General features: G+C 52.0%; 90 protein-coding genes across 90 annotated transcripts; 43 read left to right on the top strand and 47 right to left on the bottom strand.

Annotated features, from left to right (window-relative positions):
- Positions 1 to 564: 564 nt before the first annotated feature.
- JN550_005210 (uncharacterized protein) lies at positions 565 to 1,914 on the top strand (the record flags this gene model as incomplete). The annotated part of the gene is made up of 1 exon (XM_049316812.1): positions 565 to 1,914. The coding sequence occupies one exon, from the start codon at positions 565 to 567 to the stop codon at positions 1,912 to 1,914; it is 1,350 nt and encodes a 449-aa protein (XP_049172626.1).
- A 678-nt stretch (positions 1,915 to 2,592) lies between these two features.
- On the bottom strand, positions 2,593 to 4,133 carry JN550_005211 (uncharacterized protein; the record flags this gene model as incomplete). The annotated part of the gene is made up of 2 exons (XM_049316813.1): positions 2,593 to 3,757; positions 3,817 to 4,133. 2 exons carry the CDS (start codon positions 4,131 to 4,133, stop codon positions 2,593 to 2,595), a joined length of 1,482 nt encoding a protein of 493 aa, XP_049172627.1.
- Positions 4,134 to 4,685: 552 nt separating this feature from the next.
- Positions 4,686 to 6,296, top strand: JN550_005212 (uncharacterized protein; the record flags this gene model as incomplete). The annotated part of the gene is made up of 2 exons (XM_049316814.1): positions 4,686 to 4,894; positions 4,961 to 6,296. The coding sequence occupies 2 exons, from the start codon at positions 4,686 to 4,688 to the stop codon at positions 6,294 to 6,296; spliced, it is 1,545 nt and encodes a 514-aa protein (XP_049172628.1).
- A 973-nt stretch (positions 6,297 to 7,269) lies between these two features.
- Positions 7,270 to 7,981, top strand: JN550_005213 (uncharacterized protein; the record flags this gene model as incomplete). The annotated part of the gene is made up of 2 exons (XM_049316815.1): positions 7,270 to 7,793; positions 7,843 to 7,981. The coding sequence occupies 2 exons, from the start codon at positions 7,270 to 7,272 to the stop codon at positions 7,979 to 7,981; spliced, it is 663 nt and encodes a 220-aa protein (XP_049172629.1).
- Positions 7,982 to 8,155: 174 nt separating this feature from the next.
- On the bottom strand, positions 8,156 to 8,680 carry JN550_005214 (uncharacterized protein; the record flags this gene model as incomplete). The annotated part of the gene is made up of 1 exon (XM_049316817.1): positions 8,156 to 8,680. The coding sequence occupies one exon, from the start codon at positions 8,678 to 8,680 to the stop codon at positions 8,156 to 8,158; it is 525 nt and encodes a 174-aa protein (XP_049172630.1).
- A 913-nt stretch (positions 8,681 to 9,593) lies between these two features.
- On the bottom strand, positions 9,594 to 11,192 carry JN550_005215 (uncharacterized protein; the record flags this gene model as incomplete). The annotated part of the gene is made up of 3 exons (XM_049316818.1): positions 9,594 to 9,916; positions 9,969 to 10,691; positions 10,742 to 11,192. 3 exons carry the CDS (start codon positions 11,190 to 11,192, stop codon positions 9,594 to 9,596), a joined length of 1,497 nt encoding a protein of 498 aa, XP_049172631.1.
- Positions 11,193 to 11,639: 447 nt separating this feature from the next.
- JN550_005216 (uncharacterized protein) lies at positions 11,640 to 15,167 on the top strand (the record flags this gene model as incomplete). Its single annotated transcript, XM_049316819.1, has 6 exons — positions 11,640 to 11,740; positions 11,886 to 12,081; positions 12,170 to 13,301; positions 13,352 to 14,036; positions 14,587 to 14,674; positions 14,739 to 15,167. 6 exons carry the CDS (start codon positions 11,640 to 11,642, stop codon positions 15,165 to 15,167), a joined length of 2,631 nt encoding a protein of 876 aa, XP_049172632.1.
- A 2,722-nt stretch (positions 15,168 to 17,889) lies between these two features.
- JN550_005217 (uncharacterized protein) lies at positions 17,890 to 18,219 on the bottom strand (the record flags this gene model as incomplete). Its single annotated transcript, XM_049316820.1, has 2 exons — positions 17,890 to 17,933; positions 17,994 to 18,219. The coding sequence occupies 2 exons, from the start codon at positions 18,217 to 18,219 to the stop codon at positions 17,890 to 17,892; spliced, it is 270 nt and encodes an 89-aa protein (XP_049172633.1).
- Positions 18,220 to 21,309: 3,090 nt separating this feature from the next.
- JN550_005218 (uncharacterized protein) lies at positions 21,310 to 23,250 on the top strand (the record flags this gene model as incomplete). Its single annotated transcript, XM_049316821.1, has 1 exon — positions 21,310 to 23,250. One exon carries the CDS (start codon positions 21,310 to 21,312, stop codon positions 23,248 to 23,250), a length of 1,941 nt encoding a protein of 646 aa, XP_049172634.1.
- A 1,642-nt stretch (positions 23,251 to 24,892) lies between these two features.
- On the bottom strand, positions 24,893 to 26,385 carry JN550_005219 (uncharacterized protein; the record flags this gene model as incomplete). The annotated part of the gene is made up of 3 exons (XM_049316822.1): positions 24,893 to 25,257; positions 25,311 to 25,713; positions 25,768 to 26,385. 3 exons carry the CDS (start codon positions 26,383 to 26,385, stop codon positions 24,893 to 24,895), a joined length of 1,386 nt encoding a protein of 461 aa, XP_049172635.1.
- Positions 26,386 to 29,237: 2,852 nt separating this feature from the next.
- JN550_005220 (uncharacterized protein) lies at positions 29,238 to 30,865 on the bottom strand (the record flags this gene model as incomplete). The annotated part of the gene is made up of 3 exons (XM_049316823.1): positions 29,238 to 30,198; positions 30,248 to 30,494; positions 30,556 to 30,865. The coding sequence occupies 3 exons, from the start codon at positions 30,863 to 30,865 to the stop codon at positions 29,238 to 29,240; spliced, it is 1,518 nt and encodes a 505-aa protein (XP_049172636.1).
- A 1,607-nt stretch (positions 30,866 to 32,472) lies between these two features.
- On the top strand, positions 32,473 to 33,211 carry JN550_005221 (uncharacterized protein; the record flags this gene model as incomplete). Its single annotated transcript, XM_049316824.1, has 2 exons — positions 32,473 to 32,525; positions 32,593 to 33,211. The coding sequence occupies 2 exons, from the start codon at positions 32,473 to 32,475 to the stop codon at positions 33,209 to 33,211; spliced, it is 672 nt and encodes a 223-aa protein (XP_049172637.1).
- Positions 33,212 to 34,907: 1,696 nt separating this feature from the next.
- JN550_005222 (uncharacterized protein) lies at positions 34,908 to 36,353 on the bottom strand (the record flags this gene model as incomplete). Its single annotated transcript, XM_049316825.1, has 1 exon — positions 34,908 to 36,353. The coding sequence occupies one exon, from the start codon at positions 36,351 to 36,353 to the stop codon at positions 34,908 to 34,910; it is 1,446 nt and encodes a 481-aa protein (XP_049172638.1).
- Positions 36,354 to 38,290: 1,937 nt separating this feature from the next.
- On the top strand, positions 38,291 to 38,569 carry JN550_005223 (uncharacterized protein; the record flags this gene model as incomplete). The annotated part of the gene is made up of 1 exon (XM_049316826.1): positions 38,291 to 38,569. The coding sequence occupies one exon, from the start codon at positions 38,291 to 38,293 to the stop codon at positions 38,567 to 38,569; it is 279 nt and encodes a 92-aa protein (XP_049172639.1).
- Positions 38,570 to 41,232: 2,663 nt separating this feature from the next.
- JN550_005224 (uncharacterized protein) lies at positions 41,233 to 42,462 on the top strand (the record flags this gene model as incomplete). The annotated part of the gene is made up of 2 exons (XM_049316828.1): positions 41,233 to 42,072; positions 42,130 to 42,462. The coding sequence occupies 2 exons, from the start codon at positions 41,233 to 41,235 to the stop codon at positions 42,460 to 42,462; spliced, it is 1,173 nt and encodes a 390-aa protein (XP_049172640.1).
- Positions 42,463 to 44,501: 2,039 nt separating this feature from the next.
- Positions 44,502 to 45,739, top strand: JN550_005225 (uncharacterized protein; the record flags this gene model as incomplete). The annotated part of the gene is made up of 3 exons (XM_049316829.1): positions 44,502 to 44,776; positions 44,835 to 45,324; positions 45,383 to 45,739. The coding sequence occupies 3 exons, from the start codon at positions 44,502 to 44,504 to the stop codon at positions 45,737 to 45,739; spliced, it is 1,122 nt and encodes a 373-aa protein (XP_049172641.1).
- A 687-nt stretch (positions 45,740 to 46,426) lies between these two features.
- Positions 46,427 to 48,030, top strand: JN550_005226 (uncharacterized protein; the record flags this gene model as incomplete). The annotated part of the gene is made up of 2 exons (XM_049316830.1): positions 46,427 to 47,022; positions 47,076 to 48,030. The coding sequence occupies 2 exons, from the start codon at positions 46,427 to 46,429 to the stop codon at positions 48,028 to 48,030; spliced, it is 1,551 nt and encodes a 516-aa protein (XP_049172642.1).
- Positions 48,031 to 48,645: 615 nt separating this feature from the next.
- Positions 48,646 to 50,328, top strand: JN550_005227 (uncharacterized protein; the record flags this gene model as incomplete). The annotated part of the gene is made up of 3 exons (XM_049316831.1): positions 48,646 to 48,821; positions 48,881 to 50,115; positions 50,180 to 50,328. 3 exons carry the CDS (start codon positions 48,646 to 48,648, stop codon positions 50,326 to 50,328), a joined length of 1,560 nt encoding a protein of 519 aa, XP_049172643.1.
- A 1,523-nt stretch (positions 50,329 to 51,851) lies between these two features.
- JN550_005228 (uncharacterized protein) lies at positions 51,852 to 53,838 on the top strand (the record flags this gene model as incomplete). Its single annotated transcript, XM_049316832.1, has 2 exons — positions 51,852 to 52,802; positions 52,981 to 53,838. 2 exons carry the CDS (start codon positions 51,852 to 51,854, stop codon positions 53,836 to 53,838), a joined length of 1,809 nt encoding a protein of 602 aa, XP_049172644.1.
- A 4,943-nt stretch (positions 53,839 to 58,781) lies between these two features.
- Positions 58,782 to 59,562, top strand: JN550_005229 (uncharacterized protein; the record flags this gene model as incomplete). The annotated part of the gene is made up of 5 exons (XM_049316833.1): positions 58,782 to 58,844; positions 58,999 to 59,175; positions 59,246 to 59,309; positions 59,384 to 59,469; positions 59,521 to 59,562. The coding sequence occupies 5 exons, from the start codon at positions 58,782 to 58,784 to the stop codon at positions 59,560 to 59,562; spliced, it is 432 nt and encodes a 143-aa protein (XP_049172645.1).
- Positions 59,563 to 60,544: 982 nt separating this feature from the next.
- JN550_005230 (uncharacterized protein) lies at positions 60,545 to 61,522 on the bottom strand (the record flags this gene model as incomplete). The annotated part of the gene is made up of 1 exon (XM_049316834.1): positions 60,545 to 61,522. The coding sequence occupies one exon, from the start codon at positions 61,520 to 61,522 to the stop codon at positions 60,545 to 60,547; it is 978 nt and encodes a 325-aa protein (XP_049172646.1).
- A 672-nt stretch (positions 61,523 to 62,194) lies between these two features.
- On the bottom strand, positions 62,195 to 64,102 carry JN550_005231 (uncharacterized protein; the record flags this gene model as incomplete). The annotated part of the gene is made up of 5 exons (XM_049316835.1): positions 62,195 to 62,820; positions 62,931 to 62,982; positions 63,042 to 63,316; positions 63,434 to 63,596; positions 63,656 to 64,102. The coding sequence occupies 5 exons, from the start codon at positions 64,100 to 64,102 to the stop codon at positions 62,195 to 62,197; spliced, it is 1,563 nt and encodes a 520-aa protein (XP_049172647.1).
- Positions 64,103 to 65,815: 1,713 nt separating this feature from the next.
- Positions 65,816 to 66,875, bottom strand: JN550_005232 (uncharacterized protein; the record flags this gene model as incomplete). The annotated part of the gene is made up of 2 exons (XM_049316836.1): positions 65,816 to 66,285; positions 66,338 to 66,875. The coding sequence occupies 2 exons, from the start codon at positions 66,873 to 66,875 to the stop codon at positions 65,816 to 65,818; spliced, it is 1,008 nt and encodes a 335-aa protein (XP_049172648.1).
- A 1,732-nt stretch (positions 66,876 to 68,607) lies between these two features.
- JN550_005233 (uncharacterized protein) lies at positions 68,608 to 69,438 on the bottom strand (the record flags this gene model as incomplete). The annotated part of the gene is made up of 2 exons (XM_049316837.1): positions 68,608 to 68,865; positions 68,998 to 69,438. The coding sequence occupies 2 exons, from the start codon at positions 69,436 to 69,438 to the stop codon at positions 68,608 to 68,610; spliced, it is 699 nt and encodes a 232-aa protein (XP_049172649.1).
- An 892-nt stretch (positions 69,439 to 70,330) lies between these two features.
- JN550_005234 (uncharacterized protein) lies at positions 70,331 to 71,327 on the bottom strand (the record flags this gene model as incomplete). The annotated part of the gene is made up of 2 exons (XM_049316839.1): positions 70,331 to 71,103; positions 71,174 to 71,327. 2 exons carry the CDS (start codon positions 71,325 to 71,327, stop codon positions 70,331 to 70,333), a joined length of 927 nt encoding a protein of 308 aa, XP_049172650.1.
- A 606-nt stretch (positions 71,328 to 71,933) lies between these two features.
- Positions 71,934 to 76,685, top strand: JN550_005235 (uncharacterized protein; the record flags this gene model as incomplete). The annotated part of the gene is made up of 3 exons (XM_049316840.1): positions 71,934 to 72,992; positions 73,055 to 76,393; positions 76,467 to 76,685. The coding sequence occupies 3 exons, from the start codon at positions 71,934 to 71,936 to the stop codon at positions 76,683 to 76,685; spliced, it is 4,617 nt and encodes a 1,538-aa protein (XP_049172651.1).
- A 1,281-nt stretch (positions 76,686 to 77,966) lies between these two features.
- JN550_005236 (uncharacterized protein) lies at positions 77,967 to 81,052 on the bottom strand (the record flags this gene model as incomplete). The annotated part of the gene is made up of 2 exons (XM_049316841.1): positions 77,967 to 80,489; positions 80,543 to 81,052. 2 exons carry the CDS (start codon positions 81,050 to 81,052, stop codon positions 77,967 to 77,969), a joined length of 3,033 nt encoding a protein of 1,010 aa, XP_049172652.1.
- Positions 81,053 to 82,393: 1,341 nt separating this feature from the next.
- JN550_005237 (uncharacterized protein) lies at positions 82,394 to 84,360 on the bottom strand (the record flags this gene model as incomplete). The annotated part of the gene is made up of 2 exons (XM_049316842.1): positions 82,394 to 83,994; positions 84,039 to 84,360. The coding sequence occupies 2 exons, from the start codon at positions 84,358 to 84,360 to the stop codon at positions 82,394 to 82,396; spliced, it is 1,923 nt and encodes a 640-aa protein (XP_049172653.1).
- A 1,505-nt stretch (positions 84,361 to 85,865) lies between these two features.
- On the bottom strand, positions 85,866 to 86,615 carry JN550_005238 (uncharacterized protein; the record flags this gene model as incomplete). Its single annotated transcript, XM_049316843.1, has 1 exon — positions 85,866 to 86,615. One exon carries the CDS (start codon positions 86,613 to 86,615, stop codon positions 85,866 to 85,868), a length of 750 nt encoding a protein of 249 aa, XP_049172654.1.
- A 1,454-nt stretch (positions 86,616 to 88,069) lies between these two features.
- On the bottom strand, positions 88,070 to 89,072 carry JN550_005239 (uncharacterized protein; the record flags this gene model as incomplete). The annotated part of the gene is made up of 4 exons (XM_049316844.1): positions 88,070 to 88,130; positions 88,185 to 88,432; positions 88,484 to 88,737; positions 88,793 to 89,072. The coding sequence occupies 4 exons, from the start codon at positions 89,070 to 89,072 to the stop codon at positions 88,070 to 88,072; spliced, it is 843 nt and encodes a 280-aa protein (XP_049172655.1).
- Positions 89,073 to 89,668: 596 nt separating this feature from the next.
- Positions 89,669 to 90,520, top strand: JN550_005240 (uncharacterized protein; the record flags this gene model as incomplete). Its single annotated transcript, XM_049316845.1, has 3 exons — positions 89,669 to 89,848; positions 89,904 to 90,296; positions 90,359 to 90,520. The coding sequence occupies 3 exons, from the start codon at positions 89,669 to 89,671 to the stop codon at positions 90,518 to 90,520; spliced, it is 735 nt and encodes a 244-aa protein (XP_049172656.1).
- Positions 90,521 to 92,360: 1,840 nt separating this feature from the next.
- Positions 92,361 to 93,432, top strand: JN550_005241 (uncharacterized protein; the record flags this gene model as incomplete). The annotated part of the gene is made up of 2 exons (XM_049316846.1): positions 92,361 to 92,648; positions 92,710 to 93,432. 2 exons carry the CDS (start codon positions 92,361 to 92,363, stop codon positions 93,430 to 93,432), a joined length of 1,011 nt encoding a protein of 336 aa, XP_049172657.1.
- Positions 93,433 to 98,563: 5,131 nt separating this feature from the next.
- Positions 98,564 to 100,278, top strand: JN550_005242 (uncharacterized protein; the record flags this gene model as incomplete). The annotated part of the gene is made up of 2 exons (XM_049316847.1): positions 98,564 to 98,995; positions 99,058 to 100,278. The coding sequence occupies 2 exons, from the start codon at positions 98,564 to 98,566 to the stop codon at positions 100,276 to 100,278; spliced, it is 1,653 nt and encodes a 550-aa protein (XP_049172658.1).
- A 1,980-nt stretch (positions 100,279 to 102,258) lies between these two features.
- JN550_005243 (uncharacterized protein) lies at positions 102,259 to 104,094 on the bottom strand (the record flags this gene model as incomplete). The annotated part of the gene is made up of 5 exons (XM_049316848.1): positions 102,259 to 102,504; positions 102,568 to 103,258; positions 103,324 to 103,405; positions 103,465 to 103,850; positions 103,925 to 104,094. The coding sequence occupies 5 exons, from the start codon at positions 104,092 to 104,094 to the stop codon at positions 102,259 to 102,261; spliced, it is 1,575 nt and encodes a 524-aa protein (XP_049172659.1).
- A 488-nt stretch (positions 104,095 to 104,582) lies between these two features.
- JN550_005244 (uncharacterized protein) lies at positions 104,583 to 104,804 on the bottom strand (the record flags this gene model as incomplete). The annotated part of the gene is made up of 1 exon (XM_049316850.1): positions 104,583 to 104,804. The coding sequence occupies one exon, from the start codon at positions 104,802 to 104,804 to the stop codon at positions 104,583 to 104,585; it is 222 nt and encodes a 73-aa protein (XP_049172660.1).
- Positions 104,805 to 105,389: 585 nt separating this feature from the next.
- Positions 105,390 to 108,900, top strand: JN550_005245 (uncharacterized protein; the record flags this gene model as incomplete). The annotated part of the gene is made up of 4 exons (XM_049316851.1): positions 105,390 to 105,557; positions 105,651 to 106,656; positions 106,713 to 107,547; positions 107,598 to 108,900. The coding sequence occupies 4 exons, from the start codon at positions 105,390 to 105,392 to the stop codon at positions 108,898 to 108,900; spliced, it is 3,312 nt and encodes a 1,103-aa protein (XP_049172661.1).
- A 630-nt stretch (positions 108,901 to 109,530) lies between these two features.
- JN550_005246 (uncharacterized protein) lies at positions 109,531 to 111,079 on the bottom strand (the record flags this gene model as incomplete). Its single annotated transcript, XM_049316852.1, has 8 exons — positions 109,531 to 109,683; positions 109,743 to 109,805; positions 109,883 to 109,938; positions 110,000 to 110,428; positions 110,476 to 110,551; positions 110,606 to 110,666; positions 110,722 to 110,817; positions 110,871 to 111,079. 8 exons carry the CDS (start codon positions 111,077 to 111,079, stop codon positions 109,531 to 109,533), a joined length of 1,143 nt encoding a protein of 380 aa, XP_049172662.1.
- Positions 111,080 to 111,910: 831 nt separating this feature from the next.
- Positions 111,911 to 113,427, bottom strand: JN550_005247 (uncharacterized protein; the record flags this gene model as incomplete). The annotated part of the gene is made up of 5 exons (XM_049316853.1): positions 111,911 to 112,559; positions 112,627 to 112,744; positions 112,807 to 112,917; positions 112,971 to 113,217; positions 113,278 to 113,427. 5 exons carry the CDS (start codon positions 113,425 to 113,427, stop codon positions 111,911 to 111,913), a joined length of 1,275 nt encoding a protein of 424 aa, XP_049172663.1.
- A 1,610-nt stretch (positions 113,428 to 115,037) lies between these two features.
- Positions 115,038 to 116,931, top strand: JN550_005248 (uncharacterized protein; the record flags this gene model as incomplete). The annotated part of the gene is made up of 7 exons (XM_049316854.1): positions 115,038 to 115,360; positions 115,458 to 115,572; positions 115,623 to 115,960; positions 116,022 to 116,147; positions 116,208 to 116,625; positions 116,684 to 116,761; positions 116,815 to 116,931. 7 exons carry the CDS (start codon positions 115,038 to 115,040, stop codon positions 116,929 to 116,931), a joined length of 1,515 nt encoding a protein of 504 aa, XP_049172664.1.
- A 256-nt stretch (positions 116,932 to 117,187) lies between these two features.
- Positions 117,188 to 119,157, bottom strand: JN550_005249 (uncharacterized protein; the record flags this gene model as incomplete). Its single annotated transcript, XM_049316855.1, has 2 exons — positions 117,188 to 117,649; positions 117,712 to 119,157. 2 exons carry the CDS (start codon positions 119,155 to 119,157, stop codon positions 117,188 to 117,190), a joined length of 1,908 nt encoding a protein of 635 aa, XP_049172665.1.
- A 1,952-nt stretch (positions 119,158 to 121,109) lies between these two features.
- JN550_005250 (uncharacterized protein) lies at positions 121,110 to 123,023 on the top strand (the record flags this gene model as incomplete). The annotated part of the gene is made up of 1 exon (XM_049316856.1): positions 121,110 to 123,023. The coding sequence occupies one exon, from the start codon at positions 121,110 to 121,112 to the stop codon at positions 123,021 to 123,023; it is 1,914 nt and encodes a 637-aa protein (XP_049172666.1).
- Positions 123,024 to 124,601: 1,578 nt separating this feature from the next.
- Positions 124,602 to 124,874, bottom strand: JN550_005251 (uncharacterized protein; the record flags this gene model as incomplete). Its single annotated transcript, XM_049316857.1, has 1 exon — positions 124,602 to 124,874. The coding sequence occupies one exon, from the start codon at positions 124,872 to 124,874 to the stop codon at positions 124,602 to 124,604; it is 273 nt and encodes a 90-aa protein (XP_049172667.1).
- Positions 124,875 to 128,974: 4,100 nt separating this feature from the next.
- On the top strand, positions 128,975 to 129,640 carry JN550_005252 (uncharacterized protein; the record flags this gene model as incomplete). Its single annotated transcript, XM_049316858.1, has 3 exons — positions 128,975 to 129,138; positions 129,206 to 129,296; positions 129,377 to 129,640. The coding sequence occupies 3 exons, from the start codon at positions 128,975 to 128,977 to the stop codon at positions 129,638 to 129,640; spliced, it is 519 nt and encodes a 172-aa protein (XP_049172668.1).
- Positions 129,641 to 130,335: 695 nt separating this feature from the next.
- JN550_005253 (uncharacterized protein) lies at positions 130,336 to 132,610 on the bottom strand (the record flags this gene model as incomplete). The annotated part of the gene is made up of 3 exons (XM_049316859.1): positions 130,336 to 131,297; positions 131,354 to 132,290; positions 132,392 to 132,610. The coding sequence occupies 3 exons, from the start codon at positions 132,608 to 132,610 to the stop codon at positions 130,336 to 130,338; spliced, it is 2,118 nt and encodes a 705-aa protein (XP_049172669.1).
- Positions 132,611 to 134,064: 1,454 nt separating this feature from the next.
- Positions 134,065 to 134,511, bottom strand: JN550_005254 (uncharacterized protein; the record flags this gene model as incomplete). The annotated part of the gene is made up of 1 exon (XM_049316861.1): positions 134,065 to 134,511. One exon carries the CDS (start codon positions 134,509 to 134,511, stop codon positions 134,065 to 134,067), a length of 447 nt encoding a protein of 148 aa, XP_049172670.1.
- A 1,026-nt stretch (positions 134,512 to 135,537) lies between these two features.
- On the top strand, positions 135,538 to 137,667 carry JN550_005255 (uncharacterized protein; the record flags this gene model as incomplete). The annotated part of the gene is made up of 1 exon (XM_049316862.1): positions 135,538 to 137,667. One exon carries the CDS (start codon positions 135,538 to 135,540, stop codon positions 137,665 to 137,667), a length of 2,130 nt encoding a protein of 709 aa, XP_049172671.1.
- Positions 137,668 to 138,209: 542 nt separating this feature from the next.
- On the top strand, positions 138,210 to 139,475 carry JN550_005256 (uncharacterized protein; the record flags this gene model as incomplete). Its single annotated transcript, XM_049316863.1, has 1 exon — positions 138,210 to 139,475. The coding sequence occupies one exon, from the start codon at positions 138,210 to 138,212 to the stop codon at positions 139,473 to 139,475; it is 1,266 nt and encodes a 421-aa protein (XP_049172672.1).
- Positions 139,476 to 140,684: 1,209 nt separating this feature from the next.
- On the top strand, positions 140,685 to 144,416 carry JN550_005257 (uncharacterized protein; the record flags this gene model as incomplete). Its single annotated transcript, XM_049316864.1, has 9 exons — positions 140,685 to 140,861; positions 140,918 to 141,082; positions 141,135 to 142,302; positions 142,354 to 142,836; positions 142,892 to 143,069; positions 143,124 to 143,583; positions 143,649 to 143,773; positions 143,852 to 144,255; positions 144,319 to 144,416. 9 exons carry the CDS (start codon positions 140,685 to 140,687, stop codon positions 144,414 to 144,416), a joined length of 3,258 nt encoding a protein of 1,085 aa, XP_049172673.1.
- Positions 144,417 to 145,035: 619 nt separating this feature from the next.
- On the top strand, positions 145,036 to 145,883 carry JN550_005258 (uncharacterized protein; the record flags this gene model as incomplete). The annotated part of the gene is made up of 2 exons (XM_049316865.1): positions 145,036 to 145,500; positions 145,566 to 145,883. The coding sequence occupies 2 exons, from the start codon at positions 145,036 to 145,038 to the stop codon at positions 145,881 to 145,883; spliced, it is 783 nt and encodes a 260-aa protein (XP_049172674.1).
- Positions 145,884 to 146,064: 181 nt separating this feature from the next.
- Positions 146,065 to 147,189, top strand: JN550_005259 (uncharacterized protein; the record flags this gene model as incomplete). The annotated part of the gene is made up of 1 exon (XM_049316866.1): positions 146,065 to 147,189. The coding sequence occupies one exon, from the start codon at positions 146,065 to 146,067 to the stop codon at positions 147,187 to 147,189; it is 1,125 nt and encodes a 374-aa protein (XP_049172675.1).
- Positions 147,190 to 148,047: 858 nt separating this feature from the next.
- JN550_005260 (uncharacterized protein) lies at positions 148,048 to 148,344 on the top strand (the record flags this gene model as incomplete). Its single annotated transcript, XM_049316867.1, has 1 exon — positions 148,048 to 148,344. The coding sequence occupies one exon, from the start codon at positions 148,048 to 148,050 to the stop codon at positions 148,342 to 148,344; it is 297 nt and encodes a 98-aa protein (XP_049172676.1).
- A 2,730-nt stretch (positions 148,345 to 151,074) lies between these two features.
- Positions 151,075 to 151,693, bottom strand: JN550_005261 (uncharacterized protein; the record flags this gene model as incomplete). The annotated part of the gene is made up of 3 exons (XM_049316868.1): positions 151,075 to 151,080; positions 151,143 to 151,471; positions 151,579 to 151,693. The coding sequence occupies 3 exons, from the start codon at positions 151,691 to 151,693 to the stop codon at positions 151,075 to 151,077; spliced, it is 450 nt and encodes a 149-aa protein (XP_049172677.1).
- A 2,763-nt stretch (positions 151,694 to 154,456) lies between these two features.
- On the bottom strand, positions 154,457 to 155,454 carry JN550_005262 (uncharacterized protein; the record flags this gene model as incomplete). The annotated part of the gene is made up of 2 exons (XM_049316869.1): positions 154,457 to 155,143; positions 155,278 to 155,454. 2 exons carry the CDS (start codon positions 155,452 to 155,454, stop codon positions 154,457 to 154,459), a joined length of 864 nt encoding a protein of 287 aa, XP_049172678.1.
- A 1,374-nt stretch (positions 155,455 to 156,828) lies between these two features.
- Positions 156,829 to 157,341, bottom strand: JN550_005263 (uncharacterized protein; the record flags this gene model as incomplete). The annotated part of the gene is made up of 1 exon (XM_049316870.1): positions 156,829 to 157,341. The coding sequence occupies one exon, from the start codon at positions 157,339 to 157,341 to the stop codon at positions 156,829 to 156,831; it is 513 nt and encodes a 170-aa protein (XP_049172679.1).
- A 574-nt stretch (positions 157,342 to 157,915) lies between these two features.
- Positions 157,916 to 158,566, bottom strand: JN550_005264 (uncharacterized protein; the record flags this gene model as incomplete). The annotated part of the gene is made up of 1 exon (XM_049316872.1): positions 157,916 to 158,566. One exon carries the CDS (start codon positions 158,564 to 158,566, stop codon positions 157,916 to 157,918), a length of 651 nt encoding a protein of 216 aa, XP_049172680.1.
- A 684-nt stretch (positions 158,567 to 159,250) lies between these two features.
- Positions 159,251 to 161,073, bottom strand: JN550_005265 (uncharacterized protein; the record flags this gene model as incomplete). Its single annotated transcript, XM_049316873.1, has 2 exons — positions 159,251 to 159,982; positions 160,033 to 161,073. The coding sequence occupies 2 exons, from the start codon at positions 161,071 to 161,073 to the stop codon at positions 159,251 to 159,253; spliced, it is 1,773 nt and encodes a 590-aa protein (XP_049172681.1).
- Positions 161,074 to 161,460: 387 nt separating this feature from the next.
- On the bottom strand, positions 161,461 to 163,454 carry JN550_005266 (uncharacterized protein; the record flags this gene model as incomplete). Its single annotated transcript, XM_049316874.1, has 3 exons — positions 161,461 to 161,880; positions 161,985 to 163,265; positions 163,338 to 163,454. The coding sequence occupies 3 exons, from the start codon at positions 163,452 to 163,454 to the stop codon at positions 161,461 to 161,463; spliced, it is 1,818 nt and encodes a 605-aa protein (XP_049172682.1).
- A 551-nt stretch (positions 163,455 to 164,005) lies between these two features.
- On the bottom strand, positions 164,006 to 164,978 carry JN550_005267 (uncharacterized protein; the record flags this gene model as incomplete). Its single annotated transcript, XM_049316875.1, has 4 exons — positions 164,006 to 164,308; positions 164,369 to 164,496; positions 164,559 to 164,684; positions 164,732 to 164,978. The coding sequence occupies 4 exons, from the start codon at positions 164,976 to 164,978 to the stop codon at positions 164,006 to 164,008; spliced, it is 804 nt and encodes a 267-aa protein (XP_049172683.1).
- A 462-nt stretch (positions 164,979 to 165,440) lies between these two features.
- On the top strand, positions 165,441 to 166,943 carry JN550_005268 (uncharacterized protein; the record flags this gene model as incomplete). Its single annotated transcript, XM_049316876.1, has 3 exons — positions 165,441 to 165,620; positions 165,676 to 166,696; positions 166,897 to 166,943. 3 exons carry the CDS (start codon positions 165,441 to 165,443, stop codon positions 166,941 to 166,943), a joined length of 1,248 nt encoding a protein of 415 aa, XP_049172684.1.
- Positions 166,944 to 167,238: 295 nt separating this feature from the next.
- On the bottom strand, positions 167,239 to 168,542 carry JN550_005269 (uncharacterized protein; the record flags this gene model as incomplete). Its single annotated transcript, XM_049316877.1, has 2 exons — positions 167,239 to 167,353; positions 167,395 to 168,542. 2 exons carry the CDS (start codon positions 168,540 to 168,542, stop codon positions 167,239 to 167,241), a joined length of 1,263 nt encoding a protein of 420 aa, XP_049172685.1.
- A 1,094-nt stretch (positions 168,543 to 169,636) lies between these two features.
- Positions 169,637 to 170,989, bottom strand: JN550_005270 (uncharacterized protein; the record flags this gene model as incomplete). Its single annotated transcript, XM_049316878.1, has 1 exon — positions 169,637 to 170,989. One exon carries the CDS (start codon positions 170,987 to 170,989, stop codon positions 169,637 to 169,639), a length of 1,353 nt encoding a protein of 450 aa, XP_049172686.1.
- A 2,785-nt stretch (positions 170,990 to 173,774) lies between these two features.
- Positions 173,775 to 174,901, top strand: JN550_005271 (uncharacterized protein; the record flags this gene model as incomplete). The annotated part of the gene is made up of 2 exons (XM_049316879.1): positions 173,775 to 173,984; positions 174,038 to 174,901. 2 exons carry the CDS (start codon positions 173,775 to 173,777, stop codon positions 174,899 to 174,901), a joined length of 1,074 nt encoding a protein of 357 aa, XP_049172687.1.
- A 2,843-nt stretch (positions 174,902 to 177,744) lies between these two features.
- On the top strand, positions 177,745 to 179,808 carry JN550_005272 (uncharacterized protein; the record flags this gene model as incomplete). The annotated part of the gene is made up of 4 exons (XM_049316880.1): positions 177,745 to 177,831; positions 177,890 to 178,061; positions 178,114 to 178,756; positions 179,388 to 179,808. The coding sequence occupies 4 exons, from the start codon at positions 177,745 to 177,747 to the stop codon at positions 179,806 to 179,808; spliced, it is 1,323 nt and encodes a 440-aa protein (XP_049172688.1).
- A 41-nt stretch (positions 179,809 to 179,849) lies between these two features.
- Positions 179,850 to 181,421, bottom strand: JN550_005273 (uncharacterized protein; the record flags this gene model as incomplete). The annotated part of the gene is made up of 1 exon (XM_049316881.1): positions 179,850 to 181,421. One exon carries the CDS (start codon positions 181,419 to 181,421, stop codon positions 179,850 to 179,852), a length of 1,572 nt encoding a protein of 523 aa, XP_049172689.1.
- A 2,347-nt stretch (positions 181,422 to 183,768) lies between these two features.
- Positions 183,769 to 184,824, top strand: JN550_005274 (uncharacterized protein; the record flags this gene model as incomplete). Its single annotated transcript, XM_049316884.1, has 1 exon — positions 183,769 to 184,824. The coding sequence occupies one exon, from the start codon at positions 183,769 to 183,771 to the stop codon at positions 184,822 to 184,824; it is 1,056 nt and encodes a 351-aa protein (XP_049172690.1).
- Positions 184,825 to 189,622: 4,798 nt separating this feature from the next.
- On the top strand, positions 189,623 to 190,504 carry JN550_005275 (uncharacterized protein; the record flags this gene model as incomplete). The annotated part of the gene is made up of 1 exon (XM_049316885.1): positions 189,623 to 190,504. The coding sequence occupies one exon, from the start codon at positions 189,623 to 189,625 to the stop codon at positions 190,502 to 190,504; it is 882 nt and encodes a 293-aa protein (XP_049172691.1).
- Positions 190,505 to 191,188: 684 nt separating this feature from the next.
- JN550_005276 (uncharacterized protein) lies at positions 191,189 to 193,180 on the bottom strand (the record flags this gene model as incomplete). Its single annotated transcript, XM_049316886.1, has 4 exons — positions 191,189 to 191,647; positions 192,199 to 192,644; positions 192,709 to 192,826; positions 192,887 to 193,180. 4 exons carry the CDS (start codon positions 193,178 to 193,180, stop codon positions 191,189 to 191,191), a joined length of 1,317 nt encoding a protein of 438 aa, XP_049172692.1.
- Positions 193,181 to 193,665: 485 nt separating this feature from the next.
- On the bottom strand, positions 193,666 to 194,688 carry JN550_005277 (uncharacterized protein; the record flags this gene model as incomplete). Its single annotated transcript, XM_049316887.1, has 3 exons — positions 193,666 to 194,290; positions 194,346 to 194,493; positions 194,562 to 194,688. 3 exons carry the CDS (start codon positions 194,686 to 194,688, stop codon positions 193,666 to 193,668), a joined length of 900 nt encoding a protein of 299 aa, XP_049172693.1.
- Positions 194,689 to 201,143: 6,455 nt separating this feature from the next.
- Positions 201,144 to 201,504, top strand: JN550_005278 (uncharacterized protein; the record flags this gene model as incomplete). Its single annotated transcript, XM_049316888.1, has 2 exons — positions 201,144 to 201,187; positions 201,282 to 201,504. The coding sequence occupies 2 exons, from the start codon at positions 201,144 to 201,146 to the stop codon at positions 201,502 to 201,504; spliced, it is 267 nt and encodes an 88-aa protein (XP_049172694.1).
- A 1,222-nt stretch (positions 201,505 to 202,726) lies between these two features.
- JN550_005279 (uncharacterized protein) lies at positions 202,727 to 205,255 on the bottom strand (the record flags this gene model as incomplete). Its single annotated transcript, XM_049316889.1, has 1 exon — positions 202,727 to 205,255. One exon carries the CDS (start codon positions 205,253 to 205,255, stop codon positions 202,727 to 202,729), a length of 2,529 nt encoding a protein of 842 aa, XP_049172695.1.
- Positions 205,256 to 205,988: 733 nt separating this feature from the next.
- JN550_005280 (uncharacterized protein) lies at positions 205,989 to 208,386 on the bottom strand (the record flags this gene model as incomplete). Its single annotated transcript, XM_049316890.1, has 6 exons — positions 205,989 to 206,723; positions 206,790 to 207,070; positions 207,125 to 207,415; positions 207,487 to 208,038; positions 208,104 to 208,183; positions 208,238 to 208,386. 6 exons carry the CDS (start codon positions 208,384 to 208,386, stop codon positions 205,989 to 205,991), a joined length of 2,088 nt encoding a protein of 695 aa, XP_049172696.1.
- Positions 208,387 to 209,207: 821 nt separating this feature from the next.
- On the bottom strand, positions 209,208 to 211,605 carry JN550_005281 (uncharacterized protein; the record flags this gene model as incomplete). Its single annotated transcript, XM_049316891.1, has 4 exons — positions 209,208 to 210,698; positions 210,753 to 211,037; positions 211,091 to 211,497; positions 211,557 to 211,605. The coding sequence occupies 4 exons, from the start codon at positions 211,603 to 211,605 to the stop codon at positions 209,208 to 209,210; spliced, it is 2,232 nt and encodes a 743-aa protein (XP_049172697.1).
- Positions 211,606 to 212,109: 504 nt separating this feature from the next.
- Positions 212,110 to 214,034, top strand: JN550_005282 (uncharacterized protein; the record flags this gene model as incomplete). The annotated part of the gene is made up of 3 exons (XM_049316892.1): positions 212,110 to 212,846; positions 212,904 to 213,217; positions 213,274 to 214,034. 3 exons carry the CDS (start codon positions 212,110 to 212,112, stop codon positions 214,032 to 214,034), a joined length of 1,812 nt encoding a protein of 603 aa, XP_049172698.1.
- Positions 214,035 to 214,817: 783 nt separating this feature from the next.
- On the top strand, positions 214,818 to 216,261 carry JN550_005283 (uncharacterized protein; the record flags this gene model as incomplete). The annotated part of the gene is made up of 3 exons (XM_049316893.1): positions 214,818 to 215,268; positions 215,324 to 215,829; positions 216,070 to 216,261. 3 exons carry the CDS (start codon positions 214,818 to 214,820, stop codon positions 216,259 to 216,261), a joined length of 1,149 nt encoding a protein of 382 aa, XP_049172699.1.
- Positions 216,262 to 218,848: 2,587 nt separating this feature from the next.
- JN550_005284 (uncharacterized protein) lies at positions 218,849 to 219,761 on the top strand (the record flags this gene model as incomplete). Its single annotated transcript, XM_049316895.1, has 2 exons — positions 218,849 to 219,125; positions 219,196 to 219,761. The coding sequence occupies 2 exons, from the start codon at positions 218,849 to 218,851 to the stop codon at positions 219,759 to 219,761; spliced, it is 843 nt and encodes a 280-aa protein (XP_049172700.1).
- Positions 219,762 to 221,603: 1,842 nt separating this feature from the next.
- JN550_005285 (uncharacterized protein) lies at positions 221,604 to 222,166 on the top strand (the record flags this gene model as incomplete). Its single annotated transcript, XM_049316896.1, has 2 exons — positions 221,604 to 221,646; positions 221,757 to 222,166. 2 exons carry the CDS (start codon positions 221,604 to 221,606, stop codon positions 222,164 to 222,166), a joined length of 453 nt encoding a protein of 150 aa, XP_049172701.1.
- Positions 222,167 to 223,525: 1,359 nt separating this feature from the next.
- Positions 223,526 to 225,642, top strand: JN550_005286 (uncharacterized protein; the record flags this gene model as incomplete). The annotated part of the gene is made up of 5 exons (XM_049316897.1): positions 223,526 to 223,641; positions 223,703 to 224,293; positions 224,359 to 224,565; positions 224,619 to 224,887; positions 224,939 to 225,642. The coding sequence occupies 5 exons, from the start codon at positions 223,526 to 223,528 to the stop codon at positions 225,640 to 225,642; spliced, it is 1,887 nt and encodes a 628-aa protein (XP_049172702.1).
- Positions 225,643 to 228,418: 2,776 nt separating this feature from the next.
- On the bottom strand, positions 228,419 to 229,844 carry JN550_005287 (uncharacterized protein; the record flags this gene model as incomplete). Its single annotated transcript, XM_049316898.1, has 2 exons — positions 228,419 to 229,325; positions 229,438 to 229,844. 2 exons carry the CDS (start codon positions 229,842 to 229,844, stop codon positions 228,419 to 228,421), a joined length of 1,314 nt encoding a protein of 437 aa, XP_049172703.1.
- Positions 229,845 to 234,984: 5,140 nt separating this feature from the next.
- Positions 234,985 to 236,335, bottom strand: JN550_005288 (uncharacterized protein; the record flags this gene model as incomplete). The annotated part of the gene is made up of 2 exons (XM_049316899.1): positions 234,985 to 236,043; positions 236,132 to 236,335. 2 exons carry the CDS (start codon positions 236,333 to 236,335, stop codon positions 234,985 to 234,987), a joined length of 1,263 nt encoding a protein of 420 aa, XP_049172704.1.
- A 1,511-nt stretch (positions 236,336 to 237,846) lies between these two features.
- Positions 237,847 to 238,540, bottom strand: JN550_005289 (uncharacterized protein; the record flags this gene model as incomplete). The annotated part of the gene is made up of 3 exons (XM_049316900.1): positions 237,847 to 237,931; positions 237,994 to 238,254; positions 238,311 to 238,540. The coding sequence occupies 3 exons, from the start codon at positions 238,538 to 238,540 to the stop codon at positions 237,847 to 237,849; spliced, it is 576 nt and encodes a 191-aa protein (XP_049172705.1).
- A 597-nt stretch (positions 238,541 to 239,137) lies between these two features.
- On the top strand, positions 239,138 to 243,113 carry JN550_005290 (uncharacterized protein; the record flags this gene model as incomplete). The annotated part of the gene is made up of 7 exons (XM_049316901.1): positions 239,138 to 239,201; positions 239,440 to 239,498; positions 239,823 to 240,236; positions 240,287 to 240,382; positions 240,448 to 241,723; positions 241,774 to 241,953; positions 242,008 to 243,113. 7 exons carry the CDS (start codon positions 239,138 to 239,140, stop codon positions 243,111 to 243,113), a joined length of 3,195 nt encoding a protein of 1,064 aa, XP_049172706.1.
- A 1,135-nt stretch (positions 243,114 to 244,248) lies between these two features.
- JN550_005291 (uncharacterized protein) lies at positions 244,249 to 245,019 on the top strand (the record flags this gene model as incomplete). The annotated part of the gene is made up of 4 exons (XM_049316902.1): positions 244,249 to 244,307; positions 244,487 to 244,518; positions 244,661 to 244,841; positions 244,965 to 245,019. 4 exons carry the CDS (start codon positions 244,249 to 244,251, stop codon positions 245,017 to 245,019), a joined length of 327 nt encoding a protein of 108 aa, XP_049172707.1.
- A 1,226-nt stretch (positions 245,020 to 246,245) lies between these two features.
- On the top strand, positions 246,246 to 247,849 carry JN550_005292 (uncharacterized protein; the record flags this gene model as incomplete). Its single annotated transcript, XM_049316903.1, has 2 exons — positions 246,246 to 246,293; positions 246,338 to 247,849. The coding sequence occupies 2 exons, from the start codon at positions 246,246 to 246,248 to the stop codon at positions 247,847 to 247,849; spliced, it is 1,560 nt and encodes a 519-aa protein (XP_049172708.1).
- Positions 247,850 to 248,069: 220 nt separating this feature from the next.
- Positions 248,070 to 249,403, bottom strand: JN550_005293 (uncharacterized protein; the record flags this gene model as incomplete). The annotated part of the gene is made up of 4 exons (XM_049316904.1): positions 248,070 to 248,805; positions 248,856 to 248,941; positions 248,999 to 249,161; positions 249,207 to 249,403. The coding sequence occupies 4 exons, from the start codon at positions 249,401 to 249,403 to the stop codon at positions 248,070 to 248,072; spliced, it is 1,182 nt and encodes a 393-aa protein (XP_049172709.1).
- Positions 249,404 to 253,899: 4,496 nt separating this feature from the next.
- Positions 253,900 to 255,012, bottom strand: JN550_005294 (uncharacterized protein; the record flags this gene model as incomplete). Its single annotated transcript, XM_049316906.1, has 1 exon — positions 253,900 to 255,012. One exon carries the CDS (start codon positions 255,010 to 255,012, stop codon positions 253,900 to 253,902), a length of 1,113 nt encoding a protein of 370 aa, XP_049172710.1.
- Positions 255,013 to 255,486: 474 nt separating this feature from the next.
- JN550_005295 (uncharacterized protein) lies at positions 255,487 to 256,002 on the bottom strand (the record flags this gene model as incomplete). The annotated part of the gene is made up of 3 exons (XM_049316907.1): positions 255,487 to 255,579; positions 255,631 to 255,783; positions 255,844 to 256,002. 3 exons carry the CDS (start codon positions 256,000 to 256,002, stop codon positions 255,487 to 255,489), a joined length of 405 nt encoding a protein of 134 aa, XP_049172711.1.
- Positions 256,003 to 256,383: 381 nt separating this feature from the next.
- JN550_005296 (uncharacterized protein) lies at positions 256,384 to 257,868 on the bottom strand (the record flags this gene model as incomplete). Its single annotated transcript, XM_049316908.1, has 3 exons — positions 256,384 to 256,885; positions 256,937 to 257,478; positions 257,575 to 257,868. 3 exons carry the CDS (start codon positions 257,866 to 257,868, stop codon positions 256,384 to 256,386), a joined length of 1,338 nt encoding a protein of 445 aa, XP_049172712.1.
- A 1,589-nt stretch (positions 257,869 to 259,457) lies between these two features.
- Positions 259,458 to 261,602, top strand: JN550_005297 (uncharacterized protein; the record flags this gene model as incomplete). The annotated part of the gene is made up of 5 exons (XM_049316909.1): positions 259,458 to 259,781; positions 259,837 to 260,096; positions 260,156 to 260,304; positions 260,368 to 260,702; positions 260,772 to 261,602. 5 exons carry the CDS (start codon positions 259,458 to 259,460, stop codon positions 261,600 to 261,602), a joined length of 1,899 nt encoding a protein of 632 aa, XP_049172713.1.
- A 2,108-nt stretch (positions 261,603 to 263,710) lies between these two features.
- On the top strand, positions 263,711 to 266,379 carry JN550_005298 (uncharacterized protein; the record flags this gene model as incomplete). Its single annotated transcript, XM_049316910.1, has 4 exons — positions 263,711 to 265,270; positions 265,331 to 265,535; positions 265,606 to 266,046; positions 266,102 to 266,379. 4 exons carry the CDS (start codon positions 263,711 to 263,713, stop codon positions 266,377 to 266,379), a joined length of 2,484 nt encoding a protein of 827 aa, XP_049172714.1.
- A 589-nt stretch (positions 266,380 to 266,968) lies between these two features.
- On the bottom strand, positions 266,969 to 267,885 carry JN550_005299 (uncharacterized protein; the record flags this gene model as incomplete). The annotated part of the gene is made up of 4 exons (XM_049316911.1): positions 266,969 to 267,157; positions 267,311 to 267,566; positions 267,652 to 267,826; positions 267,879 to 267,885. The coding sequence occupies 4 exons, from the start codon at positions 267,883 to 267,885 to the stop codon at positions 266,969 to 266,971; spliced, it is 627 nt and encodes a 208-aa protein (XP_049172715.1).
- Positions 267,886 to 268,988: the final 1,103 nt, after the last annotated feature.

The following is a 268,988-nucleotide window of genomic DNA, read 5'->3' on the forward strand; positions in this document are numbered from 1 at the left end:
AGTTCCTCGAAGACCCTCTTGCGAGGTTGGATGATCTTTCGGTATACTCCATATGGCGGACGTTTGCCGCTCGCAAGTATGCAACACACATTCCCCAGTTGTGTTGTAGAGGACGGGCCAGATCTGATTAGCGGGAGGATATGTCATTGAAGATACCAAGACTGGTATATTGAACTCAATATCTGGCTTTTGTAAGTAACAGGGACAATGATCGATCTGAAAGCAGGATGCGGAGATCTGCTGGTTCTTCAGATCCTGACATCGGGCCTGCCGACCGGCCCTGCCATGATGTCGGGAGTTGAACTCATTGGCAGCTCCAGGCCCTGCGATACCGGGCCAGGATCATCCTTACAAGACCTACGGGGTTTAAATCACAGCTGGAGTCTAGACTAGCTTATACGTTGTTTACAAGGCAATATACACACCGCTGAGTTCTGAATGATTTCCCGTGGCAATTTAATAAAACCTGAGCCCACCACACCCTTCCAAACCACAAGGTCTTGCATTCTACACTTCTGGTTATCCGCTCTTTAATTTGCTTCGGGAACGTACACTCGTTACAACATGCGCTTTTCAGCAAGCCTCAATGCTGTTGTCCTCATCGGCGCAGCAAATGCTATCCCTACTCATTCAACTGCTGGCTTCGACCAGGTTTTGGCCTCCGGGACAGAAGAGCACTCGGCAAGAGTCTCGAACGCCGGTCCGACTGTTGACTATCAGCAAATGAACCCCTTTGATGTCACCCCTCAGCCCGACAGCCACGAACGCCATTCTCACAAAATTTGCTGGCCAAAGGGTGTCTTACCTCACCAAGATTTCGTCGACTGGACTCTATTCAAGGCTAACGGTGCCAACCTTGGAGGTTGGCTAGAGAAGGAGAAGACCCACGACCCGATCTGGTGGAACAGCTTGGGTGATGCTGCTGCTGCTACTTCGGACGAGTGGAGCCTGTGCGAGGCTCTCGGAGATGCCTGTGGTTCAATCCTCGAGGAACGATACGAATCTTTCCTTAACAAGTCCACCATTGATGCATTGGCCAGCGTGGGTGTCAATACTCTGCGTATCCCTACCACGTATACACCTTGGGTTGTATACCCAGAGACGAAGTTATACCGAGGCAACCAGCTCCACTATCTTCGTGAGATTACCACGTATGCTATCGAGAATTACGGCATGCACATCATCATCGGCCTGCACTCCTTGCCCGGTGGCGTTAACAATCTCGACATTGGCGAGGGGTTTATGCACGATGCATGGTTCTACAACGAGACCCTGCTCGAGTACAGCTGGCAAGCCATTGACTCCATGCTTCACTTTATTCAAGAGAGCGGCCACATGAACGCTTTCACCATTGCCCCTATCAATGAAGCTAGCGACGACTTGTCAAATTTTGGTTCGTCCGCAGGTCTTTCCGACAACGCTACCAACTGGGTCATCAAGTATATGGACGGCGTATTGGAGAGGGTTGAGGCCGTGGACAAGCGCATTCCAGTCATGCTCCAGGACAATTTCAAGGGCGCATCCTTCTGGGCACCTCTGTTTGACAGCTCGCACAACCTTGTTATCGACTCCCATGTCTACTACTTTGCCGCTGCCGGCACGTATTCGAAGTACGTGTCGTACGCCATCTGTGGACAGGCTTCCTACCTCGCTGAGGAGACTAAGTTCCCAGTGTTCATCGGCGAGTGGTCACTCCAGGTCATGTACAACAACAGCCTAGATTATCGCAAGACCATGTTCGACACACAGCGATACGCATGGCAGAAGTATGTTTCTGGTGGCACTTTCTGGACCGCAGTGTCGTATTCCACAAGCGCGGTTGATGGCGAGGGTACGCAGAGGGACTACTGGAGCTACGTTGACTTGATCAATGCCGGTGTTATTACCACCGCGACTAACAGCAGCTACTGCTAAATTACCATGCCATGTACCTACTAATTGAAAAGAATCCACTTGATATTAATTTAGTTTCAATTCTTTCTTGTATTAGTCAAACTAAGCGCCAGCCGCTCGTTACATTCAAGAATATGTTAAATAATCCATGCCAATTCCCCAGATGATCCTTTCGATGTTGCAATGTAGCCAGTTCCTGTTCAATTCAATATACACACCCACTTAGTCCGACCCCGTGGAAAGGGGGCCAACATTCAGTCCTTGGAATCAACATTCCTACTGTGCACCTTACTTGTGTATTTAACATCTCCATTTGGTTACATCAATGGTCGATGTATTGAATAGTGGATGCCCCGTGGGTGTTACAACGTGATGGTAGCCATAAGCTTGTTGACTATAGTCGTGGCGGACTCATCCCGGGCCGGTAATGAACAGGACAACGGGAAGCAGACCTGAATCTTGTTATCCATGCTCGAGGAGCCTTTGGGGCAACTTTGAGGATTCAAGTGCTATTATCAATGCGCTGTATTGATTCACAGGTCTTTTTCACAATACATGACATCAGTCATGCTCTCCATCTTTTAATGTCTGGTTCAAAGCAGCAGCAGACGGACAAGGTTCGTTTGTGGTCCGAAATATTTGATGCGAAGTGGCATGCTTTGCCACACTATATCGCGTGACTGAGATGTTTTTGCCTGCTCACGGCTCGTATGGCCCTTTGGCCCTGACACCTGTGAGGAGTTCTGCCTCACCGTCTTCCTTGACTAGGTAGATATCTTCGTGACGAACACCAAATTTCCCTTCAAGATAGATGCCCGGCTCATTTGTAAAAGTCATTCCAGTTTGTAAAAGGACTCCCTTGTTCCATTTGTTGAGATATGGCGACTCGTGAGCCTTGATGCCAATTCCATGACCGAGTCGATGGGTGAATCCGTACCCATAACCTGCGTCCTCGATGACTTTCCGAGCTGCGATATCAACGCTTGCCGCCGTGTTATTTGGTCTGAAGGCATCTGCTGCAGCCGTCTGGGCTTCAAGCACGATATCCCAGACTTTGTATTTCTCGGCAAGAAGCTTCGATTGCTGGGAGCTGACGGGTTCAGCTAATCTCTCCGTGTCGCCCAAAACCGTGATCGATTTGAAAATTGAGAGTATGGAGGCACTGGCAGTTTTCGGCTGGTCAATGAAAAAACTGCGACAAATGTCGGAAGAATAACCCAGATAGTGCGCGCCGACGTCAATGACGATCATGCTGTCTGGGGTGGCCTTCTTACCGCCAGTGACGAATCCGCCATGTGGCAGGGCGCCGTGCTCCTCGAACAGCACAATGTTGAAGAAGAGCCCGAAACCAATCGAGAGTAGTGAGTTATCTAGTATGCTCGTCACCTCGTTTTCAGTAAGGCCTGGTACCAGGCAAGGTCTCATAGCCCTGACTGCAACGACAGTCCCCGTATTCACAGCCCGCAGCAACTCGACTTCAGCTGGGCTTTTGATTTGTCGGACCAACTCGGCCTCGGGGCTCAATCCAACAGTCTCGAATCCAACGGAATCGAGACCACGCACAATATAGTCTCGAATCTCCTCGTCCATCATAAGTTTTGGTGACCTGCTGGAGAAAAGTCCAGAATCGAGGAGCGTAGAGTAGGGATTCCAATGCTCCTCCCAGATAACAATATCCAGCTCGGCATCCCGCGACGGAATTCCCAGCATACGAACGCGTCCCTCCTCAAAGTGAGGCGACAGGAAGGCTGTCTTTGCCGTGATATCTCCTGACTCATTGACTTCCGGAAGAACGAGCATCAGGAAGGGTCGCTCCTCAGGCTCCCAAGGCTCCCAGTCATACTGTGATATATTTCCATAGTATCTGACATTCCGTGAGCAGGAGAGACAACTAGATCAAGAGGATGCATGGTTTTGACCCACTGAAAAGTGTATCCTGGCTCTAAGACGAAGGCGTCGACCTTGTTGGTGTACAAAGCTTGGGCGAGCCGGTCGCGACGCTGCAGGAACTCATCTGAACTGATAGGACGTGCGGCGTCCAGGAATGACAAGTCGGCGTGGAGATTTTCAATGGAGCACTGTTGTACTTTCGCAACATTTGGCGTTCTGTCGCTCACCGTGAAAAGTGTGCGGAAGCAGAGCCATATGGCCGCTAGAAATCCCAAGCCGACGACGATGCCGGGAGCTCTGGGACTTCTGCGGGACGGCAGGGGTGCCGTTGGGAACTCTTGATAGCCCATCACACCCAACTTCGTATTTGAGGGAGCGTGTGCGTGCTCATACACAGTTTCGGCCACTGAGATGTAGAGATGCGTCACCTCAAATGATAGTCAGCCAATAGAGAGATACCGAGGAGCAAGATTGACACAGCTCTACTGATGAAGATTTCATGCAGCCCGTGCAACGTTTCAGCATGCAGGCTAGGGTTAAAACAGCCAACGAGGGGAGGTGGCCCAACTGCATCCGATTGCCGGCGGCAATCTCCAACTTCAAGGAGCGGAGGGAATCCGAAGTACCGGCTCCGGAGCTTCGGGCGCAACCCGACTGTGGGTCGCCTAGCATCGTTCGGGCAGTACTACCCCGATCTTCTTGTGTAGAACACCCCGGCTATCAACATCATATCTCTAGTGCGCCAAGGGCTATGCCGGTTTCCGCTGTTGAATGGGAGGTGATAACGATATTGACGCGCAACCTCAGGCCCCCGTCATGTTTCGTCCGTACTCACTCAACTCCGGCGGGTGAAAGTCTACTACTTGGACACTCGATCCCACATCGCAGTGATGGCTTCCACGATGGATCGGGAGCTTGCGACTGGCCCACAACACAAATCTTTAGGGGTTGGCCGCGTCTCAGACGAGAAAAAGGATGCTCACCAAGTGACTATGGGTCCAGGGGATGTGGAGATCGCCCTGGCGGAACAACAGGTGAAGACATATTACAGCAAGCTCTCAGTTTGGTTGATGGTTTTATTTTCTGGTCTGGCGATAGGCTCTGATGGATAGTAAGGCTCCCCATGCTTCAGAGATGGTGAGGCATGAGAGTCGGCGCGCTGACAAGAATTGAACAGCAATGCTGCGGTCATCGGCAATGTTGAATTGCTCCTGGCGATTCTGTATCCTGATGCCCTGACCACGTCAATCTACCAGCGCCTCAGTAATGCTTTCCTGATCGGGATGATCGTTGGGATGTTGCTGTTTGGTGTTGTGGTGGACCAACTAGGTCGGAAGACTGGCGCTGTGGCCACGACGATCCTCCTGGTTCTTGGAATTGTCTTGTCTGCGGCAGCGAACGGTACGGACCCAACCGGGCTGTTCTGGATGATGATCATCGCCAGAGGCATCGCCGGAGTGGGAGCAGGAGGCGAATACCCGGTTTCTGGCGCCGGTGCTGCAGAGGCCACCGATGAAAACGGCACTATGCGAAAGCGTCGAGGCTTCATGTTTGCAATGCTCGCTGATCTGTCTGCCTCTCTTGGGTATGTTTGGGGTGGACTGGTCCCGCTGTTGCTACTTTTATGCGTAGGCCAGAAGGAAGAACACTACGACATCGTCTGGAGGACTTCGTTCGCACTTGGCCTCGTGCCTCCCGTTGTGATATTTTGGTTCCGTATGCGCATGGCCGTTTCTACGGCATACCGCAAGTCGTCGATGCGCAAGCAGCGTACCCCGTACTTGCTCGCCTTCAAACGATACTGGCGACCGTTCATTGGAGGCGCTGCAACGTGGTTTCTTTACAACTGGATCTCGATTCCGTTTGGCATCTTCAGCTCCACCATTATATCAAGAACCAATGCTGGAGATAGTCTGATAAAGAATTTGGGATGGGGTGTTGTTATCAACTGCTTCTACCTGCCAGGCCCTTTTCTGGGCGGCTATCTGTCCGACAAGATCGGACGCCGCAAGACAATGGCACTGGGATTTACTTTACAAGCGATTCTAGGCTTCGTCCTCGGAGGCGCCATTTGGCCTATCCAGCAAAATTTCGCTCTCTTCGTTGTATTATATGGCGTCTTCCTCACGCTGGGTGAAGTAGGACCAGGTAGCACCGTGGTTCTTGTGGCCTCTGAGTGCTTCCCTACCTCGATACGAGGACAAATGATGGGTCTCATTTCTGCTTTCTCCAAGGCCGGGGCTGCTATTGGAACTCAGGTCTTCACGGCGATACTGAAGGCCTACACCAATGACTCCGCAAAAGGTGATCAGGTGGCATTTCTCATTGGCTCTGGCTTTGCTGTTCTCGGCGCCTTAATCGCTTTCTTTGTGGTGCCTGAAGTCTCCCGACAGCTTGACGATGACGACGCAGCTTGGAAAATCTACCTTGCGGATCACGGGTGGATTGCTGATTGGGGCGACAACGTTACAAAAGATCCGGCCGGTGTCATTATGGATCAGCGTAGCTCATAGTTGCAGCACGAGGGTCGTGCCATCATTACCCATAGTCTTTGCAGCAGCCCGAAGATCCAGACGTTTCCTCAATTTGCGCTGCAGTGAATTCAACTTCCAACCAACTGTTCTGCCGCATTCGTTTCTCCCTTGATTGCTCGGAAGGCTTCCACATGAACCGCTGATCCCCATTCAGGAGGGAAAAAAAAGTCGACCTAAGAGAAACAAAGCCGAGAACGGGCTGCTTATTCAGTGTGAGACCCAATGATGATTGCCATCGACCAAGATTTCATGGGCCACCACAATGCGGCCGGCTTAGTAGCAGCACATGTACCGTTGTGGCGCATGGATTCGCAATAATACCCGAGCAACGAATTGTCAGCGTGATTGTAACTCAGCCACCAAGCGCTCCTTTGCCAATCAGCCGTGTGTTCATAACTCGCCAACACGTGACTACTTGTATTAACTGCTGATAGGATTGCTGCGCATACGATGCTAGAAAAAAGTCAAGCTGACTCAGGAACATGTTTCTAAGCCCTCTTGTCATCTATCTCAGCTGTTCATTCCTGATGAGATACGGTCGTGAGTCCTCAAGCCGGAGCCTTGCTTAATATAACCGCGGCAGTGATGCGAACGCCCCCTTGCAGCCACCTCAACAGATAGCAGACCCTAAACAGGTGACCATCACGGAGAATACTGACACTATGTGACTTACATCTCTTCGACTGAAACATAGTGCCAGGTTGCAGCACGTGAACGGGGGAGATCCCTCGAGGCCGTGTATAGTCATGCAGTAACTCCAGAAATAGAAACATTTGCTACTTGTTCACTCAACAAAAGAACAAGAGATAGTAGTTGGGACGACTTGAACGAGTATAAAACATATTCGATCCGCCCGAGTTGTCGAGTTAGGTCATCTTATCACCATTCAAAAATAATTGAGAACATTCTCCTAGAAATACTTAAACACTTATTCTTAACATCTTGATTCAAAATGCGCTCTACGCGGTTCCTCTCGTTGTTTATCTTGCTTGCCGCAGGCTTCGCATCTGCGCAGGACTCATCAATCGAAGAACAACTTCCTGGCGCTCGCATCACTAACGAGACTTCTTCTCTGGATGTCTCTGCCGGTTCGGTTGGTGTGGCTGCGGCACCTGGCCGTGCTACAGTGGTCAACAAGTGCAATGTACCCATGTATCTGTGGTCTGTGAGCGTCGACAAGACCTCGGCTGTACATGAGCTCCGTGCTAATGGAGGACAATACACCGAACGCATGTATTCTCCTAGGGTGGGTGGTGTCAGCATGAAAGTAACTAAGGAAAGGAACAACGGCATCATCCCAGCATGCGCACCAAACATTTGGGACTGCAAGCAGACGCAACTTGAATATACGCTAGCTCCTCAAGAGAGCAAGGTCTACTACGATATCTCGTGGGTAAACTGTGCCAAGGGCCAAGATGCTAGCCGATGCCCCGGCCATTCAGGGGGTGTCCGGGCCGGGTGCGTTGGAAACCAGTGGTAAGTTCTACTCCGATTATTATTAGACAAAGATGCTGAATCCTACTAGTCCTGTCCAGCATTGTGCCCCTGGCGCGTTCTGCCCGCACGAGGTTTACTATAGCTGCGGTGCTCCATGCAACACTCCCGACCCTACCGTAGCCACTGCTGAGTCCCGCGACCTCGTTTTCACCTTGTGCAGCGGTTAAACTGGTGCCTTTATCAGGCGACTAGAAATTGACGGCGATAGACAGTATAGACGGTATAGAACGGCAACGGCTGGAACACTCTTTTGTTACAATGATCATTGATTTTAATTATACTTTGCAAACCCTTAAATCTGACCGGGAATGGTGGTCCTGCAGAGTCCCTGACTGGTGCCCTTAAACTTCCACGAGGTTTTGAGCGAATTCACTCAGATAGTCCCTCTTCCCCAGTGGAACGCCCTGCTTCCGTAGAAGTGCATACGTGATGCTAAGGTGGAAATACATGTTGGGAACTATGAATCCGCGAATGTAATCCGGTGCTGTAGACTTCATTGTTTTGGCGCCCATTGGAAAGTTGACATCTGTTCCTTCCATTTCATCAACGGATCGCTTTTCAACAGCTGACAAGTCCTTCAGGGTGTCGTCCAATAATGTGAACAGCTCCTCCAGGGGTTTGTCCTCAAACTGGACCTCCGCAGGTGTAGCACCAGTCAGCGTTTTAATCGCTTGCCTGGACAGCTTGACAAGGATAAGGACTTGTGTTGTGAGCGGAAGCATGTCATCATATATGCGGGCGGTGAGAAGTTCCTTGGTCGAAATGCCGTTCTGATTCGCATATTCCTCGCCCTTCGTGAGAACAGAAACGGTGGTCCTGAGCACTTTGATGATTACTGGGAAGCTAATATCGTAGAGAGTAGCCATGATCAAGGTTTGGTAAAGAACTGGTAGTTCTAAGATAATTATGCAGCTGCGGGAGAATTGATTGAGTCGTAGAGAAAGAGAAGCCAAGACAGGCCGGGCAATCGCTTTTATACATAGGTTCATACGATGGGTCGAAGCTCTCTCCAAACATCGGAGCTAGTGGCACCTGCCCGCCTGCCACCGCGCACAAGCCTTGCCCCTTCATTTCATCTAGTTGAGTAGGTAAAACTTGAGACTGCCTTTGGACCAATGGACAGCCAAGGTATAACCGAAATCTTGTGAGACATTTGTCATCGGAGGGATGAGGAGATGCATTTCTAATCACTCGTGGACCGGGATTGAGACGTGTCCTACTCCGCTGACAAATGGCGTTAAATCAAGCTAGTTACTAGCCTAGTAGACAGAACTAAAGGCCAGGGATGTCTATACATATTGTCCTCCTCAAGATAATGTGGGAAATGCCGAGCAAGACAGGACAAACAACGGCGTCGAGGTGTCAGACAACCTGACTATAGGTGGCTATTGGGTAGCAGCGCTTCAGTACAGATATGCAGGTACCTATGCATTGTGGAGGTTAAGTGTTACCAAACCTATGGCGACAGTGTTGGCGTTTTTCTAGCGGCGGGCAGAGCCGCTTTCATCCCTGCTGGCGTAAGTGCTTATCAAATTCCCCCGCGGAGTAAAGTTTTCCCCACTGTCTCTCCCGGTGAAAAGCCTGCTTGACAACTACTCGACGTCTGACCAATATCCACAATTTGTCATTGGGACAATGCAGTCGACATTCTTCCCGGTAAATGGTCCCTGACCACTGCAGCTCTTGCGCCTCCGTCGTTATTGGTACCAGCCCATCCCGTTACCATCTGTTCAGAGTTCAAGTCGATGAGCGCAGCGCTCTGAAATCAGTGTGATCTGTTTAGTACCCGAGAATGGCGTTGGCCTTCTCAGTAACCTTCTTTGACCCGATCGGATCTGTATCACTGGGCACAAGTCTCTCGAATCCAGCAGCCCGTAGTCCTCGAGTATCCGTGTGTCTCTGAAGGAAGCCGAGCTCACACCGGTTGAGGTGCTGACTCTCTCCTTGACCGCCAGGAAAGTCTGGCCCTGGTGTCCCAGCAACGAAGGCCTCTCTTTGTCTCTTGAGATACTTCGCATTATTCTCGGTGACCGGGCAGACGGGGATGTAAAGCACGCTGGAATGTGCCTTGCCCATGTGAACCTTGTCGACTGCGTGTATTGCTGTAGAGCAATTAGCATTACGTCCCATCATTAGTCGCCCTGGGTAACTTACTGTCGCAATGCCAAACAACAAAATCACCGGGCTTCACCTGCGGCACATGTACCATGGCTTTTTCGAGCTCGAGATGAGGGTGCAATGCATCATTCAGCTCTTGCCCGTAGCCTGGAGTAGCGCCATGGAGCTCACTCGTCATCTTGTCACCGCAGAACTCCCAGTTGCCGTCGCTCAGGAACTCTGAGTATGAGGCATCCTTGGCAGACTTGATGGGTTGAAAGAATGGCCGCAATAGTAAGTAGGAAGTTGAAAGGCGCAAGAGCGGGTTGACTTGCAAAGTCCCTTCGTAAGGCCCAGTTCGGCTCATGCTGAGCCAACCCTGAAACATGCGGAACATTGAGCAGGCTCCCAGGCCATTATAATTGTCCATCACCGCAGAGACACGGGTACTGGCATCCCAGGGATCGTACTTCTCCCACTGCCCCTCGAAGACCCTATCATAGACGTTGCCCAGACCATAGCCATTGTGTTCCCATCGCTCAACGCTACCGCCGTCCATGTGAGGACCTAAAGCAAACTTTGCATCTCCGGGCTGACGGATCCGAAGGCGATCAGCATACGAGAGAGGCTGCGAGATGGAAATGTCACTTTCAGGGTTTGAGAGGTGCCACAGGCTCATGAGGGCCGTCTGGGCTTTTAATAGATTTGGGTGTGCTCTTGCCTTGAGCTGTGGTGCCGACCAGTACAGCTCAAAGACTTGAGGGTCGGTCTGTGGGAAAGCTGCAACTAGTCAGGACGTGCGGTTGTTAGGGTCTGCGTTTCGGACATACCTTTTGTGGAAGGATTCGCGTTGATATAGTCTTCCAGCTCCGCCTTGTATTGGCGCGCATCGTCTTCGGGGATGACGCCGCGAATCACGGCGACGCCCCTTTTCTTGATTTCATTTCGCAGGACTGCGAGGTCCGTGTCGAGAGTCTTGAATTCGATAGACGGGACGACATTAAATCCCTCTCTGGCTACGATGTCATTTTCAATCTTGAGCTGCAGCAATAGTCGCTTCCAGCTGTCTGTCACGGCTTGCTCGTGGCCCCGAGTAAGCTTCTGCTTCAGCTCTAGGAAACGTTGGGGCAAAGGCTCCTTGGCTGTGCCAGATAGCGAGGCAAAGGAGTCGGATATATCCCCTTCTCTCTTGGCTTGAGTCTGGGTCTGCGTTGCTGACATGGCTATACCTCTCGCGTGGATCAACTGGGGGCCGAGTCTCCTCAGTGCTGTCAAGGCCATACTGAGGATAAGCACCGAACAGTGGACGTCGTCTCAAATAACAGATCTGAACAATAGGATCACGCGAGTGAGGATGGCCAATAGGCGTTGATCTTGACGCCGTGAGCTCGCAAAGCACTGCTGATTTGGGGCGCTTGAATGCTACACGAGTGTTACGTTGTACGAACTTATATCGTGAACAAAACACGGAGGAGCCCCTTTGGGCAGCACCGCGCTAGACACGCACACAATCAGATCATTAACTCGCCAGTTGCAGTTGGGAATTATGCAACAACTACACCACTCGGCAGTGTCCTGACTGTGCTGATCGAGGCCCGCATGGCAGGATGCGGAGGGCGGGGGTTCGCCTGCGACCCGGGTGGCCATAATGGCACTGCGTGGCCCCGAGATGGCGGGTGGACATTGCGGAGATGCCCGCTAAGTCCAGCGCGGCGGCGGAGATTCCACATGTGGCTAGGTTTCGGGGCAGCGCCTCCACTTTTCGAGAACGGATGGAGTTTCGCCCCGTCCTCCCTCCACCTGCCCACCCCCAGCTTTGCCGTGTTCAGGTAGCAACAGAAGCACTAAGAGCTTCCGTCAGAGGCCGATCCGAGTGCCCAGTTGCCCAGTTTGCCCACAGCCCAGCGCCCTGGTGAGATTGTCATAGCTGAGCGAGTTAGTGGCTCTCACGGCTGACGTAGTCACAGTCCCCAGTTCCTCGCGGACGGGCTCCAAGGGCTCCTCTGGACGATCCCCTGACCTGACGGCGTTGGGACCTCAGCGCCTCCCGCGCCCTCCCCCCTTTCGGGAACTCGTGGTCATGGTCAAGTTTGTTGAGTCTGACGCGACTGGCCTGCCACTCAAGCGAAAGCAGGTTGCGCACGCCTGCATCGCTTGCCGCAAGCGCAAGGTATAATACCGCCAGAATATATGTATACTTCGGTATATATATATACACATGTATACCAGTGTCTGGCGCCGCTAACTCGTGCCCGCAGAAGCGATGTGTCCATGAATATAGTTTTGCCCCCGAGGACAATGCGTCTTTCCAGGATTCGGTATCTCCGACCAAGTCTGGTCCATACAGCTCCGCGTCGATGGAAACGCCGAAGGTGTCACCAGTTGACACTCGGCTTCACATTGCTGTGCCGCCCCCGGAGGGCCGGCCTACAAGTCGCTTTGTCGGCGACCTGAACCCGGAACATCTGTTCATCGAGGCTACCAGTCCCAACTCAAACCGAGACACTTCGGTCCGGGGAGGCATCGGCGTCTGGCAGTCACAGAACACCCAAAATGCCAGGCCGCAGCCCACATCGGCCCCGTCTCTTCCAGGGCCGTCGCAAACGATGCTACAGGTTCTGCAACATTATGTGCACACGCAGTGTCTCCCCTGCGTTCCTCCCAATCGAGAATGGCAGACTCTGAGAGACCTGTATTTTGAGAAGGCTGACCCACTCTTCCCTGTCATCAGTTTCGATCTCACCAATGGCCCGGAAATGTCACCGTCGGCCATTGTCATCAGGCAGGTCATCTGCCTTGCGGCGGCCATCAACGTGGAATCTACACCCCACCTGAGGTTGAAACCATACGGACGGCTTCTCAGCCGCTCAGAGTATACCACCCATCTGTCGACGGCCATCCATGCGACGATTGACTCGGGCTTGATTCAGGACCGCGCTCTGCTGATTCGCGTCCGACTGCTCTACTCCATGTACATGCAGCCGACGTGCCCAGAAGAAGCCGATTTACCTACAGCCGTTTTTGCCAAGGCAGCCCATCAGCTGATCACTTTGGGTTTTCACATACCAATGGACGAGACAAACAGTGACGTGAGCCAGATTCGGACTCTTTTCCTCTGTACCTGGGCTCTCGACCGTCTCAACGCCGCAATATATGGCAGAGCCTCTATCATTCACGAGAGAGACGTGGGATGGGACTTCGACGAATGCATCCGAAAGCAAGAGCCACCATTTCGGTTGTTCCTGATGATCACTCGGCTGCTAGATGAAGTCTTCAGCCTATATCGCCCCACTCAGAAACTCCACGAAGAGCCGCTGTACATTGATATGCCTATACTGGAACAGCTCATTGTGGAAGCCGGCGCCACAAAGGTTCCCAACCCGCTCCTTGGTAAGTGATACGCAATGGCTCTTTTGTTACAAATGCTAAACGAGGCCTAGCAACTATTGAAGTTTTTTACCACGCGGTAGCTATACTCTCCTGTCGGTTCCCCCAAGGAGGTAGCAGGTCGGCCCTACCTTCACGAGCTACAAACAGTAGACGGTCACTGTCGGCGGACCGTATTACGGAGCTTGTCCAGAACGAATTCACCCGAGAGCTATCTTACATGCCCATCATCCCATACGCTATTTCTCTCAGCCTAAGCGTCGGGTACCGCAAGATGCGATACAGTCAGATACCTATGTTCAGGCAGCGAGGACGCCGCGCTTTTGGGGAGAACACCAAGCTGCTTCTTAGGCTCGGGGAGACTTTCTGGTGCGCGAAGACCATGGGTGCCATGGCGGAGCAGGTATTGCAGGAGATGGACAAGGCCGCTGCGTCCATAGCGCAGGAGACCGGTTCTGGCGAGAACAGCGTAAGGGAGGGTAGCGACCCGCAGCCAGAGACACAGTTATTGGTCTTCAGTGCAACACCACGAGGCGTCCCACCGACGACAGCATCAATGACGCTGGATAGTGGAGACATGTCTGTACTTGCAATGGCGCCCGAGATTGATGTTTGGGGGCACATAGACCCGAATTTCAACATGGGTGCGGTGGATGCGGCAATCCAGGGTAATTTGGACTTTGGGACTTCTGCCAATTGGTTTGACTGGCAGCAGCAGAACTGGGGGGCTTTCATGGAGTGAGCATGTGCCACGACTTTCCCTTTGGTTTTTTTTTAATTTTGATGTCTCTCAATTCCGAAATTATGACTCGGAAATCGTAATGCGACGGGGAGCCGGGAAAAGCATGATACTGAAGAATGATACCCTCATATAGCCTATCACGATAACGATTCATGGGCTCATTCCGGCTTTAGTACTTCTGTGCTATTTCTTCTTTTGCCCAGCTGGCACAGAGTCCATTTACTTACTTGCTCTGATGTTTTGACTGTTGCAAAATTGCGTTGCCAATCCAGCCACGCCTACAGGTATACTTGAAAGTTGCGGTACTAGAGCAAATGAGTTTACAGGACAACAACTAGAGCAAGCCAACGGAATGGGCAAAAGGATGCTTCAAGTACAGCACGGAGTCCACAACAAACTTCCCACGGAGTATATTTGATCCTGATGGGCAGTTCGAGTGATTGTCGTCGCTTCACAATGTCCTCCGAGGAGTTGTCAAGTGTAGTATGGTAGGGTATGGTATGGTGTGCTATGCTATGATATGGACTGAGGTATCCCCGCGGACAGTTGGCGACCAGGTGGTGCCAAGGCGACTGCAGAGCAGCTCTTTTGCCACTCAACGCGCACCCGCAACACCGATATTTCCGGACACAGCGTAAGTTCGTTGACTCTGGCCTCCCTCCATTACCTGCCTCGGAGTCTTTGCTCGTGTAGCCCAGGACCCAGATCGCCGGCGGCAACATGGTCAACCCACTGACATTTCTCCTGCATTCAGCGGTTCGTCATCCCAAGGCCTTCCTACAGCTGCGCGCTATCTACTAACAGACAAATGCAGGAGCATTTCATCACTCGAGTACGCCACGATCCTGTCCAGCTGCCGCGACGTCATCCACATGGCTGATCTTTCCGAGCAGGCACTTCTTAGATCCCCTTTGTTCCACCGTGGCGTGCGGCAAATCCATCGAAAGGTCGAAGACATCAGGCATGGCCACTGGCCCGACGATCTGCTGACGAAGGGTAAGGCGACGGCGGAAGCCCCGCGCCGAGACGGCTTCGTTAGATACTTTACCGAAGAGCTACGCAACCAGCTTCGCGGACGACCGACTACCGAGCTCCCACCAACAAAGCCACCTAAGACCAAGGAGTGAGCACGTGCAGGCGACAACAGAAGTATGTACGGATTTCACTGCACGATACATTGACAGCCACTCCACAATCTGGCAAAGATCATAAACACTGCATCACTCTACCCGATGGTCATGCCCAGCGCGTCTCAGCATGCAACTATACAGCGTCAAGTCAGGCCAGGAAACAGATCGAAGCCAACGAAGGCTTGAGACCCGTACATATCGCCTCAAGAACGAGGCGCAGGCCAGATACTAGCCGTAGGGTTTCGGCTCAGCTGGAGTCCAGTTCAACATGCCTCCGATCTGCTAGAGGAGATGAGGCTGAGGCTACCTCGCTGCAGGTTTGGCGGAAAGGTCTTATAGTGTTCTTTTTCTTGGCCGACAGTCCTGGAATACTGTCTGAGCCCTGATCTTCCTCTTCCCCGTCCAGGCAAAGACAAGGGCAAATCAAGCAGCGGGGTGATAAGCAGTGGCTTGGGCAAAGAAGGTCGTGTGAAAAATCTCCACCTGGTTGGAGATATTCATATCGACGGGACTGTCAATTAAATCCAACCCACGGGTAGATACCAAAGCTTGCAATATGCGGAAGGGCTAGCAGACCTTGAGGATGACAGGAAGACCGGCAGCTCAGCTGTACTGCTAGGATGCGCCTCGGGGGAAGTTCAGGGTATTTTGTAGCCACGAGTTGAGTTTGTAAGTTGTTGTATGATTGCAGAATCCTTCCGTTAGCAAGACGCAATGGGATTCTGCGACAATTTGGTGAACGGTCGACTATGGACCAGGGTACAAGGAGATTGTAGCAGCCCGCTCAACATAGTGCCTATTGCAAATACACTGGTGAACTGCACCAATGGGTGTGGTACCCGTCTTAAAAACAATATTCAGTAGTGAATTGGCATTGTTTCGGGTTTACACGGTCTGAAGGGCCAAGGGAATTAGGATGTAAGCATAATGTCCACTCAGAGATGACATCTGTTTTATGGCTTAGGTATGGTCTCGTGCCGAGCGATTGTAGCATAGGCTCCTGGATTGACTGATGTCGCCGTCCAGGACCGGGTGCGTAATAGTTAGCACTCAGTTTTTCAGGCTTGAGTTTTTTATGTTTCACAAGGACTATGTGGAGAAGCCCGCAAGAGATCGAATGACGTTGGACGTCCATGCGGCTGAGCGGGGAAATCTGCATGATGCTGACGGTGAGATATTGCTGCACATCACAATATCCTGGCGTACCCTACGGAAAGAAATGGATCATCTTTATATCCCGTTATCATATCTAGGTCTCCTGGAGTTGCGCGGCGTGCAAGCTCAAGCAACGCGTGCCATTCATGGTGCTGTGAGACAATAACCGAAAATTGCCGAGAGTTACTGGAGAGCAAAGCCAGCCTATCGCAGAGACAGCAAGAGTTGTGAGCCACGGTAAAGCCTCGACGATGGAAGGATTATCAGGTATTGCCCTTTTGACGCCGTACCTTGCTTTCTGCCCTTCAGAGCGATGCTAATAAGTGCCCTAGGCAGTGACCAAACTCCTCAAGCTGGTTCCAAGTCCCGACCTCGAGACGGTGAAGGTGGGGGAGATCGTGAGTGTCAGGAATGGGACGTTGTGAAATATGCCGAAGCCCAAGGTACTTCGAGGAGTGGAAAGGTCGATGTTCATGTCGGCTGGGGCCGATGGAAGATCAAGATATATGGGCACGAATGGGTTTACACGCGTGAACGTGGCCAGAACAAGACAATAGACGACATGCATCTCAAATTCAAGGATGGAAACAATCATTAGTCCATGGAGAGAGAAGTACAATATCATGAGGAAGAGTTTGGACTATGATATCCTAAATTACATTGTTTGGATGTGGAATAGGGTTTGCCAGTTTCAGGGGCTCGGTTTTACAGCCTGTACCATTGTTCAGCTCAAGCAATAACTTGACGGAAGTGGAGGGCTTTGACGAGATGCGGTATGAGAGGGAGCTTAACCACAGTTTGACAAAACTTAAGCAAGCTCGACATTACGCATTTTTTCGTGCATCATTCGGTTGTGGATCGTGGATTGTAAGAGCGAGAGCACGCTTTAACACAATCTTCCAAATCATTATGTAAAGGCAATATAACTCGTCAATCAAAACTCTCTTCACAGTAGTGCTACAGAATGTTACGGCGATGTTTTAGTCTTATAGGAGGTTCGGTGGGGAATCTCAGGGGCTCCGATATATGTCCCCAATCGTATCCATTTACCTGGTAGAAGGGTAAGATTCAGTCTCTCGTAATACCACCCGTATTACACCTCCATGATCGTACCTGGCCTCACTTTTCTCTGACACAGTAAGTCACCACCGTATGGTCTCAAGTAGTTTTCGTTGAAAGAGGCTAGGATAAACCTGGGCTTAAGTCTCTCGTAGTTTTCTTACAAGATATAGGGTGTGTTGACATAGCAGCTGAGGACTTCGGCAAAACCCTCCAGAAAATTTGAAAATTCACGGAAATTATTGGCCAGTTCAGCGACATTGATATCTCTGGCGACCTACCGTTACTTCTAGGATCAATTTTATCACTGTTTTTCACCATTCAGGAATTATTTCGGGGCAAAACGAGTGTTTATTCGTTAGATAGCCTGACCTATTGAAACGACTTGATGAAAGTCCCGCGCTCTGACATGTTCCTGGAGCTTTATCTCCAGACCTTCGTGCTACCACTCAGTGATATTCGCCTGAGTATTACGTGCTCGGTGTTCTGACCTGGTGGTTCCGTCTTATTTGGGCACACAGACCAGCTGGCCACCCTGGTCAGCGCATTCTGTATGGATTTGTGGTTAGCTGGATTTCGTAACTATTATTTCCTCCAAGATTTACTTACTCCCAGATACGGTCGATCCGTCAGTGGAGGTGCCAGCCTTGTATTTGCAACCAGAGCCAGCCTTGTGAGAGCAGTTGTTGGGGCAATTGCATGCCGCAACGGGGTTTGTGGCAATCAGAGCATCTCTAGGAGACAGATCCTGACCCTCCGGGACAGCGGCGGCCATGGCCTGGCTGGCGAAGAGAGCAGCAGCAGCGGAAAGGATGGTGGTGGTCTTGAAAAGCATTTTGGCGATTTCGTGGTTGTCTGGAGTAAAATGTTCGATATTTTGTTCCTGTTGAGGTATTTAATTGAAACGGGACGAGAGGATGTCGACCTGGATGGGGTTTACAACCCCCTTTTATAGATTTTCTTCCTATAGAACTCCCTACTGATCTGTAGTTCGCCCCGCGTCCCATCTGGTGTCAAGATTTCAGTATCCTATCTCCAAGGTCTTTTCGCCTCGTCGATCTTCAGCGTGCGTCACCTCCCCGTGTGTGAAGGTGGTAGCACCCGATCTACATGCCATCGATTGTCGACTAAATTGTCGACTCCTCAGCCAAGGTCGCACACTGCAGTCCTCCATTATAGACCGAGCCCGTTCATATCGCCCATGATTCGTCTCTACTATTCATTCTGTCGTGCATAATCAAATCCTCTTTTACTTAGGATCATGCCTTGTCAGACCTTAACCAAAGTAGCGACAGGGATACGACGATCTTGATTGATGTTTCGTCGGATCATAGATGATGACTGGGCTGTCTAAAATACGCTGACCAATACTAGCCCTGTAGTAAGTAGGAGCGGCGAGCTGAAAATACGTCGAACGACGCGCACAGGGAGAGACTCTGTTTCACTCCATAGTACTACTTTGTGCCAATCGCTGCAAATGCGGCCGCGTTGATATTCCATTTTAGTGGCGAAAGGATTGTTTGTACGACGGAGTAAGCACAACGCACAGAACGAAGTTCACAGCTGATTAGCTGAGGATCTATCCAAGGACGATGGATGATCACGAATGGGATCTTGTTGCTGGTCGTTGTGACCTCAGCATTACACAGTTGTGTTCCATTTATACTGAGGGTAAAGGTAAGACTGCAAATCATTGTTTATTGAATTGGCGAAACAGCCTATCAACTTGAAGTTGCTGCGGTCTATTCTTGGGATAAGCTACGTAATGCGATGTAAGACCAGCCGGACATTGCCTAGCATGTGCCTTGTGCTCGAGTCCAAACGGCATTGTATTGGAAGGACGCCTGTTCATGTAATAAACTCGTGAAGAATAAGTCTCCCCTTTCCCGTTCCTCCCCCTTTTCTGGTGTCTTTGTAACTCTTTTCAGCGCTGGGTGTAGACCACGCATGATAGCAAGACCAAGAAATTGTAGTAGATAATGTGGTAACGGACGGTGGGTCCTCCTAGAAAAGAATACACCAGTCCCACGTCACGGCTAAATCGTACGCACTGCCAAATATAGAAGCGGCCCAGCCCTAATTGATTCGAGCTGGTGAGAAGCCCCCGGGATGTTTAAGAACTCTATAGAACTCGATTCTCATAGGCGCCAGGGCGTCGAGCGACCTGGCTCCTCTGTATGCCATTTAGTGCCCGCGAGGATCGGCACGCGTTTGGGGGCGGCAGGACGTTTCACCCTTTGCAAATCATTGACTCGTGCCTACATTGCTTGTGCATGTTGCGATCTCAATCAACCATGATTGGCGTGCTTTGTAACTCGTACCACAGACTGTTCGTCATGGATCTGCCCAAGCGTCGTAGCCCCATGACGGTTGATCGGGACTGTCGTGGAACCCAGGCTGGGTTCCTCACGGCACCACACAAAAAAACGATGCGCGGTTTGTGTCACTAAAAAGGGAACATGACGCCTGCGAAGAGCACAGAAGGAAGCCGTAAGTTTAGCTTCGATCTTCGGTCCACACCCAAAGACTGTTGCGTGGCCGCGATTCAGGAGGCTGCGCAAGTTAGGAACAGCAGTGGAGGAGGTGGGAAGTCGATCGCCAGGTACGGGTCCGAAGGGTGGATACCTCAACTAGCTGGTGCGGGTCTTGGGGCAGTGAGATGAGGGGCCTGAGGAGTGTGAACCCCCAGATTCCCTTCAAGCCTTGGCCGTCTGTAGGCTGCCTGGAAAGTTATGTAAACCCGACTTGTCAAAGCCCCTGCGAAGCAACTCGAAACAAGAAACGCGCCGACATGGGATGGGATCAGACATGGTCTGGCCATGAACGGGTTGGGACTTGAACGCCCTCCAGCTGGCCATGTCCTGCGTGCCTCGTCCGGTTTTGATTACTGAGCCTTCCATGGGTCTCAGATGGCCCAGCTGCTGGGGCGGGCTGCACTCAAAGGCTTGCTTCGACTAAGTTACCAACCCAGAGTACAAGCGCCAAGCACACCATTCCCGAGCTGATCCCAAACTCTCGACCAGCACGAGCCTTGCAAGCCATTGCTGGAAGCTAGTCCGCGCAGCTTTCAAAAGCGTAAGGCTGATTGACGAAGCTTGGAGTGCCAGTGACGGTAGTTGCAAAGCGTTCCGTAGGCCTTTGAACCGGCTACCTTAGTAGTAGGATAACTTCCTGCCAGGTCCCCGGTCGTCTCAATCGCCTATGAACCGATGCTGTTCGCTGATGTTGTTCCCAGCAGCTTGGAGTCGGACAGCAGGATTGTAGAGCAAAGCGATCTTACCATATACCCATCCAGTATCTTGCTTCCCGGATACGGAACGTATGTCTGACCAAACCCCGCTGCACCGCCTTAGCATTGCGATCCTCTGGGAGAGTTCTGGCCAGACTTGCCAGAGAGCGAGTCATTTCTGAAGTCACGATCGGATATTTCCAAGTGTACCATGGTGGAAACCCCGCAGACGCGCCGATACTCCACGCTGGCCCATCGATCTCCACGTTCCTGCGTGGCAGCTCTGCCCACGATACCGTGATTGGAAGACCTGCTAGTGACCAAGCATTTCTGTTACGTCTCGGTGACCCGAGTGTCTAACTCTATAAACTTTAACTTCACCTCCTGTGGGGTATACTCTGGAGAATGCCTTACTTCGGCTTTCCACATCGCCACTATAGGAGCTTCGATCGCTCGGGGCTTCCATGTTGCAAGAACGACCTAACCCGCAATAACCAAGGCAGAATATTGGTGATCTGACGTTTGCGATGACGAAACCGCTGGAGAACAAGCGGAATCTTCGGAAGAGGGCGTGGAAACCCTGCCATACCCATATATGACTTTGTCCGCAAAGAGCTATCGTTGAAAGTTCAAGTTAGTCGCGGCCTGCATCGTACGACTGCAGATCCTATTCATTCGTTACTTCAAACTGACAACATGGCTGGAAAGCTGCCCATGCTCGCTGCCGCCGTCGGTGGAGCTCACGCCCTCGCCGTGCGACAGGCCGGCTGCTCGTTGACTTTGCACACCGAGGGTTCCGTATCCTATCCCGTAGGTCAGCACAGCAGCGGCCAGACTCGCGCCGGCAGCAGCTTGGCTCCGAGTGCCTTCACACTCATCGATTCAACCCTCACGGATGCTCAAGGGCGTGGCTGTTGGTGGACCCCTCCGACTACTGTCTTACAGTGTGACGTCGGCCAGGTTCCGGAGACCGGTTTCCAGATTGGTTGTGATGGCAGTGTGTCGTTCAATGGTCAGACCACGTTCTATGAATGCGCAACTGGGGAGGGCGATATTGTCAATGTTTATCTGCAACCAGATCAGGGCGCCAACTGTGCAGAAATCACGTTGACAGCCGATGGCTGCTCTCCATCCGACTGCTCTGGTGCCAGTTCTACGGGTGCTGCTTCCGCCACGGAATCACTTCCTCCCCCCGGGTCTGCTACGGGGTCATCGCATGGTGTAGGCAGCACAGTCACAGGTTCTACCTCATATCCGATCGGCTCTGCTACTAGGACGTATCCTGGCTCTTCGGGTATGGGTATGCAGACCACTCCTGGTGCTGGCAACTCACCTAGCTATCTTACTGGAACAGCTTCTGGTACAGCACCATCAGAGTCGGAGACTGAGACAGCTCCCCCAGGAGGTTCTCACACGGAATCCTCACCTGGATACGCTACCGGGACTGCCACTGGCACGAAACCCAATGAATCAGAGACTGGTTCGTCATCGGAACTTCCAGTTCAGACGCCCACAGCCACCCAGCCCCTCGAAAGTCAGAGCGGCTTGGTTTCAACTATATATTCAACCACATGGTTGACTGTTACTAGTTGTGACTTGAGCGTGGTGACTAGTTGCCCAGCTGAATGCACTTCTGGTGCCGCTACTATCCCAGGTTCAGTTCCTGCTTCCGGGACCGCAACCCCGGGCACGTCGTTACCTGACGGGTCGGCATTAAATTCCGCATCCTTGAGCGTACCTGGCCGACCCACTGGCGACACCACTAACCCAGGTTACCCGTCAAGCTCTCCAGTGGGTGGTGGTGGAACACCTGAAAACCCAACCTCTGGCCATCCTACCGGCACCACAACCATTCCCAGCTATCCCTCAACTTCGCCTGGAGAGGGTGGTGGCACACCCGGATATCCTACTGCTGGCGAGTCCTCTGGTACCGCTAATGCCCCAGTTTATCCAACGGGTTCTCTAGGAGGTAGCTCTGGACCCATCTCGCCCAGCCAATCCAATCATTCGAAAACTTACAGTCCCATCACCCTTTCTCCCATTACTACCCAGCCTGCAACTGGGACTTCGGGTGCGCCTACGACAGCTACTCAGCCGACTGTATCTGTACCATCCCCCAGTTCAGTTAATATCCCGGAATCGTGCCCTGGCGACGTGGTGAATGCTGGAGAATTTAATCTACCTGCTCTTATTATCCCAATTGACAGCACGAGTCCCAATGTTGCCAATGGGACCTCATTCTACGGCGATGTCAGCTCTACTCGCTCCACTATTTTCAATTTCAACATTCCATCCACAGATGAGGGAAAGACTTGCAATCTAATCTTCCTGTTTCCCGAGCAGAGCACGCTCGAGACATCATCCTACACCTTCTCGGGCTCTGGTGTTCTCGACTTTTCCAAGCTTAGCTCTACAGCTGACAAAGGCACCACTGATGCTAACGCCCCGTCCGTGGCTTCTTATATCGGTCAATTCACTGTGTCACCTGGCAATGCGTACGATATCTCATCTTTCGCCTGCCCTGCTGGTGGCGCTCTGAGCGTCAAGATCGCCGATGGCTCTAGCGGCGACACGAGTCTGCGATTTTTCCAGGACTACAACCCCTGCCCTATTGGTCTTTTTATCACAACCTCCTAAGCCTGTGGTGTATAGGGCTTTTGCTTCATGATTCGATGAAAGAATTATGCTATATACAGCATATTAGCACATATGGTGTAGGAGATAGTGCTATCATTGGTAGCATTTTATATAGCTCGTCATTAGATAATCTAAAAGCAAACTATGAAGTACTTGAGCCTTGCATCAGTGCTCGCGAATATGATCTATCTCTTTGGTAAGTAGCTCAACCTGTCGGTCTCCTACGGCGCTCCTTAAGGCCGCGTAACGCAGTGTGACCAGCAATCTCCCTTTAAAATTGTCATGATCCGACTAGCAAGCCGCGATGATGACGTTCCAGTCCCCGTGTTCTTTATAAGAGAACTGTTGGCCTGGCAGGTATATGTCAACACAAACCAACCTGCAAACTTCGGAGGACCCTACCATGGATATATGAGCCATAAGTCTGGGAACCGCAGATGTCTCGAATCGACTCCAGGAAGTGTGCCACCCATTCCAGCTGGACGACTTTGGTCACCGACTCATCATTGCACGTATAAACAGCAGTGCCCCGGTTGCATACCCCTACCCTTGCACAATCGCCACCACGTTCAGCGTTCGGCGTGATACCAAACAAACGTTGGTGTGTCTGGCTTGGCAAAGTGCTCCTGAAGTAGTTGATGGCCTCACCGACCTCACGGGGGCGCCCTCCGAAGCCATCATTGAAGCAGAAGATACGTTTTGGATCCTAGGCTAGTTAGAACAGCTTATGTGTATGGGTTCATATGAGATGGATTGCACACCATCGGTGCTGGTGTCCCAATCTGAGGAGCTGGAGCCTCAGTTCGACTTTTGATGAAGAATGGTGGCTGCTCTGGACCATGATATCTACTTTCGGTGATCTTGACTTCAATCGGAACGGACTGGGAATGTCAGAGATGGTTCTCAAACGTCTCCCTCGGTATCACCTACAACAGCCACGACAATTGTCAAACCAAGAAGAAAGAAGAGACTGATTCTGAAGAACATCGTTAGTATTGCAAGAAAGGAAACAAGTGTGGTATGCCGCAGATGTCGACTTTGGCCAAATTCGTCAAGGGGTATCGTCGAAGCTGGCGATGAAAGACGGAAGGAGAGGCTGTTGTATGAGAGTCGGCGGAAGCCGATTATAAAGTACAATTATCACAGATCAGAAAGGAAACAGCTGCTCTTGCTCATTATTTGCTGCTCAAGTGCCAAGTCCTCAGTATGTTCCGATGAACATTCCTAAGGCGCAGGCTCAGGGACATCCTGAGTGATGCTGTTTGTCGTTGCCATGATGGATTCCTGCCGTAGGGTAGCGCGAGTACGTAAGAACGGTCCTCCATACCTTATTTGTTAGCCCAAGATTAAATGATCAGAGTGTAGCAGTGTCAATATCAAACTCGTGCGTCTCCCAGTAATGAAACAGTGACTGGATTGGCTGTAGCGTGGATGAGCGAAGGGCATGGACACCAACTACGGCTGCCCTTACATTGATTGAGACAGGCAAGGAGAGCGTACCCCAAACTTGAAGCAAACCTGACATCTAAGGGTCGGCCTTCAGGGTAATACAGCAGAAAGTCTACGTTCCATCAGTCATATTCATTTGACTAGTTTGCAAAGTGATTACATTATGTACATCGCTATCAAGCCTGTGCTGACATCACGTTATAGGTAGGTACCCCTCATCATTCCATTTCGAACCATCATAGAACACCTCTCGCACTTTGTTTCCCACCTGGAAGTAACACCTATTCATTTGCTGGTTACTAGTGATTTCTACCCCAGCCTCATCCCACGCAGCAGGTGTCAAGCAAGCAATGTCGGTGCCATTGTCTGCGTTGTCGAACGCGCTAAAAGTTTGAGGCCCTTTCCAACCCGTTGTGTCATCCTGAGACACAACTTGAATCGTTCCACTTTTGTCTTGGTAAAGCAGATAAGTATTTGTTTGGTTGGTCGTGCTGGCGGGACGCGCAACGGCGAAGCCGCCGATAGGGGAGTCCTCAGGGATAGGCTGTGAAAGTTCACCTGCAATTGGGTTAGTAATTACCACGTCTTCTCACCCCGGCTATGAAACTTACTCGAGCCCCAGGCAGTACCAGTGTCGTTGTTATTCTGATCGGCAAGATACGTCATCATCTTGCCATCACTGCGGCGGTAGACGAAGCCTCCCATATTGAAATACCACGACGAGGCAGGTAGCACGACCATGCCGGCGTTCGTAGAGCCAATTACGCCTAGAGTGCTGTTCTCCCACCGCGTCGTGGCTGGCGCGGGCCAATAACGAGTCCACCTGAAATGCCCGTCTGAGTCCTGCGATATGATGAACGGCCAATATGAAGCAAGTCTGGAGGTTGGCGGCACCGTCAGAGGGTAGTCATTCAAAGCTAATCGAGCCCCTTGCTCTGCCTGGCCCTGGGCATCTATGTATCCGTGCCCTCTCATCACCGAGTTCTCGCCGACATATATCAGCTTGTACTGGACCTGAAGGCAAACAGTTAGCAATGGCTTATTATCTTCGAAGCCCATAATGCCTACCGGTGTGCTTTCCACGGACAGCGATGCAGCCAGAGGGGTATTCTCGCCTGCAGCGTGCTCCAACCCGGTCAAGACAATCGGGTCCGACCAAGAAGATTCATTGCTTGCATACGAAGAGACGCGCAATTTCTGGTCCGGGCCTTGGTAGAACAGACGCATGCGGTAGTTCGAACCATCACGGTAGCCAGTGACAGCTAGTCTTGAGCCCGAACGAATGTTTTCAAGCGACGTTGCATTACTTGTCGAACTACCCGAGGATGCATCGTTCGTGTCTGGTTCTGAGGTTCGACTTCCGAGAACCCCTCCAAGAACTGCACCAATGATGACCAACACCGCGACAACACCAACGACTATCCACAAAACTTTCCTGCTTCGCTTCCGCGTCGCCGTCGCGGGCGCTGCAGCCGGTGCAGCCTCTGTTGGGACGCTTTGGTACGCTTGAGCACCATAATGTTGACCGGTGTAGCTCAAAGGCGAGGGTTTTGCTTCATTTTGGTACGGCACTGGCTGCAGAATTTCGGAATCGCGTCCCGGTAAGTATCGTGTATCCACCTCCAGGCCTGGCTGATAGTTGACTTCGAGGCCAGGCTGCTCGTGAGCTCCCGCGTTGCCACTCATCGTGTCGAGCGATGTGGTCGATCCTCTGCAGTATTCATCGAGACAGCAGAGGGATGACGAGGACCAAAAAGCTTTGAGAGTTCAGCTGTGGTTTCAGTGGTAGGGATCTCCAGGTCTCTAACGTCGCAGCCGTCATTTCCACACTGCAATGTCGATTCCACTTACAGGGTGGCTTGTTGCTGAAGAGGGGCTTGGCTGTGGATAACCATCAGCTTTAGACCACCTTAAGCCCAATGAAACAACGCAGAAAACCCTTGTTCTTAGTTGGGGTCCAGGTTGCGATCCATGGTAGGTACCTAATCCTCCAGTAAGCACGACTGACTCCGCTCAGTCTCGGCAATCGGTGCGCCGCCCGAGATTCCTCAATCAACCAATCATGAACTTATATGACATGATGCCTGGTTCGAGGGGTGGACAGTGAATATGCAAAGACCGCAGAGATCTTGGAAAAGTTATCTTCCGAGTCCGAATACATGCCTGGTTTAGACTTGCGTTGGCAATAAGATGCGAATCGCTATTTAAGTAGAAGACAAACAAAATGCCTGTTGTCGGACTTCATGGGAACTTAGAGCTGGGCTCGATTCTGATTTCGGCTTGACACTAGGGAGCTAGCGCTTACAGCTTACTTGGAATGGGTTAGTGAGTGAGGCGGCAATCCAAATATGGCCATGCTCACCCCAACCACGTTGTTAAGACCAAAGCCGTGGGAGCTTCCACGGTAGTTAGTGTGTTGCTTACTATGATCAGGTCCAAACCGATCTTTTGCTATGAGCTGCTAAGACCGGCACTGCGAAGCTGTGCCATTGCTCTGGCTGCGCGAACGCGTACAGTTGTCGCGCTTCTCGTCGTACTGGCAAACGGGGAAGGCAAGGCATCGTGCGCAATACAGAGTACTATGTAACTATGCTGGTCCGTGCCGCGGGGCGGCTGCGCCCCTACTCCTGGTCGTGGCTCGTTCGCGGCCTGCAACCTGTGGTACCACGGGTACCTGAGTACAGTACAATACTGGCCATGCCGAAACGAGGAGCCGTTTGCTACGTCATATCAGAAGAGAAGGAGAGTGCAGTATGATTCCGCGCTTGTTTATTGCAAGAGAGCCTGTATATTCTGTATGAATAGATAATTTTTTTCCTTTTCTCTAAACGCCCCTGGATGGGGTCACAAAAACAACCTCAAGCGGGGTCTGGCGTTCAGGGTGTGCTGGCTTAGGCCCTCATAGTGACCGCATATCCTGTGTACCATCCGGTCCTGACCAAGTCGGCCCTGAGTCCTATGAGATGTCAATCGGCCGCTAACGGCGACATTGTTTTGCGTTACCAAGTCTTGACCATTCCCGACTACCGTCTTTCAATACTGACCTGATAATTCATCCTCCTCCTGTTATCGTCGGGAGGATCAGTAACCGGCCTCCGGTTGCGAGTCAGCCTTTAACTCACAAGAGCTAGCCTGCCTCTGGGCAAATCACTACTTTCCAATTCGTCCAGATAAATCCACCTTAAATTCTGTGCACGAGTACTCCATGCTACAGGATGCTGGTCAATGAATGGTTAACAGTAGAATCGGGGATTTGGACAACATGTTTTCACCAACCTGCCACGTTAGTGAGTTTCTCAAGTGCTCGGCAATCTATGTGCCGGATTGTCTAGCGTCAGCTAGTTGCCGTTCATTATGCCGCCGTCTTTACAATTAGATGTCTGGTTATTGTGATCTTCGAGATTTGGCATCGAATTGGCCCAATAACTCAAAAAATTGGTAGGGAGGCCTCTTGAAATCTTTTGCAAAATCAGCAACTGTTCCTTCGAAATGCGAACAGCTGCGTCATCTCATACTAACCTTTACCACTACCTGAACTGTTGCTTCCGACATCTATCGCCAAACTCGGTACACTCGATCGATGAACCAGGCACTCATCCCTTGCTTCAAGCAGTGTTCTTCGGTTCCCGCTTTGCATCAGCCCGCGAAATCTCGAAGAGATGAAGTCTACGATCTTCTACTACAACTGAATGGCGGTGATCGGCCATCGTGTTGGGGGCCATGTGCTTCTACGAAGAGGGTCTTCAGCCGGGGTTGGCTTATCTGCACGTATCGACACCCCAAACATAGATGCCAAACCGCGATCTGGAATAATTGCAGGCGCTGTGGTCTTTGTTGTACTACTAGTGACGGCGGTCTTGATCATGATCTGGAGGCACCGTCGCTATCAAAGGCGTACAAGGAAACTCAAGCACGAAGCGGAAGAGGCTGCGAAAGAATCTGACGCAAGACTAGAATTGGAGACGAGCTCGGAATCGACGTGTATGCAAGACGATAGGACTGCAGGGAGCAGGACAGAGACAAGGTGTTCCTCCTCGGGAAAGGGATGCGGACTTGAAGTGCCTGGGAAAGACCTGCTCGACGTACGAACTGTGAAGAGCAGCTTATATGATGACGATCAGAGCTTCAGAACTGCGGCCGCGAGCCTGCACACACAGGACGGTGATGATGGTCTAAAAGGATGAGGGTTGCCGTCAAAAGTTGGCAGTTGAGAAATCTCCACGGAGGATGGCACCACCAATCTCCAAGTTAGGCGATTGAGCTCGGGACAGTCTGCGCCTCCGTACTAGACTACGACCAGCCGCTATTCATTGTCGTGAGCGCAGGTACATTGCCTGTCATGTTTACTTCATGCTTCACGAATGATGCAAGGGCAATCGTTAAATACAAATGCCACTCGGAACAAGGGCGCGTCGAACTTTTCATCGACTCAAGCTACACGCCATGCCTAAAGGAGTCGGTCGAGGTGAAGCCCATGCGATTGGAGAAGATTTGAGCTGGAAAGGGTCTTGATGGTAGATGGGGCTGGTACACCTGGATCATAGCTCGATGCTTGAGAAGACCCCAATGGCAACAGCATAACATAGAGCACTGGTGAAGTACGGAAGGCCAATGGCCACTCCACCGGATGAGATGCCACTGACCCAGAGTGAGGCCATCAGCGGTGCCCCAACCAATGACCCCAAAGTCTTTGTCATCATGACTAGAGAAAATGTTGGAGTCTCAGCATCGTCCATTTCCATGTCAATGTCTCGGCTCGGGGCCAAGGCGGACGACTTCAGCAACGACAACGTGAAGACCGGCAATGCGGAGCCGAGCGCGTAGACCAAAAGAGACGGCACCAACAGCCAGATTTTTGATGCTACCGCAATGGCAAAAGCGCCTAGCACCGAGACCAAGAGGCAAAGCCGGGCATAACCAACATTAGCGCGATCTGTAGAGCCGTCGGGGGAACCTGAATGCACCGAAGGAGAAGAATGTCTCGACCGGAGTACCGTAGGAATAATACAGGTCAATAAGATGAAATTGACAACGGCTTTCCCGGAGAGAAGGTAGCCGGCTCCTGCAAAAGTCCACCGATACCGTTTTGAGATATATTGAGGCAAGAGCTTTGTGTCGGAGCTCGCCAATGACGTTAAGAAGAAGGACGCAAAGAGTAGGGTGAGATTTCGTGGATGAGATTCCAGAATAGACTTCAGTGTACCGAATCGGGCCATGATGGACTGGAATGCGGACGATTCAGACCGTTGAGCTTTGAGTATAGGGGACGAGAGAAGGGGGCGTGACTGCTCCGCGGCGCGCTCAGTATAATCGATATGATTGACTGAACAGCCACCTTTGATAGGCAAGAAAATGATCACCGGGATTGCAAGGATTAATAAGACGATTCCAATCCAGAAAGGGAACCATAGCACGACGGACATGGTGGCAGACGCAAGCGCAGGGCCCAGCAGGGCGACAACATACGATACAGAGCTCATCCACCCAAAATAGGTGGCACTAAAGAAGTCATTAGATCGTGCTTGAGATATGGACGCGACAAGCATACCGAAGGACATAGTCGTCTGTCATGTCAGCCGCCAGGGCATATGTGATTGAGTTGAACACGCAGTCACCCCCCAGAACAGACAAGAATGGGCCCGCGATGATTGCCTTGGTTGGGAGAATCTGCTCAAAGTAGCCCGTGACGACAGCCCACGAGAGCATAAAAAGCCTGGGCGTCAAATTAAGCCATAGAATCGCGCGCTGTCCGTATCTCTCAGCCATGAAACCCAGTGGTATGGTCATGACAAAGTCTACGAAGAGTCAGCAGCTGATGACTCCAAAGCTACGTTCATAGCATGCGCAGAACCTCACCACCAACAATCCAAGCAGTGTCCATGGCCCCCTGAATCCACGCGAGACCTCTCTGGACGTCATCCACCTTGCACAGATCTTCCAAAATGTCTCCATCGTCGCCAATTTGTGAGGGGTCATGGGCGGCGTAGTATTCCAGGCACAGCCGTCGTTCAATGACCCTATTGAGTGGGAGCTGGTAAAGACTCGCTGATAGGTTGACCAGCAGGAGCAAGGCCAGGAGCGCCCCAACAGGCCGTTTCGATGCCTTGGCCAGCGACCTGACATCTGACTCGTACGATACGCCGCCGTCTTGGGCGTTGTGATCCATGGTCATGAAACGGTAGGTGAGACGAGAATGGCATGAAAGAGTTGACATCCATTATCATCCAGTCAGTCCGTCTGCCGAGTCAAGGCGGTGCCAAAGCGCTATCGCTAGCCCCACAGTGAGGACGCCTCCGGGCCTCGCTAGAGTGGGGTTGATCTCTGCAGGTGCAAGGAAGTGAACTACTGTGTAGCTTCAGCTTCCAAGGCCCCTGTGCATTGACAGTACTTGGCAGTTAAAAATAGTCCTGGTTTGTGCGGTTTCTGTGTTTTCCAAAAGCTTGGTGCAGACTGAATCCTGAGTCTACAGCACGTTGCTCTAGCCCGCCCGACAGCGCTGAAGACCGCGGCATCCATTTTGGAACATCCTCTCGATAAGCACCTCCAAGCGGAGACGCCAGCCGTGCATCGGGCTTCATCGCTTGAAAAGGCAGCGCAGCAACGATATGCAAGCTCTCTCTTTAAGAGAAAGCCACGCGAGTGGCGTGGGAGGTTCATGATCTCGACCCTCGTTGACTGGAGCAGGATGAAATACGCCTTAGAACCAATACCGTCTGTTACCAAATTCGAAGCCGCCACCAAGACTCGTTGGGTCTGTGGTGCGTTGATGCCATTCATAACCAATATACCCACGGGACACAGGAGCTAGATACATATAACGATGTGTCTCACTGATACCAGTTGTGTTCACGTTAGACTATCTCGGCCATCGTCCCAGAAAGTGATGGCAAGAGCACGAGTGCGCTTCGCAGCGATGGCCTACCAGACCCTCGGGGTCGGATGACGAGATGTATATCAACTTTACGCAGTCATCTCACAACCGTGGCGGGCCAGAGCCACTTAGGTGGTTTCAGGCGCAAGAGTGACAATGAGATCCTCTGTCTGGAGTAATGATCTCGGACTGGGATCACTCTCACGAACTGCAGATATCACTGATCCATTACGTGAGAAGGCCTTCGTGTGGTATCGAGGGTATACTCGTCTTGCATGGATGCTAGCGAGCCAGACCTTCGACTCCCATGTCTCCATAGAAGGCGTATATGCACCGCATATCCTCTAAGAAACCATAAGAGTCAATAGCTTTCCCTGAACTGGCTTTTCAGAGGTGAAAGCAGTGATTGTATATCCAGCGCACTCGGCCCACTCGAAACTACTTGACCATGCGTCTTGCCGAAACGTGCGACATATGGCAGAGTTGGATATCTTTTAGATTCATTGTCTCAGTATTCAGCGTCAACTAGCATCCACGGAGAGAGATAACGTATTTGATGAAGGAAGGTGCCCCAGGATGGTCCTTATGGTAGATGTCAAGAGGTTGGCGCCCTACTTGCTGCCCGCTTGGCCTGAAAACGATGGCAACCCCAAAAGACTGTCATGGAGTCTATGTGAGTCCTTGACTGTTGCTCCGGCGCCAGTGTTGGTGCCTGCACCCGCAAGTTCGACGCGCTCTACACGCCAAAGGTTCTCTGCAGCCCCTCTCCGGTTTGGAAACCCGATTTTGCCTTGGGTTTTACATCAGCATCCGTTTGTCTTTCCATAAAGGCAAGTGCTTCCAGCCTCTACCCACTTCATTCCGTCAAGCCAGCAGGACGTCTCCCTGCGTTATTATCAGTAATGTCTGGCGTCGCCCATGCTCGAGTTGGCGTGCGTGACATGACCATCGGCGCGTAAGTTTTCGTGGACTCCATCTCTCACGTTTTGTTCGGTATGAAAAACCTGACGTGTTCGTGACAGTGGCTCTGAATCTCCAATCGTCATCATTTTCGCGGGCGAGGATCGTCGTCGTTTTGAGATTGCACGAGATCTTCTCATCGCAAACCAGATCAGGTTTGGCAACCAAGCCAGCGAGAGGAAGGGCAATGTAGCCCTACCCATCACCATAAACCTTGCGGACGATGATGCTGATGCTTTCAATCCCTTTTTCGTGTGGTTTTACGATTATGACTTACCTCAATTTCGACGCGACTGTATTTCTCCTGCTCAATCGTGGATCCACACTCTGGCTCGTACTGCTCCTGATGTGGCCTATTTTCGCCCGTTAGCAGAGAAGGAATCGTCGTCTTCGCCGGCTATCAACAAGGAGAATGAAACAATTCAAAGTCTTCTGCTTAAGCTTGCCGTGCTCGCTCGGAAGTACAATTGGGTCAAGTATTTCAACGCCGTCATCGACCAATACCGGACCGGAGAGAAAACCATGCAGAGACATTTTCCCCTCACTTCGCCTATACAATGCGTCTTTTCTGAAGGGGACAATACTGATCTATCGTCCCCAACTACCAATCTTCTCGTCGATTACGCCTTTTATATAGGCTTTTCAAAGTGGTATCAAGGCATATGCCAAACTATTCCGTGAGATCCCTGCCTTTATGGAGGCTTATAAGTACGCCAGGATGCTACGTTGTCCGATATCATGGATGTCTCTCTATCAATATCAAAGACAACATGTTCAACCGGAATGCCAGACCACTGGACGTCTCCTCAGAGCTTTATCGCCTCCTGAATGAAGAGGTCTCTTGATGCGGCCACCATGTCAAACGCCCATTACTTGGGTGTGTACTCCGTTTAAAGATTAGACAATTCGGCAAAATTGACAGTACAGTGACTTTCGGGTTCTGGTTGCATGGGGAAGAAACAAGGCCAAAATTAGACCGAGCATGAAGAGCAATGAAGGACGTCACGATGAAGGAAGACTCAGAATGACTGCATAACGACGAGAGAGGCAGGAATGAGAAACAGCAGGCATGTCATGTGGTACCGACCATCATATTGCTACTGCTCCCGGGAGGAGGATTCATATTGACTTGGCACTTTGTTTCTTGCAGCATGATGATGGTTTACTAAGGGTAGACTGCCGGTTTCCAGTCAGTTTCATGAGCGTTGGCATGGTCGTCCGCACTATGAGTGACGCTTCGCTCGTTCGAGGCAGCTACATAGACCTAACGATTGCAAAACCTTCAAACAGAGGGAGGGTTCATTTGTCGCTACCCCAGAGAAAAGGATAGCCTCTTGAGTTCTCAACCCTCTAGTAAATGTCTGTGAGACTTTGTCGCGTGCGCAGAGTCGCTCACTACAGACCCAACAATTTCTGGACCTGGCTGTGCTGGTCAGTACAGTCATGCGCTGGAGGTTGAAAAAGCAACGACGAGAACAGACGTAGATCCACTCACTTAATACGGACTTGATGCACGCCTAGTCCAAAACGTAGGGGCCAAAGATGCGCCAGCCGGGTTCGCAGGTGCCCTCGATGACCGTCTAACTCGTCGCTTTCCTAGTGATGGCCTACCAGGCCGACACCAACAGAAGGCGAGAATGCAGAGCATGGCGAACTGCAGTGCCACAAGGAGGATTGTTAGTATAAAGCCAGCCCTGCCGCAGTCGCTGGGCTTGACGAGGACCTGTCCATTTGGCGTGATGTAAGTTTGCCTCTTGTGGAGGGCCTCATGGCGAATGTTACCAACTTTGACCCCAAGGTGTAGGTGTGGTCTATGGGAGAGCACATAGAACGTGGCAACAGCGATGAGAAAAGTAGATAGGGACAGCAAGAAAGCAAAGAAAATTGATGGTCGCATCCGGAAGATGCGGTATGTTGGCGGGTAGAAACGTATTTGTCTGTTATGCGGCATCTTACCTTCTGCCGTACCGAATATTGAAAGGGAAATTTACTAACATATAAAGACAAACGTGGGTTTAGCCGGCGTGAAATGTTTCGTCGACCTGCGCTGCTTGTTTGAGTACTTCAGTACAGTCATCACCCAATCACAGTCAGTGGTAACATGGCTGTTACATGATTGCGCATTAATTCACCACGGGCAGCTGGGTGCGAGGCTGTAACTTTCACAACTCACGGCCATAAAGTCTGAGCATCGCCTTGTCAGTATCAGAAAGGTCTCACTTAGAATCACAATAATATTCTATATGTTCTCTAGTAAATTGACCCCTAACGCCATTGACATGCAGGTAGGTAGCTTCGCCGCGTTCTATATGCAAATCTTCTCCATCAATAGTCTCAACTAGACTATGTTGACGTGCTCCTCTGCTTGAGTATTTGTTCATACCTTGACGAGCTTGAATCCTTGCTGCGTATACCGCGCAGCGATGTACACGACAACACTGGATGTCATTGCGATGCCGCAGAAAAGCTGCAGGCCCAGGTAGCTGCCGTTCATGGAGGTGACCAGCGCGCCTCCGATTGGGGATCCAGTAAGGGCACCGATTGCCGTTACCAAGAAGGCCGTTCCAGTACGTGTTCCGATCTCTCGAACATCCGATATCTGAGCAATACAAGCAGGGCTCAGTGAGATGAAGCCACCTGAAGAGAACCCGAAGATGACCCCATAAACGATAAGAGCCGCACTGCTTTTCCCTGGAATCCACAGGGCTAGAGTGATCACGCCCGACAAGAGAGTGATGCAGATGATCATGTTGAAACGGCCGACCTTGTCAGCGAGAATCCCGGGTCCAATACGGCCGAAGATGCTCACAGCATTGAGAATCGGCAACAGATATTCAGACAAAGACTCGTCCATGCCAGCACTCTGGGCTTGGAGTGTGATGTAGCTGAACGGCAAGAACATGCCAAAGTAGAAGAAGAACCCAGCGAGCATGGTCAGGCCCATAGTTGGCTCAGTGAACGGCTTCAGGTAATCCTTGAAGACGACGGGCTTGGGTCGCGGAGGGAGACGAGATTTGATGGTTGCGGAAGCGATGCCGCACATACCCAGAAACATGAAGGCAACGACGCGCATCGTCCAGGGAAAGCCGATCTGTCGGATAAGGTGGTTCATCATAATGGGTAGACAGACACCACCGAGTGATGATCCCGAAGCAATAATACCGAAAGCTGCACCCCTCTTCTTGAAAAACCATGTTGTCACCGAAGACATGGCCGCGTTAAAGATGGCGCCAGATGCTGCTGCAGCAAGTATGGACTGCGATAGGAAGAACTGATAGTATTCAGTCGATAGGGAGGTCATCATAAGGCCGAAAGAGTATAAGATAGTCCCGGTGATCAGCAGCCATCGAGGCCCGTAGGTATCGTAGAGTCGGCCCCAGATGATTGTCGTGCCTGTCTGAACGAAGATCTGAACACTCGTAATCCAGCTGACGGTGCTTTCGTCGTAGTATGACAGCGGGCCTTTAATGTAGTACGACAGAAACACACCAACACAGTTCACCAGCCCAAAGGTGCAGAACAGAGCGAAGAATCCACCAAAAACACATAGCCAAGCATCCCGCCCTCCATCAGGGAAATCAGCTGGCGAGAAACCAGGCGGCGCACCGGCGGGTTTCTCTGGTACAGCCAGACCAGATTTCTCGAGGTCTGCCTCTACTGCATTCGCCGGCTCGGGGTACATGTTGGCCTCTGTTGCAGGCTGTTGCGGCGGCTGCCGATCGACCAGGACGTGGTCGGGAGTAGAGAAGCCCCCGACGTCTTTGCCCATCGTTGAGCGGTCGTCGCCATTCATCGTGGACGACGCTGTCGACGAGGCGTCCATATTGCCGATGTGATTCAAAGGAATAACAACGGGATTACTGTGTAGATAACGTTGCGAGTTGAAGACGCTAGCTTGAGCGCTGGTTAGTCTGATACCGGAAAGTGGATGCGATCTCGTTCAGCTCCACACAGGCGAATAGAGAAGGCTGGTCTAGAATGTCGTTATCGAGAGGAACCTTGCATCCAACACGAATGGTAATCTCGAGAGGTTGTAAATTTGGGGCGTATAATCATAGGTGTATCGCGTAGTAAGTGGTATTCAAGCGGCGTCGAATTCGGCAAAGATTCCACATCAACCTTGCGATACCTGAGCCGTAACGCGATACTATTTCAGGGTTTGTAGCTGAGAGTAGAATGGCTTGCGTCGCGTGTCGTCTCACTGCTTCATGTCATGTGCGCCACTGGACTGGTTATATAAGTCAAGGAGGAACTATAACTCTACAGTCTGGGGCAGGAATTAAGCGCATGGGCAAGCAGTTATGTGCTCGGAAAAACGTTCTCTAGAGTCGACCGCGAAAACTCGGTCTTAAGCGGTCCCGGACATAGCAAATGCTCGGTCTGACTGACCAAGCAAGCGTATATGGTAAAACAGTACCAGACTAGTCCAGAGCGGGTTATCCGTATGAAGCTGGATTCATCATCCGTAGGTGCTTGGTCAGCCCTGTTCGCTTGGCAATGAACCATGTGGGGGATGTCATGGTGCCCGGATCTCGACCACTTGTATCTCGTACCTATCTGTCATGTAACCAACCGACCTGCAGAACCTCATGGCAGGCCGTCAAGCTGCAGAGTGTCCTGCGACTGCGTCGCACACACAGGCACATGGCACATGGTCGACGTAGGGTGCATTTCGTCTCCGGACTGCTTCCACGACGGAAGACGATGCATCCCTCCAATATTTTTTTTTTTTGAGTCGCAGCAGATGTGCACTGTAGGTTCTTGGCAAAGTAGCTCAATCCTTCAGCACGACGCCAGCTGCTCATGTCAGTTGCTAGCATTCCATGTTCAGACTACCAAGGAATGGCAGCCTGGTCCGGCGGTTATCCAGTTCGGCCTCAATGTCCAATGGCCGAATGCGCGAAGGGCCGAGAGAACGGATCGCGCTAGACCCCTGATCAAGAGGGCCAAGCAGCCCCTGAAGCTTGGATAGACGCTAAACCCCACAGATGGGATAGGGGACCATTTTAGCTTATCTTATCAGACGATCGAGGTGGGCAGCATCTCGGCGCCGTGTCCCGTCCTCGCACCCAACTCGGAGCGCCGACCACACGGCTCGGACAGCCATCGGAGAAGATGAATCGTCCTCGGAGCGGGCTCTAAGTGGTCGGAAAATTACATAAATGCCCGAATCTTCCTTTCTCGCCTGGCCTATGTCTTCTCACGGCCCTTGATGCTACCTGCCGGCTTCGGAACAGTGAGAACTCAACGGGTCTGGCTGGAACTCTCACAACTCCAACTCACCGTGCCACATTGGCCAAGCCAACCAGTGTCCTGACCGTAGAGCGGCAATTTAACGTTATGTATGAGTAACAGCCTCTTGTGGTGCTTATTAGTTTCGTGCCTCGGGCTATTGCATTGCATTTGTCTAGTTGCTTCCTCTATTGACCAACCGAAAACGCAGTCATCCACCCGTAATTGCCGAGCCTGGTCTTTGCATAACTCCCTTTTGGGAGCGAACTGTAGCTGGAGAGCTTGACAGCAACAGCTCTGGTCCGATAACATTGATTAGCGTCTCCTACCATAGTAAGCTCGTCTTCACGTGACAAGCTGAAAATGCAGTTTGGGTATTTGCATTTCATGATTTACTCACAGTGTCTCTGTGTGTGTGACTTCCTTTTATCCTCTGCTACTCCATGTGCATCGCGGCGTTTCGTGTACATCCAGTTATGTTTGGTCTTGTGTAAGTCCTTTTCCGCATTTGACACAGCCGTTACCACCATGGTGGAAACGGCGCTGCTGGTGCCCGAACTGGTACTGCCCCAATCGTGGAACGCGGAAGGCGGCTCGATATCAAATTTGAAGGATGAAGGTCAAGGACCCTGTGAGGCATGTGGATGGGATGGCACACCTAACCAGCTATGCGAGGGATTCGTAAATGGCACCGAGCTCCCTCCTATTAGTGACAGAGGCAGCCGCGAAACTTCCCAGTGCATTTCATGCCAGATCGCCCTGCTCGGCTGCGAGGAGCGCTCTCACAGTGAAGGACAAGCCACCTAGCGCTGAAGATAATCTGATGTGGAGGAGGGTCTTGGACTTTGCAGTCTTCACAGATGATTCCGGCATCATATCATGCAATGTGTTCATACCATCGACGATGCAATCGAAGGGCATCCCATAAGGTCTACAGAGTCTGCGTCTGAGGCAGGATACATCCTCAAAAGACTCATTGGAATGGGTCAGAGAGCAGATAGCGTGTTGCTAGACGGCTATACCAACCTGAAGCTGAGCCATGAATCTGACAAATTCGTCGCTGTAGGTGGTTTGGCCGAGCGGTTTGGGAAGGCCAGACCTGAAGACAAGTACTACGCAGGTTTTTGGTCTGGATCGCTCCACGACGACTTGCTGTGGTACCGGCAGCTACATGAAATGGTGCGAAAAGGGGTGCCGCAACTCAAAACAAGTCAGTCCCGAGCTGGTCTTGGGCATCTTTGGGCGATTGGAGCATAGGTTACGCAGCGGGTGTGCAAGAAGTTCGTTTAGAGCATTCGGCGGTGATAGAGGCTGTACTGAACACCGAGGGCGAGCAATACCATCATGGCACCTCTCAGCACAGTCGATGAGCTATAGACGGCCATCTACTTCCATTCCGAAGGGTTGTCGGCACAACTGACAGGATTATCCGTGTCCTCCCGCGATTGTTGGGGAGATATTTTCCAATAAGTCAGCAGGACGATGATGGTCCTGGTAGTGCCCAGGTAGTGCTTTGGCATGCTCGCTCGGGGCTGTCATTGACCAACAACGACTTGTCACTAGATTTCAATGACCAAGTTGCCAGAATTGAGCTACCTTCAAGGCTTCACCTGGTAGAGATTAGGCCATTCGAGTTTCTCGGAACCCCACGGCGGAACTACTTGATCCTTAAGGCTAATGACTCTCAGAGCAAGGTCTTTTCTCGTGTTGGCCTCGCATGGGTAGTCGTCGATCCAACCAGAGTCGAGCTTGTTGATTCAATCTTCAAAATCTACAGCACCAGGAAGAGACTTCACATAGAGTAATGGGTATACCGGCACGCAGCAAAGTTAAGTCCAAAGAACTGACCTAGGAAACTAATATCACCCATCCTTCCAGCTTCGACATGCTTACAGAACCTGCACAAGGTCATTAAGACCGAAAAGGAAGGCAAATATGCTAGATGTAAGCCCAAATGAACACATTGTAATTCTGCGTAACTAGTGTTGCACCAGAAACATGGAATTATTGTTCCACACTGGCTGTGGGCAGCTTATTGGTAGTGTTTCATCTACTGGGTCTTCTTTTTGACTTCTTTGCTACTTCGCGCAATGCAATAGTTCGTTTTGCCGTATTGCCTGAAATCATAGAAGGCACTTGACAAGTCACAGTTTCCGGGCGCCGAAGGAAACTGCAGGTACAATCCGCCTCCCAGAAGGCGCTTGGTGTCAATCCAATCCAACTGTGCGCCTTGCCAGCATGCAGTCCAGCGTGGCTAGTAGCTGGCAATGCGGTCTGGGATGCTCGAAAGCAATCGTGATAGGCTCCTATAGACCCAAATGATAATAGTGTACTCTGCACGGTTGTGGGATTGTTGTATCCAATCGGGGGGGTGTCCAATTGGCTGGGTTGTCATTTCTTGGCGTTGCATATTACAGATGTTTGCAGGCTTGAAGTTGTCTCCCGCAAGGGCAAACGGAATCCTTTACTCAGATGACTACCACAGTGTGAATCACCTGCCGCACCGACGGAGTTGCCCACCAGGCCCATTCGCTAGCATGCAGGTACGACGTCGAATTCCATTCCAGGCGTCGTAGCTCAGGATAAATTAAGAGCTCAAACGCTAATAGAGTGAACCCAAGGTTCGAGCTCGGGGGTTTTGGTAGTACCACGGTTCTGGCGAGGATTCGCGGCCTTTGTATCATTGAATGTTTTGGGTGGATGTGATTCAGATAAACGATGGGTGGATAGGCTTCGTGGCGCACAGCTGCGATAATCAGGGGGAATGGCCGTTCTTTATTTAGTGGGGGCTCCGCAGGTTGGTGAAGAGTTGCGACGATCTGGAAAGGCTCTCTGACCTGTCCAAAGCGTGCCAAAGTGAGTTGAGCTTACGACCCAATGCGCTGCATTTCACATGACTTCGTCTGGCAAGAAACTTCGTTGTTTCATCCGAATGCTATTTTTGTTACAGGCTTCAGGTAGCATTATTGTCGTTCTGCACCATCCCGCACAACCGGTTCTTGGCCTTGGCACGGCAACCTGGCTCAGGGGGGATCCGCAAGTAAACCTGGTCTAGTTTGATGAAGCGAGCCACTAAACCGGCACACAACATCAGATCGGACTCCAGTATGACGAGCCTCACGTCGTAAGCTGGCATGGTTGTCCGTTGCATGTTTAGTTGTGTGGTCCCTTCATATGTAAATCGCTCTTTGTTTCAACGTGTCGTGGCTCGGACGATGATCTTCTCTCCAGATCTCGACGTGTCTTTTCAGACGCCCGATGATTGAAGAATCATCGCCAGTTTTTCCTTCAGTCACGGAGTTTCAATGGTGACCTCTCCGCTCTCGCGCTACCGCCTTCTTTGGCGTTTCGTCGGCGTGTTCTTGGCGCTCGTTCTTCTGCACTATATCTTGTGCCTTCAGGAGCCTTATGCGGGACTACAGAATGAAGTAAGGAAAGCCATCCACCTTCGGCCGTCAACATGTGCCCACATGAAGGACATGGAAGATGTGTTCGTTACACTGAAGACCGGGTCCAACGAGGCCCGTGAGAAACTACCAGTCCACTTTGGCACGACATTCCGCTGCGTCCCGCACTACGGCATCTACTCCGATCTAGAGGAAACGATAGCCGGCCACCGAGTCCTGAACGCTCTCGACGATGTGACGCCTGCGATTGTGGAGAACCACCCGGATTTCACGTATTACCAGCACCTGCAAGAGAACGGAAGAGAGGGATTTTCGGAGGAGCAGGTTGCGCAGTGGTCGTCAGCACAGAGCACCGAGTTTGGGCGAGATAGTCCTGGCTGGAAGCTCGACAAATGGAAGTTCTTGCCGTTGGCAGAGAAGGCTCTTGCAGCCAAGCCCGACGCGAAGTGGTTTGTCTTCATGGAAACAGACACGTACATTCTGTGGAGTAACCTGCTCGAGTGGCTGTCACGCTTCTGGTCGGAGTACCCTTATTACATCGGGGTGCAGATGCAGATCCAGGAAACGGTGTTCGCCTATGGGGGAGCAGGCTTCATCCTCTCCAATACAGCCCTGAAGATGCTCGTGAAGAAGATCAAGATGAACCGCAGACACTACGAAGACTATACTGGGGACCACTGGGCGGGAGACTGCGTTCTTGGAAAGGTCGTGGAGGATGCGGGCATGCATCTACAATGGTCCTGGCCCAACCTGTTGGCCGAACACCCGAACGATATGGACTTCGACGAGCACTTTTCCAGTCCAACATCACAGCTCTGGTGTCACCACGTCGCCAGCTACCACCACATGCTGCCGGAAGACATAGTGCAATTCTACGAGTTCGAGAACAAGTGGCGCCAGATGGTTAGTAGCCCTATCAATAAGCAAGATCTTGAGCAACGCTAACGTTTTTTATGATAGAATGGTAGGACGTTGCGTCACAAGGACGTATTCCGGCAATACTTGCTCCCACAATTAGCTACACTGCAGGCGAATTGGGACAACTTATCAGGCGAAGTTCGAGATGAGAAAAGCTCCCTTGAAGAGTGCCGCAGTCTTTGTGAGTCCGAAGAGGATTGCGTGCAGTTCTCCATTGCGGGTCCAACCTGCAAGACTTCAACGGTCATCAAGCTGGGACGACGTAGCCACACAAGTGGAATGGAGGTGAATTCAGGCTGGATGATGGATCGTGTGCATCAGTTTATGGACAGGATGGATGCTTCATGTTGGGACGAAGCTTGGATAGATTCTTAAGTCCCCATAATAGACATAGACCTGTGCTGTATTGTAATGAGAGAACACTTTAGCCAATTCATTCCAGCTCGAAGATGGCTTGAGATGATCGCCATGCGGATGGTCTGACCCACTATCTATATGTTAACCGTGACGTGGGTTATCCTATGTTCACTAGGAGGCAAGAATCGCACATAAGGAGAAATGAGGGATTAGTGCCTGGTTTTCGTGACTTGCATCCCGGGCACTGCATCAAATACCGAGTATCTTCAGCGAGAGGCGAAGTGGGAGACTATTCCTACCGTGTTTGATCATGCGACCAGTAGTGTTCTGAACTTCATGCCGTACGCTGTGCCTACGCAGACCTAAAACTACCTCACGCAAGACAAGTCACGGGGATTATGTCGGTGGGATCCCTTCACTACTACCCCTCAAGGCGTTTCTCTGGAAATACATACCACACAGCCTTGGGCGAGCATCATGCAACAGCAGGCCCGGTAAACTTGTTATATAGCTGGCGGGGTTCAATTTATGACGTTGTCATCGTTACCATCCTCGGCTACGCTACCGCGTCATTTACTAGTGATGTTGCACAACCTCCTGGTCTATTGATTTAGCAGATTGCCATCCAAACGTTGAAGTTGGGACGGAAGGGCCGGCGATCGAGAACAGGCGTCATAGAGGGGTGGTTTCGGATATTGTATCCGCTATCAGCATCTACAGGCATCATCTACTCCCGGTCTTTGTTGTGTATACTATCGTTAGCAGGCGGGTGAAAGCTTCCTACGCACGGCCGATATGGGTCTGTATAGGGCTGGTCGTCCCCAATGTCAAGAGGTTCTTGAGGCTTACTTGTTCACAACGCCGGAGAACTAGACAACGCACACCCGACACCCATTCCGCGGCCCGTCGAAGAGATCGTCGGAGGCGACTTAGGGGTCCAACCTGGCCCAATTTACCTATCCACTTTGCCCGCCCGTGCCGGCCGGCGTCCCCCCACTCGCTCTGCAGACGGACTTGACTCGGGCTTAAGCGTCATGCAGGTTAGGGACTTGCTCAGCTTGGCAGGTTTGACCGTTCTAGCAAACAAGTTTGGTCTCATCTCATCGCTAAACAGCAGAATGTCTGACGGGATGGACCCGATGGACCCGGTGCTTCGTCGTAGCAATAATGTAAGTAATGAAAATAACAACAGCAGGCAATTTGAGTTCAATTGCCCACGCTCAATCCATGTACGCACAGACAAGCAGGCTTGCGCGTGTGACCAGTTCTGCCAGGGCAGCCATGGGATTTATCGAAATTGCTTCCCGTGTGCGGCACAAGGTGAATGGCGGTGAGTTTCCACATTTCTGGGTCTTGAGGGTGGTGGGTCGTGGCAAATGCCAGATCCATCTTGTCGGGGTCGGCAAGTTTTACGAGCGCGCGGACACGAAAAGCTCATCATTTTTTTTTGTTTTAAAAATAGTCTAATCTAGCAGACACGAGGCGCGTCTGCTCCCCTCAGTCTCAGTCCCTTAGAGTCTGGTCAGAATCATCAAAGACCACATGCGGCAAGCAAGCTTGACATTATTCCACGGGCTGGCGGGATAGATCGACTCAAAGGCTTCCGAGAGTGAACACCAGCTGCACCAGCCATTCCCCCAGGACAGAGCGGTCGGGCCAGCCAGACCAGCCGGCCACGGGCTTATCACCCTTGAAGATCAAGCGTGGGATCGCCCTGGCGTGCGTCGGCCAGCGCGTTCTGGACCCGCCAGGCCCGCACGGCGGCGCTGGAACCAGCAAGTGTTAATTTGGGGCTCGCGGTGTGTGGCAGGCTTGGGGTCCGATTGGCTCGCCCCGGCAACGGAGCCCCATTTGTAAGCGTTAAAACTCTGAAACCCACATGCCGTAGGGCACCCCCCGGTGCCCCCACGCCAGAAGCTCTGGTGGAAGCCCCAAAAGCCCAAAAAGGTCCCCTGAGCTGAGATCTGGATCTTGGGACCTGGGCCTGGATATCTTTCCCTCTCTACACATCGACCGGTCGGCGCGAAACAACAAACGACACTTTGCGCGCCATTAATATGAAATTGCCGACTGCATCATCGTCACTCAGAGCCCAGCTATCGTCACTGTCGTCAGCGGCCACAAGGAGCGCCGTCCACCGGCCCTGCTTTGGACATGTCGGCCGCGCCTTGAAGCCCCTAGCGGGCCGGTCGCAGAGCACCCTCGCCAGTGCCTTTCACACGCCTGAGCCAACCAGCTTCGTTGGCACGACCTTCCAGGGCCGATCCGGCCGCGACTATGTTGTCCAGCAGGTCCTGCAAGACCGACAAGACCGCTTCGTCTACCTGGCCGAGTAAGCTTGCCAAACCCAGAGATTGGACGCCCTCTGACTCATGATTTTGTGTCGACAGAGCCGAGGACAAGAAGAGATATGTGCTGAAGAGCCTCTTCGACTCCGAGTACAACTATGCTCTCGCCCTCCAGCCCAAGCTGTCTGACAGCCCGTATCTCAGGGCGGTGCAGGATACCATTCCGGGGCAGAAGATGTTTGTGAACGAGTACCTCTCGGATCACCTGCTCAATTTCGCCTGGAAGCCGCTGCCGCTGCTCACCCAGAAGCGCATCCTCCGCGACGCCCTCAGGGGTCTTGCAGCAATGCACGAGCACGACATTGCCCACCTGGACATCAAGGCCAACAACATCATGGTTGATTACCACGAGACGGATGACGGCCTCGTCGTCGACAGAGTCCAGCTCTCCGACCTGGAGGATGCCACGCACATCCCTCCCAGACAGGCCCTCCGCGGCCTTCAGGTCGGCAACCATTGGTGGCGATCTCCCGAGGCTCATGTCAAGGGTGCCATCAACAAGCCTACTGATGTTTTCTCTTTCGCTATTGTGGTATGTTCGCCGCATGCAATAATATCAGTCGAGTTGGCCGTGCTAACACCCATTATAGTCTATTTTCCTGCTTCTTCGACGTGTGATTTTCTGGATGGACGTACCACAGTCCAGCGACCCCAGCTTTGCCATTCTGGAGAAGCAAATCTCTACCTTTGGCGAATGGGACGATATAGACGATTTCCTTGACTACTTGGGCCGGGGACACCCCTGGCGACAGAGTTTTAGCAAAATGGCTGGTTCGTTCGGCGAGTCGAACCCGCGACGGCCATTTTCCCTGTGGAAGAGCGATGTGCTCGACGCAGACTTCAAAGACTTGGTCCGACAGATGACCAACTTCGACCCGCGCAAGCGTATCACGGCGCAAGAGGCACTGGAGCATTCGTGGTTCAAGGACGTACCGGACACCGCATAGATTTCCTTTGGTTTTACGGATTCGAAGACAAAACGAGGCTGGCAGGCCCACGGATAGACATAGACATAGAGAGTGATACCCCCCGCAAGGAACCTATAGTAATAATCAAACACACGAGCAACGCTCTACATTATCTACATCACACTTCCTGCACGGTGCCGGTCAATACTGTCGCCATAGGAAACAGCATAGCATGCGAGTATGACTCAATGTACAATTACGATCCGCGCTAGAACTGATATCGGTGTTTCAGTAGCTACCAGATGGAGGAGAACGATTCATCATTGCATGGGACCCACAGGTAGCGAGTCAGATGCCAGCTCACCTGCCACGACCTGATTCACCGTCGACGCCCAAACAAGTCACAGTGTATATTGTACAGTGTTGGTGGCAGAATTGTACCGTACGCGCGGCCGCGTGGTGTCATGGTTACCGTCTTGTCAGCTCATCAAACTCATCTGCTTATGCTTGGCAATATGGTGAAGGATCGCCCTAACAAAAGCAATCCGTGTTCTAGTTTCCTTCGGTGACTGCGATTGGCTTCTCTACGACGCGGAGAAACAATAGGAATGCAAGGTGCTCTGCCTCCATCACTTTTCCAGCTATACCTTATATCTTGTCCGCTTTCTGAATTGTGCGTGTGATAAAGTTCTCTGTATTACGCATCCGAGGTCGTAGATGTTCATGATGACTGAAGATGCGCCAATTGCCTCGCGGGGCGACAGGACCACTGTCCACGAGACGTCGCCTCTGCTTCCGCCGGAGGACCGACCAGGCCCCCGCAAGACCACCGCTCCTTCGCGTTATCAGCTTCAAGAGCCTAATCATGTCGCGCTCCTCTGCTGCCTTGGGATCTTCCTCTGGGTGCTCTCGGGCACAATGGCCATTGTGCCGGCGACGCGGATCGCGGAGGAGCTCATGTGCCACCGATTCTACGGCCGCGAGGACGACATCGACGATGACTTGTGCAAGACGCCGGAGGTACAGTCGAGCATGGCCTTCCTCTTCAGCCTCGTGTGGGTGCTGGACTGCGTTGCCGGCTTGGTCGTCGCCTTTCCGTTCGGCGCCCTCGCCGACCGGGCCCGCAAGCCCGTCTACATCCTCGGCGCCATCGGCCAGTCGATCAACGTTGTGTGGGTATTCTTTGTCTTCTACTTCTGGCGAACGCTCCCCATAGAGCTGCTCCTCCTGGCACCCATCTCCCAGCTCCTGGGCGGAGGACTGTTGGTGGCGACCGCAGTCTTGTATGCAATGATGTCTGATGTCCTCGCAACCGAAAACCGGTATGTCAAGAAAACGGTGCCAATCCTTGACCTGCACATGCTAACTCGGGGAGCGCTACGTGGTTTTTCTACTTTTCGCTTTCCGCGCAGGTGGCTGGCTTTGTCGGCTTACCGGTGGCCTCGGGGATGATGGAGGCCTGGTCGCCTTGGGCCCCTCTAGTTATTGTCATGCTGCTGGGGCCTCTCAATGTTCTATTGACAGTGTTCATGCCGGAAACCTTGCAGTTGGCTGGAGTGAAAGTCCCTGAACGGCAGGTGATTGCGGCGGACAATCAGGGATGTTGGATGCGCATCAAGTCCCATGGCTCTGAGCATCTGGGCCATGCAAGGGAAGCGTTCAGGCTCCTGCGGAGCCGGTCGCTCGCTTTGATTGTAACGTGCATGGTGTTGGTGACACCCGTGGCGCAAGCATTCTACGGGATATTCATACAGTATTTCAGCATGCGGTTTCGGCGGCCCTTTACGGAGGCGGGCTATGTTCTCTCCATCCGGGGAGGCTGCATACTGGTAATAATGGGGGCCGTCCTGCCTCTTCTGACAAGATTCTTGTCGCCGGAGCGCACCAAGATGCCTGCATACCGGAGGGACCTGTGGCTGGCACGCGGTTCGGTTCTCTTTCTAATTGTAGGCCTCGTGGCAATGGCGGGGCCGAACGTCGGCTTCGTGATAGCTGGGCTGATCATCTCCACCTTGGGGAGCGGCTTGGGGGCTCTCTGCCGGTCTCTGATAACCAACTTCATCGAGCCCGGGCAGACATCACGTCTGTACACCCTCCTCAGTATCTTGGAGACGCTGGGCTCACTGCCGTCCGGCCCCCTACTGGCATGGGCCTTCGCCTGTGGGATGCGTTTGCAGGGATTCCTTTATGGCCTGCCATTCCTTGTTCTTGCACTTGTCAGTATCCTGGCCGTCGTGGCTCTCTACGCGTTGCCGGGCAACATAAGCTCTGGGGTGGCGGTTCGAACACCGAACGACGAGGAAGGGCAGGTCCGAGACCCAGAATGTTGATGAGTTTCCTTCGTAGTCTTTATCAAACCTGACGGCGCTTGACCTCGTGACTGTGCCGCTTTGGCCCTGAACTGTTGCTGGTATTAGAAGTGCACCAAGGATTTAAACACTGCCCAGTCCCATGCGGCTGGGTTCAGTCTGCAGGGGTGGAGGGGCCCTTAAATGTTCCGCAATATACCACCCCATGGTGGTGTTGGATCCCCGCCCGTACCCGTCCGTACACGAACAGCCAGCCAGGCTCGCCAGGCTGCCCCCCCGCGAATAAACTTCCAGCGGTTGGTCTGTGGCACGGGCACGTAATCACGAGATCGCCGCCAAGTGCCAGCTCGGGGGGCCCGTCACTTTGGCGCCAATCTGCACCTCAACCCATACTTCGAGTTCATGGAAGCCAGAAGTGATATGATCGCGTATCTGAGGACATCTCTCCCCTGGCTGTGATGTGAGATGGTCTGCTTGGTGTGAGTGTTCCTCAATGACCGACGCCCTCCGAAGCACTCTGCGCGCACATGTCCGGCTCGGGCGGGGCCAATCGCCTCTCCAAGATTGCACCCACAGCCTGATGCAATCCATGCTTTGGTCCCCTTGAACGGCACGATATATCGAGTCTCGACGGCAATGGCAGAGCGCGGGAAGCACGCGAAAAGTGAAGTCGCCTTGCGTATTCGGCAGCGCGCTTCGGTAGAGGACTGGGACCAAATGCGGTCAATCATCACGCAACTGTACCGAGATGACGACAGAAAGCTCACCGAAGTAATGAGCATCATGTCAAAGGAGCACGGGTTTCATGCCACGTAATGATACCCCATGATGGCTTTTGGGTCGCAAGGAAAGATGTCGCTAACCGCTCCAGTACGAGAATGTACAAGCGAAGACTTCACGCCTGGGGTCTTGACAAGAAGTTGAAGGAGGACGACGTCCTGCAGATGCTTCGTATTTCGACTTCGAAGACTCACACCACTGGTAGATACGACGGTTCTGTGATCTTTTACGTCCGCGGTCAGCGCATTGAGAGTTCACGGCTTCGGAGATACATCCACCGTACGCCAAAGGTTCTGCAACGACTGTCGGCGGGGGACGTTCCCGCCGAAGATTCCATCAAAGCAGTCACCTTCCAGCTGCAGTCACAAACCAGCGGACGACCTCTTCTTGCTCAGAATGACCGCCTGAGGGATACTGAGCAGCTACTTTCCTCCCTGCGCCTCTATGTGACGGCTTCTCTGGAGTCCGGAAGCTGGAGGTGCAATGCGGTTGGATGCTGGTCCACGGCGTCCACTCCGGAAGAGGAGATCCAGCTACACGACACCTTGCACTTGCCATTTGTGAACGTCATGTTCTGTTTGATGCAGGGCGCCACCCCCGATGCAACTGGCAGAGAGCTGACCAAGTTTTTCGACGCTCTGCCAAGCGTTGTTAGGAAGAACCCTCCATTCTTCATATGCGCCATCCTAGGCATGTTATTGCGCTTGGGACAATACAAGCAGTTTCAGTTATCCAAAATGCTGATTGGACATATTGCTGACCTCAGCTCTATTTATCTTGGTGACAGCCACGAACTGTCCCGCGTCGCTCGACTGATCCACTGCCTAGGCCTAGAGATGGAAGATAGTCGTCACTGGTACGAGAAATCGCTCCTGCTACTTGTGTTATCTTTTGAGGGTCGAGCTGGTGCAAACAATGCAATGGGGGTCTTTGTGTCAGTCGCATATCTGGCGTCAGGAATCATGAACGGCGGTGTCAGCAGAGACTGGTTGGACCTCGTGGGGAAGTACACCGCCAGCATTACACAAGCTCCCGTGGTCCCAAGCACAATCCTGGACGGCACCAAGAACGACAGCGATGTCATAGATCTTGACCCGGCCAGCCAAGGTCTGGTATCTTCCACGGCGCGGGGCAGGCTCTTATCTATGCTATTTGATTTATCAGGATCGCTGGAACTTGAACCCGAAGATGCGGACAAGCCCGAACTTGAATGGAGGCTAGCTGCCGTCAACGTTGCCAAGAAGCATTTCAAGTCCAACCTTTCGGAATCGATGCTCTCCCCTGAACATTACGCCACGTTCCTGGACTTCTGCGCGGTATTGCCCGGTGGGTGACCCAGCTGTGGCAAGGCAGTATCATGACGAAGCTGATGCTTTACCGCTGATTCCAGGGTTTCAGGGAAATCGACCGAACTGGCTCGAGATTGACACTAGAAACGAGGCTGGATCGCCACTCTATAACGGGTCAATGGCTGCGGCCGTTGGAACACCGCCAACGCTGAGGATAATACAGAATCGCATCCTGGTGTCGAGTTACTGAGGAGCAAAATGCCATTCAGTTTCGAGGCGTTAGGTGACGTGCCATCCTCAAAAACAGCACATTGCGGGAGAACGAAATGCGACCGCTTGGGCCTTGACTTAGACAAAGATGCAGACCACCTCTTCGTGAGGTGCGCAGACTTTACGATTAGAGGCCAACTTCAACACGCCCCCCTTCGGAGGTAGTAGTATTTGAACGAGTGCCATGATTCAAAATGCAGGGCACTATTTGACTCTCGATGGATGGCGGGTTTCTGTTTCTGCAGAAGCAGTATCATTCGAATCAACCCGGGATGAACTGGCTCAACTTCAACAGCTAAAGGAGTGTGCCTGGCCTGCCTTTTACGAGCTGAGAAGACTGGCCAATTGAGACCGGGGTCTTGTTGCCGAACAGCGCGGGAGCCGTTGGGGGTGGGAATGGATGAATCAATGGGCGGGGCTTGAATGGTTTTTCGAGATGAATCTCACTGCCTATGCATAATGGAGCACAAGATCGAGCTAAAGTATCATAGAGCTAGTCTACCGCTTTCTGCCATTGTATGTTGTGCTTCATGCATCATGGATTGCCGGACATTCTTCGTCTCTGCGAGGACGCTCAAGCAAGCCACTAGATAGTAGGCCCTGACATAATGTGATATGATTTGGGGTATAGTAGAGGAACACCATGCAAGACATTCATCAGATAGAGGTCATGCTAACGGAATGTCCAAGCTGCGCTAGGGACTAGCTCAGCGGCAGACGCGGACTGGGGATCCTAGGGGTTGCAGTGTGTGTAAACGGGATTGCAATCTAACCTGACAAATCATATTCAACGGCGAAAACATGATGCTACTACGGCTGCCAGCATGTGCTGAGGCTCTCTGCACCACATCAGTTGGGCCACTCTACAACTTTCTGATTGGCCTTGTTCACGTTCCCCAGACGTTACCCCACAAGCCCACGGCCAGTCCCGCTGATGATGGTTGGCCATTTCCCCGCATTGCTTGAGTGTTCGGCCGCAGTCGTTTCGGTTCGGCATCTCAACCTCTTTCCAACCCGATCCGAAGCAACAACGTTTCCGTGTAGCTTCCACTGCTTGTCTGGGCGGTGTCGAACGAAGATAGACATTTTTCGATGAGGGAAACTCTGACCCATTGCCTTGAAACGTTTGCCAAAGATTGAGTCATGCTTGAATGCTAGCAGCACGTCACTTAGAACACAAGAAGCACCTGGACGACCCGGGATTTGTTGCGGTGTTAGGATCCGGCGTACTTGCGTGTCGGGGCTCAATCTTGGTAGCCAAGCAACGTGGGGCCCCGGATGAAGTATCCGGCCCTTTCGAAGCGTGCTTGGTGGGCTTTGGGGTAAAGATGAGGAGATCCGGTCTTCAGCGACGAACCACGTTCGTCTGGAAATGGATCGCTGGGGTCATCCTCGGCAGTAGTGTACGATTCGGAGGAGCGGACCACTATAAAGCAACGACGTTTCACAAGCTCCCCAACTGACTCGAACTAGAAGCAGAATAGTGAGCGGAGGCCGAATACGATGAGCACTAAAATATCAAATTCTTCCCTCATCGGGCTTTTAGTCCAGTTGCAAATATGTTTTGCCGAGTGCGGAAGCAGCCCGACGACTGGAGGCTGTTTAGCACCGACCGCGTCGCCCACTTACAGCTCCTTCACATACGAGCAGGAGAGTGCCGATCGCTACGCTATCCCTCTGACATCACCCCTGTCACTACCAACCTTTGCACCAGCATTTGATGCAGTCTCGACCTTGTTGCCGACATCTGTCGTTTACACAACGTATAGTCTGAATCGCTCCGCCACCGCCGTCGACGATGGCCTGTATGGGCAGAGTGCCTACGCCGCCCTATGGGTCAGTCTCACATATTCGCAAGAGCCCCCTTTCACCACAACGGCTTCACCAACCCCGGTTGCCACAAGCGAGCTCCTCTTTCCCCCGCCACTGCCGGCGCGTCCCCTTAATGAAGACAAGTCCCTAAGGTTTCCCTGCGACTTCATCTGGGGGGCTGCCGCTAGTGCTTGGCAGATTGAAGGTGGCTTGCAAGCCGAAGGCAGAGGCCCTGCAGTCTTTGATGCGATTGGGTCCGTGGGCACCGTGGGCATGAACGATTCCAACGTAGCTGATATGAGCTACTTCCTGTACAAGCAGGATATAGCGAGGCTCGCTGCTTTGGGGATACCTAATTACTCATTCTCGATCTCATGGTCCCGTGTGGTGCCTTTTGGAACCGCCGGTTCTCCAGTCAACACTCAAGCTCTGGAGCACTACGAGGACGTCATCAAGACCTGCTACGAGTACGGTGTCACTCCCATCGCGACACTTATGCATATTGATAGCCCATTCGGGATTTTCGACGATATGGATGCTTTCCCAGAGCACTTCCTCCATTATGCCAAAGAAGTCATGACTCGGTTCGCAGATAGAATACCTATCTGGTTCACTATTAATGAACCTAACATTGCGGTTCCGGTCAGTGCTCTCATATTCTCTCAATTAAATTTACGCCATCCAATAGAGTTGCCGAAGGTCCAATGTGGAAGTAAGAGGCATACAAACAAGACAGCACCTTAACCGCCCTAACTACATCAACAAACATTACTTACTAGATGATTAACAAACGCATAGCTGACTTTTTTATTGCCATTAGTATGTCTCAAGAAACTATAACATCTTTACGGCTCAGTTGAAGGCACACGCTGAGGTCTACCATTGGTACAAAGAAGTGCTGAACGGAACGGGACGGATTGCCACGAAGTTTGCGAACAACCTTGCAGTCCCGCTGGATCCGACCAACCAATCGCATATTGATGCATCGATCAGGTATCAGGAGTTTACTCTTGGAATCATGGCTAACCCGTTGTTCCTCGGACAGCAAATACCAAAAGCTGCACTGCAAACCCCGGGGCTTAATCTGACTGCATTGACCGATGAAGAAATCAAGTTCATCAATGGTTCCGCAGATTTTTGGGCTTTCGACCCTTACGTGGCACAATTCGCTTATCCGCCCGAAGAAGGGTACGGTGCATGTATATCCAACTCTTCCAATCCGCTTTGGCCCGTCTGCGTTGGCACTGGAAACACGCAGTCCAATGGCTGGCTCATGGGGGCTATATCAGACACGTATTCCATGATTGCCCCACAGTACGTCCGCCAGCAGCTTGGCTACGTTTGGAACGTCTACAAGCCCTCGGGGATCATGGTAACAGAATTCGGGTTCCCCCAGATCGCCGACTCGGAGCAGGAACTTCGCGTCCAGCAGTTCGACTTTGAGCGCTCAATGTACTACCAGAACTTCCTGACGGAGACGCTACACGCAGTACACTCGGATGGCGTCAATGTCATCGGTGCGCTCGCCTGGAGCTGGATCGACAATAATGAGTTCGGCAATTTTGGCCACCAGTATGGCATGCAAACAGTCAATCGGACGGACGGGTTGTTTACGCGCCATTACAAGAGAAGTATTTTCGACTATGTTGATTTCTTCCACAATTATATAGCATCTTAAGGCTGAATGGCCAACTTAAATAATGTAGTGATCAATTGAGCATGCATATCATCCATTGAGGGCTTGGGGTTAATTTGTCTTGGCCAGCTTATTGGTGGTTACTGGGAGTGGGGAGTGGCGAACAGCCGTTGCGACAGCTATCTTCGACGTCATCGACTTTGATTGGCCAAGAAGCAACTCGCTACCGAAACACAGTCAAGCCCACGGGCCTGTAGATGTCTCCATCAAGTTTTCTATGGTACAAGAACCTCAGATGCAGCTGATTCTTCGTTCTCTTCTACGTCCGGTTCCTCTCTTGGCAGTGTCCGATAGTGTCGTTGATTTTGGTTTTACCCTGATACTGCAAGGTCGGCCTCGAAGCATGGCCTCCTCTTCACAATCCACGAAATGGCCGACGAGATTCTATGAGTCTCGACACCCGGAATGGCCTTATCATGAAAGGGACTTTTCGCGGGAGGACTCAACGCCGGACTCAGCATTCTATTCAACCCCTCGTTTCGTCACGCATATCGATGACTATGCCATATCTTCCCTGAGGCAATACTATGACATAGTATTACCTCGAAAAGGGAGAGTATTGGATCTTTGCAGCTCTTGGGTTAGTCACTATCCAAAAGCGGTAGAAGACTCTGTTGCCTCCGGGGATCTGACGGTAATTGGAATCGGGTTGAATCAAGCTGAGCTTGACGCCAACAAAGTATTAAACAGTGGGCGCATAGTTGTAGACCTTAACGAAGATCCCAACGTGGCCTCGGTCTTGGAGAAGACAAATCTGCACGGAGAATTAGACGCAAGTACGATGGTAGTATCTATCGACTACCTAACGCAACCCGTCGAAGTACTTCGAAGCGTTCTAGAAGTAACACGAGAAGGTGGAGCTATACAATTGGCCGTCAGTAACAGATGCTTTCCGACAAAGGCCATAGCCAGATGGTCGAGGGTTGGAGAAGACGAGAGACTTGCGATGGTTGGGGACTTTCTACACTTTGCCGGATGGAGAAACATCGAAATTGTTGAGTTGAGTGACGGAAAAGTTCCTAGGGCCGTTGGGAAGGATGGAAAAGGAGTTTCAGGCATAATGACATTTTTGGGGATGAACTTGAGAGACCCTTTATGGGTCGTGCGAGGTATTAAGATGTAAAATAAGGCATTGCATATGCAACATCAGCAACAGAACGTTCTTCTCAACAGGTACTCCAGAAAGAAGCACATATGAAGAAGGATTCGGACCAGGATGCTTCTGTCCTACGGTATCTATTTGTGTATGTTGAGATGTTTACTTCATGATCAGGTTTTGCTTCCAAACGAAGAGAATGAGACATCACTAAGCATGGAGATATCCTATTATACCCGCTCTTACAGGGGTGACCAGAAACGTTGCGCCCGTTTGGTGTGAAATGATGCCTTATTATTGTTGTAGGCGCTAAGCAATTGATTAGAACTGAAGATGATCGGCAGGGACATAGCGTTTGCCTCAGGTGCGTCCACATGCTGAGCTAGAATTGAACATACTGGCCTGAAAGATGTCAGCTGAGAAAGCCTTGCCTGGGGCCCCACACGAATTTAAATGAATACACCCAGTGCCAGTATTTAGAAATTAAGGATGCAAAGTGGTTCACCTTGAGCAGGTGTGTCAGGCTAGATTGTAGATCAAAATCTACCTATCTCGGAACCTTACCAACGCGTGCAATATGTACGGTTTTGCACGTCGAGATGAACATCTAATTGCAGCTCGTTTGTTTGTTTGGTCATGCGGACAGTAGAAAACGTCATTGGTATGATGCAATGACCTCACGCTATAGAGCCAAATGGAATTTCTGCCTTGAACCGGGACCTCCACTCTTATGAGCAGACTTCGTGGTAGGTGTCCTGCAATCAAGATCGATTCCCGCCTTTTATTTTTTTGGTAGGTTTACCTGGGTTGGAAGCTACTATGTGTGAACTTGAAATATGTACCTGGTTGCTATAAAGATGAGAGGTATCCTGCAAGGAAGCAACTATTTATCCGGTGAGAAAGTTCACCGGTCGACATAATGACATGTGCTGAAGTATTACAATGCCTAAGTCAATGATGAAAGATCGTGATCTAGGGCTGTCTTTCATATGCACACCTGATGAGATCGTGATTTGGTACGATGCATGTGACCGATGCTCAACCTGCAGATCTGTGCATATCCATGTTCAACTTCTCCAAAGCGTCTCTGCAGTTCACATCCGTGGGGTCCAATTGGGGCTAAAATGTCCTGGCCTAGAAGACTGACTGTTTGATTGGACAACGAATAAGAGGTTCGTGCTTTCAAACGTATTGATCCCAGCCCAGCTGAAAATAACCGGCTGCAAAGGATTACGTGAAAACAATCAGGTTTCTTACTTGAGGTCTATAATAGAGTGGCCATTTCTGAGGCAATGGTACATCGTTGTTATCCTGTAGGAAAATTGCCTCTTCCAGTCACGCATCCGGCAGAAGGAGTGTGTTGCAAGGTAGGGCTTGGTGTTTTCATATTTGGAATGAAATAGAAGACGCCCTTCATCGAAGGATTTGGAGTAGCACAGAGAGGATTTGACGTCTCAAAATATTGTCAACTGGCGGAATGGGCTAAAAATACGTGTGAGAGGATGTCGGATCGTGGAAAGTGAGTTATCATGTCGCAAAAACCCCCTTTGTAGAAAAGAAGTTGCTCAGCGGCACGTGCAGGTCCGCGTTCCGTGGTAATTATAGGGATCCAAGGGTCATTCTTACCCGTCAAACCCGCAGCGAATCCCATCTTGTCATTGTTGACTGGAGCTGCTCCCCTGCATGTTAGTGCAAAGTGAGAGCATCGGAACGAGCCAACATTCTGACTCGCCTATGTGGGACTGTCTGGACGGTCTCCAGTATGCAGCCAAGGGCCAAATATTGTTGACTGCATAGTGTTAAGTAATGGGCCATGGAAAGACGCATGACGGTGCCCAGGGATATATATCAGTATTCTGAATCCAAACAAGTCCAATGATGTCATACTTGCTGCTTTATGTGCTACCAGGAGCGCGTGACGAGTGCATGAATAGAGTGCTTTTCTTGGGGGGTACTGGCATTCTACTCCGACCGATACATCCGTTTTCCCCTCATGAAATCTCTGTAGACGAATCTCGCACGACAAGATGTGGGCCAAATCCTCCACTGATCCAATATCATTGCTGGATGAAGCTTTTACCATCGCCGGAATATTGCAACCCTAAATGTCGGCTAGGAGCACCACACATGTAGATTCATCACATTGGAGAAGCCCACGCTTGAGCCAGTTGGTGATACTCCAGCTGCAGCTCACTTGCATAGGCATCCTTCCCCGCAAACGCCTCACCCCGATATGGCTACCAAATCGACCAACGTGCCAGGCCTCGACAATTCCAGCCCAGAAACCTCCTCAACCTAAGTAGCTGATGGTCGGTTGCCTTACCAAGCTTGTTAGGCCAACGCCAATCCGACCCTGCTAGTAGAACAGTGTTGATTACTACAAGTCGGCGAAACGACTTCACCCATAGTCATGGATTGAGGAAGATCAGCCGGGTGATGTTATTACCATCCATTACCACCCATTACCATTCCCGGGATTGGAAAAACTACAAGGAGGCCATTGTAGGACTCATTGCTTCAACTTTCAGCGATTGGTCTCAAATACGGAAGCCGCTCAAAGGAACGGCTTGGCGATTATACTGAAAGGGAGGGATAGTCAAGATGCTGCATATAGTGGAGTACCCTAGGCGGCCAGTTTGTTTCGGGCCACACAGAAGTTCGGAGGTGTGACCGATAACCGCGGTGCCATTGCCGTACGACTGACGGATGCAAGGCCGACATGTGGATCAGAAAGAAGGCATTGATAGTCAGGCACAACCCTAGACTACAACGCCGACCGATCTCCACGTTTTACACCAGCCGATTTAACCGGATCGTTGCCCAATCTGACCGGACGGCAGAATGTAACCCGGCTGGGTGGCCTCATTAAATTTAGCAACTTGGCGGCAACCGGCAGCTGCGTTCACCAAATTGTAGGTCATAAACTGTCGCCTGTAAACCGCTCTTCAAAGTGATTAGAGATTGGGTGGTACATTGGCTATTGCGGGGGGTTACATGGTGGCTTCCGGGGAACGTTGGAGTATTGCTGACATGCTTTACCCCCTGGTCCCAACTCCAGCCCCTTTGGCGCTGGCGTGTTGCCTCATTAGCAACGGCTGCAGGCCGTGCATGGTGGCTTAATGGCTATACCGACGTGCATCAAGAGATTCGGTTTTTGAGTATTCCTGACGCTCCGGTATCCAAGGCGTTGTGTAAGCATGACGGTTCTATGGTAATCGTGTCCATCGCCCATGAGCCAGGACAAAAGCATTGCTCCGCAGCTGACCAGATCGCCTGTTCGGGTTATAGGCTGCCAGGCGTATTCCTTGGTATGACTCGAAGAAAGACCATTCGAGGGTGAGCGTCACCATAATTGGATAGAGACATCGGTTCCCTTGCTGGGTTTGAAAGGCGTTGCATCGCATGTCGGCTACTGTGCTCTCTGTCATGAAAAATCACTTCCAAGCCGTCGTTCACTTTCGATCTATGGCAGATTCCAAGATCCTGACGTGAATGTCTGGAGTGGTTGTGTGACATCCAAACCATTGCGTGCATTGACAGATGTATTGGGCGTTGCCATCTTGGTATTTTGTAGGTAATAATGGATCGAATGGGCCGGTTGTGTCGTCATACCTTAGGGCCTTGTTGTGAATACCAAGCAGGATCAAGAGCCGTTCTCCCTGGTTCGATGTCTGTCCATGAACGCAAGTATAAAAACCCAGGTGTCCTCCATCCTTAGTTCTCGTGCTTTTTCTATCAGCAAGCAGCAGAAGTAATATCATCTGAAGCTCCCTCAATCGCTTTCCAGCCATAAAACATCCAAGTCGCAGCTGAAGCCCATCACTCAACCATGCAACTTATAACTCTCCTTTTGCCATTTTTGGCCTCGGCGGTCCTCGCTAAGCCTTTAGTCGTGAGTGGTCTCCATTTTATTAGTGTATTCTTCGTAATATGATGAAGGAGCTGTCAAGCTGGACACATTTTGGAGCCTCAAAGCATGACCGAGGGATCAAAATTCAGAGTTTCCAATCACAAAACTCAATTTCGGAAGCTAATATCCTTTTCAGGTTCGAAACGGAGGTGGAGGTGAAGGCGGTGGTGATGGAGATGGAGGCCACCCACCTGGCGGCGGCAGTGGCGGCGGATGTCCCGGCGGCGGCTCAGGAGGTGGCGGCTCAGGAGGTGGTGGCTCCGGAGGTGGTGGTGGCGGCGGCGGCGGAAAATACGATGCTTGCAGCGGTCTCGTGAGTATCCCATCTTTGCTCCAGGGTATGGCAGCCGTGACATAGGACGACATGCTGATTTCTTCTGCAGTACAATACTGCCCAGTGCTGCGCAACTGATGTAGGGGGAGTGGCCGACCTGGATTGCAAGAACCGTAAGCACTCTCTTGGTCTCCCTAACCACAGCCCAAGTGTATTTGTAGTGTCGAGCTGATCCCTTGCGCTCAAGCATCCGCTATCCCGTCGAGTCCTACCAACTTCAAAGAACTCTGCGCTGCTGTCGGCAAGACCGCCGAGTGCTGTGTCATCCCTGTCGTAAGTTACCTCCCCCCAGTTGAAATCTCGTCATGCTCACAAGAGGATTAGCTTGGCCAGGATGTTCTCTGCCAGACCCCGGCCGGTCTCTAAAGTGACCTCAAAGCTGAAGACTGAGTGAGAATCTCGGTTATTCCGCAGTGCAGTCGATGGCGCTTCATGGTAACTCAGAGCGCCTCCTCACGACTTTCTAGAGGGGCACCAAGCCGCTGGCCAGTGATAGCAGTTGGACGCTGTACCTGGGAGTCATTCGTTCAGTTATGTTTTCCCTGCAAAGCAACGATTAATACCGGTAGCATAATACATTGAGCTCAATGAACTTGTCTGTGGTTGATACATAATGAAACGCAAAATGCAGTATGATGATGCATCCAAATATTGCGAGTGCACGACTGGAGATAGATGAGATCTCCGCATTAAGTAGGCAATGGACCGTATCTATACAACTGGCTTTCATGTCGTGATCGCGTCAGCGTATGGCGTGCATATGCAAGTAGATGCAATACATATAGCCGACACGCAGAGGGCAGCAGCAAGCGACGAATCATGGGGATGTATAAAATTCAACAGGAAAAAATGTGCCGAAAATGAAATAAAATCATAACCCTAGCGCCATAGTTGAAGCTACGCTGAGATTTCTAAGCGAAGTCGATACTTGAATGACAGCAATTTGAACATTTCCCGAATGATCGCAATGAATCCCCAATTCGAACATTCAAATAATCCCAAGCATATCTGAGTTACCAGTGAACTTATTTGGTCACTAAAAAGGAATGCGACCGGGCACTAGCGGAAAAACCAACAGCAAGTAGATGAATAGTCGCTTGTGGAGCATGTTTCGTGCTATGCAGAATGCCCACCGTGCCTTGACGCTATGTGATGAAATGGGATAGTTAAGAATGCAATAGAGAGAAACATGGTTCAGCCACGACTCAACAGGAAGTTTCATAAAGGGCCTTTCGGCTTCTCTGCTCTTGCCAGTCCGACGCATATTATTCCCAAGAAAGCCCCCTCCGGTAACACAGAAAGGAAATCGCCTATGTATTACACCATTTAGAACAGTAGAATAATTCCATCAGTGTCGTCTCATAGCCAAACTTGAGCGTAGACGCTGCGTACGCCTTGTAGGCGTGGAAATCGATAAGGCCGGGGCAAAGCTCGCGCTATCAGTACCGTGGTCAGAGGAGATTTTGCTTTGCTGGCTTCGGTGACCGCTTGATGATTCTGATGGTTCCCAGAGAACCATAGTCAAGTCCTTATCAGATGAGGATTTGGGCTTCCCTTGATTGGGTGATCCCTGTTCCTTGGACTGTGGCTTCGCTGGCTTCAGAGGGGCCACAGCATCAGACGAACTTGCCCACGAACGGGATGTGGACAGATCATGATTCTTAAGTCCAACAGAATCTCTGCAAGCTGTAAGACCTTCATAGCCTCCGTTTGAAGGTTGTGGTAATTCTTTGTCAACTATCTCGTCGCCCTCGTTACGAGCCATCTTCGAGCCACTGTCAGGACGGTTGCAGCTGCCACCAGTCGCTTTGTGGAGGGCGGTAATCACCTTTGCAACCGATTCTTCAGTTTTGCTTCCAGGCATACTCCTCTCCAAGTACTTGAGGCCTGGATTTCTAGATGACGATGAAGAAGGATCGACAGGAGCATGCAATGTTGAAAGGATACCATGGCCAAACCCAGGACTAGCCGTAGACCCAGTGCTTGAGCCGCTGGCCGTTTGTTGAGTAGTGGTTGAGGATGTTGTTTCGTTTGCTTCTTGAGCAGTAGATGAAGAAGCTCGATGCTTTTCCCGGTTGAGATAATCTTTGATGAGTTGGTCCGAAAGCTCTTTGGGCCGCCTGCTTCGATCGACAAGCAACGTCGTCCTTCCCTCATCTACGGCTTCTCTAAGGAGCGCATTTTTCTGCCGCTCGTCAAGAGAACGATAGAATGGCTGACTGCGGAAGCCTTTTTCAAGGTAATGAGGCAAGCGGTCTTGCTTTCTAATGGTCGTCTGCCGGTCCCTATGACCGAGCGAGTTCAACATCGATTGAAGTTGGGACATCTTGACAGGACTATTGTCCACGACGTTTGCTTATATGCAATGTTACAGGAATAACAGAAGATGGTAATGCCGTCATAAGTGTTTGTCGTAGGAATGAATCCTTTTTCCACAGGCCAACGTACGGAGATGAGGTGAAAATTAGTAGGACTGATGCGAGCGTGATCTGGATGAGGTCAAGGCATTTAAAATTCATGTGCTCCGCCGTTTCCTCGCCATTTGTGTGCTGGTTCTGACTTCCCTATCTCTCTGGATCAAGTGTGGAAAGAACTTTGAAGACGGAGGTAGCCCCGTTGGGGAGTGGAGATGGGCCGCCCGTGATGTTCAGCGTAGCATCGGACCTGAAGAAGTAAACTTCACACGACGACAGGTTTCGTGAAATGTGCATAGTTGCGCAGCCATACTAATCTAATATTGATTTTGAAAACCCACTATCGGAAGCTGCTCATGATCCTTGAGTTTTGTGCTGTACCAGCCCGTCTTTGAACTCTAACAGCATAGGTAGGGAATGCGTTTGAAAGGCGCTTCAACTCGCTCAATGCCAGCGAAGTGGGACAATGAAGTATCCACCTGTATCAACCAAGTATTATACATTAAATCGGATACCAAGTCCATGGTAATTATCTTACATTGCGGTCATACCAAATGACACAATGCCAATATCTCGCAGCGCAATTAATGCAGTTTTTTGAGCTCAACGTAACAGTACTTGGGCATCGTGGTGATCGCGTCGTAGGCTTCTGGAGAATTGAATGGCGCGCTCAACCTCGCAAACTCAAAGTTCCATACCACAAGTGCCAATACTATTTTCATCTCGAGATACGCCAGTCTCTTTCCAAAGCAGCCTCTCGGACCCAGCCCAAAAGACAGTATAGGGCCTGCTTGGGCATCGAAGATTACTGGGCCGTCCTCAGGTCGTTTTAACCATCTTTCCGGGTTGAAAAGATGCATGTCAGCGGCATCCCACTGGCCACCCCAGTGCTTTTCCACGCTTGTTTCAGATCGCATCGTGTCAGCTATGGGAAAACCTGGTAGCTTGAAACTTGGACCGTCGACAGGCAGGAACACCTGAGTGCCTTTTGGGATTTTGTGGCCCAGTATAACGGTGTCCACAGTTGTTTCTCGGCCAAAAACTGGGAGAGGGGCATTGAACCGCAGAGACTCCTCGATAACAGCGTCTAGGTACGGGACATTCTTCTTCGTAATTTCATCCACGGTCGGCTGGCGCAACTCTCCTAAGGCTTCATGATAGACATCACGTAGAGCTGATCGGAGCTTTGCCTGCACGTCCTGGTGATCAGCTATAGATTTTATTGTCCCTGCGCCTTACGTCAGTAGACAATACATCTATCGTTAAGAGCTATTGATGACTGAGTGATTAAATCACCACTGACTTTCCAACCTCACTTACACGATAGTGAAGTAGCACTGGTCTCATGTCCAGCCACAATGTACCCGAAAAGCTACGCGGCACTTGTTAGCCTCTGCATAGCGATTTCCTCATCGGAATGAAAACGTTTACCTCGTCGGATATTTGTGGAGAGTGAAAATAAGGCTGTCGACCCGCTTTGCTTGCCGCATTCATTTCCCTCTGTAATAAATGATCAAGAGCTGATGTCATTGTGCCGTCACCGCTTTGCAAACGTCCAAGAGATTTGTTAATCTCCCTGGATATCATCGCATCCTTGCGGCTGAAATTTCGGCGAAGCTCGCTGTCTGTGAGCATCCTGATCTTGTGATCTAACCTCGGCAGCACTGACCGGAATTGAGTGCCCAGATGATCTGCGACTGCAGTAACTGCGGCTATGTCAGGTATGTCAGCCAATCTAGGAAACTCCGTAGACCCATTGCTATTTTTGGACAACGAGGCTTTGTCGATTCGTTTAAGATAATCGAGCTGGTGCAATGTCGTACTCATTGCACCATCAAATGAGAATGCCGCAGCATTGATGATATCCATGGCTGCATCAATTATGTCACGCCTGGCATCAAAAGGCCTATTCTCAGCTAATTGAGCCTTCAGACCCCAGAGATCAACTAAAGCCATGGTTTTCGAGTATATCTCTGGGGCTGACACCTGCGAGGGGTCAAAACCGATGACATATAGACACAATGATGGAATGGAGCATCACAAACCTCATTCAAGAACCCTGGCGCCATCAAATCCCGGACCAGTTCTTTATTTCTCTTGAAACGGGGATCGGCCGAGGTCATGGCAATGTGATGGTTCGGCACAACACCATGGAATACATCTGCACCGCGCTGTCCTCGATCGAATTCTTTGGTCCGGCGTAACAGGATATCCTGGGCTTCCTGATAGTCCGCCAATACTAGCATGGGCTTGGTGAATGGGATCATCCAGAACTGAACGAGAGGTGCCTTGTGCTTCAGAGTATGACTTGTGAACCATGGCCGTAGTCTTCCGTTGGCCTTCGCATATGCTAGCATCTCAGGCAAGTTGCCCCTGAGATTCCTGGCAGCATCATAATCATAAGGAACACCCGGTATAGGCCTAGGTAAGGCCCATTGGTAAAGGAGGAAGCCTGCAGCAATGAGAATGCTGATGGCAAAAGCCCAAATCATGGTAGATTGTGATGATATATGAGCTGTGCAGCTATACCTTGCGGGTTGGACCTTGCTTCGGTACAGTATTGTAGAAGCTAGATCGCGGTCGCCCTCCGACAGAAGTACTGACTGCCGGATCGATCTGCAGCAGAGCCCATGGCCGGATCAAGCGGGCACATCATTGTCGAGGAGACCCACGGTGGACTCATTCCTCGGGGAGTGTGGAGAAGAGGCACTGAGGTGGAAGGCCAGGTTTCGAGGCTAATGGCTTAGGGCAAGCCAACTAATGGCCCTAGAGTCCAACGCGGACGCCTTGGCGAACGCATGGGCTCTTATACGGCCATTGTCTCATCTGTCGGCCGAGATGCTATCCTCCTTGAGTATGTACGTATTGTGGTGGATCAGCCACCACGTGCGGCCGACTACCGATGCAGGGGTGCAGGCAGTCTAACGTACTGCGAGCCAATCGCCATAAATCGCATAGTGGGCAACCTTGTATCCTGATAGCGTGGGGTGCAATTGTTACCGTTGTGTTGGGTGCATTGACAACGCTGGACATGGGAAGAGTCCATTGGCAGATTGCTCCAGAATGATGAGCCCCTCTTTGGCCTGCCAATATCCTGGCATTCAGTGTCCCAAAATGACCAAAAGCCGAAGTTTTTTCTCTCCCAAGCCCTCATTAGTTAATATGGTATCTTGGCAGATCAACAGAGGCGGTCTAGATTCTAGATGCGTTTTACAAGGGATTTCTGAGCTAGGTAGGTAGGTATGTCAGCGAAATCTTCTGCCTGCTCGTTAATTGTTCAAGTATGCCAGTCGCGGATAGGATGATGTGCATTGATGCCTTAGCACCACGACTTTCGAGACCGCCTTCTATCAAGCTCGACGAGTGCACCCAAATGAAGGACCTAGCGTGCATAATGACTGTAAACAGATTGGCCAAGCTCGGACTTTGTAAATAACGTAGCATTTAACCCAGCAGTCGACATCATCTGCCGAGTAGTTTGCAGGGCTTGCCTTGGTACACATGGTTCGACACCTGCCAATAGATCCCTGTGATCTCCAGGTTGTGACTGCCCACCAGTTGTAGGCAAGTTTCTCGGCCGAAGGCCTCGGAAATAGCCATGTTCAACGTCGCTGAGGCTAGCCAGACATCTAAGTGATGCGAATGGCGCATCGGCTTCTCACTCGCTCTCGGTTGTTGAAGCATTAGTAGATATTTGCAAGTCCATTGAATCAACGACACTGCAGCTTACCGTCAAGTCTGGACTAGCATTGCGCGGTCGCTACATCAATACGCTGTGGGTGATTGAATACCCCCACGCAGTGGTGAATATGATCTGTAGAAGCTAGTTCAGCGAACCTATACGTCACGTATTCGAAACCCAACGCGAAGGACCTCCGATCTGTTCCATATGTTGTCATCACTCGCATAGTTGGTTTCGTATTCTGATTACTACCACTGAGCTTTAGGCTGACAGTGCATTGACTTTTATGCCCTGTTACGCCAGCCAGCTGAGATACATATGCTACAGAATGTTGAAGTCAAGTTTGTTAGAGTGATCAAATGCGAGAATTACCTGGGGCAGTAGGATAGGTGTGTTCTCGGAAATCAAATGTGATATCTTCAACCTTCTTCACGGATGTTGATTTGCCATATCTATTCTGAAAAGTTTATATATACACAGAAAGGTCCCAAGGCTTGCGATAAGGCCCCGAGTAGCACGACATCTATGAGCGGCGTCTCAGTCGGCGTCTACGCTCGCAGGTAGATCCTCCAGTAGACGAAGGCTTAGCCGAGCTTGCTACAGAGGTGGCAGTGGCAGAAGAGGTGGCAGCAGCAGTTGAAGTGATTACTGGCTGTACCTGCGTTGTTGCGACCTGGGAGGTAGACGCAGCCTTTGAGGAAACGATGACTGAAGTCGTAGCAACACTGGATGAGGTTGTGGGTACGAGAGTCGCAGCTGCGGCACCAGTTGCAGGACAAGTATCTCCACCTGCAACCTTGGTTGAGCCACCAGAGTAGACGGCAGGTCCAGGAGCTTCGTATGCGCTCATCGACTGGTAGATGTTGATGAGAAGGCCTGGGTCACTTGCTGCATAGGCGCCCGGGAACGAGACCGTTTCAGGGGTAGCATTTCCAGAGCCGGTCACGGTGATTTGGTAGCAGGTCATATACATCTGAGCGCCCCCCGCAGAACCTAGATAAGTTAGATAGACCTCATATCTGTTGGCATACATTTGAAGTCTTACCGGCCGAGTGCAGCGCAATAGCCTCAGCTCTCAGGAGATAGTCGCCAGGGGCGATATCTGCGGGAATCAGGACATCCATCTTGCCACAGCATTTGTTCAAGTCTTTCGTTCCCCAGTTGTCGTCGGAACCCGACGCCCCAGCTGACGACCAGGTGTCTTCAAAGATTTTGAACCAGCCACCATCGGTGCCGGTGGCAGTCTTCGCATCCGAAACACTGCTTAGGTACGCAAGAACGGGTCCGTAGTGAGCTCCCCCAATAGCTTCGTTAGAGCACGACCGATCATTGGGCTGCTGGTGCATCTCGATCGTGACGGTTGATCCTGCGGTCACGGCGCAGTTGCTGCTAACGGCCGAAGTTCCAGCATTGCAGGCCATGTCGGCGGAGGTTACGTCCGTCACCGGGGAGTTGCTCGATGGGACGCGAGCACAGGTCGTCCCCTGATCGACACCGGCAACCCATAGTTGCTGAAAGGTTGCATGAGCTGCAGCATGCTGGGCAATGTAGGCCAGGATGGCGGCGTAGAAAGCTGACTTCATATTTAAAGAGGGGAGGAGATAATCTTGAATTGAACAATAGAGGTTAAATGAAAGTAAGTCGCACTGCGACACGGCACCGACTAGGGTGTGTTGAAGGGTGATGGAATAAGTGAAGAGTGGTTGAAGATCGAGATGTCCAGGCCGCGGAGCCGCATCGAAACACTTTACATGTTGCTTCTCCCCTTTCCTGATTGACGTATTTCATTTTCCTGCAAAGGAAATCGGTGGTTCTTCCGTGCAAGGATATAAAAGGCTGGTTGGCAAGTCTTCCAGGTCATCTCGGCTCTTCAGGTAGAGAGCGGTCCCCAATCAGATCACCTGAAAGAGAAAACTAGGAGGTTTTCTACCAATCGTGAAGAGCCTCCATGAAACACTTATACCGCCCATGTCCACAGCTGGCCCTGTTGAGGGGTCCGTTCAGGAGATGAATTCGGGTCGATCCGAGCAAGCGATATCTGGATTATGCAGTGCCCCCGCTACCACTCCAGTGCAGATTGGTGGATTTATACACTAGAGGCCCCCTAACGCACCCCACTGTAGTTTACTTCCAACAGCCCTTGGCTTTCTACGTGAAACGACTTCATCTGACCAAACCGTCTGATCTTTATCGCGTGAAAGAAAACAAGATCTTCCGATTGATCGGTGCTTTCGAGTTGTAGCTGTGCTTATATTGACCGCATCCAGTTCCCATGCTTGCGCTGAAGCTGCATCGGTGTAGGTCGCTCTTCTTGGCGCTTTGCCAGTGTACATCCTTGTCTCGGAGGTGCGAGGACGTTGAGACAACCTCTCAGTCTGTGATATAAATACATATACCTCAAAAGTAGGCTTGTTGTGTAGCTGGTCATTAGAACCTTTTGTCAAAGAACAGAAGCCAGGTTTTCCCGTGCTTAAAAGGCCTTTGGCCCTAGCGATGAACCTCCCCGTCGACTTGGGCCTTCACATCACCTTGGCATCTTGGACTTGTATATATCTCAGTGCGATCCAGAACCCTGACGGTTCTGACTCTATGAATTGGGATATCGGCCACGCACAGATCGTTAAATGTAGAAGGTCGTCAACAGGCTGCGACGGCGTAAATATGTTGTGGGAGTATAGTCCCTACCCCTCCGTAACTATTCAAACTTGCAGCAACGGGACTTGAGAGAGACAGCGCCTATTCTGCAAGGTGCATACCACACCGACCACGTAATCGGTGTTGACAGAACCTATCAGTCTAAGAGAAGATTTGTTTGAAACGGAAATTTGGTTACTCAATTTCAGCACCATGCATTGAGTGATCATGCAAAGCAGTTCAACGATCGCCTTAACTACATATGGATGGATACCTTGTCATTTGGAGTGGGGCTTATTCTTCGACAAATAAAGATACACAGATATTGATAAGCACAACCGCCTTCATCAAAGAACAACGTCCGATGTGGTGTAGTGGCTAACATTTGACGCTCTCAATCCAATTGAACCGTCAAGCCCGGGGTTCGATTCCCCGCATCGGAGTCCATTCTTTTTGCTTTCTCTTCCAACTGGATGTTCCTGTCTCCTGGAGCATAATCAATCAAACAATCTCTTGCATCTCTGCAATGTGCTTTTGCTTTGCTGGCCTTCTGATTCTCCTGCTCTTTTTCGACATCTGTCACATGAAGTCGAGGCCTTTCCGCCGGGTTGGCTAGTCGTTCTTTTCAATTATTAATATGCCAGCCCAGGTTTAATACCATCCGCATTCCCTTACACAAACTCAACAGCGTCGCCAAACCCAACCCAGCTTCTCCGTCACAGTCCCGTTGTCGGGCTTGCCAAAATAACCTTGCGCCGTTGATGTTGCGTTGGCACTCGTCGTAAATGAAACACGGTCATTGACATTCAAAATACCGGAGCCTCCTGAAGCTCTGCAAGGCGACCACACCAGACTCGCCGTCGGGATCCTAGAATGCAGTGTGATGTCCCTATCTAGCCGCGTCCCGTTCTGAGCGACCACCGTGGTGTATGTAGTAACCTGCAAGTGCACGGCAAGGTCAGCAGCTCATTCCTGGCCGAGGTGAGAGTTGAGGGTTGGCCCCAGGTGTCTTCCACGCCGACACGGTGAGCCCAAGAGTTCCATCACAAACGGCCCCTACGTAGAACATACCGTGCTCGCGGCATCGGCGCTGAAGAACATGGTCACGTAGTTGCCCAGCGTCACGCCCCTGTCCATGGCCAAGTGGCCGCGCAGCCAGACGTCCCGGAGCGCGACCTGCCAGCCCGGGGCCAGGCCCTCGGCCGAGAGGTGCACCTGGCAGAAGACGGAGCGGCGCTGCGGCTCCCGCGAGAAGGCCTCGTAGCTCGGCATCTGGAACGAGAAGCGCTCGAACGAGGCGTCCGTCACGACCACCGACGGCTCGCCGCCGCCGCCTGACGGGCACCCGTTCCCGGAGAAGGAGACGCTCCGAATTGTCGGGGTCTGAGGCGGCGCGATGGCGTCGCGGAGCTGGTACTGCGGTGGCGGCCTCGGAGGGAGGCGCAACGGGGCCGCGAGGGCGGATGTGAGGGTGCTGTACAGGGACAGCGAGAGCAGGGTTGCGAGAAGCATATTCAAGTCTTGGTTACCTGGTTGCCACAGCTGTTTCATGCGTTACAGTTGGTCTCCCCGGCATTGGGTTCTCACGGATAGCTGCGGATATATAAAGGTATGGACAAGCCAGACCAGAAAACTCCCAAGCCAGTTTTCATCATTGCCCCAATACATGCACATGATTATAGTTGTCGTGCCTGCTCTCGGATGGCCCAAAGCGGCCCCCTTCCGCAAAAACGTTAGGAGCATCGGGGACCACGGCGCTGGCTTGGTGTTTAGCCATATTATCCTGCATCCGAACCAGATCGGTTGGCATCCCGCCTTGCCTCTCCAGCCCGGCGGGACACTGGGCGTGATAAAAATAGAATTCGAGCGTCTGTCGATGGGGCGTCATTTCTACCGGATAAACATTTGTGGCGTTGGAAGACGGTGCTTTGGAATGTGGCCAGGTTGATGCTCGTGTCAAAGAGTCAGGGCTTGGGACTATCTCCGGATAGTCGAACTTCCCCATCACCGTGTTCTTGAGTCTTACAATGAGTGGTCTATTGGTGAAGGGCAGTTCGGGTCTCATCCCAAGATTTTTCGGGGCGTATCTTACTCAATTTGGCATATTTACTGCATTACATACTTGACGGCTAGAGACGAGCGTCTATAACCTCGGGCATCTTGTATACATTTTAAGTGTGAGATTATGAGAAGGACAATGTTCCCTGAGAGTGTATCGAACGAATTTGGGTTGCATACCAATCAATTCAGTTGTGCCATGCAACAAGTCTGACAGCCATGTTGTATCTCGTCGGATGTTCGTGCCTCTAGCCAGGACCCTCCGTTTACGAAGATTGAAAACGCCAACGCTATGCTTAGAAAAAGAACCTAGAAACCTTGACTATATTTTTTTTCAAGGGACCACTCATGTCCGTCCACCGCTTCCCACCTTGAAGGCCTCCATCACCACGCCCCAAGTACCCTGGTCGCCAGCGGTGGGTACGGGCTCGCCCATGGCGATACGGCGCATGAGTAGCGTATCCCGGGCAGCCTTGACCCTCTTGCCCTCACCGCTGCCCAAGCAGTCTTGGAACCACTGCTCCTCCGACTCGTCAAAGGGCAGACTCGCCAACTCCTCGGCGCGGTCGGCGCCGTGGTCGTTCCCGGTTCCCTCCAGGACGCCGATCACCAGGCGGCGGAACAGCTGCTCCCGGATGCCATCCGGCTTCGTTCGGCTGAAACGCAGAGCCTCGGACACGTTGGACTGGGACAGGGCCTCGAAGAGAAGCTCGACGGCGGCCGGCGACTTGAGCACGGGCTGGACGGTGTGCCAGTAGGCCAGGGGCAGGGTGTAGTCGCCGTCCTTGCTGGCGTGGCGCACCAGCACGGTGATGATGTCGTCGGCGAACTCGGGGAGCAGGGTGGGGTGGGCGAGGTCCTCGACGGCGAGGGCAAAGGCCTGGCGGTCCAGATACCAGAGGCCCTTCATGAGGATCTGGTACTTGGTGGGAAGACCGGCGGACGAGGCGAAGGAGTCGGCCTTGGAATCATGGTGTGCCGGTGCCAGATCGTCGATGTCCAGGAGGAGGTAGTAGAGGAGCGACAGTTTGTGGAGAGTAGCGACCGAGCCGGCCGAGATGATCTGATGGTGCAGCGAGCGCAGGTTGGCGTCGGACTTTGGAGGATACAGAGCGCGAGCTTGTGATGAGCAAGTCAGTACACGAGTGAGCGGGCACGAGGACAAGAACAGGCAGGGGAGGGTATGTACCTTTGGGCAGGCCTAATGCGGCGAGGACGCGGTCGAGGAAGAGGGCGCCATCGAGGCTCCGCCGGTAGCTGTCAGCTTCCTGGATGGTGGTGCGGTTGTAGGGGAAGGGGCTCAAAGAGCCAAAGACGCGTTCGAAGTTGCCGTAGTCCAACATAGTCGTCTGGTCTCTGGGCCTCGAGGGGGACACTGGTAGAGGTCGAACACAGGACCACGGACGGAAAACGGCGTTTGCACCTGGCTGTCCAGCTACTGTACCTCTCTATCTCTTCGGCTGAGCTTGGTGAAGCTATTCCGAGGATGCGCCGGCAATTCTTCGGGCGGGCCGGTGGAACGCGTCGCAGGAAGGATGAGCCCCCGAGTTCTCCAGTGGCAGTGGCAGTGGCAGTGGCAGAAACGCGCTAAGCAGCAAGAGGGCGCTGGGCGACAGGGGCGACAGGGGTCTCAGCAGGAAGATTTGCTGCGTGCTGGAGGGCGCGCTGGGGGCGCTTGGGGACCTGTTTAGGGCGGTCTGGCGGCGGTGGGGGTGGGGCTGGCGTGTTTATTGACTTTCATTGGGTTTGCATCCGTGGATGTCAACAACACACAGCGGGCAACCAGACCGACCAGGGCCTTGACGACGCTGCACAAGTAGATGGCATAGGAAGATCGCGACATCGCGACACCGACAACGCCTTTGCGCCATACTAACAGACCAAGATCGCAGCAGAACAGGCCGGTCTTTTGCACTAGATCGATACCCTCTCCTCCACACACCCCCATCATGTCGGGCAGGCCAACCCGTCGCGCCGCTGCCACACGGCGCGCCGCCATCGTCGAGTCGTCCGACGACGAAGACGAAATCGCAAACGCCACAGCCATAAAGAAGGACGACAGCGAAGATGAGTTCACCCTCGAGCTTGAGGAAGAGGCCGCTCCGCCTCCGCGACGCCGCACCACTGCCGGCAGGAGGAAGACGGCTTCGGTGGCCCCCCCGTCCACAACCACAACCACAGCTAAAGGCCGCGCCAGCCGCTCGCGAAAGAGCGTTGCGCCCGCCTCCACGCCCGAACCCACAGAGCCTGAAGCCGAAGCCGAAGTCGAAGCTGGACCTGCGCCTGAGCCCGAGCCCGAGCCCAGTGAGGTCTTCGACCCGGACCAGTCCACCGCTACAGTAATTCACGATGAACCCGAGCCTGAGCTTGAGCCCGAACCTCCAGTCAAGAAACCTGCCGCCAGAAGGGGCAGGAAGAGCACAGCGCCGCTGCGCAGGACGACCAAGGAGCCCACCCCAGATGTGCCCCCTTCCACGGCGTCGTCAGAGTCCCTGCCGACGCCCAAGGCCTCCGTGACACCCGAGCCTCCCCCTTCGTCGCAAGGCCGCGGCACGCCCCTGGCGGACATCACCAACCAGACCGTCATCGAGCCGCGGCAGACTGGCGATGAGACCGTCACCCAGATCAAGCCCATCAAGGCCATGGACACCATCCTCGAGAAGCCCATGGACATCGTGCTCAAGTCGCGCGCCCAGATGTCCATCCCCGTCGTCCAGGAGGACACTGGACCGAAGCCTCGCATCGTCATCACCTACCTTATCCTCAACAACTTCAAGAGTTATGCCGGCAGACAGGAGGTTGGGCCCTTCCACGCCTCCTTCTCCTCCGTCGTCGGCCCCAACGGTTCTGGCAAGTCCAACGTCATCGACTCGTTGCTCTTCGTCTTTGGCTTTCGCGCCAGCAAGATGCGACAGGGCAAGATCTCGGCCTTGATCCACAACTCGGCAGCATACCCCGACCTGGACCACTGTGAGGTTGCTGTACACTTCCAAGAAGTCATGGATCTTGTACGTTGTTTACCACTACCTACCACTTGTGCTACCAACCATTCGCTAACAAGACCCTGCAGCCCGGCGGAGGATCGGAAGTCATCCCCAACTCTCAGATCGTCATCTCCCGAAAGGCGTTCAAGAACAACTCGAGCAAGTACTACATCAACGGCAAAGAGTCCAACTTCACCGTTGTTACCACGCTTCTCAGGGAGCGCGGCGTCGACCTGGACCACAAGCGTTTCCTGATTCTCCAGGGCGAAGTCGAGTCCATTGCCCAGATGAAGCCCAAGGCTGCCAACGAGCACGACGATGGCCTCCTGGAGTACCTCGAGGACATCATCGGCACGTCCAAGTACAAGACCCCGATCGAGGAGTCCGCAGCCGAGGTCGAGACCTTGAACGAGGTCTGCATGGAGAAGAGCGGCCGTGTTCAACACGTCGAAAAGGAGAAGAATGGTCTTGAGGACAAGAAGAACAAGGCCCTCGCCTACATCCGCGACGAGAACGAGTTGACTCTCAAGCAGTCGGCCCTGTACCAGCTTTACATCAGCGAATGTAACGATAATCTGGCGGTCACCGAAGAAGCCATCAGCCAGATGCAGGCACAGCTTGATGCCGAGCTGGAGAAGCACAACGGCAGCGAACAGGTCATTAAGCAACTCCAGAAGACCTACAACAAGGGTAGCAAGGAGTACGAGGCTCAAGATAAGGAGCACCAGGCTCTCGTCAAGGAGGTTGCCAAGTTTGAGCAAGAACGTGTCAAGTTCGACGAGAAGCGCAAGTTCTTAACGGATAAGCGGAAGAAGCTCGAAAAGACGATCGCCAATGCCGAGAAATCATCGGCCGAGGCCGACGAGACCATTGAGCAGTGTTCAGAGGACATAACCACTCGCGCTGAGGAGGTCGCCGCTCTTGAACAGAGCATCCAGGAGGAGGAGGCAGAGCTGGCCACTATCCGCGACAGCCTGAAGGGCAAGACCCAAGTCTTCTCCGACCAGATTGCCGCCAAGCAGAAGTCTCTGGAGCCGTGGAAGGAAAAGATCAACCAGAAGCAGTCTGCTATCGCTGTCGCCGAGTCCGAGATGGCCATTTTGGAAGAGAAGGCCAATGCTGGCGAAGTCGCTCTCAAGGAGATGAACGCCAAGATTGCCAGTATTGACAAGGGGCGCACGGCCAAGCTTGCCCAACTCGAGGAATGCCAGGCTGAAAAGGCCGAGCTTGAACAGGAGGCTCAGGAGGTTGAGGGCCACCTGGCCCAGTTTGCGTCCAAGGAGCACATCATCCGATCCAAGGTGTCGAATGCTCGGCAAAAGGCCGACGAGGCACGTTCCAGCTTATCCCAGAACCAGAACCGCGGCAACGTGCTCACAGCCTTGATGCGCATGAAGGAGACTGGTCGTATCGATGGTTTCCATGGACGTCTGGGTAACCTTGGTACCATTGATCAAAAGTACGACATTGCAATTTCGACAGCCTGTGGCCAATTAGACAACTTCGTCACGGACACTGTCGAGGCTGGTCAGCAGTGCATCGAATATCTTCGCAAGACCAACCTGGGTCGCGGTAACTTCATGTGTCTTGACAAGCTTCGTGCCCGTGGTATGGATCCTATCCAGACCCCGGAGGGTGCGCCTAGACTCTTTGACCTGGTCATGGCCAAGGACGACAAATTCCGACCGGCCTTCTACCACGCCCTTCAAGATACACTCGTCGCCCAAGATCTGGCCCAAGCGAACAGAATCGCCTACGGTGCCAAGAGATGGAGAGTGGTCACTCTGGCCGGAGAGCTCATCGACAAGAGCGGTACCATGTCAGGTGGTGGCACGACTGTCAAGAAAGGCGCCATGTCCAGCAAGCTAGTGGCCGACATTTCTAAGGAACAAGTCGCCGAGCTGGAGGAGAGTCGCGATGTGCTCGAGCAAAAATTCCAAAAGTTCCAGGACCAGCAGCGCGAGCTGGAGAGTCGCCTGCGCCAGCTCAAGGAGCAAATCCCGCAGCTCGACACCAAGATGCAGAAGATCAACCTGGAGATTCAAAGCGCCGAGAGGAATCTGGCTGATGCTCAGCGCCGCATCAAGGAGCTAAGCAAGGAACACCAGCCATCTCAGACTGACGATAACCGCGCGGCTGCTCTGCAAAAGGACATTGCCAAGCTCAACAAGGAGATCGAGAAGCTCCACGCCGAAACGGAAGGCGTCGAAGCGGAGATCAAAGAGCTCCAGGACAAGATCATGGAAGTCGGTGGTGAGAAGCTTCGTGCCCAACGTGCCAAGGTGGACTCCATCAAGGAAGAGATCGCATCTCACAACGAGGACATTTCCGCCGCCGAAGTCAAACGTGCCAAGGCGGAAAAGTCCAAGACCAAGCTGGAGAAGGACCACGCTAAGGCATCCAAAGAAGTCGGTGTTGCCCTTCGTGATTTGGAAAAGCTCGAAGAAGAGGTCGAGAACCAGGGAGAGAAGTCCGAGTCCCTCCAAGCGAGTGCAACGGAAGCGTCGGAGGCACTGTCCGCCAAGAAAGAAGAGCTTGCCACGCTGAAGGCAGAACTCGACGAAAAGGCTGCTGAGCTCAATGAGACGCGGGCCATCGAGATTGAGATGAAGGAGAAGCTCGAGGAGAACCACAAGGCTCTAACAGAGAACCAGAGAAGGCTCCGTTACTGGGATGAGAAGCTCAAGAAACTTGTCCTTCAGAACGTGAGCGACTTGGAAGGGGCGCCAGCTCCGAAACGGCCTGAGCCGATCAAGGAAGCCGAGGAGACTGACGGCACCCCCGACTCCCCGACCGGGCAACTAGAGGCCGAAGCCGAAGAGGCCAGCAAGCTCGAAGGGGATGAGGAAGAGGACGAAGAGGAAGAGACCTCAGATGATCAGCCTCAAACTCAACCAGACGAGTTGCCGCGCTTCACCGCCGATGAACTCAAGGACATGTCCAAGGAAACTCTCAAGGCTGAGATCGCAGCTCTGGAGGAGAAGACGCAGAACGTTAACGTCGATCTCGGTGTCCTGTCCGAGTACCGCCGCCGTGTAGAAGAGCACGCAGCTCGCTCCTCAGATCTCGCCACCGCCGTCTCCCAACGCGACGCCGCCAAAAAGCGGTGCGATGACCTGCGACGCCTGCGGCTCGAGGGCTTCATGGAGGGCTTCAGCACCATCTCGCTACGCCTCAAGGAGATGTACCAGATGATCACCATGGGTGGTAACGCCGAGCTCGAGCTTGTCGACTCCTTGGACCCCTTCAGTGAAGGTATCCTCTTCTCGGTCATGCCGCCCAAGAAGAGTTGGAAGAACATCAGCAACCTCAGTGGTGGTGAGAAGACCCTGAGTAGTCTGGCTCTGGTCTTTGCCCTCCACCATTACAAGCCCACGCCACTATATGTCATGGACGAGATCGATGCTGCATTGGACTTCAGAAACGTAAGTATTAACCCCATCATCTCCTCCCTGCAGAACTGTATGTCCATATGACAGAAGCTAATACGGTATGCAGGTATCGATTGTAGCAAACTACATCAAGGAGCGTACGAAGAACGCCCAGTTCGTCGTCATCTCCCTCCGTAACAATATGTTCGAACTCGCAGCACGGCTGGTGGGCGTCTACAAGGTCAGCCACATGACCAAGAGCGTCACCATCGAAAACAGGGACTACATTCAACGCGGCGCTGTTCCGAGGAGTGGCCCCTCTGGGACTACGACATTGGCCAACTAGGCGGGAAGCGATGCACTAATGGCGGTTGTGGATAACTTGGACGCGTTCAGTGAGTAAATACTTCGGAGACAGGGACATAAGTTAAAGGCGTGTGATACCTATGAGAACATGACTGGCAAGAAATTTCAATATTATTCAAGCGAATCATGGAATGGGGAAAGGGGCCTGATCGGCACAGGGTCTCACGGTTTTTGGGCTAATTGTTTAGGGCGTCGTGATTGGATGAGTCTATGTGACGGTTCGGCTTGTTTGAATAAATCGATTTCATACTCTTGCACTTTGCCCCGATGCTTTGATGACACTGAAACCTGCCCAGTTGCATCGTATTTCGGCCTTGTTCGCTGGCAATATACCAGTCTGACCCGATAAACTTCCCATGGGATCTCCCCGTCTGATTTCTGGGGCAATATCCAGTCGACTCTTTTCATCAGCCTCAGAAGCCATGAAAAGCTATGCTTACCACCATTGCGGTTTCTTCGGGCGAGACAGACTTCCTAAAGCCGCAGGTCATGTCATGCGGTCTATGTGAGAATTGCCCTATAGGAGCTATCCCAGCGTAGTCATTGCCATGTTTCTTTGACGGCTAGCCAAAGAGTCACTGTTTCGGGGAGAGGGGGGGAACACACATAAACACATGCATCGTCAAGTCAAAGTCACATCTATGCATTACGGGGTCGAATGGGCGGATGGTGCCGCCGCCTCTCTTCATCATTAGCATTGCATGATGCCAGCTACAGGCGCATGACTGGTTTCTATCCTGTTCGATTTGCTGACGATCCTGTGTATGGATCGAACAACAAAAGATGTATCTAGTGCAATGGAGATGTGCCAGTCGGTAGCAGCAGCGCCAGGTGTGCAATCTCCAGGGGCATTCGGTGCTCGGCGCCTCAAGACCGGCACGAGATGTTGTTCCTAGGTTCGTTGCTAGAGCGTGCGACGGCTTTGCGTGCTAAGTGTGTGTGCACGATGAGAGAGCTCGACGGGGCTCCCATGGATGGTACGTAGCCTGGAAGCTTGACCTGGCCAGTCCCGTTATTTTCCGCGCTGTGACTGGATACGAAGGCAGGAACGAAGCCCGAGATGTCAGATTGCGTGCCGGCATAGCTGAATGAGCTGCAATCAGCGAGGTGGTCCTCGCGAGGTATGCTGTCGGAACTTATGCGCCTCTGCCTTGTACGGAGGACTATGGCGCTAGTGGCGGCTAATCAGACGAGGGTGTCTGATAAGGGACCTAGGAGGGTATGACCCTATGAAGTAGAGTGTTCAGACGGCTCGTGGTACTCAGCTAGGCTCGAATGCTGGGAAATGCCGTCTGACACCCTCATCCAACAATTTGATGCCTACTGGCTTCACAAAGTAGTTGTCAGCCCCGGCATCTTCGGCGTCTGTCCTGTCACTTGGGCTGTCTTGACCCGTGACAATGAATAGAACACTTGATGGCCAGCTGTTCTGCTTCTCCAACGACCTGATTTTCCGTGTTGCTTCGATGCCATCGCAGACCGGCATCTGAAGGTCCATGAGAATCAGCTCGATCCTGCTTCTACCTCCTGTTGCAGCTGTCGACTGGTGTTTCAAGTACAACTCAACGGCTTGCTTGCCATCGGTCGCACAATGATACGGTATGCCCCTCTTGTTGCAGTACATCTGCATTATGCGCAGGTTTATGGCGTTATCATCTACCAGTAGCGCTTCCGGCTTTGTCGAACTGGTAGGGGCTACGAAGACTGGTATGATTGGTTTACCTCTTTCAATAGCCGCCGTTTCATATGCAGAAGATTGGAGAACAGCAAGATCAGCATCTGGGGCGGTTACTGATCGGATATCATCTGCTGAATCTCTTGGTTGAGAAATGGCCCCGGATGCTGGTTGCGAGGTAGGGCTGGGCGACGACAGTAGCGTGTCGGCTACGTGAACAGAAGGAACTCCCGACACTTTCATATCAGCGACAAGCCCATTGGCCTGTACAAGCGCTTCCTCCAACGTTGAGCTGAGAAATGGGCCTTTGATATATACAATGTTTCGCTGGATTCGTGGCAACGCTGCTTCGGCGGCTGAGGCCGGAACAAGACAGATTGCTACCTGCTCTGGAGGCACCTGAGACAAAACCATTTGGAGTTGCGGTTTGTCTGAAACGAAGTCAAAGATGACTAATGAATCATGTAGATCTCTCGAAGGAGCGAAGCCCTGATAAGTCAGAAACGTGGAAAAATAGTCGGACAGAGGGGAGCCTCCAGAGCCTGATGCAATCTTGTAGAATGTTGAAGGGAGAGACTTGAGTTTGTCCGTCGAGGGCTGTGGCGGCGTACGTGGACAAGCAAACGTGACGTCTCGGAATAGAGCTCTGAAATGCGAACCCTTCTTCAGGACAGAAGACATCAGTGTTACCGATCCACCCAGTAGTGTCGCGAATTTGGAAGCCAGAGTAAGTCCCAATCCAGCTCCTATCGAGTGCACATCGACTTTCTCAAAAGCCTCGAATATACGCTGCTGGTCCTCGGGATGAATGCCGCAACCAGTATCCTCAATGTCGACTACGAGCTCCCTACTGCTCTGCCGTACTGAAGCAGTAATATTGATGACACCTCCTGGTGTGTTTTGCATTGCGTTCAGAATCAATGGCAGCAAGGTGTCCCTCAGCAGGTTCGAATCAATGAATATGTTGTAACTGGAGGCGAAGTCGTGAACAAAGAACGTCGTGGCTGTATAGCGAGTGTTTCCATACATGGCTTTCGATAATTCGTTTGATATTCCCTCCTGAAGCTCGTAAATCGAATGTAGAGCATCAGACCGTTCAGCCATGGCGATGTCAGCCCACCGATTAAGAGTGATGATGCTGTTGACGATTGAAATCAGATCCTGCGCTGCTGTTTGGATCGTTTGGATGTAAATGAGGGGGTCGGCAACTTTCGTCGCAAAGCCACCGCCTGTTCTTCGAATCTTTGACTGTACGTCATCCTTCGAAAGTATGGTTGCCCCGAGCTCGCTGTTCTGAGGCACGTTCTGCGTTTTCAACTCCTCGGAGAGAAGCTCTATAGAGCCCATAATACCGTGAATCGGGGTTCGAAGCTGGTGTGTCACACTCCGGAGGAATGTTTCTTTCGCTGTCACAGCCTCCCGCAGTAGGCGTTTGTGCCAGACCTTGGTGAGCATTGCCGCACATGTCTGGACGAACCAGGAGTCGACATCGTCGAAAACCAGCTGGAGCTCGTTGGAGGCCACAACTAGGAAGGATGGCCCGGACGGTGCATCACACTGGGCGGCAATCAACCGTATTACCCTGTCCACTGGAGGCTCCTGGTGATTGTAGTTCTCAATAAAGTCGTCGATATAGTCGACGTCTTCCCAGAGACCGCCTTCGAGCTCATGGGCTGAAATGGGGCCCCGCCTCGCGATCCCGATCTGAGATGCCTTGGATGACTGCACTTCAATCAAAGCCTTGGGATATACCGCCCGCAGGATTTCCATGACGGCCTCTTCTGAGGACTCCACCTCGGCTTTGTATTGCGCCTTCGAGATGAGCTCGGCCATCCGGCGCCGTTCCCGCAAGCGTCTAGCTCTGGCACAATGAATGATATCCGAGACGGCCCAATCAGCAAGACGGGTGAGCGTAACCTGCTGTTCTTTTGTCAAGGCTCCATGGGCCGAGTTTGAAGCGACGCAAAGAGAACCAAGAGCAATACCCTCACCAAACTCTGTCTCAAGCCGGAGAGGAGCGCCAGCATACGATCGAAGGCCACCAATCTCGACGTGCGGAGACTCTCGAAATCTCCAGTCCTCGGCCATGTTAGGGAGAAGAAAAACATTCTGAGGAAATTAGACGCCGAACGAATTAGACTCGGCGGGCTATCCCAACGTACCGTGAGAGGTTGATTGACTGTGTGGGCGCAGGTACTTTCACGGCGCGGAAGGATTGCCAATGGCAGACCAAAGGTAGCCAGACGCGTGTAGGTGTTAATACCCAGGAGACCAATGATGGCGAACTCCCACCCTATCGACTCCTGGGCGAGGAACGCCTTCTCCTGGAGCCGCGAGAGAAGCTCGGCATCCCCAAGGGTGTCACGGGTGTAGTACCAGAGCATCGTGAGCCTAAGCCTTTCATTTTGGGTCAACAGTGGGTAGAGATAACGGTCACTGAGACAAGAAGGCTCGTCTGGGATAGTCGCGGGTGCGCCATCTTCGACGGGTAGAGGATAGCATTCTCTAGCGGCCGCAGGCGACCATGGGTCGATGGGCTGCCCTGCGTGTTCCGTATCGAAGACAGGCCCGACGGTCTGGGGACGAATGCGTTCAGGCTCATGCTTTGACTGTAGAACGGCGGCGTCTGCTTTTGGGAAGAAGCCCATGCGTTGTTCCCCGCGGATCGTCATGGCCTTCGTTCGGTATGCGGCGGAGGGCAACGCCGCAGCAATCACGGTTGAAACGTGCAGACGGGGGCTGGCTTGACGAGGCTAGGAACTCAGAGCAGCTATGTGCATAGGTATACTGCCGTCAAATCCCGAAGGCTTTGTGGCCGTCCGCCGCCGCTTCAGGAACTGCGACCGTATCCTGGGAGACGGGACACGGCGTGCAACGGCCAAAGAAAGTCGGCTGGAATTCTTGAGATAGTTATAGCGGGCTGAGAGAACCCACCTGGAGGTCAGGGGCCTTTCGAGGAGTGGCTTGGCAACGGCGTCTGCGCCAGGAGCGAAAATCAAACCACATTTGCGGCCTCCATCCATAGCCTCAACAGACCCCTAAACAAGGCGCTGGACCAGGCCCCAGAAGGTCTAGACCGCACTAGACCAACTACTTATGTAGCTAGCTCATGCACCCCTACGCCCTGGGGGACCAGCGCAAGAAACACCCGACCCCAGCAGCCCAGTCGCCGCCGGGTAGTGGCCGTTGGGGACTGGCATGACGTCCTAATCTGTGTGCATCCGATCGCTCTCGATGCACGTGGCAGTTGCGCTCAGGTACCAAGTTACCGGATGCTGCCGTATTGGTTCCACTTCGATACTGCCTGGCGCTCTTCCGTTTGGGGTTGGAGCTGGCCTCAAATGCAGGATCCAAGTAATTACGGAATGATCACGAAGGCAGCAAGGCCGGACCGTGACCACGGGCCACTGGCCGTGCTGGTAATGCGTGTCTAAGCGACATGACCCACGTCTGACTGCTCCGTTGGGTATATCAGAGCGGTACGCTTTGTATTTTCACGCGCTTCACCAGGTACAGGCATTGTGTAGGCGGTTTCGTTCGTCTATACTTACCGTGCAGACAAGGCACGCCAGTCAACAAACGTGGTGTGCGTCGATTATGAACCCCCCCCCCCCCAACTCAACCGCGTGGGGTAGGGGAGCGCGGCTGGCAGCAACTGAACCTAACTGAGGAGTCTGTGCTACTTAGTGGTCAGGCCTACTGGTAGGGTGACTAGGTAGGTACAGACTGCCTACACAGGTACTTAAAGTACCTGGCGATTGAGTTGGTAAGTACATAGTAGTCACAGATTTCTAGGTAGCAGACACTCGCCGCGTTCTCTGAAAAAAGCGTGTTCTCCACACCAACCAGCAACTGAACATCATCTTTCGCTATTCGCTACGAACTCGGATATAACCAGAGAATGTTGCACGCCCTGCACCAGTTTGCGCATCGAGTCCTACAAGCTTGCCTTCCGCTCGCCTGTTGCGCATCAAGCACACCGCAGACCCTTCTGGGGATTATGGTGCCGTTCCTTATACGACCTTGATTAGATGGCCTGCTTCGACGTCGAATACTTGACAAGGAAATTGGCCTTTGCCCTGAGCCGACAGCAGGGCCATCCAGCTATCTGCGAATCTTCCCGTCTCGCGGTTTGAGTGAGATCTCAGACCGACATGCCCGCAACGGATGTAGGTCCCTGAAGCCCCATCGATGAGTCTCAGTAGAAGGCCTCTCACCTCGGAATATCGATATTTCCATTCAATGGTCATTGGATCCTGTACTTCAAAGATGGGGACCACGTAGAGCTCCCCGTCATTGTGGCGACCGTGCGAAACGTCAAGATTCACGAAGGCAACGTGTTCCGTTCCACGGCCTATTAAGCGCGGCTGGGTTGATTCGTCTACCAGCTCGACAGCATTGAGGGAGCACCACATTTGGAGTGACCCTGTGTAGGCCTCAGTTGTTTCGTCGCGCTGACTATGCTGGGTAGAAACGTCATCAATTCTGGCGAAGAATTTCAGCGCATAGCCTTGGTATAGTTGAGGCTGAGGGGTTTCCACCGGCCCATTGATGGACATCCAGGACCATGAGGGCGCAATGTCGTTGGACGAGAGAGGTTGGCCATTGTCCGGTATAGAGAACCAGCAGAGTTGCAGCTCCATCTGCGAGCGGAATAGCCCGCAGTGGTAGTCATCCTTGAACAACCTCGAGAGGTACTCGGCGACACCACCAACTGCAACGAACTTGTCTGTGTAGTAGGTGAGGCCACACCTGGAGTATGCGTTCACGACGGTCGCCCACTGCCCGATACCTGTGTCTATGTCTCTCGGTGGACGGAGGATCGTCGAGCCCTGCTTCCGGCCGATCCATATGCTCTCGACGAAAGGCTGCGCCAGCTGGCCGGATGGATTCGACTCCGAGGCCGTGTTCTCCAGGCAGTCCCAAACGATCTGGCGGGCTGTGAAGTGGGCAACGCGAGACGAGAGCAGCCTTTCCTGCATCACCCAGGCCCGCAAGTTCAGGGGGGCGTTCTCAATTGTTGAGTCCCAGGGGTCGCGGTCCAGCACTGCTTCTACAGCCCGGAAGTCTCCCGCCAGGATGCCATTATGCACGCGGAAAGGATCCGACATCATCGATTCTGGGTCTCGTTTTCGAAAGAGGCCCAGTGATGTGGTCGCGGCCAAGTTCATGTACGCCCTCTGATAGATTTGTTTCATTGTCTTGGCCTCTCTCGACCAATCCTGTGCCGAGTCCTGGATAATGCAGAGTGAATCAATCCACAGATACTTGAACCCCAAGTACTCGGCCGCATGAAATGCATCTTGAAATGTGACCGGCAGCTCGGTGACTATCAGGCCCCCAATAGTCTTGCTGGTGCACTGGAATATTGTGCCAGTGCCCCATCGGTGACTGAGGCTGAGGTATGGGCCAGTCGGCTCCGTTTCCTTGCTGATAATGAGGCGGGCCTTGCCATCCCGTACTTCTACCAGACGCGTCGGATACCACTTATCCTTGCTGACTAAATCGCAGCAGGCAGCATGTGTACTTCGGCATAGGCTCAGTTGCCTTTCCAGGAACCGAAGTGGTTCAACACACCCAGTGCTAATGCCTTTTACCTGATTGATTGACCTATCTGGAAGGAGTTAGAACCGGGCGCGCGTCTCTCATCCCACTTACAGTTCAGACGAGTATCCTCGAGGAGGAAGTAGACTGTAGGCGACTTTCCCACTCGTGCGCAGATACTGAGCCAATCCAGGGCACCGTCCTTGTGCCCTTGGCGAAATACGTATTTCAGAGGAAGCACTATATCCGCTTGATTTTGCGCGTGTGCAGGTATATCCAGGCTACGCCAGACCGCCTCACAGAAGAAGCACGACCTGGCCGCTTCGCAGAGCGCCGCGGGGGTGGACTGGAGCTCCCATCCGCAAGACCACTTCCCGTCTCTCCCAACGCTAGCAGGGGTCTCGAATCCACCCACGCAGCTGTCACACGTTCTCATGGTGAGGCTCGGGCTGATTCGAAGGTCTAGTATAATCGAAATGGAGAGAGGTGAAGAGTTCCACAGAATCCGTGACCACAGGTGTTCAGCTGCACAGAGGCTGAGTCTAGTTCATTGGCCTTGCCCATTTGGGACAGCCTACATGTCTAGGTACACCGTGCCTTCTGCTAGACTGATGTACAAACTAGGTTTCTAAACCACCATAGATTGGGCCCATAGTACCACTAGTCACAAGAAGGCCAAACCATCGGGAGAAGCGTCTTGTGAATGTACGTATCAACCCCTGTGTTGAAGCCTAATGCAACAGAAGCTGAACAGCTGCTACGTTAGGAAAGATAGTTCACCATCATATGTTCGCTGCAACGCTATCCTGAAGAGTCATCGTAGAATCATCTCCAAGGCGGCAAATCAACAGAGAGCACACTAGCGCAAGGGCCGATCCTTAGTATTTTGGTATACAATAGCAATGACTGGACGTTCGGGGCCAACAAGCTACGTTTGACAACTGAAATCTCAACCGAAGTTCAGATCCCACTTTCAGCCCACGGCTGAATGATGCCCTCGTTACTCTTGTCGTAAACTTTCATAGCTACTATTCCATTGAAGCGAACGTGTTTGGCTGCACGAATTTCCACCTGGGTTTTGGTTTGGAACACACGATCTGCAGCCACTGCTCGTACACCCCGTCGACCGCACACATAGTCTCATAAAGCTGTTTTCACAACGTGACATCCGCTGTGCAGCGCTAGATGTGCAGCCTACAAAGATATTGGCCTAACACCTCTTTGCCGTGAGAGGAAATCTTGGCACGGTCGATGCACACCTTCAAGTCAGAAGCCAGGGAATCATGCAAGATGCGGATCACCCCACCACCGTGCCTAAACATGTGTTTTAGGATGGGGAAATGAGTCTTCCAAGTTGTGAGCTTGTATAACGATGTGCGGAATGGATGTTTGTAGACATACTTGGTGGTGGACTTGTCCCCATACTATATCCTAGATGAGTGTGTTGAGTCGAGCATTCGAGCTGATTTTCGAGGTACTTTCGTCGGGAATCAATGAATACAATTGAGTATTTCAGGCGGCGTGTGTTAGTTCATCATCCAAAGCTACCGTGCGTGGACCATTAACCGAAGCGGTTTGTCTGCAAGGAATGCTAAGCTGTCGCAGTCAAGCAAACACTGCGCCAACATATTCTCGAATTCCTACGTTGTCAGCGCCAAGATTTCGTGGCAAAAAGTTCAATACCGTGTTACAACTGCCCCAAATAGATGCTGTATAAAGAACTTCTACTTCAATTTCGGGCTCAAAGCTGCGATGCCTTGTAAAGATCCCAGTATCGCAAGTTGCCCTCCTACTCGCACTGCTCCAATCATTGCCGGAACACGCATTTTCCAAGTCTCTATGATAGATGGCACCGTATATCAAACTGTGGTGTTCAACTATCGGCCGCTATTCAAATCAGCTCTAATAGAGAAAGTATCAGCTAGTCTTCGCAGCCGATATCTAGTATCTCCCCTTGAAGGTGTCGATCTTCTTCTCGACCACGTCGGCAACAGCATCTGAGATCTTCGTATCTCCGCCAACAATGTCAAACACAAGGCCCTTGGTTCCATCCTTCTTTACGCATTCGACCACGACCGCTGCCACATCTTCTCTTGATATGGTGGTGTCGAGGTGAACTTCGCCGGCGGCGATGGTGCCTTTGGCAGGGTCTTGACTCAAACCTCCTGGTCGGACGATGGTATAATCCAATCCTCGTCGGCCATTCTCCGTGACCAGGCTCCGATCGGCCGCGAACTTTGCATCCATGTAAGGGCCGATGAATTCCCAGACCTTCTTGCTCCGGTCCCTGTCCGCATCGTTGTACCACTCCGGCTCTGGCTTTTCTCTGTCCCGCACATCAACCGCTGAGATGATGATGTAGCGTTTCACTCCAGCTTTGGCCGTTGCATCCATGCTGCGGATGGCCCCCTCATTGTCAACCGCCTTCGTCCGTTCTGGATTGCCGCCTCCTGCTCCCGCACACCAGAGAACCGTGTTGGCTTTAACATCGGCGATCGTCTTGGCCATATCATCCACAGACGAGTCCTCGATGCTCTGAACAATGGGTTTTCCCCCAAGACCTTCGATATCCGACTTCTGCTCCGGGTTGCGAATGACTGAGTGCACGTTATACCCTGCTCCGGCGAGGAGGCGGGTAACGTGACGGGCGCATTTTCCGGACCCGCCGAAAATCAGCACGTTGGACGCCATTTTTTGTTCGAATCAATATAGCCGAACCTCTCAGCGAATGATAGTGCGCGCACTCTGGATAGTGAATTGTATAGAAGTCGTTCTCGATATATGGCCGAAGTAGAGAGTTCCCGATTTGTAGTCGAAGCAGCTTCTCGATTTCTAATCGAGCATGGATTCGTCAATTCTGTACGTCATCTGTTTGAGAAGCCCCTCGGCATAAGTTGCGGCTGTTTGTGGGGGTGATCCGTGCTTGTCAGTACGATTGTCCGTGCACAATGAGATGGATACAGGTGGTTCCAGTACATGCTTGGCATTCCGCCTCAACTGAACTCATGGAAATGATCGGGACTTAATGCCAGTACTTCCACTTTGGTCGACTGTAATGGCTTCCCCATTGATTTGTTGTGTCTCGTTCGCGATGTTGCAGTAAGATGGACTCTATGCGCTCTGCTTAACCAGATACAGCGGACCGAGGCCTAATATGATTTCATGTTACTAGATAAAAAGGGTATTATCATAATAGTGAATATATATTAATCGACTAGCCGATGCTATGACCATTGTTTTAATTGAAGGTTATGCAGTATCAATCATGATCACAAATTCGCAAAGGTGCAGAAAGTTAAAGCTCTCATCTACTGCTGATCTGACTACACTCCATCAGGTTTCCTGGACTGCAACCCTTAGAGGCCTGTGTGTGACAACTTTGAGTGAGTATAGGAACTGGCTATCACACGGGATATTTTGCCAGTAAGGCGGTTTGACGGATTCAGCACCCCAGAAAGAGAGGGTTTGGGTCAGGCGGCTTGCCATCATGTTGCATTAGCTTACGCCCTCTGCATAATCGTTTGATTTCGTCGGAGCTTACTACACTATCTCCGTTTCCCAGCTCTGCTTAAACATGGGCGGTCTTGTGGGTAAGATTACTGTAATTCTCTTTGCAGCTTCAAGCAATGAAGCTCAATCTGTTTTCATCAACTTGTTCCCTCATTTTGTCGAAACTGTGGATCATTCATCCTGACCAAAAACCCGGCACACAGTGACATCTCCAGGACGGTCATAATTCCATTTGGCATCCTGGATGGCGAGAAGGATTCTTTGGCGCCAACGAATGAGTTTTATGTGCAGCGAAGGGTGGGCTGGTACCCAGGCGCCAGTCAAACCAAACAGTATCAGGCAATCGAATGAGAGATACGTATTCACTCGCAAATATTTGACGCTCATCGCAAAGGCATGTAGGGAGAGACTTTCCACAAGTTCATCGTCCAAAGCAGATAATCGGGGGCCTTGGTTGATTGCATCAGAGTCGGTAGAATAAACAGCATGAGATGGCTCTGAAATCAATCACTGGTTCTCAACTATGGCGAAAATTACTGGCGATCTGCGTCAACGCCAAACCGTGATGGTGAAATCCTTCTTGTCAAGTGATGACAATAGGGTGATACCATGAGTCGATTGTTAATCACTACTTCCTACGTCTCTGAGATAGTGCTTGTGGCGTTCGTCAAGAAAACAACGTTTACAGCGGCGAATCTATCCAAAGTCAGCTACTGGGACGAAGTTCGGGCGACTTTTGAGGTCACCTACGCTGAGGTCGCCGCAAAGATTTCTATCCGCCGAGCATTGGTCATTGACGCGAGCGCCAAGGAAAATAAGGCTGAGAAAGCCACGATGACTCCCAGCTTCATTTCATCTGACTCAATCATGAACAGCACGACAATAGAGAGTAGCGGCAGTAGCGAGGCAACAACCGTTGTCACGACTTTCACCAAGCCAGCAAGAAGAGATTCTCGATAATTGTATATACCGTCTCCTAATCCCGCAGCTTCTGGATCCTAGGTGATTTGAGTACGACCTGCATAGTCCTGGAAGCATTGGATGCTCACTTTGATCTTTTCGCCGCAGAAGCGATGTATGAGTGGAAACACCACGTCGTTTACCCATCTTGATAGCGGGTCCGGCGATAGTCTGGGCTTTATGGCTACCAGGTCGTCCTCATCATCCCACGCATTTAGGTCAAGTCCCCTGATGGGAAATGCACCCATGGATGGCCTTTCGAGCCAGTTTCTTAGCGTTCTGAGGTCAACTGAGCTGGGCCTCTCCAGGTTGCATATTTCGACTTGTTTGAGAAGGCGGGCGTCTGACCCCGCTTGTCAGTATTTCTAGCAACCTTTTGTTTGCTTGCGGTTCCTCACTATATCGATTGAGCTTCTTCTTTAGTTTGCGCACCATTATCCATTGCTCCTTTCCATTTTGGCCCTCGCCATGAGCCAGAGTCCACCAGTCCGTTGTATAAAACTCCCTCTCTGTATCAGCGGCGTCTCTTTTCACCAGCCGTGAGAGGCTATCCTCTAGGTGGATTATCTCCGCTTGGGAGTAGAGTAGGTTTTGGATGTTCAGCCTCTTGAAACGTCGAAGCACTGCAAACTCATCGTACTTGGACATCAAGTGAGCAACTTTCGCATAACCTTCCATGGTCGAGGTTTTCCAAGAGACTATAGTTCTGAGACCGTGGCGCCGTCAGAGCGGTGAGGTTTTCCCTGCGTTCTAGCCCAGCCGCATTAGGCTTTCCTGAAGGCGTTTTTACGTGGCTGCTGATTGGATACATGTCTTGCCAGGCGGCATCAACCTACAGGCTGTTGATTTGCGTCCAGACCCGCCCGAGAGATGTGGTGTGGCGGGGCCGTACCCCATGCCGAGGGTGAAGCTCAGGTTGCTTCAAGAATGCATTTAAGATCAACGTACATGCCCTTGACCACCAATGGCGAGCATCCAGTTGGGCCAGGTTGTCTCATTCGGATGTACGTTGGTCCATCGGTGCCTGCACCATTGGCACCCGATCTACACTACGCGATCTGATCTCACCACGGTCAGAGCCCAATGTCCTCCGGTATAAGGATGGCTCCTGATCATAAGTATATCAAGAGGCCCCACATCGGTCCGTGCAATCGGGACTGATACTTGCTAATAGTGCAATGGGCCTAGAGGTCGCTCGCTGGTAGCCACGAGGACAGCAATCTTTATCTTCATTGAGAGAACAATACCCGTACAAGAGACAATACACCAGAATAATGGCCAGCAATGATGAGAACTTCAAACAACAGAACGGTTTTACGGAGGAGGATCTAGAAAAGTACAAGCAGAGCCTCCGGGAGCACAATCTCGTGCTGTATTATGCTGCTCGTACCAATGGTTTGCCTAGAAATAACATGGAAGAAAAGATGGAGGAGTACCTCAAAAGGAAGGAGCAAGTATGTGTTCGAAGATTCCAGGTTGGCGGCGAGTCGTTACTCACGGCAGTTCTAGGAACAGAATTGGGCCAAAAACAAGAAGTGGATGATTATAAGCCCCCTCCACACCACGGCCGAATGTGCGGTTGAAGCTCAGTTCGACACGGGTGCAGACGCCAACTTCATTACCGAAGGCATGGTCCAGGATCGCGGATTAAAGAAATCGAGGCTGAGCCTCGCACAGAAAGTCAACACTGCCGTCGGGGAGTTCGTGTGCGACTACGAAGTCATGGTGAATTGGCGGGGCCGGGACCGCGCCTACGGTCGCATCCACTTCTTTGTCCTCCCGGACGGGGCCCGCATCGACAAGCCACTGATTGGGAATGACTGGGCGGAGACCTACTGGGAGATGCTACTGGACGAACCGCCCAAAGACACCGTGTACTACACTGCGCTGAAAAAAGAAAAGGTGAGATCCTAGTGCCGCATAAATTTGGATAAGCGATGCAATGGATTTTAACTTGACTCAAGGCCAAAGAGAGAATCGATGGTGCTGAACTGCGCGCCGTGGTGCAGGGGGACCAATCAAGGTTGCGGCACAACAAGGAGACCTATGAGCAGAAGCAGGGAAGCCAGGCTCAGGGTTCTTCTTCGGGCCAGGAAGCCACACAGAGGAAACAAGCGAAACGCTGAGATCAGTAGAGTAGAAAATTCGGATCGCAGTGCCTTCTGAAACCGAATGTATACCTACCTAGATAGGGAAGTATGTACCCACCTTGAATCAGCGAGTGATGATGATGTTTGGAAGGGGCTCAAGCAGAATTGCATACCTACCTAGGTACTTAGGAACCTGGCTACCTGTATTATGTGCCTAACTAGGGCGAGGCCTGTTTGACCACTTTAGCGGCCTTTTAGACATGCCAATTCATTGATCACCAGCTGGGTCTGCGGAACCTCTCCTGAGGAATTGTATGCACACGCGGAAGAAGTACACGAGAGGGCAAAATACAAAACGAGTCGGAGGGTCAATTAGGATGTAGAAGACTAGACGTACAATCCTCCGAACCGAACGGAGGCTTCCCAGAGAAGCCATCCACCCCCTGTAGTTCCATAGTGCACGGCCCAACACCTGGGCTGTGCCAAGGAATGGGCTACAACGACGCTTTACCGCTTTGGCTCGAAATTGTTGCCCGGGCAACAATTTCGAGCCAAAGCGGTAAAGCGTCGTTGGTACTGTTCAAAGCCACACCTTTGAGAACTTCGCTGGGTCGGGGTCTCGACCTGGACAGCAGCAATAGTGCGTGTTTTTGCGCGTCAACCTTCTTACCGGCTCGAGACGGTTCAGGGAACCAGTGACAGCTTCAGTTCCCATTCGTAGAACTGTATCAAGAAGCACCTGCGCATGCTGTGCTATGGATGGCCGGCCTCAGGGTTTCGCGGTTAGCATGCCTAGGTCCATCAGTGCTGATCCCCTGACGATGGAACTGGCGTGAATTGGCAGCTGTGAAGAAGTTACCTCCATCCGATCCAAATCTCGAGGTTGGACTAATAGTTAGTAGGTCACGCGCCCGGAAGACAAAAGTAAGGTCGTCTTCCACGTAAATTCGCTGGTGTTCAGACGCCGAGCTGAAAGAGGGTCCGTGAGTGCTACACTGGGAATCTACTGCATCTCATGCCACCGTCAGCCCTGAAGGTGTTTGTGTTTCCGCTTGGTGAATCCGTAGCTGGCAGTATCATAGTATCATGTTAGAGTCTTGCAGGACGCAAGTTCGCCCGGGTTCTGAGGCACCCTGACTTGGCGATTGCCCAGGTGGGCATTATGAAGCATTGAGACTTGCAATTGCGCCGACTGCTACCCGCGGGTGAATGCAAAGTACGACAGTTTTGGAAAAGTCGAGTTTTTGGACGCGGCCGTTCCAATTGCGTTTGCAAATCTCGTATCGATGTGATACTGGCAGGGCTTCCCATTCTCCGCGTGGCGGCTTGGCCGATCTCCTGGTGCCGTGTGGGAATCTGAACTTTGTAACTAAAGATATTTTGCAACTAACGGAGCCCTATGTAGACGGCGCCCCTGTCATCGTGGCGTCCATGTTTAATACCTGTATACCTTGCACCCACGGACTCAAGCGCCCAAGTACTCCGTCATCCGTGGAACCCATCCCAAACTGGAACCCGACGGAGCCTGCGATTATAAGAAGTTGTTCCCATCCGGCTCGCCCATCGCGTCGACTCTTGCTGTGATAACGCTACCGGAATCTGGTCCTCTGCTAGCTAAGCCGGTGTCGGCATGATCTCGTTGTTGTCCGCGTCTACTCCTCTCGCCATCGCTGTGCTGCACGGCTGTAGGTAGCGTGCAGATCGAGTCCGACGGCCGGCAGTGCTACACGCCAAATCTACCAACGGTCCGGTGCATTGGACATGGAACTGTACGCCTGGAATAACTCGACCATCGGACCACGGCGGAAGCGACCTTTGCAATCTGGTGTCTATCCAAAGGGCTAACGTCGCACCGGCGGCGGCGGCGGCGGCGGCCATGGACGAAAATGCCGTTAGAACCCAAGTCCAGTTGGCCTTGGAAGCTGCAACACATCGATCCCAGCCGATCACGACTCTGCGCGAATTCCTCAATTTCGTAAGGGAGGAATGCCTTGCCACAAAAACTTACGATAAGCAAGAGACTGTCATTATCGACATATGGAATCAGCGAGCCAAGTTGACCCCGTCCACACCGGCTGAAGCGTCCATCCGCGATAGCCCTGATGTTGAAGGCAGAAATGCCCTTCACGGCGGCCCTGATAGTTTCCCCCTACTCGACGAAGAAGTATGCAAGCCCGTGCCCTGTTGTGGTATCTTGTTAATCGTAGCTGACTAAATCGTTGTAGACAGAGTGCTTCAAGGTTCACCTGTACCAACCAGCCAGTGCATTATTCGGATACGCTGTGTGCAAGTATAACAAGGAGCCCGGGAGCTATATCAGGGCCGATTCAATGCGGAACAACAAGATGAAGCCCGGACCGGAAGGCCTACTTGTCATCCAATGGGAATTGGCCGGCGGTGACCCTAACCGTACCGACCACACTGCCACACACACAGTCTGCCATGTCCTGGATGACGAGAAAGCAAGAAGCATCGGGATGGATGTTGATATAGTACTCGGTACGGATTGTGAAAAGGAGTTAATGAAGCAAGATCACTACCTACGCAATATTTCCAGGCAGAACGCGGCCATTCTGGAAGACGACATCCAGCAGCCGGTAACGAGGGTGGCACGAGACCTTTGGCCGCTGCCTAACACCTCCATGGCTCGTATCGCTTCCCCTGGAATCGATAGTCCAGGATTCAATATCCATTTCCATGGGTCGGCTTTCCATGGGCCGGTCTTCATCGGAGAGGCCGGTCTCAGCTCGGCTAGCGAAGCTCTCGAGGCTTCTGGCGTCGTGTCGACAAAGCGTACTTCAGCATATGCACCAGAGTACCAAGCCCGAAGGTACGCTGTGCCTACTGTCGACGGTAACAGTTGCGCCGAGGCATTGCGAGGTAAACGAAAGGCTTCAGGCGAACATGAGGCTGAGTCTGTTGACAGAGCCAAGAGGCATCAAATCTGACACCAACCAGGTAAAGTCGCAAGCGGCGCAACTGCCCGTCCTCACAGATTGGTAGCGTTCGTACGCTTGTCGACTATCAGGGACCCCTCATGTAAGGATCCAAAACTGTGCATCTTATATCGACAGATAATTCATGTGTGATGGAGAGAACGGAGAGGGTTCTGTAATAGTGCTCTCTTAGGATGGGTTTGAACTTGTTCAAGGAAACACAACCGAAAGCGTCTCAAAACTGGCGTTCTGGACGTTCTGGTGGTTATGGAGGTTGGAATTACTTATTATTGAAAAGCGTTGCTGCCCAACAGGGCCCACTGGGGGAACCCGAATGTTTGGATGGGAGAGTTCGGAGGCAATCAATAGGCGTTTTGGGGCCTCTCGGCGCTATATTGTGCAGAACGTGAGGTGGGTACGAGCGCTTTTAGCCATAATCCGGCGTGATTTGATAGCATTGCGAGTAAGCTCTGTAACAGAACGAATACGAACAAGTTGTCCTTCAGATAGATTTGAGGCCAAATGATGTATGAGGTAGACATCGACGCGACGTTGCAGGTTTGCGTGGTTTGGAAAAACTTTGCCCCGAACCTGCAGAAGTGAGTCTTGAGCTTTGACCCATACCCGTGAACAGGAGTTGACCGATTTCATCTCTGGCCCTTGTATGGTACGCCACCAGGGCAGTGATTGAGTGCTCAATCGCATTAGGAGATGAAATGAACACAAATCGGCCTACGTGGTGTTCTACAAGAGGTGCCTTCTTTTTGCCACGATCGGGCCAAGTCTGACTGGTCTTGAGGGACCTCCAGGTTGTGCTACTGGCTCAATCGCGTACATATAACATCGAAGAAACGGATCGATGCGATGCAAGGACATATTCTATTGCTCCTCTTCTCCAGCCATTCTAGCATTTTGGCCTCATGGTGACTGCAATGGCCACAGGCATGTGCAGCCGCTCTTCCGAATCATCCTTGCAGGTGTTGATTATCACCACATACTTGAGTGGGCTTGGCTGGGCTAGATACCCGAAGTGTGCCGGTTCTTTGACAGTTATCTAACAAGAAGTTGTATGAGGTATTCTACAGTCTTCGTACCATGGTGCGCTCAATACTGTCTTGGCGCTTTTGGCCACTTTGGTTTCTTGCCGGCTCTTGAGTGAACAGAGTGGTGGCCCGGGAGTTGCAGCGGGCTATGGAAACGCTACTAAGCCCTGCCAGGTAACTTAGGCCCCGGAGTACTGTCCTGGGTGTAATGAATTTCCTACCAATCATTGCATAGCTTATATTTAGGCAGATCAGTCAACAACCCCATTGGCACAGTAAAACAACCGACAGGATTCCATAAGCTTGGCTGACACAACTGCTTGTTATAAAAAAGGAGATGTGCAAAGGTCAGTGCGCCACCAGCCTATCCACGATTTAAATTACTTGAGTTGTCCTCGACAAGATCAATGGGAATTTGCATGTGCTCTTTGATTGAAAGACAGCCTTGATACTCTGATAAGTATCCACCGAGTCTCATGTAGTCGAGAGGTATCTTGCATGTCATGATAAAGAACACAAAACTACGAGATTTCCAAAAGCATTTCGAAATCATGCAGGCTACATCAAGGGGAGATTGACTTGCTGCGAGACAGTCATTGGGCAAGCCTGTTCAGTGGCTGAATAACACGAGAAGATACAAGTTGACTTGAACCACAACGAAACAACCATTTTAGCATGGCTCCAAAGAAGCAATCGTCCCGGACTCTTACTATTTGGTTACATAGTTTCCTCATAAGCCAAGTACTAAACTCTGAGAGTATGACAGTAAGACATAGTGCTCGTTCTAGAATAGACCCAATCAAATTGAGCGTTGCCAATTCTTCCGTGCGGTCACATACTCTTCAGACACGAGCGAAGACATAACTCGGATCATTTTTGAGGCCCAGCCCAAACTAGTCACTCGAGAGGCTCCAGATACTGATCTTACAGGGTAAACATAAGTTACTTTGCCACGAGATTAAATAAGATCGGGCATGCTCACCCTGAGACATCCCCCAGTGTACGCAACGTCAGGAGCCGAATAGAAACAACAATACTATAACTATTTAGAAATTGAGTTTTCAAAGTATAACTAGACCAGACCTTCTCCGCGAAATCCCAGGGTGTAAGTTAGACTAGCAGAACTAAACACAAGTGAAGTCTGAATTTCAAATACATACTAAAGACCCGTGCGAGAAAATGTCAAAGTGCATGTTTCAAGATCTCGATGTGTTTTCTGGTGGTATGTTGAGGAAAATCCGTAGTCAATCAAGCGGTATGCTCATGATATCTTTGACAGAATGAAGCCAGCAGTGTCTTTTAATGTACCTAACCAGGCTCGTGATAGCTATTTGGTGCTATCTCGCAGGGTTTCGTTGCAAAAACTTATTTCAGTTTTTTCGAGCAACACATCTCTAACCCTGCGTATGGTTGGGATGAGTTGTACCAGTGCGTTACTATCCTCGTTGGCCTTATCTTGCTAATACATACCGTACCGATTTATCGACCATCCGGCCTACCAGAGTTAAGATATCTCACATGTTTTTGGCCATATATATTAGCGACCATACGGCATAGGTGCCAGGGAATGGCGTCAGGCCTCATGTAACGCAAGCGCGTATATCACGCACTATATCATCTTCAGCGCATCGGTCAAGATGTCACGTGCCACTGGGCACCACATTAGATTCGACGGGAACGCAGTGATATCAAGGCACCCAAAGTTCGGAATGACCGTGGCGAAGCTGACAGGTCAAGGCGGCAAATGCGAGTGAAAAGCGAAAAGAGTGCAAGGAGGGGGGGGGAAGCAAATTGCGCATGTTCCCGCCTTGTGCGCTGCAGCAAAATGGATTGAGACGCCGAGACGGGCAGGTTTAGTGGGATGAAGGATTGATGGAACTAATCGGATAGTTATTACGAAGACACAAGAATGCAGTTTTGAAATGCAATTCCTCTGAAGGAGCACGTAAGGCCCACCGGCCCTGCTGCCCAGACATGCATCCCGGGCACGGCCTCCGAGTGGGGGCCAGACATCGGCGCCGGGTTGCGCTAAAGGACATCAATAGAAGTTAGTGTGCTGCCCGGGAATAAATTATGAGAAGAGCGCCAGGAGCGCAGTAATTTGCAATTATGTGCTAAGCTCCCAATCTTGAATGCGACGGTTCGACGCAGAAATTTTTGAATCAACCGGTGCGAGCTATAACGTATCGTTGTAAAAGTATTGAAGACCGGACTGCTGGCCTACTCACAGGAAAAGCTAGGTACTGACCATGTCCAGCCCTGTGCTTCTCTGGGTTATGGGTAAGCGTAGTGCTCTCGGCAACCGGCCCACCAGCTCAATTATAACGCTGGTCACAATCTCTGAGATGCCGCCCAGAGTCCCGGATGGGTCCCGGTCAATGGAGAGCAAGCAAGCACAGCCGAACCAATGCGCGTCTCTATTATCGGTATGTCTCGTATGATTGTTGATGCGACAAGCATGTTGCAAATGAAGACAAGTCACCGGCCAAGAGGGGAGAGCACACAATACTTTGTCATCGCTCGGGGAAGGGACCCATACCGGCCTCCGCCCTGGAGAAACGGCACTCCACTCTACGGTGGAGAGTGGACCGCACCCAAGACTCTGAGGAGAAGGTGGCTCTCTCACCCACGGCACCCAAGCGCCGATTGCTGCGACAATTTCCGCCCCAGATGACCCCAGGAATGTGAAGATTCTTCAGTTGGAGGACGAGGCGAACCAATCATGAAACCACGGCGGCTCAAACTCTGAACAGAAAACGGCACTGTTCTCCACTTGCCGAAGTAAGGTAGGGCAAGCCGAGTGAATGCCAAGCGGGTGACGGCGTCGTGCGTTCGGCCGGTAGCCAAGAGCTTGGGATCTCGCCGTACCCGAGGTCAGTAGCGGCGGAAAGGGAAAAGAAAAACCAACGAAAACCTAATGCGGCTGCTATCGCGCCCAACAGCTCGATCGAACGATTCCCGTGCCTTGCCTCTCGGCGCTTGCGTTATTATACCATAATTGCAGGCATGCGAGGTTTGCGGTGAGTATAGAGGGCCCCCGTTTTGATTTCTAGCGCGCCGCTAGCCCCGTGCTAAGACGAGATTGGACCACCTAACGGGCCGAAGACTGACGTCACTGCGGCTCCGTTGGATGGTGATAAAAACTGAATCTCAGCCGCATGTCTAATTCGCCAGCCAAGAGGGTGGCCTGGCAGCCTGGGGGTGGTGGCTGCAGCTGGGCGGCGGCAATACTTTGACAAGCTTTTCAGTTGCCGCGTTTCGAGTCACGCTTCCCTTCCCGCCTTGGTAATCTTGGTGAGCTTGGTGGTCTTGGTAACGGGAGATGGCCGCCCACCCACCACGAGTCATGGAGTTACGTAGGTAACAGGCCGGGCAGGAGTAGAGATTTCACCTAACGCGAAATCTCTTCGTCTTGGCCTGCCGCACCTCGTCGTCATTGGGTCTCCAGGGCCCGAATGTCACATGCAGTCGCCGTCGGTAACATAACCGCCAGCATGACGATGCCACGCCGTGCTATCTTCTGGGCTTCTGCTGGCCAAGAGGTGCTCCCCGGCTGCCAGTAAGCACGAGAGTGCCCCCGTGCCGCACAGGTCCACTTATCAATGGGTACTCTGAGATAAGGCAGCGTGAGGTTGGATTGAGGTTATCGCTCGCGGATGGAGTGCTGGAGTGCTGGAGTCAGTCGTCACTCCATACGGGTGCTCCGCAAGGGGTTCACCCCGGGGACAGGTAACAGCCAGCGCTTCAGAGCTCTTCCTCGACGCACGCCAACCCGGTGCCACGTCGGGCTTACAGGGTAATCCGTGCGCTCCCTCCGCGAATACTCCACGCCGAACTCCAACAGCGGTCCACCATGACGTTTCCCGTGAAATTTCTGTGTTAGGGCTGCTCCATCGTGTTGCCTCTTCTCCATCCTGGCCTGAGCGCTGCCGGTGGGCCTGCGAGTGCCTATCACTCGGCCTTACCATGGACCTATATCTAGCCGTCGTCCGGGTCGCTGAAAACGAGGAGAATCTGGAGTTCATCCTTCTCCGCAAACTCGATCTGGACCCTTTCCTCCAGACAGTCATCCATCAGTATCTATAGACGATACCGACAAGATGGCGAAAATGGCCAAGATTGCGAAAGTCCGCACCGGACACAAGGACAACGAGCATGGCGTCCCGACCTACTGGTCCAAGAGCGGAAAGACGCTCCAGCGATACATCACGGCCCTGGCCACGACCGACTTCCTGCTTTTCGGTTATGATCAGGGTGTGATGGCTGGTATCATCTCGTCGCCTGCCTTCGTTCACGATTTCCCCGAGGTTGACGGTGACAGCACCTGGCAAGGTTTCGTCACCTCCATCTATGCTGTCGGCTGTTTCTTGGGCGCTTGCTTCATCCTCTCGTTTGGCGACCGCCTCGGTCGACGATACTCAATCTTCCTCGGTGCCGCTGTTATGGTTATTGGTGTCATTATTCAGATCGCGTCTGTTCCTCCCAATGCAGGTGCTACAGCGCAGTTCATTATAGGACGGCTCATCACAGGAGTATGTTCGCCCCACAATGTCTAGTCCCCCACCAATCAACGTCAACTAACAGGAATATTCAGATTGGCAACGGCATCAACACTTCGACAGTCCCCACCTATCAGGCTGAGTGTTCTGAGTCCCACAACAGAGGCAAGGTCATCTGTATCGAGGGTGGAAACGTCGCCGTTGGTACGCTGATCGCCTACTGGATTGACTACGGATGCACGTACGGACCTCACCCCTTCGTCTGGCGCTTCCCCATCGCCTTCCAGATTGTCTTCTGTGTTGTCATTCTCGTCCTGATGCTGCGACTGCCCGAGTCCCCTCGTTGGCTTCTGTCGCACGGTCGTGAAGAAGAGGCAAACACTGTTTTGGCAGCCCTGGCCGACAAGCAACGTGAGCACGATGTCGTTCAGACTCAGATCACCGTCATCAACGATGCCATGAAGGCTTCCGGCCAAATCGGTGGCCACACTTCGTTCAAGGACCTGCTCACTAACGGCAAGAGCCAGCACTTCCGCCGTCTGCTCCTTGGTGCTGGTTCTCAGATGATGCAGCAGCTGTCTGGTTGCAACGCTGTCATCTACTACTTCCCCATTCTCTTCCAGACTTCGCTTGGCACCACCGAGAACCTTGCTCTGCTGCTGGGAGGTGTGAACATGGTTGTCTACGCTATTTTCGCCATGACCTCCTGGTACGCCGTCGAACGCATTGGTCGTCGTCAGTTGTTCTTCATCGGCACCATCGGACAGTGCTTGTCCATGGTCTTGGTCTTTGCCTGCTTGATCCCCGACACTCCCTCGGCTGCCAAGGGCGCTGGTGTTGGTCTGTTCACCTACATCGCCTTCTTCGGTGCCACTTGGCTGCCCCTACCTTGGTTGTACCCCGCTGAGATCAACCCCTTGAAGACCCGTGCGAAGGCCAACGCAGTCTCTACTGTCTCTAACTGGCTGTGGAACTTCTTCATTGTTATGATCACGCCCGTTTTGGTTGACAGCATTAGCTGGGGTACCTACCTCTTTTTCGCTGCCCTCAACGCCATCTTCTTCCCCATCCTGTACTTCTTCTACCCTGAGACGGCCGGCCGAACCCTGGAGGAGATTGACATCATCTTCGCCAAGGGCAACGACGAGAAGATCAGCTATGTTACGGCTGCTAAGCTGCTGCCCAAGCTCACTGAGCAGGAGATCAGAGATCAGGCTCTCAAGTATGGCTGCAACTCGTCTGACGATGAGTCGGGTAGCACTGGCGAGAAAAATGAGGCATCCAACGTCGACAACACCAACACCTTGATGGCGTAAGAGCGTGTTCGATTGCATTCATGCACTAGCATATCTTCTCAAGGCATTCGACATGCCAAGTGAAAGGATTACTTCGTCACTGCATCGAGCGAACATGTTCTTTCAGAACACGATTGATACAAGACACAACAAAAGAAAAGAACAGAAATAGAAAACGATGAATTGGGACGGATAGACCGTATAGACGGCATAAGTCCAAAGCGGCACGTTTGCCCTTGGAAAATGCATTTACATTATACCCATATAGCATGATGGCTAGATTTACGAACTAGATTACGAACTTGCAATAGATTTGGATTGCATCAATATTGTATATCTATTTACGCATTGTGGTAATGATCATTTCTACGTTGGCTCACGGTCCAACGTATAATCAAAGCACTCGCAGCAGATGAGCATGAATCCAACATGCAATGGCCTTTGGCTTTACCGAATAATGGTAACATGGCCACATTAGACCTCACGATATGTATCAGTCAGCAAGTCGCAGTGCCAAACATCCTCATTGCTTACCCGCGGCCCGTGGGTCTGCCTTGCCTGCTCGTATCTTCCCTCCTCCTCCCCCAGGCTTCCCAAACTGCGACTGCCGCACCCCAAGCTGCCAAGGTGTCAAGTAGGGGGGGACAATAGGTATCACGCCACTTTTTGCAACCCACTATAAAGACGGAGTGTGACCATCTCAATTCGCAACCCCAAACCCACCTGCGTCCGGGGGACGCCCTCATTACTCGCGAGAAAAACACTGGAGCAGGCTGGCGATCCCCGGGCTCCCACATTACCGATCGACATGCTCCGTATTTCTGCTTTAGCATCGAAGGCTATTGTGTCTCGCCCCAGTCTTGCCTCCCATCTATTTTTCCCACTCTCTCCGCCTTTCATTTCCCACGGGGCACCGGGGCAAAGGGGGGTAAGCAGTCGCGCCTCGCATCGCCCTCCCCTGCCAACGCGTGTGCTCGTACTGTAAGCTTCGCAGGTCGGCTTTTGATAAAAAGACCGGGGGCCTGCATAACTCCCACCGTCCCGTGCGTGGAGATCCACTTTCGGCCGGGACAGGTCGGGGACGGCTACTTGGCGGTCTTACTGTGACTTGAGGAGCTATTCAAACATGCAACTGCTCCTATGCTAGCCGTGGGTGTATGTCACGGAGTTTTCCACAGTTGCTGACTGCATCCTCATGGGCGGCCGGCTACTTTCTGCGCTCCGCACTTTTTTTTTTTTTTTTTTTCCTTTTCTCATATCATGGTTTTGTGCACGACTTTCGGCCTTCATCCGCCGAGAAAACCTTCCGCGCGTTATTCCTTGAATTGATTCACGCACGTCACGCGAAGGTATCGTCTCAGATACGTTCTCCTTACCACAAGGAGTAAATTGCCTTTCGCCTGGGTAATCTTCCCCCTTCCACGTACACGGGATGCACGTCGGGTTTGAGGGTCTTATCAAGTCCTCCGGTGTCCAAAATGCTATGTCCATTTCACCGCGTGTCGCGAAGAGCACCGCAGCACGGAAACTGGGGTGTGCAGTTTACCAGGCGGAACCGGCTCACCCGCTCTTGCCATCGCCGGCTTAGATTTGAACATATTCAACTCTATGGGACAGAGTTTACGAGGCAATAGGATAAAGTGCCCTCAGCCGTTGCGCCCGTCGTGGGGTCTTTCTGGCTGAGCCTCGCTGGAGCGTTGTGTAATTCATCTGAGATGAGGTAGCTACTACGGTGTTCACTTGCGGTACGCATCGCTTGAGCCCCATCCCCCAAAAGCTTCAATGTCGGCAAAGTAGGTAATGTCATGAGATAATTATGTCCACTACTCCTAGTACGCCGGTAATAGTCACAAAAGTCAAGGCACAAGTAGATCGGGTATGAGCCCATCAGAATATACACAGCCAGATTTTCCAGAACGCCGAACCATGCGTGATCGCACCCGCCAGAAGCCCCCATCCATTTGGATCTTGAGAAAGAAATGAACCGCCGAGGGCAGCCATCTACGCCTCGGACTTTCTCTTCTTCTTTTTCTTCTTCTCGCCATCCACTGGCTCGGGTGTCTCGATGGAGCCGTTCACATCGCTGTGCTTCCTCTTCTTCTCTTTCTTGTCCTTCTTGTCCTTCTTGTCTTTCTTCTCCTTCTTCTCGGAGGTGACTTCGGCACTGGGTGGCAGGGGTGCATCGATCATCTCGTGGTCGATGGCCAGAGACTGGCCGTCAGCCAGGATATCAGCCATAGCCTTGTCCTGTTATGGAATTAGTACACGATGGGCATGCATGGGTGGGCAGGGCAGTTGGGAAATACTCACCATAGCATCAACATTCTTGGTGGGCTTCTTGCCGCTGGCGTAGAACTCCAGGCGGTCCTCGACCTGTTGTCTGAGGGCCTCACCGAACTTCTTGGAGGGCTGCTCAGCGAAGTTGTCGATTCTGCTGGCGATACTGCACTTGTTGGCCAGGTATCTGGAGATGCGGCCCTTGTCCTTCTGGGATGCACGGCCGATGAAGGTGCTGTGGTAGATCAAGCCGAACTTAGGGGTGTTGCCCTTGGTCTTGAGGGCCCTGAAGAGCGCCTTCTCGGCTCCGAGGATCTGCAGCGTAGAGGCGGGGTACTTGCTCAGGTTGGTCAAGCTGCCGGCCTTCTGGATGAGACGGGCGGCAACGACCTCGCCGATGAGGGAGGCTAGGTTGGGGGCCACGGTGCTCATCTTCTCGGTCAAGTAGGAGTACAGGGATCGTCGGTACTCGGCCAGCTTGACGACGCGGTTGGCAAAGGTCGAGATGTTCTCCATGTCGACGTCCGAGATGTCGCGACCCATGGAGATCTTGGCCTTGTTGATGATCTCAAGGGCCTTCTCCTCATCCTCGTTCACCAGCTGAGCCAGCTCGTGGAGCTTGTCCTCGGACTCGTCAGAAAGAGACGACTTGTTGCCAATGTACAGGGCAAGTCTGGCGTAGGTCATGTTGTCGCTGACAATGGCGTAGAGCTCAGGGAAGTGCCTGGTGGGATGTGGTGAGCATCAGGATGAAGCAGCAGAGGTGGGGATGGTTCATTGTAGACTTACCAGCCATACCACTCGCGGACCTTTTGCGAGAAGAGGTTGATACCCTTGTCGAGGTTGTCCAGGGTAGCAATGGCGCGGATGACTTGACAGAGGTTAGCCCTAGTGAGACGAGTGGAGAAATACAGGAAAAGGGAGACGGACTGTGGTTGTCGTTCTTGTGGACGTTGAACTTGACCTTGCCACGACTGTAGGCGTGGCCCAGACCCAGCTGGGAGCGCTCGACGTCGCCCTCCTCGAGACCCTTCAGCAGCTTGGCGGCGTGCAGGCGGACGCCTCGCAGCAGGTCGGCGCAGACCTCGCTGGTGTCGCCCGTCTCGCACTCGATGCCGGGGAAGGCGGCCTTGATGCTACCGGCCAAGTTCTTGTCGGCCAGGCCCAGGACGACCTTGCTCTTCTTGGACTGGGGCAGGTTCAGCTCGAGGTTGGACTTGAGGTAGTCGTGCATGAGGCCCTCGCTGATGTAGTTGATGTTCTCGAGGGCATCAGCGGCGTTGCTGCAGAGGGGGGCGCCAGAACGCGTCAGCATACTTGTCTCTCGCTCCGGCATGCGCATGCGCATCCGCATCCGCGTCTCGGGCAGTGGGAGGGGGAGCAAACTCACCGCCACGGGGCAAAGTTCACCAGGGTGACCATCTTGCCAAACTTGGACAGGTCCTGGCCGGCCTTCTGGACCTCCTTGAGGTGCAGGCCGACCGTGTCCTGCTGGTGGACGACCTTGAAGATGGCATAGCCGAGGGCGCTCTCGTGCAACAGAAAGTCGATCTTGGTCATGGTGCCGGCTTGTCTTGCTGCGCTGCGCTGTGGGTGTGCCGTGGGTGTGCCGTGGGCAGATCGTCTGTCGTCGTTGCTGAGCGCTGCGTGAGGTTTGCGTTTGCGAAGCTCCGACGGCAACCAAAAATCTGCTGCTCCAAAAATTTTCGAATTGGAAAGCTCCCCACCAAAAATTATCGTATCGCGCGGCCCAGGGACCCAGCGCACAATTGGAATTGGCCGGCGCGGCTGGGGTTATTCCGCTCCGCCCAATGAGAAGTCCGAGATAGCCTCTGGGTGGATTCCCACCTGAAGCCAGTCTAAACCCCTTCAGTTAGTGGGCGTTCACTTGCCCATTTCAGGTACTACCACCCACTACCGTACAGAACTGTGCAAAATGCTTCGCTATCAGCGAGTTGATATGGTATGAACAGATCAGCACAAGGGCTCTTCGTAGTTTTGTTTTGTTGGTAACTATCACATTGCCGAGTCTCTAGATGGCCTTGGGTCTAGATGCCCTTGGGTCCCAGCGACCGCCGCTTCCGACTCTGGCCTCTTGATCGCTGTGCTTCGTCCCCTCCTTCACTCCTCACATCTTCGAACTCCGGGATAGGCCTTGGCAGCGATACGTGCAACCAGCCGTCATCGACTGCTTTTGTCCGTGTCTTGACCTTGTCGGCTTGCTGCGCAGTTGCGCCGAGGCCTAGATTTTCCAGCATCCACTGCCACATTGTTACTACGTCTATTGCTTCTTCTACTTTGGGACTGTGATGTATCTGCACGGGGTGTCTTTCTGATATTGGGGCGCCGGAAGAAAGACGTGGTGTGCTCCCGTCGATCAAATTTGGGGGGCCGCAACTCCGTGCATGCTCTTATAGATTTTCCGTTTTGGTCAAGAACCCACGTAAATGATTCACTTGGCTTTGTTTATGACGCAAGATCTCGCTATTGGTAATGGAACGCCTTCAACCGGCCAGAAGTATGTGAGACACTGAAGCATTCTCACTGCATCGAAGAGGCAGAGCATGTTTTCCTTCTTTGCCCGATTATGAATAGTGGCATTTATTGTATCTGCAAATTGAACATCCAACGGGATCGATGCATAGTCCGGTAGCCTGACGAGACACAAGGACTAAGATTGATTTATTGCGGAGTGAGCATTCTCAAAGTTCATAAATGACATGTTTCGTCGACACCCTTCCTTTCAAACACGAGATTTACCGGACTGGCAACGAAATACGAACTTGACGCAATTGCAGTAGAACCGCCCGCACCGCAAGGCTCTTGCCGCCGTCATCGCTGCGCTGCATCTCAACATGCAGCTTCAGGTCTCAGCCGCAGGTAGCCTGAGTGGCACAGACGCCGACCAGGCTGACTGCCTACCGCAAGTCCTGAACGCTTCGTGCGTGTCCAAGGCACTCTTGCCATCAGTCTCGGCACAGTCGTGGGAAATTCAGCCCATCATTGACTTCACAAAACCTCCGGTACATAGACCGAGCACATCCCAGATCAGTGACTTCTCTACTCCTCTTCAACAACCACATACGACTCGACGCTTGGCGATACTCCATTTATAGGCTTTCACGCGGCTAGCCATGTCGGATCCCAGCATGTACACAGTAGGCTGGATATGTGCAGTCGGGACAGAGCTTGTTGCCGCCACCGCATTCCTTGACGAGGAGCACGACGCCTTGGAACAGCAGCCCTCCACTGATAATAACACGTACATCCTCGGCCGCATCTGGAAGCACAATGTTGTCATTGCAGCGCTGCCCCATTGGCAGTATGGACTGGTCAGTGCTGCGACCGTTGCTCGAGACATGCTACGCAGCTTTCCCAACGTGCGACTTGGGCTAATGGTCGGAATCGGCGGTGGTGCACCAAGCCCAAAGCACGATATTCGGCTGGGCGATATCGTTGTAAGCTCACCGGGCTACGGCACAGGTGGCGTTTTGCAATATGACTACGGCAAGACTATCCAAGGCGAGAGATTCGCTATGACAGGGTACCTGAACCAGCCGCCGCAGTGCCTTTTGACGGCGATTTCTGTCCTTGAGTCTCGGTATGAGAGTGACGGTCATACTATCAATGCAGATATCGAACGTGTTTTCGAAAAGAAACCAAGGTTGCGATCGAAATATCAAAAGCCAGACTCGTACACAGACAAGCTCTATCACTCCTCCTACAGACATGCTGGGGGCAAGAGTGACGACTGTGCGATTGTGTGTGATAATGCCGATAGTTTGGTTACCCGACGCCAGCGATCACAGGTTGAAGACAGCCCAATGATTCACTTTGGCCTTATCGCATCCGCAAGCCAACTGATGCAAGACGCAGATATACGCGACAGGCTTTCAACGGAGAAAGGTATCCTTTGCTTTGAGATGGAAGCTGCTGGGCTGATGAACCACTTCCCATGTCTTGTAATCCGTGGCATTTGCGACTATTCAGACACGCACAAGAACGAGGCATGGCAAGGTTACGCAGCGATGGCGGCAGGTGCCTACGCAAAGGATCTCCTTCGTAAAGTAGCGCCAAATAAGGTTGAGGGTGAGAGGAAGTTAGCCGACGTTCTCTCCCAAGGTGTGTCGTAGTACGTTTTGCCATTTTGACCTACGAAGTAGCTAATTCTTAGTTAGTAACGGAAGAGCTGGGAGCAATTGTCCCCATAATTCATGATACGCAGACACGGATTGAAGAGATCCACGTCGACAAGCACCGTGACAATATCGCAAGATGGCTGAAGGCGCCCGACGTTTCCAGCAACTTGAACAAAGCACTAGAGGCGCGCCATCCTGGTTCTGGCCAAGGCCTCATCCAGACGGAGTCCTATCAAAAGTGGAAAACGCAATCGAAGTCCTTCCTTTGGTTGAATGGAATTCCCGGGTGTGGCAAGACGATCCTCACAGCTACTGTGATCGAGGACCTGCGGGCTAGCTCTCAGCCTCTTCTCTACTTTTATTTCGATTTCACCGACATCGAGAAGCAGCGCTTCGAGAACACTATCCGCTCCCTTATCAGTCAGTTATACCACAATAATCAAAGCGCGAGAGAGGAACTGGGCTCTCTGTATTCTTTTTGTAACGGTGGCAGCCAGCAACCCCGCGAGAACCAGCTTCAAGCAACTCTCGTGAAAATGATCCAGCAATCTGGTGAGGTATGGATCATCCTCGATGCACTCGACGAATGTACATCTCGGGAGGAGTTACTTCGCTGGCTCCGAGGCATTCGAACCGAACAGGTGAACTTCCATATCCTTGCAACAAGTCGGCCAGAGCGAGATATCACGTCAGCTATTGAGCAGTTTAGTTCTGACGAAGAACAGATCGCTATTCAAAACGATCTCATAACGGCTGATATACGCAGCTACGTCCATAAACATATCAGAGAACACGAAGATTTCCAACTTTGGAAAACAAGACCAGACATTCAAGAAGAGATCGAGTCAAATCTCGTAGAAAGAGCTGATGGAATGTGAGGGCCCTCAAGCACTCAGGGATATTCAAGTATACTAACTTATACAGGTTTCGCTGGGTTTGGTGTCAAATCACAGCTTTGAAGCGGTGCCGCGATCCCATTACATTGCGAAAAGCGCTCGCATCGCTTCCAAAGACGTTGGACGAAACGTATGCACGGATCTTGAGTAGCATTCCATCAGAATATGTCGACCATACAATACGAATTTTGCAATTTCTAACGTACTCGGAACGGCCACTACGAGTTGAAGAAGCTGTGGATATGATTGCGGTCAGAGTAGGAGCAAATATAGCAAAGGAGTCCCGCTTCAAAACACAAGATAGAATGCCGATCCCCACCGATATTGTCGGATACTGTTCGAGTCTGGTTGTTCTCGTTCGAACAAGAAACTGGGATAATACAAGGACCACAGGTGAAGTGGTGCAACTAGCACACTTCTCAGTGAGGGATTATCTCACCTCAGACCGTCTAGAAAATGATACTGTGCAGTATTTACAGGAAATGCCCGCCCGAAGCTCCATTGCGGAGGTTTGCCTGACATACCTGTTAGCACCTAAACCAAATCATTTAGGCGGCCAGATTCCTGACTGGAGAGATTCTGAGGCAGTGTCCAGCTCGATTCAAAGCGACTACCCTTTCTCTCGATACTCAGCACAATACTGGACTAGTCATGCTATCAAAGTGGAGCACAACAGCGACTCTGTTTTCATGCTTGCGAAAGAGCTTTTCTCAAGCGAAAGTCAGTTTGCAATCTGGTGCTCCCTTGCCAAGCCGGACATACGAATTGTAACTAAGGGATCACCCATATATTTTGCCTCACTCTACGGCCTACTGCGGTGTGTACACGGGTTACTAGAAAACGGTGCCAATGTGAACGCCCGCGGCGGATTCTACATGTACCCATTGCAGGCTGCTTCAGTCTACGGACACAAGGATATTGTGCAGCTACTGTTAGATGCAGGGGCGGATGTTAATGCTGGGGGCGTATTACACGGCAACGCATTACAGGTTGCTTCAGTCAGAGGACACAAGGATATCGTGCAGCTGCTGTTAGATGGAGGGGCGGATGTTAATGCTGGGAGCGGATTATACGGCAACGCATTACAGGTTGCTTCAGTCGAAGGACACAAGGATATCGTGCAACTGCTGTTAGATGCAGGGGCGAATGTTAATGCTGGGGGCGGATTATACGGCAACGCATTACAGGTTGCTTCAGTCGAAGGACACCAGGATATCGTGCAGCTACTATTAGATGCAGGGGCGGATGTTGAGGACAACGCAACAAGGGCTGCTTTGATCGAAGGACATATGGATATCGTGCAGCTACTGTTGGATTATGGGGCTAGTTAGGAGAATACCAAGATAGACGACATGACCTTCCTCTACTCCACTTCTAATATTGGACAGAATAGATCAACCCACGAGCAAAAACCGGTACAGTCCAGCAAGTGAAGGTTCAGCGGTCCTCACGTCGAGACCATCGCAAAAACAAGTCCATGGCAGCAAAATGACAGATATCTCCGATGCCTGGAATCTACAGCACTGATCTTAATTTTTATTATTTTCTTTTTGGCTGTCACAAATTAGCCCTGGGATCGCGAACAGTTCTTGTCGCCTCATGTGATGCGTATATGATCGACTTTTTGCAACATCTTAGGATACACTGCAGATTTGGTGACCTGCGTTAAGCAGCAATACCTAGGTGAAATGTTCATTCAAGTATAGATGACAAAACCTGGCTTTCGATACAGAATCCCGATTATAGAGAGCTTGCGTTATCTGAATTCTCACAGTCCAGCAGGCGCTATCCGCAGTCACACAATTCACCATCCTCAGCTTTGGAGAAACAAGCGAAAGACATTTAACGTTACTTATGGCTAAATCCTCTGTACTTTCTCTCATTAAGAGCAAAACAGTATTTGATTCGTAATTCGCTATTCAGTGCTCAGTGCTCAGTGCATGTTCCTCATGGAGTCATCATCACTCATAAACGTAGCAGAATGGCCCCGCAATCGTGTCCATCAGCTCCCGTAGCTTCTTCTCAGGGTTGAGTGGCGAAAAGTCAAGCGTATCATCAAGGGTGCCGTTGCGGCTTGGTGGTTGGTTGTTCATTGTTATAGTCCCTGCCACATTCTGTTGCATCGCCGCCGCTTGATTAGCAGCTGCACACCGACACTTAACGAGAAACTCACCTGTCTCTTAGCCCAATCCAGATTCTGCCAGACAAAGTACATACGATCAATCTGCCCATGGTGCTATTTCAAGGGGGACGTATTAGTATAGGTACATAGTGGTAAAACGTGCCACCAAGTTGGGATTTTAGTTTGCTCACCAAGTAAAATCCAGGTTCTAGCGGAGAAAAATAGAAATCGCCTCCAGGGTCACCCCCTGCGAAATGATTGTCAGAGATACGCTGTCACAAAAATATGTGCAGGACAAGGGGACTGACCGATAGTGAAATGTCCGCCACCATGTACAGCAAGTCCCAGTACAGCACTCTTCGCGTATCGTGGGTCTCCCTGCAGCATCGCCTGGAAGAGTTCGATATCCGATGTGTCCGTGATAACTTGGGTCGTGTTTCTGATGGATGCCCATTTGGCACAGATGTCCGAGTTTAGGTCTCGTTTGAGGCACCGAGGGTTGTAATCCAGTGGGTTCCTGGCTCCGATAGGCCCCATGTTGACGGTGTAGTTCGAGAAGGGACCCTTCTTCACACAACCGCCGCCCGTGCCAGCTTTGGCACCAAACATGCCCCCGGGCGACTGGCCACCCCTGACTTTCTCGCCGTTGCCTCCAAGTGAAGTCTCCGATCCGTCAAATAGTGGCGACTTGTCCATGTCGGCGCAGTCAAGTCCCCACTCCCAGTAGGGCATAGTGCCTGTCAAGGTCAGAAACTCCGAGATGATTACTCCTTAGAGACTGTACCTTTGAAGCCACACAAGTTTCGAAGTCGCTGTTCGAAAGTATGGATGTAGTAACGATGGAAAGTCAGGAAGGATGCCTAGTTACGTTAGTTTGACTGAAATTCCTCGCCTCGTTGGCATAAAGGACATACCGAGGCGTGCACATATGGCGTGAATGCGACATGAAGAACTCCAAAGTCATCGAAAGCGGTTCTTTCATGGGCTTGTTAGCAAAACAAAAGAACGGCGATACTCGTTCCCAACTAACTTTGCACCCGACACGTTGGTGAACGCTGGCGGTTGTTGCATGAGACATTCAACCGCTTTACGGTAAGCGATCCTGTCTTCCGCCGGAAGCTTTCTCCTATTTGGTCACAGGTTAGTGGGAGGCGATAGAGCCAAACACTGCCGTCATACCATTCTTTGCGGACTTTGACGTTCTCCTTGGTGCATGTTCCTGTTGATATTGCAAGCCGGCTCATGGCATTGTTGTACGCAGTCTGGCTCAGGTTGGCCAAGACCTTGCCGGAGTCGATATCAGACTGAGGATACGGGGCACCGGCCGCATGTTCAAAGTGAACAGAGGCTGCCAGGAGGACACTAGCCAAGAGCTGTCTGAACATCATTTTCGCGAACTGACTCCGGGGCTGCCAAGACAAGGTTGCCCCGATTACTGTGGTTGCAACCCCAGAGTCTTATAAGGATCATGGTAGCTGGACCGAAGGTGCATGCAGACAACTGGCCGCCACCCATAGAAGATCGTCTCATCTCGTGAGCTATTCTTGTACGTAACACAATCATGTCGCGCACGGGACCATGTTCTGACAATATGGTTGCAATTTGCGTCTGGAATCAAGCACGCCGCAATGTCTGGCTTCTAGCGGGCTGCACCCCAGGTTTTCGACAGGTGCCGAGAGCAAAGTCTGGGGCTAGATTAATAGTTCGTGTAGAATATATGCGGTAATCTAGTCATTGGTTGGTTGAGGCGTTCGCGCCAAGGAAATTTGCTATGCACTAGGAACTTCAGCCGCCGCCCGCAATAGAGGCAAAAGCTGCGAGTTAAGAGTAGAAACATCGAGTTGTGGAAGACGCAGACGCCTAAGAATGATTTAGGTCTTTGGAGCTGGAGCATTCGAGATTCAATCGGCATTTGAAACGGCAGTGTGATTGTTTATGTTTTGTGGTTCATTGGCCCTCGAGTTGTAAATTTGAATTTCTACAAGCTGGATTAGCTCGGATAAATATTCGGTGAATGCACACAGATTTGTCGCTTCGCGAATGCTGGTGCGTGCAAGGGCGTCGAGACATAATATATGCTGCCACGGAGTACTTCGTAGATACTATAAGATGCGTTACGACCAAGTTTGGTACATGGTGGGTTGACTTATTCAGCGGAGTAAGGCAAGAAGTGTATAACTAAAACTAAGCCACAGCAAGCCATCAGTTTACATTCATCACTACTGCTTTCTAGTAACTTCGTACGTCTTCGTGGTCACAATCACATCCGTCTGCTGAGTCTCACCACTGTGGCCATGGCTCAACACCTCGTGTTGACGCATAGGCTCTCCCAAAATCCACGATCGTTTCACATCGGAAGATCTATCAGAGCTCACACCAGACTCTAGATCCGCACCACTGAGTACTACCTCATTCTGCTTGCGGTCATCTGCCAGATCCCCCTTGTCGATACTTTTGTCGCCGTTAGCATCACGCGTTTGGACAGTCGTCTCCGTTCTAGTTGTCGCCGTCTTATTTGTCGCTGTCCTGTTTGTTGCCAGCGTTCCCGTGAGCATTGCAAAGATATTCGAAGCTCTGTTCTTAGCCCTTCCTGCCATATTGGCACCAGGCATGGGGCTTCCTCCAAAAGTATGCAACCCAATAGGCTCGGGTCCTCGTTGCTGATCGTCCGGTTGTCGGATGTAGGAGCTGCGGTTGCGGGAGGAGAACCACTTCTTCAGTGTCCTCGTCCACAATGGGCGACAGACTGGTATTCCGACGGCGACAAGTGTCAGAGAAGTCTCAGTTTGCGACCAAACAATGACTCCAACAGGCACGTCTCGGACACCTTTGACTTCCATAATGCGCTTGGCACCGGCGAGGGCGGCACTGCATAGTGGTGTTAGCAGAGCTTCGTACCAGGAAGACTGTCAGCAAAGGTTCATGGGGAACCTACAATATACCAAGACTCAAGCTACCAGCAATCATGAATTTCTCTCTGCGAGGTGCATTGAGCTTCCAGATAAAAATCCAAGGCAATATAGCGAAGAATAAATCAACAATGATTGTGCCCACTTTTTGCCACAAGACTCACGATTAACACTGTATACCGCATTACGCAGGTTGAATGACTCACTAGCAAGAATCATTGATAGAGGAATCGTGTTGAGACAGGTGCCTCCAGGTATCCGATCATCCCATGTATACGCGAACGGCTTGCACGCAGCCCAAGTCATGATTGTGGCCACTGAAGAGGGATTAGTGCAGCCCCCGAACCGAAGACGACGGGTGTATACTCACAGATAGAAGCTAGGAAGAGGAATGTCATGAAGACCCAGACTGCGATCCGCTGCCACCGGACCACCACAATTCGAAGCAAGAAGAAACCGACAGACGCCTTCGAGGTGCCTGTAGCTAGCAACGAGAACGACTGTCCAATGCTCCTCCAGTAAGCCGCTGCGATTCGAGTGTCTTCGTCCAAGTCGCTTCGCCCATATCCATGCTCAGCGGCGACTTGCATGAAGGAACTGAACAACACCACCAGGACCTGTCGAACATCTTTGGTCAGTCAGGCCAATTTTCAGTACTCAAAATAAGAGGGACTTACGCAGGTAGCAGCATAAAAGTGGTCATCAATTCCATATGCAGCGACGCAGACCAGTCTAGTGTACGCACGCAGGGCTAAGAAGACGAGTACGACCGCTGCTAGACCCCAAAGCACCCCTATCATGTAAATGCCGTCGCCGCCTACCGCCATTGCGTAAGAGGATGCCGTGTATCGAGTATAATGAATGGGATGTTGGTATGAAGCATGTATCGCACTGAAAGCTGTAGTAGCGACATCCACGATGCTGCTCGGAAAGTAGGATAGAGAGCCGGCGGCGGTTTAGTAGATAACATCGCTTTTGATTCCCCACCGAATAACCTTGGAAGCTCAACGGCGACGCATTTCGGGATCAAGATCAGACAAAGAGATCAATGCGTCCTGAACGGCACCGATGTAACAGTTCAGCCCGTCAAAAGCAATCCAGACTACAATCCCTCTGACTGCAGATGTGGCAATCGTTTCCGAAAGGGGTGAGGAGAGCGCCGGCAGATGTTATAAAAGCTGAGTGAACAACTGAAAAGAGGAGCATCACTATTGTGAAATTGACAGGACCTCGAATAAGAAATCACAGTCCGCAACTCAGACCCTTGTGAGGTTGGAATAAGTGGCCCCCTTTTTGTTTTTGCAGCCCGCTCCGGGCCGACACAAAAATAACCACAGGTCCATACAGTACGCATACTAAGAAATGACTTGTCGGTATTCTTGACTGGGCAGGATGCAAGGCGGCCGCTCACTGTGGAATGCGAAAAAGTGAACTATCAGTTACGCGGAGCATAGGGGCAGGAAAGGACATGGGGGGTTCCTGACTTGGGGATGCACACAGAGTCGAGGATTATCAAAAAGTGGCGTTGCTATGATACTTTTAAATCACTCAAACGCAACATGTCGCAATTCGAAGTCAGCCGGCACCGAAAGCTGAGGGAGCGAAGTATTGAGGGCTGACTATACGGGCCCGGTAGTGTGGCGCGCTAACAAACGTTGACCCCGGCGGAAACACCATCGCGGCTGAACATTGCAGAATCCGCGAGGCGGGATCACTCCACGCGAATCATTCCACTGCAGTTGCCATTGGCCCATACCTAATCCCTCATCTCCTTGGCTTGGCACTCCTCGCCTAGATCTACTACATTGACGATCTGGAAACGTGCCCCTGTCCTGCTTAGAATCTGAACCTCAATTGAAACCAAGTGAGCCTGCATTCGCCCTCCATGACAGATCGGCTATAAGCTTCCGCGAGTATAGAGCAGCACCAATCTGCTCTACGACCGTTGAGCTTTGGCAGGGATAGGCGCCGGGATGGAGACGAAAGATTATGTGCCACCGTTGAACACAATAGTCACGCATAATTAATGATTGCTTTTTTTCCCACAATCCCATGAATAATCGTCCCTCTGCAAGCCCGCTGCCCACACCACATGCATACAGAACCCTTGCAGTTGTGAGCTATCAACTGCTTGATCCCAGGACCATTTATTGATTGGCACGCGGATCAGAGGCCGACCCCACAACATGCAGTGCAGCAACAGGGGTCGGACGCAGACACCGAATGCGACCTGGTAGGCGGTTCGAGACTTACAGAACTCGATCGCGGCCACTACTACCCTGGCTTGATAAGAGGGGACAATAGAACGGCATAGGCTGGATGGGATCGCGGAAAACTGTTCGATACTTCCCCGTCTTGTTTCCTTCCAGCACTGCTGCTTTTCCTGCATATCGTACGATTCAGATATTCCCCAGCGTGGTGAAGAAGGAAGATCGCGATGGTGCTTTTACTCGAAACTCCGCTCACGGGCTCGAGGGTGCTGGATCTTGTGGCACTGAGTTTTCTTTTGTTCCTGATCAATCGGCTCCTGACCTGGTACCGGCTGAGCCACGTGCCGGGCCCGTTCTGGAACTCGGTCTCGTCGCTCGCCCTGCTCAGGACGCAGCTCGGGGGCAGTGTGCATGCGGATTTGAACCAACTCCTCCACAAACATGGTTCATCGCTCGTACGCATCGGCCCCAATGCGGTGCTGACGAATGATGCAAAGCTCGTGCAGCGCATGGAGGCCAATAGATCCCCATATACCAAGAGCCCCTGGTAGTAAGCAGCGTCCTCAATACGGCATTCAAAGGCCGTCAAACACCGACTACTCACAGCTCAATACGACGAGTCAATATGCTGATATTTGATCCTGCAGCGGCACTTTTCGGTTCATGAAGGGAACGGACCATTCGTTCAGCCAAGTAGACGAACGCAAACATGCAGATCTCAGGACCAAGATTGGCCCTGGATATTCCAGCACGCACCTGGCTGTAAGTCCGCAGGTGAATTATTTTCCAGGTTCCCGATTAACTCTGAACAGGAGCAAAGCATTGATCGCCAGCTTCTCCGGTTCCTTCACCTGATTGATCGCAAATACCTCTCCCGCGAAGATGGGGGCTCCTACAGACCTCTGGACTTCGCCAGGCTATCACATCTATACAGCATGGATGTGGTCGGTGACTGGACCTTCGGCAAGCCGTTCGGCTTCCTAGAGGAGGGAGAGGACATCTATGACTACATCAGGTGGAACGAGGAGTTCTTCCCGTTCGTGACCATGGCGTCGACGTTCCCTTTCCTCGCAACATTGCTTCAGCAATGGCCGTTCTCGGAGATGCTCCCCAAGCCATCTGACCCAGTGGGTCTTGGGCGCTTCATGAAGTAAGTCTTGCTACCAGTGGCGCTCTTCAAGAAACACCAACATTGACGCATGTGGGCACAGGGTTGCTTATGATGCCATCGAAGAACGTCAGAAGTATGGTGTCGACCTGCGCAACGATCTGATGGGCATTTTCCTCCAACATGGCGTGGGCAAGGAAGATGCGGTAAACGAAGCATTGGTACAGGTGTAAGTCTGCCCAAAAGAGGTCTCGAACAGGAGGGGCCTTGCTAATCCTGGCGTATACAGTGTGGCAGGAACAGACTCGGTGGCCGTAGCGATCCGAATGGCCTTGGTCTACATTCTATCCAAGCCAACAGTATACAACAAACTGCTCGCCGAACTCGACGAGGCCAGGAATTCGGGCCAAGTCACCCGGCCCATCATCCGGGATGCCGAAGCCAGGCGCCTGCCCTACCTCCAGGCCGTGATCCGCGAGAGCCTCCGCATCTTCCCCACCGTTACACCACTGATGTACAAGTCGGTGCCAGCGGGCGGAGACCTCGTCGCCGGCTACCAACTGCCCGCCGGCACCGACGTCGGGGTGGACCAGTACGGCATCCTGCGGAGCAAGGAGTACTGGGGCGAGGACGCCGATCTCTTCCGACCGGAGCGGTGGCTGCAGGCCGACGAAAAGGAGCTGGAAGCCATGAGCGAGTATCTCGAGGTAAGATTCTCGCCGTTGTCGTGATGTGCGATCGATAGCTGACTAGTATGATTCGTAGGCGTCGTTCGGATACGGGAAGTACAAGTGCCTTGGACGCTCGATTGCATTCGTGGAGATCAACAAGACGTTGTTTGAAGTAAGTGATTCTGCTCTACGGCGCGTGACTCACGGCTAATCTTTCATGTACAGCTTCTTACGAGGTTCAACTTCACCATGCTCAACCCGCCGGCCCCTCTCAAGATGTTTGCGGCATCCTTCTGGATGATGAAGGACTTCTGGATGGTAATCACTCCGAGGGAGACTTAATCACGCGGGAAATCATGTACAATCAAAATGGGCGGTTTGTTTTATGACCAGTGGAGATAGCAGAGAGTAGATCATATCATAAAGTCATTAAATTAACGAACTAGAAACTGTAGTGGGTATCGATATCATCAGAGACGTGGCAGAGACGTGGACGCCTACTCCTCCGTAGCCCCTTTTTCTTCTTTCTTCCATGTACATCATCCATTACGTAGGCAATCCTCCGGGGCATGCAAGATCATTTCAGTCATTAGCGACATCATGCTTCAACCTCCTTCGATGCTTCGGCAGCGGGTTCTGCCTTGGTCTCCTGGGCCGGGGCGACGGCGGCCTTCTCCTTCTGCGCCTTAAGTTCTGCCTCGAGAGCCTTGACCTTCTCCTCCAGGGTGCTGGCCTTCTCGACAGCAGCCTTCTTGTCGCTTTCCGCGGTGGCGAGGCTGCTCTCGGCCTTCTGCAGCTTGGAAGTGATGTCGGACTGCTCCGTCGACGCCTTCTTGGCGTCGGACTCAAGGCCGCTCAGCTTGGACTCCAGCGACTTGACCTGGGTCTCGAGGCTGCTGCTCTTGTCGGAAGCCGCCTTCGTATCCTTCTCGGCGGCAGCGAGGCTGGCCTGGACCGTCTCGAGCTTGCTGCTCAACTCAGCAGTCTCCTTCTTGGACTTGTCAGCGGCGGCTTCCAATTCAGCAGCCTTGGCAGCCTTGGTGTTCAGGCTCTTGTTCTCCTGTTATTTTTATTAGCGCGTTGTTCTTTGTAGGCATAGAAGACATCACTGGCAGTACTCACCGTCTGGGCAGCCTCGAGGTCCGCTGCGGCCTTCTTGGCCTTGCTCTGTGCCTCATCGGCCTGCTTCTGGAGCTCAGAGAGCTTGGTGGCCTGCTCATCGTGCGACTTCTTCAATGAGTCGCGCTCGTCGGCAGCAGCCTTCACCTTGGCCTCGAGGGCGGAGGAGCCGGACTTAGCCTTCTCCAACTCGGCGGCGTGCTCATCCTTGAGCTTCTTCTGGGAAGCCTCGGCATCTGCTACCTGCTTCTTGGCACCCTCGACTTCTTTGGCGAGGCTGTCGTGGGCAGACTGCAGGGAACCGTGCTTCTGCTCCCACTCTGCGGTGGCCTTCTTGGCGGCAGCAAGCTCGGTTGCAGCACTAGCGAGCTTCTCGTTCTCCTTCTGGAGGTCTTGAAGCTTCTGTTGTGCATCTGCCAGATCCTTCTTGGCGGACGAAAGCTCAGCGCCAGAGTTGCTCTTGAGCGCCTCGTTCGTCTTCTCAAGGGCAGCGTACTTCTCCTGGAGCTCGGCCAGCTGCTTCTTCACCGAAGTAAGTTCGGCTTCCGAAGACGACTTATGCTCGCTGTGGGTCTTCTCCAATGCGCTGTGCTTGTCCTGGGAAGCAGCCAGGTCCTTCTTGGCGGCGGACAGCTCGGAACTCGAGTCGGTCTTGAGCTTGTCGTGGGTCTGCTGTAACGATGAGAGCTTCTCCTCTGCCTCAGAGAGGCTCTTCTTGTGCTGGTCTAGGGTGCTGGTAGCGGCGGCAAGGTCGGCCTCGATCTTGTCCTTGGATGCCTTGAGCTCGGCAGCTGACTGCTCCAGCTTGCCGTTGGACGACTTAAGCTCGTTGTTGGAGCCCTCAAGCTGGCTAATGCTCTGCTTGAGCTTGTTGGCGGACGCCTCCAAGTCAGTCTTGGCCTGGGCCAGGGTGGTGTGCTTGCTGTCGGCATCGGAAACCTGGGACTTCAGCGATGCAATCTCCTCCTTCAGGGCGGCCTCTGCCGAGGACTGAGACTCCTTGGCCTCGGCCAGCTCTTTCCGCGCGGCAGCGAGGTCGGCCTCGAGGGTCTCCTTTGCCTGGTCGAGGGACTTGAGCTTCTCCTCCAGCAGGGTCAGACCGGTCTTGGCAGCATCGAGCTCCTGGGTGCGGGAGGCGGCAGCCTCCTGGACAGCACGGAGCTCCTGCGCGGACTTGGCAGAGCCGTCCTTCAGCTCGGCCTGGAGCTTGGCGACGTGGGCCTGGTTCTCCTGGCGGGCGGTCTCGTACTGGCCGTCCAGGAACTTGATTCGCTCTCTAAGCTCGTCGGCGTCCTTAGAGACGCTGGTGTGCTCCTTCTCCTTCCGGGAGAGGTCGTCCTCGAGGACAGCGATGGTCTCATCGCGGTCGGCGAGCTTCTTCTCGAGCGCCGCCTTCTCCACCTTGGTGAAGCCACTGTCGTGGGAGAAGACGGAGAGGACGTTGCCCATATCGACGATTAAAGGGATACTGAAAGGGTGGGCGGGGAAGGGGGAAATCGACGATGGTGAGGAGGAACAATTCCCGACTGGAAACTGTCGCGTGATTGATTGGTTTGTGTGAGGGAGTATGGATGATAGGGACAGGAGGGACGGAGAGGCAGCTGGCGACGCAGAGGTTTTCTAGCTCCCTCAGCTATGCCGTTTACATGAAAACATTTCTGGATCCATTCACCGCTCGTCGCCTCGGTGATAAAATGACGCTGGACCGTGCAGGGTGGGATCTTCTCGACCACCACCGCTGGCACCGCTAACCGCCCACCCGAAGCCTCATTAGCCGACGGTCATCACCGAGGCGTCGGGTGCACGTGGCAGCCGTTCGCATTGATGCCCTGATGCCCTGGTGCACACTTTCAGGCCGAGTTGAGGCTGGCAACAGGAGTTGGGATACCGCCGGTTGCGTCGAGCCTGTCCATGTCGATCGTGCACTTACACAGACAGAATCGCGAAAAAAAGAAAACCTTTTAGCGTTCGCTAGGGGTCTACTAGGGTCTCCTAGGGGTCTCGTTATAGCGAATGCATAACTGCTTCGAGCATCCCTGTTCCTTGCGCCATTGATCTGCACAGTTGAACTGCATGGCCGCTGGACCTTGTCAGCCTAGCCGACTCTTTTTTCTACTTGGTGACATTGTGAAGAACTCTAGTCGGGACGTCCCGCGCCATGTCTATAACGATAGGACTAAGCCTGCCCGTGTCCCATCTCTGGTCCAGCTGTTGAAACTCCCCAGTGAGAACGACTGAGTGACATCGCGAACACCAGCGGATGCCGCGCAGAAATCTTTCATGCACGGCACACCAATAGCGCCATGCAGTGTGTGTGTATGGGGTGCAGAAGGCCATCCGAGGCACCTAAGCAGCCTAAGCTTCACCGCGTTTGCATGTTCCCTAGCGGCCCCGCCCCACGTATCCAACTAACTGCTATGGTACAGTACCTCCAGGCTGCCAGGGCTATCTCTAAGTTGGGTGCCCAAGTGGGGTCACACGATGGCACAGTCGAAGCTGCCAGCATGACGGCCGGTCTTGGGTCAGGCTTTCATGCCGTGTTTACATGGCCTCATCGCTGGTCGGTTTGTTGTTGTTGTTGTTGTTATTGTCGCTCCAAGTTTTTAATGTTCTATGTTGGCAATGCCCAACAAGTCTTGTAGAGAAAGGGTGCACAAGCTCTAATCACCTGGTTATAGCACCTAAGCCGAGCTACCCGAGTACATTATAGATGGAATGAACGGCGATACCCTGGCAGAAGGCAATGACTCCGTTCGACAAAGAAGCATATTGTCCACCGAGCTACGGGCTGCAGTGTGCCTCGTAAGCACTGCGAGACATCCACATGCCAGAAGGGACGGGTAGGCTTTCAAGCCGCATTGTCATCCGCTCTATAAGTTAGGTCCTGTTGTGTACAAGTTGCTGTGTATGGTGTTCCATGGCTGAGGCTCCACCCTCGTCGCCAGCTGGCCCAGAGCCGAGTCCCAGCTGTCGACGACTTTTCTCCTCCTCCTTCTCAAGAGTCTCCGAGCGTCGGACTGTAATCTTCGCAGAGAACTTTTCCTCACCACGCACATCCCATCACCACGCACATTTCAGAACAGCCAGAGAGAGCGCACAAGAGCCGCCACCGTGGGCCAGGGTACCTGCATTGGGTCAGTGCTCCAAGTCGCCTCGGATTGGCCAATGGAAAGCCGGCTAGCTTCCCTATTCCATTTGGTAAGCACTGCCATATCTCCGTTCTCGCCGTCCTGCTGGGGGAGAATATCGGGGTCCTGCGCGCCCTTCCGTCGGCGCGTGGCTTGGCTTGGTATTGTGAAGCACTTAGTTAAGAAGTCACTAACATCCGCCATGATCAGTCGTAGATCGCTTGCTCTTGTCTCGCCAAGGCGGCCGTTTCCCCTTGCAAAATGCCGGCAATCATGGATGACCCGGCGAGCCCGACCATCTACCGTGTCTCGGGCCCCGGCCCGTACCCTGAACCCGGCCGACCCGGCTTCCCCCCGAGCATACGGCCCCGGCAGGTGACGCTCCGTGACCGACAGACTATCGCTACCGTAGTGCCCTTCGCATCGAGCTCCGAGGTGCCACCTTCGTTGTTGAAGTATCTGTCCGACCAGTTTGCCAAGGAAATCGAGGGTGGTGACAGCTATCCCATGATCGAGCCGATGCCCCTCGAGAAGTACTCGGCATACTGGTTCCAGAACTTTGCCGGCATCATGCTGCTCGGGACTATTGACGGCCCCGAGCAGGTTGTCGAAGGCAAGGACTGGTCCAAGGAATGTCTCGGAAGCTTCTACATCAAGCCCAACTACCCCGGTCGCAGCAGTCATGTGTGCAACGCCGGTTTTCTGGTCACCGACGCCGCGCGGAACCGTGGCGTGGGCAGGCTCATGGGTGAGAGCTACCTGGACTGGGCCCCGAGGCTGGGATACACCTACTCCGTCTTCAACCTGGTCTACGAGACCAACGTCGCATCGTGCAAGATCTGGGATGCCCTCGGCTTCAAGCGCATCGGGCGTGTAAAGGGCTGTGGCAACCTCAAGTCCTACCCCGACCGCCTCGTCGACGCCATCATCTACGGGCGCGACCTCGGCGAGGCACCTGGAGACGCTACTGACGGGCCGGTGAGTGAAGAACGATTCGACAAGATCAAGTTTTACCTCAAGTACGGGAAATACCCGAACGGATCTGACCGCGCCGAGAAAAGCAGACTTCGTAGTGCGGCCACGCATTATAAACTCCTCGAAAACGACGTCCTGATGCTGAAAGACAAGGAGGTCATCAGTGATCCTGTGCGCCAGCTGGATATCGCCAAGAACGTCCACGAGGCTGGTAACCACGCTGGGATCAACAAGACCACGGCAACCATTGCAGAGCGCTACCACTGGAGTCGGATCAAGGAGACTGTCTCCGATATAATTAGGCTATGTTCTGAATGCAAGGAATTGGGCAAGGTGCCTCTCCCAAATGCCGCGACACGAAGAGCAGTAGTGAATCATGTGGTGGTCCCTGGTAACGCTCCGGACGACGTCAACCCACCACCCAGTGCAGCCTCTATAGCCGGGCAAGCCGCTGGGATAGGGAGGGTTCTAGATCTTCGACTGCCGCCGAAGCCGAAGCCAGCCCAGTATGAGAACCACAGTGACATCGCATCTCTGCTGAATCCAATGCATCCAATGGATCACTCAGGGGCTTCCGGTCTGCACGCTAGTGATCCAATGCTGCTAACACAAGCGCACACCCATCACCAAGCACACCACACGGCCGTCCCTTTTTCAATGCTTCATGGTGACCCAACCAGCATGTACTCGCCTATAGACCCGCAAATTATTTCAGACTCGGTGCACCAAGGAGGACATGATACCTTCGATGCGTTCCATGACCTTTCTCAACACGCCCAGTCTGACCACACCCCTCTGCCCGGTCATGAATCGTACCACCACCACATGGGCCATCACCATCCTCATCCCGATGATCCATCGTTGCAGCAACTCCAGGACTTTCTTCACGACGATCCTGACGATATGCCACAAGGGCTCGGCCACGCCGGAGCGGCACATCACTCTGTAGCGCTTCAGCATGAGCTTCAGGACGTGCACGACCAAGCTGCTGTCGACAGGGATATTGACATGCTCATCGAGCATCATGACGATTCAGATGTGGACAATCTGGATGATGCGGTTCTTGACGGCCGTGACGACCAACGACAGCGTGACAGGCGGCGTGATTCAGAAATCAGTGCGGAGAAAAGAGATAGGCACAACACGGTGTCTGAAGATGACCGGTCACCAAAGCGGCGCAACTGGGACCATGTCGTCTTCGACGTGCCGTGATAAATAGAAACTTGGAAGAGAGCACTGAATCATGACCACCATACCCATCCAGATCAGCAGGCCGGTCACTGCTTCTTTGACCTTGCGCATGCTCGGCTCTAATCTACAAGGGATCTACGCCACGGGGCTTGTTATCCGAGGTTTTACACGTGTACACCCCGTTAGCTAGCATAGAATGCTGCCAAGGAACGGTTGTCTTCAGGGTCGGATTCCCTGCAACGATGCGACCATCACTCTGGCCGGATGCCGATCGACCAATCCGTGCCCAAAGTTAGGGCGTGTAGAAAGATAAGGGCTAAAACGCTGTTTCACTTACAATAATAGCATGCTCCCGTGCGGAAACGACTATTTAGACGATGCCATGGATCGAAAATGCATAGAGCATCCAACAGGGAAGGTTCATTTTCTAAACCTCTTTATTAGTGGACTGCGGCGGCGAAGATCTGTCCGCACGATGCTGTACATAGAACAAGAGGAAGTAAGAGACAGTCTCGCTGCCGCCCACAAGAGCAGTATGTATCTCGGTTGCTGTTCAAGACCACGATCCCCGGGAGGAGTTACGAAATGCTTAAGCCGCTATCTTTCTCCTTGCCAATTGTTTTAAAGAAACATTTCTAGAAACAGAGAAATCACCGATTGGTATATAGTCCGAGCTATGGTCGTGTGCCGTCTTTGCATATTAGGGATTCACTTTCGCGCTCCCATCCTTGTGCACATCTCCTGGAAAGTGACTTTCCATGATCATGGACCTTTGAACCAGCACGAGGGTTCCGGTCAGCGTTGCACCATGTAACAACGACTTGTAATTCGTAAGAGGATTGGGATTGGTGCTACAGCCGAGCAAGAAACCAACCACTTCATGCTGGCTTGTCCACACAACCCTGATTCGCGGAAGTTCCTCATGATCGCTCCACAGGTAATCGATGGGAGCTTCAAGACCAACCAGATGTTTCACCATGTCGATGTTTCCCCAGAAAGCATATCATCGTCTTTGACAAGGCCCAAGAACTCTGCGATCCGATGTTGATTTGACGCTAGTCCGGGACTAGCCCAGGTGAGCGGTGACTAAACGCAGCCTATCAATAAATGAATGTCGTCGGACATCTTGTTTTCCTATGGTGGCTATGTTCCACTAATTCTTACGTTCCATGACTCAATGATAGACATTGACATTTGGGGTTCAATGGGTCAGTCACCTTTGGTGATGCTGGGAGGCCCATTTTCACGACAGTATCATCGATCACGCGGCTGAATCATTCAAGTAAGATGCAGTTATCAGGAACGACCGTAAATCTTATTGTAAACGAATGTAAGGTTTCCACGCTCCTTGACTGCAACCACTTCACGTCCCTGTCCCCTAGTCAAATCTTCAAAACTCCCCTTCAACATTGGTCGCCCTGGAGATATTCTGTATCCTGTAGTCCCCCCTTGCGTACGACTCGAGTTTGATGCGATGAAGGATATCAATGCCAAAGAAGCTAGCCATGTCAGCCGTACGACTGGTGAACGATTTAGCTGAACATATTGTTGACGATTGATGATCTGAAAGCCTTGTCGAGAATGCTCGATAGAGCCGCTTTACGCAACGAATGCGGTTTCGTCCCCGTCGCGCCTGCCAGGGAAGTCACAGTCAGACTGGCCGCCGCAGCAGCTCCGGAACTCGCGGAGGCTCTCGGAAATGGAGGCAGCTTGGCACTGATCCGGAGGTTGCGAGATACCATTGACCTCGCCGCAGCAGGTCAGCGTTCTGGCGTTGTCCGGGACACCGTTCGCGAAACACTGGCAAGCCAGGGTCGGCGTGACGGAGAGAAGGGTGGCAATGCCGAAGGTAAGGAACTGGTTGAACTGCATTTTGACTTTGTAGGTTGTGTAGATGTTGGGAAATGTGAGGTGTTGAGTGTTCAAGAATCTGGTACTGCATGCTGGAGTGACAGGGAAAGTGAGCAACTGAGGGTGGCTTTATGGCCCCTTTTATAGCCATCAGTCCGTACCAATGTCGGACCGGATGCGACGGAAGTAGTACAATGCCTTTCTTGGGAAATATTGTCAAGCCAGGGATTCTGCCTTACGCATAGCAGTGGAAGTCGATCCTGCAAGATTGGTTGTCACATAATGCTTACGATCATCGCAGGAATATTTAATGGCACTGAGTTCGTATGTACGGTAGAAATCACGGAACGCACATCGTGACTGAACAGCAACAGGGGTTGCAGAGCCTGAGTTTATCATATGTTTCTTCTTCCTCAGCGGTGTTGAGTTCCCAAACCCGTAGGCGAACAGTTTCTTACTCCACATTGTAATAGTATCACAATATATGCTCTAAACATCCTACGGGAATGCCAATACTGATCAACATACGAATCGTACTCTCTTATAGGTTGCAGCCTTGACTTTCTCACTAATACGAACTGTCAGATTCGTTTAACCATATCTCGATTACGTCAAAAGTCGTTCAAGCTAGTCACAATGCCATCTCATGCGCCGCTCATATTACTTAGAACAACTGAAAAACATGTCATGAATGGATTATGAATTTGGATCTACAGGACTTTTGATCTGCAAAGTCACCTTAAGAAAGCCACAACTTCAAGGATCCACTAACAAGCAACCTAGCAAGGCTCGTATGTCTGTAGTAACGGCGTCCATCGGACAATTGCAATGTTTGCGTATATGGACTTGTAAACAGACACTATGAATGCTTGTATCGATCATGTTAATCACCGACTGAAAGCAGCGTGATTCCAGCAACGTACTGAGAATGAAAGCCGGGTGGCGACATGTTTTGCTTTCGGGTCCTGTCAGCAATACTCTGTTAGCCAGAGAGCAAACTCATCTACATTGTATTAAGAGCCAAACGCTACCCCCAAACATGTGCAATATGATTCAATACTGTAACCTAGCAGAATGGGATTCATCATGTCGAACCTAGAGTCACTCTCGTAGCTTCACGAGCATTGTATTCTTCCGCTGTCAAGGTATACTAAACGCCTCTTTGCATGGTGACAACGTCATGTAGGGTCACAAGACAGCTTCAGGTGAGACGTAGGCTCTATGTCTTTATCCAGAAAAAGGGGGACTTTCGGTCAGAAGACGCCTGGTCGCGAGGATGATCTGTGCCAAGATTTCTTAACGCAGCTAACACGAGGCATTGTTGCCAAAACCTAGTGTGAACCAAATTACAGCTTTTGAAGTGCTTATATTATGTAACTCTCGTATGACTCTAGGACTACATGTTATTGAGACCCCTTAGGTATCTTCTGCGCGAGAGGAGAACGGTGTAGGCCTCGAGCGTGAGAGTGCCACGGCTGTGCCACAGTCTACGTCATAATGCCGATCGGCATGCGTCTCTGGCCACTCACGGTTTTCAAGCAAGTTGCTGCAGTGTAGGGATCTCTGACTGGGAACGTAATTACTGCAGTCTTATACGAATTGAGCAGTCATAGAGGATTGGAACTGGACAATCTGTTGGGAGAATCTGCGAGTTGAAGGATCCTACGGGACCAACAAATTCGAAATCATACAAGCACGATCCTAAGCCACATGAAGTCCTACAAATGGCCGAAGAAGAAAGAGCCTTCTCAGTAACATGGAATTTGATAGGAAATGATTGCTTACAATAATTGATGCAGACCTCGTGGAGATGGAATGAGAGACCTTGCATGACGTAAAGGGGGAGCTGATGCGACATCTAGGGCTCATAGTTGCGAGTTCCGGAGCGAATACTTAATCTTCTTTTCTCGGGTAGTTCTTGACACCGAGTTTTAACTCAATTCAAATCAGTGTCATCCTTCCAATACAACATGCGCTGGTGGAAATGAAATCTCTCTGCCTGATCGATCTATTTGGAGCGCACCTCTCCCCTTCCATTTTTCGTGAGCGGCATGAACTTGTCAATATAGAGTCTTAGCCAAGGATACGAGCTCTTTGTACAACTGAGTGATATTTTTGCTCGTGTTAAGCGGTTCCAATCCCTTCATGCAGGGGAGTACGGTGTTCCAGCTCAAGGCATCAAAGCTTCTGTCGCTGCCCATTACTTCAGTGGCCCGGCACGTATTGAAAAGCACAACGTGAGTAGATTAATCGTGATTTGGCTACACTAGCAGGCGTATCAGGAACTTGCAGTCATATGGGACATAAGACTAGGCTGAAACAAACCGTTCATTCATTGGTGGGTCGGATACATACTTTGTTTTCACACATTCAAACGGCCGTGTATATAGGCTCCCATATAGTGGAAGAGATACCAGGTTGATCTAAAGATATTGGTAATAGTTTTGGACTATTATTCTGGCTCATCATATAAAGTCTGCTTGATAACCATTTACAAGCACTCGCGCGCTGGCACAGCGGTGTTCAGAGGACCAGCAAGCCCACTGTACTGGCACTGCTTATGAATGGCTGTCCTCTTTAGTGGTGCGGGGATTGGGCACATATAATTCGCGTGAAAACTGCCGGTCAGCCCAGGTCCCGCAGGGAATTCTCGGTACAGTCAGCCCTAAGTGTATCTAGTCACATATGTATTCGCTGCGCGCTTCACTGAATGGGATCCGGGTATCCGGCAGATCGGTGCCAAGCATGATCGCAGCTCGTTAGGGTGTACTATGGTAGGGCGTACCATCACTTTTGCGACTGTCGCGTTCCTTGGCATATAGACGGTCAGGGATGGAGGCAAGTGTAAGGCGTAGTTTCCAAGTTAAGTAACGCAAGTGTAAAGTAGGACCTAGCGTCCAACACGTACCACTTTCGCTTTGTTGTAATATATGCTCGGGCCATACTTCCTCCTCGTTCCTTCAGGGTTATGGATCGGCTCTGCAGGGCATATCTTTGCCACGTATTCCTACATTACCTTAACCCTTAAACAACATCATCCAAGACTTGCAGTTGGGAAATTGGCTGACCCTAGCAATACCATTATTCGGCCGAAACATCTGCGTTCTCCTGGATTTAAATCTGGCTTTGGTCTGCTTCAACTCGCTGCTTTACGTGCAGTGGCTGCTACTCTGGTAGCAGTCCGTCATCAGAGAGCTCACTCTTTAGAAATGAGCAGAAGCAACAGACAATGATGATTCACAGCGCCATCGGGAATCAAAAGTCTTGCCAGTTGTAATCCGAGAAAGCGCTGTCCGGATTCAAGCCCCTTACCAATTTGGTATCGCGCGGCTGCGCATCCCTGTCATTGCGAATTGGAAGGCAGCGATTGCAGCCAAAGCTTGATCGCCGTACAGCATGGCAGACCTGCTCTTCTGAATCGATGCTCTTCGCCCGAGTATTGAATATTGGATGGAAATCTGAAACTTAGCTGGCCTTAAGTTCGGTATTCTCTACCACGGGAAACGGGTTTATCCTGCTACTTATGGCTGCCATCACGTGGCAAGGCGTATAAGAGGACAACGCAGAGCTGGAATATACGCGTCCAGCATAGGCCCCGACCCAATGACGAATGATGTGAGTAGAATGGTCTCTACCTGGGTGCGCTCCTGATCCTATAAAGCTGGCCAGGAAAGCTATTGGGTTACTCAGCTACTAGTCCTACGTCACCGTTGCCAAGAGTCGCACCATTAACCAGCTAGGCATGAACGCAGCCACCGCCCGGGCCACAATGGATTAGACGGCGGGACCTCCGCCTTCATTCCCTATGTCAAGCTTGGAGTAGGTGCGGTAGCAAGACGGCGATCTAATGGATAAAACCATTGGGAATATACGGTAGACACAGAAAATTGCACTATGAATAGAAATATGTTTAAGGGTATAGTAATAAGAAACAAACACAAAGGTAGACTGTTATACGAGTGGCTCATATAACAGCCAACCTCACTGGGTATATAAACCCTCAAGTCTTGATTCATATCTTCAACAGAAAGAGCAAGATCAAACAACAAAACACCACGATAGTACCATCTCATTACAGAACCTCGTTTTCATAGATACAGAATCATCATACACCTCTCATCATGAAAATCGGTGTGGTACTCTTGACCGTGGCAGCGAGTAGCCTGGCCACCGCTGCCGTCGTTGCTGATCGGCCTCCTACCAACGAGAACCTTGAACACAATGTGACATCCGAGGTCCGTGACCTCGTGCTTGAGAAACGCCGTTCTTCTTGCGGTGAAGGAATGTGAGCGCGCCGTTACCGAGTCTCGTTGCTATGCCTATGTCCATTCTGCTAACTTGTTGCTATCTAGGACCCGCCAAGGCGAGTGGAAGAGCGCCGTAGACTGTCTCCTCGGCAAGTTCGACGACAAGTTATATCTGGATAATAAGAAATGGAAATACGTATGTCTAGGGACAAAAAAGCTTCTACGCATCTGTTATCCCTTTGGCTACCACTCACATAGACTGACCGAGGCCCACAGTGCATGCGGGGCGAGACCGTGGCTTTCGTTTGCCCTTATTCGGGTGGCTACAAGAGCAAGGACGACATCAAAGCTACATTCAAGTGGGTTAGTGATACTTGCGTTTACAACCCCCCCTTTCAAGTTAATGGTCAATACATGGATCAAATGGGCTACAACCAAGTCTCTGGGGGCCAGGGCGATTGGACAGCTGGCATTGCAGAGGTCAAAGATCACTTCTGTGACAAGAATTACTACGGCGAGAATGGGAAATTGGATAACTAGTTCATTCCGGACCATTGAGGGAATTTTCGTTGAAGGCTTTGAGCTCCGTATCATAGAGGCAAACGCTCGTTTTTTCAGCCAGGCTTTGTATTAAATCGTGATTCAGAGGTGCAAGTATGAGCAATAGGTGGTGCCATGTACTGAATACATGCCACGCGATCCATGAACGATGTCCCTCCTTAACACCGACTCGCCGTATGCTCTTATGAGCGACAGACCACATTGATCAATACCCGGTGTTCTACCTGTGAAACCTCGCTGGCAGAGAACTGCCCAGGCCCCGCAAGCTCTTGATCAATCCATCCCTAGTTCATTGAACATCTGTGGGATCTCAGCATCACAGAAATCCCGGTCTATTGATTGCATCCTAACAAGTCTTCTTGATACGCCAAGGTGAGAAGAGGAAATAATCACCACACGTTATGTACAATCACAGCATGATTCCATTGTCGTTCACCTAGCTTTCCACTCCCGAGACTGCCAAATCCATCGTGAGTACACAAGAACGCAGGAGTGATTATTAGTTCTATAGCATGCGTGTCGTCGTATATCTACAGTTCCTCACAGCCCACCTCGGATATCGATGCCGGTATTCACACGCACACACTCTTCCCCCAAGGACATCTTCATTAGACGCACGGCGAACGAAACAAAAATCCCCAAACTCCTATTCATTATGCATGCAATGCCGCCTTCTACCTGCTGCTCGCCCTCGAGATGGCGAAGACACCGACAATGACGACTGCCAGAGTGACGATAGCACCGGGCAGCAACAGCTCGTTGGGCACACCGGCAATGACCTCCTTCTCGACATGGGAACCGCCGTTCCTCGTCTTGCGTCTACGAACGGTGGCGTAGTCTTCATCCTCGCTCTCGCTCTCCTCTTCGTCGCTGCCGCGTGCCCTGCGGCGTCTGACGTCGCTCATCGCCGAGCTAGGGGGAGGCGTTGGCAGCTCTGGGATGGGTTGGGGTGTCGCGACAGTGACGGGTGGCTGGCTAGGGTCGTGAACAAACAAGTCAACCTTTTCGCGATGGCCGTGACGAGCCAGGAGCACAGCCTCGACCAGGTCTTGGTCTGTGGTGATGGACACGGTGTCGCCCTCGTCATCAATGTAGGACAACGCGAAGCCGCTGGATCCGACAGTGCCGTCTTCGACAACAGGGGCACCACCGATGGACTCGACTTCGGATCCAAGCTTGGAGGTGACATTGGTAACCAAAGTGGCGATACCCTGGCTTGCGGTAACCTGGAGGCGGTGGACGCGTCCGCTCGGGGCTTTGAACTTGAAGGCGAACGGAATATCTGCTGGCGGAACCTCGGGTGTGCCGGTGACAACCGAGTGTGATGGCGAGTCCATGCCGATGTGGGAGGCCGAATCACCGGGCGCTACGGACTCGTTAAGGCGATCGCGGGTGTGGTCGGGAGACATGACGGAGCGGGTGTGGGCAGTATGGTGGTGAGAACCATCGCCGGATACCATGGACTCGGTCTCGTTGTCGAAGGACAGCCAGAACTTGTTCCACGCGGGACCTTCGTTGTCGCCCGTGGACATGGTGTTAATTTGCTCGAGGGTGGCGTAGGTCAACTTGAGAACGTCAACCATTCCTACGATCTCGCCCTGGTCGTTCATGACGGGAAGGTTGAGGTAGTGGCCGTCTGAGGGGCGGTTAGCATAAGTAGCTTGGCGAAGCAGTGGCGCGCGAGAGACTTACCATGCATCTTCCGGAGAGCGGCCTGGATGCTCATGTCCATGGGCGCAAAGTCGGGGTGGGGGGTCATGACACGGACGACGCTGCAGTTCGCAGGGTCCAGGCCGGGGGCAATGACACGAAGGACAACGTCCTTGCTCGTAAAGATACCCGTAATCGCACCCTGGTCCTGCACCAGGACGGCGGTCGTGTGGTTCTCCTTCATGAGCTGGGCGGCTTCCTTGACCGAGGTCCGGACGCTGACTGTGGTGGGCGGCATGCCGTTGAGGACGGACTCCAGTGTAGGGCCGGACATCTTGGACCGAAGGGCCTCGACGTACTGAATGATCTGCTGCGGCTGGCTGGAGCCGAGTTCGGACTGGACACCCTCCAGGGCGGCGTAGAGCTTCGTGGACGAAGAGTAGGCACGCTCCAGCTTCTCCATGGCATCGTAGAAGCACTTGGTGATATCGAGGATACCCGAAATATCCTGGTTCTCGTCCATGACGGGCAGGTGACGGAAGCCCTTGCGCACCATGAGTTCCAGGGCATCGGTGGCGCTGGTGTCGGTACGGGCGCACAGCGGGTTCTTGGTCATGATCTCGGCAATGGTGACGTTGTTGGCCTTGGAGCCGGCGCCGACAACGCGGAAGGCCAGATCCTTGGCGGTGAAGATACCGGCGATTCGGTCATCGTCGTCGGTCACCAACACGCAGTCCTCCCTCTTTGCCGCCATCAACTGGGCGGCCTCGGCGACGGTGGTGCCGGGCTTGATCTGCAGGGCCGGGCTCGGCTTGAGGGCGAGGACGGTGCCCGGGGGGGCCTTCCGCGAGTGGCGAGCCCGGCTCGGGAGGTGCTTCTTCTTGTTGAGGTCATTCTCGAGCTTGCGGCGGATGGCCTGGCGATAGTAGTCAGCTTGCAGGGCCTTTAGTTCCTTTGAGGTGACCATGGCTGGTGGACGCTGAGGCACGGCGGTGCTCCTTCGTCGTCTCCTCCAAGATATGTAGTATCTTATGTCGGGGGGCTATGTCGGCGAGAAGAGGGTGCGTGGGTGTGACATACCTCGTCTCTCTTGCTCTGCTTTTGTCGGCTAGCACTGACTCCTGATGCGACCTCGCTGGGGGCGGGCTGGGCGCCGCCGAGGTGGCTCGCGTGGCCCGGGGCATGAGCTTCGCCCAGGACAGGACGGGGGATGTTGGAGCCGGCGGGGCTGCCGGTGTTGAAGGGGATGGCGCCGCGTCCCTGGGGGCGATTGGGCGTTCCTCTCATGGTGCCCGACATGTTTGCATAAACACAGCGGACCGCTGAAGATTACCGTGATTTCGGCTCGTTTGGGTGTTTATGCGGGAGCTGTCGTGGGTTGGCGACGCAGAGGTCGGAGGTGACGGGAGGTAGGTGGCCGGCTGCGACGAGATCGGACCAGCAAGATACGGAACGGTGAGGGCTGCTGGTGATAGCTGAACAGGCAGAGTTCAGCGTATGAGTGGTGGTGGTGGTGGTGGTGGTGGTGAGATGGTCATGTGGAATTGCAGTCGAATGTTTCTTTCCGCAGGTCTGTCGGAATAAGGCGCGTCAATCTCGGGAGCCGGGAAAAGTCGAAATCATGGACAGCTAGTTACGGCCAGGGTAAGGTAATGGAAGGGGATAGCCAGGGGATAGCCAGGGGACCAGGGGATCGCTAGCGACGTTGCTCAGGTAAACAAGTGCCCACTACGCCCACTACGCCCACACACGCCCACCGCCCAGACTGCCCAAGCTGCCGGGCCACGGGTCCTGAACAGGCCCTGAGCAGGCGGCGACTTGGGTGCAGGGCGCTCAGGAGCCGCTATGCCGACGCCGCGGGGTGGGCGATCCAGCGGGTTTGATTGGCAGCCCACTGCCTCTGTCCCCTGTTGTCCCAAACAAACTCGCAGCAACCCCTGACCTAGCTACGAGGTCTCATTTAAGCATCTTCATCAACGCCTCACTTCGCCAGCTCCCTTCGCGCTCGGCGTGCATTTGACTGTCGAAACCACAACATAACACTGCCTCTGGTCACCTCTTTCCTCTCCGAAGAACCCTTTTCTCGATATTCAAGATGGGTTAACCCTGTATACAAGCACCCTCCTGCCACGAAGAAACCTTGCCAATCACAACATTATTTTCCTAAGCGACCATCCGGACACAGGGCCCGCACATTTGGGACTGCGAATCTCCCTGCTAATTGCGTGCGGAGAACCGTGACACTCAGCATCGTTGACCATATTCTCTCTACGAATTTGCCATCTTGGGACAGGGACTTGGGTAAATATATTTGTGCGTGAAGGCTCTGCTCGAGTGTCTTTACAGTGACCGCTTTCGATTCTACAGTTTCCTTTGAGATCTTCCTGTCTTGATCGTAATGTATTGGCCGGAGGAAGATTGCCTTGTTCGATGTAACAGATGACACACTTCGGCAGAGGAACCAGTGACTGTCTACCAAAAGAAAAAGGTTTGGAGCTCGGTAAATTGCTCTTCAGAATAGTAAACGACTGGTGTGAGAGCTCGTTGCGTACTCCAGCACCCGCGGAGCTGATAGATCATTTTCTGGCCCCGGTTGAAAATGGATGTACAATAGATGTGGGTATATTAACATTGGTCCTACGATGCACATGGCCTCCGTATATGCTTCTTCAATCGTCCGCGTATGTACGTTCCTTCTCAGATCAGAATACGGACAGGGACAACACCCCCAACCGACGGTTCTTGGGACGCCACTACGCCTTCAATCCCGCCTGTACGAACAGCGAGATGCAGATTCCCACACCGGCAGTCCAGACAAGCGACCTCAGGTAGCTCGTCTTAAGCTTGCTGGTGTTGATGTAGAGCACGGTAAACAGGACGCGGAGCGCCAGGTACGCGGCGGCGTGCGTATCCAGGGTGCCGCGGTCCAGGCCGGCGACGTGGCCGCTGAGGACGGCCGCGGCGAAGAGCGGCAGGTTCTCGAAGCCGTTGCGGTGTGCGGCCTCGGCGCGCTCAAACTGGGCCAGGACGTCCGCCGGCACCGAGCGCTGCATCTCCGTCTTCCACGCGGACCCGGTGGGGTTGGCGTTGTTCCAGCGCCCGTTGGTCGCGCCCTTGATAAGCCGCATGGCGTAGGCGTGGGGGACGACGCTGATGAACCAGTGCGCCGGGATGGCGAGCAGAGAGTAATTGGCAGACATCTTGAGCGGCTGAGCTATGTGCAGAGTGGCGGTTAGTTGGGTTGGATATGGAGATGGAAATGGAAGGAATGTGGACAGTTGATGCTCGCCACCTTGGAGTGTGAATTTTTGGTGTCTACCTCCTTACTCACCTACCTCGGCATCTAGCTCCTGCAGACTTTTAGCTTCCTGAGCACATCCACTAAGGCGTTCCCTCGGTGACAGCTGACTCCATCGCCCACCGAACATCTGCCATATACTTAAGTAGATAGTCAATCTTTCGTGAACCCCCTCTTACACAGGCCTCAGGCTAGGTATCACTATCAATCGATGAGGGTCTGTTTTGGTTTTGGCGCCCCTGCACCAAGTCTATTTGTACACCTCCACAGGCAACATTTCTGGAGATACTAGTAAGCTCAACCTTCTGTAAAGTCACTGCAGTCATTGGCAAGTGATTTTCAATGTCTGGAGAAGGGCTGCGTTGGCTAGCATTGACCAGCAACAGCCCTCTCAGATATACTATATCATCTCCGAAGTAGTGCTCAAAATGTTGGGGTCCTTGGCAGGAATCCAGGTGTGAATCGCCCAAACGCTGCCGAATAGCTTTTCCGAGCGTCTGGCGCGAGCATGCTTCAGTGCAGACTGAGTTAGGCCGCACCTCAAGGCTTCCATCCAGAGCTCAACCACATCCATGGATGGATTGGATGTCAGCGACAATGGTTCGGGCCGTGGCCGTTACCCCAGATTTCAGGATCAACCTTGTCCCCAGATTGACCGGAGGTTTAGTTGTTCCGCACCGATAACTGCGCCGTAGGTCCACAGGTAGCATCCAGTCTGACGCCTGTCATAGCTAGACGTAGCCTGTTTTTGGTGATAGAGCAATGTTTGGATTGTGAGATCATTTATTCAAGCTATCTATATTGGATAGGTAGCATGCGTAGCTCAACTCGCACCGTGATCCGCTGAAGAGCATTATCGCAGCTTGATTCATGTTGGACACACCTAGCACCTGGTATAGTTCCCACGCAGCATGCGCAAGCCAGCAGCATGCCAAGAAGTATTGCTCCAGCCGTGCCAAGCCATGCTGGCTCCGGTGGACTGGGCGCCAATGGGGACTCCTCCCCAAGTCCAATGCCATATAGCTGTCAACCCTGTGCAAAGCGCAAGGTGAAATGCGACAAGACGACGCCAACTTGTCATAGCTGCCGCAGAGGCAAGCTGGAATGCATCTACCAAGCGCCTCAACCACGCCTGCGGAAGAGGAAGCTAAGCAATAACATCCACGAGAGACTGGCTCAATATGAGCAGATCCTGCGACAACACGGCTTGCTGCCACGGAATTCCGATACATCTAGTCTTGCCCAGAATGAAGTGCGGGAGACGATATCGATTCAGTGGAATGGTCATGAAGAAACGTCGAGAGCAGGCAAGCTGTTGGCCGGGAAGGGCAAGTCGAGATATATAAGTAGTGATCTCTGGCGTAGCCTTGGAGATGACGCGATGCAGCGGATGTTTGACGACGAGGAAGAAGATCAAGAAGAGCCGGAAAAGGATGATGTGGCATTTGCGGCCGTCGCCGGCGGCCTCTATTCGGATCCCTTGACCGGAGCATTCATGGGTGCTGAACAGAATCTACTCGGGTTTCATCCCAGCAGGGATGAAGCGATGTTTCTATGGCAAACCCATGCCGAGAATGTAGAGCCGCTCTGTAAAGTTCTACACATCCCATCAGTCACCGAAATGGTTAGCGGAGCTTCTCGACAGCCCGAAACGGTGTCAAGAGCAGACGAGTGCCTGCTGTTTGCCATATATCACTTTGCTGTCTACTCGACGACGGAAGATGATTGCTCAAAAGCGCTGGGGCAATCCCGGGCTACTTTGCTGAGGCGCTTCCGGTTCGCCACTCGCCAAGCTCTTGTCAATGTGTCTTTTCTCAAGACGACCAACATGACGGTCCTGCAAGCCCTGGTCCTCTTTCTCTTGTCTTCCCGCCATTCGTGCGATGCACACACGTACTGGATCTTGACCGGAGTGGCAGTTCGCATTGGGCAACGCCTAGGTCTTCACCGCGATGGAGAACTGCTGGGCTTGCCTCCTTTTGAGGTGCAAATGAGACGCAGACTGTTTTACCAAATTCTGCCGATCGACGGCTTTGCCGGCCAGATGTCAGGCACAGGCATTTCTGCTGTGCCCGACGACTGGGATACTAAAAAACCACTGAACGTCAATGACCACCAGATCTGGCCTGGAATGACCGAACAACCGGAATCACAGAAAGGGGCCACTGACATGATATTCTGCTTGGCGCGCTCCACTGTCGGAAACTCCTTTGGCAAGGCCAAAAGGTCGATGAAACGGCCTGGTACCGATCCGTCGACGGGGTTCAAGGAAGCTGAGCTTGTGATCGACGCCGCCGAGGCCGACGTCGAGGAAATGTTTATCCGCTATTGTGATATCATCAACCCGTTGCATTTTCTGACGGTCGGCTCCGCTCGGGCGGGAATTATTGCCATGCGCATTCAGATCCGGCTTCCTAAGATCAAGGATCGCACTGCTACAGATGCAGAAAGGAGAGAAGTGTTCCATCTGGCACTGAAGATCATGGATACAGACACCGCAGCCTATGCCCATGAAAGCCTGAGGAGATACATGTGGCACATTAAGCCGTTTTTCTTATGGGGCTCGTGGGACTCCTTGATTCTGATCTTGACCAGTCTATGCCGACCTGGTCTACTGTCGACTGCGGAAACAGATGCCGCTTGGAAACGAATGGAGGAGGTCTACAACAACCACGACCTACTGAACTTAAAGCGAGCACTTCACATAGCATTTGGACGCCTAGCCCTGAGGGCATGGGCCGCCAATCCGCCGACTAGGAGTCTGCCAGAGCCCAACTTCATCATAAGCTTGTGTTCCTTGCTGAAGGTGAATCTGGCCGGCCGCAGTGGAGTGGATAACACAAATTTAGTCGATGTCAGCGCCAAGATGGATACCATGATACCAGTCTGTCCAGTTACTTCTGGCGAAACAGATCCGTTGTTTGTCAGCCTTTCCAATGACTTCGGGGATGGATTCGAGCACGACTTCAATCTAGATTCTACAGACTGGATGTTTTGGGATCAGTTGATCCGAGAAGATCAGGCACAGGGTGATCAGCATCAGCCTGGGATTTCATAGTGAATCCCAGCTCTCAAGGCGAACGGTTTGCCTTGTCCTCAGTGGCCGCGAAGATTGCATCGCCCTGGCCGGCGTTGTGGCGAAATGTAGAGGCACTCTACTTCGAATCGACTTAACGTATCGGCCAATCTTCTCTCCACTATACTACAACTGGGAACTAACATTGAAAACACGTGGATGTGCATCCAATTGAGTATCCTACTGTGTTGACAGCTGCGATGGAGTCGGCTGTGATTGGTCAGGGCCTCGGGTCTCCTCTGCGGCCGAAGTTCTAGTGTCATCCGGCCGTACTAGAGCTCTGATTGGTTACAGTCTCGGTCCTAATCTTGCAACTCCCGGGCCCGAGTATACTTCCTTCGGAGCATCACCGGACGATGTCATATTCCTACAAACAGCGAGCTCCTTTCTGACTGCCGCCTGATGGCTTGGAATCACACCTATATAATGGTCTCTCGCCTGCCCCACAGACACAAGACATCTTCTTCCCTACAGAGAAGTAGTGAACGAAAAGCTTATTCCTAGTAACAAGGAACTCAGTTGCAATGCCTAGACTCAGAGTGCTCATTGCAGGCGCATCCATCGCAGGCCCCACCGCGGCCTACTGGTTCGCCAAAGCCGGAGCAGATGTCACTATCATTGAGCGCTTTCCGGCGATGCGTACGGGTGGACAGAACGTAGACATCCGCAGTGTTGGTGTCACGGTGATGCGAAAGATGCCGGGCATGGAGGCAGCTGTCCTCGCCAAGCCGGCGGGGATCGATGGGATCAGCTTTGTCCGCGCGGATGGAAGATCTTACGGAACCATCAAACCTACCGGAAACCCGGATCAGCAGTCGCTCATCTCGGAGTACGAAATCTACCGCGGCGACCTGGCACAGATTCTCTTCGACATGACAAAGGATAATCAAAACATCAAGTATGTTTTTGGCGAGCAGGTGGTGTCGATGCGACAGCATGGACAAGAGGACGGGCCCATAACGGTTGAGTTTGCGAACGGCCTGCCAACCTCGGAGTACGATCTTGTCGTTGCTTGCGACGGTGCAACATCAAGAACCCGAGCGCTAGGGCTTGGCTGCGGTGTACGAGATCACATCAAACCGTTGAACGGCTGGGTGGCGTTCTGTTCCGTCTCGAAGGACCTTGCGAAGGGGAACAGGATAGGACAAGGTTACAACGCGACTGGCGGCCGCATGATCGCTATCGGGCCTGGGTCATCAGGAGAGAGTCGGGTCACGATGATGAAATTCTATCCCAGGACGGACCAGGATGCTTCACTACCTTTCCGCCAGGCGTCTAAGCGAGGAGACACTGCTCTCCGGCAATTTGTGGCGCAGGAGTATGAAGGAGTCGGGTGGAAAGCTGCCGAGGCGATCCAGGCCATGATGGAGACAGATGACTTCTATGCCACCGAGCTCGTGCAGGTCAAGATCCCAAGTTTGTATCAAGGACGGTTTGTGTTGGTTGGCGACGCCGGCTACGCCCCAGGTTCCACTGGAACTGGCACGAGTCTCGCGATGGCCGGTGCCTATGTGTTGGCAGGTGAAATCAGCAAGCACAAGGGAGACATCGCAGCAGGACTAAAGTGTTACGAGGAGACAATGCGGCCGATACTTGAAGATCTGCAACAGGAACTGGGATTCGCTAAGTCTATCCTTGCTCCGCAGACAGCTTGGGGAATCTGGCTGCGAAACCATATTTTCGCATTTGTCGTCTGGAGCAGGATTCTGGATTTCGTTCTGAAGTTCTTTGCTGCCGCGTTCGCCAGCAATGACAAGCATAAGCTGCAGGATTATGAGTGGGTGGATTAGCTACCAGTAAGGACAGCCGCAGTGGCGTAGGGACGCTGTACACTTGTATACTCGTTGCGATGTGGACAAGAGGAACATGTAGAGAGAGAGAACTCGCCTATCAAGCCCACAATACTTATCCCACTCAGCAGTAGCCATACTGATTGCGAATGACGAGACTGTGTCGTGGCGCTTCAACCTGCGAACCATCACCAAGACTGCGCTGCCTCCTAGCGTCTTGTTTTGTCTTGTCTTGCCTGGCTCGGCTCGCACGAGGTCCCACGCAGCCACTTGCCGAGAGCCCAAAGCCGATGACAGTAGCTCGTGACGCGATGTACCTCGTACGATGCGCAGTGACGCCTACGTAGGCACAGCGAATGAGGGGTGGGACAATTCCATCACGGCAAGGCTGTGGAGGGAAGTACGCTTGTGGTAAGTCGATTGCAACCCACCCATACAGACTATTATTGAATTTTCTTGGGGCCACCTTCAGCCGCTCTGGAGGGTGTTGGGTGTTCCCGTTTGAGCACCAATCACGATAAAGCGGATCCTGCGGCGCGGCCTTCAGCTCGCATCAGCCGGGCCTATTGAACGCTGATCTGGCCCTGGCGGCCTCGGCAAGGGCGCTGTGCTAAGGCTCTGAACCCGCTGGGCGTTCTGGCTAGCGGCAACCACCAGGGGACCAGGACCCTGTCAACCAGTCATTCATTGCCCATAACAAAAGGGAGGTATCCAATGCCCTGAGGACCCCCAACCCCAACCCCAACTCCCTCCCCGGTGGATCGTCATGGGGGAATGGAAGATGGCATCAGCAGCCTGCCTCACCAGCTCCCCCTTGCCTGCCTCCACTGCAGCCTACAGTCATTCAGTGCTATGTAAGAGCTAGGTGGTTAACCCTGGCTTATTGCGCCTCTTGCGTGGAGCTCACCGAAGATGGTGTCTCCGACCCAGCGGAACCCCCTAGTAAAGACACATGCGAAGAGCGAAGGGGTAAGACATGCAGGGGAATAATGCCAGGTAGTGCCTGGATGGCGTCTCTATGAGCAGGCTATGTCTCTACACTATAAGATAGTGACTGCTGCTCCAAAGATCACCATTTGGTTCCGGCGCATTTCTTCGCGTATCATTGATCGTTCGGTGCACCGCCTGATTTACCCGTCCTTGCCCAACACATAGCTACCGAACAGTGTCGGCGGTAGTTGGTACGATCGTGATCCTATACTAGTCAACATGGCCCCCACACAGCCGGCATCAGGCTTAGGCTGGGGCTCGGTGGTGAACCTCCTCACAAAAGCCAAAGAGGACCTGGATAGTCAGAGTAAGAGAATTGGGCCAAACCTGAATTTTCTTCGTAATTTGGGCCAGACCTTCTTGGATGATGGGCTGGTGGACGACAGAACATACCTGGTAAGATTTGAATGGCTGCCCCTTTCTCGTTGTGGTGCTGATGCTTGACGGTGAAGTACGAGGATATCATTCGCCTAGCAGCCTCCCTTCCCAACGGGTCAGGCCTGCGAGATGAGCTTTCTGGTCAGTTCATCAAGACGCTATGGGGTAATCTCGAGCATCCGCCAATCTCTTACCTGGGCGACCAATTCAAATATAGAACTGCAGATGGGTCTTATAACGTAAGTAGCCTGCATTCATCCCGCCAATGCAGTGCCTAACGTCGTGCTATAGAATATCATGTATCCGCAGCTTGGCGCTGCGGGCAGCCACTACGCAAGAAGCGTCAATTCGCAACATGCCCATACTCGCGCGCTCCCAGACCCCGGGTTGGTGTTTGACACGGTTCTTGCCCGTGAAGGAGCTGCTCGCCCACACCCGAACAAGGTTTCGTCGACTCTCTTCTACTTTGCTACTATTATCATCCATGACATCTTCAGGACGTCCGACATTGACAGCACAATCGTCAAGTCATCATCGTACTTGGACCTAGGGCCACTGTATGGCCATAACCAAGCAGAGCAGGACCAAGTAAGGACTTTCAAGGACGGACTACTGAAGAAAGATGTCTTCGCCGAATACAGAATACTTGCGCAGCCCCCTGGGGTCGGTGCCCTGTTGGTATCGTTCAACCGATTCCACAATTGGGTAGCCGGTGAGCTCGCAGTGATCAACGAGAGGGGAAAATTCAGTCTCCCTGCTGGATTGAAGGAGGGTGATGAGGGCTACGAGCCTGCCCTGAAGAAGAGAGATAACGACCTTTTCCAAACAGCGAGACTGGTCACCTGCGGGCTTTACGTCAATATCATTCTAAACGATTACCTCCGGACGATCCTCAACTTGAACGACAATACGTACGGATCTGATTGGAGGCTCGATCCTCGCGAAGCCTTTGAGAGCATATTCGATTCCCAAGGTACACCGCGAGGCATTGGTAACCAGGTTTCGGCCGAGTTTAACTTCGTGTATCGTTGGCATGCCGCCGTGTCAGATCGTGATGAGGTATGGCTACAGGAATTCATAACCAAAATCTTCGGTAGCGACGTGAATCCGGACACTCTCAGCACCAAAGAATATCTGGGAAAACTGAGGGATTGGTTCCATAACAACATCCCTAGAGACCCCGCCGCATGGACGTTTGGTAGCTTGAAGAGAACAGAGGATGGTGGTTTCAACGACGAGGAATTGGTCGAGCTTATCAAATTGGGCACTGAGACCGTTGCCGGTGCCTTTGGCGCCAGAAACACCCCAAAGGCGTTGAAGGCGATCGAAGTCCTTGGCATCCAGCAGGGCAGAGACTGGGGTATCGCCACCCTCAACGAGTTCCGGCAATTCTTCAAGTTGAAGCCATTCACCTCGTTTGAGGAGGTGAATTCTACCGAAGCAGGTGTCGCTGAGGCCTGTAAGTATGGCTCTCGAGTTCTTTAACGTGGATGCTGACCAAGTCTTTTAGTGGAGGCATTGTATGGCCACCCCGACAACATCGAGCTATACCCAGGACTCATGGCGGAGCAGGCCAAGAAAGTGTTTGCTCCAGGCTCCGGCCTGTGCCCTGGCTTTACAATCTCAGAAGCCATCCTTTCGGATGCAGTGGCGCTCGTTCGAGGCGATCGATTCTACGCCCACGAATACGGTCCCCTAAGTCTCACAAGCTTCGGCTTCAAGGCTGCCAGTTCCGACTTCAACGTCGCCGGTGGCGGCGTGATGTACAAGCTTCTGATGAGGGCATTCCCATCGTTTTATCGCTCCAACAGCGTTTATGCCCTTTACCCGTTCAGCACACCGGGAAAGATCAAGGAGATATTCAACTCTGGGGCATCGCCTGTGCAACCCCTGACTTATGATCCACCTACCTCCATTGGCGCCGCGGTCCCCGTGGTCTCGTGGGAGGGCGTAAAACAAGTCGTGCGTGAGCAGGATAAGTTCAAGGATGCTTGTAAGTTTGCTTTCATGGTTTCCATAGTTCTTCACGAGCCTGACAAGAAATCCAGATGGTCCACATGTAGCCCAGCTTACTCGAGACAACCTCAAGAGCGACCCGCACGCGGCGAACAGCGATAGTCCCAGTTTGACTGAAGTGCGGTCTTTATATGAATCGCTGACGTCGAAGTTTCTGCAGCGAAATTCTCACAAGCTTGGTACTTCTTATCAAGTCGACATTGTTGGAGAGTGAGTATTCCATTGGCTCGCGCGGCAAAGTCTTATATACTAATCCCGTTCTAGCATTGGCAACCTAGTCCATTCCGAGTTCATTGCTCGTTATTTTGGCATTCCCCTCAGGGCTGAGAAATCAGATGCCTTGGTAAACGGCTCTTCGGCACATTCATTTACGGCTAGCAGTCTGTACGAAGCCCTGGCTCGGTCGTTTGAGTATGTTTACCGGGATGTCGACACCACGAAGTCCTACAAGAACCTAGCGATTGCCAAGAAAGAGGCTTCTCCGCTCCAAGATGCCGTTCGTAAGCAGGTGCGCGGCATAAAAGATGGTGAAGGCAGCCTCAAACAGCTCGTCCGCGCATTCTTCAACGGGGGCGCTGCCACATCTGACGCCGGTAGCCTAGAGCGCTTCGGCCGAGACTTTATCAAGGGAGTGGCAGAGAGCTCACGTGGGGGGAATGTTGAGGGGGTTGTCTGGATTATCATCTTGCTGGCCGCGGAATCTTGTGCCACACAAGCTCAGGCTGTGAGTACCCGGCCTTATCTCTCAATCCTTCTTAGTGGGAAGCATCGCTAATCTTCGCCGTGTAGTGGGCACAACTCGTCAATTTGTATCTTTCGGATGAGTACAAGCACCATTGGGGTGAAATTGAACGACTCGCCTCCTCTGAAGATTCCAAGTCCTTCGACTTATTGAAACACTATGTTCTAGAAGGGTGAGTAAACTGACAACCTTCCTAATGCCTCGAAACGTTTCGCTGTATTTTCAGAGACACTAACTTCGTCCTCACCAGCTTCCGCCTTGCTCCTCCAATCTCTGGCGCTTTGCGCGTGGTGTCTGCAACGACGACGCCTGTGGCCGTGCCGTCAGCACCTGCCCCGCTATCGCCGCGATCCACCGTATTTGCCAACTTCATCGCCGCTGGAAGGGATAAGAGCAAATTCCCTGACCCTGAAGAAATCAAGCTCGACCGTCCTTACGAGTCCTACATACACGAAGCTTGGGCCTCACACTCTCCCTTTGGGCCGGCTTTCGTTGAAACGGCCACGACGGCCATGCTACGCCAATTTGCTCGCCTCTGCTCCACCGTGACGCGAGCGCCTGGCGAGGCTGGCGAGATGAAGCGGAAGCTGTATAATGAAGCGTTCCCAGTTTTCCTATCCGAGAATGGGACCGATTGGGAAACTCTGCCTGTTGGTAAGTAATGCTGAGATGTCTCTTCAATCAATGAGCTACTGCTAACGCTGGCTCTCTCCCCAGCCAAGAAAGTCGTCTTCGGTGGCTTCCGTGGCGCACAGCAGAATGGTTCCGCGAAACAGAATGGCGCCGCAAATGGTCGCCGCAAGACCAGTTCTTAGGGTTCAACTCATGGTACCAAGTAGGACCATCGTGGTGGTAGTTTGTGATGATAGCGTTCAGTACCCAAAGTCAGGATGTGTAAATGTATACCAAGACAATTGAGTTTGAATAGGGAGTTTGGGATGCACGTTGCTTGCCTCGTTTTCCAATAGGCCTTAGTTGGAGGGTTAATTGAGTTGGTGACGGTCTTACACCCTCAGGTTGACTTGGATGACTTATGTTTCAAGCCTTTTGACAGAGTGCACTCTTTAAGTTAGCCCGATTTGCGAATTGTCGCTGGGGCATGATTGATGCACGATTTAGGCACAGCAGCCTTGGTATAATGCCAACCAACAGACCAAGGTAACTTAACGAAGACCCCCTCATTGGCCAAAAACCCACCTGAACCTGCCGCTCTTGGCCTAGTTCGGGCTTAGCATTCAGTGCCTTGGTAGGTAATCGCTACGCCCACGTCTGTCTTGGGTCTGATCCTCTGCACAACGCAACTCACAAAGATCTTCTGAAGACAACACCAGTGACACAAGAGAAACTTCCACCATTTCTTCGCGGCTAAATAGAATGGCAGACACTGGGCTGTCAATAGCATCTAGTATCCCTCTTCGGGACTCTGAGGCGAGGATGCCGCTTCTTGGCTTCGGCGTTTACCAGATCGACAGGTCAGACTGCACAGAGGCATGTCTTCGTGCCATATCTGCCGGCTACCGCCACCTCGACACAGCACAACTGTATCAGAACGAAGAAGAGGTTGGTGCTGCACTGCTGCAGTGCGGCCTACCACGGGAGGAGATCTTTGTCACCACTAAAATCCGCTATCCGCGTCTAGGAAAGGGAAAGACGTATCTCCGTGCCCTGCAGAGCGTGCAGAAGATCGACCCGCGTGAGAATGGCTACGTTGACTTGTTTCTGATACACAACCCGTATGTGCTGAAGCCCAAGGACCGGAAGGAGATGTGGCTCGCGCTCGAGAAGCTGCACGAGGAAGGCAGGGCGAAGGCGATCGGGGTCAGCAGCTACAAGCCCGAGCACCTGGAGGAAATGAGAGAGTATGCGACGATCTGGCCACCGGCTGTCAACCAAATTCTGGTAAGCGTTGTTTCGGGGTTGTCCCTTGTTAAACCTGTCCATGGATCCAACTGAACTGCCCTTAGCTTCACCCCTGGACACAACAACGCGAGACGGTTGATTACTGCAATGAGCACGGCATAGTCCTTCAGGCGTTCAGCCCACTGGCCAGAGGAAAGAAATTGGAAGACACTACGGTCGCTGATATCGCACAGAGGTTGGCCAGGTCGCCGGCGCAAGTCCTGATCCGTTACTGCTTGCAGAAGGGGTGGGCGCCGCTGCCAAAAAGCGTGAATGAAGAGCGCATAAAGCAGAATGCGGACGTCTTCGACTTCGACATCTCTGAAGGTGACATGACATTGCTTGATGGCCTCGACAGTGGAAAAGGGCCGAGCTTTGAGTAAGCCGTGATGCTGCGCCACATTCAGCGGATCGAATGATCCTTTTAGCATTCAAGTCCGGGACCACCCGAATCTTATCTCACTTACTGATATATGTTGCGCGCATTCGAATAGATTATTTGTCAAAAGTATAATTTGGTTTGGTCCGGAGATAAAATTCCCCACTTGGATTTCAAAGGGCAATATGCCCTCGGTAACGACATGGCTGCTTGGTGTTGCGGGGTTGGTTCTCCCTTACGGTCTCATTGGGGGCCTCATGTCCGTCCGTTCAGTAGAGAGGGGGGCTATCTACATGCCCGCCTTTAAGACAACTCCTCTACGAGACCTACATGTCCCAGAGAAGTTTGGTTTCGGCCGACACCAGGTCTCAGCGTTTAATGTCACCACGCCTGACGGGCTGGCCTTACACGCCTGGCACATACTGCCCATCGGTGTCTATCTGACACATCAGAAAGAGCTCCTGAAGAGGACTGATGAAATTGTCGAAAGCAGAGATACACCCAACTTCCGACTGCTTCGTGACGACCCAGACGCGCGTCTCGTGATTCACACTCATGGATCTTCGGGGACGCTGGCATCCAGCTGGAGGGTCGACTGCTATCGGGCGCTATGCTCGGCAGCGCCGGACCGGATCCACGTGCTTACCTTCGACTACCGCGGATTTGGGCTCTCGGAAGGATCGCCGAGCGAGGATGGAGTTATCATAGACGCAACGGCTATCTTCGATTGGGCTGTCAATGTCGCTGGGGTGCCACCCGAGCGCATCGTCATCTACGGGCAATCCATGGGCTCGGGGGTCGCAATAGCTCTCGTACAGCGTCTGGTCAGTAGGGGCGTGTATGTGGCGGGGCTCGTCACTACGGCTGGTTTCGTGGACGTCGCCACGATCGCGAAGACATATAAGGTTATGGGAGCCCCAGTCTTCAAACCGTTGCAACTGTTCCCTGATCTGGTAGACTATCTGGCATCGCATTTGGAGAGCACATGGAAGAACGCGGATCGGTTGGCTGCCCTCGTGCGCCGCAGCGAGCGATATCATATTGAGCTGGTCCATGCTCAAGACGATTCCTTAGTCCCCTATGACAATGCATTGCAGCTATATAGCCGTGCCTTGGGCGCGATGGAAGACGACAAGCCTCAGGTCAAAGAGACCGACATGGGACCATGGGGACGGGTCTCAACAGCGACAACGTCAAAAGGCACTGTCAGGCTTAGCTTACCCCTGTACGGAGACCATGACAAAGTTATGTCTCATTCAGGGGTGGTGTCTGCCATTATGCGTGCTTTCCGTAGCAGAGATGATTTCTAATGATGGAGGCGACGGAAGTGGTGGTCTCATTCGGATGCTGACCCGTCCCCTGGCAAGCCAAGAGGACTCCATGGGTTTTGGATGCAAGTCGAAATCGTACCGAGGCTCGGACTCCAGCGTGTTCTCATTCAAGTAACATCTCAACTCACCAGGTTCCTTTCTCATACACTTCCAACTACGACAACACTTTTTCTGTGTAGGCATCGAAGAGGCATAGCGTTGGCAAAGAGCTGCTGCGTCTCACGTGGATCATGTATGAAATGCGTTGCAGTATTTCATTCCCATAGACAATCACGGTTCTTTTATCTGTAGCATAGCTATGTAGGAGTACCGAGGTGTGCTCAGGAAGCAGGATCAGCTTGTCATTGAGTGGTCGGAATTGACTGGACTGAGTGTCTGTGGGTAAGCGTGTGGCTAATCGATAGTTCAGCATCAGTCGCTGTCCATTGGTAGATGGACGTATTCCGGAATCCTGCTGCGGCTCTCGTATGTATATACTTCACTTGTGCTACCTCATTGGATCGATCGATGTTTCAAGACTCCCCATCAGCACGTCAGCACAGCGCAACTTCTGCAAGAGGGTTATGTTTCTGAAGTCTGATAAGTGGAAAGTCATTGCCAAAGGCTGACCACGCATGAAAAACTCATGGGATGGTCTGAGGAGTGTCCGACCGGCTGCCTCTCATGGGCGGTAAAGGCTATTACGGCATTGCTTGGCATATTCTCGCAGTATATAAAGTAAAGCAAAGAAGTCGGCCGATGGAGGGACGAGGCTGCTAGATTAGAATTCATATAGTCAAATCTGGCCCCCGCAACTCTGCACCCAATAGCCTTTGCCTTTCTATAAAGTTCTCCAATATGCACGTATCATTGGTCATCTGTCCTCTGGCAATGATTGCCATGCCTTCTCTAGTATTTGCAGTCCCGGCTGCCGAACCCGAGCCTGAAGCACCGGCATTAGCGAAGCGCCCCGTACACATCGAGAGCAGTGTAACAGGCTTCAAGCGCGAGGCACCAACACTGGTTGTCCAAGTTCCACACACCGAAAAGAGTGCTACGGGCTTCAAGCGCGAGGTAGCGACATTGGCAAAGCGGCCGGTTCACATCGAGAGCAGCGTCACTGGATTCAAGCGCGAGGCACCTACTGCGAGCTAGGCCGACTTCAGTGTGTAATAAGCTGTGCTCTTTGCAGTGGCTACTGCGTACATGGCAACTTGGAGGTCACACATGGCTCAATACGTGAAGGGAGAAGGCAAAGTCACGTGTACTCCGGTACAGGTGGTACCAATCTACGTATCTGGGTACGGAGAGCTATTGAAGCAAGTAACTCAATTCAATTCAAATGTCATCCGGTGAGAGTGAGACTGGTAACAGGCACGTGAGTGCTCTCCACACACGATAATCCGCCTGAGTATGGCATAGTGCTTCGCGTGCTCGGATCCAACTAGACGCTGGCTACTACGTTGCATTCGGTAAAGAGGCAACAGTTGATGGTCTTGCCGGTTTGCTCGGCGCCGAGTCCAACGTGAAGACACAGTACCTTCAGGTAGGCGAGCAGCGGCGGCGTGTGAAAGGTAGCAAAGCTTTTAAAGACATCATTCATTCATTCATTCATCCATTCTTGCAAGGAGCGAACGGCCAGTTGGGAAGATGCATGTCTCGAGCTAGTTCCCACGTAGCAATAACCTTGTACTGGCAAATTGGAAGCCTGCCAGCCTGCAGGCGGCGGACGGCGGACGGCGGACGGCCACAAATCACAGGGTGGAGGGAGAGGAGGGAGTGAGACCCCGACGAAAAAATGTGGGGGAGCTGCTGCAAAATCCGGGGTGTGAATGTCTGGGGTAAGTTTGGGGTTGCAGTGGTGCCAAAATCAGCTGATGCGTGAGGGGAAGCCATATGCAGGCGAGAGGAGGAGCAACGCGGCCGGCACAACACAAAATCCCCCTTGCCCAGCCAGCCCAGCTTTATTTCGACTTCATCTCAACCTGTCCGACGTCCATCCCTCCTCTCCTGCCGTGCCCTCGCCCTCCAATTGCGCGTCATCGCACAACACCCACCCGCCGAGAAGCTTTCCGCCGGCATGCGAGCCCCCGAAGGCTCGAAGGCTCGAAGGCTCGAAGGCTCGAAGGCTCGACCTCGACGACACCCCCAAACCATCTTGGGACCGGCAGACCGACCACACAGCAGATACCCCGCGTTTGACTCGCGTGCTGCAGAGCCCAGCGGCTCCTTTCGTGTCCCCAAAGCCATCCTGGAGTGACGCCAGGCAGCCAGCCTGCGCAGTCCAGACACAAATGAGCCACGGCTGGCAGGTGCTCTCAGCGAGGCTGGAGAGTGATTTGCTCCAATTGGTGAAGATGCTGGAGTCCTAGGCGATAAGTACTATGACCATCGTAAAGCTACTTGACCACGGCCCTAGGCTGCCCACTACTACTTCCAGAGACAGCATTCTGATGTGACACAGGCGGACCAGTCACTGGCATAGACCAGTGTTCCAAAGCATACTAGAGAGCCATTGCAGTCTCTAACCGGAATCCGGGGGCTAAGAGTCTACTTTGCGTGGCTGTTCGCTGCTGCCCCGTGGCTGAGGACATGGTCTCTTGCCATCGCTCAGCGCCAGTATTGCATTTGAATGCGCAGGTATACATCCTGGTAGCAATAAGTGCAACGCCGCAACGTTTGGTATAGCGGGTGGTTCCATTTGCTTGACCATCGAGTATTACGAAAGGAATTACCTCTTTGGGCGTGCTGCTATTCCGGTCTTATTACTGTCAACCACCGAGACTTTGCAGCGCCATAGCAATCCGGATCGTGCCAACCCATTTTCTTCTTTCTTTCTTCTTGCGGCCAAGTCTCAACGACGCTGGTCCATTTCCAATGTCTTGAGGTGTCGTCGAGTGGACTCGGGATATACTTTGCTGCGCGATGCTTTCAGCTCGAGTGGGCGTTACGATATTCGCGGTTGGCCGCAACCACACATGAGGTACGTTGGATTTAAGAACTCCCGGCAGCCTCAGAAGATCCGGGGAAGTCATGGATCAAATACCAGCTAGCCGTGGATCTTATGGTCCAAGTCAAGCCCTGCTCTTGCCGGAAACAGCTAAGCAGCTGGAGAGTTTTATCTTTCCGCAGATCCATCTTGCTTCCCCTAGCCCAGGGTCGTGGGTTGATTCACTGCCATTCAAGTATCCACGAGACCCGAATCCAGAGACCTGATTGGGAAGTTGAAGCCCACGATGGAGACAAAGGGGAGCCGTGTGGGGGCTTGGGAAAGATAGCGGACGGGGAAGCGGACGATACTGGGTGGTGACCGAGGTGTTCAGACACAAGTGGGTCTGCCAGAAAAGCCCTCAACCGGTTCCTGCGGAAGCGTCACGGCCGGCATCGTGAAGTCACGAGACTGGGCAATTGAGTTCTGTTACAGAAGCCAAATGATACTGCCATGCGCACTTCGAGTTGTCAATTGAAGTCAATTGAGTGGAGAAGCATACGGATGAGATGAACGAAACACGCGCGGCCCCAGATGTGTACACAGGCATCGAACGCCTGGAATTTTTCGAGAGACAAAAGAAATGTTCCTATCATATCCAAGACCTGTGAGACGGCTCTGGGTTGATGATGGTTATATTTTACAGGTCCCAAAAGACTTTTCGACAGGGTCCACCTCCAGATCTTGACTACAAAAGATTCAATGCTATGCAAGCCCCTCCTCTAAGGTCCCCGTCCCTCCCCCAGTCTAAACCTCTATTAGTCTATGCTGGATTTCCAATTGAACACAGGATGTATCGTGACAACTGTGTGCCACGAGGCATCACATTTCGATCGCTCCTCACACAGTCAATACCGTTGTGTGAGCCCAGCCTCCGCAAGTGTGGAGTGAATCGCTTAGGTCTGTGGCACAGGTTAGAGCATGCTCCCTTCGGATTGAGGGATTTTCGGGGGGGTCGACGTACGAACTTGGCCATGAGGGCAACCATCAGGTCGAAAAGACCGATGGCCTCGACGAAGGCGAAACCCAGAATGGCGTACGAGAAGAGCTGGCCACGGAGAGCAGGGTTGCGGGCGACGGAGTTCAGGAGGGCAGCGAAGACCATACCGATACCGATACCGGCACCAGTCAGACCGATGGCAGCAGAACCCATACCCAAGTTCTTGGAGACCTCGACCATGGCCTGAGCGATCTCAGAGGAGTAAGCTCGGCGCTGGAAAGCCTGGCGGGTGGTGGCGTTGACGATCTTGGAGGCCTGCTGGCGCTTGACGGTCTGGAAAGCGTTGGAGCTGCCTGTGGGACAATTGGTTAGACGATGCCGGACGCCATTGAGACCGATGGAGCTTTGGATGGATGCTGTCGGACTCGATGGAAAAAGTTTTTCTCTACACTTCACGTACTGGCGATGGTGCGCTTGGCAGCAACGGTGCTGACCTGGGCGCGCATGGCAGGCCGGGCGGCCTTGGTAGCCATCTGAGAGGCAATGCGGGTAGCAGCGACACGAGCGGCGGCCATTGTGATGGTTGTGTGTGGTTTGAGGGGAGAGGTGAGATGAGATGGGCTTGAGGTTGATGGATGGGAAGAGACAGGAAAGCTGTGTGATCTGGGGAAAAGAGCTTGCTCGAGAGACCTGGTGCGCGGAAGAAAGAGTGGAAAGGGAGAGCTCGGAAAAACGAAAGAATAAGTGGCTCCCAGGAATCCCCGACTGGTAAGGGGGCCAAAGGCAACCGGTATCAGCTGGGAAAGCCGGGACACCAGAGGATGGATCGGATCGGGCCCAGCACCAGAGACAGACGAAGAGAAAAAGTGAATCCACAACTGTGTGGACCCGACGACGACCAAAGCTCGTGAGAAAATTTGCTGAAGCTACCCGAATGAGACAAGGCTGGCCGCAATTCTGATGGTTGCGCAAGGCGACAGGGTGGTCGGGCAATGCCGGGTCCGCTTCCTTTGCCGTCAACGACCCGTTTACAACTGGACGAGCCTGAGGCTTTTTTTTTTTGTTCCCTTTCTGCATTGGATTGCATCTGCCTGTCTACCGAAGCTTGTTTCGCAACTCGCTTTCTGGCACGGGCAACATCCATGAATCATGGCCACGGTATTCCGAGATCACTCCTACGCAATGGCAAAAGCTTCAGGCCATCCCCGGCCGAGTCAAGGTAATTGACTTCGCCCATCGATGCCAATTGGGTTCGCGGAGCTCAACGTTCATGAATCAGGGACGCCCAGCTTGGACGGGATTAGAATAGACCAAAGAAGGAAAGGACCCCCCACGCCCCCACTTGGCGGCTGGTGTGGTCATCTCCCTTTGCCATCGTGTGGACAACCTGGCACAGCCAGGTTTGGATCCTCAGGGCAAAGAATATATAAAGGAGTCGAAAGTGCACAAGAATTGTAGATTGGGGGAATCGAAAGGTTCTTTGGTGTTTGAGTTGCTCGACACGCTCCAAAGTTCGTCCGCGTGCATGGCAAGCTTACGGGTTGAAAGCCCAACAAGGTTACGGGGGCCATCAGCCAACCTCGAAAATTTCCCGCTTACTGTCTGGCCCCGTGTGTAACAACCCGAAGTGACAGCAGGCGAAAATCCTCGCCCAAAAGCCACTGCAAGCCGGTTCGCTCTGGGCGTCGCACAGCACCCCAAATGCCTGGGACGGGACGGTCTTGACAGTGCGCGCGCCGACGTAGGAGCCAGCAGTTGGGAGCCGAGTGTTGCAATGGAAAAGGAGCTGGCCTTCCAGCTGTTGAGGAAATGAAAGTGGGGCGTCTCTCGAAAAACTTTTCTGGCCAATTGGAGACGCCAGACCCGACCGGCATTTCGGGAGCCTCACGGCCTCAGGCTGCATGACATCCAGTTCACGTGGGATCCGAGCTGCAATGCAACAGCTGTCATCGTGCAGCTGCGATTGACTGGCAAGCTGTGTGCCGAATGGACTCGCCCCGGCCGGCATTGGATTCTTCGGATTGTGAAAGATAGCATCATGGCCGGTTTATAGGCTTGGCTTAGAACGCAACTGCTCTCTGTTGATTCCCTTCAGCTGGTGTGCGCACGCGTTTACCTCCAGACCAGTAGGGAAACATGTCTCCCTCTTTTCTTTTCCGATCATCCCTTGCTTAATCTTGGCCCCCCTGGCGCCATGGGCTGCGCTCGGTAATGTCGTGGCTTGCTCTCCCGAGCTTGGACCCGCTGGCCCGGCACCCGCGCAAATTGACGCCCAGAGCTTTTGTTTTCTTCAGCGCGCCTCACGGCGCTGGGTAAATGCTCGGCATACTCGAGGCATCCAATGCATCCTGCGGCTTCGGGTTGTCTCAATTGATCTGAGGGACACGTCGTACGGTGACTGCGCTCTGTTCCGGGCCCTCCCACACTGCTACAAAAGCTGTGATGCGACGCTGTTTCCAGCTGAGATTGTCATTCAGAGCTACCCTGGACCCCTGGCTTGAATCCCAGCGAGCTCGACAGCCTAGCCGGTAAGGCTATTTGGGGATCCCGAAATTGACGACGCGCAGCGAACGCGACCCTGCCATGCCTCCTATGTACTTGCCTACCATCACCGTGACAATGCGTTTCGCTCAGTTGCCATTTGATGGCGTTCAGTGACGGCAAGCTCGCACTCGGTGCATGTTGACACATTCCATCGTAGATATGCGCCGCCCGACCGATCCGACGCACCCACTGCAATCGACAGGTCAATATACACGTCTCCGGTCCTACCAGTCCTCAAAACGCTCCTCCCCGTGTCCCTTTACTGCGATAGCTCTTGGTGGTCCAATGTGGCATTGTCTATTCTAGCTGCTAGATCAGAAATTGGACATTTGTGGTGATAGCTGCAACAGCTCGGCAATCGTGCGATGTGGGAAACACATCGCGAGTTCAAGAAAGAGCAAGAGTGAACATAGTGTCAGGGATCTAGCGAAACGGACTCCTACCGGAATCTGCAGCCACATGCGGCAGATGTTGATGTAAGAACAAGATGATAGGTCGCTCGAGTACCATACCAGCTATGACTAGGGAGAACCCGCGGCGTATCGGGATGGTATCACGGGATTGCCCAGACACTTGCGGGATTGTAACACCGCCAGGCTACGTTGAAGAACATCTATTTGCGTCTCTGGTTTGCCTTTACCCATACACCCGCACCGGCTGAACCGTCTTACACAGCCCGCTCAGTAAAGGTGTATACAACCGCTGCGTAGGGTCAAGGCTTTTCCACTGCTCCTACCACCACCTGCACTGCGGATTTTCTATCGCTATCGCCCCGTGCCTGTCTCTACCTCCATTCATATAAACGCATCGCCCGGCTTCCGCTCTTCAGAACAGTAAACATAGCCTCGGCGCTTCCAAGACAGCAAGGTTCCTTGAGTTCCATATACTATCAAATGTCTCCAGAAGCGGCCCGGGTCATTCATGAATGTGCTCGCCTCCGGCTTGGTCGCGCATCGTCTGAGCGTGGAGAACGTCTTGAAGTCCTTGAAGATTGTGGTGGCCAAATGGAACATTAAGCGGCGGGCTCGACCCGTGAACAGTGTGATATTGTGAACGAGAGAAAGATCCTCATGGGGAAGAAAGGCAGCGAACGACATTGGTATACTCGGCTCATCTGACAATAGAGCATCTTGTGAATATGTTTGGTGTCGGATGAGGATAGGAATGTCCATGGCGAAGGCGTCATCCTTGAATCGCAGGTACAAGGCGCCTCGTTTGTCGGCATCTTTGTGTGTGAACGATGCCAAGCTTCCCATCGACCCAACTGCATCCTGGTTGTAGTGATAGACATTAAGCTTATAGGGGTAGTGCTTGAGTGCGAGGGCTCGAGACTCCTGGTTTACTCGCAGGAATGCAGATGCCATTTCTTTTGTGGGATATATGGTCCAGGGCGACCCGGGGCCTTTGATGGTTCCCAGGGAGGGGAGGATGTCGAAGAGAACGGTGCGGCAGCTAGACTCCTCGGCCAATGCCATCTCCCACTGCGATGTTAAGATTAGTAACTTGCTGGTCCAGCATTTCTGGTAAGGGGTGGCTCGTAAGACAAGGTGTACCACAGCTCTTCAGAGCTCTTAACTCGTTTCAAAGGGTAGGGAATGGTTCTGATGCAACTCACGATCATCAATCGAAGCTCGTAAGGCAACTTGCCGAACACGGTGAATTGTGATGCTTCGTCGTTGGCGCTCATGCGGCCGCCGGTTCCGGCATTGACCAGTAGGTCAGGTCCGTCAGATCCAGTGCTCTCGTGAGGCGCAACAGCGCTGGCGTTCGAGCCACAAGTCGCTGTATCCATCTCCGCGGTGAGATGATGATGCGGGATTGCCGAAGACGGATAGGGCAACTCGCGCTCTCGATGGCTACGATGAGGAATGTACGGGAAGGTTAACGGCTTTGATGGTACCGCTGATTAGGATTGTGATGGCAGGTTTTTTCCCTGATGAAGCCAGGGTTCATCTATGTTTGTAATCAAAGATGGAAACTTTCGGGTAAGGCCCAGTGAAGTGAGGATAAGCGAAACTGCAAACAGCTTCTTCTTGATTGTTGCCCCAGAGGCATCGCACAGGGAAAGTAGATTGGACTCATGTCGACCAGTCATTATCCACCTCTTACGTGATGAAATCCAGCGATGAGATGGGTTCCTTCCTTAAAGCGTTCATTGAAGACCCGAGAATTCTGTTCATGCCCATCTGTTCTAGTAATAATATACTTAGCCTCAAACCTTTGGTACATATCATTAATTCAACATGCGCAAAGAGGTATGCGCCTAAATTTTCTTGGAGAATTCATTATGTTTCTGTGCCGCGTACCATCGCTGTCAGTTAGCGTATGTCCTTTCAGTAAATCAAAAGCCTCCGGGTGTCGTGGCTTCTCAATAATTCTCAGCAAGCATTCAATACTCTTTCTTCTTCGCGGTTGGACTAGGTTTAAATGACCTTCACTGGACCCTGATTACAATTGTTTGGCAGCAGCTTCGCAAGAAGAGCATGATACGGGAACGGTGGTGAGCGTGGAATCAGAATGGAATGCAGAGTTCTACCATACACGTCTTGCATTACAAGACATCATCATCAATATCGCGCTGTTGAAAGTTTCGGTCTCAACTCCCTAACGTTTACATGTGAAACAGGTCCTTGACATATGGCAATGTCGCATGAATGCAGGCGAAATCGGATTGTTCTATTTGCCAGATCGCAAAATACATGATTTGAAGTCTCCAGCCCGTCTGCGTCTTTTGCACAATTCTATTCTCCGGAATACTAGTATTCGCAGACGCCCTCCGAATGTCTTGTACGCCAATGCTCCACCGTTAGGTAGCTATGTTGAGATATCAGAGACTTAGCCTTCAGCATCTTCTGCAGATCCCCCGCCCTCCTGTCTCACGCAAATTCAATCATAGATGGATATCCCTAGTATTGTGCTTAATGATGCTCTTGTCTGCCGCGCTTTGTCATGTTTTGTATAACAGTTTTCAAAGCTTGTGAGTGCCTGTCAGTGTTATGGACAAATGTGACAACCGGGCCCAGATTCGGGAACTGCAAAGTCAAGTTTGCGAATATGACCGCTGGTGACAGCATAGCAGTGGCGACAACGAAACTCTGGGCCCTCTTTTCCAGTATGGTCGAGTTTCTAGATGTTGAGGGATCAATGGTAAGAGGAGCCTTGGCACTCAAGTCAAGCATGATGTTGCAAATCTTGGCGCGAACCTCTGTGGACGCTGCCGAGTATATTGAGGCTTAGGATGAATCCTCTGGGGCCAAGCCAACGATAGGGTAATGTTGATGAGCTCTTTCTCGATGCGCAGGTAGACCACGCCTGTGTTGATTTCAGTGCCATATGAAAGAACGTCAAGTTTGAGGTTGAACCACTTTTTAGCACAAGAACGGCTCTCGCGTGTCGTGGCTAGCATTGCTGAGCATAGGGAACTGTTGAGAATAAAACCGAGGTGGCCGTTGTACGTGATCACTCGCTGGTCGAGATCTTGTCTGAGAGCTTCCTCCCAAATCATGAGTCGAAGCTCAACGGGAAGGAGCTTGAAGAGGGGGAAGGACTGCGCAGTGGCACGCTTTGGTGATCGCCTTGCTCTACTGGGCAACGCGGCCTGGTGCCACATCATTGTGGTGATTCTCTGGGGCGACTCTGCAGTTGTCAAGCGTGTTGACTGACGTGTATTGACGGGCATCGTGGTGAAGTTTCCTGGCCTGATGCGCTAGTGTTGACGATGTGAAGACTTGGGCTACCTCAGGAATCAATGATAATGATGATGGCTGTGTTACCAGGAATTTACGTGATTCGTGGATGAAGAGTGGGGGAAGAAGATGCGATTCTTCAATCACGCAAAAGATGATGTGAAGAAGCGACGGCTGAAAATTATCGCGGCCAACGTTTTACTAGTTGATAGTCGTCGGCTGGGAAGGAACGATGGCCAGTTCTTGAGAAGGTTTGCCATCAGGTTGAAAAAAAAAAGAAGAGGAAATAAGACTCCGATCCTACAATCGTTTACCGCAACATTGGACCATCACCAAACAGTCAAGACGGTTCGCAATGCATAGTTCTGCTGGGTTCGGAATCGCTTAACATTACGGTGAGCTAACTGACGGGCCAAGAAGCACTCATTGCATCGAAAACATGGCAAACGATCATCTCCGAACACTGTTAGGGTATACAAGAGACCAAGTGACTTCAATTTCACTAGGATAGCAAGACATTGTATTCATCTAGGGCAAGCAAGCTACCGTGGCCTCTTTATCTACCATTCAATCCCCAAACTCCTCAACTGCCCTGGTACACCCCCGGGTAGAGTCCTCCTGGGGGTCGAGTATCATAAAGTATTCTTGCCGGGCCAACAATGCATTATCTCGGCCCATCTGCTCTACGTCTGCAATGAACGCCTCCAGCACACGGCATGTCGGCTGTAGCATTACAATGAGGCATTCAAGAGAAGGGAAAAGGGCAATATTATCCCGGTTCGGCCCGTACGGCCGTTTCGTCTTGTGATGCCACTCGGCGATCCGTAAGACGATTCGTGCCTTGGCTGTGTCCTCTTGCGAAAGTCGACCTATGTAGCGGTTTCGGGTCCAGGGGATGTACTCGCATAGGACTATGAGCTCCCGGTCCATACGGAGGTATGCTATGCCACGACGGTCTGGTGCCTCATTGCATATTACTTCCACCTTGACATTATACCATTCGAGGGCGCATATACGGCTCTCCTTCGATGCGCTGAGAATCGAGGAGCAGTACTGGCTGGTCGGGAGGAGGTAGACGGAGTTAGCTATGGTGCGGCGACCAAAGCATACTGTTACCCGCTTTGCAGCTTCGTTCTCAAGTACAATCTCCCAGATGGCAAGTCGAAGCTCAATGGGAAGCTGCGGGAAAGGATGAAACGAACTGATTGTACTGGGCATCGTTGCATTTGGTGGGGGAGCAGTGGAGTAATGACGGTGCTGATGCTGGAGGGAATTTTTTAGCACAATCCAGGACAGTTGGGATTTGAGCTCCTACAGAAGTATTGAAGGATCCCGCTTCTTGAATAGCAAGTAAGGGTGTTGGGTTGTGACCTGCGTTGAGTTGACGGAGGGCACTACCTCAGCCTGAATGGCGGAACGGGAGTGACGGGTGCTTCGTGCTCGTGCGGGAGCAAACAACAGAGTGGCGATTTGTGAAAGATATGAGACCAACGCGTTTGCAGGTCAAGGTGGAAACTTGGTACGTGTCTGGGGGTAGCCGTGCAGGTACTATCTGCCAGCCTTTCACCAGCATGCGCTGAGCCTCCCGGGCTTGGCTCGCTGGCAGATGAATTCCGAACGATACGAGACTTCACCACATATTTACACCTTGCTACGAGCTGGCGGGCGCAGAAGGGTGGTGGCGGCGGCGGTGGTGGTGAAAGGGGGTAATGAAGAAGGGTGGTAATGAAGAAGGGTGGTGAAAAACTGTAGCAGAGACGGTTGTCCCAGCAGCGGACGTTACTGCAGATGCTTTTGGAATACTGAGATAGACACACCATAATCAAGTCCCTGACATTCGGACGGCAAACCTTCCACGAATGTTAGGATGCACCCGCAGAATACTTCAATTCAGGTAATACGCTATTCCTCCTCCTCGGCTTCAACTTCTTTGATGGCATATCCCTCTGTGAATCCAGCCGGATCACAGGTCCGCTCAAGGTCGATCTTGTTAGCTTGCACCCACTTCCGCACAGCTTCCTTGTCGAGCCTCACACGGGGCATGTCTTTGACCTCCTTCTCCTCAGCTTCCTCATGAGGGGTTTCCACTGGCTTAGGAGGCCCTGTGCCTGCCTCCTCCACGACGCCCATTTCCCGGAGCACTGCCAGACAATCTTCTTGGACTATCCATGTTGCCTTACTGCAATCCTCGACGTCTACCAACGTTTCTCTCTTGGCACTTCCACGGGTCTCGTGGGAATCTGACGGCTCGAGGCTGAGAATCCACCTGGCGATCTCACCCGCCCAGAACCTCTTGTACCCCTTTCTGCCTAGCTCAGAGATGGGTTTCTCTGGCCCACCGAGTACACCTTCACGCCGTGATATTTCATACGACACACCCATGAGCAGAGCTCCTAGTCCCTTCCGTTGCCAGGGTGGGAAGACCAGAATGCATGCCAGATTGTTGTTATCCCATGACATCTTCTCCTTCGAGAAGAAGCCACATATTTGCGGTCTTTGTGGGATATCTGGGATGTCAGAGCCCACCGGCGGTGTGTATACTAGGAGGAAGTAGTTGAAGCCAGTGACATCGAAGAAGACCGACTTGTTATCGAGGAAAAGTTTCGCGAAGAGCGAAAGGTTTTGACAGAAGAGCTGCAACACCGTTAGTGCTGGAAGTGACATGGTCCGCCAGCAGAACTTACCACATCGACTTCACCATCAATCTCCCATACACTCCATTCGCCTTCGGTTGTGGTTTCATGACCTCCCCGACCCCCAGCTCTGGCGGAAGCACTTGTCGAACCCGCCACATTGGCCAATGCAGATCCCTTGGGATGGGTGTAGACCTTGGTGCCGGGTACCAGTGCATGCTTTTCGCAGTATCGAACGTGTTCCGACCAGGACAGCAGCTCTTTGGAGTACTTGAAGCAGCAGGGGCACACGTAAAGCCTATCCAGCATGACCTCCTTGTCCTTCTTTCCACCTCCGATCTTGGCCCCTCCATGCTCCTTCGCGCCACCACTACCTGGTCCGTCGCCCAGGATCTCTTTGCTGTAGTATGATGGATACCACGTCTTGAAGCATATGTTTCCGAGCATGACCTGGTCGATATTGCGGTCTGATCGGGGAGTCGGCGGCGGTTTCAAGGCGACAGCGGATGAGGAACGTCGCTTGGGGGTGACAACCGAAGCTGCGGCCGGGTCTACGAGAGAACTCGCCGGTGCTTGCGGACGAGACTGAGGAGGTGGTTTCGGCGGAGGAATATATGTCCTTGGACGCGATGTGTTCGCCTGCACTTTCGGTTCTGCTCTCGAGGCGACTGGGGACGTGGGTATCTTGGGAGGTGGCACGGCGGTCTGCTTTGGCCGCGTCTCCTGCACTCGAGGTTCTACCCTATTGGTGACATCGGCCAGTGCTTGGGGCGCCTCAGTCTCCGGCTCTTCCTTGTCGGCAGTCTGGCCCCTCGTCCGCCTCGTCGCGGGCGCCGGAGGTGCTGATCGTGGTAAGGTGGTCGTAGCCTTGCCGGGCTTACTCTTCGACGCGTCATTTGCGGTCGTGGGCGCCGGTTTGGAGCCTGAAATGGCGGCGGGAGGGTTCTCTAACGTGTTTGCGCGTACGCGACGGCTCCTGAGCTGCTTCTCCGGTTCTGTGGCTACGGTCTCGCTGTGTCGCGTCGTCCGACGGGTGGGGGGTTCTGTCGCGGGCGGTTCATCGTGAGGTCTCTTGCGCTTCTGGGGCGCCATGGCTGCAGCCAAGGCACAGGGGGATTGGCAGTAAGCGTTTTGTGAGAGAGAGAGACGGTCTCCGTACCTTTTCCCGTTGATTCTTTGTTTCTCGAGCCGTCTTGCTGCTCATCCTGTTTGCTGGTCGCGAAGTTGGGAGGCGATTACGTAATGCCATCTCGGAAGCAATTCCGCGCAAAGTAGCCCAAACGCGCTCACTCACAATTGGAGTTCAGCGACTACAAAACACAAAGCATCAACCTTCAGTTGCGTTATGTTTATTCTAAGCCCTGGGATTTGGTCGCCAATTGCGTGGCTACGATCTTGTGCTGCATAGTGGCATGTACCATCACTTGTGTCTCTGTAACAACTGTGTCTCAGTGGCCTCAGTTGTCCGTCAAACCGTCCTCAGCATGAGAGAACAAACGCCCAAGCTTGTCCTTTGGACTTGCTCGTCTGACGGACATCCACGAACACTGACAGATGAGAACCAGGGATCTCGGCTGTCCCAAAATCCCATGTGAAGAAGCCCTCGCCCTCTGGAGCCCCGTCATTCACCTCCAGCTCTTCAACTATAGCCTCTTGGATCTGACGATTCATCTTCGGCTTCTTGAACCACTCGCCAATGTCGAGACGCCGACGGGTTGAGAGTGCATCTACAATCTTGTGTTTCATGGCAATATGGGGACGGCCATCCCATTTTGATTGGCGAGTCATATCAGCATATAGCTGGAACATTAGGTACCGCTTGGCGCGGACTGCACCTTTGCCTATGGAGAGCTCCATGAGCCCGCGGTAGTCGCCAACGCCGTTGAGAGTGCATGCAAGCTACGGAAACCCGTGTTAGCAGGCTCTCACGTCGCTATACACGCCGCCCCATGGGAAACTGGTGCCCTGGATTCACTGCGGCATGTGATTTGGTGTCTACTTACCAGAAACGCAGAGTTCTCAGGATCCCAGAAGTCGTGCGGAATTGTTCCAACCACCTGGATCGCTGTGGGATCAGAAGATGCTATCTTGATCATGTGCGTCGGTTGAATCTCCAACCGCCGTAGATCATCCGAGGAAAGGGAGGCGGGGATGTACACGTCCTCCGGCAGACGCCAAGTAAGATCTTTGGGAAACGAGAAGAAGAGGCGATCTGCATCAACTCTCACATAGCCCTCCATGGTTTTGATAAGACGAATGTGGGCCACATCTGGCCCGTCGCTACGGCAGCAGCCCAGGCTCATAAACAGTCCGACCTCTGGATTGAGGCCCAACTCCATGCCTTCCAACCATATGCCTTTATTTGACAGCCTCAGCTCACTTGTGTACGGCATCCTTGTCGCATCTCGTTCCAGATCCGAGACACTGGCAAAGTTGCGAGGATGTTGAGCAAACAGGCCGTGGTATTGACATTCAAGTGGTGGCGACAGTTCCCATGCGAACAATGTCAGATCTCGGGAGCGCCGGCAGATCTCCTCCTGCAATCGCAGGAATGCCTTTTTGCCCTCGCCATAGAGCATCGGCATGTTGATATCGAATATGCCCAACAGACAGTAGGCCATGTCCTCTCGCCTAGTGGTATGTCGTTTCGCAGCCCACGACATGCGTTTTGCGATGTTCACTGAGTCGAGGGGGGCAGTATGTGCTAGAATCCGCAACTCAATAGAAGTGATGGCAGAGATTCGTTCGCGCAGCGTCTCTTTAGTACCTCGCTCTTTCCACTCTCGGTCATAGAAGATAATATGCCTTGGCGCAATCAGCTCTTGAAGTGTCCAACCGCGAGAAAACCATCGACACTGCTCGATGCTCTCCACAAGCCCAGACGCGAGGTTGTCTTGAGAGTGCTGGATTGAGTCGCCAGCCATTCCATCAGACGCCAAATCAGATAGGTAAACAAAACAGATTGCCGCATCCCTATACCAGCGGAACATCGAGTTAATAGCTTCTGACAACTCAGCACTGCTTCTCTTATCGATGCAGCATGTGTCCACCCAAGCGTAACGAAGCCCTCGCTGTTCTGCAAGGCGGCATGCCGTCTTGATCTTTTTGAAGCTATATGCTTTACGCGCTGCCGCTGCCGAGTCACACATGTCCTCGAACAGCACCTCGACTTCGTCCCACGTATGTGAGAGTATAGCATACTCCACCCTCTCGTGATCGGTCACTGACTCAAGCTCCAAGGTCTTCGTATTTATGAGCCACATTTCCACGGAGGCGCTGTCGAACTGTACGTTAAATACATTTGACCACGTTACTTGCTGAGTAAAACCAGAACGAGGTAAGAAGAGTCGGCTTACCTGGCTCCGGCGGTGCAGCGATATCAGCAGAATTACTGCTCTTGTGGTCTTGCAGGAGAGGAGGCAGCGGCTGAAGGTCAGAGTCAGAGTCTCGCTGCTCTTGGAACGCGGGGGCATGCCGATTCGCCAATCACCGTCGAATCACAAGTGATGCTGCAGGTCAGCTGAAATGTGCAGCGGGTACATCCGGCCTTTTATCTCCATCGGTTTTTAATTATGTCTGTGTTGGGTTTTCCAAGCTCAGTATGGGACAACTCAAGGTCAATCCAAGAATTCTTTAATGACTCAAATTGCATAAAAGTTGTACCCAAAACTAAACAAACGATTGTGGCAATTTTTTTCAACGAACGTGAGTCTGTCTTTCACGAAATTTCACTTGACCTCTTAGTAGCAACCTGATTGGTTTGACATTTACGTTTGCCGGTTGCTCGTGCCCAATCACCAATAATGAAGTATAAGTGAAATGAGGGCTGGAAAACTCTCCAACTAGTCATCCACTAACGCTCCAACAGCAGAGTATGAATAAACTATGAACTGTGTGGCTAAGGCTGTCTAGCTCAATAGCAAATTCCTGGATGCCCCTCTCCTCCTTACCTCAGCCTTTTACAATGACTTATCATCTGAACATCTTGCCGCCCTTTCTAGCTGACTACCCCATATCACTGGTATCAAGAGTCTGGATTATAATTATAGCCAGGCCGGTATCCAGGGTTAGAAGGCATCCCAAGACCAGGAAGATCCACCATGGCAGCATGGATCTTCTCAAAGTTCTTGCACACATGGGGTGCTCGATCCCACTCGTGCGTTTGCATCGTCGAGTTGATATAGCGGAAGCTGAATGGAGTAGTATCCGATGCGCACAGTAGCGACCGTCGCAGGGTCTCGACACAATGTTGTAGATGGGTGACCGAAAGCAGCGGGTCGTTTGTTCGGTTGTAGTAATCGGGAAATAGGCTCATACGCAAGAGGTTCTGGGTCGATCAGTGCCACTGGTCATACTGTCACAGGTAAGGTCCACGTTCTCTACGTACCAAGCAATGTAGCTGATGGAAAACATAGACGGACCACCACTCCTTCTCCTCGTCGTCTGGATTGGGGGTTATTCCGCTCTCGGGGAAGCCATGTGACGTGAGCTCCTCTTTCGTTGGAATGAAGACTTCTATTATATTCAATCAGGCCAAATTTGATTTATGCTTTCAGTGCGATGAGAGCAGTCCATACTTTGATAGAGCTCGTTCCAGTTATCGTCCTGCTCTTGGCTTGGGTCACCCTTGTATGGGTCTGTGGATCTATCGAGACCCGAGTAGAAACCAACGAGCTTATACTCGATGAGGTGTTCTACCGGTGCTTGATGTGGGTAAGCTCAAAACCCATCAAAGAATCGGCTTACTTACACCATATTGGCTGCGAAACTCCAAGACCGCAACTAGCCTTCCCCTGAGTAATAATGTAAAAGGCCAAGGTAATAACGAGGAACCATCCGACAACTGCGAATGCACTGCTGAGTCGACGCACATAACGACTCTTCTGCATGCCGGACGGTAGTTCTGCTAGTCTGCATTCCTCGGCGCGGTACTTCTCATGGATGAGAAGTGCTTCCCGAGTTTCGTCGTAGCTGCTGCTGCCACTGTTGGATGTCATAGTTACAAGTAGAAGTCGGTGAGTAAAGAAGGAATTTTGGAGAAGTCGACGAAAGACTTCCGCACTTGATCAGAGAATTTTGGAGTACAAGAGAAAATTCAGACTATGCTGACGCGAAATAAAGAAACCAGTTTTAAAGGGGTGTGCCTCGTGTTATGCAATCTCGGGACAGCGAACCGTCATCAGCTACGGTAAACCTCATAAACGGAATACAAACGTATCCGTCGCATTTGCGCAATCTTCGTTTAAATGCATAACCAGAAACCCCAATTTGTTAAAAACGCCTTGAATACTCAGGACTGTCGAAGTGCTTAATTATATCTGTCACCAAGATCTTCAGACTTGATTGAAGAAGAAAACATGTATTACCTAATTGTTGGTTTATCTGTACTAACTTTTATCTATCTGCTTCTTTGCTTGGTTCAGAGACACCGCAGGCTCAGCCATGTTCCTGGCCCTTTCATGGCAGCCTTCACAGACTTGTGGAGAGCTCGGGTTCAGTTCTTCAATCCTATTGTTCCGACTTTGCTCGAGTTGCACCAAAAGTATGGAAGCGTGGTGAGAATCGGCCCAAATACAATCAGCCTGAGCGACCCAGGGTTTGTTAAGCTGGTATACTCCGCCAGGAACGAGTTTACGAAGGTTGGTCAACACTTGAGTCTCAACTTCTTGTGATACAAGGCTAACGAGACCGGAGGCGGATTCGTACGGCCCAATGCGCGTATTCATCAAGCACGAATCAGTGGGGAGCATCATTGACATGCAAGATGATGAGCAAAATCGAGTCTTGAAGAAGGCTGTGGGAGCTCTGTTCAACAGCAAGAACCTTGCGCCTTTTGAGAGTGTTGTTGAATCCATTCTGGAAGATCTAGCATGGAAAGTATGTAGTGCAAGCCAGCAGCCATTCAACCTATACGAGGTAATGCAGCTCTACCAGCTAGACTTCCTGATCAAAATAGCATTTAGCGAAAATGCAGGACATCTTCGACAGGGACAGGACGTTATGGGCCTTGCTAAGCTCGGGTTCAAGAGAGTCTCCCACTGGTACTCGTGGCAGCCACTATTCTGTCTCGAGAGGTTCATCTTCCAAAATCGCCATTGGAGTGGTCGTCTTGCTGGCCCATCGAAATGGGCGGTGGCAGGGGCTGACAGGCTTAAACTACGCCAGCAGCATGCGTACCGGGGAATTGAACGAAATGACGATCTCCTACAGGGCTACATTAGAGCCAGTGAAAAGTATCCGGATACGCTACGCGCTGGTACCATCGTCAGTCTTGTCAACTCTACTGTTTCTGCCGGTGCAGATACCACTGCTGGGACCATGTCGACGATTCTCTATCTCTTAATGAAACACTCTCGTGCCCGAGAATGCTTGTTGAAAGAACTGCAAGACGCACGCAGTCAGGGACGAATTTCTGCTCCAATTCGTTACGTTGAGGTTGAGCGCCTGCCATATCTTGATGCTGTGGTCAAGGAAGCTTTAAGGCTTAACCCACCTCTTGCTGTTCCCTTGGAGAGAGTTGTGCCAGCTCAAGGTTGCTCGTTCAACGGTCTCAAGATACCAGGAGGTACCATTGTCGGCTGTACTGGAACTGTGATCCATCTCAACCAGTGCTGTTTTGGCGATGACGCTGATCAGTTTCGGCCTGAGCGCTGGCTCAATCGGGATAACAAAGATCGTCTTGCGATGGAACAAGCATTCTTGGCTTGGGGCGCTGGTAAAAGAATCTGCATAGGACGTTATATTGCGGAGATGGAAATGAAGAAAGTTGTTTCTACTCTCCTGTTGAGGTTTGAAGTAAGTTGTTTGGGCCCATATTCTCCCTGGAACATCGACACTAACACATGAACGATGAACCTTGTGAATAAAGATACGACAGTGTCTTTTGACATGGGGATACTGAGTCTCGAAACTCAGCCAATTCTAGTGACTTTCAAGGAACGAGGTTCGATGGCACGCTCTAACCCACGGTCCTGATGCTCTAGTTACAGTATTCAAACGTACTGAAAGAACCATTCGTACCAAGCTCTACAATTAATGTCACACTGTTTGTACTATTGAAACAGGTGCTTGCCACCCAAGTTAATGTATATGCAACTGTCTATAGTATACAGCTCTCTCAAGGTAATCACTATTCAGGCGCCGCCGAAGGAGGATATTGGATATTCAATCCAAGACTATGTATGACCATCTGCCGGTTTCAAGACGAGCTCCATCAGAGACAAAGCACTTTGAGGTGGGCGTGTGACTTTGATAAGATCAAGTCGTGGGCTTGCCAGCTGAAATAAATTCGACCAGCGCTCGAGGCTCCTCTCCGAGGAGTTCAAAAGTGTCATCATGGCTATGTCGAGTACCCTTTTCTTCATTAGCAAACCTAGGAGGTAGTCAGGATGAACGCATGTGAGTGTTACTTACCTCGCCTTACGCTGCTCCACCTTGCCCGTCTTCCCCGGTGAAAGCATTATGCCATCCATGATAAGAAGTCTCGAATATGGCTGCATGGAGTTAAGCTGCGACCGTAATATCTTCACAGCGTACTTGTCCGGGTAATCGTGTAGGATCCATCTGAGGATGTAGACGCTCGCAGTAACAGGCTGCGGTGAGTAAAAGTCATACTCCATGAACCGCACTCTGCTCTTCAAATGGTCATGGAGCTCACGCTCGTTAAATGCCGACTTCAAATCTTGTACCACAAATTGCAGTTGTGGAAATTTCTCGGCAACTGCCATCGAAGCATGTCCATTCGCACCACCAATGTCGATGACAGTAGCTCCGCGGGGCAGCGAGGCCCAATCGAAGCCATCCACCAGATGTTCCAGACTGAACCGCTCAGATGCTGCCATGCCAGCCATACCTTGCATGAAACGCCTTGCACGCCATGGCTCCGTTGCGAAGAACTCGAACTTGGGAAGCGATGTTCTAAACGCCAAGTTCAAGGCTGTGTGGTTTCGTTCTTCAGTAATTGGCCACTGCTCACACGCCTCGGACAAGAATGAGGCCGCGCGGAACGACTCGTCGGTGTAGTAACTGACGGCAGAACCGATTTGTACATCACAAAGCAGACGCGATGCCGCTGTGTGTGCTACGCACCCCGCCGTCGGCTCCCAAAAGATGTGACATGAGATCAGGAGCCGCATGATGCGTGTGCATTGTTCGGTCTGCACACTTGACTTGCTGGCCAAATCGCCAAAGGAGATACTGGAGCTGCCATCTTGACCGAGGGGCACGTGGTGCGCCAGGTTGAAATGAGTGGCGTATTGCAGAGCAGCTTCGATACGATGAGCCTGAGCTATTGTCATCAAGTGCTCATGGGGGCCGTTGGCGAGGTAAAGCAACTCATCACACGCTTCACGTAATCTGACACGAGCGTCCGTGAGTGTAGCTTGTCTAGAGTCGGAGTTTCCTGGCGTATACAGCGGCGTTCGCATCAAGAACTCCCCGCTGGAGCTTTGGCTATTTGAAGAGCTACTTGAAAGTGTCATGACACACTCGGTGATGGTCGAAACAAGAGCTAACATTGAAGAGCATTCCGCATTAGACTCAAAATTTACAGGGCCCGACATGATCATTGGCAAGATCCAGCTGATTTACAGGATTCGATTTCAGGTAAATCTATGAAGCAAAAGAATATCTAAGTGAACCATGAAACCTGAGGCCAGCCCGATGGTACCAAACTATCGCATAAAATCAATTGGCATGTTTACAAGCATAATCTCTCCAGTTTCGATTGCACGATTCCGTTTCAAAACTGTCGAAAGAGGAACTCCGTTTCAACGAAGAAACTGCCGAGGAACGTAGGAAGTCCTAGACTATGTCGCCATACTTATACGAAGCAAGCATGAATGCCATTCGAAGTTCCCTGCCGTTTTGAGCATTCCGAGTAGTAAAAGTCACCGAGGCAAGTAGAGGACTGCGACCCGAAAGTCATGTATAGTGCGTCTCGTAGTGAGGTGGCATTCGTATGTTCCCGACGCCGTATGACCTCGCTTCGAAAATCCCTGTCCCGGTTTGACCGAGCACGGCTGGTGTCGGAAATAGGCAACTAGTGTGAGGGTCTCTTCCGAATTCGGCTGGCGTGTGATCTGCACCTATATGCTAGCTATATGCTCTAATAGGGTAGATTGTCTACGGTATAGCCTGGATAAAAGGTGAGTCAGATTACTCACAAGGGTGTTCGTTCAGGGTACGGGACAGCATCCGTTTCGCTAAAGAATCAAGGATTAAATGATCGACGGCCTCGTCTTTGGAGACGCAAAGGGAAACACGAGTGGTAAGACTACTTCTGAGGCTTCACTGTAGCCTAGTTACAGTGATTGGTGAACTCGGGTTATCGGCTGCGCATCTCTGGAAACCGCAGACGTGGTGGAGGTCTTAGAAAACAATGCTAGAATTGGTCATACTAGGTATTCTGCTTAGAGGGGTCCCCCAAGGTAGCTTGGTCCAAATAACTTACCAGCAAAAGATAGTCTCTCTCAAGTCCGTGATAATGCGAAAAACTAGATACTCTGACTCAGAACGAAACTTTTGCTTGCACAAAATTGGTCCTACTTAGAGCCGAGGAACTCTGTTATCTTGAGCTTTCATTAGCCAAGTCAGTCTTATGAAGCTGATCTAACAAGCATCAACCACCCTGATTATCCTGCATGTGCCACAAGTCCTACGGTTGTGCCAAAGCAACTGTTACGGCCCCAATAGTGACCAATGCTATGCCAAGCCAGCTTTGCCATGAAATCAAGGTGTGCCAGATCGCGACATCATAGATAATCGCGAATAAAAGCTGAGTGTACATCATGCCGACCGCCCGATTGCCCCTAACTGGCAGCGGCAACTTGTCCTTGTTGTCTTCAGGCGAATCGTAGCCCTCCACGGGAGATGGAGCCCTCAAGCTAGAGAATCCATGAGGAACAACCATTGTCCCGTAGATCAACCCTTCGGTCAACAGCCACTGAAACATGAACCCGGTGAAAGCCACAACAATAAGTAGGGCCCATTGAAATGTCGCTATCTCCTTGAAGAGCTCGACGTCTCCATTGACCAATAGTGCAAGTCCGCAGAACAGAATTGATGCCACTGCGGAGTAGAGAATGATAACCAGGGTGTGCACTCTATGGCCAAGTTGCCGGGTCATAACCATGCCGCCAGCCTGTCCAATAACACCAAGAAGCGCAACGAAGATGGCCAGGAGCTGCGCTTGGCCTTTTAAGAGCGGTCTCACGATGCTGTCTTTCAGCACCGGCATCGCATGCGGCGTTATATCGATATTCTCAGCATGCAGATCGAAGTGAAATAGCACATGCTGCGTAAGATGCCGGTGTTGTTCTTCGGAAGCGATGGCAATGAGCACCACACCTCCAATGCTGATGAAAGTGGCCAACTGTTGGACAAAAGTAAAGGTTTCATCGCTCATCAGAACGGCATTAATGATGCAAGCCAGTACTGGGGCCATAAACGTGAGCACTGTAGCTTCGGCAAGAGGCAGGCTGACCAGGCTAAAGTAGATTCCGAAGACTGCGATGAACCCGGCGACACCGCGACCGATGAGCAGTCCTCGGACTCCGGAGGCACCGAGGGGGAAATGCCTTACTCTGCCCGATAGAAGACCCCAGGCGACGAGCCCGGCAACTGTAATGGCCTGCCTGATGAAGAGCACCTGTACAGGGGAGAGGGATGTGCCGTGTTCCTCATCTGTCGTTAGGATTTTCACGGTCACGTCCATGGACGCGGCGAATACCATTGAGAGAAGCACCAAGGCAGCGCCGCGGTTGTGATACCAGAAACCCTCAGTGATGATACCACCGCGAGATCTGCCGGCATTGAGCTTTGTGTGAGCTTTAGGCTGACTGTCAAAGTCTACTGGAAGCTCCATGTGAAGGCCTTCGATACTACTAGCTGTGCTTTTGTCGTCATCAGACGTGGTATTTCCCAAGCTTTTCGGGCCCGAAATATCGACCTCGTCAAAGTCGTGCGGAACCATGGGAGCAGCCTCAGACAAGTTAGTGGCGTTGGACATAATCGGTCAACTGATTCAACAGTGGATCTTCGGGTTGAGTATTTAGAAGCAATGTAGTTATCAGTAGTGATGATAGTTAAGGTAGGCTGAAAAGAGGAGGTACACTGACCTCATGCGAGTGTAAGTGGTTCTAGAAAAGATAATTTGGGGTGACTTATCCGTGGAGAAAAGACTACGGCAAGGCAGATGCAGGGCACGTGATTTGATCCAGTTCCGACGCGCCACTTAAGGGTATGACGGGGCGAGTCCATGTCTGTTGATATTTTCTTGGCAATTATCTTTCTAGGTTGCATTATTTTAGACATTCTTGGAAGGAGAATTTGAATTCAACTGTATGTTAAGGTTCTGTTTCTTTATGCTACTTACACAGTAAATTCGATCCTCTATTGTGGAATATTTCCTTTCCATCACCCGTCATTCAAATTTTACTGCAGGCTCAAGTTCCCATTGATTTAACATTCTAGAAATGAAATTGGGAGATCTGTTCTGTACTTTGTCTGCCGGAGTTCATCAGGGTGGCTCAATAGACCGTCCACCAGAAAATCCACACAATGATCAGTATGACTGAAGTTGCCTGAAACATTATCGAGCCTTTCACCCCGCTCATAGGTGTGAATGATGCGCTTCAGAGTATAGGCGCAGTGAGTTAAGTGTTCCAATGTCGTTCCCCAGTACATCACACCATCCATATGCTTGAAGTGCTCCATGTCGATAGTGTTATTTGTAGGCTGTCCGTCGTCATCAAGCCAATATTGGAGCTTCTCTTGTTGTATGAGAGAGACGAACTCGTGGCTGCCATCATGGGGGCAGTCTCTGTGAATCCAAGAAGCCATGAGGGGGTCAAAGACACAGCCCAAGCTTTCAGCTTCGGCACTGGTATCGCCACAAGTGAGCCTAGGAAGCGGGTGCTGAGGATTTTCCGCTGAGTGTAGGGACTCGTGACACTCTTTCTTCAACTTTTTGCTTAACTCCCCCAACTGAAATTGGCAGTATGCAACATGCTCGATATGGCTCTGGTCTTTCACAGCCGCATTGGATAGTTTGACGGCAACAAAGATGGAGGCTGACCAGACTGCGATTGCAAGCATAACATAGCTTAGGTACAGTCGTCTTGATCTAATCCGGGTGAGGCTTTTGTCTGACATTGTGGGAGACTCGGGGTCTTCATTTGGAACATGCGAATAGCGGATGGAAAGTTGCGAGGGTGAAAGAGATGGGAAATTGAAACCCATCTTGATCGTTGGTTGCGATATGAATTCTCAATTATTGAAAGCAAGAGTCGTGCCTCGTGGGAGATGAGGATAAGTTGAGATGCGTGATGGTGAGATATTCCTATGCATGGCTGGAAGTGGGCGATCACAGAGTACCTGTAATTAACCTAGATCTCGTTTCCGTCCCCAAAGTGAAGGCTTAGGTCACGGAAGTGAGGGGTTGGTCAGTCCGCCTAAGTCAATGTGATCACTTCATGTCGCATAAGAAGTCAAAGACGCATATCTCGTATGACCAAATCCTAGCCATACAGACCTATCGACAGGGTAGGGAATGAGGAAAGCAAAAAGTGCTACGTTTGCTCGCAGTTTTCTTCGAACAAAAGACCGAGCACCCCTATCCGATGACTACAATAGAATCCAAAGCGGGGTAAAGGTAGGGTCCGCTATGCAGATCCTTGGAGGAAGTAAGTGACTAGAGGTAGTTTCGTATGTGAACCGAACTCTGATACACAATCTATTCGTTATTGAACGACATGCCGGACCATAGGATTATAAGACGTGATCGTAAGATTGTACACGTCATCTGGCCGGAAGCACGGAGAAGGAAGGTGAAACATTTCTCAAATGTTAATGTGCAAGGAATGACCAATGGGTCACTCACGTTAGTCAGACACGTCTTATAATCATTTTCTCATTACAAAAATTTCACTTGTCTTGGCAATATTGTCCTCATAATTATACAGACCATTTATCCGTGTTTACATTCGATGCAAGATCCGATTTTCGGAACAATCACGATAAGTGGAGGCTGTAGCTGCTTGCCGGGGACACAGGCGCCGGGGCTTCTCCTCTCGATGCTTACAAACCCATGTCGGAACCATTTTAAGACTCTCATGGTCTAGGATCCACACGAATATCTATTGCTGGTTGTGGTATCTCGGAGATACAGCAGTTGGAGGATCACACTACAGGTACTTCCAACAAGTAAACAGGGATACTGACCCGGTTGTTGTCCTATACCGCTTCTGAGTCAACAGGTTATGATAGGCGGGTCAGAAAGTAGTACTCATTTGAGGTTGACATATGTGACATGTCTTATTTCCACAAACTTCAAAGCCCGGGACGAGGTCCGAGGGGATGACATCCTTCTAAGTGGGGCTGTCAGCACTGTAAATGCCGGGTCCGTCTAGCCATAAAATAGTGACAGGGGACAAGAGGAGCAGAGCCCAGTTAGCTTCATATGCAGCCTAGACTTGGAAAAGCTTGACGAAAGCTTGAAATGACGGGATCGATCTATATGTGCGGGCTAATCGAATATGTCGTATTTTACACTTACCGAGGCTTGATGCGAGCCCTCCCAAATGCTCTACTCCGTCTCGACGAAGCTGACCCCAGACCTTTCTGCCAACGAATTCTAGCTATTATGTGTGTTCCATGATACCTCGTCTAGTTCATTCAGCAGATTTCGTATTTTGAGAAGACCGGCATCACTCTTTACCGGGTCATTTGTCTTCAGGCAATAGCTCTACGACAGGCCTGCCCCTTTCGCAAGTTATCTCACTCAAATCGGTACGATGGGTGCACTCATATCAGACGGGCTTTCCACCGACTCAATCACTAGCGCATCCGACATGCCCGTGATTGACTATCAGAAATTGACTGGCAGGGCCAACGAGCGCAAGGAAGCATTGAGATTACTGGACAAATCCTTCCAGGCATATGGCTTCATATACCTACTAAACCATAGTATTCCGCAGGAGATGGTAGATGAAGCCTTTGCCTGGGTAAGATATATAGCATTCTTGACCCTTAAAGCCTAACTGATACGAAGGCACAGTGCAAACGCTTTTTCAGCCTCGACCATAGCGTGAAAAGTCTGGTAGCTCACCCGGCTAGTGGCGCAGTCGACGATCATCGAGGTTTTGCCAAAGAGGGGCTGGGTCTAGTAAGCCAGCTGATCTTTGATGAGGCCAAGGTTGCCGACCTCAGGCTCACTTCTCCTGAGCGAAAGGAGACGCTGGAGATGGGTAACCCTTATCCCAATAAAGAATCGGCACCCAACCGTTGGCTTCCCGAAGATGCCCTCCCCGGAATGCGTGCTTTCTGTGAGAGATGGTGGGATGCTTGCACTGCTCTCGAAAAGTCGATGCTCCGTATCCTGGGCGAAGCGCTTGAGCTTGACGACAGTGAACTCCTCTATCGGAAGCAGAGGCGTGACCTGTGTCATATGAGTTGGAACTATTATCCCAGTATGCCTATCGGTCCACTGAAGAGTAGGCAGCTGCGCAGGCTTAACGCACATAGCGATTTTGGATGTTTGACCCTACTGTTCCAGGACGGGGTCGGAGGATTAGAAGTGCATGATGGTCATGTCTTTCGTCCAGTCGTTCCAAAGAGAGGCACAGTGGTGATCAATGTAGCTGACATGCTTGAGAGGCAAACGAATGGGCGTTGGAAGAGTGCGTTACATCAGGTTGTCGCGCCTCGGGAGTCTATGATGCAGAAAGGGTTTGAGCCCGTCTCTGCTGTAATAGATAGATATTCACTTGTCTATTTTGGATTGCCTGATCCCGAGGTAATCATAGACACTCTTCCTGGACGCGAGCAACGTGGGAAGTGGGACCCTAACATGAAAGGGGACTGGGGTACTGAAATTACGGCAGCAGAATGGCTGCAAAAGCGTCTAGCGTTAGAATATTAGAGCTGGTGCCTTCTAAATATACCTGCCACCTGTATACTGCGATCGTCGTGTTTTACTACTGAGTTCTATAGGTGAGGAGTACTAATTAAAATTTCGTTCTAGCCTGCAAGCATCATCAAACTCATACTGGAGTGTTTTGTTTAAGAGAAAGCGCTAACATTTTTCCCAACCATTTATCGCACCGCCCTACTGAAAAAGCGCTAATGCGATCGCCCCTATCAGGTATGGTGTTGGCTTTGTCTCTCATCGAGTTAATAAGGAAAATGTTTTCATGATGTTCTATCTCTTGATAAACTTCTATTGATCGGCATATCTATACATTGCGGTTAAAAATCTCAAAGCTCCACTGCACCATCCTTTAAAGATACATGGCAAGCTACGGCGGAGAGAAGTGCCAAGCCTGCTAGCACTGCCATCAAGTTGCCGTAGCCCACGAGCAGCAGGAAATCTCCGGCCAAGAAAGATCCAAGCATCATGCCGAAGCTGAAGACCATCAGGTTCAGACCAGTCAATGAAGCATAAGGACCTCTATCCCCAAAGAGCTGGGGATTAGCTCGGTGGTATCGTTCTATGATCCTACTAGATTCTGTGAAGCTAACAGTGCTCACCCCACCCATAGCCAGCCCACAAGAAGCCAACAGTACACAATACAGTCCTATTCGAGTATTGCCGCTGAGATATTGCAATAAATCGAATGTGAACAGTATAGGAACCAACACAGAATAGCCAACAACACCAACCTGTCGCGGGCTATACCGATCAGCAGCCCAGCCGCCAAAGGGACCAGCTACTAGCCTCGCTAGGCCGATTGGAACGAAGAAAAGCCCGGCCCTTAGCTCACTAGTCCTGAAGAGCGACTTAGATTCTAGCGGTATTGTGGCATCAAATGCCCCTAGAAGAGCAGCCTGAACGATACAGATGCTCATGGATACAATTAAAGAGAGGTCTCGGAGGCAGTAGAAGATTGGGGGAAGCCACTGCCAATGATATAGAGGGACATGTATGATATAAGCCTTTGAAACTTGTGTAAAGTTGGGGGAGGTATGGCCGCCAAAGGAAGCCTGTCTTTGGGTCGATATTGTGGCCAGCCGGGGGAATGGTGTCGTACATGGTCGAGTTTTATTAACAAAGTCTTTCCTAAGTCGAAACAATTTATCTTTCTCGATCATCATAACAGTCATGAAGGTTCCCAGCAGGAGTATTGTGACAGATAAACTGGCCAGATATATGCTGCCTTGGCTATAGAGTAGTCCACCGAGCGGAGGGGACAGAAGACCACCGACATCGTTAATACTGAGGACCTGGACTGGTTTCAGTACGTCTCGTCGAGCCTCGTAGCATATACTCACTGTCCCTATAGTTGCACCAATCGAACCCGGATCCGCAGTGTCGAAGCAAAGGGCGAAGCCAGCCGCCCAAAGAAGCGAACTCGAGCCGCCTTGCACGAATTTGGCACTAAGAACTCCAGCTAATGACTCAGACATAAAAAATACAACAGTTGCCTATCAATTGTCCATTAGTCTAGAGATAGAGGAAATATTTCAATGAGAGGTGTGACTCAACTAATGTGAATACTGTCAAGCCGATCATCATAGCAGTCTTCCGAGACTTGCACCAGTCTGCAAACAATCCACTGGCAGGAAAGAAAATCATTGATGAACCAGCATGTAAAGCGATGATAAGTGACGATAGAGGTTGAAGGTCTTGGTCTTCAGCGCCGGCGTGGGCCAGAATTTGTGGTAGGACTGGAATCACTGTCCCATAGGCCACTATATCACCTAGTAGGCATATAATGACTGTGCCTATTAGGAATTTCGAACTTGCTCTGATGTTGAGCAGTGATGTCCGTGTTTGTCTAGCTGAAAGTTTTGCCATAGTCGATGTAGTAACTGAAGAATCTAGCAGTCGTTAGAAATTGTCCAAACATCATCCTTATTACTGACCAAACATATATCACAGTGTACCATTAAGTTTACACAGGATCAATGTTGTTGGTGCGATAAATGCAGGTAAACACACAGAGACGCAAAGACAATTGATTGCACTCAAACCATCCCTAAAGAACTGTGGACTTCCAACACTGGCAATCAATCCCATCGCACGATCGTCCCTTGGATATTGACCTGCGGGTTATGCGCAGCCGGATTTGCTGAGCGGCATATGCAGCTAAAGGGGTCCGGCTTCTGAAGAATCACGCCAGAATAGTGCTCACTTGCTAGCGGTCGACATCTACCCAAAATGGACCCCTGATCGACGTCCTTGTGACTGTCATGCGTCACCTTGAGTTGCTGCATATGGACGCCTGTATCGAAGCTGTACAGGTACATGCGCTCTCAGTATGCATTAGTTCTCACTAAGTGTCCCGCTCTTAATGTACGACCCTCGCTTTCCGATTGGCGAGCCGTCTCCTTTTAGGAACGATACATGTCGAGATTTGCAAGGTGCATACGAAGCCTAATTGTTGAAGAATAGGGTCTGATATCTTATTCTAAGTATCCCACTACATCCGAAGGATGCGCTAAATAACTCACTTTGTGACCCTCCCCTGTTCGCCGTCGTCCATGCACTCACCGTTTGTACTAGCATTGCTTGACCAAATCCGCCAAGTTACATTACGACACCGAGCGCTTTGAATATCCCGAGATGAAGCCGAGCGTAGGAAAAATGCCGATAAGAGAACTTGAACTCATTGCTCTCTACCATTGCAGGACTATCCCGCACTCTCGACCCATTATCTACATCCCTCGGAATGAAGTCTTGCTTCAGCAATTAGATCTTCCTTCCAGTTATCACTTATGTTCCCCTTCAATTTTGTCAGCGCGAAGCATTCAAACAGGGCGACAATGGATCAAAAGCGTCTTCTCGATCTAAGTAGAGGACGCTACAGCCAAGGTAGTGACTCGGACGAAGATAATAGTCTTGATGCCGTTGTTCGTAGTTGATACCTTAAGCTTAAGCACTAAGTGACAACAACTGACTCAGAATTAGAAACAACTACTCGATCTTCAAATCAAATTGAAGAGGGACCGACGCCGCTTTTCATATTCCATGATGGTCAATGGCTTTCAAGTATTGGTGATACTTTTCTTGGTCACTTTCATTGTTGGGGATGGGTGGCCCTTCACCATAAACTTCTGCCTGAAGCGCGTTAACACGTGGAGTGAGTCTTGGGATGGCTGAACGTCATGCTCTCTGCTAACATCTATCTGCAGGTCCTATCCTAGATCAAATCAAGCTTGACATGCATGAGGCTATCAATAACGGCTCCATCTGGGACTCGGGAAGTCCATTCCAGCAAGGACCCTCTGAAGAAGCCGATAAGGCATGGCATGAGGTTACCGCATTGAAGGTCATCCCACTGACCGGCGACGGCCTGCGTAAAATGGGTCGCAACCCCGATGAGGCTATCAAGATCCCTCCGGAATGGGGCATGGGTGACGATCTCTACCCTGGCTTCATGGATAGCCAACACCTACTCCACTGCCTCTGGAGGGTTCGAACCTATTCATACTTCCCGTACTACTGGGGCCATATGTACCCCGAAGGGACTACCACACTCAACATGTCGGCACTGGACCAGGCACACCTCAATCATTGCTTATCTGTGCTTGTCGAGGCCCTGACGTGCCAGCCGAGTATGCAAGTCGAGACTTTCACTCTGATCTCAGAGAAAAGGCCGTTGACAATCGACTGGAGAACCAATCGTAAATGTGTCAATCACGGAAGGATGCTGGAGTGGCAGTCCGAAGTTAGCACATTGGAGTTTGAGGAGTTGAAAAAAATCCCTCGAAGGCCAGAGCAGGTGGTCATGAAGAAGCCTGAGGGCGTGTCTCCTGAATTAAGTTTTCCGGATGAGTAAGCCACCATACGCAATACATGTAGCGCTAGTCGCCTTTGGAGAAGTATTGGAAGTGGGAGGCACATCTATTCATCGTTTCCTGAGGGTCGTTCGGCAATACTCAAGTTTCCCTGGTCGTTCATTTTTATCTGGCATCTTATCACATATGCAATATCTTCTCAACACAGCCAGAGAAGCATTTCAAGAATTAGAGCTGAATATTTCCTCGAGATACTGGCGGAAATATGTGACTGCTTTGATTGACGTGCGACTGTAGTCTGAATGCACCACTGCAGTGTGAGTGTCGCTATACTGATGTTAATTCATTTGCTGCCCCTCCCCCGCCGCCCCTGTGACAAATTCCGGAGAGTGCGTGATAAATGATCGCTTACGAACGGCACTAACGTCAAATGTGCTCTATAAATTAGCAGCGCGCGATGCTGTCTCGCTCAAGTGTCACCTTTCTGTTCTGTTCTCCATAGCCACTCGAAGTTGCAACCACTTAACCTTTCAGAACATTATTCTAACACCGGTTTACTTGCTGAGTCATGAGTCAGTCTTCCAACGCCTACAAATACAGATCTTTTATCGACCGTGGGATCGGTCAGTATTATCCTTTGAGCGTCGTATCTAAACGGCTTACCATAGTCTCTACCAAGATGCACTGAATCGCAATGATATGGAAGCTTTCTGCGGGCCAGATGCCCGAGGCTTTGCGCCAAATTTCCGAAAACATCTTCTGCCTCAAACAATGCAATGGCCGCCTCAGACCCGCGAGGAATGGTACTCGGACTTGAAAAGTGGCTTTGTGGGGCAGAACTACGTGGAGTGGTACTCTGCGATCGAAGCATACTGGGAAGATGTGGAGCAGAGATCCGCCATCGTTTGGTGCACCGAACGTGGATTGTTCGTAGAGTCTCAGAAGTATGAAATGACGTATGTCATGAGGTACCAGTTCGACGATCAAGACAGGCTTCTGAACCTGTGGGAGCTTACGGATTCCTGTTTGCAGAAAGACTTGGTCGCCAGATGGGAGCGTAGAATGGCTGACAAGTCGCCTGACCACTAGTGAGAACAACTGTTGGGGCAACTGTAGTGATTGATTTCTAGCTAAGCACTATCAAGTACTCTCAAAGAATCGACCTCTGTGAACCAGTGGTAAATTCTATCTGAACGTTCCTCGCCGTACAGTCTTCCTACGATGTCGGCTGGCATGACTACACCCGTATCATAGGGCTGATCCTGGCCTTCATGTAGCAATATCCCATCAGGGCCAGGGTCGCTCCAGTACGGAGTTGATCCCTCTTTATTGCCATCAATAAAGATTCGTCTCGCAACATATGCCTCAATCAAAGTGGCATGAGGATATTCTGGGACTAGTCTCCTCATAGCTTTCAAGACGGACTGCGCTTTGGAATAAATCTTGCGCTCGGAGCGGTCATCGACGCTGATGATCAAACGTTTGAAGTGCTCATTGGGTTCCTTATGTCTGCCGTTCCCCTTGCCGTTAATAGGAATGCCAAGCGCTGGCCGCACGGCCTGAAGAACATAAAAGAGATATCCCAGGTCTTTGAAGTCTCTCGGCCTCTCCTTCTCGGGAAGTAGAGCCCAAAATCGCGCCCAGAGGCCAGTATCATCTTCGACTAGTGAGGCCAAAGCTTCAGCTAGACATGGCACTCTGCTGGATCGAAGTGCACTCTTGATGGTCTCGCTGACAAGCTTCGTCCCAGGAGAAATAAGTATCTCCAAGGGGTACCCACGAAGGTTAAGCTCATAGCGAACCGCCTTCTCGAAGACTTTGCTCGCTTGGTATGACCGGCGTTCGACAGCTTCGAGCCATTGATAAGCATCTTCGAAGGTGCAGTCACCTCGAAGTATGTAGGGGTGGATGGAAGCATAGTATTGCCAGGTAGGGACGTCAAGGCTGACTCTAATGGGATGGTCTGGTGTATGGTGATACCTTGACGCCAGCAGCGCCGCTATATCAGCAGTGACGGGTGATATTCTGGCGATATACTCCATCTCGTATAAAGTCGGTTTGATATTCAGCAACTTCATGCCATTCGGTCTGTTGCTAATGATACTGCTCTGCATGACCTTGTCTGAGAAGAGGCACATACCGGATAATACGGTGATGTCCTCAAACATGGGTTGCGTGTTACAGTCGAAGAGGGCGGCGTCGGCTGTGACGTTCGGGCAAGAAAAGTGCAGGTTCTGCGTAGAGAGGTAATATGAATGAGCGTCGCCTGGGCCATTGTCCGTTCTGGATGTATTTGGAAATCTTGTTTTCAATTTGTGAAATGCTACAGTGCCGTCACGGCTACGTGCAGAATCGTCACAAGGTATACTCATGACGACTGCATCATTGCAGATTCGCAGATAGGGTAGCCCCCATTCGGGGCTCTGGGAGTCCAAATGACAGACGCCGTTGAGCAATCTCTCCACTTTGATGGCTATTTTGCGACTTTTTGACAGCGCTGAAGTATGTGCAGCGTTGCGTGTGGGGGCAACTTGGTGCGCTAGAGGTGAAGTCCCAAAAGGGTCTCCAGCTACACTAAGAAGCCCCAGTATGTTGTGGCTGCTATAAGCCGAGCTGATTTCCGGGGCTGTCAGACTTGTGAAGCGAACTGTGGCATGTTGCCTCGAGTCAGTTTGGATATCTGCCACAAACTGTTCCTGCATACCATACACCGTTTCATCCGAACTAGAAAAACCAAGGAAAATACGCGTTTGGCAGATGCTGTTGCACGTAAGTCGCGCAGTGATTTCAAAGATACTCCAAGATGTGGAGGGCCAGTCTATATGATTGGACTGAACTAGGTGCTGATGCAACTGTGAAGCGCACAAGCATGGTGAATACACAGTAAGCACCGACCAATAGTCAGCACCGCCAAAACGTTGCCTCCCCGGCAAATATCGTGACGAAAACGGACTTCTGCCGGGAACATGCGCAAAGCAGAACCGCTTTCTCCTCGGATGCATATCTTGCCGAGCTTCCTAATAGCTTGCGATGTACTGACTGGAGTGGAGCGCCGGAGATTTCTGCCTCTATACACGAAAGGTGCATTGCGTCTTGGATTTGATATAGCCAACAAAGATGAGCTGTCAACTGATGTGCATGGGACCTCCGGAGGAGCATGTACATGGAGGAAGTGCCTCCCTATAGGTCTATCATGACGAGGCCCGTCCTACCCAAACCCGAGAAGGCCCCATGGCCCCCTAACTTCTGCATCGTTCACTCACCCAAAGAAAGTCGCTTCGTGGGCGAGACGCTGCGCAATGCGTAATTACTAGATATGCAGGCCTCGGCTAGACAAACCGGAGTTTTTCTTTGTTAATACGACGTCAGATCGCCATGGCCGCTGGCGGTTTGCCACATCCTCTAAGAATTGATATTGCAATATTCTTATTGCCACATAAGTGTAAGTTATTGTTGATACTTGACGGGGTTGTATGAGATATTGCTCTTCATGTTAGATCGTCGAAGAGAGCGAACCCTACTTCACCGATAAGCACAAGAAGATTCAGACCAAATATGCAATTAAGCGTGCTTTGAAATCAAGTACCATATGGCCGTTTCAACTAAGTACCTGTAGAAGCCGTATGTCCCTTAACCCGTCATATAGTAGTGCTGATGGGGGTGGACCATATTATTGACAAAATATTACAATACTGGAGGAGCTAGGGCTAGCAAGTGCATATGTGTCTTACAATCCTGGCTGTCCGGAAGGCAGGGAGGTATGTGGCGGTCCACGATCTCACACTAGGTCATGCTCAAGTACCTCTACCTAGAAGTTATAACTACCCCAGTTATCACGCAATATTTTAATTTTATTGCCTCAACTGCAACGTATGAAAGGATACTCACCCTGGAATGGATGGCGATCGGCAAAGCCTACCCAAGCCGAGCGAATATGCTGGTTTCGTATTGTTGCTTTGACCAATGGTTACATCCTGACATGTCGGCTATCATTTGAGTTTATACCTGCAGGCCTTGTCTCGCCTCACAATTTTGAAAGATGCGACAGACAATGCGTCTCGGCTAGCCAAATTAAGTTGGAATGTTGGAATCAAGTGACACATTGCTAGATAGCTTAATATTGACTCTTTGACATCATTAAGGACTTGCGGTGGATGTTAGATTATAAAGCAGCCGTAGGAACATGGCTTCTCCTGAGATTCTTGAGATTCTTTAGTGTCCTCTGAAGTAGACCCCCAACGCAACCTTCTCAAACTCAACTGCCCATATTTCATTTCGTAGCCCGAAAGCCTTTTCTTTACGATGAAGTTCGCCGTACTTGCCTCTATTCTGGCATCCACAGCCATTTCTTTGCCAACAGGTAACTATTGACGTGAAAGAAATTGGTACCTTGCGCACGATTCTAACGCTTTGGTGCAGTTGATAAGCGCGGGACCGACTTTGGTCAGCTCATCTCGGCATCGGACGACCCAGCCCTGACTACCAGTAAACGCGGGACAGACTTTGGTCAGCTCATCTCGGCATCGGACGATCCAGCCTTGACTACGAGCTAGACAGCAACAGAAGGGCCTGGCCGGATTTATTGAACCCATGGGGGATCATGCTTTCCTGAACTGGCTTTGTGACCTCTGTCACAATTAGAGTTCTCGTTGCAATCCTACGTAGCGATCTACATCGGATTATCAGTAGTCAATGCAGGCTTGAGATATAAGTGAAATCGGGGAGGCTTTGCAGACTTTTTGGTCTATCCGCTCGTTTATAGCGTAATATCACACTCGTTTAGTACATACCCTTGTTTTCTGACAGAAAGTGAGTACGCATTAGACAATGAGCTCCATCTCTCGGTGACTGCCTGCCTAAGTCCGCTTGATCCCTGATGTTTGTGCCTTGCAACTGCGTTGCACGACATCATTTGAGATCCGACTGCACCTACCGCTCGCTTACCATATATAACCCTGGCGGCCGACTTGTCCATCCACATCACATCTTCCATTTGGATTTTCAGTTAGGAATTCTAGTCTCCATATATTCTCGAGCTATCACTCTATCATGGCACGAGAAATGCCCCTGGGTATTGCCTTATTGCTGCTCACTGTGCTCCTCTTCAAGTTGTGGGCCGAGGATTTGGCAGATCTTTTCACCCAGAGTGAAGTGAAATCCGGTCTGTTTAAAATGCTTGATCCCGTATCTACAATTTTCCAACTTGAAAGAAATGGCAACATCTTCGAAAATCTGATGGTCAGCCACTCTGGAGCTATCTATGGAACCCGCTTCGATGCGCCCGAAATTTGGTCTGTCGATCCGGAGAAACAAACCGGATACCGACTTACCATTATACCTGGAGTACGAGCAGTGATGGGAATTGCGGAGCTGCGCCCTAACTTACTTGTTGTCGCAGCGGGAAATTTCACTCCTGGCTCGTATCAAATTTGGAAAATACGACTCTTACCTAACACGCCCGCCATCAAACAAGTGGCGTCCATCCCCGAGGCAAACTGGCTCAATGGTTTGGTGGCCTGGGATAGCGACAATGTCTTAGTCGCCGACTCTATCGTTGGTGCAGTCTTCAAGATCAACATTTCAATAGGCAATTATTCTGTGGCTGGCAGCGACGTCGATACCATGACGGATGGTACCTCAGATGGTAGCGTACCGCCCGGACTCGGGATCAACGGGATCCGCGTCCATGACAAATACATGTATTTTACCAACGCAGCGCAGAGCATCTTCTGCCGCGTCAAAATCAACGATGACGCATACTTGTTTGGACATGTGGAAATCATTGCGTCCGGCTTCTCACAGGATGATTTCGCTATAGACGACGATGGTTCTGCTTACATAGCGGCAGGTGACCAAAACTCGGTGGTGCGCGTTACCCCGACTGGCAATGTCAGTACATTGGCTGGAAGTCTTGGAGCCATGGACCTCGCAGGTAGTACTTCCTGTGCATTTCGAAGAGACGCTACCGATAGACGGAGGCATGAGGATAGGGCGGGCAAGGTGCTCTATGTTTCCACTTCTGGTGGGGTCTGGGAGCCTGTGAATGGCACGGCGATTGAACCTGGTAAGATCGCCATGGTTCACTTCGTCCGAGAGCTTAAATAGAAGGCAAAGATGAAGGTTATACCCTGAATGGCCGACCCGTTGAAATTTTTCCAAGTGCAAGAACCCAGACAGGTCACTCCACAAGCCCGTTGATGATATTTATAACCAGGAGATGACACGCAGCAGAACGTGCGGCGAAAAGAGGATTTCAAGCCGACAAAACCATAGAGGTCTTGAACTGCCTCATTGCTGCTGACGCCGCCTCGAACAATCGCAAATTTCTTACAGATGATGAGTTTTTCCAATTTTGGTCTGGAGACCCTGTGTTACGGTACACTGCGCGCTCATGAAGCAACGTCCCCTGAGCGCCGTGCATCTATTGAAGGCCCAAGTGAGACAAGGCACATAAAATTCTTTCAGCATTTGTGTGGGCCTTGAGTCAACGTTCCAAAATGAAGCTGACGAAGCACTCTATTTCGTCAAGTTCATCTATCCGAAGCATGCCGAACTCTTATTCTGCGATGAATACGGAAGTTTCTAAAAGATTTGTGAGAAGCTAACTGTTCTCGTCGCTTCGGTATGCAAAATGAATATGAATTGCGAGGCAACATGGGAGTATCTTCTTGCTAATGTTTGCCATCGAATAAGGCAAGCTCCACATATGTCTTCTAGAGTGAACAGTGACTCTAGATCTATGAGGATGGAAGACAGGTTGAGATAGTTAGCTTATCAAAATATGAAGAACAGAAGGTCGATAATATTTGTACGTAGAGGGGTCCTCTGAGATAGCTCGCTCGAAACAATTCAAACCCAAAAAGAGATCTATCAAGTTCCCAATCACGAGGGGACTGGCTAAGTATGCGTTGTCACCCAACACAATACGCTGCTTTTATTGTTGCTAGAAGCTAGAAGGTGGCCTGCGATCCTTAGTAGCTCGTAGAGCCCCAAATTGCCTTTGATACCGAGTCAGAGATCACTCCCCTCCCATCTACTCGTCCAGCTCCTGAGCTCTGACCAGTCGACGCATTGGTGCGTTATATTGAATCCGTGGACGCCGCCTGTGTCCTCGTTTCTGGGGTTTATCGTGAGATCGGGATTGCAAATGATGCTGTGACGCAGCAAGTCGATGCAGTGGCGTATGTGAGGCGGCGCTATCTGCTCAGGTAAGTCGCTTTCATCGAGCTTCTCGCCTGTTGTCGCGGCGGCGAATACATTCCAGTACGACGCTCTGATGCCGTCCTAGTAATAAACACGATTTAGAAAGGAAGGATCAAGTAATGTAGACGGTAAATAAGAGACTTACTAGGCAGTGCAAAAGATGGAAAGCCGAGAACGTTGAGCGATGCGGTGCAATGGTAGGATGCGAGAAGAAGCCCCTTTGCTCTGGGAACAGCTCTCTCCAAGCTGCGGCCGTTTGCTCAGAATTTCCGGTAAAAGTCGAATTATAAACGAAGACATCTGGATGCGTTTTGACTTATTTATTTTTATATGTAAATTCCCTCTCATTTGCGAGTCCATCGCAGCAGACTTACAGTGCAATACATTGTCAATGTCTGCTCCTGGTTTGGTCATTGAAAACCGACCCAGCTCAAAACTTAAGATGCTGACCCCCAGAAATGCTAGTGGAATCAATATTCTGGTCCATTGTATGGATTGACGTCTTGGGGAAGGATTCTCTTCGATTGGCAAGTATTTGGGCCAGTTGTTCAACCACATCATCAAAAATTGGGACCGGGTTGCTGTTTTGAATACGGCTTCTTTCCCATTCTATAGAAAATAGTCAAAAGCGATAATGCATGGATGGCGAAAGGGTTAAACTCAGGATATAGCAACCTGAAGAGGATCAGACGTGAGGGTAATCTTACACAGCATGATCCTTAATCTCGTCCATATAGACGTCTGGAGGACTTAGTTGGACATCTGGTAGCGGATTACCTATCTTCTAGCATTGGTCAAACCCTCCTCAGCTGCAACGTTCGTATGAACTGGTCGATCGTACCATTTTACCGAATACGATGTAGAGCTGGCATCTGACCAAAGGCTTGCCCTCCAAGGTCCCTGCTACCTTCTACTTTTCGACTAGTTGATATATCATGGAATGTTGTCAAACCGCCTCTTAATAGATAACTTCGATATTTACATAGCTCGCATTTGTGTCTGTATAGGCATATGGCTCGTGCTCCATATTGGCAAGACACTGAGAATAATCCCTGCCAAGGGTAGATCCGTATGTACTGACGAAATTCTTACAGCACTTGCGAGATGCACGATTGCTGACAGCGCTCGGGGATGCGCATGCATGAAGTTCCGAATATGAACGTCGGTGGTATGTGATGCTACAGCTGCAGATCCTATCAGATCGACATGCTCACTACACCCGGTATCGGATATGACCCAATCGCGGAGCTCCATGAGCAGCATGTTGCCGGAAGTTTGATTCCAATTAATAATATGGGTGTACATACGAGTAGGACATGAGGAATTGGGGGGAGGGGGGTTTCCAAAGTTTAGCGGATTCTAACGGTTCTCACGAAGAACATAGCGCCCGCATGGGAGGATGGACACATCTCGAAATTGGTCCTCCGAAAGTCAACATTAGCTACCGATAAATATTTCTATCATTCTTAAATATAATATTGATTACTCGTGGTCTAAATCGTTGTCGGAGTTATTCTCATTTTCACCCCACTATGCGCTGAGTGCCCAGTTCAATGTGTAGTGCTCCTGAGGTCTACTCGAATTTGTTGATAATTTACAGTTTGATATTATAAGGTTCCAATACGATCGAATGATGGGTTTGTCTCGCAGGGAACACTCCTCCACTCTTTGGAATAAGAGCAATCTAGGACTTCATCCCAGCAGTCCTCGTACACCATCTCAGCGGTAGCGGCTAGTTCGACGGACAGAGCGCATCTGCAAGCGGATATGATATTTATGGACACAGATTACAGAGAGACCTTGCAACCTTACGGCCCATAACAGATTTGTGAGAGAGTGGCTGGATCGTAACGTTTAGGGCAGATAGTGCCTGTAGTAACATGGTTCATTGGGAGTTTTCATCTCTTGTTGTCGGACACGGCTGTAGATTGACCAGCGCCCTATGACCACATTCAATAATGCATGCGACGCGCATTGCTAGGGACCCGACAGCTTCTAGTGATTATGCTTTTTACCCGCGGACGAACTATCGTTTCGGCATGCAGGAGGAATAACCTTGAATAATAAGGAAACTAACCGCTAGTTACGATATTTGGCACTATGCTGTATGAGCGCTCATCTGGGTAAACCGTGTTGAACCTGGCCTCGAAGAGTGTCGCCATTTGCTTTGCATAATCGGCGGTGATTCACCCAGGGCAGACTTATCTTGTTGGGCTTTGCGGCTCACCCGGGGCCGCACTGCCTACAGCGTCCACCCTCGAGTGAACCATCTTCCCGCAGGAATGCAGCATCACAGAATCTTGTGGTCCTCTAAGGATAGGGTTTCGTAGCAATGGAAACGTCAGGTAGGTTAGACGTGGCATCATGTCATATCGCGATACCATTGGAACATGCTATTGATCGCAGTCTGAAGGCCGATACTGTCGGTTTGTCAATGCAGCAGGTATCGATACAGAAACAACGCAGTCCATGATTTTCTCCCTGACCGGCGTGGAACTTGTTCTTGTCATAAACCGCTTTGCGCTACTGATTACCTCGCATCTTCGCGACATCGAGGAAGACGACCTGGTGGGGTCTCCAAGTGTGCGAAATGGTCTGCTCAAGCTCCTCGTCTGACTTGCAAAGGAATGGCCTCGCTCATTATACACTGTACATTACATTGTATCTAAATTAAAGAAGTCTACATAAAGGCAACTAGCCGTTAACAAGATTCTGTTGGCTTTACGGATGCGGGCCTGATCCATTCTTAGAGACGCGAAGGCTCTCATCTCGGCAAACTCTGGATACTGATATCTGACATATGCACATGTGATGGACATATTGGGTTGTGAACCAATAACTAGGTGGGCGACATGTATTTGCCACCCGAACGGCAGCAGTGCCAATACGCCATTTTACCAAAGTAATTAGGCAAATAAACCGCAGTTCTGAAGTCATGAAGTATTAACACAGTGAGTCAACTACCAAAATCGCGGCATTTGAAATCGAATGATTACTGTAATGGGAAGAAAAAAAGAGTAGTATTAAGAACTTGGATACATGCATATGAACCTTTACCTGGGTTTATACTACTCCGTTTCAGCAACTCGCGTATAATTTTACAACCCTCTTCTATACTCGCGGTTATGACTAACTGTTGCAGTTCCCGTTCGATGTACCGGCGTGGAACGTCGCGCCGCACCATTCGAATATCAATCCTTTCCTCCTAACATTGCCCTGGCTGTCATCATACCAGAGATGACAGTTGCATACACCGCGTGATTCATCAAACAAGAGCCTAAATGAAAACTCTTCCCGAAGTCAAATCCTCTCTCATAGGAAAACAAAGTCCACCCCTTTACTCAAGGTAAACCTTGCATACTGATCCAACTTCGTTAACGCCATTACTCATTAGCGACTTGAAACACTTGCTGCCTTCGATATATCTGCCTAAGTGTCGACCTGTGGTAGAATATCTATCAAGTTTCATTCTGAAATCAATCTTATGTTCGGTCGTTTGATATCCTGCTGCATAATGAAGCCCGCAGGTACCATTCGGCTCCTGCGCTGGCTTTTATTACCGCGTCTGGTCTTGGCTTAAAGCGGGACTTTTCTACCCCACTATGACGCGATACGAGCTACAATTGTGCATGACGAACATAGTATATCCCTCATCCTGGACAATTATCAAGTTGGCAGTGTGAGTCGTCCAACCATTACTATGAAGTTTCAAAGATTCCCTATCTTGACTGTGGCCTTGGCGACTGGCAGTATGGCACTGTCGAGTAAAATAAGCGAGACATACATTGGTCCTGAGAACGGCCATCTGGTTATAGTCGGTGGAAATCTCCAATCCGACACGATCTGGCAAAAGATCATTGCGCTAGCTGGTGGGCCTGAGGCGCCGCTTGTGGTTATACCGACGGCGGGCGGTGAACCGACATACAACGATTCCTTGTCCAGTGTTGCCTCCTTTCGCCGAAATGGCGCAAAGAATGTCACAGTCGTTCACACCTACGATCCAGCCATCGCGGACACTGAGGAATTTGTAGCGCCGATCCGGGAAGCGAAGGGAGTCTTCTTCGACGGCGGCCGCCAATGGCGTCTGGTTGATGCATACGCTGGGACCAAGACCGAGCATGCTTTCCAAGCTGTCCTAGACCGAGGGGGTGTCGTATCTGGCTCGTCTGCTGGCGCGAGCATCCAAGGCTCTTTCCTTGCCCGCGGCGACACAGCAAATAATCAAGTCATGGTAGGAGACCATACGGTCGGGTTCGGCTACCTCAAGAATGCGGCAATCGATCAACACGTTCTTGTGCGGAATCGACATTTCGATATGTTTGACATTCTGCAAGCGTACCCTGGGCTGCTGGGAGTGGCCGTAGATGAAAATACTGCGCTTGTCGTTCACAAGAATGAAGCAGAAGTATATGCGGGGACGTATGTATTGATCTACGACGGCGGGTTCTGGTCGCGAGAAGAACAAAGTGAACTCAAGAATCTGCCGCCACCGGAGAGCCGGTTCTATTTCTTACGACCGGGTGACAAGTATGATTTGGGACTTAGGAAGGTAATTCAGGTGGAGGAGGCAAAGGAACTATAGAGTCTAGCTTAGCTATCAGGTCCTTCCTGTTAACAAGAGCCTATGTATCTTCTTACTGTCCGACGCAAAACCCTGCAGTTTCGATTATTGGGCTTGGAAACTTTTGATAAGGTAGCACTGATAGCGTAGCAAAGAAGCGACCTCCGTGGTTAAGTGCGATGAATCGAGCTTGCTCTCGCCATGACAACATCCACGCGCTATAGAATACTGTTGATGGTGCTCCGGATCAATCACGGCAATTTCAAGGTCCCGATGGGCTTGGGTAGTTGAGATCATTCTTTCGATTCACATACTGAGACTTGGACTTGCTCTAAATTGTCTATGACTTGTGAGAACAGTGTTTCGACCCATAGCCGATATCCTTCACCGTCCAAATGAACATGATCCACCAGATGGACATTTCTCATTACGGTTTGAGGCGCTTTGATGAAGACAACGCTCGTATCCGTCATAGTGGTACTCATTGCCCTTGCCAGTTTCTATAATTTGGCGTTGGCCTCGTTTACCAAGCGCTCCTCGATATCCGTTCGATGGAACAACCCAGTGAGCAGTACTCTTGATCTGAGCCCTGCCATGTGAGAGACTGTTTGCAGTAGTAGGCATAGCGACCCTATACTGGCATCGGAAAGCCCGCGCTTCGGGTGCAGATTATTCGTTCCAGCATGGATGATCCAGAGTCGAATTTTATATGGCGCAAGCAGATCCACCAGCCCGGGAAGTTGCCGTTCTGGATCGCCCTGGAGGCGGTACAATATGTTTTCGAACTTGTCTCCCCCCACTCCAGCGTTGAATACCCTGGGGAGTCGTCGGAGCTCCGTTGTACTGTCGGAGCTCCGTTGTACTAGACTGTTGAAGACTTTGGAGCGAGATGTCACTCAGCAACGTCTCAGATGGCCAGATGTCAAGGCTTGCGCTCTGGCCTGTGGTCTGCATACGCTCAATCATAGAATCGCCGAGGAGTATGGCGTAGGGGTCCACAGCCGAGTCTCGCAGGAGAGGAATGTGCTCATTCCTGGATGTCATGTAGGAGCGTTCTTTGAACCGTGAGCGTTCTTGCAACAGCTGTCGAAATTCAAATGGTAAAGGGCATTGACTCTCAACTGCCGGGGAACCGGAACACGCCATTTCTTGCGTCGCGAATAGCTGGCACCAAGTCAATTGGATTGAATACTGGAAATGTGCCTTGATCTTGTGATCTAGGTGCATCATAGATTGAAAGAATTCGTCCATGTTATGTACGAGAACTGTTTGCACTTTGACCTCGTGAGGACCAACCAATTGCGTGTTAAATGCTGCAAGTGGGTCACTTGACGGTGTGACTCATGCGGACAACTAAGCTGACCCTGCCAAATTTCTCGATGCAACCTTTTAGAAAGCTGTACTTGAGGAATCTTTCTGAACTTCTTGACGGCCCCAGGGATAACGAGGGGCAAGGATAGAAGTCTCAGTGCAATGGAGCTTGCTATATTTGCTTATGGCTTTCTACCATAAACCACATATACAACCATGTATTGTCGATTGGCCTTATTGCAGATCTCTCTTTTAGCCTCATCAATAAGGCTGTGCGCTTCTCGTTCAGAAAGCGTGAGTCTCAGAGCCTTCCAAGGGGCCAACAAACCGCCATCAAGCAAGTTCTTCTGCATATAGGCTCCAGCCAACTTCAGTCTGCGATCACCTTTGGCCCAAGGACTTACCGGCCAGATCAGCTTTTTCTCTTGCACGTCAACGAAACCAATCTCCTGTAGCCACATGGCATAATTGGAGACCACGTCTATGTCGCGGCCCATGACTGTCTTCATTCCCGTCATCACCGAAAAAGCCCACCTTTGAAGCGCTGAACCTTCCATCTGGCCGTCCATGCTACCGATCTGGGTCACGGGGAAATCTTGGTACTCAATCCAGGCCCCCGAATTCATCGACTTGAAAGCTTCTCGCATCATGCGCCGGTGGTCATTGAAGCACGTGAACACGAACCGCAGGTGGACAAAGTCGAATTTCCAGGGGAACAGCCACTCTTCCTCGGCATCGTCCTTCACAAAGGCACAGTTCGACGGTGCATTCGGCGGCTGGATCGCGCTCAGATCGCTGCCTACGACTTGACACTCTGGGTGCTTCTCAGCGAAGTCGATGGCCCAGATACCTAGTGGGTAGTATTTCTTAGCCCATCGATCTTTCAGTCACCAGTGGCACAGCTGAGTCATTACCTGTTACAGTCCCAATATCAATGGCGTGCTTCGGATTTGATACTGGGGCAAGGTAATGCTCTCCTCCCAAAAGTACGGTCATTCCGGCATGCTGGAAGTCTAGACGATCTTGCTCGGCCTAGGAGTTTGGTCAAAATGGTGTGTAAGAAGAATATGGGCAGGCAGAAAGAAATCTCACGCCGTCGTTCGGCAGGAGATAACGGCCCTGCTTGAACTGATGATATGTCCTCCCAAAATCTCCCACGACAGATTCAGCGTCGAGGACTGAGCTTCCAGAGGGAATTCGATCTAGTTCCTCGGGGAACGTGCGATCAGGCTCGAAGAACCCCTCAACGGCGTAGTGATGGCTGGGTGCAGGTTGCAACAGCGTGCTCGCGCTGTGATCTGCTGACGACGAATCAGAGGTTGATCCGACGAGGACTGATGGTGATGAAGATTGAGAGACCCGTAGTAAAGGACTGTTCTGTGCCATCGCGATTCTACCTAATGAGATAGCTTCTGGACATGTTTTTAGAAACATCAAGAAACAACGTGTAACGTGCTTCTTGGGTCATGTGTCAGGGCGGGGTTCTGTTCCGGTGTAACGTAAAGGAAACGATTAAGCGATATAACCGCCGCCATCCTTGATTGCAAAGAGGGTCTGACTTTGACTCATAGATGGATCGGCCCGAAACCTTGTTTGAATGGCAAGGCAGTTGGTGTATTCATTTGGATCTGTTGCATTTTGACGCGTGCCCACGGAGTCTAGTTCCGTCGCGGAGATATAGGATCATATGCCATTGGTTGGTACACTTCCACAAACCTTCCCAGTGTCTATGGAAGATATGCTATCCGCGGTCATAGTATTATTATTACCATATAAACAATTGTTGATCCGGTCTTTACAGAGTGGGCGGCACCGCCGTCCACCTTCAGAGCTGATACTTTGGAGAAGGTTTGACTATCGCTTTTCCAGCGCTAACGGTCCACTCTAACTCCAGTTTTGTGTTCACCGTGTAACTCATTTGGTAGGTAATTGGCATATAATTCACGAGATGCATCTTGTGTCGGCACCATTTGCTGGCTTACGTGCTGCGGGCCTGTCCAAATGGGCGATGGTCCTGGCGACTGATATGTCATATATTGGGTCATCGGTGGCGCTCCAGAAAAGTCCTGCGCATAGGTGTGGTCTTGCGTAGACTGCTGTCTTCTTCGAAGGAGGATCACGATCCATATACCTAGGCCTATAATGATGGCGCCAGCGATACCACCCACGACTGGCCCTGCTATCCAGGCAAGATTTCGAGAGGAGGTAGGGCTAGGGTCGGTAACTGAATCAGTAGGGATCACGCTGCTACTACTAGTCGTGGTGCTTGATATGCTAGTACTCCTCGCGGTTGCGCTCGGGATGGGGTTGCTTGTGGTCGACGATGCGGTCGACGATGCGGTCGCCTGGGTTGACGAAGACGACTCTGCACCACCTGTCGTCTCTTCGTATAGAGTTACTTTTCGGGAGACAGTGTCGCATGCGTAGACGGTCGCTGGTGCGCTGCCAGTATTGAGATCGCTGTAGACGTAGATGGTGTAACATAGATTTGATCCACTGCTAAGTGTCAGCTACTCCAAAGAGTACTAAGAGTAGAGGAGTCAGCACTGACCATGGGAATTGGGTGTTGGGTGCCAGAAGTATCGAGCTGCTTTCACAGTCCGTTGCGATGATGAACGTTGAAGCTGTAGTCGGTCTGCAAGCTGCCCATGAGCTCGAGCGGGACAGAGTAGACCCGGATACACAGGATTGAGGGTAATCTATGGGACGCAAACTGCTGTTAGCCAAAGACGCGAGACTTGCGTTTGATTCAAAGCAGCGCACGCACAGTTTCCACTCCACGATGTGTACCCTATGAAGTTTGGTCCGACACCCTCTTGTCGCCAATGCAGTTCTAAGGTCGGAGGAGGAGTGATGAGGGGATCGCTAGGGAGAGCGGCCGCATGAGAGCACATTTGAATGAATATGATACAGCATATTGAAAAAGTGCTTAGTATGCGGAACATGTGAGACATTGTATGCCAGCCGTGGCGGCGACTAGGCCACAGGACGTAATATGATACGCAACTTAAGTTGCAGAACACTGACCTAAGTTTGAGCGGTTTTTGATCAAGAAGGACAGAGGAAATCACTAGCCAAGTCGGCATTTAGTTCCACCGTATTATTGCTTCGGGAGTTCGAGCAACACATCAGGCTCGGTATGGCATCGCAGCGATTCGCATGCCACTAAAAACGCCACAACGTTCAGCTCTTGGCATCGACATCAACCTTATTTTCGTGAGTGCTTGAATGAAGGTATGCCACCCAACTCGGCATGCACCTTTCATGTCTGGTTCGCAATTGGAAAATCCTCATGTGTTTGAGAAAGTGGCCCAGATGACGTCTATTCGATTTAGTCAAGGCGCCTGAGTAGCACCAAGCGTTGAAAGCCTCGAGTACGGGTCATGTTCAATACCGGATGCCTTGAGTCCAGTTGGGTCTTGCAGCAACAAGGCCAAGAATTCTTTCTTATTACTGTCTGACACTAGGTCAACCGGTGTTCGTCTAAGTAATCATCTGGGCGGAGCAAATGATTCCAAACACGACTGGGTCATAAAATAGTCAAGCAATGTTGGGCGTCATTGGCCCATCAAAGGAACTCTTGAAAAACTTACACTCTCGTACTTCACTCAAGACCTCGATTGCTGTTGCGTAGCCCCTGCTATTTGGATTTGCCAAGGAGACGTCACATGAAAACCTCCGATAGGTTTTGCGCTGCGACGTTCAGTCCACGCATTACTAATATTGAGGCTCAAATCTTGACCTGATGTAAAGGCTTTGTGGTGGCCCGTATTTGTCATCCGTCTCATCCATGTTTTTGGTGACCGTGGACTCTAAGGGGCCAATAACGTGGCATATGCAGCCTGTGCAGATCGTATGGACGCAACGATGTACTGCTAGCCAGAGCGTGCCAGGGTGCCCAAGAAACCAGGTCATTCACTAGCATTCCCTGGAGCTGCAGCTGCCGTTCATCGCTGTGTCCCACACTAAGACGCCAAGGAGAGACAGGTGGGTATGGATGTAGACTTGGGGGTCTTGTACTGTGCTGTTCAGATGAACCAGCCGGGGAAGGGACATGGCCGGAAAAGGTGTAGTCTGTGCCATTGCGAAGAAACGCCTCGGCCGTCACGTCGAAGGGGGAATCGGGCTCCCACGGTGTCACACAAGACACAAGGCACCCACGGGAGACTCGTCGTACGTAGGGGCCTTGGGGCCTAGTAGGTCTAGGCATGCTCTGCAGCGAGAAGGCTTTCTCGGCCAGTTCTAATCCGAAAGCTCGGAAATAGTCATATTGAGTTGGGACAGGTGGTATGATCCCTGTCGAGCTGGCCATGGAGCCGTGGACCGCTCAAGGGATCTATTTTAGCGCGCCTAGGCGTCGGTAGGACTAGAAGTTTGTGCTAAATCTTGACTTGCGGGGCGCTAAAGGGCACTAAATCTAGTCTCAACGACAGTGGACACGAAACGAATCTGACAACGCAAAAATTGTTGCGCTAAATCTGCGATCGCCCGTCCGTAATGCATTCTTACATGCTCGCCTAGAATCAGGCGTGTGGCATCCTAGGGCAGCTGAGACATTTCAGCGTCTGTTTCTGCTACGGCATCTAACCTAGCCCGGTGTTGGAAAAGTGCACCGTTTTGACGTGGGCTTTGCCTCAAAGTATATCGAGCCTTGTGAAGCCGGGTTTCCGCCATTCAAGGTCGCAATGGTGGGCGCGCGCCGTGTTTGAAATTGATTGAGGCAGGCCGGTGTGATGCCGGAGGAGCTCGGCTTTCAACCACTTTGAGTCGCGGCAAGTAGGTATTACACGATGCAAGATTTCCGTCATCGAAGGAAAATCCTAAGTCATACAGAGTGAGGACCCGTCGAAGATGAGGACATGTTACGTGGCATAATCAGGCCCTTCATGTGGTTGAAACATAAGCTTTTCACGTAGATCGTCCATACAATAAGACTGACGGTTTCTCGGGGTAGCTAACTGCTAAGCGTTCTCCAACACGTGCTGGACTGCTACTCTTGGCCGGCTGAGGTCTAGACACCCCACCTGTGACATAGAAGCCGGAGTGTCTACATTTGGCCGGCCGCTCTTCAATCCTTGATTGAGAGAGCGTGATTTGACTTTGTGCGCCAACCTCAGTGACCACAAAGATAGCCTCACTTTTCTCCGCAATGCAGGCTCTCGATAGGGGCTGAGTTTCATCACATGCTGAAGACCACCGGTGGCAACTACGCAAGCCTGAAAGCCCAACTGGTGGGAATCTTCATACATAGGTACTTCTTCCAGCTGTACGAAATTGCTTCGCTGGTGTAGCTCCCGTCCAAGAGAAGCGGTGTTGCCTATCTTGGCCCAAAGCAAGCTCCGACTAACTGGTGTATCCCTATCTTATCGCCGGCGCCCGCTTTGTATACAAGCGATTGATAAGTTCAGTTACATTCGTTTCAACACTGAAGAGTACTGTAACTATGAAAGCTAGATGATCCCGGCTCCCGCCGACATGCAAAGGCCCTGAACGATTGGTGCATGTCATTTTAAGGCAAGGATGGTTGCATTGATCTCCGCATGGACTGGAGCAGTCTTTTACGATCAAGTCGTCATTGTGTTCTGTCTTGGAGACGACAAAGGTACGGACCACAGATCATGAAGCCTTAACACCAGCTAGAGGGCTGGACAGCAACGCGACTTATAGCTTACTGAGAGCTTGAATAGAATTCGGATATATGCCTGAGAAAGGGGACGTGGGTCTGCCCATCAGCTCTCCGGCCACTCAAGCCAAGTTGATTGTAACATTTTGGATCGAGCCAAGCTCTTAATATAGGTGGAACTTCCAGGCTTGCCAAATGCGAATAACTACACCAGAGTGGAGCAACGTAGCGAGCTCTCCACATCGACTTGCTACCTAGATCGAATTGGTTTATGATCTGTATCGAGTGCCGACTGGGTGAGGGCGAACCCCGCCAGATCAAAATCTCCTAGCCCCTTGCAGATGCAGCCTCACGGTGCCACTGGCAGATCCGGGGACCGTGACTCGCCACTCGGCGCGGCGCAGAGCATCCGCTTTTGACACTGGCCTGACTGGAGACCATGATAGCTACCTAGCGTGTCAGAATAATAGTGACGGGTGGCGAACAAGCCTGCTGGACGCCGCATTGCGCACTAGGCGTTCCCGGGCATTGCGCTGAATGCATGTCACCCGCAATGGTACGGCGAAGCCTTTTTCTTCCGTCCCTGTCCCTGGTCCTCATGACTGTTAGGCAAAGAAGAACACGTCTGTTGCGGCCACCTCCGTGATCTGTAGCGCCTCTTCAATCACGCAAGCATTGGTGTTGACGGACAGAGTTGAAAGCCCCGATGAGGTCTCCCCTGGTTCAGATGCCTCTCCAGCCAGTGCAGTGCGAGTGGCTGGGTCAGGCTCGCCCGTCGACGAATATTTGAGCAAACCCCACCAGGGGGTAGGAGGTACCACCTATACCAGCGCCATTATAATTCGGCAAGAATAAAATAATCCCCAATGGTGGACTGATGGTGCGAGCTTCTCAACGGACGCACTTAAGCACTGCAGTTCCAATGCGGCGACTGTACCAGCCCCACCTAAGGCAAGTACACACCACGCACGACACTACTTGTACCTTGGCGAAGCTACCTAGGTGAACTGCTAGTACTAGTGCGAGGATTAAGAGCCTTGGCTGCACTCTAGCCTAGGAATCTAGTGCCCGCTTGCCCGGGTAGCAGACAGCGATACACCGGTAAGATCGTGGGCTAGGATATAGGATAGCCCCACCACTCCAGACTTTACTAGCGCCCGCGCAAAATCGTCCACACAAGCTGGACTTGCTACCAGGGTCAGTTCGCTGCGTAATGACCAGTCCTTCGCCTGTCGCGAGGGCAGTTATTGATGCCACAGCTACGAGTACTGCACCCTTGCCTGCCTGCCTTCCTGGTGCGATCAGTGCACCGAGAAATCGGCCTTGGGTTCTCGCTTGCAAGTAGGTTGGAGTGTCTGTCCTATTTCGCATCCACGCTCCCTGAGGTGGTGGCAAGGCACCCGCAACAGAACCCGAAATCCATCCTTTTGAAGGAAGTCGGAAGTCTAAGGAGTTTGTTCATTGGAATTCGGTGGTTCGGCACTCGGGAGAAGTGCGCGATTAGCTTGCGCCCCATGCGTGCGCTCAGCTGTGGCTCCCATGGGAACAACCAGCTGCGAAGGCGGCTCCCGCAAATAGTGTCCCCGTGGTGCAAACTCTGGGTAAGTGCTTCATCTGGCGGTATGCTGCCAGAATCTGCCAGCCGCTTGCGGGCGCGGACATGACGTGACGCAGGTAGTGCTCCTCACACCACATTCATGCATATGTAGCTGTGTAGTTAAGATCTAGCACTGGCGAGCGAGGTATCATACTTTTGGTACCTGGGCGACGGCGATGAACAGCAAGGATTATGCGGCTGCAGAAAGGTTCTGCTGTCCGAGGACTCGTCGTCTGAAGGTGCCAGTAATTCGTTGCGAGCTGCTGAAAGGCGATATGACAGGTTCCTTCGCACGATTCGCTGGAGTCGGGGACGTCCTGTCCCCACTTCACTACCCAGGTACTTTCAATGGACCATCATTGCTGGATGCGCGCGTTGCCGTAGCTCAAGAACAAAATGCCAAGAAACCTGGGTTCTGCCTCTCAAGACTGCCCCACGGGCTTTCCCAAGTACATGATTAACTGTACCCATCTGCTGCTAGTCCGCCTCGCCAACGGAGTTCGGAAGTTTTCCGGCCGCCAGAGGAAGTGGGAGGAGAGACTGAGGTGAGGGAAAGCGGGCTTCTGCATCATGCCTGGAAATTCTCATTGGATCGAGTGCAATCTCCTAAATGGAACATGCCCTGTCCCAGCTGGTGCTACAGACCCTGTGCCCTCAGTCGGCCGCTTGGTACCTTTGTCTAGGGAGATAGCCCGTCCCTCCGTAGATATTCAAATCACGATGCCGCCCGCGGCTTGTTTCTGAATGACGCATGGCCTTTGGCACGAAGTAGGATTTGTATTGCAACGATTCTTCATAGGCAGATCACCTCCCACGCTAGGTCCTGGCCGTGGCGGGTTGAGCTAAAGTATGCAGCCCTACAGGTACCTCCAGCAGCTACCTAGATACCCGGGTACCTACTGTGGGTACATACATAGTATGTAGGTGAGGTAAAAGGTAAAAAGGCGAAAGATGGATGGATTGCGGGGAGGCCCATAAGCTACTAGTCATGGGTAGTAGGAGTTGCAATCCACACCCAGCTCCACCTAGGCATCCAGCCAAGGTACCAGGGCCGCCCTCCTGTTGGTCCAGACGCGAATCATATTCCCGAGTCTGGATAGCACTGGCTCGTGGCCCAGGGCCAGCCAATTCAACGGTGCTATATGTCTGGTCCACGGGGGTGCCAAGCAGCAGAAGACCCCTGCATGCCCGCCTTGTCAAGCACTGGGCCCTTGTCCTGTTTGTTTCGCCAATTCTCCGTCCCGCAGTCGAGTCTTCGGCCACTGCGGCGCGGGGCATAATGGAAGGGCACTGATGACGAAGCGCCGCCGCTGCTGCACAGTGCATGGGCGGATTATTGATCTGTGATCTATGATCCATGGTACTTATGTATCCGGCTGCAATGTCCTGCATGGGACGAACTTCCCCAAGGGACGATCGACTCGGCCGATGCATAGCAGCCAGTGGGCGGCGCAGCTCACGGCTCGATTGCTCGGCTTCGTATTGCGCAGACCATGGGGAGCCGCTGAAGAGCAAGGCCTTCCCCCAGCAGACGCACGTCCAGACGCATGTCCAGCCGCCCCCCACCCCCAGACGTCCCCAGGACCCTTGGGTTGCCGGCAGTGGACAGCTTGGTTGTTACCATGCCGGACCAGCTACCTACCTCCTACCTCCTACCTCCTACCTCCCTCTGTGCTGGCGTGGCGCCGGGTTCCTGTCCTTTGCCCCCAAGACTGCGTCACCCGCTAGCTACCCAGCACTCACCGAGTAACCCTTAGTCTCGTCTTGCCGTCGCCATATAGACAGCTCGCTCCCACATCCATTCTCTTGTTCATGTCCTCGTGTGCTTAGCTCTCCGACTGCCCGAGTGACCGTGTTCGTTGTATATACACGTTCGGCCCCGTGCTCGCGCGCTCGAACAACTCTCTTGACCTGCGTGACAAGTCCCGTCGGGCACCACGGTTTCTTGCTCAGAACCTGCTGGGCCTGGCTCACCTCTTATATATCCCCATCGCCCTATTGTCTGTTGCTACATGATCGCGATCGGGTCACAGCTGAATCGAGATCGTCGCCTCCCGCACCGCTTCCCCAACCCAACCAAGCTCTGATTGTGCACTCTGTCGTCGCTGTATAGTCACGCCACAGCCAGCATGAGCCCCGCCCAGTCGACCGTTGCGGTACAAGGGTCCACGTGGTACGCAAATGTCTCATTCAATATCGCACAAGAGCTCTAGGCCTCTCCTCCACGGCCCGCTGTTCTACTCCACGAGGCGCTGACCTAGCAACAGTTCGCTTGAGCTCGCGGGCAGGGCCGAGGACCCTTCGCTGTCCCACTTGAGAACCGGCTTGCTATTCCTCGATCGTGAAACATCGGCCGTCGAGCTTGGGATCGGTGGCAACGCCGCAAGTGGGCAGGATCGTGAACAGCGTCGTGAGAGTGTCCTTCGGCAAGTCGATCGTCAGTTCGGCGGGCAGGAGGCAGGTCACAGCACCAATGCTGGGCCTCCATAAATCGAGCTGTAGGAGCGTACGGCCTGGCGTGCGACTCGGCAGTTGATGTCAGGGTGAGTCGGCCTGTTCTTAGGTCCTTCGGTTCATGCGTGCTATGGTCTTCCCACATGCTAACTCGCGATGAGCAGCCTCACGAGTGTCCGGGTCGGAGGAGGGCGTACGAGCAGTACCATTTTGGTTTGAACCCGGTGATTGCTCCGTTGTGGTTGTTGGGAATTTGGTACGGTCGGCGCATCTGGGAAAATATTTGGATTGCATTCGATGGATATACCCCGTGGGACTCGATGGCTAGTGCAATTGAGTTCAAGACAACATACCTTTCTTATATATTGGAACTCTCAGTATCTCAAAGTCTATCAGTGCCAACTGTTTGACGCGAGCCGTTGACACGTGTGAACTGATCCATGCCTTGAAGTATGAACAAGAACGAACAGCGGCTCCTTGTGTTCACAGACGTTCTCTCCGTGGTGGGACACGCCAAAGGTCAATGGGATCCAGAGTTGTGTTATATGAACGCCGCTGGCTCACCATTGAGATAGGCGCAGGTTTCTTGCCGCGCCGTCTTCCTCAGAGCAACTCAAGAGCTCGTTCCATGAACATTGGTGGCACTGTGCGATGACTCTTACGCACGCGACGTGTCCGAAGTAGGAGTCTATCGGATCCAGACACACCCATGGCACCTTACCAGAAGAAGAGGCACGGACAATATCAGGATCAGAATGTCCTTGTGAAAATTCAGTCCCGGAATTATGGCCCTGTGACATACTTTAGAAGCTGAATGAGATGAGTGTTGTTGATAGGAATAAGATGTGGGGAGGCTGAGGTGTTTCGTGTTCTACGACGCGGATAGATCTGTTGTTAACCGTTGAACCAATCAGGAGTTGACGGTAAACCCCCACCCGTGGTTTCCGATACCCGAGTTGCCGGCCGAGATTGCCTCCAATTTTCCCAGCCCATGCAAGCTGCTAGTCTCCAGGTTCGTTTCCGACTCCAAGTCGTGTATGATACTTCGATTGGTTCTCATATTTAATGGACAAGGATGAACCCAAAGCCACGTGGCAAAGGAGACCAATCTCTGATACGGTTTCCTGCTGTTTCTGAGGAGGCTTAGAAGATTAATTGGCCGGTCTCATCAGGTGTCATTCAACTGTAACAATTGCGTCCAGTATGTTGTGCTATATTTTGCACTCTCATCGTGCCTTGCTAGAGTGATTCCTTGTTTCTAGTCAACACGTCCAATCGGAAGTATAGATACATAATCTAAGGGGGCAGGTTCCCCGCCGTCCGGAGTTCCCCTGATCGTAAGCACGGCGCCTTTCTCAACATTCACGCCCTTGAAATAGACTCGGGCCGCTGAATGTCCATTCAATTGAGACGAGAATGTGTTGCCAAGCTTATCCTCGAGATTACCCTCCCATTTTCCCAGAGTCTGCCCGTTGAGGAGGATTTCATACTTGGCACGACCGCCCATCACGTCATAGTAATTAACCCCAATGTTATACACACCCGAGGGGAAGTCCAAGGTGGCAGTTGCGGTACCGGTTGTTTGGTTCGACGATGTCGTGATGGCCTTCCGACCCGATGCAGTCTCAAACGGTGTCACCGAGACGGCCTGGTAGCCACTCAACGTCATCTTCTCAGCCTCGATACGCCACGTGTGGTTGCCAACGCGCCCTTGGTCATCGGGTATCGATGACATGTTCCTGTAGAACTCATTGATCGCATCTCGCCAGACGATGGCGTGGCCGGTCTGATACTCCAGACGGAAGGCAACCTCGTTGAAACGCTCATCATCAATGAGTCCCTTCAACGACGCCCACCTCTCCGGAAAACTCTGCACCGTCTCAGCACCTGCGTAATGAGCGTCATAGAAGTGTTGGATCACGGTCTTGCCCGATTTAAGTCGCTGGGTGTAAGGCACGTGGTGGAACCACAGCAAGAGGTCATCCGGCGTCGTCTCGATCTTTTCGTACTTCGCTGCTATCTCAGGCGGATATTGCCCCGAGAACCCAGTGCCGTTCCACACTGTTCTATCCATGCCAATAGTGGTCGCATCAGCTCGCGTCCACTGTCCCCAGCCATTGCCGTCTTGCGAAGCCGGGTTCGGTCCGTAATGGGGGCCCGTAATGTCAGTCAGAGTCTGGATGCCCAGGTTGCCAGTGTAGTTCTCATATGCCGGCCAGGACTCTAGGGACATGTCGGTGATCGTATCTATGACTTTTCTATCCGAGCCGAAAGTCAGGTGTGCCCATTCTTCTACAATCTGAGTCTCATCGCGCAAGGGGTCCCAAGCGAGGCGACCGTATGCATAGAAGTTGGACATGGCAAGGTGATGGCCAAGCCACGTGGTGTTAGTCCCAACATTGATTACAGAGGCATACCCGTTTGTTGACCGGTTGAAACGATGGCCAGTCAAGATATCACGCCCAATCACTGAAGACTGCCCTTCGACCTTCAAGTCATAATCCAGTATCGTCTTCCATAATGGTGGCAGGTAGACCAGATGATTCTGCTGTCCTAGGTACTCTTGAGTGACTTGCAACTCTATAGCCACATTACTCTGCAGCAGGTTGGCAAACAGTGGCGACGGCGGCTCGCGGACCTGGAAATCGATAGGTCCATATTTGATCTGGATGACCACGTTGTCGTCGAACTGGCCATCAAGGTGCTTGAAGAAATCTACAGCAGCATTGGCTCGGTCATTCTTCCAGTTGTCCTCAGTGAGATGATGGTCGTACACAAAGGCACGGAACATCACGAGACCATCACCATGGGCCTTCAATGCCTTGGCGAACAAGTTTGCCCCGTCGGCTAACGTGCGATTATAGGTCAACGGCCCAGGTTGATCTTCCGAATTGGCCTTTACCAGGAAACCAGCAAGATCCGGAATGCTTCGATAGAGCTCCGCCGTCTTGTCGTCCCAGAACTTGATGACTGCAGAATCGAAGGGGTCCGAAGTGGCTAGCCCCCCGTTGTTCCGAGGCGCGTCGAAGTTGAGTGAGAGCGCAAGCCGAACGCCCCATGGTCTCATGGCATCCGCTATCCTGCCGAGCCCGGCAATGTTTGCCGAGTTGAGTAATGGGATATTTGCGGCCAGAGCTGCGTTCACGTTGTTCACCACGAGGCCGTTGATACCAACCGACGCCAAAAGCCGTGCATACTGCGAGACACGAGTGAGATCACTCACGACTGCGCCGTTCTTGAAGAAGATCGAGGGTCCCGCATAGCCTCTCTCTATGCTACCGTCTAGATTGTCCCACTGGTTTGCCCACCGAATTGGGGCACTAGGGTTGCTGGCATAGGACACCTCAGAGAAATTTCCCTGCGCAAGCATGGACAAGTATTCGAAAGCCCCATACAGAGCTCCGCGTTCGGTATGACCGATGATCCGGACCCCGGAGCCTGTGGTATCGAGGTAGAAGCCATCTCCGGTAAGCTCAGGCAGATTGGCGACCTGGCCAGCGGCTGATGCCACCGAGTCGAGGGTACCAACAGTTATGCTTGACGTGTTTCCGGTCGTAGTCGAACTGACCTTGAGCTGAACGCCCGTAATACCTGCGATGCCCTTCTGAAGCTCTCGCCCGGCCGTGAAGATCGGGCTTACCACTGAGTCGTTGAGCGCAATAATGGCCCCTGGGATTCTAGCCCCAGCTGCGACATCTCGAGGCAAACTTGCATAGCGCAGCCAGCCATCAATCCCGTTCTCGGCAAAAGCCAGCCCAAGAAAGGCGAAAACCAGCAGTGTTAGCATCTTGTCGTGTCGAACTGCTAGGTCTGTCTTTGATAGCCATGGTATCAAGTGCACCTAAGTGCGTCGAACTTTTAAAGGCAGCAATTGCTGCCAAGGCGCAGAAACTCTTACGATGCGCTCATTCATGGAGATATATTTGACTTTAGGCTAAACTTATATATGCACGACAGCGGGCTGACAGGGGATCTATGGGGTTGTTCACGATGCCTGTCAAGACCTACCTTGCTTGGAGATTGCTGTAAATGGCAAGGGGCAGAACGATCCCCTCCCCCTGGTGCTGAAATTGCGGGGTAGTATTAGCATCATCAACATTGTATGAAAGACCGGGATGATACCATGTGATGTTGATCTATATCAGTTTCAAATATAGTTAGGTGATGTTAATGTCGAAAGCCGTTACCAATGACATGAACTCGTGTAAGAAAGGCGAAGTTAATTAGGATGTTGTACGAGAGCACCCACCAAAGTGCAACTATCCTCGAGCCCAGCTGTCTGTACTGAGATGCAGCTCCATAGACCCAATGCTTCCCCGATGACATTTCAGATGACTCAGAAGAGACCTTTAGGCCAAAAATGGATCAAATCGTATTATCGTCTGGAATATGGGCGCTTCCGAGTAACGCCATTCGCAACTCTGAAGTAAAGTAGATCGTACAGTTGAGTGTTGTTGTGATATGTATTCTTATATGCTCCAAGTCTATGTACACTTGTATAGGCCTGGCAAAGAAGGTCCTCAGCTCATTTTCAGAACTCTCTCAAACCATGTCTCCACGGCCTTCCACCCGTCCTCCTTCAGGCTGGAAACCAAGCCCACATAGCCATCCGGCCGGACCACGACCACGGCCCCCTTTCCGGGATCGACGCCGTAGCCCTTGAACGCCTCGCCGTGGCCGTTGTGATAGCTCTCCTCGTCGACGAAGACCTTGTCGTAGTCCCAGCCCAGCTTGGAGTCGAAGGGGTGGTACGTCTCGTGCAGATCACGGAGGATCTCAACCTCGAGCCGCTTTGAGTTGTGCAGCAGAAGAACGTCGACCGCGCTCGGCGCCGCGTCCGTCTTGAAGCGCATCGTGCCGGCGTGCGGATCGGCCCCCGGCGAGAGGTCCATCTTCGGCGCGCGGGCCAGCACGTGCTCTGCCAGCCAGGCACCAAGCGCATTGACTAGGTCTCGCCGCGGCGCCGATAAGATATCGCCCGCGAACACGACGATCCGGAAGCGTCCGTCAGACGGCATCTTGTGGTGCAGCTGCCACGGGCGGGCGCCGGCCTGGGCGACAACCTGGAACGACGGGAAGCGCATGCCGGGTTTGCAGTTCTTAGCCAGGTCCAGGATGCTGTCGACGCCATTCGACGGCTTGTCCTGGTCAGATTTGAGATCTGCAGCCTTGTCCTCGTTCAAGAGCTGGTGTGCTTCGCGGGGCTTAGAAACGAGGGCACTGGGACTGTAGTCCACCCCGATGCCGCTGGTAAACTGTTTCAAGCACACGCGTATTAGCGATCAGGGCCGTTGTCAGACTCGACAAGGGTAGCTTTTTACCATGTGGCTCATTTCAAAAGCCTTGCTGAACTCCTCCATCGAGACGCCCGTCTCGTCCAGGATGTCCTTGGCAGGGCGGCCCGAGAACAGCCGCGAAAACTTGTGGTCGAAGGCAATGAGCTCATCGGCGATCTGCTTCCTCTCAAGCTCGTATGTGGACAGAATGCTGCGCTGCATGACCTTCTTGCAGACCAGCCCGAGCTTCCACCCCAGGTTATAGGCGTCCTGCATACTCACATTCATACCCTGGCCAGCCTTGGGGCTATGGGTATGCACGGCATCTGTGCCACTGACAGTTAGTAGTAGGCTGACTGAGGACGCGTTGCGTTACATACCTCCAGCCAAGAAAACCCGGTCTACTTTGCTGAAATGGTTGCCCACTCGCTGTCCAATCTGATACGCAGTCCACCAGTCGCAGTAGTGGTAGTCCAGTTTATAGGGGCTGATGATCTTCCGGGCGGCGTTGAAGATGATTTCTGGCGTGATCTTGCTGCGGTCGATCCGGCCGCCATCCACCGACACCTCGGTAAGCTGAATGTAGAGCCGGACGAGCTTGTTCTCTCTGGGAATGATCATCAAGCTACCATTGGAAGCGCTGTGGATCATGGACCGGTTGCGCACATCAGCTGCAAGTTGCGTACAAGTCAGCAAGCCCGCTCCACACGGCACGGTACATTCAAACTACGTCAGGACTTACGAAAATCGGTGATGGGGACGATGTCCAACACACCCCAAATATAATCGGTCATCTCGCCCTGCATCTCGAAGTCGGGTCCTAATGCCTTGCGGGTCCAGCTGTGCGCACCATCGCAGCCGACGACAAACTTGGCTTTCACCGTCTCCTCGTGGACGCCCTCGCGTGCCTTGCTCCGCTCCAGCATATCGCCTACATCGTCGCCGGCCAAGTTGCTCCTGAATAGACCGTCACTCAGGTTACTGAGCCGCTGGGTCGGGGTGGCCTCCTCCTCGGTGAGGTGGCGTAGCGTTACCGTTACGGGATAGGCGTCATCGTCGTCCGCGGCAGCCTCGTCTATGGACAAAGAAGTCGGCAGGACCATGCGTTCCACTTTGACTGCAGAAGATCCCGAAGGATGGGGATGGGAGGCCGCAATGGCGTCGAGAAAGAATGACTCCATACGGCCTTGGTGCAGCACAGATTCCGTGAAGCGTGACAGGCCGCTGATATTGTCTGGTGCAGTATTATTGCGCCGGATGACGCCATTCTCATCCGGATTCCAGAATGAAACCTCTAGCCAAGTATAAGCCTTTTGTGTACATCGTTAATGACGAAAAGAAGTTGAGGGTATATAGTACCAATCATGTGGTTTGCCTCCTTCCAGACCCGTTCGCCTATGCCAAAACTGTCAAGTATCTCGAGGGTCCGGACTTGGAAACTGGCAGTCTGTCAGCCGTAGTAAATATTGGGGGCGATATGAGCTAAACCGTACCCATCGGCCTGGCCAGAAAAGACCTTGTCGGTCCTCTTGTCGACTATGCGCGTGTTGATACCGAGCCTCGATAGCCAAAGCGCAAGCATCAGGCCGGCCGGCCCGGCGCCCACGATCAGCACATCGACTTGGGAGTCAGACTGGGCCATATTGAAGTACCGAGTTAGAGAAGCGTGCTTCGGTCTTGGCTTAGGAAACCCAGAGGGCAACGAATGAGGTGGGCAAGATCAAGTACACGGATGTTGATAGCCAACGAGGCTCCCGTCTGGTAAAATCTTCTACGTAGTGAGTGAAACCTCTAGTACGGCAGGATGCTTCTTCAACAGCGATACACCGACTGCGATAACGCGGGAGTCCTGATCGGCACGCGAGAACAAAGCGAACAGTCACGATACTGAGGAAGTACTCGATTTCCCGACTGACTCGGCCCCTCGTAAAGCTCACATGCATTTAAGCATAGCGTTTAGCGCATGTGGGGTAATTTTCTTGTCCGTAACTCTCTAAGCATGAGAAAGCATGACTAAATGAGGAGAATTGGAGAAGGGTCCTCCAGGGTGTCTCCAGAAAGTGGGGTCGGATGACGGTACCTGGTCTCTGCAACAGATCGTGGCACGGCTGTGGAATCCCTGACCGGCACATGGCACTGGGCTTTGTGAAACCTGATCTCACCGTTCCCATGGCCACGTGCATTAAGGGGGTCGCACACGAGTGCTTGCAGGACTGAAAGGGTACAGTTGGCGGGCGTGTCATCCTGGGGTGTCGAGACTTGGCCAGCCAATCATTCGACGGAAGTAGTTAATCAAACAGTTGAATACATTTTACTGATTTCTTGAATGTCAATTCGGACAGAACTTGCGATGGCGGTTTGCGCGTATAGATTCTGGGTATTGGTTGAGATTGACGGTGTTGCGCTTGTCTAATATGTCCTTTCGCGCACGTGATTGTCCTACTACCACCGGCACGCCCGATGTTAGTCGCCGGCATTGGCTGTCCGCCCAAGATCCCGTCTAACTCTCCAAACCTGAGACCCAATGCCGCGCTTCTGACTGCCCCGTAGCACCTCGATCCACGGAGTTGGTCCCGATGCCGAAGCTACTTCGGTTTCGTTCCGGCTCTGGGCTGGATCAACCGCTTCGTCCTCGTCGACGATATCCATTTGATCATCCGCCTCCTCGCCACCGGACTTACCAAAGGCTTGGTGGTACAAGTCCTCTGTGTAGGCCCAACTTGGTGCATCAAACTTGCCACTAACAAGGACGGTGGCACCACCTGTCTCATTGATCCGCTCCATTCTGTCCTCAGGGATGGGAGTTAGCACTTGAAGCATGCCGGTTGCCTGGTCAATGCCACGAACAAGCGCGAGGCCGATGGTGTGAGAGTACTTGGGATCCAGGGTGGTCCCATTCGCGATACATGGGATTCCTTCGGGCGTAAGCGTCGTGATCTTTGAGCGCAGCCGTTCAAACGATGATCGGACTTCGGTGCGGTCCATTTCCATCTTCTTGTCCAGCTGAACATCGTTATCATCGCCGGGGACAATCTCGCGGAATGCCAGCGCGTTTTCAACCTCAACAACTGCGAGGATCGTCCCATTGATGGCTGCAGCAAGTAGCTCTGTCGGTGTCTGATAATCGTAGCACATGATTCCTAAGACACCCGGGCGTGGGCCCGTGTACCGTACTTGCCAGGGAGGCACCGTCGATAAGGGATCTGTCGTCCAAGTCGGTACCCCTGATCTGTCTTCGGCATGAAAATAAGACATGGTCTGCATGGTGCGGAGATGAGCTGCTGTCCGAGTCGTATACTGAGTTGTCTGAGATGGAAGCCTGGCAACTGTTCCTGCCTTGAAGCTTTCTTGTAGGCTTTCGATAACATCCACCGGGCCCGGAGCCATGTACAGAACATGACTTGGCCGCGCTTTGCTAATGAATTTCGTCAGCAAGTCCAGGCCCGTTCCCTGAACCCAACCTGGCGTGTTCACTAGGAGCGGGAGACTGCCGTAACGGTTGCGGTAGTGGTTCAAAAGGTCGAGTGTTGCGGCAATGTACAGCTCTGGGTCTGATGCAGGAGACATGGATGCCAAGGTATGAGACCTAACAATGGTAGCCCCCAGCGCAGTTTGTGAGGCTGTCAACGGGCGGCAGAAGGACGGGCTCAGTACTGGGTCGATGACATGAACGAGAGATATCTGCCCCGGGGAGCCGTGTTCTGGCTGACCTGGGTCAAGGTCAAGAACCGCGATACCATTGCCACGTCCTTTGCCTGCCTTGTCGGTCAAGATTTGGTTGCAGAGCAATCTGCCAAATGTTGATTTGCCCGACGACTTGGGGCCGGTGATGACCACAGATACAGGCTTTGATCGAGATGCAACCAGCAGACTGTCGATCTCACGATTCCATTCAGGTGGAGACTTGAGATCGGAGAGCAGCACTTTCTTAGGTCCATCGGCAGAAGTAAACAACTAATGCAGCAGTCAGCAGACAAGTAGTGCACGAAGAGGGTTTACAGAACCTACAATAGTGAACGTTGGGACGGCAGCCTTTCCACTTTGCGGTCCAGAAGTCTCATTCCAGAGCTTCCTAAACAAGGGAGACAAGCTGCCCAATCCCCTGATGGGTTCCGCCCCTGGGTGAGATTCAACCTCGACAGAAGCATGCTCAGGACACCGGAGAACGGGTAGAGCATGACAGTGTGGAGCGTGAACCCAGTGTCTCTTATCCGAGGGCCTCAGCGTGGCGCCGTAGAGAGTGACTTCACCGCTGGCTACGCGTATGCCGTAACTCCCCAGAATGACGAGACGCTGTATGAGTGAGTCGGTATGTGATCATGAGGCGCGAAGGGCTGTTTGCCTACCTCTCCCTGTGCAAGTTTAAGCTGCAGTTTGCCTCCAGCCAACTTCTTGAAGGTGCTCTTGTTTGGTTTGAAATTGGAGAGGTGGATGACTGGAGCTTGTGTGGCCGTTGTCTGGCTGCCCTCCAGACCGTCCAGTGCATTTTGAGCAGAGTCGTAGGGCGTCGAGGCGCCAGCGGAAGGCGGCTGTGACTGTTCATCCAGCGCTGGTGGTGCCTCTGGGACTAGGATCGGCTGAGAAGCCTTTATCCTCCTCGACTTCCGAGTGGCAGCTACCGGCTGCACGTCTTCAGGGGTGCTGGCGCTGGCCGCAGTGGACTGCTCCCGGGGAGCAGAAGCAACGGGGCTCTCGGGAGGCAGGCTTGCACCCTGGCCCCGCGCCTGTCTTAGACGGGCAAACGCACTGAGAGCTGCATCAGTGTGAGCGTCACCGACGACGTAGGGTGGACATGGATTGACGAGGATTCACCTTGTGGCTGCTCTGCAGTATCGATCTTCCTCCGCTTATTCGTTGCCATATCCAACCCGAAACGCCTCGCTACGGCATGGGCACGTCCCAGGAGGAATCTATGGGTTCAGAAACGCTTGCGGACGCAAGAACTCACACCTCAGTCTACCGGGACACTCGACTGATGCCTCTTCTCTCACCATCAGGACATCCGCACCACCTTCTGTCTGGCCTGTCGCACTGGGAGCTTGAGACAGCGTCAACTTTTTAGCGGGGCGACTGCTCATTGACCAATGGCGGCCCCCCGTGGCTGGTCGCGGTCGAGAGTCCAGACGGGGCGCCAGCCTGCCTGGCCAATCACCATCGGCGATGGGCCGGGACGCGCTTGTCCCAAAAATTTATTTTATCCCGGTTCACGTTCACCTCCGTTCACATCGCAATTCACGCTGAGCTTCAATTCAGCTGCCCCTCCACGCCGCCTGCGTTCTTCACCTCGGCGCCTTTGCTCAAATCCACCGCCCGCGCAATCCCGACGGCCTTTCGAGCGCAAACTCGCCCGTTGACCTCGCCGAATATGGCTCCCAAGAGTTCGCTGGGCTCCTTGAGCCAGATGGCCAGCAGCATCAAGGCCAAGACGGCTGCCGCTAAGCCTTCGAGCTCGCTCCCTGCCGCATCCGCCGCCTTGAAGAGCAAGCAGCCCGTCGACGACTCGGACAGCGACACGAGCAGTTCCGACGGCAGCAGCAGTGGCAGCGACAGCGACTCCGAGGACAACCTCGCCGCCGCCAAGAGGAAACTCGACAACCAGATCGCCGCAAAGAAGCAAGCTGCAACGGCGACCACCAAGGCCAAGGTGAACGGCACCACTGCCAAGGCATCACCTGCCACTGCGAAAGCGAAAGCCACAGCAGCAACCGCGAAGAAGCTTGCCCAGGAGTCCAGCTCGGATACAAGCTCTGACTCGGACTCGGACTCGGACTCGGACGACGAGGTCGCGAACCCGGCTCCCAAGAAGGGCGCAGCCACTACGAAGAAGCCCAGCACGGCAGCACCGGCCAGCGACTCGAGCGATAGCGGTAGTAGCAGCAGCAACAGCAGTGAGAGTGGCAGTGGCAGTGACAGTGACAGCGACAGCGAATCGGAAGCTGGCGCAAAGGTGAAGCCCGCAACTACAGCACAGACTGTCGCCAAATCTGCCAAGCCTGCTCTCGAGGCCGAGCAAGTTGCAGAAAGCAGTAGTGAGTCGGAGTCTGAGGACGAAGACACTTCAACTGCCGTTGCTAGAGTCAATGGCGACTCGGCCAAGGGGATGTGAGCTGCTTCCCCTCCACTCGCGCCCCATGTGATCTTGCTGACCCGAATCCCTAGCTCGCGCCCTGAGTGGCTGGACAAGTCTGACTTTACGCTCCGCAAGGCCTCTTCTGAGAACCCTGGCAAGGAAGTCTCGGACTTTTTGAGCAAGTCGAACCTGGAAGGCAAGCAGGTCTGGTATTTCACCGCCCCTGCGTCCCTACCTATCACCGTCATCAAGGACATGGAGATCGATCTGGCCAAAGCCCAGTCCGGGGGCGCTATTCTGAACCACAAGGGCGATAGCTACGGCCTGGACCTCGAGCCCTATGCTACCAGCACTCAGGTCCAGCTGTTGATACCCTCCAAGGGCGGAGACAAGTACAGCACTGGTAAGTAAGCCCACAACGGACCTCGCCAATCGACTGTAGCTCACCGCCGCCGACAGTGAACCGTGCCATCGACTCCACCGTCCATTTGCGCCGTATGGCTGAATTCGGCGGTGCCATCAAGGCCAGCTCTACAGCTACCGACCAGTATGTGCGCAAGCTGAAGCCGATCCGAGAGCAGCCAAAGAACCTCAAGGCACGGTTCACACCCATTGGGGTGCCTTCCCAGAAGCCGGCACCTATCCAGACATCTTCGTCAGCTTCGGCAACGAAGAAGACTACCAAGCCCACCCCGGACACAAGCAGCTCGTCTGAGAGTGACTCAGATGTCGAGATGACCAATGCTGCCACCTTGCCCCCCTCAGTTCTGTCCGCCAAGACCAAGGCCTCTACCAAAGCAACTGCTGGCTCGAAGCGGAAGCAGCTCTCCGACGATGACAGCTCGGATGACGACACCAGCTCCAGTGACGACAGTGATTCTGAGAAACCTTCTGCGCCACCCGCCAAGGCACCCAAGTTGGCAGAGAAGTCTACCAAACGCGCCAAGACTGGGTCTTCATCCAGGACCAAGGCCAAGGACACAGCAACCCCCAGCTCACAGGTAAAGAAGCCGACCCCTGTACCACCTCCTACCGTTGGTCGATCAGTGTCGGACCTTCCGGCAGCCAAGGGCACTCCGTCAAAAGAACCCGATTCCTCAAGTGGCAAAAGGAACGAGAAGAAGACCAAAAACGCTGACACCACCATCAAGGCCGACAAGAAAATGTCCAAGACGCCCATTCCTCTCCCAAAACTTCCATCGATGAGTTCCGGCAGCTAGAAATCGCCATCTCCGCGGAAGAAGAAGAAGGACTTCAAGGCTGATTGAGCTGGTTGGACAATCCATATTTGATTGCTATGGGCTCCTGCCTCGAGTGACAGCTGGTCTGGAAGAACTCCATTCAGGGTATATAATTGGATGGGGCTATTACCAATAACATCAAGGACAAGCACAAGTCGTTGGTTAGCATTTGCATGGCGTTGGGGGAAAAGAATTTGGGCGTTTGTTGATACCATAGAGCCAATGTGCTCATGCTTGCATTGCGAGATAGGTCTGAATCCAGAATCACCTGATTCGAGTGCTAGTGAAAGCGTTTGCCATGACTGGACGAGGAAATGATCTCGATAAGAAAGTCCCTCGAACTCAACCACAATACAAGTACCTCGCAATCCATAGTGTCATAATCATTAGTGGCATGTTTATCTTGAACCACGTACACCGCGACCTGCTTAATGGTCGGTTCAGACTATGTGAGAGTGGTTAAGTTGATAGCGATGAGGTAAATTGAACAAAGCTGTCCATCATTCGATGGCTACCGCCTTCAACGCTGTCCCATACACGAGCCGGCGGTATCATAAGGGCAAAGGTACAAAACAGCTTAGGCACTCGACTGCTGCATAGTGGAAGCAAAGGCCATGCTGATTGTGTTCTGATATGTAGTTGTAAATGCGGTCAAGCTGTGGAATACATGGATTTGTTACGGGCTTCTCGGAAGATCTTCACGCAAGTAGTGAGTAGCTCGTCGTTCATGTGTGCTATGCTCGAGGTCCGGGCTGATGAGCCATGAAGGAATCTCAGCAAACTTGTGGTGCAGCGCTGGTCGTCCGTGGCGACCAAGTCCAACTTGTTTCTCCCAACACCATTCCCGCTCATCTCTGTGCATTCGCCTCGCAACACCGTCACATCACGCTTTCCAAGGCATCGGCCATTCTATCGTCCTCAAGATCGGTATCACATGCACCATCAGCGTCATCGTCATCATCGATACAACTCCATGCCCAATTGACCTCTCAGCGCGATCAATCCTACGTGATGGCATCAACATCAGTCTTCATCGATGTCTTGCATCGTGTTCGTGAGGCTGCTGAGGTCTGCAATAAAGGCTCGTTTGCACCCGGCGTCAAGAGCACATTCAAAGATCTCATGGGGCTCATTGCGGCCAAGGACTATAACCATTGGACACCGCTCCACAAATTCAGAATCGACTTCTGCCACCGCCTCTGTAACTACTTGAGTAAGTTCCGCATGAATACACGATCCGAACTGCTTGAGCTACTGACGTAAGCTAGATGTTGGGCCATTCCCCCTTGACGAGCCTGACGAATGCGACGAAAATACAGCTACACCCATCTGCCTTAATGCTTTTGCTCGCGTGGAATCCGACCATCGCCAGACCGTGGGATCCATCATACATGCCATTTGTGCCAACAGGGAGATCGACCCCCTGACGGACGACATAGCTGCTCAGACCGACTTTGACGTGCTTTTCCACGGCATCCGCCATGATCTGGAGTGGGAGAGCCGCTCCCTTGAGCTACAGCAAGCCTTTATCGGTGCGCTTCGCGACCTGCTTGGCAAAGGGGGAGTGAAACGAACCGGACCAGACAAGTCAATGAAGTGGTTCAGGTTGCGTCTTTTCGCTAAGGTCTACGGCAGGCTATGGCCAGAGTACAAATTTCCTTCATACTTCCCAGGTGAAAGGAGTGTCAGCGCCATGAGGACGGAGCATGAGCGAGTCGTCGACCAGCGAATGCTGTACAATGCATTAAAAGACGAGCCAGACTGCGACGACTTCGTCAGCCGTCTCTAGGAGGGATGGCCGGAACCAAGTCCGGGCGAGCCTTTACCAAGCGCTCCATCTACCACACGGCAACCGATCCGCCATCGTAGCATGGCTCCTTCGCCTGAACAATCACCGATGCCAGCTCCAGTTCAGGGTCCAGAGGTAGATGTGAGACCACCTTCACTACACTCCGGCCCCGCCAATCTCATCCCGGCGTCAGTATGGTATACTCAACACCATACAGTTACCCAGGGGCCTTCAGGGGTCCCGCCCAAGAATCCAACTAAGCGCAAGAGGGAGGAAAATGTCGATGCAAAGAGGGATACCCGCACTGTCAAGAGAATAATGAACAATGCCGCTGTCGAGCTAGAAGACGTCAGTTTGAGCGCGGCAGACTCGTCCCACCTGGACATGGCTGAGGAGGAACCTATTACCAGTGGATAATCGTGGTATATGGATAGCACATGTTGCGGGTGGTTGTAAGGACACCATGGAGTAGTATGTACATAAAACGAAGCACCTCACTGAAGAAAACATTCCGTGCGAATATGTGTACTATGCTTTTACGCCATTTCAAGCGTTGCGAACTTGGGTCCTTCGATGATGATGATCATAATGCAGAATCTGTGTAAGTCGGATCCATTGATACTAAGGAGCTCAGATTCAACTGCTGAGGGAAGCTTCAAAGAGAGCCGAATGCCAATTGTGATCTGGTACTTAATGGCCTGGGGTTGGACATGGTATTGCTAGCCCTGGTAGGATCAGTGGTGGCCCGGGACATTCCCTCTTAAGTGACCTTAAGTTGTCCTGTTTTCACGGCACCCAGTCCCAATTGCCCAACGGCTAACTTGGCTTACTGGGTCAGCGCTTCGGGCGTTGCTGGGTGCACCCCTTCCTCCGTGGGTTGCAGGTTCGAGGATCTGCATCAGCGGAGATGAATTTTTTTTCCCCTTGGTCTTTTTTTCGACCCCCTTCCCATTTTCATAAAATGACTTTCTGAAAAGATTGTTCCGGTGCATCGTCCTCTAAACACTTTGCCTTTGAACGAACAAGCCCTTCTCAGCTCATCCAGTTGATCCGTACAATCACATGGTAGCATCTTCCTGTAAATGTGCACCAAAATTCCCTTGCAAGTAATAACTTGTCAATGTAGAATCCACCATGATAAGCAGCTGAAGTTCGGAAGCTCAACGCGTGTTGCCACACCGTGCAATTTTGACGTTCAAAATTTACTACACTTGTTGACGGTCGGTTCTGTTCGACACAGCGCTTGGCATTCTCGCACCAGCTGCATTTATATTACAAGCGAAGGTACACTGTTTTTATCAGATATTCGCATTCCTTAAACCCAAAATAGCTCCCATCCAAGTTCATGACCGGGTGTGAATATGTTGAAGTAGCACAACCTCAACTTTGGAAACATATTATACTCGCTCAATTTTGGTATTCGTTTTCTTGCGAGATTCTGCGGATAGTAACCTTAGAAAGCCACTTCTTAATCAAATACCAAATAATCGAATTTTAACCAGATGAAATTTTCGTTGGGAAGCTATGCACCATTTGCTTCGGCCGATGGGTCGAGTTCTCTAAACCTTAAGAAAATTCTCAGAAAATGAGTTCAAGACCGCGGAAGGAAAGATTTTGAGTGTTTGAAGATCGTTGGCCATACTCCCCGATCCCGAAATCATAGGTGGATAAGATATGGTCCAGCGCGAGTGCAATCACAGAGGCAGAAGCGCTGCTTCGGAACCAAACGCTTGCAGAGCCAAATCTCCGTTCAAGTATTCGTGGAATACTGGGCCATCGCTCGGTCCATGGTCAAGTCACTACAATTGACCTCTCATTCCATCCACACAGATATATTCGCATCATCTACTCCAGCGTCATCATTGGTCACATCTTTGACCTCACAAACGCACGACTATTCGAGATAACGCCAATCGAGTTTTGCTGACCTCTAGGCCTGTGCACGGCGCTCTAGTGCATACATCCTAGAAAATGAGGCCCACGATGGCATATGAGCCGCGACACGGGGCCTTGACAAGCATTATAATGCACTTGCACCAAATTTGACGGAGACAGCGGGATCTTACGATCCCAGGCAGATCATTTTGACATTTGCTCAGTTCCGCTGCTTATCAAGTATCAATGTACCATTGCTTTTCTTTTTATGTACCCAAGTGTCTTTGCGGTTGCATGTCTGCGCGACTTGACCTCACAATAGAGTGGCATGATCTTTGTTCAGTTTATTGATCGATGCACCCTTATCGCCGGTCGAAATCGTACCATCTCCTCCATAGTGAGGCGTACATGCTCGGCCCGACCGGAGACACCGTTGAGAGCCCAGAACAACCGGATGAAACGACAGCCTTGAGGTATTGCTAACGGAAGCCAATCATCTTAAGTACCAACACTGGTCTACCAACTAACTCTAATCTCGTAACGTGTATACCTAAAACGTTCTAACTGAGCGATCGTCGGACTTAGTGCAGAAGCTAGGGGCAATTGCAGGTATGCTTATTTCCCTAGGTGGTTTGAAAACTTGCCCGAACTGGTACCGCCGCTTGTGGTTAAGTGGAAACCCATTGCTTTTCTTCTGTACTTTCGCTAGTGCATGCTCGAAAGATTGATTGGACATATTTATGCTGCAGTAGGGTGTTTACTTTTCTGCGTTCCGCATTAAGCTCCTGTCCCAGCCTTGGAGAAATTAAAATGACAGTATCCGACTTCTACACGCACTAAGTATCGCATGATATCAACTAATTGAACTTGTTATGGTGATCTTGAAACACTGCCAAACTATCGCAGGTTTAGAAAGGCAATAAAACGCATACTTTTCAGTTTCGCACATTCAACATGGATCCCTGGCACTGCAAACACGCCCCATTACATCGTATCTGACCTTTTAGCAGGACGATAAAAGATTCATTTTCCCGCCGTTCATCTGATCTATTGATCATCAAGCCTCTTCACCTCTCGAGTTGTTCTCTATCTGATCTATCTTCCCCCGGTTGTTTCGCGAAGCTCCACTATGCTTTTCAAGCTGTTTGCCGTTGCGGCTCTCTCTGTTGCTGCCTATGGCATGCCTTCAAGCAGCCCTGTGGGCTGCAGAAGCGAACCAACTGCCGAGTTCCTCGAGCTCACGAAGCGCATGGCCTTGGATGAAAAGGAGAATGGCGGACTCTCGAAGCGGGCTTCAAGCTCCATTCACGTTGACGTCTACTTCCATGTGATTGCCGCCAGCAACTACGCTCAAGACGGATACCTGAGCACGCAACAGATCAATGACCAGGTCAATGTCATGAACCGTGAGTAAACCGCCTGCAGAGTAGAGTTATAGCGCGTCGTAACAAACCCATATACTGACTTAACCCACAGAGCGATTCGCTCCCTACAACATTCAGTTCACTCTCCGCGGTACAGACTGGACTGTGAACTCAAATTGGGCGTACGGGTACAACAACTATGCGATGCAAAGCTCACTACGCAAGGGCGATTACAAGACCTTGAACCTTTACACTATGCAGACCGTGTATCCCCAGGATACAGAGACAACGGGCTTCTGCAACTTGCCAGTCCAGAACCCGAGCCAGTCGGCATTTATCAGTGATGGCTGCTTCCTCACCACCAGAACCATGCCGGGTGGTAACTCTCCACTACAGCATCTAGGCCTCACGGCCGTTCACGAAATCGGCCACTGGTTTGGGCTTCTACATACCTTTACAGGAAACTCGTGCACGGGCTCTGGGGACTACGTTGACGACACCCCAGCCCAGGCCAGCGCGACATACGGATGCGTGCAGAGCCGCGACTCATGCCCCAATCAGCCAGGCAGTGATCCCATCCACAACTACATGGACTATACGTGCGACGACCTCAGAAATGAGTTCACACGCGGTCAGGTTGCAAGGATATATAGCTTCTGGGATAGCTGCCGTGCATAATCATGCATACATGCGATGACCGAGAATATCTCGAATGTTTTGGCGCTGGACGGTCTGGATTGGTGACCTTCGTTTTGAACATAGAAAGGAATTTACAGATATCCATGGCTTCATATTCAAAGCAAAGTAGATGCTCAGAGGGTATACCACCAACGACAGATAGAATCGTATGATTCAGCTCCTCTATCACAATGGAAAAAGTTTATTGCCATTTGCATATGCGATTCGAAGATATGGAATGCCCACCATATGTCTGTGTACTGGTATCCCCTCGCTCATAAAAGCAGGTTTGGCCTTCTGGAATTATGGAAGAGACATACGGATAAGCAGTTGCCTGCCTCATTCACCTACTTAAAAGGATTTATTCAACTGCCGTTGCCGACTACAACGACTTGTTGCGACTTAAATTACCAAGCCTGCAAGCATGAATGCACAAATCTAATCCACATATTATACCCTGCAATTAGACTTCGAATAGTGGCGTAACACTGCTATCATGTAGAAATTCACTGTTCCACTCAGTGAGGCCTCCCAAACTAAACGCAAGTTTGCGCAGTAGTAAGAATAATTTGCTCCCAAGCAACCGGCAAATCAAATTCGATCTGTGTCATAGTGATGCATTAGGTTCATAACAAGTCCGATGGGGAACCTCATAGGCCCCGATATATATTCCTAATATTGTCCCATTACGTATGAAGGGACAAGATTCAGTCTCTCTTGCAATAAAAACTCATCTTAGGTACTCTTGACTATACCAGGCCTCCCTCTTGTCTGACAAACTGCGTCGCGTAGAACATGATTTCCATAATTCTTTGCTGTACTCTCATTATTGGATTTTGATGATCAATATCGGGGTTCCAGCCTTCCGAAGAATACCAGGATATTCGAGGATGGAAACCGTCGCCTAATTTATGTTCTCTTGACTCTTGGCTATCGACGAGAGTTTATGTCTTGCCACAATTACCAAGCCGCTACGTTTGCAGTACCGCATCTACGTTTGAGTTAGCCTTGTATGAAGGTTTCTAATCCGCACGTTTAGCTAGCGTCCTTGCAAGTCTTCGATCAAGGCAGCTAATCGCATTTTTCTTCTAGCGCTCCCGGGTCATCAGCCTGTACTATTTTGATCTCTTGGCACTGGTGTGATGAGAGATGCGGTTGATTAACAGTAGCTCAGGTTTGCCCCGATTTGTAAGACGCCATACTTACTACCATAGAGAGAACTCGGTTCAAAGCCAGTTCGGAGCCTAGGTGCGACTGTTCATCATATCAAAGTACGAATCAGATGCTATCACGTTCTTAGAACACATGCCAACATGATACAATCGAGGATGTCCTGTTGTCTCCCTCGTCCATGTCTCTGTATAGAACGCAAGAGCTGCTGTGCCGAAATTAAAATCCACGGTTGTATTAATACTATAAATACACATTCTTGCCAAGCCGCTGGTCAATTGAGGCAATTTATCAACTTCATATGTTACGACAGCTTCATCTACCAGCAGTCGTAGCCACTCCAAGAAATCCGGTCGACGAGTGCCTTCCTAAAGGATGTCGTCGACCAATTGATGACTGGACACCTGAGAGTGTCGTTGACCCAACGACAATCAACAGTTCAGAATCTTGTCGACGCATTAGCGATTCCATACTAAATAAGTGATAACTCCCCCACCTCGCTACAAACCCCACCAAACGTCCTCTTCCTCCCACTTCTACTCTAACACACGTCAAAGTTCTCAAGTCAACAAGGCGCAAGACCGGGTAAACCACACGGTTCCATCGCCCCCTCCTAAGAATCCTTGATGGCAAGGCGTTGTGATGCTAGACTTCAATCACAGAAACTCCACTATGCCGTCGACGAACACTCTTGGCTTCCACGAGTCCCATCAAGGTATGGCCTCAGTTGTCCCTCTCTATCCTACGTTTCGTCCTCAAATCTCTGTCTGCGGATACTGTCTTTCACTTGATGGCATACTATGGGGGCTAACAAGCATCACACAGGTGCCATAGCAGAAAGCTCTGCTTCAAGCGTCACGTTTGTCGAGCATTATCCAAGCATACTCGCGGTTCCCATGCCTACTGTTACGCCCAGCCCCGAAAGATGGGAGCTGCCTAGCATAGGCGATGACATTCCGAACGGTATGGGTCTGCTGGGCTGGGCAGACCAGAAGACAGCCGACAGAAAGGTCCAATATGGTAAGTCAATCGAGTCATTTGGCAGTCAACCTGCTAATGTTTGCGAGGACACGCATGGGATGCCAAAATGCATGGTGCCAGTAAGGACAGAGGGGTCGAGAACCCGGATGCTATCGTGGGCAAGAATGGTCATCGAACATCTCAGCAAGGTTTGTCTTTCAATCCTGGATCTGGATACGAATACCATCACGGCCATCAATTGCGTCATACGATGAATGATCTTTCTGTCTGGTCGGAGGTCTATGATAGCTGTTCGGTCTACAAGACTCCACAGCTCGAACAAGATGTCGGCAGCAGCAGCCGCAGCAGCGGCGATGTTGGGTCGATACAGGCAAGCTCTTTGTTGACCTATACCCTACACCCGCTGGCAGACAGGCAACATGTGCTCAGATCGTTCATTCAGGGCACGCTGAGAGATACATGGTCTAATGGCGCAACGGGCGTGGAATCGAGCGGGTTCAACCAACTCGTCTCGAAGACCAATACTGCAGCTTGAGTCGTACCAAGGCATGCGACAGGTGCGGCGTAACGTGAGCGCTGATATTCCACGTTGGCAGACATCACGGGGCTTCCACCTAGATGTGACGTGCATTCGCTCCTCAGCTCAATTCGCTACGCTGGTCGAATCTTTGCCGTACACATCATCCCTCCCCAGGAATCTGGCAACTATCTGCAATCTGACGAGTGCAGATTTGCAACAGCGGCGGCCTCAATTACATTGTTCCGACGTCGAGATACCGATCGCTTCTTGTCGATGCACGAGGTGACTCTGTTCTCGGTTGATGGGTATATTCTAAAGATTATAGAGCATCGGATCCTCACAGATGAAGAGCTAGTATCTGGTAGATCCCGAGTTCTTCGAATTCGAGTCTATGATGGCCTAGTACACTTAGGAACACTGAAGAGAATATTTCGATGGGACTTGGGGATTAAATTCGACACCGACTACATAAGATACGTTTCGCACGACGGCATGAGTGAGGTTGAGTGGGCATTTGGGAGCTTCAGAGCTCAAGCACACCATGTTTTTGAGGGGCTCCGGGCTCAATACAGACAATTTATTGATGTGCAGTATCTACGAGACCCTTGTGAATAGACTAGATGAACAGAATGCTGCGGCTAAAGGAGATATCGAGTTTGTCATGCACCTAGATGCATATGGTCGCAATCATTGGGTATAAATGAAAGCAACGTTATTCCTCACTTGACCACACACTATGGAGCAGCGATGATAAAAGGGGATGAGTAAATCAAATTTGCTCATCGAGACTGCATCTGAAATGCCCTTTAATATGATATGATATATCATTTGCGAATATACTTGCCTTGTGTAAGCCGCACCCGAGTCAGACCCCGTGCCGTCGGATTTCGGAATCCCGTTGATTCCGTCACGCTAAATCCTTCGCGGCGTTTCGAGATTCCGTCAGCGAATCCCGCAATAACACATTGAGGCGCGGATTCGAATGACTTCTCCCAGCGTTTCATCTGGACCGGTCAGAATAGACGCTACGATTGTGTTTTCGGGGGATTTGATAATTCCGCCATCTTTTGTTTTTGGTCGACAGCGTGGCAACATGGAGAACGATACGCGCCCCGTCCCGGGCAGGCCAGCCCCCTACGGCCAGGCATGTATCCACTGTGTCAAGGCGAAGTGCAAGTGCATATCTCGTGCCAATACTGGCTGCGAGAGGTAAGGTTGGCCATCTCAGCCGGATCCCAGTGTCTATACTAATACTCCGTGCCTCGCCAAGATGTTCCCGGCGAGGTCTAGAATGCCGCCCTTCCGACGGGGTACGCAAGCGTAACACGAGAAAAGCAACGTCGGCCAATAGAACGTCTCAATTGGAAGAAAGATTGAACGACTTGGTGACTCTACTAAGATCACAGCAATCAATACCTGGGTCTTCAGTCAAGGAGCCTGTGCCCAGTTCTCAACCCTCTCATTATGCATCAGCATCTACTTGGTCCCCATCACGTGGGCCGGACGCCTACCTCACACCGTCCACCGCCATCAGTTCGACGTCACATGTCGACTGCAACCAGTCGTCGTTGATATATGACGATGAACTGTCTCCATTTGAGGCTGAAAAAGTCCTGCAGACGTTCCGAAATGACTACCTAAAGTTTTTCCCCTTTGTGTGGATCAAGCCGGATGCGACTGCTCAAGAACTGCAGCGCTACCGGCCTTTCCTCTGGCTTAATATCCGCACTGTCTGTGAAAAGTCGACGGCAAAAATGCATATTCTTGGAGACCGGGCACGCGAAATATTTGCAAGAAAGGTGTTGGTAGAACTTGAGAGAGACATGGACACACTTCTTGGCCTCATGGTGTACCTCGGATGGTTTGTCCTATTGTGCGATCTGAAGACGATAGACAAGGCTTTGATGACTGACTGACTGTATACAGGTCAACCTATCAATCCCGTGGGAAAGGGTTTCTGGCTCGTTATGCGAATATCGCCAACTCCTTGATTCAAGACCTTCGACTCGACCAGTCCCCTTCAACCAACTGCCATAGTAATTGCTGGGTTACGGTTTCTAAGATTCCAGTTGTCCCTGAACAAACTAACGAACAACGGAGAGTATTGATTGCCAACTTTATCCTTTGTTCCACGTAAGAATCTCTTTTCTAGCTCATAAACTGCTGTATTGATTAAGTGCACGTAGGATCTCCTTTTTCCTCAGGCTTGATGTTGTTCGATGGAATCCCTATATGGAACAGAGTCTTGAAAGACTGGCTGCACAGCCCGAGTACGAAGGAGACGAGGTCCTTGTGGCCATAGCACGTGCGAAACTGATCGTGGAGGAAGTCGCCAATGCCTCCTGGCGGCGTACAGACTACGAAGCATCGGGTCCGCCATTGCGGTACGTGAAGCCGTTACGCAACAGGTTGGAGCAACTTAGGAAATCGCTTTCTCCTGAGGTGGCTCAGAACAGTATGTTTGTTCCCCTTTCTGCTCAAAGAACCATCTGACAAGCTTGCACAGAGATCGTCATGTCTCATCTCAATAACGCCGAGGTTCTCATCTACGAAATTGCAATCTTTCATCCCACGTCACCAATCACAATGCCTAACCCTAGCTCCACGTATTCCGCTATACCCATTCCACCCCTGAACCTGCTACCCGATCACCCAGAACCAACATTGAGCGCACCATTCAAACCGGTGGATATATGTCGTCTCGAAAACCTGCACAACTGTCTACAGTCAGTTAAAGTCAGTCTCTCGAGCTACTTCGGCTTTACGGCGCAGGAATACGTGACATTTCCATTCGCAGCTATGTGCCATCTTTCACACTCGGTGCAAGTGCTTTATCGACTTTCAACGCTCGAGGAGCCGGACTGGGACCGAGCCGCCGTCCGCAGAGAGGCTGATATCATTGCGGTTCTCAACGAAGTCGCAGATAAGATGGGTCAGGTCGCCTCAGCAGCAGGTCTCATTAGCGATCCGTCGTTGCCATGCGGCGATATATTTTCTAGGGGCGCAGGGACCTTGAGAACTACGGCGTCGATATGGGCCGCAGCGTTGGCACAACAAGACGAGACAACTGGCATTGAAGCAACTCAGCTCCCACCTGCAGATGGCTGCAATGACATGGGAGAAAACCCGACCGACTCCATACCCATACTTGATTTTGAGAATGATCCTTGGCTCACTGACCTCTTCGCTTCTTGGGAAGGTGCTCCGTGATAGTTCAATGTTTGGCTGGTGGTTCGGATTGGCGTACAAAGATGAGTATATGCCGATGGCGCAAAGGAGATCATGAAGCACTGGCAAACTTGCGGTAAAGGCATTGCACTCACAGGACTGTTGAACTCAGGGGGTTTGAGCTAATCAAAGAAAATTTCAATCAAATTCAGGCAAGCGGTGCGGCGCGTATACAATGATAACCTAAGACCTCACTTATTTAAAAGAAAAAAGTCCACTCATGATTAGAGACACAAGAGTGTCCAAGTTCAAACCTTGTTGATATGTGTATGTGTTGGACCACATCTACCGCAAAAGAGCGCGTATTCGTGCAGCAACCCATCGTCTTGAGAATTCGTCATCCGGGTGTTGGTAGATAACATGGAACCTCGCAAGTACAAAGAGCTACGAATTGGACACCTCGTCATTTGGGAAAAAAAGATGTGCTGTGTTCGGGAATTGAACCCGAATCTAGCGCTTGGAAGGCGCTAATGCTGACCATTACACCAACACAGCTGTTCTTGTTGATTTAGTCGCTAGACTGGAACCCTGATTGGATGTTGTAATTGGAGCGCTTGTTGCAGCTTATATTATAAGCTTGCTACCTGTGTTTAGTGTGTGTGAATGTGGAGACGCAAGCCCATGCCGACACGTGTCGGACGCCGGAACACCGATACGCATACGTTGTCCACCAGCTTGTGTTCACGTCCCGAAGGTCAGCCTCTAGAGTCAATCGCATTCCGCCCCGGCGAATATCGGTACGACACTGTGCTGCAATTGTGCTAGTCGAATCCCCCGTCATCGCCTTGTTGCGGACTCCACGTTTAGCAATGGGACATCCAGCCATAAAGTGTTCCAGGATGCACTTGGCCAAGGCTCTGAGAATCTCTGACTATAGCTCTGAATATAATATTAAGAACTTGAACTCATTGCGGGGTTGATGGGCTCCCAGGCTAGAGTGCTACGTTCCGACCAACAAGCAATGTGCTCCATTGTTGTCAAGCTTTTCCGCATGATTGCTAGTTGCCCTTTCTCGTGATAAGAATCGCTGCATGGCTACCAGACCACGTATTCGACCGTCGGGAATTAGCTTCATAGGTCTCAAGCTGAATGAAGGGGGAAGAGTACGGACGTAATCCGGATACTGAATGCGGTGTAGACTGCTCGGGCTAGCATCGTGAAACTAAGAGTTATCTAACTGAGGTAAAGGTGGGCTGGTACTATAGCAGTGAATGAGCAATCACTAGATAGCTCGAAATATAGCGTCTACTTATACCAACCGATTAGTGGGTGTAATAACGATGGACTTCAGGGGGCCGTTCGCATTGATTTCTAAGCTGACATTCATGCCGCAATGTTTGTCTAAGAATTGGGTACACCAGTGTCAGGTGAAATCCTTGTGTCACACGTCCACGAACCGTTCGACGACGGTCTCCACGTCGATTTTGATAATGGGGGTGATATTATGCGCGCACAAGCAAGGCCCATGCCTCTGCACGTTCGACTTCTTGCGCCCTTTTGAATTGATTTGCCCTTCTTCGGCATTTTGGCGTTTAATGGTTATTTCTTCGCCTTTTCATTGTTATTCAGTGGTCCAGCAACACGGCTTAACAATCGGGATAGCATTCTTTGTAAGGCTAATCCGCCTGTGATTACACCGACCACGAAGGGACGCAGGCAAGGGCTGTTCTTCTCGCGGATTTCAATGCCCAAGACGGAGTGCCTATTCTCACGAGCGATGACCGGGATATCCACTCGGAAGAACAGCTGACAGAACTCCATGAACTGTCATCAGTGCAATATTCTTGGAGCTAGGGAATGACAGTGTGGCCGGCTTCGTATTGAACTACCCTAATTTGAGCTTTCACACGCAGTCGATGAGATCGGAGAAGCAAAAGCTCGTATAGTTTAGCCCTAACAGGAGTTCGATCGAATCATGGGTGTGACAAAATGTAAGCTGACGTGACGTACAAGCTTGCGCGTATACCAGTTCCAGCATAGCCAAGACAAGCTGGGCCATCTCCCTCTAGGAACGATTGGGCTCAAGATGGCCGGCACATGTAATCTACTTTGAAACCTGCGGAGAATAATCTAGGTACATGTTGCTCTTAAAGATGCGACCTGCACAGCAGTTGTTGCGAGATGGCGGTACCTTTGAGACCCTTCCCAGTGCTGCTGACACCGGACAAAAACCAATACCATCGGCCTTGGCCAAGACACCACATCCCTCGTTTGGCTGAGACACGACATTCCTCAGCTTCGTTCACACTGAATGGTCATTCTTGCACCCCGAGCTTTCACACTGCAAGCACACTTCTGCATCAATTTACATTTATCCCGGGTTTAGAGTGTCGAGGACGCAAGCACTTAAGGTAAAGAACGCGCTTTCACTGGAGTCAGCCATCCCAAGCCATCTGCTTCGCATCGCAAGACGAACGCCATAGAGTATCATGAAGTAGTGTATTCGGCTAATGGCGACCACCATAGCCCCATGGCTAGACATTATCTATTCTATCCTTCGTCCGCCATACGTAAATCATGCAGTACTGACGATATCCAGGACCCCGAGTGCCTCACGAGAGGATGCTGTGAACCAAATCAAGAACGCCGCGCTCAAATGCTAGGGTATCCCTCAACGCTGATGCTTCCTTGCCGCCTCCGCCCATAGACCGATCTTTCCCGCCCGATCTCCACGCCGACTTTCTAGTTTCGTTCGTCATGCAGGCAATGCCGATTCTTGTCTCCTTCTATTTCTTCTTCCTCCATTCCGGACACATCCTCACCAGGACCGGCTGCGTGAGGACATGCCAGCGCTTTCCGAATCCCCACTGCGTCTGCCATCATCCGATAAAGGACTAGCGCTTCCACTGGGGGTAGTCGGACTGTACAATGTGCTGCTGCCTACAGACCACTCGTCACTGTCGCCGGTGTCTCGTCTCTCCAACAGACCAAGACCATAACCCAACTCTTCATCAGCTGTCCTCTTCATCTCACCAATCTCGACGAAGTCGTACTGCCACCGGTTGGTCTTGTCCGGCTGCTGGTGGGGCAAGTATCGGGTTCTAGCGATGAAGAAGATGACCGAAGCGATGAGACTGCCGCCCACGAGATCCACAGCATAATGATGGCTGAGGTACATTGTCGCCCACCAGAGCCAGCCCACGTAGAAGATGAAGAAGGGCCGGAAACGCGGGAAGCAATAGGTCATGAAGAGAGCGTGCAGGGTCGCATCTCCGGCATGCAGACTCGGAAAGGCTCCGAAGGGGACCGGCGCCGTCGAGAAACTCGTCGTATACATGTCGACACCGAAAAGCGCATCGATTCGTGCCAACCCGGCCGGGGAGCCAGGCATACCATAATGGGCGGGAGCTAGCCCGTACAGGTTCTCGTACCACGGCGGGGTACAGGGGAACACAAGAGCCATCGTTACGCCGATAATGCTCAACCAACCGAACGACTTTGCGAATACAGGCAATGTCTTTGGGGCGGCGAACAGGAATATAAATCCAGAGCAGATCGCGGGCAAGCCAAAGTGGCCAATCCCATACGGTATCCAAGCGAAGACGTCGAGGATCGGATGCGTGTGTGCCGACAGGATGTTCGACAAGTTTGCGCCATAAAGAATATTCTCGAGAGCCGGCAAGACCTTGACCCAGATATGAGGGCGGACTTCGGTCGGTATGAACCTGTCATGACAGTCGATTGTTAGCTTGAATCCTTCCAAGGCAGAGTCGCTGGCTCCTCCAATGAGGGGTCGCTCGCCCGCCGCAGTGTTATAGTCGGGTATAGGTCCCTTACCGGCTGGAGAAGAAGTACAGAAGGTAGGTCCAGATCGGCCACGATGGCAAGAAGAACTGCCTGGTGGCAGGCATGAGCAACAAAAGAAGATACCCGAGAGCGGCGGCCGTCTTGATGACGGGTGCGTGGGCCTCAATAATCCATAACGAGAAAAGACACAACCCCGCCAGAACGACGTATTGCAGGTCAAAAAGACTCCATCTGTGCTCTTTCAATTCCTCGACGGACTTGAGGATGGAAAACGACCTCTGCAGAGAGGAAACATGTTCTAGCTTGGGATCGTATGACTTGGGTTTCGAACTACTACGTCGCCGTCCAAAGGCGTGTCGCTTAGATATCGGACTCAGCGCTGCCATCTCGAGTTTCTTGGGCCAGGCAAGATGGAGTGTCGGCCTTGCTTGGAACATTGTGCTGAGATTTCGCATCATGATCTAAATCGAGGCCCGGAGAAGGCCGTCAAGCTGGATGGTATTCCTGCGCGCCGAGACGATGGCCGTGGAAACAGCAACGATGCTGGAATTCGACGTATCTCGGCTTGGTGCGGTCCCTTACTCTTCTATCATCGCCCGGAACAGTCCTTGTCGCAACCAACAACGCAGGGAAGAATGATTGGAATGATACGGGCGCCTCGGTATTCCAGGTTGGGAGGCAAACACTATTTCATATGCGAATGACTGCCAGCCCTGCGGATCTGCGGATCTAGCGGAACAAGGATTTAAGAGAAGTTCTCCATGGTAGGCGCCCGGATGCCCATTGGTAATCTTTCACAGCGACCGACTTCTCGGCAGGGGTGGAGCAGGATCTTAAGTCTATGACAAGATGGCACCGAGCGACAGGGACCCAATGATCCGCAACTCTCAGTGATTCAAGGAGGGTGGGTATCTCCAGGCTCGGGAGCGCACAACTCGCATCACTTGACGGGCAGGTTGTGTCGACTAAGACCCTGACGTACGATGTCAGAAGTACCGGTACTTCCCTGGCGTGGGACGTGGGCCCCACGCCCGCTATTTCTTCTCGGAGGAGGCGGGCACACGATCTCGCAGCTTCGCTCGACACCGACACCCCGACGGCGACGGGAAGCATGATCTGCTGTAAACGAGAATTAACTCTAAACGCTAATCCGCCTGTTCTGCTTCATCTCCCAGTTCAAAAGGGCGACGCTTGCTCTGCCAGCAGAGTCAAATTTCCCTCGGCCTGTGGAACGTCGTCCGCAGTCTGGGGGTTGCCGGGGACTTAACGAGCCCCATAGTTCATTACAGAGCAACCTACTGCATCCGGAATTCGGCACGCCGGGCACCTCGAGAGAGTTGCGAAGCCGAACAGTGGGTGGCTGGCTGCCTCAGCAAGCGCCCAGGGCAACCGGGGAATAGTGACCCCTCCAGTGGAACAGCCACAAGTTCATGGAGCTTGCGGCGTTAATCTTCCTCACCATTGAGTGGTGTAAATCGTGTTTTGTGACAGCGATACCCTCACACCGCGGTCTTGCAGCGCTGGTGACCTGCCAAGTTAGTCCCCAACCTGGCACTGCATGGCTTGGTGCGAGCTGCATAGTGCAAAGAGATTTGTTCAGCAACTCGGGACGTCATGACTGCTTCTACGGTGCTGCAGGCGCCTGACTGACCCAACGGCGCGCTTGGCCTCGCACTGGTAGCCTCAAGACACGGTCGCTTCCGAGGCTGGCGGACTACTGGCTTACATTGAAAGTCTCTATCCCGACACTTCCGGGCTCGACGACGGCATATTGCCTGCTTCCCTCCCATTCTCCCAAACCCCAGAAGAGGATATCCAAATCGACAAGTTGGCGACTGGCCTCGTTCTCTACTCCCCAGTCGCAACCACTGCCAATGGTCTACGCACTTGCAACAGCTTTCACAACTGCGCTATCGACGCAGTTTCGTCGTCGTCATCCATTCTCCTATTGAAGCCTAGCTCAGGGTCCTTGCGCCTGCTGCGTTGGGATACCCCACATCCTGGCCTCGTGTATCTCTACCTCAGCGCCCTGGTCGGCACTTTGGCTGCGTTTTATCCCCGAACTTACACCCGACTTCCCGGACTGTAAGCATGCCGACAGCTAACACAACTTCTTTTTTTATGTATTCTGCATTATTCCTCGCCAACGTCCCAGTAAGACAAGACAGACTACGGAAGGCCACACGGGTGTCACACGTTTCGGGATCTTTCAACTGTAAGTTTTGGGCTCTATACCCCAGATGGTCGATCTAACGCAGGCACGTGGGGCGAAACAAAACAACCAGGGACCTGGCCTTGATGTATATACAATGTATGGGCAGGTCTGCGGAGCCTACCAAGCAGTTCGGTTAATCGCTGGTTTACATACGAATACGGTGCTTGACGCTGACATTCCATACGCTGCAAGCCAAGTACGACACTTGGACACCCAAGAGTTTCCGGCGATTCTGGCCTGACCCAAAAAGCTTGGCGATAACTTCTCCCTTGGACAACGGAGGGTCACAGGACCCCGACAACAGCACCGTAGCGGAGACGGCCATTGCCAGCAGATGCAACTCTGTGTAACGGAGGCTCGGATCCTTCATGGCCTGTACAGTCAGGTTCATGACTACTGACTAGTTCGCGCCTTGATTCTGTACTGTATCTATACCTGTTATCGATTGGCGTCAATGTATGTTTAACTAGCGGCCATGGCCACTTCATAATAACTACCGGTGCCGTAGCGTGAAAGCCAGCCCTGTTGCCCTGCAGCCATGTGCGCAATACCAACTGCGAGTTGGAACTCAGATCGCAAAAAGGCCCTATGCTTCTGCCCAAGCAGCCACCTACATCATCCCGCAATCCAGGCGACGAGAGAGGGATATCTCATCCAACCGCCCAAGAAAACAGCTGTAATCCCCAACGTCGAGATGTCAAGATGTCAAGATTTAGAACAAAGGGCAGCACTCAGGCGGTCACCAGGTGAAGCAAAATCGAGCAACAGAGCACGCGACCATTGGATGGCACGATGGGATAACAGGCGATGATCTCGCGCGACCATTTCCGCCGGCGGCTCTTGGCTGGCCCTCTCGGCCCTGTGCTGTCTATGCTTTTTAATCGCCTTCCCTGCAAAAGCCGACCAAGATGCGAGAAACGCGGGTTCCACCCGAGGAAACCCACCAGGAAAGACGCGAAGGGGGTCCCCGTAGTGGAGCTTTACTGTCCGGCTCGCAAATTTTCGTTCCCAAGAAATCGGGCTGCTCGGTCAGAATCGCATTTTTCCCTTTTCTTCTTCTGGTATCCGGCACAGAGGCCCTTTGGCGCCCGGAGATTAAAGGGCGGAGTCTGCGCTGACAGAATTATTGAAAATCCCGCCGGCGTTCCCGCCCCCGATGGCTGTCAATCTCGGCCCAATACGACATACGCACTCCGCATAGTGAGTGAACGAGCAAGCAAAGCTTTGTCTAATACTGAGAGGATCCCTGGGGCATCTCTTGGCTTCATGCCCAACCTCGACCAACCGCTTTCTTTTGCGGGTGGCCGCCGTATTTGCCAAGAATTATGAACACGACCACAGCTAAAGCATAAGTCAACCAGATATTTTCTCAAAAGGTGATTATCCCGCCGGGACTGTAAGCCCCTTGTCGTTGATGACCGTAATCAAATATGCAATGTACGCTCTGTCAGCACCATATCATGCCTGGTGTATGCAGCCTTGTCAGTTGATCATGAAGATCCCGAGCGATCCGGTTACTTCTTGGCACTACTTATTGAATGAGTCAGCATGAGGACTTGGGCAGTTTTCACATGTTGACGGCGCGGTCGATACTGAAGCTCGAATGGAGGTTTCCGGACGCTGTTTACAGTTGCGTAGCAAGGCTGACCGACCCAAGGTAATGGATAGAGTTCCTGTGGGATCACTCATCAACCGCGCAGGGACCTAATGGTCAACCTGGCTTCCAGGTTCTTTGGTCTGAGCAACGACACACGGCTTTGGATGGACTCAAAGCTGCGGGAGGATAACCTTCACGTCGTTAGCCTCGTTTCGGACCTTGCAAGGCGGTGCCTGCTACGTCCATCAACAATTAATCTGAATTGTCTAAGTCCGTTTGTGTATCTACTGTGCAATGACGTCAAGCTTGATATGCGTGTGAAATCGAGAACTTCATGCTATAGCTTCACTTGCCGGCAGTTCAGTTGCGTTAATACATTACATTCGCTGCACTGCGAAGGCGACGGGCTGAGCTGACGTCCACTTACATAAGTCAGAAACGCCATCCTTTCCTAAAACGTGCTGGACCTTGCGGGACCGCAACCGGATACTCTTATGGACATGTACTATGTTATCAGTTGTATGTACCGCTAGAAGGTCGCCAGAAAGATACTATGGCAACTGTGGATACGTATTTGCTCGCCTAGACTGTGTTTGTCAACAAGTCCCATGTCCCTGAAGGAAGAGGCATCTGGTTGGACATCGAGAGTTATCCTAACGCATCTATCTCAGTTTTGGGTAGAACCATTGCCTAGCAAAGCATACCGTGACAGTATGAATCACACGAGGCAGGCCTGTACTGATCAGCTATTCAAACCAGAGCGAGTCCCAGCTTATGGGATAGCTGTATACTGCGGTTGCTACACGTAGTCTTAGGAACCCTCGGCCTACTTGATTTTTGCCAGTCTTTGCCCGGCTCTGTCTCCCTGCCCTTCTATAGATACCAAGCGTGGCCTTTCACGTTTCAGGCATGAAGACTGATCTCATTTCTTGATAATCTTTGCCAATGTGGCTCTCTCCGGGGCGACCTCCGCGGGGCCCCTCTTTCGAGGTACACGGGTCGTATACCAACGTTTGAGCCTGGCTGTCGAGCCCTGGAAACGTGACCGCGCGGGAAGTAATTGCCAGCACGGTTGTTGATGGCCCGCGCAAGTCACGAAGACCCGGCATAGTGTTTCTTTGGGCATTGGCGTGTACACTTTTACATAGTTCATACATCAAACACGAACCCGCTCCCCGCCTAGAATATAAACCCAGAGAGTCCACAGGATAACCTGTACCAGAGGTCTAACAAGAAGGGAAGGGGGGCATTAAAAAGCTAATGAGCAAGCCAATGGTCGTAAAACACATTCTTCATTTACGCTGTGGTAATAATGCCGGTCCTGCGCAACAAAAAGACAGCAGGGCCGCGGCCAAAAAGCTGGACGTCTGTATGTACATGATCTTCGTCCCGTGAGCTCTTGAGCTCAGGGGCGGCGCCGCAGCCAGACACCACCGTGGTGCTCATCCGATCCGATCCGATCCTATCCCCGTTGAACGACCAAATGTGACGCTGCCATGTAAGTATGGGGGTGTTGGTATGGTATATCTCGTAATTCTCAAGGATCACCTGTACCCTTGCTGGCACGTATAAGTCCACGCTGCTGGCCCCCTCACGGGCTCCTCACGCCCCGTCTCTTCTCCATCTATCTGGACACCACTGGCGGCGCGCGTGGAGCACAGCCGGCGAGGTGCACAAGTGCAGGCGTCGCATGGCCGTCCCGTTCCTCCAGGTCCATCTCCGATGTGTAAGTGCTCTCTCGTGCCACGAATCCATGCCCGCGTCTCTATCGCCGGGCCTGGCCCGACTGCCACAGCCCCTTGGACGTCTCGACGACCCGGTTCGCCATCTGGCCGGGCCGCAGGCTGGGGGGCACGCTCGTGCCGCCCATCTCCACGTCGCCGTCGTCGGCGCGGCTCCCGCCGTACCCGGAATCCTGGTTGCTGCCCATGCTGACGCCCGAGTCGGTCTTAGCCTGCTCCTTCGCCAGGGCGGGGGCCCCGGGGGTCGGCTCCTTGCTCTGCGCGCCGTCCATCATCTGGGCCTGCATCTGGCCCTCGCGCAGCTTGTTGATGGCGCGGACGGTATCGATGGCGGCGTGGAGCGTCCTCCGGGCGTTGAAGTTCTTCTTGACGGTCGGGAGCAGGTTCTGGCCCTTGCTGCCGTCGGGGCTCAGGTTGAAGCCGGCGACGAAGGCGTGGCTCAGGGCCTCGTGGGCCGTCATCCGGCGGTGCGGGTCCACGGTGAGACAACGACGGATGAAGTCCTTGGCATGGTCTGAGACCCCGCGCCAGTACTCGGTGGGCTGGAACGAGTAGTCGGCGTTCAAGATAGCTTGCATCTCCTCAAAATCGCTGTCCCGGTCGAAGGGGGTGTAGCCGCACAGAAGGAAGTAAGTGATGACGCCCATGGCCCAGATGTCGACGGGCTTCCCGTGGCCGCTCTTCTTGAAGATCTCGGGGGCCATGTAGCCCGGGGTGCCGCACGTCGTGGTCAGCACGTGGAACTGCTCCTCGTCCATGATGCGGCTCAGGCCGAAATCGGCAATCAGGAGGTCGGCGTTGTCCTCGGGTGTGCGGAAGAGCAGGTTCTCGGGCTTCAGATCGCGATGTACGATGCCGTGGTCGTGCAAGTAGGCGACGGCGGACAGGGTGGCACGGATGAGGTCTGCAGCGTCCGACTCGTAGTAGGAACCCTTCCGGCAGATGCGGTCGAAGAGCTCGCCGCCGAGGGCGAGGTCCGTGACGAGGTACAGGTTGTTCATGGTCTCGAAGTAGTCGACGAGAGTCAGGATATTCTGGTGGCCCATGGATACTTTCTTAAGCACGGCAATCTCATTGCGGACCTGGGGAGGCGCGTCGGCGTCAGTTGCAGGTCGGGCAGCGGCAGGAGAGCGGGCGGGTGCAAGATCAGGACGTTCTCGTGGGACATACCATGTGTTCACGCCCAGCCATAAGTCGCTTGTTAATGACCTTGGCGGCATAGTACCGGCCTGTGTCTATGTGGACGCACTCCTTGACCACCGAGTAGGAGCCGGCGCCGAGCGTCTTGCCGACCTTGTAGCGGCATGGCTGTATTTGCGGGTTGGGCTTGCCCAGCGGCGAGCCGTTGTTCTGGAGTTCTGGCGTGGTGTTCATGTTGAGCTGGCGAACTGGGGCCGCGGCCAGTTTGTTTTTTTGGGCGCAAGCGATGTGATGCGATGCGATGCGATGCGAGATGTGATGCGCTTACTCGTCCTGCTCTGCTGCTGCTGCTTGTCTATCGATGTTTTCTGCGAATGGCGCCACGCAGAGCCGTTGTCAGCAGGTGGATCGCGAGACGTTCGCTTTGCTGCTCTGGTCGTATGTACGTATATATGTGTATGGCCGGAGGTAGTCAATGTGTGTATGTATGTATGTATGTATGTCTGCACCACGGTACGGTGTGCTTATCGGCGGACGGCCTAGGGGAGGGGTCAAAGTGGAGGGACTCTCTCTCGCCGTGGATTCGTTCCAACGGGCGGGCCACTTTCCTGGAGGACAATAGCGGACAAGTTGTACGTGGGCGCCGCGTTACTCTTGGGGTCCGACGACGGGCAGGTGGCAGCAATGCACTGGAGCAATAGGGGTATCAACGAAGCACAATGAGCGGAACGTCATAAAACACGAGCAGAATGTGCAATGCCTGCCCGACGGTCTGAAAAGGGCCCCTTGGTCCCCCGATTGCGACTGATTCGAGGGCGATCGGCCAGGATCTGACGTAGCACGCAGCGAGGCAGACACGATGGTCAATCAATCACAGTCGCACCTTGGATGTACGGGTGTATGTACGCATGTCTGTATGTGTGTGCTGTTGTGTGGCCAGAAAGATACATTGAGAAACAATTGGTGGCCGAAGCTGGTCGTCTCTTACCTTGACACATGCGACAATTTCCGTCCGACGTCTCTGCCCAAATTAAGGGACCTGTCTTGAGCCCACCGTAAGCCACAACGAGTAAACTGTTCAGCTGTCTTTTTTTTCAGGGTACCACCTCTGCTAGATTGAATCTGACTGACACACACCACTGGACCTGGGACCCTTGGGGTCCTGGGGTCTTGGGGTCCTCAGGCTCCTCTCGTGTGCGTGTCTGCTTACTATGTACCATAGTAACTACGCGACCGCTATCCCACCACCATCCCATTGACTGACTGGCTTCGGACCCCCGTCCACCGCTGCGGGCCAATCACCGGCGGCCCAGGCCCGCCAGGTCGCGGGGGTACACTCCCAAGACAAGCGGGGTCCGTCCGTGGAATCGTGGGTGGCCGAGCCGCCATCTCTGGAGTGCAGGTGGCCAGCATCCATGGACTCCCTCAGGAAGCGGTTGGCCTTGCGACTTTCTGGTCATCCTAGGCGACTCTGTCTTTTGTTCACGCTTGCTGCGCTGACCGCTCTCTCGCCTTTTACTTCAATTCTTTTCTTCGTCTCTTTTGGGGGAGAAGAGATTCAACAGGACGGCACCACCACCCAGTCTGGACTCGGGGCGACCAGGGTTCCCCTCTATGCAATTGACTGGATGCACGCCTGAAAGAAAGCTTGTCGTGATCAAGCTTGAGAATCAGGGTCCTTCTCCTCTTTCCACCCCCCTACTCTAGCCAGCCTCCAAGCCTCATCTGATTTCAGTCGGATGATTCTAGTCGAACGATGCTTTCCGAGAGGCCTTCTTTGCGCTCTGCTGCTTCTTCGCCCGCACCCGGTTCTCATGGAATGCTTTTTCTCTGGGCGGTGAGGTATCAGTACCGATGCAACACTTCCATCTAGCAGCCCGGGCCCAACTTACAATGCTTCATACTTCTTCTGCTTCTTGGCGCTCGTCATCCCAGGAACCGTCTCCCGGAATATCCTGTGTATCTCTTCTACAAGTTTCCCATGGTTCTCCTCGCTGTTGGCCGTGCGGCTTCTGTGTGTCTGGGCCTGGAAGGTGAGCGAGTCGTTGCCGCTCGTGTAGTATCTCGACGACCGTAGCGCCGAATGCATGAGCTTGGGCATGCTTCTGGTCAGCTCATGCACCGGCCATACCGTGGTCGCTTTGCTCTCCGTCCTGTCGCCCTCATCAGTACGCGGAAGCGTTGCTAGGGCGTCGTTTGTGCATCATACTTGTTGACATGCTGTCCACCTGGTCCGCTGGACCTCGAATAGCTTGTCTGGCCTTTCGGCAGGTCGCTCTCCTGGAAAGAAGCGTGCCACCTCCTCGCTTCTGCGAGCTCATCCTGGTCAAATGCGGCATCAAAGGCCTGATTTCTGACTGTCCTGCTGCAAACCAACGGCCGTCCTACCAATGGCGCCGCTTGTATGGTAGGCAAGCTGGTGACGAGGTAGCGTATCATGATTCCAAGGTACTCGGTGCGAGATAGCCTCCCGGCCGATGCAGTGTGTATTGTCTTCCAAGTCTGTAGACAATGATGGGAGCAGGACGGAAAAGAGATAGGAGTTTGTGAGTTTCAGGAACAGGTTCAAGCGTGTTCCGGCGAGCGAGACACAAAACAGACCTCACCACGCAGATCGGTTCGGCCTTGATAGTTGCCTCTAGTCGTTGATTTTCCTAGGAGCCTCTTGACTTGCCCGTCTCGTGGACTGGACCCAAGTGCAAATAGCCCACTGGTCCGCGCGAGTTGCAGCTTTAGAACGGGATAGGAGTGCCTGGCTAGAGTTCCGCAGTCAAGTGCGTGGACAAGGGAACGAGATAAGTCTGTTCTCTTTTCCCCCGAGATCTAGCTCCGGGTCTTAACTAGGGGCGGACAATACGTGCAAGCATTCACAAACCCAGCGGCTTTTCCGTCGTCCAACGTTGACTAGACTGGCTCATTGCAGGCTGGTGATGATTGGTTCGATGTAGATGGTCGGTGTGAGAAAACCAAAAAAAAAATGATCAATGAGGAATACCGGTAACTACTGTTAAGCCAATTGGTTCCATGTTCGCACGGATGAACCTGAGGGAGGAATGGCCTCCAGCCTCCAGGGCCCCCGGAACCAGGAATGCTAAGATAGGTAAGTTGCCTGGCCCAAGCTCCAGTCCTGGGCTTCTCTGGCCCTGGGCCCTCTGGTAAGCCTGGCTTTGGCAGCGGGCGGCGGGCGACAGCGACAGCGGTAGCGGCAGCAGCAGCGCGGGGAGGTGTCAAGCCCCAGCCAAAGCCACTGCGCATCCGTGGTGCTGGGCATGGGGGCATGGGGCGCATGGTGCTATGGCATGGATCATCCCCCAATCCGTCAGTCGCCCTTGGCTAAGCGCGGGCGGATGACGAGCCTCTGGAAAACTTCTTCAGCAGCAGCCAGCAGCAAACTCATGTAAGTAACGTAACGCAACACAACGCAGCCTCGCGTGTCGCAGTGAAGCACTCCTCGGACAATTCACCTTCTCCTGCCACCAGGCTTGCTCGTCGATCGACATTGGGACAGAAACACGCTTCCCGCCAGAACGCGCAAGCATCCAACGCAATCCATCCATCTGTTTGTGCGTGTCTGCTTGACTTGCAAAGTGAAATCCGGCCACTACTGTCTGTCTACTCGTGCGGAGCCGCCTACCTGTCGCGCGCGCGTGCGGCCACTCTGCTACCCTCTCCTCCACCTTCCGCGGGGAAACATCGCCAACCCGGGACCAGCTGATAAAAGGCTCCATCCCGCCTGCCTTCCGGTCAGCCGCCTGTCACCTCACCTGAGGTCTCCTCCTCCCCGGCCTCAACTCTGTCCGACCCCGTTTCCGTCGACAGCCTGCACCCTGCGTCTCCCGAAGTCCCTCGTCACCACCAACCACCACAGGACCCTCCACCCCCCATCCACCTCATCTGCCAGGCCCATCTGCTGTATCTTGGCACCCTCCAGCCTCCACCTGCCAGCATCATCAACAACTCATTCGAGAGACCTGTGAACACGAGACACATATCTGCCAGACCAGCAAGTCAGAGCTGCAAGACGGCCGACAGCTTCCTGCGAGCCTTGCCCCAGCCGGAAGTGGAAGCCTACGTGAGCCTCGGCTGGGCCTTGCTTCGTTTCGCCCAGAGCCAGAGTCGGCACGCATCAGTCAGTGTAAGCCATTCGATTGCGACCTCAGTTGCAAAGTGCTTCCGATAGTGAAGGACGGCTGTTTGTCAACTGTCCCGTCTGCCCAAGACGCCCTGCAGCACCTCCGCCTTGCCACTTCACCTTCGATACCACCGATTGTTCGACTGGTCGTAGGCGCATATCCAGACGTTGCCATTTTCCATCCACTGACGCGAGCCTTCGTCCATATCTGCAGCTCGGCACGCCCACCCTCTCAACACCCGCTGCCTTCTCAGCTTTCCCAAGTCTGACTGCAACTCTTGCTGTGTCTGAGCTTGGGGCAGACCAGGCGCGCGTTGAATACTCGTTTCGTTCCAAGGCGTATACACACGTACCAGGCTTGATGACGGACCATCAGCCCGAGATTACGGCCACTGCCGACCTCACGCCCGAGTCGCCCAAGCCCATCAACTTGTCCTCGCCAATGGCCGTTCCCACACTCCAGGATCAAGCCGATAGTCTGTCCACCATGGGCCTGTCTCCCACCCTAGATCGTGCCGCTCCCGCCGGCACTGCCAACGAGGCCCACGTACCACCCAGTGTTCCCAGCACAGCCCAGGATCTCTCCAGCAGCTCGACCAATGACGCGTTAACTCGAGATGCTGTCGACGCCAGCCAAAGCCAGGCCGAATATACAGAGAACGCCGATGAGGGATTGGGCTTGGGACAGAGCACACAGACAGACGCAGAGCATACTAGAAATTCCGATGCTTCGAACCCCAGTTCCGGCAATGCTGAGCAAGATGCGCCCTCCAGTGACAGTAACGCTGTGACATCTGAAGCGGTAGACGCCAATGCTGCGAACCGAGATGCTTCCATTCTTCAGCCTGACCAGGCAAGCACATCTGGACAAGATCCTACTCCGAGTGCGCTTGCTCCATCACATCCACAGCCAGCACAAGATGCCACAGAATCCGATGCCACAGCCATGCCGGCCGAGACCTCACCCCAGGACCAGAGCGCTGCAGCTACATCTGCTTCAAACGATGCGTCTTCTACCGGGGAGGGCATCGATATCCAGGCGTTGGTCGACAAGATCACGGCCAGTAGTGCTGCTGCAGAGCCCACCACCGAGGCCATAAATCCAACAACACCTGGTGGCGCCAGTGCCCAATCATCGTTACCACCAAAGCCGCCCGCTTCTCAGCAGCCCAGTGCCGCGGATCTGCGTGCTGAAGAGATCCGTCGATTCCCGTCCAACGTGGCCCAGCCTCTTCAACAGGGCACCTCCATGTCTTATTCTTATCCTGCTCCCGGAACCGTAGCCGATGCCCCTGGTTACAATCCTTCTCAAGTATATGCTGATCCAGGTGCCTCCATGTCCATAACCCCTCAATATGGCGTTTCGCCTACCTCTGCTACCAACCCCCAAAGCAGTAGCCAACGGTGGGATGACTTCCTGAAGGAAGAACGGAAATACGTGTCAGAGGCCAAATGGGATAGGTTCCCGGATGGCTCGCGACTGTTCATTGGTGCGTTGCCGTGCGATGTTGATATATACTGCCAAGCTAACGTGGGCCAGGAAATCTCTCTAGTGAGCGCGTGTCGAAGCGGGAAGTATTTGACATCTTTTCTCGCTACGGTCGCCTTGCTCAAATATCCTTGAAGCAAGCTTACGGCTTTGTGCAGTATCACACTGTCGTTGAGGGCCAAGCCGCCATGGATGCTTTGCAGGGCATCGAGATCAGTGGCCGAAAAATTCGTGAGACGCCGCTCGCCCCTCCTTCGCGCACAAAACATGGCTAATTGATTCCAGATCTCGAGCTCTCCCGAGCACAGAAGAAGGATGGCGATAACGACAGGCGTGGGAACCGTGGCAGCAGAGGCGGCAATGAACGCGGCCGTGACAACGATCGCTACGACGGCCGCCGCAAGGACGGTTACCGGCCACGATCGCCGTCGCCCGCTCGCGGAGGTCACAATCGCCAGGACTCGTACGGTAGAGATCGTGGTCACTGGGAGCCGCCGTCCAACTACTCCCGCCGAGGTCGATCGCGGTCACCTGGACCCTACACAGGAGGCAATTATCGTCAACGCAGCCCGAGTCCTCACCGCCGAGGCCCTCCGACATCTGAGGCAGACTTGGACATCCCCCGTAGGTACGGAGGAGAAGTTCCCGATGTCCAACTGCTCTTACTACAGGAGGTAAACCGGGACTTTGTCACTTGGGTTCAGGGTGCCTTTTCCCAACGGGGCCTCAAAGTTGATGTCATGTTCGTAAACCCTCGACTTCCCCGAGACTTAGTCATTCAGCGGCAGGTTGTAGAGGGCGTCTTAGCTGTCTGCGAGCTAGACTTCCGCACACAAGGGCTGGCCAAGATTCCGCTGCAGACGTACGACAGATCTGCGGGTCGACACAACACACGATATGACCAGTACCAGGACCTTGACCCGCCGATTGCAGCTGAGATCGTACTTCGCATCAAGTCACAGGCTCAGCAACCATCTCCTGCCGGCTACGGCGGTGGCTCTTACCCTCCGGGCGCTTATGCGTCCGCTCCGCAACCGCAGTATGCACCCCAGCCGCACCAGGCCTACCCTGCGGCTGCTCCTGCGAACCTGAATCTCGGTGGACTGGACAATGCGACTTTGCAGAAGGTGCTCTCAGCGATTCAGGGCGCCCCACAGGGTGGTACCTCCGCTCATATGGGCGCCGTAGCTCCTGGGGTCGACGTCAATGCTGTTTTGAATGCCCTCAGTGCTAATGGCGCAGCTGCCGCCCCCAGTCACCAACAGCCGATGGCATATCCTGGGGCAGCGGCCCCGTCCATACCCGGTAACCCTGGAGCTGCTCCCGGCAATCCTGCCGATCAAGCGCATGTTCAAAATATCATGGCCCAACTGTCCAGATATAGGCAGTGATCCACCGGCTTTAGTCATCGGCTATTGTTGATGCATCCCCAGAGTTACATGATTGATTCACACATGACATACATGACAGCACTATGCCCGTGCCCGTGCCCGTCATCTTCATTAGATGAAGCCAGATGAAATTGGATCGAATTCTGGAAGTGATGGAAAGTACGAATTTGAATGGCACTGGCTCTATCGAGAGGAGCACTCGTGGGATTCATATTACAGAGAGATCCAATTTGATACATGATACAGGCACTCTTACACCATTGGAGTCATAAACAACTGCGACCAGATGCCCGAGCGCCCTACGCAACACAAATGCTTTCCGGTGCTTCGTTCATCACAAGACCCGGCAACTGCGTGGTCGGACAGATGCTGCTCGCAAAGATGAGTCCACCATAACCAGAACACTTGGCGAGATGATTCCGGCACCTGATAAGCGCGGCCTCAATGGGTTTGCCGCTCATAGATGCGATGTGTTCATTATCTTTTGCCGAAGTTGCAAAGGCTGTACGAGGGTCGTCCCAGGAGCCTGGGGTAGAAGAGATGAGCTCAGAGAGCGGTGGCACCGGTGACAACAGCATGTATAGGCGCCGAGGTCAAGATGCAAATCAGCATTGACAAACTCTTGGCGGTATCCGAGACCTTTCAATACTTAATGCCAACCACCAACTGTAGACATATACTATGTATGAACGCTATCGTGATTATTGTGACCACGCACTTGCCATCGAATGATCGTGGTAAGTTGGGCCTTGGCCCTGCAGCATGGTGCATCCTTTAAGTGGGACCGGTCTTACTTGCCATCAGGCACAGCACCGGAACGCATGGAACAAGTGCTCGCGGAGTATCCATGGCATGGGGCATATGAGACTTATGGCCTCGCCCAGACGTCAGATCGGGTGGACTTCCGTCCGTGGCCTGACCACTCAATTCCACGGACAATAGACGTTGGAATCCCCGAATACACAAACCCATCTCCGCTCCGAGTCAACTAATTGAACAACTTTGCGGTGACCCTCACCGGCACGCAAAACCCTCGGAATACCATCAATTGATACGATACATGGTTTGAGCCGTTCAGCATTATCTATCATCTCCGTCGGATCACTGCTGCAATACCCAGCGTCCTTCCGAGGCGATGCACCCGACACAAGTCCTCCGCAGCGGCGGCGACCGGCCCATGGGGAGGCACGGCATGTAAGTCCGGCGCCCGGAGACGACACTGGCTGTACAAAGAGCAGGAAGTTATACGAAACTGCCGCACTCTGGCAATGGCTGGTGCCTCCGCCGTGGACCTTTGTTCCCTTTCTCGCCTCGACTTACATCCGAACCTTAAGGCCGCCTGCTGACATGATGCTATCCTCGCGGTGATATAGATACCTCAACCACGTCAGCTGGGGCAACTTCGGTATGGCCTGACTCCCGTTTCGTCTTTTCCCAGCCCGCTGTTTTCTCCCCCTACCATGGCGCATCGCCATTGGAGGGCACTCCAACGTCTACCAGCGGACTCGGCTGACGCGCGAGCCCGGCTTTTGCTCCCCGCCCGACAGGCTCCGCCATCAAGACCCGCGGCATCATCACGTACATGCTGAGCTCGAACCGCCAGAACCCGCTCGCGGGCGCGGCGCACGCCGCCGTCTTCAACTCGTGGCGCCGCTTCGCCGCCCAGGTCCTGTACTGGGCGCCGCCGGCCGCCGGCGCGTGTTGGGCCCTCGACTGGGCTGTCAAGAGGTTAGTTGAGTGGGCTGAGTTAGATCGGCGTTTTTTTCGATTCGATAGAGGATCGAGGGGCGAGTGTGTCGTCGCTGGCGGTTGGGACGGTTTGTTATACAGATGCTGATTGTGCTGGTGTAGGAACGAGTATCTGAACTCGAAGGCGGGCCGGGCCGAGTTCGCTGGGGTGGAGTAGCCAAATGGCCGTTCTGTAGGTACCGAATGGTGTAGGCTCAAAGTGCTCGGACAAGAAGCAGGATAGAAAGTCTCTGGATGGACTGGATCGTCCGGATGCTCAGTCTGGGTCGCGAAGCTAGGGATCTCCAAAGGCCACACCAGAGTAGTGCACAACCTAAGTTTCATCTTCCTATACCCTTAAGTTGCCGTCATCGTCTTCTGTTCGTTGACACTAAGCAATGTCTTCCTCACTTTAGAAAATGGACAAGCTCTGCATCACATGCACAGCCGTCGACTGGGAAGAAAGCGGACTTTGTGACGAAGTCGCATTGACAAAGTCGGAGTTTCCTGCTAGAGTATAGTGTCAAGACGGACGCAGCCTTCGTCAACGAGGCTTCCAATATAGTATCGCTTTGAGCTCAAGATGCAACTCCCGTATAAGAAGGCTGTCGCCACATGATCGGCCGTAGAGCCTCGTTTGAATCAGGGTTATTGATTGCGAGCATGCTGTACTTTCAGACCCGTGCGAGTAAGAGCGGCTGTTGCATTTTCACCGGGCCAATGAGCGTTGTGTGGGGGGTGGGAACCCGACCTGTAAGCTTGCACGGCACTTTGCATCATGCACAACACGATCAGTGGCTATATGCTAGTGGGAATCATTGAACAACCTGATGGAGCCCGGATGTCACCTGCATGGTCACGAAAGGTGATATTTGGGCTGCCGTAGCAATGGCGTCGTATACCATTCAGACCTTGGCTGGTGCTTTGCTCAGGCCGGAGTATCCAGATAGAAAATGAGTTGGGGGGCGTGCATAATCCGGGAAATGTAGAGTGTCGTATCTATTTGGTTGCGGCTGTTTGATTGCTTATCACGGTCTACCATTGAGTGGAGCAGTCTGGGACTTCGACGAGCGTCCAATCCAGGCGTTGAAGGCTCGCTGCATCCTGCACATTCGCGCCGCCGTGTGACCAATGAAGTGTCCGCCAGCCTGCTTGAGTACTACATCGACTGCCAGATACCTCAAACGCCTGACTGAACCTGGAACGGTCGAAGGCGCCTGACTGATGTGTCATTTCCTGTGCTGGAAGTGCAGAGGTATAAAATAAAGCATGCCCCGGCAAACTACAGTTCATATATCCTCAAAAGGAACATCGTAAGATTACGATCACGGAGAGTCTGTGTAACAGATTCAATACTTGGTTATCAATCACGACTAACCACCTCCTGCGGTGAGCGGCAGTACCATGGCGACCTCGAGTGTTTTCGTATTACTGGCGTTGGTGTCTACTTTGGTACGTCGAACATTCATCAAACACCTTGTCCTAACAGCGTCTAGGGGATTGGTCGCATCATATACCAGGTCATATACAATCTGTTCTTCTCTCCTCTCAAAAGATTTCCTGGACCGTGGCTCAATGCCGCTACCAGCATACCCTGGGATATCGTGATGATGAAGGGGGATGCGGTCTCTGCGCTTCAAGAGCTGCACAGAAAGCACGGCCCGATCGTTCGTACTCGGCCGAACGAATTATCATACATTGATGGGCGTAGTGTCTGGAGGGATGCCTATGGATTCCGTCAAGGCCATCAAGAGTGGTTCAAAGGCGACGGTTTCACATATTTTAACGGGGTTCCGGGCATTATAGGCGCCGCGAGAGATGACCACCGCCGTTTCCGCCGCAGCTTGGCCCATGCCTTTTCTAACCAAGGTCTCCGGGACCAAGCTCCACGGATTCTGCAATATGTTGATCTCCTCATCGCTGGCCTTGCAAGCAAGACTGGTCCGGTGAATTTGGTCGATTGGTTTAGCTGGACAACAATGGATATCATTGGGGACCTCGCATTTGGGGAGCCATTCGGGTGCCTCAGAGATGAAGCCGACCACCGGTTCATGGAGATGACCTTCCGACTACTGCGGCCGGCTGCGCTCATGGGTATACTTCAACGGTGGGGCTTATCAGCACTTGCTTTGGTACTTTTACCACGGGATATGTTCGAGGATGTGAAGTCCAACTACCAATACGTAAAGGAGAAGCTCACCAACCGACTTTCATTCGACCAATCTCGTGGCGACTTCTTTGACGGCTTGCTCAAGCACGGGCTAGTAGTCAAGAAGAAGAACGACTTGAAGGAGGATAAGGAAGGCCAGGAGGGATTCACCTTCGAGGAACTGGAGAGCACAGCTGGGGATATGGTCTTCGCTGGATCCGAAACTACCGCAACGCTTCTCAGTGGTGTAACGTATTATTTACTACAGAACCCTGAGGTCTTGTCCAAGGTCACAAAGGAAGTCCGCGACGCTTTTGCGGACGACGAAGCAATGACGGTCGCATCCACTTCCCCACTTTGCCTTCCTTACATGGATTTAGTACTCCAAGAGACAATACGAGCCTACGATCCAGTACCTATATTCGCGCCTCGAGTTGCCCCGAAAGGTGGCGACACCCTTGGCGGGGCTTTTCTCCCCGAGGGTACACGGGTGTTCTGCCCAAAGCACGTCGCAGCCAACTCGCCATACAACTTTAGAGACCCAGAAAAGTTCGCTCCGGAACGGTGGCTCCCCGTGGGAGGAGGCAGACCGAAGGAGTTCGATGATGACAACAAGCATGGTGTCTTCCAGCCTTTCAGCTACGGGCCGCGGAACTGCATCGGCTTGAACTTGGCCAAGGCAGAAATGCACCTCATTCTGGCGAAGCTGCTCTGGCACTTCGACTTGAGCCGTCCTCAGATGACCTTGGATGAGTCTAAAGATTGGGACGGATGGGCCAAAAAGCAGAAGAGCTGGTTTCTATGGATCAAAGGGCCTCTGATGGTTGATCTGAAGCAGCGTCAAGACCTCTCCGAGTAGAAGGAGTGTTTACATGATCAAGGTTACCAATAGGACTGACCATAAATCTGTGAGGAGTACGATCAAGAAAATCAGGATCATGCTAAGCATTGCACTTTCGTAGAACCACACATATAGCACAGACAGCTGGGTCAAGGTTTATTGGACGCTATCTATGGTCTATCTCTATTTCAGTAGGACTCTATAGGATATCCTGAATGTTTGCAGTAGGAATGCAATACTATGCTTCGTATCTATAGCAAAATGGGCCACCAACGGTGCTCGTCAGCTCTCGGATGGTGATCGGATAACCACCTGCGCACCCGAGATCGACGACATCATCCAGTGTGGCATTGCTAGTAGCTGGCGAGTTCATGAACGTGCGCGTGCCGGAGATCATGTATTGGCGGTTCTTGAAGTCCAATGACTGCCACAGCCACCACGTCAGGTCAATCATTCCGTGATGCAGGAAGAAAACTGGATCTCCCGGGGAAATATAGACGTCGTCGGCTGGGTTGCCCCCGATTGTATAATGTCCGCCGCCGTGAACGCCAAGGTCGCCTGAGCCAATGGGGCCCTGCATGGTTTCTTGGAAGCTGGCAATGTCCTTCGGCGTCGTGAGAAGGTGAATTATGGACGTGCTGTTGGCATAGCGCAGGTTGGGCTCAGTCGTGACGTCCCGTGCGAGACAACGCGGGTTCCAGTCCAAGCCTCCATTCGGGGCCCCGATGGTTGAGCCGTTATTGATCGGCAGGGCGACGGGGCCGAGATTGACAACCATGTCTTTGAATGGCCCTGATTTTACGCAGCCGCCACCAGTCCCAGCGGGGATACGGACGGTTGTGTTTTCGTCAGGGTTGAGGACGAGGTCTCCCCTGCCCGCAATGTACTCCCCGTTGCCACCCATACTGTACTCTCCCCCATCGAAAATCGGCGACGAAGCGGGATCATTCGCATATAGACCCCAATTCCAGTAGCTATCTATTATCAGCTTGAGCTTTCTGAGACCTACGGGTGAAGACCTTACGGTTGACTGCCTTTGTAACCACATTCATTTCGCAGAGCTTGCTCGTAAGTGTAGATAAACCAACGGTGCCACGAGAGAAAATTTCCCTGAAAAGCTCGTTAGATGACTGTAAGATAGATGTCTATCCACCATGAACTGCATACCGTCCAGTGAATTGTAAGCGTTTTGTTAAGGTGTACAGCAACAAAGTCGTCGTATCGTGTTTTGGCTCCAGGTACCAGGTCGCTGGGCGTATTGGCAGGCAAGCTTTGTAAGCATAATACAGCGTCTGTATAAGCTTTCCGTTCTGCTTCATTGATAGAGCCCCTGAAAAATTAGGTTTGGACCACAAAATACTGTTGATGCACTTACCATGGCTTGCGCACAACAATGTTTTCGCTGTTGCAGGTCGAGCTATTGGTCGATGCAAGGAGGGCTGCTTGCTTGGAAGACGCTTCGGCTAGTAGATCATAGAATTGAGACAAGGCCGGATCAGAAACATTACGTGCAGCCGGGGCCGCAAGAACCGACTTCACGCAAAGAGCCGTCAATAGGCAGGACAGAAACATGGTCGTAATTCAGGCACAGCTCGAGGTGTGTTCGGCTGGGACTAGTGAATAGACGGATGATCTTTATCATATACTCATATCTAAGGTATATCTCTCATGGGCTGTGTCATAAAGTTTCCTGCCTTTAAGAAGCTTTGTCCATGCTGTCGCATATATAGTCCTTACCGCAAAGCTGGCAGATGTGGAGCCTCGCATTTCGCGTGTGGCATGGGCCACATGGCATATGCGGGAATTAAGCTTGTTGCTGTCAAAAGATGTAGCTCCACATCTCCAATTGTGGTAATATGGCCTATACATGCAACAGAAAACCAGTGATGTTCCTTCTCTTTTGGCCATAGCAGCATGCACCACTATCTTTATGACTTCATTTTGGTTAAGAAATCCCGCAAAAAGTTCCACTCGTAGCGAAAATTGCAAAATTCATCTCCGCACGCCGATCACGGTGGGTTTAAGCTTTCTGGGCACGCAGAACTTTCAAGGCATTTTTCTCCATTTATTCCAACTACTGCAGCTGACCGGAGCCTATCTCAGTGAGCAGGGCAAGGGACCCATCCTACCTGTTTCAGTAGAGCGGGTGTACAGGGTGTGAATTGTGGGCTCATGATATCTATCCGGCTTTATTACAAGCGCGACTTGCGGAGGTAGAGATATTCTAATAAATATCGGGCCCTGATACCAAATGGCAAGCACTAGGTTTGAACCCAAGTTTCTTAGCTGTATAAGTCAGGATTTCAGATAACTAGGGGCACATAGATACAATCCTTTTCGTGCACTGCAACAAGTAGTACGTGGTAGTTTCATCTCTACCTTTTCACTCACCACGAACAGCCTCGGTTCTCTGGATTTAACCGAGTGTGTACTTTGGTGAGAGAGCATTCAACCATGGCTGGAGCTTTTCCAGTCAACGTCGCTGTCTGTTGCACTGCCAAGGCATGATTTCGTCCAAGGTCTATTATTAGTTAACGTTGGCATACAATGTTATTCTAGAATTAGACTCTTTATTTGTGTTTGTTACGAACAAGCGACGATGTTTCATGCTATGCGCCCCCTTGCCTTCTTAAGGATGACTATACCAAGCATGAAGCTTAATTCGTGCCAAGGGGGCTTACTAAAGGATGTGTCACGTTTCGGGTTGCATCACACGTGGCTGAGGCTAAGTCCTTGGCCATAACCCGGCGCGCGGGTCGCAGCATGATCTAAAATATTTGGTGACCAATGATCTCAATCTCAGAGGAAAGTCAAAATCAGATAAGGTTGGTAGGGGGCCAACCAACGTCATGGCCATCCATGTCGGTGTGGTATAATATACGCATTATGTGCAAAGGTAATGATTGTGGAACTGGAGAATGAGAAAAACCGGGATTTCAATTAATGATTTCACTAGTTACATTGTTTCAAGGACTGAAGCTAACTTTCCTGGAGTTCGACGTCCCAGCGCACGACGTGCCAACGCGGTCAACTTGTACATTCTGGTGATCGCGTTTAAGCATCACGCAAGACAACCGAGGATGTGCCAGAGGTTTCCAGAATTCTATCATATGCGATTTCCTTTACTCGTGAATGAGGATGGAGTCGGGGAAATAAAATATCACTACTTGCCAGGAATTCTGCATATTTACGGCAAACCACTCTTGGACTATCTTCCCATCCCGCTGGTTTCAATGGCACAGTGGAGAGCAGCACGCATTGTGTATCTCGGATGACGAGGCTTTTCAGTCTCAGGCCAGAGTCTAAAGGAGCCTTCAGAGGCTTAAAACCTTCTATTCCGAATGCTGGTGCCACAGTGACTCGGGTGGCTTCTGTCTGCGCTGTCGCTGGAATCCGCGCTTCCAATCAAGCTAGAGACAACATAGCATGAGCAAGCTGCCTAACGGATCCAGAAAAGAGATCAGAAGCTGGCAGGATCTCGGTTAATTGACTGGACTGAGTATTGTAATGCACGGATCTGTAGCAGAAACTACAGTGCGCTAGTAGCTAAGCCTGAGATTCATTGAATATTCATGAGTTCTCCTGTGCAACCGTCACTGAATATCTGATGTACTTTTGGATGATGCGTGGCTGGTTCGCGATAAGGTGAGATATGGTCTCACGTACTCGTGTGATACAACTTGGAGCAAGATTCTCATTGTTTCCTTAGCAATGGAAAGAAGGCTTCCTGTCTGTGAATTTAAACTTCATTGAATATGAGAGTACAACTATGACCTTCGGACCAGCAAGACTGATACTGTGGATGGCTGACCTGAATCCCACCAAACACGGAAAACCTGATGTGCCTTTGGGCGACTGCCACCATGAGTGATACGTCCCGAACTTTAACGCCTAGAAGTTCATGGACGGATTGGACTATGTAAATGCAGATTTGCGTAGAAGCTAACATTTGACTGGAATATGCTGCGCTCTAAAAGTAGTGAAACCACGTGACCAACGTGGGTGGCACATTGCCTATGAATATGGAGGGTTGTGCGTAAGATGTGAGAACCAAGAGGTGAGTAGGGATATTCCTATAGGATCACATCTCTGACCCGCTGTTGACGATCTTTTCGGCGTGCATAGATGATTCAATTAGTGCTCAAGGGCCTGTACATAGTCGGAAAAACATTGGGGTGCATGGTTTCTATGTGCCTATACACTGACATCCATTACATATACGGGTATAGCAGAAGTCTAGCAGGGCCCTATAAAATGAAGGTGAGACCCGTTGAACACTTGGGAGAGACCTACGTTACAATATTCAAGCCCTACCCATATTGTAAGTCTGACTGCTTCGATTGACCCTGGCCCCGAGGATAAGCATCCAAGTGTAAAAGGCTAGCCGAGATCGTTGAGTGAACCCCTTTAGGAAGTACTGCCGAAGCTTGCGTGGTTGGGGGCTACGGTTTGGCCAGTCAGCGAAAGCAGGAATGGTTGCCATGGTAGTCTTACGAAGTATAATTGGACTGCGCCAGATATACCGGGGCCAAACTTGAGGTTCGAAACCAAGTTTGTCGACATCCTTCAAGCTGTGCCACCAATGTGCGTGAACAGCCCCCTACAGCCCGACAAAATTGGAAGTCGCTGGGAGGACAAGAAACTTCATTCCCTACTTTGAAGCCTCTTAAATTGTCTTTTAGGTTTGACCGATGACCATAGGCACGGTGTTTACCTGATGTTCAAGTCATATCTTGAATGGGTATACACTCAACGCACCATCACTACCACCACAGCGACGCTGTTCTAGGAACCAACTATGGCTAGATGCTACGATCCATTTGATAATGAAGTCAGCAATCGAAGTCCTTGCTCGCAGAATGGCCATCCCGCGTCGTGCTGTGCGGTGGGCGATTATTGTGCAAGCAATGGAATATGTGTAACACCACATAACCAGGCGATTCTGTACTTCACAGATTCTTGCACCGTCAAAGGATGGGCTGGCGGCTCGGTCTCAACCTGCCCCACAGCGTGTATCAAAGGTGAGTCCTTGGACTTTATGCGCCTTCTGTTGGAGAGGAGTCAACTTATGAACAATGTCTCAACAGCTGGAGGCAACGGTGTGGTAGGGTGTGGGAAGAACCTCTTCTGTTGCTACGGCCAAAGCGGATGTGACTGCGATAATTCGACGCAGGCCTTTGAATTAGATGCAGTTGAGGTCATAACTACCGTTACGAGCTTGGCTACTTCCAGCATTAGTTCTACATCAAGTAGCGTTTCTTCATTAACATCAGTCGGAGCTTCGACAAGTTCGACGACCGCCCCTACAATTACGGCTTCGGGATCCTCGGGCAACAGCGGGAATAATCTGGGACTGGGTCTTGGCGTGGGACTGGGCGTTGGTATCCCGCTGACTCTTGCTGTTTTACTTGGGTTCTGGTTCGTAGGCAGTCGACGAAGGCCGCAGGCCGAACTGTCCAGCACAGGTTGGCACGAGAACATAGGATCCTACCCAACTGCATCAGCATATCAATACCAAGCGTCACAGGGAAGTAGACATGAACTCAGCTCCGAGAAACCGCCGCAGGAACTAGATGGATTAAAGCTATAAGCAACTAGGAGTTAGAAGTGGTGATATGGGGCAGCGACCAACAGCAGGTCTAGGGAAAGTAAGCAGCATTGTGTAGCTTGTGATAACAACTATAGCATACTCAGGTAGCATTCTCGTGACTGGGCTTCACACTATTATACTGAATGAAGAATTAAGATTATCTTTCGAGGCGTGTTGTAAAATTGTGTTACTGTTCAGAGAGGAGAAGGCTATACTTTTGGGTTGTGCGCTCTGAGACTGTCTCCATGTTCTGAGAATGGAATTCCCCAATCTATATCATACACTGGCTGATCTATCCATCTATTGCGCCGGCCGTCAGCAACCGTCTCTAAACAACCCTCTGGCAAGCACTGACATTGTCTGCCGTCACGCGTCCCCAGACTGATGCAATTTAATATGGTACAAGTGTGACCACCAGGTCCTTATGGGAATGTCTACCCCAACGAGCCTGAGACTGGGAAAAGTAACCCTGTGGACTTTAATCTGTCTTGTCGCGAGGTCCAATGAACAACTTACGCACGATGGCCTCGCCATCATCTCCTTCCGCTTGAGTCGTCGTCTGAATCCAGTCGGCCAGCCTCGCCCGTAAAGCGTCAACGTTCGCATTCCTCACGTCCATAGCCCGGTCTTCGCAGGCGAGCACGACTTCCTCTGGCTCCAAGACATCAACACCACCACCGTCCCTGATCATAACGTCATCTTGAAGGATTCTCTTGATGGCATTTGACGCCCTGGTGGCAGCAAAGGGCGGGTCGATGCCGGCCTTGTCCCATATACTGCTCCCAAGAGCGAGTGACCTCACAATGTGGCCCGAGGTCACTTTCTCCAGTGCGGCAGAGTCTGCTACGTAGCCCAGGTTACGTTGCGACGCCGCACGTCTCTCTTGAGCCTTGGTCCGCAGCTTCTCGATTTGTTTCGGTATGCGGCACGTGTACGGAGTCATCTTCGGAAAGGCCAGGACTACCAGAGGCGTGAATTCTCCACAGATCAATACCACCAATCCAAACAACGGCAACCGCGAAAGGTCATGGTTGGTCCGTTCCCGGAGGAGCACTGCGGCTCGTGTCGGTCGTACTTTGGTGTCCGGGTTCTTGATATGGGGAGGCGCATTCAAGCTATGTGATACTTCTTTGAGTAGGCGGCGGTTCGTGAGAATGGCCTTCACCCCGTTTTTGTAGAACGTGGCATAGGCTTTGCCGAGCTTGAGCAGATACGGGAATAGGGACGAGTCGGGCTCCCGCGTCGGCGTATCGAGGGGCGGTGGACGGGTTGAAGCGGGCGGGTTGAGGGTCGAAGAGATGGCGATGTCGGGATTGATTGGCGTCGGGATCTGTGACGTAGCATCCAGAGGGGCTGTTACAGGTCGGCTTGCAACAACTTCCGACTGGGGCTCTGGTTTTGCACGGGCTTCTGCGGAGCTGGAGGCATAGCGACAGCTGACGCGCGATGCTGGCGACGACTTCGCGCAGAGGCTGGACTGGCGCGGCGCGCTCGACACCGCGAAAGGGGACAAGGGGCTCGAAATCTGTCCACGGTGCGCAAAGGACGGCTTGACGCGTAGTAGGCGCCTTCTTCCGGCTTGACAATTCATGATGGTGATGGCGATGGTGATTCGGGCAGTCGTGAAGGAAATCGCCCCCAACCCGTCAGCGCTGTCGCACACTTTTGTGAAAGGTCATGAGCTGTCGACATTTTTACGATGCAGCCGCCGATCGACGACGTCACAGCACTAAAAGGGCCTAAGCTTTCAGGTACAGTTTCAGGGGTCCGCTGGGTCCCGCGCTCCCAACTCTGGGGAAATCTTAGCGCAGTCCAGCGGCATTGATTGAGCGTCCAATGGAAGATGTGTATGCTTGATGTTACATTTGTCATCTGTCAAACTCCCATTGTGCTTACATGTTGTGCATCCCTAGTAGTATTGATTTACCATGAATTACATCTTTCATGCTATAGTGACCCATCCAAGTGACCGAATTTCCTAGTAAGTACCTAGGTAGGTATGTATGGTAGCTTGGAGTTACCTCTCCCCAGCTCCCATGACCAGTAATCCCTCGGCGAGCGGATTCTATAGCTTTGCCGCCGAGTCCAAGAATGCTGTGCACTCAATCTCCACTAGGGCATTAAGTGGCAGTTGATAAACTGCCACACAAGTACGGCACTGCCTTCATTAGTATTCCTTGTGGACCGTCTAGGTTTTCCAGGTACTCACCGGCTTGATATCTTGCGTGAAGAACTCATCGAAAGCCTCGTTCATCGTGGAAAAGTTGTCCATCGTAGTTATGAAAATGTTAACCTTCACGACGTTGTTGAAACTGCTTCCTGCCTCCGCCAGCACCGCCGAGAGGTTACGGAGTGCCTGTCGCTATTTGTGAAGTCCAGTGAGCTCTCCCAGTCCTCAATGGATTCCAACTTCAGAACTCACCGTCTGTTCCTTGATGCCGCCATCAACCATCTTGAAAGTCGCCGGATCGAGGCCAATGTTGCCCGAGCAGTATACCATGCCGTTGTACTTAACAGCCTGCGAAAATTGAGGCAGAGGCTTCGGCGCCTTGTCCGTGTATACTCGCGTAATCGGCGCCATCGTGACACGTTTTCTCTAACCTGTGAAGCTTCTCTCAAGACGAAGGACTTGATGCGTTTGACACAGTCCTGATCGAACTGATCTGACGAAAGGGGTTTCTTTACTGAAGCGCGCGGGGTATCCACTGAGCCTGCCCGCAAAAGGGCGCAACAGCGCCTATCATCGGCGAGGGGCCGACCTGCGGCATCGGCAACCACCCGCAATGCCCATCCCCGATAGTCATCGGCCTTCCTTATAAAGACATTGGGAGTTTGATACCAAAGTCGCGAAAGTGAGAATTACCAATACGACGACCCCCCGGTCGTCTACGAGAAGAACGTGGAAAATGGGTTCATATTGATCAGTCCAACACTTGCCAATGGCACCGTGCCCTTGACTCTTCTACCCCTTCCAGGGTATGCTACTCTCGCTATCGTTTGCACCAGTAGCGAAACTTGAACTGACAGTGATATGTGTGGTACGCGTGACTCCTATTTCGCCACTCCTATCCACAACATCATGGCCATGCTGCAGATAATCTTCGTCAGACTCCGAGGCCTGGGTGTTGCCCAGAGGTATCCCATCGTCATCCATCTGACGGTATCTGCCCAGAATCTTCACAGATTTAAACCTATCGCGTGACGAGCCAGGTGTCCCATGTTTCGGATCAGACTCCGAGGGCCCGGTAGAAGCCTTATTGCTCAGTTTGAAGGCACTGCTGATGGTCCTTGAAATGCCAGATTCACTGAGAACTTTAGGTAGACAGGGAACACAGAGAATGAAGAACCCGCAGGTCATCTCTGCGCAGGCCCAGAACAGAAGGGGCCCGATGTAATACATGGTATCGGACTCGTGGGCAAACGTCACCGTCGTTGACAGGCGCACACTTGCCCCGACACAGGCACTGCTAGGTGTTAGTACTTTCCTGTGGGGATGAACTTGATCAGGGGCTCACAGAATGCCGACTCCGAATATGAGAGAAATCCCTATCTTCCTGTGCCAATTCATATTTAGACCCCATATGATCCTTTGGGGAAGCAATACCATGGTAAAGTCCGTAAACACCTGGACACTTGCCGAGGTGAGCATGACGCTGGACAGGGAATAGCACTTGGACTCCAGATAGAACTCGTAGATGGCAGCATGAGGGACACACTGCATGTTCAATAGAACTATACAGGTGATTCCCCAGACGACTTGAAGCGTTATGATAGCCATGCAACCCCACCAAAACGTATTCCTTGTTCTATCCGGGACCAGCACGCGGCACCAGTCTAATAATATCGCAGACTTCAGCAAAGGCATGACAGCTGAATAGCTGCTTCCGTATACAAGGATCAACTGGAGGATGTTAGACAAGTACCCGGAGCAATTGTCGAGGTAACCAACATAAAGAGGCCTGACCAAATCGCCATTGGTCAGATCCCAAGTGTGGACGTAGTATCCCGGTGTAAATATCATGGCATAACCAGCATAAGCTGTCCCCCAATAGGCCCCCTTGACCAAGTCAGTTGGGTTATTGAAAGCTTGTTTGATTTTAAGTTCGAGATGGGATTAACACCTGTTGTGGGTGGTCGTGTCTGGGCAACTCACATAAGCGAAGAGCATAAGAACTGTTGGAAAAAATGTCAGCAGGGCTTCGAACCATAGCACGAGGACAATGCCAACTACGATACCTTCTTCAATTCCAGGCTGCTTTAGCATTATAATGCGAGCGTAAGCGCGAATTAGGAGGCAAAGGGTTGCGATAGCCATGCAAAACGTGGTAACAAACCAAGCGAGCCCATTCTTGTTGGGAGGATTGTCGAAGTTGGGCACGATACCTTCCGGATGATCTAGGGCGGGCGCGGCGAGGAGACTCGCAAGATTGTCGCCTGATAGCGCCATTGCGAAAGGAGAAGGTTTGATGACTGGAAGTTGTATACTAGAGCGTCAGAAGTGTGAACAAGAAATGGATCATGGCGTCGTTGCAAACGAGCTAAGTTGGCTTGTTTTGATAACCTCACTTCCACTGCAAGGAGCCTTGAGGAAAGTATATTTGCACGGCCATGTTGGCAACGATTCCTCTTTCCAAACCCCGTTGCCTAGGCTGTCACCCAGCAGTGATCATCGCTCTCCATATCCCAAGGCGGTAATTGCAGGGACAAAACCTAAAAATCCTTGTACGCGCAAGTCTTGTCAATTCCGTCGTCTCGACGCTCTGCAGACAAGGCAAGGTACTGGTCTCAATAGATACCAATCCAGGATCCCTTCACCAAATGAAATTGAAGTCGAGCTCAGTCGGTCAAAAGAATATGTGCTACAATGGTGGCTTGTCGCAATTGCTCAAATTCCCATAGAAACCTTTTCTCTAGTAATTACGCTGTTTCTAGTATTCAGACTTGCCTCCACATGGCTCTGAGATTGTAAACACTTTGGGTCACAAATGTCGTACCGTATCATTCAAGGAAACTAGTATGTCTTGGCGCTAAAGCACGTATGCTCCTGTAAATGAGTACAGGAAGAAAAGTGTGGTGCATTACGTTACCCAAGACCAAACGTCTACTGTCGGTTGATAACTCGGCAATGGCATGTTGATTATAAATGGGGCTCTGTTTTGAGAACACTGTCGGTGGCGTGACATGAACTGATAAGCGTGGACAGTCCCGGAAGAGGATTGGTCCCAACGACACGGCACGCCAGTAGAAGAAGAAAGACGCCCATAAATGCCCCACTGACTGGCACCCCAACGCTGTACCGAGTCATTGCAATGCCTAGGGTTTGATTCCGCAACATCCGCCTACGGCTCTCGGTTATCTGTGCCATGAATGGTCCTTGTTGGACCCTGCGTAGTTACAGCTGTCATGGTTCACTTGTCCAGCGTCAAGAGGCGCACCAAGTGTAGCGATGACGAGCAGAAATGCCGTTCGTGTTCATTCTCGCACTGAAATCTGCTCAGTAAGTGCACGCGTATAACAATATAAAACTACATAGGCACTCAGTGTTTGCGATATAACTCACTGAGTATACCCTCAAACATGGAGCATGGAAGTAACCCCCCCAATAGGTGAAATATCGCTGCTATACACGCGGCGGGGTCAGACGACCCTTGAACTCGAAGAGCTGTGGTGGAGATATCCAGAAGAATACTGGGGCCCCCTGAGCAATTTGGTCATTGCTACACAGTACTTAATCTTTACACACCACTCATGCAAGATACTAACCTAGTTTATCCCTTGATACTGTGTGTGTCTCATGTTACACCCGCCAACATCTGAACGCTTCAGTACAGACTTCGTGCCTGGCAAAGCGTACTGTGACACATCTGACAGTAAAGTATCCAATCAGTTAAGGATCGTCCACGTGGTATAATGACAACTAGTAAGCGGCTGTCACTTGATACCCAAATGTCTAGATACAACTGATTCGAAGAAGCAGAAACGGAGCTGCCAGTCGGGCTGGAAGATGAGTACCCTCCAGCCGGTGATTTGATGAAGATGATGGCCGAGAATCCACTGCCAACCATACCCTCTGGAACTGTGGGCATAGTAAGTGCCGAAGAGGGGACTGCCCTGGCCAGAGATATTTTGAATAAAGTGAATGCTGCTGCATCAGCAAATGACGCGCAGTCTCTAGCGGATTGTTTCTATCGAGAGCAGTCATTTTGGCGAGACCAATTGGCCCTTACCTGGCATCTTCGGACCTTTGAGACTACAGACGTCATTGTAGCAAGTTTTCTGGAAACTACAGGGCTCAGAGGCGTCGAAAACGGCTTTTGGATTGACGGCACGGCCCAATTTGTTCCGGCAACGCCTGTGCTAGTATGTATGCGCAGAATACCTGGGAAATCATTCCGCTAAGGACGTATGTGAACAGCAATTCATCGACTGCGGATTTACCTTCAGGACCCGGTCTCCTGCCGCGGCCTGCCGAGGAAACCTGAGGTTGTTACCTTCAAAGATCAAGACTGAGAATGGAAGTGAGACTGTTATCTGGAAGATCTGGATCTTGAGCACTTGGATAGAGAACTTGACTATCCAGCCGGAAGACGAGGCCTTGCTAGAATCGCCAAAGCGAGACCTGTTAGGTCTCACCAGCTTCGAAACCGACGTATTCATCTTGGGTGGCGGTAACGCGTAAGCACCTGTATAATTACAGCAAGCTTTCGATGAGGAACTAACACAACGCCCTATAGCGCCGTGGCTCTTGCAGCACGATTAAAGGCTCTCGGAGTGGAGAGTATCGTAGCTGAGCGTAACGCTCGCGTGGGTGACAACTGGGCGCTCCGCTACGACTCTCTGCGCTTTCATGTTCCGACTTCGTTTTGTGAGCTTCCTTTCATGCGTGAGCCTCTCCCTGGATCGCAGTTACGTTCATTACGCAGAAAGTGCTAAGCTTCCTTTGCAGGATACGACAAAGATCTCCAAACTCCCCACCACCTATCCAAAGACGAGTTAGCCGACCATGTCCGGAAATACGTCAATACCTATAACCTGAATATCGTGACTTCAGCCACGATAGTCTCAACCTCTCTGGATCTCCAGAGCCAGCTGTGGCACATCGCATTTGAAACCCCGGCCGGAATTCGTTCAGTAGCGTGTAAGCATCTTGTGCAAGCAACGGGTTTTGCGTCACAAATTCCACATATCCCATCCGTCGCGGAATCCAATCTGTACAAGGGAATTTCCATCCATTCAGCGCATTACAAAAATGCGAAGCAACTGTCAGACCATGGAGCCAAAGTAAGTCAATACCAAGAAGATCAATTAAAGGTTAACATGCGGATGCTAAATGTACTCTAATATTGCTAGTCAGTTCTGGTCGTTGGGTCGGCTAACACGGCCTTCGATGTCATAGAGGACTGCCATGCCGCCGGGCTCCGTACGACTATGGTCGTTCGGTCTCCGACCTATATTTGCCCGGTCGAGTATGTTTGCGATCCTCGCAGTCTCGGCGTCTACGATCCCGTCGGCATAGAAGGAGGCGATAGACTACTGATGACAGGGCCGGCGGGCGTCGATGCCGCCCTGGCTCGGGGTCTCATGGCGCAAATGGCGTCCGAGGAACCTCACCGTTACGATGGCTTGGCAACAGCTGGGTTTCCTGTCATCGATAGCCGGGACCCAAATGTGGCCCTGATGTCGAACTTGCTTGAACACGCCGGCGGCCACTACATTGACATCGGGGCCACCAAATTATTGGCCGAAGGTAAAGTGGCTGTGAAGGCAGGGGTCGAACCCATCGCTTTTACTTCTACTGGGCTGCAATTCTCTGATCATACAAGTGAGGACGCCGATGCGATAGTATGGTGCACTGGTTTCAAAGACAAGAATGCGCGGACGACTGCTGCTGGGATTCTGGGGAAGTCGGCGGGAAACATACGTCCCGGGAACGTCCTGGGCCCTGAAGACATAGCAGCACGCTTGGATGCTACTTGGGGACTTGATGTAGAAGGTGAGGTGCGTGGCCTGTGGAAGCGCCAGCTTCGTATCGACAACTACTGGACCATGGGCGGGTATACGCAGCAGCACCGGTGGCATTCGCGGACCTTGGCTCTGCAGATCAAAGCTGCCCTCGAGGGAATAATACCACCCGCATTTCGAAAAACACCCCACAAGAAGGAAAAAACAGTTTGTACTTGATTATATTTTCACTCTTTCTGCCTACTATATATATAGCCCAAGAAAATCACCTGTTTTGCGCCCTACGCTTGTATAGACCTGGAATGGGCAAGGCGGTCGAACGATTAGCCAATGAGTAATTGCAGAGTTCAAAGAGACGCAACGGGGAGAACTTCATGTCAGTAGGGGAATCTTCACGGATCATCATTGAATAATACTGCAGAAAAGCAGGCCGTGGACAACTTGCATCATAGCACAATATAGAGACTGCTGGCAAGACTGATTCTACTTACACTTGTTCGCTAATTCAAGGAGTGACCATCGCCGGGAATACAGAGCGTCCTGGAGGAAGAAAAGTGGGCCGTATTGCTTGCGACTTGGAAGCATTCTTCTGCGGAGCACCACGGCACCCATACGCAGCAAGGATATTATCTCCTCGGCTGTGGCATACGATGCTTCTTCGAGGCAATCAACCTGATGGGGGATAACAGAGGTAGTAAAGTAAAGTAAAGTAAAGCGGAGGAACCTCCAAACTCCCAGTCTTATGAGGGGTAAAACACGGCTTCCTTGTTGGCCACAGCCCTACATGTCCTGCTCCGTCGAGTGAGCTTTAGGGCTGTTAGGTAAGGAGTATTGACAAAACGTCATAATTGGCAGCTGCTTCTGCGCCCTAAATCAATGCAGCCCCTGTTCTTAACAAATGCTACGACAAGTAATATTGTTTATCCCAAGAGGCGGGGTTTTCAAGTACACGGCCTTGTGATTATATTCTTTGGACGACAAGGGTTACGGAATGCCATCAAGAGCGAATACCTATAGGTGCTGAGCTAGCTGCTGAGCTAGTAACCCAAGTTAATCGGGCGACAAGCTGAGTTTACGGCGCCGCGGAAGGTGGATCAGTCGAGATCTTACGGCCCACCCCCGGGAGCTACTGATCCTCGCTACCGGCAGTGGCCTGCCCTCTTGCCCAGTTTCCGACGAAAGCATCTGCCCTTCGCCTGCTTCGAGGCCATTCCCGGAAGATACCCCGGACGATCTTTGAGTACTATATGAAAATCGTCCTCTTGTCTTCCTTCTAGTGCTCCTGATGGAAGGTTAGGGGGCTGCTAGTTAATATGGCTCTGGCGAAAGCATCCCTGCGCCTTGTCATTTCGACTCTCGCGCACGTGGACAGGACCGGCCAAGCGGAATCTGGGCATCAATAGGTATCAATCAGTTCTCTGTGGAAATGACAACTCGCACCCAGGGCCCGTTGGCGAGCTGCAAAAGACGGAATGCCGATGGCCTGTGGCCCCAGCCGTTGGATGGCGATCTCCGGTTGTGCGCAGGGTGCTTATTAAGACCGCAGCAGTATTCCCGCAGCACCAGACTCGCTTAACTTTACTGCATTATGCATGCGACAGGCGGTGGCCAACTCACGGCCAGCCCAGACCATTGCATTCTAGCACTGCGGTTGCCGGATCGCCTCTGTGGTCCTGCGAAATTCCATTAACAGCAAGACTATGCGGTACTTCGGCCGGGCGCTTCGGCTGGAACACTCGGAGTCCAGCGGGGCCGCCTAGTGGTCATGACGTATCACATTCACAAGCTCCCAGGTCGTCTCATATCAGCCCACAACCAGAGTATCAAAACAACCCCAGTTATAGCTCGTACAGCCCAGTTTATCACAGCTAAACAATGGCTAGCTTCGTCTGCCATGTGTTGGGATTATTATCGTGGTGGTGCGGGTACAGTTGTGTGATTTGACGGTGACAGAGTTCGCATGTCACCCAATCATGACGTGGTAACCTCATCACTGGCGCGGCGGCCCCAAGCGATTCGACTTCGGCACCGTATCCAGAGGGGCACACTGCCTATGCCCGTCCTCTGAGCTAGATTAGCCTCGCATCTTCAACATACCACGCCGGTCCACTACCAAGTTTGCTTGTCCTAGGTACAGAGTTCGGCGTAATGCATTGTGAACGTATAAGTAATCGCCAGACCCAAACCCCCCCTCTCACGAGCCTGCCCATCCCACCTTGACAACAACACCTCGGATTCCAAAACCCCTACAACCCGCACTCATCGAGGATTCCAAGAACACACTGCGCACCTGTTCTCGAGAGCCCAAGCCTTGAGTCGCTGTGAAGATGGACAGCGACAAAGCAACCATCGAGGAGATCCGGCCGTTCGGCCCGGCTCGATCTAACTTCAAAGACGAGAAGCCCTTGTCGCCGGAAGAAATCAAGAAGTACGATGACTTCTTCAAAGCTAGCCTGTACCTATGTCTTGGTATGATCTATCTCATTGACAATCCGCTACTACGCGAGGAGTTGAAGAACGAACATATCAAGGTCCGACAACTTGGCCATTTCGGCTCTGCGCCCGGGCAGATCTTCACCTACATGCACTTCAACCGACTGATCAAGAAGTATGACCTTGACGCTATCTTTGTCTCTGGACCGGGACACGGCGCCCCGGCTATCCTCTCCCAGGCGTACCTGGAGGGCACATACTCTGAGGTTTACCCTGACAAATCGGAAGACCCCGAGGGCCTCCAGAAATTCTTCAAGCAATTCTCATTCCCGGGTGGCATCGGTTCACATGCAACCCCAGAAACCCCAGGAAGTCTCCACGAAGGTGGAGAACTGGGCTATGCCATCTCACATGCCTTTGGCACTGTATTCGATAACCCGGAACTGATTACGCTCACCATGGTGGGCGACGGAGAATCGGAGACGGGTCCGCTTGCCACCTCTTGGCATAGCAACAAGTTTCTGAACCCAATTACAGACGGAGCTGTCTTGCCAGTTCTCCATCTGAATGGTTACAAGATCAACAACCCTACCCTCCTGGCCCGAATTCCCCACAAGGAGTTGGAGCAGCTGTTTCTCGGCTATGGTTGGCAACCCTACTTCGTCGAGGGCGACGAGATCGAGTCCATGCACCAGGCAATGGCAGCAACCCTAGAGCAGTGCGTAAAGGAAATCAAGGGCTTCCAGAAGCAGGCTCGCGATTCTGGCAAGCCGTTCCGCCCCAGGTGGCCCATGGTCATCCTCCGGACGCCCAAGGGCTGGACTGGGCCTCGCAAGCTGAATGGTCACTACCTGAGTGGTTTCTGGCGTGCACACCAAGTTCCCATCACAGATGTCAAGACAAATCCAAAAGACCTCAAGATCCTCGAGGAGTGGATGCGCGGCTACGAACCTGAGCGCTTGTTCGGCGAGAAGGGAAGGATATCCCCCGAGTTGAGAGATGCTCTCTGCCCTACGGGTAATCGTCGTATGAGCGCCAACCCCGTCGCCAATGGAGGAATCCTCAAGAAGCCATTGAAGATGCCGGACTTTAAGAAGTATGCTGTTGAAGTCAAGCAGGGAGGAGCGGTCAAGAGTGGTAGCATGGCGAACTGCGCCAAGTTTCTGAGAGACATTGTTGCGGACAACATGACCAACTTCCGCCTGTGGGGTCCAGACGAGACCGAGTCCAACAAGCTTGCAGGGGTATATGAAGCAGGTAAGAAGGTCTGGATGGGTGAATACTTCGAAGAGGACGAAGATGGTGGCAATCTGTCACCGTTTGGCCGCGTAATGGAGATGTTGAGTGAGCACACTTGTGAGGGGTGGATGGAAGGTTACGTGCTTAGTGGCCGCCACGGCTTGCTCAACAGCTACGAACCGTTTATTCACATCATTGACTCAATGGTGAATCAAGTAAGTCCAAGAAATAACTCTTGATTTGTCAAATTTGAAATTGTACTGATTCGATGACAGCACTGCAAATGGATCGAAAAGTGCCTGGAGGTCGAGTGGCGCGTCAAGGTTGCCTCACTCAACATCTTATTGACTGCTGTTGTTTGGCGCCAGGACCACAATGGGTTCACACACCAAGACCCAGGCTTCCTCGATGTCGTGGCAAACAAGAGTCCTGAGGTCGTTCGCATCTATCTTCCTCCTGACGGCAACTGCTTGTTGTCTAGTAAGTCCGAATTGGCGTTACCCCAAATTTGTGTGTGTGTCCCCAGAACAGTCGTACTGACTACAACTAGCTATGGATCACTGTCTTCGCTCGTCGAACTACGTGAACGTCATCGTAGCCGATAAGCAAGAACACCTGCAATACTTGACCATGGAAGAAGCCGTGGAACACTGCACCAAGGGAGCTGGCATCTGGCCTCAATTCAGCACAGATGCTGGTGAGGAGCCCGATGTCGTCATGGCCAGCTGTGGTGATATCTCCACCAACGAATCGCTCGCTGCCATTGACCTCCTGCTTCAGAACTTCCCTGAGCTCAAGATTAGATGCGTCAACGTTGTGGATCTGTTCAAGCTGATTCACCACGACGACCATCCCCACGGTTTGAAGGATGCCGAATGGTCTTCGCTCTTCACGGATGATAAGCCGGTCATATTCAACTTCCACTCCTACCCATGGCTGGTCCATCGCTTAACCTACAGACGCCCAGGCAGCCATAACATCCATGTTCGAGGTAATACCCCCCTTTTTGGACATTGATCCATGATTTATACTGACATCTATCCCAGGATACAAGGAGAAGGGCAACATTGACACGCCATTGGAGCTTGCCATTCGCAATGGAACGGACCGTTTCAGCCTGGCAATAGCGGCGATTGATCACATGCTGCACCTGCACAACCGCGGTGCTGCGGCGCGAGAGAAGCTCAAGAACGCCCGGCTCGCGGCACGAAACCAAGCGTACGAGGTTGGCATGGATCCCGAGTTCTTGAGTACATGGAAGTGGCCTCAGGATCTTCGGGAGAGGAATGCAGAGAAGCTGAAGGCATTGAGGTTAGGGTGTTAAGAATCGCATTTGGGCTATGAAGAGGCACTGGTAGCTATGGAAATGCTTTCATTACTACATATTAGAACCAAGTCTCATTCAACTCCTCGAGTCGGGAGGACTCTTCTATCTTTTCCCCACGTTTCACACTGTTATAGTGAGAGCGGTTGGCAAACAATCACTGTGGTCTTCACAGAGCAGGATTCTATGTCAATACCAGAGAACCAGATAGACCAAAAGTAGTAGACTGAATCCTTCGGCTCTTGAAATTAGCATTGTGGCTCATATATTCTAAGCAATACCATGACCATACTTCTCACCATCTGAGCTGTTCTGACTGTATCTACCTTCAGACAGTAGTATGCTCGATCAAACTATCATGCGTACGCAGCGGCACTAATTGTAAACCTTCTCAATTTTTCATGCCTAATCTTCCTCAAAGTTCTGAATTCATTTCTGTCTCCATCTTTTGAAATGAGTTGAATGATTTCTGATGAGGCTGAAGTTCTCGGGGACTAGTTTGCCTTCGGTGGTTGGTGATGTGCGCGAAGGCTCAGGCTGCCTACCAACAAGTATGGAAAGCTGGAGTTGAGGATAGTAAGGGTTGTTGCTACTTCTCTTCTTTTCTGCTTTCTAATTCATCGAGCGACGCAGCCGAGTGTCTCTTCTGCTTCCGGCTGGCCTGTCCGCCCTTCCGTGCCCTCGGGTTCTTGACATTTCGATTGAGGTACTGGGCGGGCTCATTGGCAAAAGTGGAAGACGTAGGTTTACGTTCTTGGTCCAGAGATGAAACATTATCCTGAGTTTATCAGTCAAACTTGACAGTATCACAAACAGGAGCTCTCATGCCCAGCTCAGTCGTGCTTCTGGGTGGCCCGGACCGAAGTCCCTGCTCAACCTCACGCTTCGGGCTGTCGGTTCTCACAGCGTCCTACCCTGCAAGGAAAGCTACCAGCTGTCCGAAGTCCAGTTTCCTCTGTGAAGCCTGAGCCATAAGAGAGTGGTCCAGGCGCCGCTCGCCGACGTGACCTCTCGGGCTGACAGTGGGGAATATGTCGTTGGCGTCAAAGGACTCGTTGGGTCTGTACCAGGAGGGAATTGTGCTTTGAGGCCGAAAGTGCTTGCACACATGCTGGAACAGTTCAAACTTCAAGGCACTGAGTGAACAACCCGCCGTTTTGGCTTTTGCCCGTGCTTGGTCCAGTGACCTAATTTTTGAAAACGTTTAGTAATGTAGGCCCTGAACTCGTTGGAGCGGCCCTCCCACCCCGCATATGCCTCCAATGTTTGCACATAGCATGGTAGTCGAACCCGATGGGTGGTGCTTTGTTGTCACAGACCATATCGATAATCTCACCGGCCCTGACATAATGCTCTTTGGCGGCTGCTGCAAATAGACCGATATGGAGTGCCTCTGCTCCCTCGAGATCTACATCCTGATTAAACGCATCGACCGGTAGAGCGTGACCTTCAAACAAAGGCCAGTCTATTGCAAAAAACCTTTTTTTCGTGGGAAGGACTTAGCATAGTGATCTGCAAGGCCTTTGCACAGTTCTTGACGAAGAACATCAACTGTGTATGGTTTCTTGAGTGGCCCCACATGCAGGTGCAACATGTCGAAAGTGACTCTGTGGAAACTCTGTTTTAAGATAGCAGTAAAATCGACCTCGAAGTTGATTTTCTGGGCACGGTCGTGGAGGCTGCACATCAAACCTGTGAAAGTCGTTCGCGAGCTGCCGGAGCCATGGCCCTGCGCCTGTAGCACTGGAGGCGAGGATCTCCTGCCTTTGTTCGCGATGAAATGACTCCAAAAGGTAGGATAAAAAGGTGAAAGTCAGAAATCAAGTCATCGATGGCAGTAGGAAAAGCATAGGTGGGAGGTGAAGATTGTGACTATGAATTACGCGACTGATTGTGGATGTTACGTGACCGCCTGCCTGCAAGTCTGACAAACGAACAAGTACACAGGTATCTAGAGCCCAGCATCTAAGGGCTCTACGGAAAATGAAGCGAGCAACGACGTGAAAAGCAGAAGTTCAAGGCCAGACAAAACCCGGCAAAAAGCTAATTCCCAGGGTTAAAAGCCCGGTTTGTACGATAAAGTTTCCTTTGTCTAGCCACGAAAGCTATCGGTGCATCCTTAACCCTTGCACCATCGCCAGCAACAGCGTTCTGGAGGACCTCGGTGGTCCCCTCAATGGTTGGCAACTTGGTTGCCTATTGAAACTAATGTAGGTGAGCTCAATCATTTGCAACAGTGGAACTGCTTTTGCATTTTCAGCAAAATACCCATTGCCGCCTAGCATTGCAAGACGGATGGCAATTTCATATCGTATGCTGCCGGTCTACATCAGGCTTCGAGGCCCAAAGGACAGTCTTTTGTCATTGAAACACTCTGGGCAAGAGGCCAATTGAGATTTTGTATCTGATTTGAGTATTCCCTTTTATTTTGTGAGTATTTCACTTCCGTATCTGCACGGGTAGGTTCCTGGCGGAGATGTCTTAACAACATTCTAGCTGCCGTGAATATCTTTGGCTTTACTTGTATGACCGCATTCAATCATGCATGGCCATCATTTCTTCCAGTACATAAATCGATGGCTATCTGGGATTTTATTCTCCTATGGTCA

This window comes from Neoarthrinium moseri (genome assembly GCF_022829205.1).
Source record: "Neoarthrinium moseri strain CBS 164.80 chromosome Unknown scaffold16_Wmoseri_CBS_16480, whole genome shotgun sequence".
In the NCBI taxonomy this organism is placed as follows: Eukaryota; Fungi; Ascomycota; class Sordariomycetes; order Amphisphaeriales; family Apiosporaceae; genus Neoarthrinium; species Neoarthrinium moseri.